Raw genomic sequence first — 249,526 nt, 5'->3', positions numbered from 1 at the left:
GGGGATTGTTTCTGAATGTATCCTACACTATGAACCCTGAGAGCTATTTTTGCCATGATGGCTGCTGCTTTCTCAGTACAGAGTGATATAAAGTTTTTACCTGTTTTTAAATTACACCCTATTATTAAATATTAATGAATCTGTGAACCTATTAGTGGGGATAAAAGAAATATTCTTCTGGTGTTTTATAAACAACAAATAAAATAATTACATGTTGAAGTTCTATGATATGTTTGGTGCTATTCTAGACAATGAGAACAATGGCAAAACTAGATATACATGATCTTTGCTTCTGTGTAACTTAACATTTAAAGAGAGTACAGTCTTTAGTTACACGTGTGAAGAAATATAGAAGGAGACCTGAAAACTTACTGGAATTCCGGGGAAAGGAGGCTGAGAGAAACTGCCAAAGGAGTAACATGGTGGATTACGGGTAAGCCACAGCCTTATGGAAATACACTTTTTAGTATAATTGAGTCAATAATTAAGAGAGAGCTAGCCAGTAAGAAGCCTGAGCCATTGGCCAAACAGTGTATAAATAATATAAATCTCTGTGTGCTTATTTGGGGCAAAGTGGCTGTGGGACCAGGCGGAACAGAAACTCCATCTGCACTCGTGTGCATTACTGTTGATGATTTAAAATTGAGACAAGATTGTTTTACATGTCAATCCCAGTTCCTGCACCCTCCTGTCCTTCTCTGTCACCCCCACCAAACCCCAGCCCATCCCCTTTCTCCTCCCCACGGAGGGTGAGGCCTTCCATGGGGAGTCTTCAAAGTCTGTCATATCATTTGGAGCAGACCTACGCCCTCCCCCGTGTGCCCAGGCTAAGAGAGCATCCCTCTATGTGGAATGGGCTCCCAAAGTCCATTCCTATACTAGGGATAAATACTGATGCACTACCAGATAGACTGCCCAGTCCTCCTAACACCCACATTCAGGGGTTCTGGGTTTGTCCTATTCTGGTTTCTCAGCTATCAGATCTCCCTTGTTCAGGTCAGCTGTCTCTGTGGGTTTCTCCAGCCTAGTATTGACTGACCCCTTTGCTCATCACTCCTCCCTCTCTGCAACTGGATTCCAGGAGTTCTGCTCAGTGTTTAGCTGAGGGTGTCTGCTTCTGCTCCATCCAGCTACTGGATGAGGGCTCTAGGATAGCATTACTTTCTTATCTGCTCTACACTGCCACCTCTGCAAAGGGCATGTAGTTCTTTATTACCTCCCCCCAGGCTTGCCACATCTCAAAGCCCCACACTGCTTCCCAGGCTGTTCTAGCTTCACTCCCCTTCCTCCCGTGGCAACCTAACCTTTTACAACTGCCAAGACTTACTCACCATTCTTGCTTGAGACTGAGCCTTGGATTTGCAAATCCCCTCCCCCCACTAAACCTTTCTTTACACCCGGGGTGCGGGGGTAGTTCGGTGGTTTCACAGTGCCCTTGCTTACATACACAAAGTCACCTGTATAAATTTAACCCCAAGCTAAGGCTGTTGATAGCCACGTGATCTATTTTTTCCCCCTTGCCTTTCATGAGATGCCAGATTCTCACTTGCTTTGTCCTCATCGCCTCCGCTTCCCTTGTAAGCACTGAGCACAGTTCTCCACTGATGTTTGGGGACTCGCCTCCCACTCTCCTCCACTTCAGTTCCGCGTCTCCATGGAGACCTTTCACTCAATCTAACCCCAGGAGACAGCCTTGTGGGCGGGAAAAGCAGCAGAACAGACCGGGAAGAGCGAGGGCTCCCAGAGCAGGAGGAAGGGGACCAGGTGGGACCTGGGCCATTCTCTGTGTTTCCCTGGGACCTGCCCTGCTCGCGGGGACTGGGTCTGGGCTTCTAGGCATGCCAGCCAGCAAGCCCTGCGCTTTGACTAGCTCACCCTAGCTAATATTTTCCATCTTTTCCTTCCTGTGTGCGGGGTGTCTGTCCACCTAGGCCACGTTAAGGAATTTAGAAAACAGTGCACTTGAAACCAGCGGGCCTTTCTTTCCACCAGAGGGGTAACTGCTACAATTAATCAGGGTCTGCTCCACAAGGGACGGGAAAGTTCTTTGCACTCTGGCTTTCTAGTCCTTCCAGCACTCCTCTTCAACTTTCTAACCCACGGGTCACAGGGTCTGAAGGTTCAGGGGTTGATTTTTTTAAACAGACCTGTGCTTTCTCTAAGGCAAACACCTGCTTGATAGGAACCAAGAGGATTTTGTAGAAGAAGCTTGCTTTACGGTATGCATTTGAATGGATTCTGGGGACCTGTTTCTAATCAAATGGCATTTGCAATTTTAGAAATACATATGTAAAGCACAAACGTCTCCCTCCCCCCCCTCTCCTTCCCTCCCTCTCTCTTCCTCTCTCCCTCCCTCCCTCCCTCCCTCCCTCCCTTCCTCCCTCCCTCCCTCCAAGCTCCCTTTCCTTCTTTCTTTCTGTATTGTTTTCTTTCTTGTTTTGGATTTTGTTTGTTTTCCCCCTCCCTCCTTTCCTTTCTTTACTGAGGCTTTGACACAGGGTTTTATTCTATAGCTGATAGCTGTGGGCTTTTTTTTTTTTTTTAAGTCTAACAGGAGAGTTGGGTTCCTAAAGGCTGCCTCCTGAGCTTTTAGGTGGATGTGTTTTAAAAAGTAAATTGAGTTGAAACCACCCTTGTATGCTTTTCTAGTTACATTTCAGTTTTATCAACAGTATTTGAAATAGTCTTCACAATGACGGTGTCATTTTAAAATGTGAGGGATTACCTCCAATGCAGTAGCCGTGTGTGGGTGCTCAAATTGTTCTTCTATTGAGGTTAAATAGTTTTGCACAATGTAATTTTGTGTAATTGTCTGGTAATTCATTTTATTCCTAACACTTTCTTCACATTCAATTAAACGATTTCTGGAAGCAAATTATTTTCCTATTTGTTGGAAAGTGTTGAAGCTTCTGATTTTATTAGATGGTGAATATTATGTACCATGTACTCATGAATGCCTTCAAATTCACCTGGATGAGTAACCAATCTAAATTGAAAGGACAGAGTACGGAAGTCACACACACACACACACACATACACATACACGGATGTCAAATACTTTAGTTTTGAGGCTAAAAATATGCACCTTTGATTGAACTGAACACACTTTACTTTCCAGGTGGAAAATCAATTATTCTACTGCTCCTGTTACACTGTATTAAGATGAGACATCTTTAAGCATGGCCCTTTGACAGTCATTAAAAGTCAAGATGCAATTGACACGAGTCTGTCACTTTGGAAAATGAGGGATGCATTAAAGAGAAATAATAATATCAGATTCAATTCATAAGAACATTTTCTGTTGTTAGGTGTTGCATTTATGTGCATGTGGAATAGCACCAGTTTCCATTCCTAACAAACACAGATTGACCAGCAGGGAAGAGATCAGAATTTAAAGGGCATGGTAGACGAAAGCATTTCAAGGTTGGTTTTCTGTTGTGATAAACACAGGTCTGTCTCAGTGTCTGTGGAGATTCAATGCTGTGGTTGCTCAAGTCTTTGATGCTCAAGTTCCTTACACAAAATGACATGGTATTTGCAAATAACCCATGTGTGATATACTTTGAATCAGTTCTAGGCTATTTAGAATATCTCATACAATATGAATGCTACACAATAGTTATTCTACTCCATTGCTTAAGGAACAAATGCAACTTTCCCCAAATGTTTTTGATCTGAGAGTTCGCTGGAACCCAGAGGTCCAGGGGACTGACTGAGTATCAATCTTTTGAAACTTGAAATCTTTTTTATTTTTGTTTTCATAACTTAATGAAAATAAGTTGTGTTGGAATCTCTAGTTTATTGAACATTTTTGTTATGTATAAATAAAGCAAAGACCTAAAGTGACTCAAAATCAACCATTTGGCACCCAAATGTCACAATATGTGACTCCCCAAAGGCTGGTCTGGGGAGAGTAAGAAAGAGGGAGAGATGGAGAAAGATTTTACCAATGGGAACCAAGTTGAAATGAAATAGGCGTAATTTAGTGTTCTGCCATACAGAAAAGTGTCCACAGACAGTGCTTATATATTCTCAAAAAAGTGGGACATGTGGCTTTGAGTATTTTCACCTAAGAGAAGTGATAAATGTTTGAGACACACATGTTTAACTTGATTATGTAAGGTATACCAGTAGTGATATATAGAATACCTCATAAATATGTATAATTCTCATGTCTTTACATATCAATCAAAAATAAATTCAAAGAAAACGATAACGAGAATGAAGAATAAATAGGATAAAGAATCACCAGCTAGCATACTTTTTATGCTATTTCATGAGTTATAATCCATAATGTAAAATATCTCTTTTCTCCCTCATTCTTCCACTGACGGAGAACAATACAGAAGCACTTTCTCAGTGCTCCTGATATGTAGGGTTTAGGCATCAGTGACGTGCCAGCCAGCGCACACTGATGCCTGTATCTCCCCCAAACTGGCTGTTGTCTCCAGTCTTTCTTGATGCAGATCATGAGAACCAAAATTAAGCTGTTATCCCAACCCTTTCTAGAAGGTGAGCACCTTTGAAACCAGTAGAGCAAGAAGAGAATTCTTTGCAAAGTTGTCCAAGCAGTAGCATTTAAAAATGAAAGAAAAATAAATCTAACCGTTTGGTTTCCTTTAGAAAGAAAAACATCTGCGTCTCCTTCTAATGGAATTATAATTGCACACTAATTCTGCATAAGTAATTCTAGCAGCTACTTTAAACCTGTTTTAATTGGTGATAATTCATTTCCTACTTGATTAATAAAAACATTAACATTTTTATTGGCTTGGAAGATGCATGAGTAAAATACACAGAAAACTAGGAGGTTCGCACTGTTAAACCTCTTAGTATGTTAATAAGGGTAGTTACAGGACATTATATTGCTGAATTGCTGTTTAACATGACATGTTTTGGTAGGTTCATGTTCACAAGGAAGAATAACCGTTGTAAAATGTCTATGAAAGACAGAGTAGCAACATTGTAACACCCCCAAGTCCTTCACATCTTGTAGATATTTAAAAAAAGAAAAAAGAAAAAACATGGAGAGGAAAGTAAATGAGTATCTTCACATCTTAGGTCAAAGTAATAAGATGACTGGTCTCAATGACGTGAAGGTCAGTTAATGTTAAGAAGTATTGTGATAAGTGAAACTTTTGTCTATGTTCATTCATTCATTATTATTTAGTCCTTACTTTATTAATTCAGCAAATGTTTATTGTTAATTCCATATACTAGGCATAGCGTCTATATCTGCAGAGTATTTCCATCAGCCTCTTTGGCAGGCATCGAATTCTTGGCTACTTATGTTTTAACTGTGGTATTCCCTTGATCAGTCTGGAATTCACATGGGTGAGGTCATCTCATCCATGTCATAATTTACAACATTATGCACCTCAAATCAGTATTAGCCCACTTTCTTCCTATGACATTCAGGCATGCACGTTATTTCCTTAGCGAGTGAGTGGTTAGTCTTCTCCACAGATATTTCAACATTGCCGAGCTCAGTGTGTGATGTTTCTCCCCTCAAACCTGTCCCACTTCCTGGAATTGTCACCTCTTCTACAAATGTAATAATAAAATCCAAAGTGGACGCTTGTTCTCTTTCATCCTTTTCACGCCACACACCTAACATTATGATGCTTTTTTTTTTTTTTTCCTGAAAGACACAGAAAGATCTGGAAGTTTTGTTTAGCACCAGTGAAATGAGGCCTGTGTGTGGCACTTTTCTTCAGTTTTTCTAAAAGTGTGGAATGTCTCACAAACTTTCATTTGGACCTGTGCTTTGCCCTGACCCTTAGTACAATCGCCAAAGCCCGTCGGTTCTTGTCTTCATGATTCTTCTCCGTCATTTGGCACTGTTTTCCATCAGAGGATAACCTCAGTGTAACAGGAAGAGGCGCATCCTGAGAAACCTGTTGTGGTAGTCACAGGTGAGCATGGATGGGTAGGCATGGATAGGTGGGCATGGTGGGTGGGCATGGTGGGTGGGCATGCATGAGTGGGCATGGTGATTAACCATTTCCTTTTTGAAAATGTTGACTGAATATTTAAATGTATTCATTTGTGGAAACTTAAGCTAATTATTCATGAGTATTTATTCTCAGAGTTGAGTATAGATTTGATTATTGAATCATAACTATAGGCGTTGCTTCTAAATCCTAATCTGTTTAGACCACTTGAACTCATTTTCATTGTCTACTCTACACCTTTTCCTCCGAGAACTTTTAGAGCAATCTATTTTATATTAACCTTGACTGCAAAATAAATTTATCACAACATTTTCATAATAAAAACAAATAATATGAATATCACTTCACTCAGGTCCCTATTTGATCTGAGGAATAAGTTGCTACATTTTAATCAGTTTTAAAAATTTCTCACGCAAGGTAGTTAGTTGACCTCTAGGGGGCAGTCTCATCATAGGAGTTTTGGGAAATTCACTTCCAGTCTATTGCACGGTAAATTTTGAGTTCATGTGCAGATCATACTTATTAATCTACCCTGTAATTAATCTTTATATTTATGCTATTTACTATGTCAGTGTATTTGTAGAACAGAAAAGCACTGCTTTTCAGAAACATGCATCATTAAGCACACATCCTGAGTGTAGTAGCGTGTATTTGTGCAACCATATTGAACACATTAATAACAGAATTTCGCCACCTAAAATGTATACACTCTACATCTGACACAGGAGGAATCAAAACCCTGTCTGTCTGCTTCCATACCACATATCCTCTATTCACTGGGAATATTTGATATTCTTTGAAATCAAAGTTCAGTTTAATGTCTATTCAAAACAAAGCCCACGACCCATGTACCAAATACTAGGGAGAATATTTTCCTAACCGGGTACTAATTAGCAGGTGCTTTCTTCCCTTGAAACTTAGACAAAGCACACTCCAATTGGCAAAGGCATGGTTAGAACCCTTACATTTCCAGAAGATGATTTCTCTCCAACTGGCAGGTGCACTGGGAGGAAATATCCCCTGATGTGTGATGATTTGATTGACGCTGGAACAAGAGAGAGGTGCAGATGGGTCTGTGTGTTTAATTTTTGGATCACTTGCTGTGTACGGTGACTTTACGAGTACATACTGGCATGTGGCCAAGATTTAGGATCCCAGTGTTGTCCTCTCTTAAGGTTGAGAAATATAGGCGCATCATTTGTCATTCACTCGGTGAATTGTTTTCAGTATCAGGAACTTCTATAGGTGTTGTAATTAAAAACAAGTGGCTGGACAGAGAAAGATGGCATGCAGCAGAATTCAAGTGGAAGGGATTTTTATTGATAGAGAGAGGGGGGAGGGAGGGAGAGAGGGAAGGAGAGAGGTAGAGAGGAAGGGAGGGAGGGAAAGAGAGAGACAGAGGGGAGAAAGAGAGGGATGGGAGGTGGGCAGGGCCCTTTTAAAAGGGAACAGTGAATGTGCACAGGTGATGCTCTTAGTGGCTGCAGCTGAGGTTGTGTCCTGTCAGAACCCCAAAGGCAGGCCAGTACAGATGCCTGATACTAACAGTATGTACAGAGCAATTAATTCCATGAAGTGCTAGCCCTGCATCGTGATCACTATCACACAGTTTCACCCCGGATACTCTGAAATGCAGAGAAGAAGCAAGTCACATAGTGCAGGGATCAGGTGAGTCACCGAAGACTCCAAGCTCCTGTACAAGGAGAGGAGTTAGCCAACAGGTGGGGAGAAGGAGGAGGAGGCAGCAAGTGCCTAGTCAGAGAGGACAGGAGACAGAACACTTCTCTATCCCCGTTTGGGAAAGTCAGAGGAGGGTTTACACAGACATCGACTGGCAGGGTCAGAGTCCAGGGCAGTGTGCAGGCAGAGCTCAGACAGAATAGCACAGAGCACACCGTGCCTTAAAGTTCATCTTATTCACCAAATATTCACCATGGGGAGCCACGGAGTGTTTGAGACCATAGAGAGGTTCAACCCTTTGTCCTAAAAACACAAATGAGTGCACAGAAAATGCAATCTCTGTGTGTGCTGTGTTCAGTGTTGTTTTCAGGGACGCCATACGTTATAGCAAATGTTTATTGTAGGTTTTCAACAATCACATGTTTTTTTTTATTAATTTATTTTATTTTATATAACAAAGTCCAATTAAATGAAAACAAGCATTTATACACAATATTTGGGAATTTGGGCATTGTTCTTTCCAAACTACTTCCTGCTGGTAAGGGGCGCTGTCATGGGGGATTTGAAGAAGATTCAGAAATCCTGGCTGTAGTCTGTAAGGCTGCTTTGTCCAACTGTTTTGAATGTAGGATCACCTTCAACAATCACATTTATACACACAAAGACCTGAAGGTATTTCATCCTGGAAATGTTGTTGGATAAGTTTTCTAACTGAGTTAGTCTGTCATTATGTGATATATATATATATATATATATATATATATATATATATATATATATATTCATCAATTTAAACTTTGGCTGTAAAGATGACATTATGGTAAGGAAGTGAGCAGACTGGGTAGCTTCATTTGAATCACAGTTTCTTGAGAAGTTAAAATGTGGAGCCCAGCAGTCTGTGGGGCCTCTGGTAGTGGATCAGTATTTATGGACTTTGGGAGCCCATTCCACATAGAGGGATACTCTCTCGTCCTAGATGCATGGAGGTGGGCCTAGGCCCTGCTCCAAATGATATGACAGACTTTGAAGACTCCCCATGGAAGGCCTCACCCTCCCTGGGGAGCAGAAAGGGGATGGGATGGGGTTGGTGGGGGTGATAGGGGAGGACAGGAGGGTGCGGGAACTGGGATTGACATGTAAAACAACCTTGTTTCAAATTTAAATAAAAAAAAATTATATAAAAAATAGGTGGAGTCAAGGCTGATCTCAAACTCATGACCCTTCAGCAAACTCTACTGGGGTGCTGCATCACAGCCGGCAAGCATTTGCTTATATTGATAAAGAAAGGGGCAAACTTCATTACAGAAGCCAGGCCAAATAACAGTTTCTGAAATTGAAATTGGTTCTAAGGACCACAAATAATTCTTTAAAGGTTATTTATAACAAAAAAAGGTTGAACAATTTGAAGTCACTTACCAGCCCTTCTATGCACGAGCTGATGATTTATCTGTGTCTGAGGCAGAGAGAAAGCCCAGTGGGGAGCCGATGACCACTAGAAGGGAGATAGTAACAACGGTATGAGAAGTACGAGGCCACAGAAGCCAAAAGGCTTATTATTCAGATAAACTAGATAAGGAAAAATGGTGAAATATCCTCTTTGGTTTTTACGATAAAATACAAAGAAGATTCTCCAGTGATATTCTTCCCGAATGATGCATTACCCTGTAGTGGAAACTTGGTCCGTCGATAGATTTAGGCACTGGCCTTAGAGTGTAGCTCTGGTGTGCAGACATGATCCCTTGTGACAGCCATTCCCTAACTGCATAGGTCCAAGTCAAGAAGTGAAGTGTTTTCCTAGTAGTCACTCAAAAAGTATTTGACACACAGCTGTCTCTCCTCTATGACATTACATTTTTCTCTCTTCTGCACATTTTGAAGCAGCCAAGCATAGAAAGGATTTTTTTTTCCTTTTAACTAATTGTATAGTCGTACAAAGAAAAATCTGGTTTCCACGTTTGTGTGTCGTATACTTTTCTCTCCACTGAAGCACAGTGGCTTTAATTTGTATTGGAAATAATCAAAATGACTTGAACTCCAGCCATGATTATGAACAGTAAATTGTGTTCTCGGGAGGAAGTGCTTTTTGCTTGTGAGTATAGACCTCGATGCTAGGTTGCCTGGGTTAGAATTCCAGCCCCAGGATTTACTAACTTACACCTAGTCATAGTTAGGATTTCTGTTGCTGTGAAGAGACACTGTGACCACAGCAACCCAGCAACCTTTATAAGGAAAGAATCTAATTGAGGTGGCTAACTTGCTGTTTCAGAGGTTTAGCCCATTATCATCATAGCAGGGAGCATGGTGGCAGACACATTGCTGGTTACATCTTGATCAGAGGGCAAGAGGAAGTAGACTCAAGTACTGGGCATGGCTTGGACATGTATGAGAGCTCCAAGTCCACTCCTACAGTGACACACCTCCTCCAACAAGGCTATATGTACTCCAAGAAAGCCACACCTTCTAATAGTGCCATTCCCTATGAGCTTATGGAAGCCAATACATTCAAACCATCACCCTACCTCTGCAAAGTTCATAAGCTCTTCCTTTCCTCCTAGAATGGGAATGACAGGTCTTGTGAACATTGTGGAGTGCATGTAATTAACAATGTTGACATTGGTTGAAATCAGTAGGCCCAGTGAAAGGTCTTGTCATTTTTATTTCTCAGTCAGGGAGGAGTGGCAGCCTTGAGGGGCAGTGGACATTTTGGAGTCAGTGGGTCTCCAACTATGTCATTGACTGTAGTCAGGCCTGTGAGAGGGTGAGCAAGCCGTGAGACAAATGACATTTGGACTTTACTATTTTCCGTCTTTGTGTAGAAATATTTTCCTGATAGACCAGGTGTCCCCCAGACTCATTCTATGTTGTCTGCAATTGAAAATCTTTCAGTTTAGTCTGCTTCCATTGACCTCATGTTGAAAAACCCATGAAGTCCTTGATGTTGTGACTTGTCTTGATACAGATACATGAGGGTAGATGTCATAGCCAAGAGGGGCAGAAATGTGTGCAAAGTCCCCTAAGCTTATCATTTTCAAAATAGGTCATGTGAATTTCCATGAAATTGAAGGCAAGACAGACTTTGTTTCCATTTGGCTGTTTTTCAGTCTGTTTGTTCCTTTCCCAGGAGTAGTAGGACTAGTGGAAAGTCTCATGCTTATCCACCAGAGGCAGTGGTACTCATTTCATACACTTTAAACACTCACTATGCCTACTTCTTGTTTCTTTCAGAAAAAAAAAATCTCCTTAGCATTCAGAGCATGTTAGACCTTTTGTTCCAAAGACTATCCTGGCCACTCGTTTACCATCCTGGGTCCTTTAATCCCTGATAAAGATACATTTGGAAGCTCTATCAGAGCATTGTCCTCAAATCCAGATGGATTAGTTGCTCCTGGATATCAGCCTTGAAAGAGCCTTAGTTTTTTGTAAGGCCTTGTAACCGAAGAGGATTGTATGGGATTTAAAGAGGAAACCTGTAAACCATGCAAGTGATGACAGAATAAAATATAATTGGAGAGAGGAAAGCCTGTTAAATGCACCTTGAAACCCAGTAGGTGCCATATGGAACCTGTTATGGGAAGCTTACTTCCTCATTACCACCCAGGGTGGAAAAGGCAAGAAGGTTCCAAGTTACAGCTGGATGAATGGATGGGGATATTGCAACAATTTCATGTCTTAGAATGCTAATTGTAGATGGTGTGGAAATTATTCCACACAGTATGGGCCCTGGGTAAAGTGGCAGAACACCATTAGCAACTACTTAAAAATCTTAAGAGTAAACTTGGCTGCATAAAAGCAGGTGTTACAAAGAGAACTGAATAAGAAAGACTATTCTCTAGCGTGAGAAAATGCTTTTCAAAATGGATATTTTAGAAGAGTGTATCTGCTAAGTGAGAAAGACAGAGTTGAGGAAACACTGCATAACATATCCCACCTATCCATAAATGGAATCAAAATCAAAATTTACCTGAAGAAAATAATACGAACAGAAACCATCTAAAGATTCAAATCTGTTCTAAATTGCACAGCAGAGAATTAAAGTGTAACAGCTCTTTAGCAGAGGCCGGGAGAGTGTGGGAGAGCACATTCATTCTTCCTTCAAGCTGTTGCCAGGGCCGTGTTTCTAAAAATGAAATGACATGCTTGTTTAAAACCCCTGTCGTCTTCAGGATACAGTGTGACCTTGTTGGCTGGGTATGCAGAGCTTCTTATAGATGGCTACTGCAGAAGTGGTACTTCCGTGCCCAGAACTATTTGTTTCTCATGCACGCCCCATGCTTTAACTACCTTGAGTTTTTGTCACATGATGCTCTGAGCATGTCGTTTGTGAATTAATTTTATTTATTCACGGCCATGACTCTGTAATATAGACACTATCTCTGAATTTAGTGACGAGAAACCCAGAGCATGAGACACTAAAGAGCTGAAAGAATTTGGAACTACTACACATAGGATGCTTGTCCACTTTGGGTTTTATGTATTGCAAATATTTTTATATTTACTGAATTTCCCTTGCCACTATCCCAACTCTGTCTCATCACGTAGTCTTCCTGGGAGACTTGTAGCCCCTTGAAATTTTCAGACAAAAATGTGCTTGCCTCTGGGAAGCCTTTACCAAGAATAACCCTATCTTTTTTTCGCTATGACTGAACTAGGGGCTCAGCATGTCTCTAGCTCAGCTCTAGGATTTTGGATTCTTTAGTGATTTTTTTTTTTCTGAGAGTTGGAACCTTCTGAAATCGGGAATTGGGTTTTATTTACTTCATTTGAGCACACATTCAGAAATATTTGCTTAATACTTAAGATTAAAAATGGAGAGATTACAGATTCTTATTTGTTCAGAGTACTCTTTTGAAACAAAAGTGAAAGTGGCTTATGTACATTGCACATGTCATGTCTGAGAGCATCTTATGTCCCTTGATATAAAATGAAAGTGTAATGCATGGATACTTGTTATTATCACAAATTCTAAAATCAGCTACATAAAGAACACAGAAATAGTCTTGCAACTTAAAAAAAAGAAATGGCTCATCAGGAGGAGTCAACAAAGCATATCAAGTTGAGGCAGGCCCAAGGTCCTCTCTGAGGAGTGGATGGGGGTACGGGGAATGGGGGTAGGGTGGGGGGAACAGGAAGAGGGGGAGGAGGAGGAACTGCGGTCGGTATTTAAAACGAATAAAAAATTTAAAATTAAGAACAAGAGAAATCAGGCTGAGCAGGCCAGGGGAAGAAACTAGTAAGCAACACCCCTCCATGGCCTCTACATTAGCGTCTGCCTCCAGGATCCAGCCCTGACTTCCTTCAGTGATGAACAGCAATGTGGAAGTATGAGCCAAATAAACTCCCCAACCCATGCTCATCATAGATCTCTCTTTCTAATCTTTCAGATCCACCCCACACCCCCTGTTTTCAGATTATTTTCCCTATGAAAGTTGTGGTTAACTTTATAATCTTATCAGCTCTTCAAATGTCCGGTGCTAGACAGTTTGATGCCATACTTATGACAACTGAAGGATGCCAGACAAACATGTGTTTATATAACAACAGAAACAGAATACAATTCGTACCCATGATCAGTGGAACTAAGTCAAAGAATATGTATTATGTGCTTAGAGTAACAGTATGTATTTTATGACTTGCACAAACTTTCTTGGAGACTTGGTTTTACTGTATAGTCTAGGTTAGTCTTGAACACTCAGGGACCCCCCTGCCTCGTCATCTTGACTGCTGGGATTACAGGTGTATGCCGTTATGCCCAACCACCAAAACATTTCTTGATTTTCATTTGTGTAGAGTGTCAAATTCATAGCTTCTACCCCTGTCACTGCAGTCATGTTCAAGATTTGCTTCATAGTAATTTTAAGGTCTCACTTGAGAACATGAAGTTCTGTTTTTCCAGTACGCAGATGGACCTACCCCACTACAAAATTGAAGAACTTTTTTATCCATTAACAAAACAGAGTTTACATTTTAATAGAGTTTGCATTTTAACAGAGTTTGCTGATTTCATCCAAGAGTGAGGAAGGTAACTGATTTTAAGCAGAATGTGAAAACTAGATTTAGTTCTTGAATCCAGGACCTCTTTCAACATCTTATGCAAGTATACAGGTGAACTTTATATAATCTAAGGCTGCTCCTCTCCATACTGTAATTTGTCCTTAGAGAATTGGTACGTTTTTTTTTTTAGTTCCTTGGTTATTTAAAATTAGTATTGGATACTATGTGATGGTCCTTACTTACCAAGTAATTACATTTGAAATTCATATTGATTTACTATCTCTTTAACTCACTTAAAATTTTCAAATATTAATTTTAAGGATTTGAAGTACATAAAATTTATATAAAATAGCCTGTGAGTAGTTGTACAAATGAATGGTAAACAATAATAAATGCCTTAGTAAAATCTCAAAATGTTCAAGAAATGCAAATCTGAAAATAGTATGTCAGTTTCTTTATAATTTTCTCTCAAAATTCTCCATTTCACATGTCATTTGTCACTCTCCTCAAAATTAGGATCTGTCTATCCTGTTTAAATTACCATTCCATGATACAACACAATTCAGTGTCTCAAAACCTCACTATTTTGATAGTATTTTAGTTAGTAGTATATTTGTTGTCAGCTCATTACATGTTGCATTGCATTTATTTACTTATTTATATTTATTTGTGTGTATGTCTACAAGTATTCATGCCACAGCATGCATATGAATGTCAGATGATAACTAGCAGGTTTTGTCGTCTCTTGTAGCAGCTCTGAGGATAATGCAGGTCATCAAGATGGCAAGCACATTTATCCCCTGGGGCATCTTTCTGGACCCCCTCCTCAGAACATTTTTTATATACATATTATTTTTGCTTACAGTTTTTATGCTCCTTTAATATCAGTATTCTCTATTTCCCTTTTTATATTATAAATTATAATTGTCTAGACTGCATGCATCTGTTGTTTAACCCCGTGGTTCTCTACCTTTCTACTGCTGTGGCCCTTTACCATAGTCCCTCACGCTGTGGTGGCCCCCAACCATGCAATTATTTTTGTGGCTACTTCATAACTGTGATTTTGCTACTGTTGGGAGTCATAATGCAAGCATCTTTGTTTTTCCAATGGTCTTAGGTAGCCCATGTAAAAGGGTCATTTGGTTACAAAGAGGTCACAACTCACAGATTGAGAACCACTGTTTTAGGCTACACTCATACTTTCACAAAACTTTAACACATTTCTTACCCTTTGAGTGTCGCATTTATCCCTTTGGGTTTCTCCTATGTAATATATGCTATGCCACTGGAATTAGATGTTTTCCACAATGTTTAAAGTGGCTCCCATTAATTGTAACTGATTAGAACACTTCAGGAACTGATAAAGAATACATTTAAAAAATGCTTTTCAATTTTGACATGAGGACCTTTTCCTTGCTGTGCATTTGATTTTTAATAAGATAAAGGAAGGAAAAAACCCAGTAACTAGGAAACATCTGAGAGTAATTTGTTATTAGTGTGTTGTATGTTTGAACAGGCCTGGCGTGTCCGTGAATATCTATGAGGGGAGAGTGAACTGACTCTTGCCAGACGATGTCTGGAAGCCGCTGATGGAAATTTTCAGCATTATGAAATCACACGCATACTCTGAGCTTCTGCTTTCATGGTACGTTTATTAGGGGCGCTTGGAGGAATTAAATTTGATTTGTTCATGCTGAAACCAACATTTCTGCATTCTTACATCAGACAGGAATGAAACTAAATATGCCTGAACATGTAAGCTGTAGAGTTTGTCTTTAGTGAACACCCAGTAACTGACTCTTTTGATTGACAGATCCAGACAGACATGCAAGAAACAGCCCAATTCTCCATCCTGGGTCTGACCCTTCTGCACATCTTTCTGCTGCACAACAGCTCTCCAACAAAGAAATGCAAACAGAAAGAGAGGCTGTAAGCATGTTACCTGTTTCAATATTCAAGTACTCCCCTGGCGCTTTAAGAATTGCTAATTTTACTCTGATCACAGATTTCCACATTCTTAGCATTCTTTGTGGGAGTGTTGCCAGACAATAGAGTTGCTAACTGCCTGCTGTCTACCAGATTTTCTGTCCCTGTTTTCATTTCTCCATTGTTCTATCAAGCTGAGAGTGGAGTACTATTTCTCCATTGCAAGTAAGAACTCCAGCAGCAGATGGCACCTTACACCTTGGAAGTCACAGGAAATAAAAGACGATTGAAAAACAAAAAGCACAGAGAATATATGAACTGTTATGCATCACGTGAACTAAAATCATCAGCTACTACTATCTATGAAAGTAACTGTTTTAGCTGCTATTGATACTGACACTGTTAGATTTATGAACTTAGAACATGGCTGGTATTCTTTTACTTTATTCACAATAAGTTTGGGAAGAGTATATTGGCAATTTGGGTCCTTTATTATGCAGGGAAACATTGAGGAGAAAAAGATGCAATATGAAGTATGCGACCTATTTTTTTTTTTAATGAAAGAAGGGTGACATTTAAATTTTCATTACTTCTCTTGATGATGAACTTTGTCACAGTTGGAATCCTCTTAGGATATGTACTAATAATTGCATATTTCTGAGGTTGTGTTTGCACAGAATCAAGATGTAATATACTCCCCACACTTTAGGAGATTGGAGACATTTGGAATACAACACTCCTGAAAAACATGTCACCTTTAGTTGAGAATTTAAAATGATTTCTGCTGAAGTTTTTCTCTTCACATCTGTTAGACAAAGCAAAAGAAACGTCTTAGCTTACAGAAATGCACAAATGATGAGCATGCCTCAGGGCTGCTTGAAAGCAGGTAGTTTACACTGTAAAAGTTTGATATTATTTGTGTCATAAATGACATAGCCCCAAGTGAGGCTGAGTTTATGAACCATAATTTGAAACTGAAAGTAGGAACTGTTAGCTAGCTTACAGCAATAGTCTTCTGATAAAGACCATAGTTCAAAATCATGTGAAAGCTTAATGAAACAGAACAGTTTGCCTTCCACTAAAATTTATGACAATACTGAAAAGTAATAGTATTAAATTATTTAGACTAGAATATCAGCATTGTATGTGTGAATGTGTGCATGAAATCTATGTCAATGTATTTAAATAAACAAGTTAGAATAAACCCAAGATATTTTCATTGGACTAAATTAGGACAGCTAATAGCAGCACCTGGCAGTATTATCAGTATAAATAAGTAATCATTCAAGGCATTTTTATGTTCATACAAATAATATAAATTTTTTTATTTAAATGAAATTTCTCTATGAAGAAAGTTTAGTTTAACCATTTATTCTTAGGCACAAAAAATTATTGTTTCAACAATAGACAATGAAAAAAAGCAAAGCATGAATAGTTATTTCTACAGATGGTATGAGAAAATAGTTTTCCAAATGTTTCTGAGATAAATGTTCTAATAAGTGGCTTTTCATTTACCTGGAGAATACTCACCTCTAATAGCTTCCCTCCAGGGATGGACTTTTTAATTAGTGTTATGACTAAGAAAAACTAAAAAGAACTGTCTTATTGTCATCGTGGTCAGCACTGGGAAGTTCAGTTTATAGTTAATTAGAGTCTGCAGGATTAAAAAGCAAGGGAATAACTGTGTTAAGCATCAACATTTTGTTAAAGATAAGTGACTTAGATGTGGATACTTACAGAAACACTGGTTTGCTTGTAGAATGTCTGAAGATCAAGTGATCCTGGAAAAACCAGTGAGCTCCCACTTGGAAAATAAGGGTAATTTTTCTTATGTAGGTGAGGACACCTTCCTTCCTTCTTTCCTTTCTTCCTTCCTTCCTTCCTCTTTCCTTCCTTCCCCCTTCCTCCTTCCTTCCTTCCTCCTTCCTTCCTTCCTCCTTCCTTCCTTCTTTCCTTCCTTTCTTCCTCTTATTTTACGTATCAATCCCAGTTTCCTCTTCGTTCGTCCCTCCCTCCCTCTCTTCTACCTTTCCATGCCCTCTGACCACCGTCTCATCTCCATCCACCCCCACTCCACATGTAGGGTGATGCCTTCCAGGAGAGGTCATCTAAATCTGTCAAGTCATTTGAAGTAGGGACTAGGCCCTCCTTCCTGCCTCTAGGTTAAAGGAGTATCCCTCCATGGGGAATGTTCTCCCAAAGTCCTTTTGTGTACCAGGGATATATCTTGGTTCCACTGTCTGAGGTCCCTTAGACTGCTCAGTCCTTCTAACTAAGACCCATGTTCAGGGGGTCTGAGTTAGTCCAATGCTGGATTCTCAGCTATCAATCTGGGGGCCTATTAGCTCCTCCTTGTTCAGGTCAGCTGCCTCTGTGGGTTTCTGCAGCCTGGTCTTGTCCTCCCTCTCTGCATCTGGATACCAGTTCCATTTAGTGATTAGTTGAGGGTGTCTGCTTCTGTTTCCATCAGCTACTAGATGAGGGCTCTATGATGGTGGATAAGTTAGTCGCCGGTCTCATTATCAGGGAAGGGCATTTATGGTAGCCTTTCCATTGTTGCTCAAATTGTTAGTTGAGGTCAGTCTTGTAGGTCACTGGTTATTTCTCTAGGTACAGTTTTCTCTTGAAACCTATAATGGCTCCCTCTTTTATGCTTTCTCTCTCTCCCTCTCTCTCGCTCTCTTTCTCTTGTCTATCCCTCCCCTGACTCAATCTTCCTAGTCCCATGTGCTTTCCTCTCCTCCCCTTCTCTTTCTCCTAGGCCCCTCTCCACTCACTGCCCCCCCCCCCACTCCCAATATGCTCAGGAGATCTTGTTCATAAAGACACCTTCTTAAAGTACAAAACTCTCTGGGAAAATGCAAAGTGCTCAAAGCCCAAGGCACTATTATGATGAAATATCCAATATTTTTTCTGAATGATTTGGTTATTTATGTCTATTAATATTTTTTGAAAAAAGTTTTCTTGGAGTGTGAAAAATGGAAGATGTTGTCTTTTAATTGCAACATTTGGATCCAGTTAGCCTTTCCTAAACTTATAAACATCGTTTACATATACATCTGCTCTTAACAGATACCGTCAAATAAAATCAAGTAAAATACCCCTGTAAGTTGTGGGGTTCCTGGTTGTAATACAGTATGCTCAAGTGTCCACACTTGCTTAGTTGTGAGAGGAGAGTCAGCTTCGAACTTGACATGTGTAGGAAGGGACAGGACTTAGAAATGCAATGATAGTCACATCAATTGTGGAAAATAAAACCGTTTAAACAATTATTACATGCCAGCGTAGAATTGTGTTTAAAAGCTTCACTGAACAGGTGCACATTTCCTGAGTGTAGGGTAAGGCTCATAGCGGCTCAGAACTCATTAAATGTGTAATTTCAATCTAGTTACGCAAGTCTCAAATGGGTGTGAAACTATTGTTTTTTCCCCCATTTTTCAGTTCGTCTTTTGTCTCCTACGGTATACTAACAATTTCGTCTTTTTATATCTTTGTTTGCAATCCCTCCTAAATAAATTTAGAAGTAAGGACAGTATTAATAAACAAATGGAAATACAATATATTTGGGGAACAAAAATTAATTTCAGTTAGAAGAAAATGTGGGGAAGGAGTGAGATCTCCAAGAAGGGACAGAGGATCCTCTTTCTTCCCATCTTATTTTATCCAGTGCAGAAATTATTTTAGAGAACACAATGCTAGAAACTATTTTTTAGAATTCCCCTATGAAAAAATTAAAACTAAAAGTCCATAGTGTATATGTTTGTTTGTTTTTTTCTTGGAAGAGGCTTTAGTGATTTTTCTTTCCTTTCTTGGCCTTGGTAAAATTGATTGCACCGGATCATGTGGTACCAAGATCTGCTAGGAAACCCTGGGTGTCCTGTGTCATCTAAATCATACTTTAGAAACAATATCATCAGGTGAATTCTGTTTTCTTCAGGTGTCACTCCTTTCTTGAGCACAGACTTGCAGGTTGGGGAGGGAAAGGACAGGACAGATGGATACGTTGTTTTAGAGCACCAGAAGGAGACTTTGAGAAGATCCAGGTGAAGAACAATGCCTGTTTCTTGCAGTCAGACCATTCTCTCACTTATGGTACCCTTTGTCTCACCCCTTTTTATCCGTCATCTTATAAAAGTAGTTTCAGAATTTATCACACTCCTTCAGTGTAAGATTTATCCCCAGTTAATTCTTTTCTGTTTTCTTTTCAGGCTTTTAGATTTTCTTTTTCCTTTTCCTCCATGTCCTCCTCTTTGGTCTCTTCCTCATTTTTAATTTTGTGAAACGGTCTTGTAGCCTAGCTGGCCTCAAACTTGCTATAGACAAGGCAGTACTGCTGTTAAACACCTGATTTTCCTGACTCCACGTCCCAAATTCTGGGGTTATAAGTTGAATCAAGTCATTAGTTCATTCATTTCTGAAATTACAATATAGTTACACAATTTTTACATTTCCCTTTCCTCCCTCCCATGCATTCCCATTCCTGCTTTCAAAGTCATGACTTCTGATCTCCTATTTGTTTTTTTTTTTTTTTTTGGTGTGTGTGTGTGTGTGTGTGTGTGTGTGTGTGTGTGTGATTTCAGAGCTGACCGCTTGGTATTGCATAGCCATTGGTCAAGCGATTTGTAAGCTCTTTTCCTCACTTCAGCATTCCTCATTTACCTGTACTTCTTTGTCTAGCATTTGAGCCCATGAGAAGAAGAAGAAGCATTATTTTGTCTTTTGATTAGAGAGTTAACTCAGTGTGTGTCTGAACTAAATGAGGCAGGGCATATGATTGTTAATCCTGGTTGTCCATCTGACACTCCCCAACTTGGGAAGAGGGAATCTTAATTGAGGAATTGCCTGTATTATATTCATCTGTAGCACCTCTGTGAGACATTTTCTTGTTTGTTAAATGATGTAGGCAGGCAGTGCCCATTGTGGGCAGTATCATCTCTAGGCCAGTGGGTCTGGGTTTATAGCTCAATGTGAGCCTAGGAGCAAGCTTTGGAATTTCTGCTTCAACTTCCTGCTTCAAGTTATAGACTTGGCTTCCCTTAATGATAAATTGTAACTTGTAAGCCAGATAAACCCTTTCTTCCCAGTGTTGGCTTGGGGTAGTGTTCTTATCGCACCATCAGAAAAGGAACTAGGACACTACCACAATTGGTAGAGTGCTTGTCCACTGTGCATGAAGTCCTAAGTTCTAACCTTAGGACCACATAACTAGGCATGGTGGCACACACCTACCATTCCAGGACTGGAAGGATGGAGTCAGGAAGGTCAGAAGCTCAAGGTCATTTTTCACTACTCCACTACCTAGAGAATTTGAGACCAGCCTGAACACATTCTGATCTTTTCATGAAAATGAAAAAAAAAAAAAAAATAACAGAAGAAAAATGCCGTTTTGGTTGATTTCAAATGGAAGTGAAAAGTTTTACCTGACTTTCAAGAAGTCAAAATAAACAGAAAATATGAATTGTGGGTGGTGGTGTGTTGAGAACTGAGTTTATGTCTCTGTCTGAGTGCAGGCTAGCTCATTGGCAACAGAGGCTAAGCTGGTGTGAGTGCAGGCTAGCCCAGATACAACAGAGACTAAGTTTGGCAATACACAAAAGCTTCTTTAATCTTGTCCTTTAGAGCTAGCTGCAAATAACCTACAGCAACTTGGTAAATTGAAACAACAGAGGAAAATTGATTATTTTAACACAGGGTGCCAGGCAGAGAGCATGGGCCAGATGTTAGGAAGAACAGTACTTAGATAAATGGTCACTGAGAATCTAGACAATTTTTCTCTCTGTACTTCTAGTTCTTTCTGCTCAATTGTGTAAGCTATTGTGTTAGTTTTTTATTCATTTTCCCGAAGACCATATTTCTCTGTTGACAGCCTAAATGCTAAGCAGAAGATTGCCCTCCTCAGCTTCCAGGCATAGATAGTATACAACCAGCCACAGGGACATTTTCTACCCTAGCCTATGAGGAATGGAATATGATTACTCTAGACTGAAGGAGATACCCTTGATCTAATTGGACACAATATATAACTGACCTATATCTTGCAATGCTTTCGTGAACTGTAGTTTAAGCATGGAAGAAAGGCAATAAGGATATCTTTAAAAGAGGATATTGTTATTATATATGCATTTAGACTGCAATGTAGAATGGCCTTTGGGACAGACTTTAATCACCCAGAAAATTCATTAAGCAATCTTGGAAGAGGTCATTTCATAACAGTGGATTCTTGTCTTCATGCTGGCATGTTCTGGCAGAACTGCAAATATGGGAAAGAATACTTCCTACAGTAACAGCTCACGAAAGGCAGGGGGAGGTGTGGCAATGTCTCTCAACATCTTTGCTTTGGGAGGGTCAGATAAGATTCTCTTTAAGAACAATTTTATACTTCAGCTTATTATAAAACAACTTTAAAATGCTGTTTTGTTTTACCTAGCATGCTAACAGTTTAAAAGATAAGTGATATTTATTATCACAGATAAATGGAAATTCATTAAATACCAAATATTTGTCCTACTTAGCAATTCTTTGAAACTATTAGCTTTCTGGCGTTCTTTCCCTGAGCACGGGGAGTGAAAGAAGATTTATGTCCCCTAAGGAATCTCAGAACCGTGATAGAAGCAGAGGGAAATATCTATTCTAAGCATGAAAAAGAATTGCTTCCATATTTAAGACCAGAAAGAATCCCCTGTGATCTTAGACAAAAGAGTAGGCAGTTGACACAGAATAGTTACAGAACTTTGCCATTTCGTTTCTTCATCCTTTAGCTGGATTTTATGAACCTGGAGTAAATCTACAGTCTATTTGATCAGTACTGTGCAATAGAAACATAAAGTAAATTAGAAACGGGAGAGGATAAATTTTAAATTTTGTGGTGGAAAGTTCAAAAGTAAAAAGAAATAAAGACAATTTAAGTAATATATTTTACTTTAATATGTATTCAAAATTCTAATCAGTAACAAACAAAAAATTATTGTGGCATTTCACATAATTTTCTTTTTTCATATTAACTGCTTCATATCTGGCATCTATGCAGTGTTTGAAACACGTTTCACAGCCACACTGTCCACATTTGAGGCACCCAACAGCCGTGGGTGGCAAATGGCAGTCGCTGACAGAATAGCCACAGAGAGTAGTAGCTCTTGCCTTGCACTTTTAATAATAAAACGTAAGTGTGTCTGGCATCTCTCTTTTGATGCCCACTCAGATCCCACATCTTTGAAGACTGTCTGATATCATTAGTATGAAATGATGCTTTCTTGTACATTCTTTCATAAAACGTCCTTTTAACATGCACTGTGTCCCTTGAGCATGCCTTTTGTGACTATTGATGTTGAAGTGCTAAACTCCTCAAGTCTTTTTCTTGGGCTAGTTATCATTTTCTGTTTCTGGTGCCCCACCTATGAAAGGGTGATAAAACTTGGCTGATAAAACTCAGCAAGATGATGTTCAGCAAATGCTCCGTTTTGCAAATCCCAGTACAGGTAATTCTTCTGCTCTTCTTGCTGTTTTGTATGCTTATGAGTATTGTGGCTTTGCACGACCAGAGCAAGGACATTTTAGCGAGCGAACTATCTTCCCAGTACCGGAAAAAACAATATAAAACATTAGTCTTCTGCTCAGTGTTAGGAGCATATGAACTGCCCTTCTAACAGTTGAGTATCATTTTAGAATTCCTTGCTGTTCATAGGGCATTGGTTTTAACATTTGTCCACTTGCTTTTCAAACACAACCAGAATGGTGGCCTTGGAGACATCTCCTGACTGACCTTTATTTAATTTTCCAGCCCACTAAGTTACTATGTAGCAGCTGTTTATATCTCTTTGTTCCTCAAATATCCAACCACATACTCCCCACCCCATTAAATGACAACCACATTTGCTTTGCTTGGACATTCCACATCCAAATTGGATTAACTTTTTTTCCTATCATTGCTCTCTCAGTTTAAATATAATTTTATTTTCCTCCCTGGCTGTCAAATTTAAATAAAAGTCTTCTTTCTACTGCATCTGTGATTTGATTATCATATTTGTTTATTTATATAGTCATTTGTCAGCAGGCGCCAATGCTGGAAGTAACTTCCTTCCAACCAGAGGCCTTTCTATTTTGCCAAAACAAGTTCGTTCCTGGAATCACACTGCCCTTTTAGTATGTGTTCAATAAGTATTTGCTGGATAGCTAAACATCACATACAAAGTAATTTCCACCTACGTTTGGGGTGATTATGAAAAGCAGGTAGTGATTCTGAATGACAATATTCGAGAAGAGCTGAGCTTGAGATGAACTTGTACTAAGCCATAGCATCAGGCTCATGGAAAAGAGGGCAGGGTATTCTATATTAGCAAGGTCATGAAGTCAGGAGTGAGTATTGTATTTGTGATTTGTAAATGTCACTTAAGACAGAGCCATCCTGAATAATATATCATTCATGAAAAATTCTGTCCTTTCTAGGATGATTCAGTCCATTCCTATATTCAGTGCAGGTATTCAGAGGTGACTACTCAAGTATTTTTAATGTTAATTGTAAAGGATTCTCATTTATCTCCCTGCATATCTGTCCTACATTTTACATTTTAAGTCAGGTGCCACATGGAATGATCTTTTCATGTGTTACACAGAGTCCGGTTGAAAATGTTCATTGTAAGGTAGATATATAATCACACGTGACATCAGTCTCACAATTTGTTCTTCAGAGACTGAAACTCATGTATCTGTCATTAAGAACAGATAATTTTTAAAAGCTTATTGATTGTTAGAATTCATATTGTTGTTATGGATAACTTGTTACTCACAGTTACCCGAGTCACTCTCAATCAATGAGATTATTTGTTAAAAGTTTAATGAATTGGGCAACAATATCCCAGTTGCTTGGTGAAGTGCACTTGTATAATTGGGATCGTTTCTCTCTTCATATAAAATTTATCATCCTAGGTCTCCCAACACCCTTTGAAAGTTCAAATAAGGCAGACATTGCATTTTCCTCTATTGGGTTCTCATGCATGTTCATTCTTTATATGCTCTTTTTGGAGATAATAACTGTATCTTTTTTATTCCATTAAAAGGTTAAATAATCTTATGCTTAGATCACATAAAACCCTTTTCCTTCTCCTGTCATTACTGGGATAACGTGACTCACTGTTTCTGGATAGAGCACTCCGTTACGATACTATCCATGTGTGATTGTGCGCTACTTTCTGCTCCTGCCCCGCTCTTACCTTTGGTGCCCATCATTCTACTCATCCCTCTTATCTTTCCACACCAGATGAGCAAGGAATGTTGTCAGTGACACCAACGAGTCAATAAGCGCTGAAACGCATCCAGATTCCATGATTTTCCCCATGTCAGTAGGGAAGTTTTATTTTCCAAAGATGGATGAGCATGTCTGTCTAGGAAACCGTTTTTACTCCTACCATACAATGTCTTATTTATCAAAGCAAGTGAAGTCTAAATAATTTATGAAGTCAATATAATTGTTTTTATTTAGCATGGAGTGAAGAGAAATAAAGACAGCGATGATTAGCCTTCACTGAATTAAAAACAAAATATCCAGGTTATTAGAACTCTCAGATTATAGAACTGAAAATATCTAAGGTCAATGATGATTCTAAAGTTTTGATGAGTATTTTAATGACCTGGCTGGCCCAGGTTATGTGAAAGATAGACTAGAATGAGGCCTGCTTATCAGTCATTGATTCTCTTCACAATATTTGTGGTGTCTTTTGTATGTCAGCTGTGCATGTTAGTAACTCTCTGTTGTTGGTTTCTGTGCATGGACTGATTTTCAATGACATGTGTTTAATTATGTCCTTATGTAGATCTCTCCTCAGGAACATATATCTTTTCTGGAGGGCCCTGTGGGTCACTGTCCCGTCTGTCCATTCCATCCATTAGACCTAGATCTGGCTTCACCTTTGCTGTCTCTCATTACCTTTTTCTTATGGCATCATGTTCTACTCTTGTGTTGCTGGGGTTTCCTAAACGTCTTTTTTAGGTGGGAAATCGATAACATAATTCAAGTTCAACCACTCTGTTGCCAAAGGGACTAGGTGAATATATGATACCTTGTCACAAGACATATTTAGATTATGTCTCTTAAGCTTAAATGATGATGTTAAACTTGAAAGGAGAATGATAGATCGACTTATTTAGTGCTCAAGTTTCCCCTAAATGTGACCTCATTCAGGACTTTTCTTGGGCAGGGGGAGCTGTTGCTATTTGTTAACTGCTGTGTGAAAATTAGAAATGATAGGTATCATGTTAGTTATAATTTGAAGTCATTGCCCTGGGTCTAAATTATTGACTCTGCTATTTACCCACTTAAATGAGATTTGGGTAAAATTACCTAACTTCATTTACCATTTTACATGAAACAGTAGCATCCACTGATACTGTTGTTCCTTGAACTGTTTTGTTTTTTGAGACAGGGTTTCTCTGTGTAACCCCTGCTGTTCTGGAACTCATCTGTAGACCAGGCTGGCCTCAAACTCACAGAGATCTGTTTGCCTCTGCTTCTGCCTCCTGAGTGCTGGGAATAAAGGCATGTGTTATCACCACTGGATTTGTTCCTTGAACTGTTAAGAGTATATAAAAGTTCATGGTGCATCACAATCTTTGCAAGAGTTATTTTGTTTTGCATTGAAATGCAAAACACAGCTTATTATGCATCAGACATAAGCTTATTATGTATCAGACATAGAGTATATTATGCCTAATCTATGTATTAGCCACAGAAATATTTAATGTGGTATTTGAAGCTTATCGGATAGTTTTGTTACATTGCAAATATAAATGAAACTAAATAGTCTTTATTTTTACTACATTTACATAGACCTGTGTGACTCTTTTGTCATATTTTGATTCTACTTTGTATATATCCTTCTGAAGCTGGAATTTACCAAAGCCTCTGGCAATGGTGCTATTCACTTCCATTTGGTATTCTTTTTTCCTGCAAGGTTATTTGTCATTTGTGTCCAAACAAACTCTTAACACCTTTGGGTTGTCTTCCTGATAGATACTGACCAAATCTCTGTTCTCCAGCTTTAAAATTCCAAGACAAAACATTTAAGGGTTACAGTGAACTGCATTGTCTGACATGTAGCAATTAGTGACTTGTTACCATCAAATCTTAACAACAAGCCAAACAAAATTCAGCTGTGCCATAAATGTTCAACCTACATACAATGTCAAAGAGCTAATGCAATCATCAATTGTTTTATGTTAATACCGATAAAGTAGTGGATCTGATAGATTCTATTAAATGAAATATATTATTAAAATTTATTTTACATCTTTTCTTTACACAGCCACTAGAAAATGAAAAATTCCTTTTGTAATTCATATTATATGTTAATTGGTCAGAGTTTCCTTAAAGAATCACAGATGCAGGGACATATTTAAGCCCATAAAAGTCCCTCCCCCATGTGTCTAGGCTGAGAGAGTATCCCTCTATGTGGAATGGACTCCCAAAGTCCTATACTAGGGATAAATACTGATCCTCTACCAGAGGCCCCATAGACTGCCCAGGCCTCCTAACTGAGACCCACATTCGGGGGGATTCTAGATCAGTTCTATGCTGGATTCCCAGCTGTCAGACTGGGGTGCATGAGCTCCCCCCTTGTTCAGGTCAGCTGTCTCCGTGGGTTTCTCCAGCCTGGTCTTGATTTTTTGCTCATCACTCTTCCCTCTCCATTCCCACTTTTTATGACTCTGCAATTCATGTGCCATATTCTTAAGCAGTCTCTAAAACAATCAAAGCAATTTGTGCTGTTGCTTTTCTAGTTAAAACCATCCCCATTGTTTTAGGGGAAAACAAATTTAAAATTTCTTAAATGACCTATATGACCGTCAGACTCAATGCCAGAAAATTCTGTCTGTCTTGGTTACCCCATTTTTATGTGTTGAGCATGTCCATCTGCTATTTTTTCTGAAGGTTTTGCTTAATTTCTCTGGAGCATCCAGGCCTTTCCGCTTAATCGATTGTCAAAGTTCCAGACAAAGAAATTCTTCCTCATCTTCATTAGATGTGTTTCATTCCTAGGGAGATCTCAGTGTGTGATATAAAATCAAGTCCAGGAAGCCACACCCCAGATCAAAACCATCCATTCACCAGCCCTTCCTTGAGCTTCCCAAGGATCATACTAGGTAACTTATTTTCTTGCCAAAAATTTCATAAATTTTGCTCATTTTCTGAATCCCCGAAAAAAAAAAAAAAACATTTACATGCAAATCAGTACTTGGGAATAGTAGTTGGTTGGACTTCTCAGTTATGGTATGTTTTGTGTATTTTTAACATGCTTTGACACAAGCTGTGAAAAAGGGTAAAACATCTCTCTCCCTTTTTCTTCAGCTCTCTTTCCTTCTATCCTTTCTCTCCCTTCGTTTGTGGCAGGGTCCCCTGTAGTCGAGACTGCCCTAGAAGTCACTATGTGACTGAGGGTGACCTTGAATTTCTGCTTCATCTGCCTTCACCTCTGTCCTAGTTAACATTAACTCGTGACTTGACAACCTAGACCTGAAAGAGTCTCAATTAATACTTGTTTTTTAAATCAGGTTTGTCTGTGGCTTTGTCTATGAGGGGTTGCCTTAGTGTAATGGGCTCTGCATACTGTGAGTGGTGCTATTTTCTGGTCAGGAAGTCCTGGGTTGCATAAGAAAACTAGTCAACCATGGACAAGGGAGAGAACAAATGAGTAAGCCAGCATTCCTCCATGGTTTCTGCTCCAGGTTCCTGCCTTGCATTCCTTCTCCGACATCCCTCTGTGAGGGGCTGTGACCTGGAAAAGTAAGTCACATAAAATCCTTCCTCCTCTAGCTGCTGGTCATTAGAATTAGAATAGCCTCTCAAGTGTTGTGTCAGGATTCCTACCTTAGTTGCCATCATTTTTGGGGAACCAAATATTCACATGTCTGAGACCACGGTGATCAAACCACTACATACATGCACACAAAATAAGTAAGTAAATAGATAAACAAATAAAAAGAAAGATGTAATAAAAATGTTATCTTTAAAATACTAAAAAAAATCATGTTAGGTTACTTTCAAATTTATGTGAGTGCATAACACTTTTGTTAAGAAGTGCACACACTTTTTATTATGTAATTGTTAAATCATCCATAGGAGTGGAGTTTTGAAAAAAAAAAAATGGAGTCCAGTGACTCATTGCAGACCCCATTCTTTTGGTGTTGATTGTGTCTGTATCAGTTGTGTCTTCTCAGATTTTGATTCATCATCTCTCCCTCTACCTGTATTGTTTGGAATCCACAGTGAAAATAAGGCATAACACAAACGCGACTCGTGGAAGTTCCGGTTAAGAATTTCAGGCAGGAGAAACAGTAGGACTGAAATGGTGAGGACGATGGGCACTTCTCATCTAAAAACTTGTATTTCATTTCCAGTGTGAAAACTATTTTTTTTTTAAAGAAACATGCACTTAATTCTAATCTTTTTGTCACAATCTCCTGTTATCTTTTGTGATAACTCCCTAGTCAACCAGGGAGTCTACACTGAATTTTAAAATGATTTTAATGCTCAAATAGAACATAGATTATATGATGTAAGGATATCCCATGAAGTAACAAATTCATGCTAATTCTTATAATTACATATAAAAATGAAGAAACTAAATGCCATTGAAGATATACTCTCTTAATGTCTGTGTATAAAGGTCATTTAGGAGTCACTGTCTCCTAACAATTTGGTTATTTAAAAATGCCACTGTAGGCTGTTGATTTTCAAGAGCATTTTGGAACATTTAAGAAAGCAAATTATGTGAACTTCTACTTTTCAGTATCAGAACTGGAAATACCCATGAATAAGGGGAAAAACCCGAGAAGGAACCATAGTAAAGGCTGTACTAAGCCTGCAAGGTGCTTTTCTCTGCACTGGAGCCTGCCATGAGGACACGGGGAGAACTTTCTAGTGGATCTTGCCTGGCCATGGCTTTGTTTCTATCACATATCTTGGTGGTGGAGAATATCAGGTATAGTTTTCATTCTTGAACCTGGCCAGCTTGTGTGTTTATCTATATTTGGTCCTGGCAGGAAATTTCTGTATGATGCTCACAAATTACGAAAACCTTTTTCCTTGAGTGGATTTTAAAAGCATAAAGATGTAGACAGAAAACATCAATGGCAAATTAATGAGTATAAGTTTCAACATCCTAGAGTTTTGTCTTATCGATGTCTCTTCTACATCCTTCACCCCCGTGTGTGTGTGTGTGTGTGTGTGTGTGTGTGTGTGTGTGTGTGTGTGTGTGTGTATGTGTGTGTGTGTGTGTGTTTGTGTGTGTGTGTGTGTGTGTGTTTGTGCTTGCACGCACTGAACCTACAGTCATCCATCCAAGAGTTCATGAATAGTTTAACAAAGAAAGGGCAGAGCTATTGAGTAATCCAGGCTCATTAATTGTGTACTGGCCAGGAGGATCTGGCTTTGAATCATTAATGCGGGCAACATTTCTCTCTGGAGCCATCAATGTGATTCTAGCGCATGAAAAAATGTAATAATGATGGATTTTCTTTTCTTTTTTCTTTTCCTTCTTTTTGGAACTTCAAAGACACAGGTATTTCATATGCACTCTTAAAAAAGAATGGGTTAAGTAAAAGGCTGTAAATGTTTTGAAGATGTCATTGTTTCCTTATTGACGAGGAAGAGCTGGCTTAGGTAGAACTACTGATTTACAGTTTGATAACACAGGGCATTTTGTACGTTTTCATCTTATTTTTATGTTACTTAGTAAACAGTTATATGATACTTGTTTTTGAAATTTTGAACAGTACAGTTATGTAGAAAAGTGTTAACTATTCAAATGATAATAGATTTATTACTTTAGTTTGCTTTTCAGAAATAATGTGACATTTACTCTTGGCATTCTAGGTTAATGTCTCCACTGATATTTATGGCACTGGGTATGATATCACACTCTCTTCAATTTCTGCTACAACATATAGCTCACCTGTGAGTAGAACAGCGACAACAAATGTGACAAGTAAGTTCATGCTTTACACTCCTTTTAAAAGTTGTTTACTCATTTTAACTCTGTTGCATAAAAATACTTACATGGGCAGCATTTGCGTTGTATGTATGAAATTGGTATAGAGTTCTTGGCGTCAAATGAAAAGTTAAGAAAATGTTTAGAACGAGCCTTCCCTGGGCTCTTTTGTTTCCTTCACTTTCAAAGAAAAAAGGTAATTATGTTTAATTATGTTTGCCTGTGAAGTAGATCAGAGTGACTGTTAATGGTGACATGCGCATTATTCCAGTCAAGGCTGTTGTTTTTCTTTCGTTAGTTCTTGCAGGTAAGCCTTGTATTAACAGATTCTTTCAGAAAATGACTTGGCATCAAAGTATATTTGGCATGTAGTGTTTAGCTGCATTCCATTTCTTACATTCTTACAAAAGAATGTTTGTGGTGTTACCTCAATTTATTTCTTAGTCTTTTTTTTTTTTTTTTTTTTTTTTTTTTTTTTTTTTAATAGTGAAGTTCTAGGGAGAAGAAATTTATACCATTTTCTGGGAATTTCAAAATGTTGACATTTATAGATTTTTTTTTTTTTACTTGTTGGTGGAAATAGAATAATTGCTCGATTATTTAATCATATGATTTTTAAAAAATAGAACCAGGGCCTCCGGTCTTCCTAGCTGGGGAGAGAGTTGGATCTGCTGGGATTCTTCTTTCGTGGAATACCCCACCTAACCCAAACGGAAGGATCCTATCTTATGTTGTTAAGTACAAGGAAGTATGCCCGTGGATGCAGACAGCATACACCAGAGCGAGAGCAAAGCCAGACAGTTTGGAGGTTCTTCTCACGAACCTTAACCCCGGAACAACATACGAGATTAAGGTAAATGCTTAGTATTAAGTGGTAAATCCACGAGAGAAGTGCCGAGAGTCTTTGTCCACCTTGTAAGTCTGTGAGTCAAATGTACTGAGTCACTGAGAGTGACAGGCTATCAACACCCAACTGCTAACGTCAGACCTGGTGAAATAATTACAATCTTTCTCCGTCTCTAAGCTGTAGCTTATTATCTTCTATGGAAAGCAAATTAAGTTTAAATTCAACACTTTTCAGTACTTCAGGTTACAGAGTGACAACATTACATGCCTCTTATTTATTATTTTAATTTTTTTTTTTTTTTTGCTGTAAGGATGGAACTCAGAGTCTAATGTATGTTGGGCAAGTGCGCAACCATCAATCCACATCCCCAGACTAAAATACAGTTCTTTTATTTATCAGAACTTAAATTTAGCATTGACGTTTTCTTCTAACCCTGTGGAACTTGAATGTTCATTACTAAACTTTGTGATAATGGGTTGAGAACAACTGAAGATACAGTTTTACTAAAACTAATATTCCATTTCTATTTCACTCGATAAATATTTATTGAACTCTTACTTGCTTTTGTATTTCTAAAATTGTGCGGCACTTTACAGTGTTAACAACTTATGATTTAATGTTTTATTTGAATACTAAATAAAGATGAACTTATACCGAGTAATACTGTATTAGATTAAATGGAAATCTTTGTAATTAGGGCTAGCTATGACGTTTGCAGATGAGTAGGTAAAGAACAGAGACACCCTATTGGCACCTTAATGTCCATGTCTTGTTTTCTTTAAAAACATTATTTGTGTTGTATGGGGTGTTCCAGGGGATGTGCCTGTTTGGTACAAGTGGCCATGTGGTGAGGTCAAGGGACAGTTTGTGGGAGTTGATTCTTTCCTTCTACCTCCTGGGTTTCAGAGCTCTAACTCAGGTTGTCAGGCTTGGTGACAAAAGTTCTTCCCTTCTGAGCTGTCTCACCTGCCAAGCCTTGAAGCTAAGTTGAGTATAGAGAAGAATGTGTAAGGGCTGTGTGTGGCCTTACTATCTGTGGTGCCTTCCTTGATGATAGGGCATGGGAGGGGAGCTTTTGTAAGAAAGGTTTTTGACATCTGAAAATTGCAAACTATATTTCCTAGAAACATGTACATATTTAGGTTAACTAGTATCATAACATACACGCCCAGGTGTAGTCAATAAATAGTAAATTTAATGGGACGTGAGAAATTATCGGTGAGAGCAAGTTGGTTTGCCCAGGCTACTTCTGCTTAGATCTGTTTTTATAGCTTTGCATTTTATTTCTGTGAATTGTGTCATTTCAGCCTTACTAAGAAGCCTGTAGTCTATGTTTCATCTCACACTTCATAAATCACTGCTGTGACATTCCCTCTCTTCAAATAAATGTCAGCCATGATGAATTCCAAGGGGAATTTGGCATGGTACATTTGATATCTTCAGTATAGGTAACACCTAAAGGGAAAGCCCGTGAAGCAGTCTATGTATATTATTTTAGTTAGTCTTGAAAAAAAAAAAAAAAACCCGTGACACAGGTAAATTATTATTCCCAGTTAGACATGAGAAAAGCATGTGTTTAGAAGAGTTAAGTAAATTACCGGAAGTAGAAGAACTACACCAAGGTCCTTGGGTCCCACTCGGCATTTTGTGATGGCTTAGGAGTCTCACTGCCTTTTCCAGTGTCCTCTCTGCCTATTCGGCTATCACACTAAATCATGCGAGCGACAAATCGCTTGTGTACCTGTTAAATTTTGATTTTTGTACTCTGTGTACTCAAGCCAACTTATTTTTCGTCGATTCTGTTTCCCGAGTACTCATTTGCCCAATTGTAGAGTGCGAGTCTTAATGTCTGATGCCGTTTGCCTAGTCCGTTTTATGAGTACTGCACATGTGGTGGGTAAAGGCTGAGCTTTGGGGAAAAAAAATTCAGTTGAGTTTTTTTCTTTATGAACATGGCCAAGTCTTTTGACTTCTCTCTCACCTAGTTTTTTCATCTGAAGGGTGTTGGCCGGACTTAGCTCCTAGTTTGATTACATGCCCCCTCCCTCCCCACCACCCACCCATGTTGCTTTCTAGTTTGGGAATGATGTAAGAACCACAGGGAAGTCCTTTTCCAGCTTACCTTGTGGGTAAGTGAGCGCTGCACCATTTCAGATTCTGTGTATTTAGGAAGCAAAGAATTTGAACATCAAACCCTTGATCTGTTTCAGGTTGCTGCCGAAAACAGCGTGGGCATTGGAGTGTTTAGTGACCCATTTCTTTTCCAAACTGCAGAAAGCGGTAATTTCCCTAAGTTATTAATTCTAAATTGATCATGAGTGCTTATCATTGAAAAACTGCAACGTAATGGAAATAAGATGCAAAATGTGTAAAATTGTTGAAGGTGCCCTTTCAATTCCTTTCAGTTATTTTGGGAGTAGTAAAAGCATTCTGAAAAACAAAATTCTTTCTAATCCCAACAGCTATTTAGTATAACGTTGGTGGCTGAATGTTTGAAAGCACAAGAAAAATAGAATAAAAAATTATTTATTATTTTGTCAGGCAAGCAGCTCTATTCTGATTTAATGTATTTATTTTACGAAAAGTTTTTCCTTGCAGCCTAGGCTAGCCTTGAAGTCATTATGCCATCCAGATTGGCCTCACATTTAGGATCTCCCTCATTAACTGTCTTGCCTTCTGGGATTACAAGTAGGTACCATCCTGGGCAGCTTATAAAACACCTCTATGAATATTTTGGTACACTGGTGGCTCATCTCTTTTCTTCTTGAGCATATGTAGTCCCGTGACTATATCGTGTTGTAAATTGGCTTTGGCAAGTAGGCCTCTGTATCTCTTTTCCTATTAGCACCAGTAATAGGCATTTGGTGACCTTAGACATGAAAATACAGACTTTAGTTATTACTTTATGCATTTCCTTTCTTCCTGTGGCTGGGAGGAATCTCAACATTATCTTTAGTTTCTCCCTCCAAGTAATGTCTAAATCTACCAGCAACTCCTAGCTCTTTAATAAAACGTATCCAGAGTCTTCACCCACACTGCAAAACCTTGCTGCCCAACCCATCTTTACTTCCTCATAAGATGACCAAAATAAGCTTCTAATCCAATTGGAATCAAATAAATACATTGAAAAATAGACAATGCCAATAGTATTGCCAATTAACAAATATTTGCCATGGATATTATATTTGAATGTGACAAGATAAGCGAATATGCAAATTAATATGCCAGGTATATTACAAGGCCATGCAATGACTTCTGTGATTTTTGAAATTATGAATCTTATATATGTTAAATAATTCTTCCAATTGCTTAGTATAATTTAGCATGGGTCCTGGTATAAAAAGAAAATAAAACAGTCATTATAGAAAAAAACATGTAGTACATTCATCAATCAAGTTGCTGGATTAAGAGCAATTAAGTTCTATGGAATTTATGGGATGTGTAATTATGAAGAGAAGAGAAATCTGTTTTCTTATGACAACAGTTGTCCTAAGAGACATACATACAAATTAATCTGTGACACGGAGCTGAATGAATATTATTCTGTTTACCAACATTAAAGCCCAGGATTCAACTCCCAAGGGAGCTTTGTTACTTTTTTTTTCCTTTCATGAAAATGTAAAATTTATTTCTGATTTAAATATCAAAGGAAGAACTTTCACTTCAATGTCTAAATAGGAGTGTAGAAAAAAATGGAAGTCTTTGTGTATACAGGAGAAGAGTCTTGATTTGTGGGACTTTGGGTCCTTTACAATAAATCTATAGTTGGATCAAGATGTACGAATTCTCTCTACACATAATCTACAAATATCAGATGCTGGTCCATACAATGAAGAAATAGAGTATTTAGATAGAAAAGACATTCCAACCATGGAGAGGAAAGAACAGGAAACCTCAAAATGGATACACAGCAGAAATATTTCACAGAAGCAGAATAATGTTAAAACAGGAAACATGAACATTCTTCTTCAGGGGAGGTTGTATTCCAGATTTGGCAGATTGTTACTTGATTAACGTTTGTCAATGAACTGTTTTGGAAATAAAATTTAGATCTTAATGCAGTTACCTCACGGATTCCACTTCTCTGCATTTGATCATTTCTTTTAGGGCTCAACTGGAAGTGTTTCAGCTTTGTGTGTGATCTGTTATTGGTATATAAATATTTAAAAGATATTCATAAAATATATAATTACAATGAGATTTTAATAATTAATATTCACAAAAACATTACAGTTGCACAGTATCATGCATTTAACAATTTCTGTTCCTTTGTCTTAATGTATTTTTTTATACCTCCAATACATTAAATATTAAATGCTTAGCAAACATCTTAAATTTCAACTCAATTTCATCAATTCTCCTTAAGAAAACTTCCCATCTATTATTTATTTATTATATATTACTGTTATTTATTTATTATATATTACTGTTATTTATCTGTTATCTGCCTACCAGGCTATCTATTTATTTATCTATTTGTGATCATTCTCTATAGCTGTGGTAATTTTGTCATTAAAATGATTTGGCTTAGAATTTCTTCATTCTTATTGTCCAACTTGTATTGCAACTTCTTGTATGGTTTCTTTTACAAATCAGATTTTGGCATTGTTTTGATACAATGAAACCTAGACTCTAGCCATTTGGCATCTTAATAGCAGTCACTATTATTATTAGATGTAGTCTTTCCTCAAGCATTCTTGTTTTATTTTATAACCCGAAAGACCTTGATTATTTATTTGCATCCTTAAACTAATGTACACAGTTTCTTTTCACTCTAATGTCATATAGTTGTCACTGAAACTAAACATACAGATTTTCATTATAGATAATTAAAATAAAAAATTTATATCTACTCACTTGATGTTAGACACTAGAGATTTATAAACTTTTCAGATGTGAATTTTGTGTCTTTTGGCTATGAGTTTGAATTTATTACTTTTCCTCAACTTCTACAGTACCCACCTAATTCCAAAATATTTAAGGAAGCAAAATTTTAGCCCATACTTGTTTGTATATTTGCAAAAAACTATTGATTGATAGTTTGAAAGTAATATTTGAAATGCTTCATTGAATTAATGGATGTAATTTTGTAGTATGCAGATATGGTTCAAGTCCACTTTATAAAAAATTTTAAAGTGAACATATATTTAGGTAGGAAGATGATTTTATTCAAGATATTCCATGTTTAATTTCATATTATGTGGAAATGTAATAACTCTAAAGAATGTAAACAGCATTTTAAGTTTTACACGAGCTTCCTCTCTCCTCCAACCCCTGTTTACCCCCAGCTCCGGGTAAAGTGGTCAATCTCACAGTAGAGGCCCTCAACTATTCCGCAGTAAACTTGATTTGGTATTTACCCCGGCAACCAAATGGCAAAATCACCAGCTTCAAGATCAGCGTCAAACATGCCAGAAGTGGCATAGTAGTGAAGGATGTCTCCATCAAAGTAGAGGATATTTTGACTGGGAAATTGCCTGAATGTAATGTGAGTGTGGTACAACACATTTCCTCACATCAAAAGTTTTGTTAAGCTTACATCTTTAAGTTTTCATATTTTGCAAAATTAGGGCGTGAATTAAAGATTGGGAGATAACCTCTCTAAGGCAGATCTCGAAAGACTTTGTTAGTGGGGCAGCTTTTGGTTCAGCAGAGGAGGAAGGTCAGATGGAGAGAGGGTATATGTTGTGGGCTGGGTGTTCCAGTTAGGGTGTGTATGGGGGGGTACTTTTAAATCCCTGAGGTGTGAAAATGTAGTTCCTACTGGAGCAGAGGCCATAAGTCCATGCATCATAGGAGAAGGTACCTGTAGGGGAATATATCATCAATGTCAAGTAAACTGGTGGGCTGTTTGATGGCTTATCTTTGTGCCTTTTTTCATAGATGTGAAACCTATGGAAATACTATGGTAATTGTGTTATTACTGGTGGAGAAACAGCCAAGCAAAGTTGTTTTGTTTTAAAGAGTTTAGAATCTGTTGTTTCAAATTCCGATCTATTTTGAATACACACACACACATGCATCTGTATGTTTACCCTAATGTCTGGGAATGTAACTTTTTTATTGTTGATTTCCTTTATTTGAGTAATTATGATTTAAGAAATGGTAGGGATAGTGAAGAACACAGATTGAAATTTTCTTAGGTCTTTTGCTCTGTTGATTTTGCATGCATTTTCAAAATTCTTATTGATGATTTAGCTGTTGCTTTACCTTCATTTTATGCCACTTTAAATTCTACCCAAGAGTTCAAGATTAAAGTACGATGGAGGTAATAGATATATTCTGTGCTAATATTATAGACATTAGTGACTATAATTAAAATTTAGCATTCCCCCCTGAAATTCAGTATGTTACATTTCTCACACACATGAGAAATAACATTTATAGTGTAAAGAAAAAGGTAAATGGCTTGAGGTTCCTATGTTTACCTAGAGATGCCATGTGATGATTCCTACTGCAATTTCCTTTACTCCTCAGGAGAACAGCGAATCTTTTCTGTGGAGTACCACCAGCCCCTCTCCAACCCTCAGCAGAGTTACACCTCCTCTCCGCACTACACATGCATCCAGCACATTGGCACGGAATATCATCAGCTCTGTGTGGAAAGAGCCGGTCAGTTTTGTGGTGACTCACCTGAGACCATATACGACATATCTCTTTGAAGTTTCAGCTGTTACAACTGAAGCAGGGTATATTGACAGTACCATTGTTAGGACACCAGAATCAGGTATGATTTAATTTGATTAGAAAGGAAAATAATGATTTGATATTATTGATAGAATAATCTTTCATTCTGCCTGTAGACTCTTTTTGTTAACCTGACTTTCGTTGGGTACTTTTTCTCCCATATTAGATAAAAGGCATCCACTGGGAATATCTTCAATGATAAACTAACGATTTAAAAGAAAAAGAAGTTTGAAAGGGAATTCTTTAGACACTATGAATGATATTTATCATCAATGACCTCTGTAATTCTTCCTAATTGTCTTTGCTCTTCCAACGCATCTTAGTTATCTGTATCTTCCCACTGGCATTGGTATTACCAGATGTGCAGGATATTACCTGAAATAGTGGAGCTAATATTGATCAACATTTCAGTATCAGATCATAACAGTGGCTAAATAATATAATGGCTCACAGCTCTATGCACAGCATTCTTCTTGAAAAATGGAGTCAGTCATAGGACCTTCTGTGTGTTGGGGCCTTAGGGTAAATGAGTACAATTAGACATCATTAACATTCTTCATTTTTGAGAGGTCATATTCCTAGGTATGATTCATTTATACTTGTATTTATGTAGATACCAATACAATATCATATTAGTGTAGGTATTAGGAACCTGATATTTTAGAACACATATTAACACAAAATAGATGTCTGATATGCATATTGTAATATAGCATCAGACATCAGATAGGATTCATAATTTTTGAGGATACTGGGTTATTAATAAGGCAATTTTATCTTTTTGTTCAGAGGTATACATGTCAGGTCGTATTATTTTCCTTCCTATGCTAGTTTGAACCTATTATTGTCTCTATTTAAATAATTATATTTGAATAATAATGTCTTCTCTTGGATCCCATATACAATATAAAATAATTCATAGAAATTATATAATATTAAATTTATTGGACACAAATTTTGAGTAAATACTCAGAGTTGTTCCTTAGAACAAATATAAATACGAATGTGAAAAAATAAAAGTCATTGTATGTAAGTTTGAGGATATTTTTTCTCAACTTTTCTATCTGTATGTTCACAAGAAAGAGTTTCTCAAGCCAAATATCCACTGGGATTGGGAGTATTTATATATGTGTATGTGATGAGTATGTATATTATATATATTACATATGGCTATGTATGACTAATATGCATATGGGTACATTGGGATGATATAACATTGGCAAGGATTGTATTACATGATTTTAAGAATGAAGTACATTGCATCATCATATACAGTACTAAGTACATTTAGAAAACAGTAAAAAGAAGTTAATCTAACCATTTCATGTGTCTTGCTCAAATTCTACAACTCTAGACTGTTCTGTTTTTCCTTCAAGTTTCACATACTTTGCTTTTAGTGTGATTTTTACATTGTAATATTTTCATATTTTACTATTTGTTTTTAACAATGAGTCTCTATCATTCATACACACACACACACACACACACACACACACACACACACACACACACATATATATTTGTCTTCTCTATATTAATTTCAGTGCCCGAAGGACCACCACGAAACTGTGTAACAGGCAACGTCACAGGAAAGGCATTTTCAATTTCATGGGACCCACCAGCTATTGTAACGGGGAAGTTTAGCTACAGAGTTGAGTTATATGGACCATCAGGTAAGACAGTCCATTTTGCCTTTACATTTTAAAATAAAACCTATAAAATACATGGGTAATTTATAACTGTTAAAAGACACAAATTCTTGAAAAGACCTGAAATTGAGGTGAATGAATAATAGAAAAATACTGGGGAGATCAAGTCCTGTAAATCTTCTGTTTAAAACCACAAATGCAAAACAGGATGCTAAAGCACTGTCCCTGCTTCATGTGGGGAAGAAAGAACTAGAGACAGAGCCCCAGGAGCATGCTAGAGATGAGACATACCTCCCATCATTTGAGCCAGAAAACCTTGACTTACATGCAAAAGAACATTGCATCCAGACTATGACAAGTCAGGGTTCTATGTAGGACAGGGCATCTACTTCTAACCATCATGCTCTCTGGATGTACTATGAAGGATCCCTGTACTCTGTGCGATGCTATTGTGACCCTAAATCTGACATGAAATGTTTACTCAAAGTGATATTGGTGGCTTTAGATGGTAACAAATTCTCCATCTTATGAACAAGCAGGATTTGAGTACCCTCTTACCAGAGGGAGTAAATTAGGTCATCAGTTTCTCACTGAATCAGAGATCCCGTTGCTCCTGTGAACATTTAATTCAATGATCAAATAACACAAGCTCTCACATTGTTGTTTTTTTTGAAAGCACTAAAAAAACAAAACAAAACAAACCTAAAAACACAAAACAAACAAACAAAAAAAAAAAAAAACCCTTAAAGTTGCAAAGCAAATCCTTCCTTGTGAAATGTCTACACATTGCATGACTAGACTTATTTCTAAATAACTTTTCCTTCTAAAAATCTAAAATACAAGAAGTTCCTAAAAGTAAAAGATAGCTCATCTCTTATACCTGGCTCCAGTGTAAACACACACACACACACACACACATACACACACACACACACACACACACACACACACACACACACAGCATATAAGTACTCACCCATACATATCTTCACATCTTTTCTGTCTGGTATCTTTTTCAACACTAGGATGACATATATGTTCTTTTAATTGGAAGTTTGAATATTGAAAAGTTCAAAGGAGCGGGGAGTAGGCATGAGAGTAAGCAGAGTTGACAAATTTATTTTTATTAGGAATAAATATTTTTGGGTTGCTACAAATAAGAAACAAAAGGAAAAATGACATAGGAGAGGTAAGAATTGTTGAAAATGTGCTTCTGATGGTAGAGGTAAGATTTTTTTCCTTAAATACAGGGAATGGATTAAAAGATGAATATAGTTTGTCTATAGAAGTGATTTTTAATCTTCCTAATGCTGTGGCCTTTTAATAAGCTCCTCATATTGTGGTGACTATAAAATTATTTTCTTTGCATAATTTTCCTCCTGTTATGAATCATAGTGTAAATACTTTTGGAGATAAAAATATTTTGGAGGTTTGCCAAAGGCGTCATAACCCACAGGTTGAGAACCACTGGCCTATGGTAAGGCAGACTGTTTCGGGGGAAAGAGGTTGCTGGTGGGATCGTGCAGGCACACATTGTCTTATTAAGCATTTCAATGTAAAGGGAGCAAGATCACTACCTGAGACTGAAGAGGGGACAGAAGGTTTCATGCTTAAGCATGAAATAGCCACCTTTTTAGGACTCATTTGGAATGTGGTCAAGGTCCAAGTCATGGAAGTTGGAATGGGTTCATGCATTGAAGTTTTATGTGAGGCAATTAGTTTTGACAATGACATTGAGTGGAGTGGGCATCAGCGATGAGGGTCCAAACAAAGTAAAAGTATAGTCAGTAATGAGATCCTCAATTTGGAGGTTCTAGTGAAATTAATGTTTCCTAATTAATTTAATTAGTAGCTGGAGTTCAGGGAAAATAACATGGCAGGAGATGGTTGCGTGAAAATGAAATAATACATCTTTTGTAGCTATTGGTAATGACATTTATGATCAGAAAATTAGTTAAGAAGATGTTATGATTTAATGCTAATCTCTCAGGATAATAAAATCACCACACATTAAAATGGTAGTGTTGAGTTGCACATCCTGTACAGAATGAAAGTAGATGGCCCGAGGCTAATGAGTATCACGTTGACATGGGCTTGAAAACTGTGGACTTTATATAAGGAGGCAGGGCAACGGTGCTCTCTGACCCTCCTGTGTTGTCCTCCAAGCTCTGAGAACTTGAATTATATACACTCATCATCACTACCACCACCACCACCACCATCATCATCATGATCATCATCATCATATACTGGAGATCTAATCCATAACTTTGTGTGTGCTAGGCTAACAATATGCCAAATGAATTATATTTTTAATCTCTGTTTTCCATTTAAGTAAAATAGAAACTCAACCGAACTCTTGTAAGAAAAGTTGTTTTAAGCACTAGAAGGTCTTACATTGTTCCTGCTCTTCAAATTTGCAGTAAACTAAACAAAATATTCAAAATTACTCACTCAAAATAATAAAAATTTAGTTTAATAGTTTTGTTATTGTCCTTGCTTCTAAACATTATATTAAATGATTGGATAGTTATAAAAAGAATCCATTGGTCTGGTCTGCTTTTTGCAGGGCGGATGTTGGATAATAGCACAAAAGACCTCAGATTTGCATTTACGCACCTGACACCGTTTACAATGTATGATGTCTATGTTGCTGCAGAAACCAGCGCTGGGGTTGGACCCAAGTCAAATCTTTCAGTATTTACTCCTCCAGATGGTAAGAACTGTCTCTTATATGGAGTTAACATGACAGTTTCTTAAATGCTTGTGAATGAATTTTTATTGAAAATATAACTTTAGAAGGAATTTGGTTTATGTCTGCTTAAATCCCCATGATAATTTTTCTTCTGAAATTACTACCTACTTCATTAGCATGCTTCATACAGAAAAGAACACAATAGCAAGGGGTACTACAGAAGAGTACATGCACTGAAGATGACAGAGACTCACAATGGCTTTTAGCAAAACACCAAAGTGTCATAAATTAATCACACACATTGAATATTGCTTAACTCCAGTACTAGGCAGACATGGAATGTTTTCTTTCTCACAAAAGTCACTTCTGGAGGTATCACTATGTCCCTCCCACCCAGAACAAGGCGTTTTGATAATCAAAGAGTTTTCTGAACTAGTAAGGATTCCTGATGGGAACAAATTAAAAAGTTTTCAGTGTTCACAGAAATTACGAAAATAATGTATCTCAGAAATTACAATATGTGTGATTATTAAGAGCCAATGTTTTGGGTGAAATATATCGTTAAAGTATTATTTTAATATTATAAAGTATTAGTTATATACTAACATAAAGGACCATTTTCATGATTCATCCTATCATTGCTCAATGGCTTCATTTGTGTTTTGATACAATTGTTGGCAGGTTTCAGAATAAACTAATACTTCAAAGAATATCCAGAGTTTATTTTGTGGTGGTAGCTAACATACAATATTTGGCAGGTTAAATAAATATATGCACACACCGCCCTACACAATTTAATTGGACATGCATTCACTATGTTATCACTCATGGATTAGGCCATTAGAGGGCAGCAACTGTCAGGAAATTCTACCCATCTCTCCCTTCAAAGAAAAAGTTAAACCTTGATCCTATTTGGTTATTGAATAAGTGTAAAAAAAACATTATATTTATAGACATATGATGAAAGTCTGTGTATCTATATATATATGTGTGTGTGTTTTATCTACACACATATATATATAGTTTGAATATGAAAATGAAAATGGTAACCTCTGCTAATGAGGCAAAAGATTTCATTTGTTGATGTTGAAGAGCCTTTGCTTTGTGTGATTTTCCTAAAGTTTTCACTAATTCAATCCAAATAGTGCTCTTGGCCATTTCCTAGAAAGTTAAGAGGATTTTGGGTGGTTATAAAGCACAACAGAGGGTTTTCTCTAACAAATATTTGACCTATTGCTTTTTTTTTTTTATTTTTTAAACATCTATTTAGTGTGTGTGTGTGGGTGTCTTGTTGTGTGTTGTGTGTGTGGTGTTGAGTGTGGTGTGTGTGTGTCTATGTGTGTGTGTGTCGTGTTGTGTGTGGTGTGTGTCTGTGTGTGTGTGTCGTGGGTGGTGTGTGTCTGTGTGTCTGTGTGTGTGTCTGTGTGTGTCTATGTGTGTTGTGTGTGTTGTGTTGTATGGTGTGTGTATGTGTGTGTGTGTCTGTGTGTGTTGTGTTGTGTGTGTTGTGTTGTGTGTGTTGTGTGTGTGTGTGTCTCTGTGACAAGGGGCATGTGTGGAGACGTGTGGAGAAAGAGCACAACACTCAGGTATGTGCACTTTTTTTTGACCTTTTGTGTCCAGGGCCAACCTTGGGTTATCCTGCTTACCTGTGAGTGCTCAGTGGTAGAGCACGTATTTAGCATATGTTAGGAACTTAGGATGGATCTACAGCATGGAAATAATTAAAGCAAAACACATTTTAAAAATCAACAAGACTGTCATTTTTAAATTATCCTTCTTGATCTCCAGCATTTGACCAAGATAAGGAATTAGATAACATGTTGCCAGAGACAATGCTATGTTGCTTGAATTGGATGTCACTTAAATTTTATTTTCCTTTATTTGTACATATTTCATTTACAAAGTACATAGAATCCTAAGGACCCTCATCCCAAATTATCATTTGGGCTATATTTCATATCTAATTATCTTGAATGGATGACTCTTTTGTTGAATAGGGAAGACAATTTGTCCTGAATTTCATTCTCCCATCTTCAACAGCTGCCTGTATCTTAGAGACTGCATCTTGGTGACTATTAGGGGGGAATCCAATGACTACAGGGTCCCTATAGAGGCGGGGAAGGCATGGATCTTACTGCTCAAGTCCACATTCCTCTATGGGGCTCCATGACGATTCACCTCCACGAAGGGCTTCTGTGAGCCTTAGCAACCGCAAAGATGTTTTAGCTTCTGGCACAAGTTAATCCCGCTCCCAATAATGGAATTGTTCCATAGGAGAATCCTGAAACCACATGAGACAACCCTATAGGTCACAACACTAGCTACAGTCAAGAAAATTGGAATCTGAATTTTATTCATCATTTATTGTCATTACAAGCTTCTTTGTATTTTAATTGGCATTATTTATTCACTGCCTCATGTCTTAAAGTGCTTAACAATAATTAGAAGTAGCATACCTCTCCTAAATTATTACCTTTTTTAAATGACCATGTTCAAATATTCATAGAAAACTGCTGAGTTGACTTCTTATAGGAAATGGTGTGTTGCTATCACATGCCAGTGTGGCTGATTTCATTAACACCAAGACTCTTAAGATCCATAGTCACTTGGTTATCAGAAAAAAAATAAATGCTATTTCTGTAGTAGTTCTCCAGGATCTTTCCCTAAGGTTTTAGTACATGCATCACTTATTACTTCACTGACCACATATCTACTTAGGCATGAAGAGAGATGACAGAGGGGGGAATGGTAATTTAACAATGCCCCAGATGTTCCAGATGTCACATAATTGTTGGAAAACCACTGAGAGCTTTGTCACTTCAGGGTTCTCATGAATCTCCGTGGATTTCAATCAGTGCTCCCTCATGCTCTTTGAAAAAGAGTTGGATTAAAAGATGGAGAAAGGCTTCATGTATTTTCTTTGCTTCATCATTATTGCCCAATTTCACTTCTTCTAAGAGCTCTTCGTCTAAAAACTTAAAAGTTATCCAGAATTTACTTGTGTTAAATTTGTTTCTGTTCTCTTTCTGATTTCTCATAAAACTTCCAAATGTGTTGTTTTGAGAGTGACTCAGTCTCTGTGGCTAACACCTTCAGAATTGATTTCTGCACTGTGGATAATTGCCCTGTGTGCTGGGCTTTCTTTAATTTTGTATCGATATTAGAGGGATCAACCTAATCCACACTTCTCTGGTTTCTCGTAAGAGTATGTGGGATACCAGATAAGTGTCTTTCTAAAAAGAAAACAGTGCCTGTCTCCTCCACTTCCTTTATGCACTAAGCTTTTTGTAGTCAGTAAAAAAAAAAAATGTAGCCCCTCAATCTTTACTTAAATTACAATAGTAGACATCAGTGTCATGATGCAGATTTCAAGTTTTGTTGATGAATATATGTTAAAAATGCTATTACTTATACATTTGGCTCACGTAGTAACAGTTACAGTACATGTGTATTTTTCTTTGTTATTGATGTGTTCCTACAATGCTTCCACAAAGAAGGAAGGACAATTCACTTATTTTTCAAGTAGAAGACTTTTTTTTTGCCTGGTTAAATAAAAGGTTTAGTTATGAGTTGTATGTTAATTTAAATTAACAGAAAAATGCCTGGTCTCTTCTGCGATTTATGTTACACAATGCTGTTTAAGGTCTTTGCTACATAGCATCTCCGGAAAAAAAAAAAAAAAAAAAAAAAAAGGTGTAAAGAAAGGGAAAAAGAGGTTTGCTGTGTCCTTCACTCTGTTAGTTTACAGTTACTTGAAAAGTTTTTCCATCCTTGGATAAATACATGGGGGCAAACACAATGATAGCAACATAAGAGCTAGAAACAATAATCACAATAAAATTTTCTTTTATATAATTTAATAATAACAATAAAACTTTTCCTGGTAAAAACAATCATTTTACTTAAGTAAAACAGGTGAACCGTTGCAGGGGGCTTTATGCCTCTTTCGTCCATGTGATTCCAGGTGCATGAAATAAAGATCATAATCGTGCTCAGTGATGACTGAGTGTCTCACCGGTTGCGGGACCCTACTCCAGAACTCTTCACATAACATCTTTCTTAAACCAAACTGTATGCTCACCTCAGATCAGAACACCAGTGGGGAGAGGAGTCTGAAGAGTTATCCTTCATTACCAACTGAAAATTGTAGCTAGTTACATTGAGCTAATCCCTACTTCCCACTAAAGCCTTTGCCCGTGTAGAAATTAGAATCTGAACCACCAAAAGGACTTTTCAGTCATAAGTATTCAGTAATTTGAGATATTGGTATTGTTACATTGCCTAGGTGGTTCCTGTATTGACAATTACATGGAGACAAATAAAAACAATCTATTGGATGCATAATCTACACAGTTACAGCATACTACATGCTTGGATATAAATGATACTGTAGATATAAACATAGATAGTATTAAATATAAATGAAACTGAGCATAATGATACTCATGGGAGTAGTGACATTAATTTCCATTTCTTTCTATTGTTTTAGAAGGGGAATGGGTTCTTCTTTGTTTCTTCCTGAAGTAGTGTGACTCCCCTGGAATTTGCTCCACCTAGACCATTTTGAGATGGCAAAGGGACATGAGCTTAGTGTGCTGTTGTATCGTGAACCTAAAGGGAGCTATTTTCATGTTGTATGGTCTCTTTCTTGAACCTGTGGTTTAGAAAAACCTTTGGGTTTTGAACCTTGCGGTAACTTTTTGAGAGCTGAAGAAAAGATAAAAATGCATTTGTACCATAGGTAAGGAAAGGGGCTTGACTGCCAGATTATTCGCAAACATGAAAGAACACCCAGCCTTATTTATCCTTGTTTCATTGTCTTCAAGGCACTGGGAGGTTTCCTAGATATCACTCTTGGCCATTTTATACCTAAATCTTGTTTTTAAATACTTGGTGCTTTAAGCAAACAATTGTTTGCTTGTCCTGATTTTTCCCACTTCAAGAAGCAAGGATACCAACGCTTTGGTCTCACATGGTTACCTTGTAAACTCAGGGGACAAAACAATTCAACTGAATCTTCACACAAGTTAACATAATAAATTAAGAGACAGTAAATTGCACTTGTTGACTGTATTTCATTGTATCCTGGCTGTGTCAGATACTGTTTTTGGCAATGTTATTATATGAAAACATTAAGGTTTTGACTACGTATTAATTATTTCTAAGAGTTTCTCTAGAAACTTCTTCTTCTTCTTCTTCTTCCTCCTCCTCCTCCTCCTTCTTCCTCCTTCTCCTTCTTCCTCCTTCTTCCCTTCTTCCTCCTTCTCCTTTCTCCTCCTCTTTCTTCTTTTCTTTGTGAACGTTTGGGACCCTGCACATGCCATGGTGTGATTATGGAGGTCAGAGAAGAAAACTGGCGAGTCTATTCGTCTTCCCCTTCCATCAGGAACCCTGTGGGTCCAGCTGAGATGCTCCAGCTCAGGTTCTTAGGCATGAAGGCAAGTGCTTTTAGCCCCTGAGCATCTCACCTGCCTGGAGATTATTTTTAGTGATTTGGTCGGTCTGATTAAATGGTGTGACGTTTTGTTTTTTGGGAAATGATTCCATGTTATATTTTGAGAAGAATGCACATACAATTAGTTTTAAATTTCCATGCACTTAAGGAATCTTTTGCCACACTAAATTTTTAATATGTTAGTGATTATTCTAGTCAATTACCCCAGAGCTATTTCTATATCCAATATTATAGGCTAAGGATTTATGAACAATTTTGCTTTTGCTTTTGAAAATGTATTTTCTTTTACTTTCTTTTTTTTTTGATAATTTAAAAAAAAATTTAAGCAAGCTTGTTTAACATGTAAATCCCAGTTCCCTCACCCTCCCCTCATCCCATGTCCACCCCCACCAAGTCCCTCCCCTCCCTTTTCTGCTCCCCAGGGAGGGTGAGGCCTTCCATGGGGATCTTCAAAGTCTGTCATATCATTTGGAGCAGGGCCCAGGCCCTGCCCCATGTGTCTTCTTTTGCTAATTCTACTTTAAAATAATTTTTAGTTCCAGGTGCAGTGTTCGATTTACAAATCACAGAGGTAGAAGCCACAGAAATAAGAATTACTTGGAGGAAACCTCGACAACCAAATGGAATCATCAGCCAATACCGTGTGAAAGCGTCAGTCATGGAGACAGGGGTCCTTTTGGAAAATACTCTGCTCACAGGACAAGATGAGGTACTCTGCTTCCGTTTCCCATCTTGCCCAGGCAAGATGGTTCTGGCCCCGATGACGTGGTGGTGGCTTTGCCTACCTTTTGCATAGAGATTTAGCAAACTTGCTACCAGGAAGTAAAATAAATTGAGGTCCTAACTGCATCATAGTTTATTTTAGGACTTATTACTTAAATGTCACTAGTCTTCTTCATATGAAAAATGTCCGTTGAACTATCACTTGGGACTAAATGTGGGTTTTATTATTCTAATCCAGTTAATGAGTTGTTTGGAGACAATGATTGTGATTTAAAAAGCTCTCTCAGAGGCTTACAATTTAGAACAGTTGCAAAAACAAAAACATAAAAACAAAACAAAAAAATATAGCAAGAAAAGACTACTGTTCCCAAGTGGTTCTCCCCATCTGAACCCGAGAAGCCACCGGCCTCAGCGCTGCTTCTTATTAGTGAAAACATGTAACTAAGCATAAAAAGTCAAGTGTGCCATTTAATATGACAGGCTTTGGTCTTCTTATTGTGTTCCTTTTTAAGCACAGTGGCAATCTTACTTTTTCTCCTTTTGTCTTGTTAGAAAGTACAGGCAGCTGATGTGTGGCACTGTCTTTACTTCCCTGTGAGGATCCTTGAAGCCCCCAGACTTCTCATATCCTCATGTTGGCCACACCCCGGGCACTCTAAGGCCAAGTGTACTTAAGAGCAGGTTAGCCAGCAGAGATACATGTGATGCTTATTAAGCAATTGGCTTCTGCTGCTTTCAGTTCAGAATTGCTACTCTTGCACTATAACGCTAGCTCCCTCTCCACACTCTATTTCTGGTACCTGACCTCCTTTAACTCAGACATTGATTTCACCATGATATTCAGTGCTGTGTGGCTATCTACAACAGGACCTCTCACTCCAAGTCCATCCCCAGGTTAAACGTCCATCCTGCGTGTGTTCTTTCTTCTGTGTAACGGATGGTGAGTTGTAGGTTTTCTAATAGTCTAGCTGGCATCTCATCAAAGAACGGGAGCTTAAACATTTGTCGCTGCAGAGAACATCTTAAAATAGACTCGTGGTTTTCTTTGAACCAGGTGACAGGTTTCTCAGGTTTGCTAATGGCATTTGCTGAATGGTCAGACACACCTGTTTTTCTTTAGAGGTTAAAAAATTCTGGAATGGCCAGGTGGAGATTCTGTAACGTACTAGAAAGAACATTGTTATTAGAGCCATTCAATCAGCATTCAATTATGGACCTGACTATTATAGGATAAAATAGTCAAGAGTGTAGGTGTAGAAAACAAACAGTTAGGGCTTACTGCTTGGTTCTGCCATTATTGATGGCTTGATCCTTGGAAAGGAGGGCTGATTTTTTTTTTTTTTTTTTTTTTTTGCTTGAGATTTAAGTTAGGAATGACACGATTTCCTATAGCAAAGGGTCAATGATGTGGACTTCATGGATGATGTGTTTAAAGAGCTTAGCACTGTAGCTGACATGTAGTAAATCTGTGCTAATTCTTGTCACTTGTTGGAATTAATCTTGGCATTAGATCTTTTACTTTACTGGGCATTCAGTTTCTACACCTCTCTTAATAAGGAGAGCCATTCTGTTCCTGTGCCTGTCACACTACAAAATGCACCTAGGGGAGGGACTCAGCAGAGATTATCTGGAAAGCAGAGTGCACGAGAAAGGGAAGCTTCCCTTGAGAAGACTGCCATCCACAATACAAAGTTAAATCTTTTTGTACTGTCGCATTAATACACTCTACTTCAGCCAAGCCTCAGGATGAGACCACACCCGAGCCACCCCCTTGAATGCAGCCTTAGCAGACCCAAACAGAGATCCTAATGAAGCTATCTCTGCACTCTGGCTTGTCAGAAACTATGATAGGATAGGTGTGCATTGTTTGAAGCTGCTGAGTCTGTGTCAACCAGTCACATAACCATGGGGAACTAATATAATGGGGCAACAATGAAGGTTCAGGAAACAGACTCAATACCGCGTGAAGGTAGTGATACAAGAATGAAACAGAGACTCGCTAGAGCCATACTCTGAAGGTAGAAACAGCTGGCTCTGTGATATTGGATACCATGGACAGGGTAAGTTGAGGATGACCTCATTAGCTCAAACTTTCACGAATGGATGACAATGGTGCCATTGCTCCAAAAGGGAAAAAAAAAAAAATCACACACACAGCGTCATTAATGTTCATTTTAAAGTCTTCTGAATCACATTTGAAAAACTGTCTTCAAATCCAAATCAGACCAAGAGATGAGGAAATTCTCAGCCCATAGCTTGGTGCTTAAGCTTTAGGTTAGCCTCTCTTCAGTGTCCTTGTCACATGAAATTATTAATTGCCAGCTTTCTTCTGGGTGGCCTGTAGAATCTTCACATGCCACCATCATTTCTGCTCCATAGTCTCTGCTGCCAGGATCCCAACCTCCTGCCCCCTACAGTCCTGTCATTCATCTGAGGGTTTGTTTGGTTCAGTTTTCTATTTTTTTGTTTTATGGGGGTTAGGGTTTATGCACACTTGAACCCTGGCAGAATCACACTGGGTAGAAATTCACAATACCAGAAACAAAAGGTAGAAAGCAGGAATGCAAAGAGGAATTGGTGATTGAAAATGTGAGATCATTTTTAACAGGGCTATATTCGGGGTTCAGTGGTGGTACACCACATTGACCTGATGTCAAAGAAATCAACAACAGCAACTGTGTAATAAAGTGATGAGATGAAAGAGTGCAAAATAAATAAATAAATAAAAATATCTCTGAAATATCTCTATAAAGATGTTAGAAAACAGTAAGGGCATCTGTTAGCGTTGCTGTTTTTTTAGTCGTTTAAACCCAAAATATTGCACTTTTAAAAAGTAGAAGAAGAATTAAGGAGCAAGTGGCATAAAAATCTGTATAGTAAGGGGTAGAAGGATGAATTTAAGAAAGGAAATATTTCAGAGAATAAATGTGTTAATATCATAAGAACTGTTAAAGATATTCAACCCCTGTCATTAAGATTCCAAAGGTGCATTCCAAAGGTGTATCGTGCTCTAGAGACAGAGCGCGGGTGAATGGGGACAGTGCCTAATCTGAGAGACACCCATGACAAGACAATGACAGGGATCCGTTCACCAAACTCAGTGCAGTGTTCAAGTTAAACTAGAACCGTACCAAGCAGAAGGAATTTCTCCATTAGTGTAAATTTTCTTCTATTAAAACAAAGAGTAAAATTAGTTTTTGGATGTCACATTCCTTCAGGATTGAAGCCCGAAGACCCTTATAGATACCCCTCCATGAAATGATGTTTAGTTGAATATCACATTTTTGATACGGCCAGAGGCATTTTTTTTTTTCTAGTAGTCATCAACTTGGTTGCATGCATCGCAGACTTCAGAGATCAATATTGATGATTTTTTTCATCCTACACCTTTCTCAAGTATCTCAATATCTTTGCCTGGTGAACCAGGGAAGAGAGCCTGTTCATTGGTACAGAAGAGGCTCAGTGACTAGGAGTGTCTTAGCAGGAGTATATTGAACAGAGATGGAACAAAACCTGATTAACACTTAGTAATGTCTAGACTTAGCATCCTTTAGGCTGCTTTCAAACATGTTAACTCTAAACTTTCAGTCTTTTTGAAAATATCAACACAACTGATATATTGAAATATTAGTAACACTTAAGAATAAGTCAGATAGTCCTTTAATTTAATTCAGCAGAACTCCGGTGACTCTAAGCTGATAGAAATCCCACTTGTTGCAATGAAGGTTATTACATGTACATTGAAGTTGGTTTATTCAGGTGGATCAGGAATTTAACTCTGAAGACGTCTAGTTCTTTCACATAAATTCCAAGGATTCCTCTGTAACATATGCTAGGCCTTTCATGTTGATGAATTGTGACATTTCCTAATTCAGTAGTTCTCAACTAGGAACTTCTACTTTGCTTTTATTTTTTTTTTATTTAAACATAGGGTGACCTCTGAAGACACTGTCTTTGTAACAACTGGGAATATACTTTGAGCAGCTACATCCCTGTAAAGTACAAGATAGCAAATTTACCTGTAAGAAATTTACCAAATGTAGAAAGTCAGCAGTTCTCATGTCTAGTCATTTGCACTCAGTAGTTGTCAAACTTGTGAGTGTTGCAATGGGCTTTCTTTTTCCACTCCAGTCTCTTTATTTCTACCGATTTCCCCTGCCCCTTTACATTCTTTTAAAAGTCTAATTTCATCTAGTCATTTTGCTCTTAAAATTCATTCCTTTCTCTTTGAAAAAGCCTAACGTCTAACCATTTTGAAAGAGACAATGTGAGAGAACAATTCTCAGAATGCAACAATCAATGATAATCTATAACACCCTGGGTTGATAGGAAACTAGAGTTCAATTCATTGCCCTGGTTTGAGATGGAGTTTGCAATGAGAATTAGAATTGGGGTGAGATACAGAGTCAGAAACATTCAAGTTAACTCTTACATCAAAATGACAGCTTGTCAACAGGTCTGCTCATCTTAGTTAATTGTCGGAATGCTATGGTTGCCTCGCCAAGATTTATTTGACATATGGTAGAAACTATTGAGAGATTTAATGCAAAATCACAGTTCAAGGTGAAGCTCCGAGTGCTACCTCCTGATGCCATCCACAGTGCTTTCTATATGGTGGGTTTTCAAAGGGCACATGATTGATAGTGGGAGCAGCTGTGTGGTTCAAATTGAGCCTATTGGCTGGAATACCAGAGTGTTTCTGAATTAAATGTTTGTGATTCATGCCTTCCCCCATTTCCCTGTAGAGTCAGAGCTCAAATGAACTGTAAGACAATAGACAAGCTTTATGTTATCCTACCACAGGCTCTTTTTCCTAGGTTCTTTATGCTATTATGAGAGTCTTAAAGGTGTCTTCTACCTTTCCCTAAAACATTTTTTTGTGAACAAGATTAAGGATGATGATGATGTGTGTGTCTGTGCATTTGTGTATATGTGTGTGTGTGTGTGTGTGTGTATGTGTGTGTGTCTGTGCATGTGTGTCTGCATGTATGTATGTGTGTGTATCTGTACATGTGTATGTATGCGCGCGCGTGTGTGTGTGTGTGTGTATAGGGTGGAGTCTTCCCATGTGTGCTCACTTAAAGTCTGATATCAGAGGTTGATATTAGGATGTATTTCTCTATTGCTTCATTTAGTTTTAAAACATTTTTATTAATTCTCTGTGTATTCAATGTTTTTTGATCATATTCATCCTCCCTCCCTCCCTTTATTCCTCTCAGATTCACCCCCCAGCTCCCTACTGTACCCAACTTCATGTCTATCCTTTACTTATATTCAATAACCCATTGACTCCAGTTTGTGCTGTCCATATATTTCAGAGTATGAAGACATCTATTGGAGTGTTGTAGACTTACCAGGGGTCACACCCTTAAAGAAAATTGACTCTCTTCTGCAGGAGCCATCACCCTAGTTTTAGAGATGGGGTCTGTTACGGAAATAGGGCTCACAGTTTTGGCTATGCTGGCTGTTCAATACACATACTACACCCACATGCCTTCTTATTACTATTTTTTTTATTTTAGCCTGTGTTATATGAAGGAATATTCATATGTCTATGGGACACACACTTGTCGAAGTCCAAGGGTGATGGCAGCTATCTCCTCCAATCTCTTTCAGTCTTTTTGTTGAGGTGGCATCTTTTAAAGGAACCCAGTGCCTGCTCAGAAAGCTAGTCTAGCTAGGCAGTTGTTCTGGGGACTTCCTGTGTCAGCCTTCAGAGCACTGAATTTGCAGGCAGGCTACCATACTGCCTGGCATTTGTGTAGATGCTGGAGGGATCTGAACTTAGGTCCTCATCATTGTGCAGTAAGCATTTCACTGCCTTGGTCATCTTCCTAGCTTCTGAATGATTTTATTTTCGTAATGTTATTTTGGTGGCTGGAAATTTTCTTAAATAATTTCCCCACTTTTTTTAATCTCTCAGGAAAGGTGACATTTAAACAACATGTTTTGTAGATATTTCAATTAATTGAACAACTCTCAATTTTTTTAATCCTCTGAGTTTTTTTTTTCCCTTGAGAATCTACTATTACTATTACTTTAAAACACTGAACACATTAATGCTAACCAGGAAAAGAAAACCTTGTTTGGCTCCAGCAGTAAAGACAACCCAAAACATGTAAAGTAACTAAGAGGCAGGTGTCTCGGAACATAATAACCTGAGCATGCACGATTGATTATCAATTTTGAAAGCTTAAGAGCGTTTAGTTTGTAAGAAACATAATAGAATCATTTTAAAGGGTCTTTTAGAAGTGAGTTTTTAAGCAAAAAAGACATTTCACTAAAACAGATATTTTTTTTCAATACTTTTCTTTTCCATTAAAATGTTCTATTTTGGGGAATTTCAAGCAGGTATGGAACCAGGGTGGAGAAAATTACATGGTAAAACCATCAACCCTCTACCTAGATCCAGCAATTGACATCATCCTGAGTGTTCCCTCAGCTTGCTCCCATTATTGCTGAGCAGCAGTTGTATTTAAAAATGAACTCCAGACTCCATGTCTCTCTTGGTCTTTATGCCTACCTGGCATGGATATCTGGAGAATGGATGGTTTCATACATTTAATAACACCATGGCTACAAATAGGAAAATTACTGGTATTGTCCTGGCATTATCTTATCTACACTATAATCAAACGTCCCTGCTCGTCTCTAATGTCTATGTTAACCACTATGTTCAATTAGAATCCGAAGTCTACATGTTACTGTGATTCTTAAACTTCTTTAAGTAATACTTTTAAAATCAGTGGTTAGCATTCATTTCCAAGTTAACATTTTATATAGACATTTGGTCGATTGTACTGGGTTGGGATCAACAAAGGAAAGTAACATCAAGCTCTACTTTTGCTACATAGATCTGTAATCTGATTCTGATATTTTCCCTTCAGCATCTGTTACCGTGGTGGATTTGACTAGTGTGGATTATATTGTGGAATGTAGGAACAAGGACAGTTACTGACAATATACCTTAGAACTATGGTTTGCAGGTGCCCTGCAAACCATGCATGAAACCTGTTACATTAAAAGTTTCTTTTTGTCTGTAATTCATTTGGTTAAAGGTAAATTCCTATAGCACTGGTGTTGATAGTACTGATGGCATTGATACCCAGTCACTCATAAGCAGTTTATAAATGAGGACGCTTAGATAAGGAAAAAAACACATTGAATATTATGCTCAGAATATTTACTATCTGTAGAATGAGAAGTTAAAATATTTCAGTTATGAAACTTTAGCATCAAAATATCTAATTATACCATGCAGAAGACAACTCAAGTCTGAAACTAATACCCCCCCCAAGAAAACAGTATCAATCTAATAAGAACTACAGTGATTGTTTATGTTATCATGGTGCAGGGATTTAGTTGATAACAAAATCTTGGAAAGTAAAGAACACAGTGCATATAGAAATGTTATTTTCTTTTAAAATGCATAATTCCAAAGTGACAATTTTTTTTAAAGTCGTAAGTGTTAAATTTTCATTCTTTGTAAGTACTGACTTTTAATTACAGTATATAAACAGCCCCATGTCTCCAGAAATGATGAACCTAGTGGAACCCATGATAGGATTTTATGAGGGTTCAGCAGAAATATCTTCGGACCTGCACTCCCTGGCTTCATTCATATATAACAGCCAACCATACAATGACTTTCCTGGCAGGACTAGAGCTCAAGACCAGAGTTCGCCAGTTGGTAGGTAAAAATTTAATTCTTTCTGAAGTCATTGAAACTAATAGGTAGCAGAGGTATGAACCTTAGTTTAGAGTTCAACCATGTTATTAATGGGCCATGGGCTGGAGTCAGATATTTCTTTGTAACTGTCGGACAGCCTCATGAGACAAATGGAATGCCACACAAGCAGTGGCTGGCCCTTTCTAACCCATTTGACCTCCTTCCTAGAGAAAGTAGCACGCCAGGGTCCTCAGCCAAGCTGCATAGACAATCAGTTATTACAGTTGCCAAGGCAGGTGTGATGGGGAGGGATTAATACATCTTCAAATCATTTACAGGACTCACATTCTCTGCAGCCTTTGACGAATAGGTTTTCAAATGTCACTAAAGGTAAATAGGTCAGAAAGTTACAACTCTAGTGCATGGTGTAATAAACAGGTGTAGGTGTCCCTGGGATGTGGTGATGTCATTAGTGTACACACTTGCTCTTCGGGGGTCAGTGAGTCTTATTGTTGCTAAAAGGAGAATGTAGTATATGACGAATTGAAGGTGCATGGTTAGGTAACACAGGGCTTCACTGTTGTGTTTTTTATAAACTGTTAGGTGGGAACACTGCGCTATCTAGCTGCCTTGTCTATGATCTGGTATTTGCCTCATTCAAAAATAAAGGTTTGACAGTTGTCTATTCATGGTAGAATTAGTAAAAGAAAATTACATGTCGATCAGTACGTTTATCTTTTATGGATTTATGCCCACTGGGGCAACACTAAAATCTAAACGATGCATGGGTTCTAATACAGCTGCTCCCCTACATATTTTGAATTTATCTTAGTTTCTAATTAAAATTCATAGGCAAAATTCATAAGTAAAACAAATATCTTAGACCTTTTTGTAGGCCAGTCCTTCTTGGAAAGTTATATATTTTTTTTTTCCTCAAAACACTGCTATCATGTTCTGAAACATTATATAACAATTTACTATATTATGAGCACAAGATATTTATAGATATTGGAGAGTCTTTGGAATTCATAAAACATTCATATTTACTATGGATTGTATGTCTATTCTGTATATGAGAGAGTATGAAGATATTAATACATATTGTTAGGTTTCATTGAGAAAAATAATTTTTATTTTAAAGCCAAATATCTTTTTTTTTCTGTTGATTTCCAGCAGTAACCACCAAGAATCAGTATATTATTGACATCACTGCTGAACAGCTGTCTTATGTTATCAGGAGGCTTCTACCATTCACTGAGCACATGATTAGTGTATCTGCTTTCACCATCATGGGCGAAGGACCACCAACGGTTCTTACTGTTAGGACACGTGAGCAAGGTACAAATGTATTTCCTTTGCAACAATTGTCTGCAAATATTATTCATGTGATTATTACTTTTGCTTTTTCATTCCTATTAATTGTTTATTCTTCTTTTCAAGTGCCAAGCTCCATCCAAACTATAAATTATAAAAATATTAGTTCTTCATCTATTTTGCTATATTGGGATCCTCCAGAATATCCCAATGGGAAAATCACTCATTATACAATCTATGCAATGGAATTGGATACACACAGAGCATTCCAGATGACTACTGTAGATACCAGCTTTCTCATCACAGGTAGAAGGAAGCATCATGTTCCTTTTTGAACTCTTCCTCCTCTGGTAGAAAATGTACACTTCTGTGTGCCTTAAATTCTGGAGGATGCATTCCAGATTTTGTTGATGTGTGCTTCTTGGATATCATAGAAAGGCTTATGGAAATAATGATACAACCTCTTTCTTCAGTTATATCTATCCACAAAAGTAAAAAGTATATCATCACAGCTTTTACAGAAATACACTCAACCTAAGAAATATTGTAGCTAGTACATGAAAATAATTCATGGTCTAGGATTTGAACACATGAACTCACATGGAAATCAGCTGAGACGAGTCAGGTGGCTGGGGTGTGTGGGCCAATTCTCCTTGCTGTGTGCCAAAGATTTCTTTTTGTTTTTTCCCAGCTTTAGGTTATTGCTTTAACATTACAGGAAAGATCTCTGATACTATGAAAACCTTGAAGCCCAAGGAATTTGGGAGACTGAGAGTATATGGAATCTGACTGAGTCCTTCTAGCTAACTATTCACATTAGCCTCATGACAAATGACACTAATCTAAGAATGTTATTTTTTTGAAGTTTGTAAACAATTATTCTGCTGTCCTTTAGGGTTGAAGAAGTATACAAGATACAAAATGAGAGTAGCTGCCTCAACTCATGTTGGGGAAGGTTCTTTGTCAGAAGAAAATGACATCTTTGTGAGAACTCCAGAAGATGGTAAGAATATAGAGTGTATTTTTAATTAGAAAGGAGGAAAGAAGGAGTGAAGGGAGGAAGGAAGGAACAATGGAAGGAAGGAAAGGGTATTATTCTCTTGATGCCTCTACATCACAGAAGTTTCAATGTCTCAAACAATAAGCATGAAAAAGTATGTATTTTAACAGTTTTGTTCTGTCCCTTCTAGAACCAGAATCATCACCTCAAGATGTCAAAGTAACCGATGTGTCTCCAAGTGAAATGAGATTGAAATGGTCCCCACCTGAAAAACCTAACGGGATTATCATTGCCTATGAGGTGCTTTACCAAAATGCAGACACCTTGTTTATAAAGAACACCTCAACAACAGACATAGTTTTAAGTGACCTTAAACCTTATACCCTCTATAATATTTCTGTCCGGTCATATACCAGAGTTGGCCATGGCAATCAGTCATCCTCATTCCTCTCTATAAGGACATCAGAGACTGGTAAGTAAGTGGTTTTGCTTGCTTGTTTGATAATTCTTAGTTTTGTAGTAAACATGACTGACAATTTCCTTGCTGTTCATATTTTCATGAGACAAAAACAAAACAAAACAAACAAACAAACAAAAAAACCCCCCGTGATTGTTATTTTTTGTTTAAAAGAAATCTATTTGCTCTTTCTGGCAAAAATGTAGGGGAAAGGCTTAGCTATTATAAAATTTAAAACTAATTATTTTCTATATAAAGTATCTTTTAATAAAAATCAGTAAATTTTTCAAACAAAGGACTTAAAAACAAAACAAAACAAAAACAAACAAAACCCAAAGACTCCTCTTTTGGGTCTGCAGGCTGAGTTTAGATAAACACAGAGGCACACCCATAGAACTAGATCCCTGTGTTCTAAGAGGAGTATAAAGGTAGCAATATAGAGTTTTGCACAAATGTGTATGACAAGGCTGCTGTGCTTAGGGCGCAAGCTGATGAGGGTAGAATGGGTGGAAGGATTCTGTAGAGGTTGTTGAATAGGCAGGTAGGTGTGTGTGTGTGTGTGTGTGTGTGTGTGAGAGTGAGAGAGAGAGAGAGAGAGAGAGAGATGAGAGATGAGAGATACCCCGCCTAACAGAAATAACATAAGCAAGCATTCATTTGTATCTAGTTTCAGTGGTGTCTGAGAAATTAGCACAAGACAAATACCTTGCCCAATAACCTTGGTCTTCAATGTGATATGAACACATACTGCAGTGATTACTGTAGGGCAAATCCTCAATGTATGCCAAGTGAGATCTAATTGGAAAGTTATTGTTTCATCTACACATTTAAGTGAATAAACTTATACTGACTAGCTACTATCTGAACTCCATAAAGTTCTCATTTTTGGGGGTCACAAATAGCCAAATATCAGCAACCCCATTTAGGTTAGCCAGATACAAATGTGAAGTTCTGTCCTTAGCCTTGAAGATCTAGAAATCTAGCAAGACAATATCCCTTCATGGAGGGTAATCTCTTGATTCTGTCACACAGATTTAACATAGTGCAATGTCACAACATTGCAGAGAAAGAATGGATATCATAATTACCACTGCTGGACTAGGAGAGAAAAAAGCAGTTCTTATAGCAAAAAAAAAGCTGCTACACCCTTGAACTAAACTTAATTGATATCAAATTACATATTGCCATGCTTTGTTGCATCTATGAATATTGAGCCTAAAGGCAGAATTTTTTTTTTTTAGAAGGATAATTGTTCTTTTGTGACTTGGTTTATTTACCCTGGGCCAAACTCTGTTCATGGCTTCCAAGTAAGTTATCTTAATTCTAGAGCAGACTGCAGCACTACGTTATTGTTTTTCCATCATGAAAAACTGAGGCTTCCAGAGGGTCATTCGTGCAGAAGATTCTACAGTGTTCCACAACCTTGCATATAACAGTATAGAAGGAAATGGTTTCCTTTCCCTCTAAAGTTCATATTAATTGGTGGGGATTTAATTGCTTAAGTCTAGCCAGCTGGCAAGTGATGAAGATGGAATCAAAACTAACCACATTAGTCACATAAAGCCACTTTTGCTCTCAAAGCACATGGTGGAAAAAAATTAGGAACTGTATGGAGGATCTCTCAGTTCACAGTAGCGGGTGGCCTTTCTGAGCCACGATCAAGTTTCACTCTATTGTGAGTTTTGAAGTAGCAGGATGCTTATCAGATATTTTACTTCCTAAGCAACTATCATAACAAGGGCCTGGCAGTTTAATGATGGATTATATAAAAAAATGTTTTCTGAAATTGCAGACGTGATATTTTACTTTGTATTGGTAAAAGTACACTAATTTCCTTTCCATTATCTGTCTTATGAGCTTATTTCTGAGGCAGGGATAAGTGAGCAGTAGACTTTAACGTGAGATGTAATTTCAAACGAAAATTTTAGTTCCAGAAAATATTTAAGAAAACATGTTGAACTTCTTGTAGACAAGGCGAGGTAGGACTATTTTAATAAAATGACCAATAAATCATAGCAGATAAGGGAGAGCTCAGGCTTGATGATAGGTCTCCTGAGCCCCATTTCAGGGTTCATTTATTAGGCTCCCGATCAAGCTATGAAATAACCATGTGGTTGGGAAAACCTAGGCCAGAGCTCCCTGGCCCACCTGTTCTGGTGGGTCACGCAGGGCTGTCTTGACAGCCTTCTGAGAAGCAGGACCTGCTCACGGATGGATCGTGTTTGATGCCCGAGAGGCCCACTTCCCTGTAGAAGTAGTGTCAAGGTCTTCTGCACATTCCCCACCTGTATAGAAGAAGACGGTAGGATGGACACCAGTGAGATTTCCCTGCTCCTATTGAGCTATCAGCTTTCACTCTCTTGGCAAAGGAAGAAGGAGGGGTTCCGAAGGGTTCTAGTCAATTGTGGGAGGAAGAATGAGCTCAAAGCAGCTATCTGTCTATTTTTAGAATTTAATAGTATTGCTAGAGATAGCTCTTTCTCTTATAAAAGGCCTATTCTTTCAGTTAATCTTTATGTACAATTGTTGTTGTGAAAGCTCATTGAAACAATGATAACAAACAAGATAATTAATATAATCCCTTGAAGAATGTGGAGCTCTAGTAAGGGAGGTCAGTCCAGGCCGATTTTGTGTTCATGTGAGTGAATGAGTTCGGATATGTGGAGGTATGCTTTCAGTAAGACAAGCAGCTTACAAATAAGGTTAAGTTTTCTTATGCCTAGTGTATAGTAATCAGCAAAATAACAAGAGTCAGTAAGAATGAATCCTTTGATGGTGTAAACAGGTTCTCTGTCTTTATCACATAATTTTCTTTATGGTCTTTATCACATAATTTTCTTTATGGCAATCCTTTAAGTAAAAATTTAGAACTTTTCTGACTTGGGGAAAAAAGCACTAATCAATTTGACACAAATGCATACCAAAATTCTGAACAAAATTCTGAATTTTGATGAATTAATGAATAATACCTTAAGTGTGTCTATGTACTTCATAATTTTATATGCCAGGCATACTGTCTTCTGATGTCTTTATAATAACACCCTTTATTATAATTACAAATCAGGTGCTATCTTTTGTTTTTAGATTTTGAGCAGATTAAATTTATTTCAACTGGTTGGCATGAGTGTGTTATTACTACCATTGGGAGTACTCTGAATGCTAGCTGAGAAAATTCTCAGCGTGTCTTCACTCTCCAAAATCACTGAGTCATTTCTCTGCCTGAAGACTCAGCTCTGGTTGTCTCCTAAGGATAAATGAATAAAATATAAAGGCTGTCATGCTGAGTTCAGTGATATATTTTTATCCTGATTACTGACGGTAGGCAAGCAACGCTAGAGGGATACCTTTGTAAAGTGCCTTTCAAAGTCACAAGTTACACTACCTTAAAGTAGCTTTACCCCCTCCTTATAATTAGATATTTTTTCCTTTTTAAAAGGGAAGGGGGAAATGATGCAATTATATTTTAAGTAAAATTATTACTTAAAAAAGAGTCATATTTTTTTTTTTTTTTTTTTTTTTTTTTTTTTTGTTAAATCTGGGACTAGTCTCTGCAAATTTGCACATTGATTGGTTCTGGTTTTCTGAAGTACTCTCAGTTTGTTGCAAAGGGAATTTTCCATGATGAGGGGTCAAGATTACACTTATCTGTGGATATAAGGACAAAATTTTATAGATTGTTGGTAGGAAATATACTGGCCATGGTATTCCTCCTATTGAGTGGGTCTTAAGTCCGTTTAGAGTGTGGATGTTCTTCATAGATATAATAGTTGTGCAGGACTGTTGGTTGCTTCTTGCCTTTGCATGGGGCCTTCTGTGCCCAGTCCCAATGAACACATATACAAAACACTCCCACACCTAAGGCTCAGGGGACACCATTGAAGAGGAAGAAGTATTGTAAGAGTCACAGGATCAGAAAGTTAATTGTGTGAGTGTATCTCCTGGTAATACCAGCGATTACACGCATAAAGTCTCACCAACATGACTGCCCAGTACTAAACTGGATGGAGAAATCTCATGAGGCCTCAAACCTACCTAAAGAACTACAGGAAACCAAGGATAGCCGGGCATGGGAAACGTGGCCTTCTGCAGAGGAGGGCACACCAATTTGTTGTTCAGTGCAGAATGGTCAGCCCTGAAAACATATATGTAGGCACTGAGTGTTGTTGTGAACTTACCTCTTAGAACCACCTTCACTGTGCCCCATGAGTTTGGATATGTTGTATATTTGCTTGTATTAATCTTGAAAATCTTTAATTTCTATCTTAATTTCTGCCTTGATCCATTTTTTCATTCAATAGTGAATTTTCACTTTCCATGAGCTTTCAAGCTTTCTGTTGTTGATATCCAGCTTTAGTTTGTAGTGGTCTGATATGATGTGAGGAGTTATTTAAATTTCAGTTGAGACTTGTTTTGTGTCTGAATGTGTAATTAACTTTTCAAGGAAGAGATGCTAAGAAGAAGCTATACTATGTTGTATTCAGGTGAGATGTCCTGCAGATATTTGTTAGATTCATTTGGTTTATAATTTCAGTCATTCCAGCATGTTTCTATTTAATTTTTGTCTGCATGTTCTGTCTATTGGTGAGAGTGAGATAGTGAAGTCTCCAACTATCAATGTGTAAGAGTCTATATATGTTTCTTTTGTGAACTTGGGTATTCTTGTGAGGTACATAAATGTTAGAATAGCAATGTCTTATTGGTTGACTTTTCCTTTGGTGAGTATTCATTGTCCTTCCCTATCTCTTCTGATTGGTTGTGGTTTGAATTCTATTTTGTCAGATACTAAAATGGTTGCAACAGCTTAGTTTTATTTTCTTGAAATAAAATTTTCTATCCTTTTACATAGAAGGGATGTCTGTCCTTGATAATGAATAGTGTTTCTTGGATGCAGCAGAAGAACGAATCTTGTTTTCATCACTATTTTATCTTTTAATTGGGCACTTTGAAACTGTTTATGTTGAGAGATATCGTTTAGCAGTCTTTGTTGATTCTTATTATTTTTCTGTTTGCTATGTGTGTGGGTGTTTGCTGTTTTGGGATTATTCCATATGTTTTCTCAGGTGTGTGGTTAAACCCTTAGGTTAGCGTTTTCCTTGTATTGACTTTAGTAGGACTGGACTTACAAATAAATATTGCTTACATTTGGTTTTATCATTGCATGTCTTATTTTCTTCATCTATTTCAGTTGGAAGTTTTTCTGGGTATAGAATTCTGGCCCAGAATTTGTTGTCTCTTGGATACTGTAGCTTATCCATCCAGGCCCTCTGGCCTTTAGAGTCTCCATCGATTGAGAAGTCAGGTGTAATTCTAGTTGGTCTGCCTTTATATGCTACTTGGTGTTTTTCTGTTACAGATTATACCATTCTCTCTTTGTTCTGTGTATTTAGTATTTTGGTTATTATACGAAGAGGGGGACTTTTTTTTTGCAGTCTACTTGGTATTCTGTTTGCTTCTTATACCTTGGAAGCAGCTCCTTCTTTGGGATTCCTCCCCTTTCTCTATTATTCTTAGATTTTTGTCTTTTCTTAGTGTCCCAAATGTTCTAGGTATTTTGTTCCAGGATATTTTAGATTTGACATTTTATTTGACCAAGGTATCCATTTTTTTGTATTGTGCTTTCAATGCGTGAGATTTTTCTCTTCCATCTGTTTTATTCCATTGATGAAGCTTGCTTGTAAGTTTCCTGTTCGAGTTCCTAAAATTTTCATCTCCAGCTTTGCCACAATTTGGCTTTTCTTTGTTAATTCTATTTTCATTTTCTGCTCTTGAACGGTGTTACTCATTTCCTTCCACCATTTGTGTTTTCATAGATTTCTTTAAGAGACTTGTTTAATTCCTCTTTAAGGACCTCAGTGGTGTCCATAAGGCTAGTTTAATGTTTTTGTGTCATGCTATGTTGCAGTACTCAGGGCCTACTGTGGTGGGGTTGCTGGGCTCAAGTGGAGACATCGTATCCTTACTGTTATTGATGATGTTTTTATGCTGGCTTCTAGGCATCTGGGTTTAGGAATAATAGTTCTAGGTGCTGATTTCTGGTCTTGTCTTTGCTGGGTAGATTTCTACCGTTGTTTCTGTTGCTCTCTCATTCTTAGGAATCTGTGGTGGCTGTGTGTTTCCTGGTAGGCATCACTCCTGCTAGGTGTGGCCACTGAGGATTCCAGGCAGAATGTGTTTCTAGGTTTTGGGTACAGAACTTAAGAATGGGATGGGCTAGAAAGAAAGCCTGAGGAAGTCCACAGGAGGGAGGAAAGCATGGTGTTCCTCCAGTATCTGCTTAGTCCCCTGTGTACGGGCAAAGAATGTGAGGAAAGGCCACGGCAGGTTGTCTGTTATTTTAAATGTGAGTCAGAGACCAATTCCCACTAGGGAGGTTTTATTTACCAAGAGACATTTATATTCTATGGGAAGGATTAAATGAGGAAAAATAAATATAGAATGTATTCTAGATGGAGAAATTGCCAAGTTTTGGAACTGGGAAGAAATGCTCTGTGTTTGAAGAATGAGATGCTTGTCTCATTTAAGCTGTGTGTAGCTGATTGGGAGTAGGCTGCCCTCTCAGTTGTGAATAGAGACAGGAAGAAATAGGTGGGGCTGGTTCCTGGGTACCAATCTATGATGTATGATGACTCTTGCTAAGATGAGACTGTCGGAGGATGATGACATAAGAACAGGATGTGATGTACACTTTTGGCAGGTTTTTGCTGAATGTGTTACACATGAGAATAGAGAAAACTAAGTCTGTGTACTGAACCACTTTCATCTGAGTATCAGTGTGTAAGGTAGTGGCATTATTTATTGTAATGGAGAGGTTCAAGGAAGCAGTCATTTAGATACAGTACAATCCTCTTTTTTAGGTAGGTGGCTGTCAAGGGGCAATTAGATGAATGCATTTAAATTTTAAATAATTCATAAGTTTGAAGGTATCACTATATGTCTGATATATAAAGTCAAAGGAAGAGATGTCTCATAATGATGAGCAGAGCAAGATAAGACAGGGAGGATTAAATACCTTGAGCTACATGACACTGGGTGTAGAAGATGAATAAATGAATACCTAAGCAGTCATCACCCATGAAGTAGGAGAAAAACCCGTGACCACTAATTTGCAGTTAGAAGTCACTTATTGACTAAGTCAAATGCTCTTGATGAGGGAAGAGAGATGGATACTGTGGTAAGAGATGGATGGCAATAGTGGCTAACATGGAATAGCATTCATGGGGGAAAATTTTGCCTGATTGGAATGGGTAAGAGATGGTGAAATTTAAAGAAATTTAAACCAGGCATTGGTGGCACAAGCCTTTAATCCCTGTACTCAGAAGGCAGAGGCAGACGGATCTCTGTGAGATCTAGGCCAGCCTGGTCTACAGAGCGAGTTCCAGGACAGGCTCCAAAGCAATACAGAGAAACCCTGTTTCAAAAAAAAAAACAAAAAACAAAAAAAAACCAACAACAGACAAACAAAACACACACACATACACACACACACAAAGAAAGAAATTTAGATGTTAAATGAAAGATAGAATGGAGCCATGTTTGAGGAGGACAAATTTTTATGGACGCTGACTTTCCTTTAACATGATACATATTACAATGCATGTGTGTTGGCATGCATTTCTAGGTCATTTGAAGTTCTGAAACCTAGAAGAAGAATGAAGGCATTGGAAAACAGTAACAAGGGTAGGCATTTTATACATATTTATGGTAGGATGAAGTGTTCTTGTTTTTGTTTTGTTTTGATTTTTGTTTTTTTTTTTCTTTATCAGTGGAATGGGATACAAGCTTATCATGTTAGCATAAGGAAGGGTGAGTTTATTGGCCCTTTGGTGGAGATAAGATATGGTCAAAATGTACATAAAAGAGTAGAATATTGAATTAACAAAAAGAGATCTGTGTGTAATTTCAGGATAAAAATTCAAGTGATGCTGTTGCACACGGAGAGGTATTTCACGTAGACATTTTCAGCTGCTACACTGGGAACGTTTACACTGAATTGAGACTTGGCCAGGAAAGTGAGGTAGGAGCTGCAGTTGATGAAGATGGCTGTGGAGTGATACAGTAGTTCCTGGGAACTAGCCTCAGTGTAGGGAAATAAGGGCACACTAAAGATAATGGACAATGAAAACTTGATGAAAGGCAAAGAGCTTTTGGATTAGGAGTACAAGAGTCAGTACCCTGTAAAGGTCGGAGCTAGTGGACAAGTGGAGGAAGATTGACCACCATTGGTAATCACAAAGTCTCAGGTGTTGCCATGAAAGCCAGGTTTAAGATGAAGTGGAAGAAAATATTATCAAGGAGACCAAGGGATGCAAGGTTCAGGGGATTACATGTGTTATGTGTGTGGTTGTTGACATCTCTAAAGGTGGTAGAGAAAAAGCTAGTTTCCTGGATGGTAGAGTCCTCAAGATTATTGAGGAAGTTGTTTAGAAGACGATATAGCTTATTGAAGCAATGCAATGTAGGAATGAAATGATACCTGATGGAAATAAGATCATAAAGGATCTGTGATTCTTCAGGAAGAAGGAAGTAGAAAGTGATTGTAAGCTCAAGAGAGGAATCATAAATACAGCTTCACAGGTCGTAGTCCCTGGTGCTATTGGGATTATGAAAGAAAAGCAAATCCAGTAGCTGAGAATCCTTGGGGCTCTTGTTCTCCTCACATTCAAACTTTTACTCAGCTACAGAAGGTGATGGAAGCAGTTAAGGTAGCTGATGAAGATTTTTTTTTTTTTTTTTGCAACAGATTGGTTTGGGATGGAAATAGATTTAGAATTCTTAGGAAGGGAAAATAGGGCTAATTTTGCTAGACATTGCTACTAATATCAATGTATTAAATTATAATTTTTATCAATGGTTTACATTCTTGCATCAGGTTTTATCCTAATGGCTTAACTATAGGCACCTATAACTGATGAACACCGAGAGAAGGACATTGTATGTCTGCTTTCAGAGGTTTCTGAATTTTATTGCTCTGCTCTGTAAGTTAGGAATTTTACATCCATTATGTTTAGAATACCAATAATAAAAGATTAAAATACCTTTCTTTGGAGAGAAAAAGAAGTCTTGTAATAGGACCATAAAATACAATAATGTTCAGACACTTAGTTTGCATTGCTGAATTGCTCTCTTGAATAGTCGTTATTGTTACCACAGTGTGAAGGAACTTTTAAACGACTGTTGTTGGACCATGAGCACTCCACTCTGATACATACTTCCTTTCAAGATGTACGCATCTGTTGCCAAAAGATGTTCTTTTTACAAGGGACAAGAAGAACACTTATCTGTGGATATAAGGATAAATGTTTAGAATAGATAGGATATAGTTAGGGCTGATCTGAGTTCATATACATGCACATCACATTATACACACTGAGCTGCTTGTATTTACTTATTTAGGAACACAATATAATATTTTTGAAAGTATAATAAACTACATTACTCCCCCAACACTTACGAAAATTAAGAACACACACACACACACACACACACACACACACACACACACACACACACACTGTACTTCTAATAGCAGAATATTGTTAAGAATCATTTAACTGGCTTATTTTTTTCCAGTACTGTTTTGTTTAACCTAGGTCTCTGGGCTATCCTGCCTCTAGGTCCTGGCCCTCTAGAAAGTGTCGGGTGTGTGCTCCCTCTCATGGTATGGGTCTCAAGCTGGACTAATGATTGGCTGGCCACTCTCACAATTTCTGTACTACCTTTACCCCAGCACACCTTGTAGGGGGGACAAATTGTAGGTTGAAGGTTTTATGGCTGGGTTAGTGTACAGTCCCATCACTGGAGGTCTTGCCTGGTTACAGATGGCCAATTCAGGCTCAGTATAACCCATTGCTAGGAATCCTACTTGGGGTCTTTGTACTAGGTGTCTAGCTCTTCCTAGAGATAGCTGATACCTGTTGTTTCTCCCAAGTATTCTCTCCCTCCAACTGCCCTGCTACTGGATCCCTCCTATTCCCATCCATACCCCACACTGAGACCACTGCCCCCATCTACCACAGGGGAAGTAGAGTAGACATCCTTTCCACTTCTTCACTCAGAGGGATGGCATGAAGAATCACTTCTTCCATCCTCTCTGGTTGGGGTAGTGATGGGCAATTCTTCCTCCTTGTCACTGTCCTCCAGTCACCTGAGTACAGCAGCCACTACTCACTTAAGCCTGTGATGCCTGCCCTTGGGGGAGCTCAGTGTGCCCCTGGACTTCCACTGCAATGGCCCTTGTGTAATTAATTGCATTGCTGGGGCCCCAAGTCTTCACTCAGTGGTGCTTCTTACCCTTTGGTTGTCCCGAGGCATTGCATTCATCCTATAGGCAAGTTGGATAGTGTACCGGTCCCTCCCCATCCAGCTTTATCTCGCAGTGTCTCTGCCTCTACCTCTGCCTGTCTGTCTGTCTCTCTCTCTGTGTGTACATAGATGCTTATGAGCAAGAATGGATATATATGTGTCACAGCAAGTTTGTGGAGTCCAGAGGACAACAGTCAGGAGTTGGATTTTGCTTCTACTCTGCAGACGTGTGGCCTTTCTCGCTGTTGGTACTGTGCTTTGTAAACCTGCTGGCTGCCCATGGGATTCCATGACATTTTCCTGTCTCTACCTCCCATGCTGCTGTAGGAATGCTGGGATTATAGATGTGTAACACCAACTTGGCTTTTTTTTATACACGGGTTCTAGGGCTCCAGTGTGAGTTATCAGGCTTATATAGAGAACACTTTTACTTGCCGAGTCATCTCCCTTTCACAGCTTTCCAGTTGCTTTTAGTAACTGCTTTTATGTCACCTAGAGTTTGGGGTGTTGTAGGTAAAGTATTCATTCGGTGCTGTCAATCTTCCCCATTGCCAGACTTAGAATCCCATTCATACAAGAGCCATTTTCTACATTACATTCAATCCAATGGGACCACTGGGGAAATATATATATATATAAAACAGCCTTTTATTTAGGAATATCATATATTTAGGAGATGTTTTTACTCTGAGGTTATATTACTAAGCCTCATATCCAAGACAGTTTCTTTTTTCTTTTTCTTTTTGATTTTTTATGTAATTAATTTTTTTCATTTATTCTATATACTGACCACAGTTTCTCCTTCTGTTCCCTACCCACTGCTTCCCCTTTCCATCCACTCCTCCTCCATATCAGTTCAGAAATGGAGGCAGGCCTCCATCGGGTATCCACAAAGCATGGCACACCAAACTGAGGCAGGGCCAAGCTCCTGCCCTTGTATCAAGCCCAGGCAAGGTATTCCATCATGGGGAATAGGTTCCCCAAAACCAGCTCAAGTGCCAGGGACAGGTCCTGATTCCACTGGTAGAAGCCCCACAAACAGACCAAGCTGCACAACTGTCACACATAGGCAGAGGGCTAGGTCAGTCCCATGCAGGCTCCCTAGCTGTTGGTCCAGAGTCCGTGAGCTCTCACTAGGTCGGTCATCTGTCCCTGTGGGTTGTTCAGTCATGACCTTGACGCCTCCTGGCTCTCTTCAGCTGGACTCCTGGAGGCTGACCCAGTGCTTGGCTGTGGATCTCTGCATCTGCTTCCATCAGTTACTGGATGAAGGCTATCTGATGAGAATAAGAGCAGCCACCAATCTGATTACAGGAGATGGCCAGTTCAGGCAACTTTTCCAGAACCTGAAAACAATCAAAACAGTTTCTTGCTTTTTTCATCGATTCTGTTTGGGGCCAAACTAGCTTATTGATGTTTTGAAACGGTATTGTCCTTGAAGGCCAAAATCATTTAAAAACTATTTTTGCTTCTCCTTCTTGCAACAGTGTTTAGCTTAGTACGGTCCAAAGTGGTTTAATAAAAAATCCTTATAGTCAATTTACTATTAAGTATTAGAACAAGGTACTCGGTTTAGTTCTCTTTTTAAAAATATGATGTTATTGTTTTGTTTCCAAGAATTGACGCATTGAGTGGCAAACTTAACCAGAACATTGATTTTAACTTAAAGCATAGGATTTGTCCATTGATATTTGAATGGGAACCCCATTTTCTGTTTTCACTTTGTATGTATTTGCCCATATAGCAGAATATGAATTTTCCCCTCATGTTAACATTACTCATTGTCTTGAGATTCAATAGTTTATTCATTGTGTGAAAATAAAAATATCAGTGGGAAACTTCAGAATCATAGCTTGTATTTTCCTTTTGAGATGACTCCTTGCCCTCTATACTTGTTAGTTGCTATGGCTCCTCTATTCCTTACTCTGTTTAGATTGCATAGCACAGTCATCATGTGTCTAATGTTTGCATATCTTCTTCCAATTATGTGAAACGTTCAGTCGAAAAGATTTAGGGTGCATTTGTTTTATGAAATTACATCTTCCTTCCCCCCCCCAGTGCCTGATAGTGCACCAGAAAATATTACTTACAAAAATATTTCCTCGGGAGAGATTGAGATATCCTTCCTTCCCCCAAGCAGTCCGAACGGCATCATACAAAAGTATACAATTTACCTCAAGAGAAGTAACGGCAGCGAGGCAAGGACTATAAATACGACTTCTCTGACTCAGAACATTAGAGGTAAAGTACAGCTCTACTGTTTGATATTTACCTTTATATTGACATCAAGGGCAGAAAATATTAACCTACTTTGTTAAAATAACTTAATTGTGATTGTTCATATACAAGAAATAAGAATTCTTTTCTCATAGTCATATGAGAAAATACTATAGGTTTGGTATTTTCTACAGTGTTATATCTTGTATTCATTAAAAGAAGGGATTTTTTTTGTGCAGTTGGTGTGTGTGTGTGTGTGTGTGTGTGTGTGTATGTGTGTGTGTGTGAGTGTGTGTGTCTGTGTACATGTGTATATGTGTGTTGTATTTGTATGTTTCTCTGTGTGTGTTTGTGTATGTGAGTGTGTATGTATGTGTGTGTGTATGTGAGTGTGTGTGTATGCATATATGTGGGATGTGTGTGTGTGTGTGTGTGTGTGTGTGTGTGTGTGTGTGAGACTGTTATAAGTAGGTTTTCCTGTCTGCCGGTCTTGTCCCTCTGCCATGCCAGCCCCAAATAATACATAGAGACGCTGTGTTTGATATAATTCTGTTGGCCAGTTACTAGTTTCTTTTCATCTAGCTATGTCTTAAATATTAACCCATTTCTATTAATCTAAGTATTTCCATGTGGTCTTGTCTTACCGGAGAGAGGGCCCAGACCTCTGTTCTCACAAGTCTCTCCATAATCATCCTTCCTGCTTCCTCTCTTCTTCTTGTCTCCTAGTCCCACCTGCCTTGCTTTCCTATTGGCCAACAGTGCTTTACTTATTAACCAATATGAAAAACATATTTACAGAATGACATCTCCCATTATGCCACTGCACACATGTAGAGGATAGAAGACAGTCCTGGAAGTGTGTGCCCATCTTCTTCCTCATGTGAGGTGGTATCTCTTAGTTGTTTGCCTCTGCCTGAATGTGCCAGGTTAGATGGTCTGTGAGTTTCTGTGGATTCTTCCATGTATACCCCCCATCTTACTATGGGAATACTGGGGTTACAGTTACACAGGACTGTGCCTGGCTTCTGGGGATATGAACTAAGGTCTCCAGGATTGAACAGCTACTGCTTTACCCACTGAGCTGTTTCCAGAGCCGCCTTTTAGATTTTAGACTATCATGAATTTTAGTTTATTTGTGTTTTCCTTTTGGAAGAGTGTTGAATTAAGAGTCATTTCATTGTTTACCTACTGCCTATTGCTAAAGGATATATTATTCTCTGTATTAACTCATCTATTTTATTTCTGTTCAGGGCTGAAGAAATACACCCATTATGTGATTGAGGTGTCTGCTAGTACACTCAAAGGCGAAGGAGTTCGGAGTATGCCAGTAAGCATACTGACAGAGGAAGACGGTAAGGCTGTGATGCACACTGATACACTTTGATTGTTAACATTTCACAGACCCTCTAGAGATAAGACTGGGGTGATGTGACCATAGATTGTAGATTTATACAGAATAAAACCCCATGTAAAATTTCCTTTCACTTAAACCATCAGCTCTGCATAGAACTGGCACTATAGAGAGACTTCATTGTTAGGGTATAAAAGCAGCTACAAAAATTAGGTTTATATTGAGAAAAATCAAATAGAACGCCCCCCCCCATTCTTTTTTTTTTTTTTGCCTTTGAAGCCAACTGAACTATGTAAATGTAAGCAACAGTTTTATGGGAATTTTAAAGGCCCGAGTTCTAGGTTGAATAGAGTGACTATTATAACCCAACAGCGTTCATCATTTTTATGACATTTACAGAAGGTATGGAGTAGAATTTATGTAACTTTCAACATGGCTTAAAGTATTAGGATTAGCTTATTAATACATTCGGGATATTGTTTTACATTTCTGTAGTTATTAGCCAATATGCTACCAATAAATGTTAATACTCTTTTTCATTGAAAATAGATTCTTCTCTCATGCAATACATCTTGACCATAGTTTCCTTTCCCTTCACTCTCCTAAGCCCCCCCCCCACCTCTCCTCTCCCTGAGAGCAACTCTTCTTCTATTTTCCTGAGAGCAACTGTTCTTCTATTTTCCCTCAGCAAAAAGTAGGTCTCCAAGAGGCAACAATCAAAACATGACCAAACAAGACACAATAAGACAAGGGGGAAAACCCTCCTACAAAGACTGCATGAGGCAACCAATAGGAAGAGTCCCAAGAGCAGGCCAAAGAGACAGAGACACACCCATTCCCAATGTTAGGAGCCCTACGAAAACACCAAGGAAACAGCCATGACATATACCTAAAGGACCTGATACAGACCCTTGCAGACCTTCTGTGGGGTTCCCTGATCTCTGAGGGGAGGGACCAGATGGACACCTCCAAGTTAGATTCTCTGTGCACTGTCTGTGGGTCTCTGCACCCACTCCTATCTGCCGAAGGATGAATCCTCTTTGATGACGACTAGACATGCCACCGAGCTATAAATATCATGGAACATCACTGGGAATTATTTAATTGATTTTGCTTTCACCAGTTATGTTTGGTTCTGCCTGAGGTCTCTGGGCTATCCAGTTTCCGGTCCCTCCACATCCAGGCAGTGCAGGGCAAGGGCTCTCTCTCATGGCAGGGGCATCAAGTCAGTTAAACCAGACATTGGTTGGAAACTCCCACAGGTTCTGCACTACTATTATTACTCCACCACATCTCGTAGGCAGGACAGGTTGTCTATCAAAGGTTTAGTGGCTAAATTGGTGTCCAGGTTTCTCTGTTTTTGGTAGCCATCAGAATAATATTAAACATGTTCTCATGTGTTTTCCAAATCTGAGTAAAATCAACCCTACTGCAGAGATCATACTGTATTGATGCCTCAGTGAACTGCAGGCATATATTGTACTATAAAATTACTCGGAGATACATACTTTGGAATAGTATTTGGAGTTTATGCTTTATATTGTATGTTTTGAAACAGTTGGCTTTTTAAAAAGATTTATTTATGTATGAGTGCTCCATCTGCATGTACACCTTTATGCCAGAAGAGGGCATCAGATCCCACTGTAGATAGCTGTGACCCACCATGTGGTTGCTGGGAATTGAACTCAGGACCTCTGGTAGAGCAGCCAGTGCTGTTCACCTCTGAGCCATCTCTTCAAGCCAACAATTTTTTTTTTTTTTTTGGTGTAAAAGGAATTCTTATTATCACGTTGGGTCACTCAGGTCATAAAAAATAGGTTGTCAAGGCAAAGTTCATCTGAATTCTCGAGCCAACTGTCTCTCAGCAAATGCAGAAAGGCCCGGGGAATTGGCCTTGCTGAGTTAGACACCTTGACTCAGAGAGCTTTCAGTGTAGACGTGACACATGGGTGACAAGTGTGCAAAAAAGCAGTTTGTGTAATTTTAATTGCCAGTAGAAGTGCTTCCAAAAATTATTCAAAGAGGAAGCTATTTTTACTCCAGGTATCAGGAAAAATAGAGTGGAGCATTATGTCTAAGCTCTAAGCTGGGACCTGAGGGAAGCCAGGGGACGAGGGTTTGGGTGGGGTGAGATCATGCCAGTGAGACCCTTCATGTGTCCTGCGGCTCTGACACACTGAGTTGATTATGTTGTCAAAGATTTTAGTTTTTAAAAATTCGTTTACTTTTAGTTTTTACTAAGTTAAGTGTGTGTGAGTGTGTTTGTGTGCGTTCACTTCTGTGTGTGTTCCACTCACTGGAAGTCTGAGTCCTTTATAGGGAACAAGTTCTCTCCTATTACCATGTAGATTCTGGGGATTGAAATCAGGACATTAAGCTTGGCAGCTAGTGACTTCTTGCTGGATGCTCTTGCTGGCCTAAAGTTAAAGTTTAGATTTGCTGGATTGTATTTGATATGAGAAATGCCCAAATAACTAATAAATATCATAATATATGGTATATATAATATCTAGTAATACTTTGGCTATATATATACATATATATATACATATACATATGCATACATACACATACATACATGCGCGCACATGTGCGCACGCACCCACACACACACATACACACACAAATAAATTCTGGCATTCTTCCCCAAAATCTTAAAGTTTATTGTAGAATAAAACTGTGGAATGCTGCTGGATGTTTGTATCTAAATTACTTCCAGTTTGTGACTGGAAGTTTCCTAAAAGTGAACACAAATTGTATTTTATAAAGATGCTAAGGGAATATTTATAAGTTTGTTTTGATAAGTGAGAGAATTTTCTCTCTTAGAAGTGATTCGTAGCACAGGGAACACACGTCTGAAAATGATATGTAGACTCATGTGATAATCAGTTGTCAAGAGCATTTTCCAATGCAGTGCCATTGAAAACACCAAATCAGAAATACCAACAACTATAGCTGTCACTTATTAACTCATTTCACAAAACAAGCCATTCTTTGCTATAAGAAAGCTGAAAGTGATTCTAACCATTTTCTTGTTTATGTGTTGTACTGTGACACTGGGGGACCCATTCAATAATAAAGATTGCTTGATTAGATTTTGATCGTATTTAGTGCTTCCTGAAACATCTAAGGTTGAGGAATGCCATTGGTGTGTGTGAGGTCAGTCATTCTAATCTCCTTCAAAATCCTATTCTTATTTTTCTTTGAACATGCAACACCTTTTACCTTTTTCTTCCAACTTCATTGTCCAGGGAGATTTTTACGTTGTGATACATTTATTCAACTCCCTCCTCAAAAACATTTGCCTTTTTATTAGGGGATGGTAATTTACCAAGATGCTCTTGAATCGTCAATGAATCACTGTGACAGACCCGTGTTGCATTTTCTCATGAAATACTTTTTTCCATTGAATCACAGGAGCAGATGTTCCAAGAGCACCATGAAAATCTTTCATCTTTTCATCTGAACATAAACAATCATGCTCTCCTGTCTGTGGGGAGAAGTGCTGAACCTGATTTGTTTGCCATAGAATTTATAAAATAAATAAATAAAACCTGTATGCTTTCATTCACATTTTCCACATGTATTTAATGAAATGTGTCATTCTTTGTCACAAAATTTCAGCTCCTGATTCTCCTCCTCAGAACTTCTCTGTGAAACAGTTGTCTGGTGTCACTGTGATGTTGTCATGGCAACCACCCTTGGAGCCAAATGGAATTATCCTTTATTACACAGTTTACGTCTGGTAAGAATGTTTTTGGAAGTAGTTCTGAGAACAAATATGAATTTGCAATATAATAGGAATGTAGTGTTTGTTTCAGAATGTGATGCTGTATTAGGGCCCCGATTATTAATAGGTGGTTTAACATGCCTTTTATTAAGAAATAAGTTTGCCTCACATTATGCAGTGGGTCAGCAAATAAAAATATTTGCAACTAAAACAAAAAAAAAAACTGTGTTATGGAAAACTATACTAGATGTATACTCTTGAAGGTCTGGGTAATTAGCTTTCATGATTACAAGTGTATGATTTAAAATGTATGAAACTTTTAAAACAAGTATTCTACACAACTCTTTTCAAGTTTTCTTACATAAAATAATTTTGATTGAAATTTAAATCAAAGATATGCTTTCAGCTATATTAAGGTCAACTTTTCATTGATGGTAAGCAGTTATTTACTGGATATTTTCACCTTAGGCACTTAATTATCCTTCAATTTTGAAAATGATGACATCCCAAAGTGTGTCTTTTATGAGTTGGCAAGCAGCTATCCTGCTTTATGACAACCCAGGAAACTAGACTTCTCCTTTTGATTTAATTTATGTTCACTAAACAGACCCCACTATCCATGTAGCACATTTTGAAGATGTTTTAAATAGCACATTTTGAAGATGTTTTAAATTATTTCAACTCAGAAAATAAAATTCATATAATATTTTTTACTTAATTTATTATTTTACATGTCAATCCCAGTTCCCTCTCCCTCCCTCCCTCCCTTTTACCTCTCTGTTCCCTCATATACACCCTGACCACCCTCCCCTCCCATCCCCCCATCCCAATTCCACATGTAAGGCTATGCCATCCAGGTGGGGTCATTTAGATCTGTCAGGTCATTTGAAGTAGGGACTAGGACTTCTCTCCTGTCTCTAGGTTAAGGGAGTATCCCTCCATGGGGGATGAACCCGCAAGGTCCTTTTGTGTACCAGGAATACATCCTGGTTCCACTGTCTGAGGTCCCTTAGACTGCTCAGTCCTTCTGGCTGAGACCCATATTCAGGGGGCCTGAGTCAGTCCCATGCTGAATTCCCAGCTATCAGTCTGGGGGCCCATTAGCTCCTCCTTGTTCAGGTCAGCTGTCTCTATGTGTTTCTGTAGCCTGGTCTTGTCCTCTCCATCTGCATCTGGGTTCTAGTTCGACTCAGTGTTTAGGTATTGGTGTTTGCTTCTGTTTCCAACAGGTATTAGATGAGGGCTCTGTGGATAAGTTAGTTGTTGATCTCACTATCCGGGAAGGGCATTTATGGTAGCCTTTCCACAGATGCTCAAATTGTTAGTTGGTGGCAGTCTTGTAGGTCTCTAGACCTTTTTTTAGGTTCAATTTTCTCTTCAAACCAATATTGGCTCCCTCTTTTATGTTCTCTCTCTCTCTCTCTCTCTCTGTCTCTCTCTCTTCTGTCTGTCTTCTATTCCTACCCTGACCCAATCTTCCTAGTTGCATGTGTTTTCCTCTCCTCCCCCTCTCTTTCTCATACTTCTCTCTCCATTCACTGCCCCCCCAACTTCCCCTGTGCTCTGGGGGACTTGTCCTTTCCCCTTCTGTGAAGGACTTTATATGACTCTCTTAGAATACACCTTGTATCCTAGTTCCTCTGGTGGTGTGAATTATAGGCTGGTAATACTTTGCTCTAGGTCTAAAAACCATATATGAGCGAGTGCATACCATGTTTCTCTTTTTGTGACTGGGTTACCTCATTCAGGATGGTTTCTTCAAGTGCCATCCACTTGCCTGCAAATTTCAAGATTCCATTATTTCTTTTCTGCAGAGTAGTATTCCATTGTGTAGATGTGTCACATCTTCATTATCCATTCTTCAGTTGAGGGGCATCTAGGTTGCTCCCAGGTTCTTACTATTACAAATAATGCTACTATGAACATAGTTGAACAGATGTCTTTGTTGCATGGATGTGGATCATTTGGGTATATGCCAAAGAGGGGGATTGCCGGGTCCTGTGGTAAACTAATTCCCATTTTCCTGAGGAACCGCCATACTGATCTCCATATAATGTTTCGTTAACAGTAGATAATTCATCTGATTTAAGAAGACCAGCATTGGAGAGATTGCCCTGTTTTAAAAGCTTTACTTACATTCATAAATTAAGATTTCCCCTAATTCCTCTGTAAATCTTCTATATAATATTCTTTAAAGTTTGCCCTTCTTCCATAAATTCTTGGTTTCTGGTGGCTTTGTCAATTTTTTGGTGACAGTAGGATTATAATGAGAGACACTAGTTAAAAAGATGTAAGGGAAAGGAAGAAATAATTCTACTCCATCCATCTTTCCACTTAGTTTATGCATTCATCCATCCATCTGTCTGTCCATCCATCTGACTGTCCATCCATCCGTCTGTCCAACCATCCATCCATCCATCTATCCATCCATCCCTCTGTCTGTCCACCTGCCTGTCCGTCCATCCATCCATATTGGTAGAATACATCTATACCTTGGAACAAGACACTATAAAGCCCATACGGTGAAGAGAAAGCTGGATTGTATACTCAATACTCATAAACAATTAAGAAGACATCAGGTGAAAGATGGGGACTTCATAAAGTTGTCTTCCTTTATGATTTGAGTAATAAGAATGTGCCTCCTGTTTTGCACTTCAGGGAACTTTCCAACAGGAGAGGACCCTGCCCTCACCATGGGAAAACACAATTTGTCATTTTGAAGACCCGAGTGTCAGGTTTGATAAGGGTTATGGAATCAGAGGAGATTCAAATTTTGACAGAGCACTGATGAATCTCAGATGCCAAGTCATGAAGGCAATCCGTTTCCCATTTTAACTTGGAGTTGCCAGAGCTTTCCCAGCACTCAGAGCTCTTTACAGAAAACGAATTGTAGAGGACGAAATGGTTAGCAGGCTACCTGGAAGTAGGTTATTCCATAGTGTAGGCAAGAGATGGTATTGGCAGTGGAGGAAGGAGTGGGAAAGCTTTGTGCTAAATTTAGGAAGAGGCCAGTGGACCTGGTGATGCATGGATTGGTTATAGAGGTAAAAATTAAAAGGTAAAAGAGACGAACCAACAGTGGCCTCTGGATGTTTGAGCCATGCGTGTTGAATCCCGGATTTCTGATGTTTTAGTAAAATGTAGTCTTGTTCTTCTGTACTGCCTCTCTTCACAAAGCATTGGGGAGTCTCAGCATAATGCACAGTACACATGGGCCTGGAGAGTATGCCACAGTCTGCAGCTGTGCCAGGTTTATCTCTTTCTGAGCTTGTCTGGTGACGGTCTATACTAACCAGCTATTGTAGGGGCATTGCTGTAACTCTAGTTGTCTGTCTCTAATGCAGAAGCATGGAAAAGTAGCAGGACCTTGTGAAAAGTAGCGGCAAGTATTTTATGTTGAACATTCTAACAAGGCTGGAGTCACATGTTGTATCAAACAAGGCATTTATCCCCAATAACTTGCTCTTTATCCTATTTGTAATGATGCTGAGGACTATGGAGACATTTTGGGCAACACACGCTCTTCACGTTCCATGAACTTAGCTTAATTTTTCTTGTGCAAACAATAAATCCAAGTTCAGTTCTTCCCTGAGAACACTTATTCTCTCATCTTTGAAGAGGTATTTCTTCTCTGATTCCTGCCAAGATAGAAAGCCCAGTGCAGGGGTTGCCTACCCCGCCCCCACCAACTTATAGTTAAGAGTTCCTGCTTTGAAACTTCTCATTTGCTGTTTTATCCTTGATTTTCGCAAGACTTGCCCAAGTCCCCAGGTCCCCGTGACCCTCAGATATTAGATTCGATCAGTTGTTTCCTCAGTCCCAGTCCGCAAACTATGTGGATCCTCCTGCCACTCTGGATGGTCACTTCAGGGTCCTGTAGACCTGCTGTACCGGGTGACACAACGTATGGAGATTTGCAAAGGGCTTTCTACTTTCTTTCCTTTTTTTCTATGCTGTAAGAATAAGCCTTTTTACATGGAATTTCTCTCCCAAATCTACTTGGGTATTTTTTATATTCCTCTGAGACATGCTAATATGACTAGCTTATGCCTCTAAGAATTTATTTTTTTTTTATCATGAATAAAAAAAGAAATTCTTTTTTCTTGACAGATGGCAAGGGATCCTGTGTGTGTGTGTGTGTGTGTGTGTGTGTGTGTGTGTGTGTGTGTGTGTGTGGGAGTGTGTGTGGGAGTGTGCATGTGAGTGAGTGTGTGTTGTGCATGCATGTGCAGTGTGTGTATGTGTTTGCAGGCTACAGAAAGCCCATGAACTGTCTTCTTCTATCTGTCCTTATGATATTTCCTTGAGATAGGGTCTTTCACCGAATATTTTTATCAGGCTGGCTGGCCAGAAAGCTCTCAGTAGCTGCCTGTCTGCAGCCATCCCACACTCACCCAAATGCAGGGCTCACAGGCCCACACAACCATGCTCAGCTTTTTATGAGTCTTAGAGATTTGAACTGAAGCCCTCAGGTTTATAGACCAAGAATTCCTGTCAACTGAGCCATCTTCTTACTCTGGGATATGAGATTTTAGGGTCTCAAATCACACAGGATTGGATTAAGTTAAAAATTTATGTATTAATTAAAAATGCATGCCTCCATGGATGTTTGTAGTACATGGGTGCCTGGTGCCTGAGGAGGTCAGAAGAGGAAATCAGATCCCCCAGAAGTAGACTTATAGATGTTTTTGAGCTTCCATGTTGTTTCTGGTAATCTGCCCTTGCTCTTAACCACTGAGCCATCTCTCCTGCACAAGGTAAAAAAAGAAAACTTGCCAGTACACTGGTTTTGCTAACCACACACACAGACAGTCAAAACACACTTAGCATGCCTTCATACACACACACACACACACACACACATAAAGATCTACTTTGTGTGTTGCTGAATTTAAGACAGTAAGCTACCATTCACAATTATGGAAATTTTATTATCATATATTGGATAGATGAATAAGTTAAAAGTATAGTTTCAAGGTTCAAAACTTAATTTTCACTTGGGTGTTTGCCATATGAATATAGCCATATGAATATATAGCTAACAGTTACTTTGGTAGAGTGATTATTTTACACAAATAAGAAGCAAAATATATAGTATATTTGAGAGGATAATCTGTATAATGAAATGTATATGAAATATAATAAAGTATCTAAAATGTATTTTTTTTTTAGTTTCCAGCAGTTTTTTTTTTTTTTAACTAAGGGGTTTTTTGTAAGCTTTAGACAGTGTTGTTATGAAGAAGTCAGTCATAGTTTTTGATTTTTGCTTCTTGATGACTAATATTTTGGGAGACTTTGCCACTGTCAGTTTAACTGAGAAGGTATGGTACAGGCATCATCATTCACTACTCATGCATTTCAAGTTAGTGAGACATAGGATCGAATCCTGGCTGTGGTACACAGTTATCTGTGGTACCCTTAAAATCTTGGTAAGTGATGTGTGCTGTTTGGAGCAGGATCTTTACTCCAGCATTTCTGCATTTTCTATGCTATCCATTCCAGTTCCTTTAATAACTACAGATTCTTTTTGGATAGTGTTTTTTTCACTGTGTTTTTGAGATGAAGAATTTTATATTTAGCATTCTGGGTGACTCTTCTCCTTGTCATGAACATTTCTCTCCAAAATTGCTCATGAGGACTGACGTGTAATCATTTTGTTTCCACTACCACACTAGTCACAGGTTGTAGATGATTTATTCAGAAATTGGTCTCAATCTTTTACAGTTTAAAATAATTTGTTCCTTTAAACTTTTCATCACGAAATAATGCTCATCATATCAAAATGATAAAGTAACATTTTCTCTCATTTATGTCAACAAATAATATGTTTTCAATGATACACAGTCCTTGCTAAGGGCAAACAAATTAATTAAATATTTTTATTAGAACACTGTACATTTATTCTTCCAAAGCACTTTGAATAGAGACAAAATGTTCTTTAAAGTCATACAAAACTAATTTATTTTCTGTATTCTTGAATGCATCTTGGATTTCTTTAACAAATTGGTATCTGTATGTGTCAGTAAAATTGAGAGTTAGTTTTCTCTAAAATTGCCAAAGGAATACCTTAATAGGTACATAGGTAAAAGACTATGAAATAAAAGTGATGCGGTTATTCTAACATATACATACAAATTTTGCACTGAAAATGTTGTTTACCAAATGCAAATACTGAATCATAGTTTGGCAGATGTATATCAACACACGTATAGAAGTAAAAGCTTATAGAACCTTAAAGTGGTTGTAGATTTATTAAATATGTAATATGCCAATGTAAAATAATTTTAAAGGATTTGCCGAAGGTATCTGATTGTGGTTTTAAAACAATTACAATACAGATCTTTTTTTATTTAATTTTATATAACAAAGTCCAATTAAATGAAAACAAACATTTATACACAATATTTGGGAATTTGGGCGTCGTTCTTTTCAAACTATTTCCTGCTGGTAAGGGGCGCTGTCATGGGGGATTCGAAGAAGATTCAGATATCCTGGCTGTAGTCTGTAGGGCTGTTTTGACTAGCTGTTTTGAATGTACAATACAGATCTTTATTAAATTTATGAAACTAAAAATTTCCAGACTGTCATATAAGCTAGTCTTTTACATGGCTGTTTGTATGATGTAAAACTATGCATTGTACGTTTTTTTCTTTTTTTGCGGATTTTACAAGATTTTACTCCTATTGAAAATATCCTAGCCAGGCAGTGGTGGTGCATGCCTTTAATACCAACACTAGGGAGGCAGAGGAAGGCAAATCTCTGTCAGGTTGTGGCCAGTCTGGTGGTCTACAGAGCTAGTTTCAAAAAAAAAAGAATATTACCTAAAGTTTAAAACACTCAATACAAATCAAAACTAAGCATAGGATAATTCGTGACCAGAAATCTCATTTTGAAATGTTTGTGGTAGATAGGTTAATGAGTCAGAGAGTATTTCAGTGGGGGCAGCATATGAAGGATAAAGTCACCATAACTCTTTAGAGGCTGAAAGACAGCATTATGGGTTGTACTATAGTGCATTGTTGACCTAATGAACGAAACAAGCTTAGGCAGATGGGGGGTAGCTGAGGGCAAGCTCAAACATGAGCTCTAGTGGGGTTTAATAAGTGGGAAAATGAATTAGCAAATGCTAGTTTATATTAGGAAGAAAATGATTTCATAAATAATTAAATAAATGAATGCTAACATCATTTGGGCTATCAGTACTCAGTGAGGAAAGGAAAGAGCCTAGAATATTTAACCAATAGAAATAGTTTAGAAAACACATTCAGAAAAACAAGCATCACAGTAAGCTGACCCACCCCACATGAAATAAAATACCAAATGGTGAAGATGAGAATGAAGACTACCACTTGTTGTTAACTTTCCACCCTGACCAGGAAAGTATCGCATTCCACAGTTAAATAAATGGGCAAGGTTGTTTAGATCTAGTCATGTAATTCTGGTATTACAGATCTTTGTTTGCTTGTTTTCTTTTTGGAAATTAATTTTTTACCATGGGCTTGGTGCTCCAAGAAATGTGAAATTGGTAAGCAAGAAGAATTCGTCTCATGCATTAGAACAGTAGTTCTCAACCTGTGGGTCATGACCCCTTTGGGATCAAATTACTCTGTCAAAGTGGTCACATATCAGATATCCTGCATATTATACATTTACATTATAATTCATAACAGTAACAAAGTTACAGATATGGAGCAACAATGGAATAATTTTATAGTTGGGGTCACCACAACATGAGGTCTATATTAATGAATTACAGCATTTGGAAGTTGAGAACCACTGCTCTAGAGTTAGCTTTTGACCTAGGTACCATAATTCAGTCAGATAATTTACATGTAAAAATAGGAAATAACTTTCTAAGAATTACAAACGCTAATTGAACATATTTTCTTCAGATAAGTCATGTGTGAAAACAAGAAAACAACATGGCATATTTTGAGATACAAAACCAAAAAAGGTTTTAAAATATTTTGCCAAGCTTAGAATTAAACTTAGAAAAAAAATTACAAATGATCATCTTTACATTTTTGCATAGTATTAAAACAGAATGATATAAATTTGTCTATTTTAGGGATTAAGTATTGAGTAACATTCATACTCTTCAACTATGATGAACTCATGACTTTGGATATATAAAGGGTTCTAGTCTTTCCCCCATATTCCCCTCAACTCCTGGTTCTGCTCAAAACTGTGCAGCAGTTTTTCAAGTGAACAATATCCTGCATCTCTGCCTTTAATATCTCTTCCTTACCTGTGTTTTGGTCATAATTAGTTTAACTAAATAAAATTAAACTATTCAAATAATTAAATAGATTTAAAATAATCAGACATTCAAACAATCAAATGCACTTAACAATTAAAATAATAAAAGAATTAAAATTTAAAATGTGATGATAATTAAATAATTTAATTATTCATCACTTTACAATTTTCTTTTAGTATTTGTAGGGAAAAGGTTATTGTACTGTCCTCAGAGAAATTACATTATTACTAATGAAATGTTTTACATTTAAATTTCTGCTTTCACTCTGATTTGAGGATATAATCTGTTTTCTATTTTATTGTTGCCTACCATAGTGCCTCATACAGGATGGATGCTAAGTAAGCCTGGGTAACTTCTCTTGAATGTTGGTTTCATATAATCATCTCTAAATTACCATCTATGTTTGGGAAACTATCCTCTTGAAAGAGTATAATAGGAGATAAGAAAAAGTATAATAGGAGATAGGTACCCTTATTTTCAAAGTGTACCACATGTCACAGATAAACACAAGAGCACACATTCCATATCGCTCATGGTCAGGGACATCATACAAAACAAAAATTTTTGTCAATTTTATTTTGTTGTTGTTTTTCTGAGACAGGGTTTCTCTGTGTAGCTTTGTAGACCAGGCTGGCCTCGAACTCACAGAGATTGGCCTGCCTCCACCTCCTGAGTGCTGCCATTAGAGGTATATGCCACTACCACCCGACTTTCTGTCATTTAAAGCTTGTAGAAGTTGAGAAACTAATAGCATCCAGATCAGTATGAGAGTTTGCCCAATGTACACTCTCAGATGTCTTGATATAACTCTTAACAGGAATCTAAAAATGGTAATTACTGAGAAGCAAAAATCACTAAGACAAATGCTTAACCCATGTGACTTCATGGTGACAAAATTTAAGGAGCTGAAATAAAATGACCACAATGAAGAGATACCTGTTGAACAATGGCCACTGGTTTATCATTAGTAATAGCTAAGGAAAGAGAATGAAGATAATCTGGAGGTAACTAAGAAAACAATAGCTGAGTGTCCCTGGTATGCCCATATTAAGTAGTTACAAAATAGAATGATGTCACATTATTTTACTAGCATGCGATGATATAACTAACATAAGATACACAATAACACACATCTATATATGAAAATGAAACATTATAATGGAATGCATACGAATCCTGTCATATATTAAGCTAATAACTACAAAATGGAGAATTAAAATCTAATGGAGCTAACGGCAAAAGTAACAACCTCAATTGCAGTGGTGTCAAAGCCAGGAAGAGCAAAGCCTCCAGGCTGATGGCTTCTTGGAGATAGAGATGTTACACTTGGTCCAGACATTTCTGTGCCATCATGACCTATCAGCAGTTACTCAGAGTCAGGAAAACAGGCTGACACTCTACTTCCCTCTCTTCTTCCTCTCTGTTCTGTTTCACTATAAATCACGCAGGAGAAATTGTGAGCTCTATGGATTTATTTATGTTCATTTATTTCCTACCTAATTTCTTAAAGCACCATAACACCACTGCTGAGAGAGAGTGTCTAATGGATGCTGTTTGTTCCCAGACACACACTCTGAGCCCATATTTTTTCTCACTAGCATAAGCTATCCAGTTATTTTTCAGGTACTAGTGCTTACATTTGTATTAAATTGATGCTCCTGTTATAGCAAAGGCAAACTGAGATGTGTCTCTGTGGATACCATTAGTTCACACGAGATCTATTTTTCCCTTAAAATGTGAAGATTCCTATCATTGCTAAAGAAGGAACATTTTATATTTAGAGGGAAAATCTACTTACTTCTTGGGGTGCTTCTGTTTATAAAAAAGAAAGCTATGAATCTATGGGTCTACACGAGACATCTTTTTATGTGATATTACTCTTCCCTTATGCAAATTCTTCAATAATTTTAATTGTTCTAAGAATGCACATTTCTTTTTCAATTAGTATTTTAGAAGCACCACATAAGTGTTTATTCCTGGGTTTAAATACTAATCAATACTTAGTTTAAACCTTTGGGAACTCAGTGTGACTGAAATAAAATATTTAATTTGCTATACTATTGCAACATTTTCATTCTTTTAAAAAATTGTTTTGTTTTTCTTCTAAGATTCTGATACTTACTTGGCAAGTTCTGAGTCAATATTTAGTTAGCTTATTTCCTTGTCAGAGGCAATGATTTTAAATACCTTAAATATTTTCATAAAATAAAAGGTGCCATTTATTTTTTCACCTTTTTTTGTAAATTATATACTTTGCTTTTAAGTGGCATTTATTTATTAAATAAATAAATAACTATTAACTATCAAACTCCTTTTTTTGGTATCAGTACTTGGATTGGGGAGGTAGGAGCATCATGATCTTGAACTATGTCTAAGCTACACAAGACCCTGTCTCAAAACATACACAATGCAAAATACAGTAATGTACTATTGCTCAGTATTGTCCATTTGCTTATTTGGATTGGCTTAGAAGTAAAACTCACCCAGATGGATTTATCTGAGAAAATAATAACACAAATATGACCTTGCCAACCTTGGGAAGAACAAGAACAATACAAGTGAGCAACTAAAGCATTGGTGTGCAAAGTGTGTTAAAGGAACTGAATGCACAGTGTTTTTAGATGTCCAGTTTGGTCTTCAGTGACAAAACACCTGCTCAAAGGGGCTGGGAAGACTGCTAAAGGGTTAAACGAGTGTACTGATATTGCGCAGGACCAGAGTTCAGTTTCCAGCACCCATGTTGGGCAACTCAAAACTACTTGTAACTCTCCAACTCCAGGGGATCCGATTCCTCCTGCCTCCACAATCTCCATCACTCACATGTTCACACCCACAGACAGGCACACATGCACACACACAATTAAACATGGAATACCTGAGTGAGCAGAACAAATTAAGAGAGCAGATATCATCACCATCATCATCATCATCATTTGTCTCACAGCTCGCAGTTTCAGAAGTTTAGGTCATAGTGCATGCGTGGCTGCCAGGAAGAAGAGACCAGATATTCTCTTTTCTGCAGTTACCAACCCCTGGGATGATGTCATCCACTCTCCTGACATCTTTCCCCAATAGTTAGTCCTCTCTGAAGACGCACTTTCAGATGTATCCAAAGCTGTGCTTTTCCTAGGTGCATCTCAATCCAATGAAGTTGCACTATCTCAAGATCAACTAAAATCGGTCCAAGTTAATTGTAATTATAACACTTAACACATAATTTAAATACTAAATATAAATATATGCTTGAAAGCTACTGAAGTTAACTTCTTGAAGTGTTCTGAAGTTTGCTATTTTCAATATTTCAGAATAAATGGTGCCATTTGTCAAGTTAAGCCAATAAATTACTGTATATGAGTGCTGCATATTTTTGATGTAGTAATTCTCAAACGTATGTGGTGGCATTTAATCTAAATGTCACTTTTACTTTTCCTCTGTTCTCTTAGGGATAAATCATCAGTAAAAGCTATAAATGTAACTGAAGCATCAGTAGAGTTGCCAGACTTAGACTATAATGTTGACTACAGTGCCTATGTCACAGCTAGCACCAGATTTGGCGATGGGAAAACAAGAAGCAGTCTGATTCACTTTCGAACACCAGAGGGAGGTGAGTCCTCAGGGATCTCAATCAATTTGAAGAATATTCAGTTCAAAAATAAAATCAAATATCAAAATGTGTTATTAATCCCAATAGCCATCATTAACTAGATATAAAATTGCATCTACTTCCTATCTATATGATGTTGGGACATCTAAGTAATCTGCCTATGCTTTGACTTCCCATTTGAAACAGTGCATGGCGTCACAGGATTCTGACAAGGAGTAAAGGAGTAAGGTCATGGGACTTGACACATGACCAGCATTTTGTCTGTAGGCTAAATGTAGTAAAATGAACTGTGTTATGTTGATTTCATGTTTGCTTTTAGCTTTTATTATTTCAAGACTGTATATTAAAAGAGGATTTCATATTCATGTACATATCATTTCAAGACTATATATTAAAAGAGGCTTTTTTTATGCATGTACCCTGTACTAGAAATTGTGCTGTTCTGGTCTGCAGATGGCAAACTTTTAGAGGCAGGATAGTGTTGTATGAATAAGAAAGACCCCTCTGTAGATTTCATATCATAAGAGTAGAAAGAAAACCCAGTGCAAGGTATGAATGTCATTTCTGACATTTTCATCGATACTACTTGTAATTTAAGCTATTTCAAAAATGATTATTCCCATTTTAATTTATCAACTGTAGCAAAATTTAGAGCCTTAAGCTTAATGTGTAGCCGCGATTTCAAGTTTCTGAATTGCTTGTTTCATAGCACCTAGTGATCCTCCCAAAGATGTCCATTATGTGAATCTCAGTTCTTCGTCAATAATTCTCTTTTGGATGCCTCCAGTAAAACCTAATGGAATCATACAATATTATTCTGTTTATTACCAAAATACTTCAGGGACTTTTGTGCAGGTAAGAGATGAGTATTACTTTTTATGTCCTCAATGTTGTTGATATTGTGGGCTACTAATATTGATAATTATATATATATATATATATATATATATATGTTATAAAAAGTCTAGTTGATGTATAAAATAGTGGTGGATAAAAGTCTGGTACTCCTACAATGTTCTGCCCATCTGTCTGTCTGTCCGTCCATCCTTCCCTCCCCCTCTTGCTCCTTCTCTCCCTCCCTCCTCCTGTCTTTCGCTCCCTCCCCTCTTTCTGTATCATCCTTATACAAATTTACAGTAGTGAAGCTCGAACCACATTAAGAGTACATTCTATTTTCTCCAATAACTTTTCTCTTTAAACAACCTGGCTTCATTTACTCTCATTTACTTCTTGGCTGAAAACAGGTTTTAATTTTGTTTGTATACAACACGGTTTCAGGGTCAGGCATTCTTGCATATGTTTAATTATTTCTATTAGTTTTTGAGATCATGATATAATTGCATCATTTTCTCCTTGAATTGATGACCTCTGTTTTTCATTAATTGTTGTTACATCCGTCTTTCTGTCTGTCTGTCTATACCTAAATTCATAAATACAGCCTGCTCCATCTCTATGTCACTCATGCATGTATTTTCAGGACTGACTATTGGTTTTAGACAAGCCCTGTGCTCTTCCCTGGAAAAGACTAGTTCTCGAACTTTCGGCATTGTCTTTGTGTAGGGTCGAAGCCTCGCAGACGCAGACTTTCCCATCTACTTTGGCCTGTTCATTGATGTTGTCTGTGTTCAGCTCACACTTGGGAAGTCATTTGGATGAGACTTTGTGGGTGTGTCTTCTGACATCACTAAGAGACAAAATCTCATGGGAAACTCTTCTGACCCTCTGGCTCTTGTAGTCTTCACTGCCTTTTGTAGATGTGTCCACTGGGACTGGCCTCCACAACTCGCATTTTGATTGGTCGGGCTCTTCTTTAATAGTCTCTGTTGAAAGAGAATGTATTAGGGATGGGGGCCAAGGGCTACACTTCTCTTTATGTTTAAGGACAAATATTTATAGTATAGTATTTTTTTCTCAATTGAAATATTTTTTATTGGGAATAGAGTTTTTATAGTTATAATGTTATTATTACTGCCCAGCATCACCTATAAAAAGAACCAGTGGACATATAGCTGTTATTATGGAGAATGTAGGCTATGGGACTGTGGTTTGCAGAGGGGCATTATCTGGGATATGAATATAGTAGTCATGAAAATGCCAAGATGAATTTAATTTAGAGAAATGCTTTCAATTTTGTTCAGCACAGTTATATTATTCCTTCCAAATTAAGTATTTATCAGATTTCTAATATATAAAAAGGAAAAAATTATGATGGGGTGGTTCAGACAAAGACAGAGGAGTTAGGACATACTCTGGGAAACACAAATTTAAAAGAAATACTGTACTTTGAAGAGTAAGTTTTTACAAGGTGAAATGACAGGAATTAATTGTGACTTGGCAATACCTATTTCTGGGTGTCTTTCTAACTAAAAGAGAAGGCAGATACTCTGTACTTTGGAGTGGCTGAATTCCATTGGTTACTTAGGATATTAGCTTAGAGTCAGGGCTTGTGGTTGATTGTCTAGGATTAGGTTGTAGTATGGCTTACTGAATTCATAGGGTAAGGGCAGAGTTTGGCAAACCATCCCAAGCAAAGGCAGCAGGACACAATGTCCAGAGGTCAGGTCACTGTTCACATTCTGTCCTATATGTGGAGTTACATAACTTCATGCCTTCTAAGAAGACGTCTTTATAAACAGGTGTATAGATATAGATGTATATGTAATTACAGGTGAACATATTTTTTAAACAAATGTGTTAAGAACAAAGAATAGAAGAAAGGTTTGTTTGTTCCCCTCTGTACATCAATCAGATCTTCTGTCCCTTTTTTGAAAACTGAAAAATAGCAAGACACACTTATTTCTTACCAAAGGGTCACCCATAGACTTAACATTATTTCATTATGCCATAAAAGATGTTCAACATGAAGATTTTCCTTTTTATGCATTTAAAAGAAGCATCACAAAATTGTTTGTGTAGCTTGAGATCTCAGCAGTGGTTTCACATCTCTCCAATGTGCTTGCAGTTTGTGCAAATTTAGTTTGATTCTCTTCGTCTACAACTGCACCTCAGTTTTGAAAATCTACCTTTGGTTTCAGCACAATCATCTAAGTCTATATATTCAGATCTGCATGTGTAATATGATCTCATTTTCAACTCATCAGTTTTAGAACGGGTTATCTCCTATTAAGTAATCTTAAGAATGCTTTTAAGTGTGACAGCTGCGAGAGAGCACAGGCTAACGATGCTAAAACATTTCAGAAGTACAGTCTCATGTTGCTTGACATTCACTCAGGCTTTAATGCACCTATAAAATTCATGTTCAAAGTAGCATATCTTCTCTATCCTTTTTTAAGTTGGTAGAAGAAATACTTGGAATGAAAAATTATGTAGCAGATTATGTATACAGCTTTTATCTTTTGCTTTCCCCTTCCACAGAACTTTGTGGAACACCCCCACACTTAGCAATGCTTTATTTACCTCCTATTTCAGACATCTGCTCCAAGTCTTAGGATCCTTCTGTTATAGCTAACATACTGAAAAAGTGGGACATATGACATTTATATTCCCTCTATGTTCCCGGAACAGTTTAATGCATAGGTTTAATGATCAACAAATATTTTAATTGAAATGACGTGAAATTATTGCCATGGCACAAGATTTTTCAGCACTTAGCTATGATTCAAAAGCATTTGGGCATGAACTGAAGCCATTTTCCATGCTGTCTTGAGGAGTTTAAGCTCTTTGTTACAGTTCAATGAGCGCTTCCTTTATTCAGTTTTCACGTTATTTTTAGTAGAGGAAGCTACCTCTTGCCTTATTCAGTTTCTACTGGTATGTAGTAGAGGAAGCTACCTCTTGCCTTATTCAGTTTCTACTGGTATGTGACATGTTTTCTTAACATGATGGACAGAATGCCATAAACATTTAAAAGTGATAAAATACGTTTGCCTAACAATCAAAATTGGAAGCATATTTAGAATGCCTTCTGGCCTTATTTGCATGAATAAAGTATAAGGTTTAATTAGACAGTTTGAGCTCAGAGACATTATGAGACAAAAATAAGAAATGTGAGGTGAAGAAATTAATGAAATGATCACCTCGATAACATCTAAGATTTTATGAATTTGTTTTATTATCTAGGCATGCTAAGTCATACAGCCAACAGGAATGAATTTTGGGTGATTCAAAATAACTCATTGCTTATTTGTGATGTTTATAGATAATCAGAATGAATTCTGTTCCAAAGAGAAACTAAAATTTATTCTAATAATAACCTTCCAAAAATTAACACCTTTTGGTTGTGGTTCTATCAACCAGTTATTTTATATGTACAGGTGCATTGGAAATTATCCAAGCCCACATATCACATTTTCTGAGATATTGTTACATGGCTTTAACATGTCTATTCTCAAACAAGACACCACAAAATCAAAACAATTCTCTTATTTTACTGATGGGTAATGTCAAAAGAACCAAAGAAACAGTAATTTCTGTATATTGTATGATGCAATGATACTGACACACGTTTGTTGATACAGGGGCCTATCGACTATGTGTGTCAGGCTCCCTGAAAATCACTATATAATGCACTCTGACCTTGGACTCAGGATCCCCTTGACTCTGTCCTCCAGGTGTTGTAATTACTGATGGGCCACTCTTGGCTAACTTTGTGGTTTTGCCTAAATGATTTCCCTTTATTTTGGAATTCTTTGTTGATTATGTATTTTATTTTAAATTTTTTTCAGAAAGGAAATTGTGGCACACATTCCTTATGCTCTAAGAAAATATTGAGTTTTATTCTATTCTGTATATGACTGTATTAACTGCCTTTTCTTTGTTACCTACAACAGTACATTGAAGAGTCACTGGTGATGAATAATAGAGATGGTTTGAGTTTGTAGATAAGGCAATATTATTCACGGAAAAAAAGAAAATGAAAAGGTGTTTTAATTTTCTTCAGATCTGTTGGAAATTATCCAGTGCTGTGAAAAGTACATAAAAGTTTCCTAAGGGGAACTGAGGTTGTCCAGCACGGCCATGGACTTTTCTCTTGGCCGTTTGACATTTTCTACTGTGTAAAGCATCAGTGCTTTTCTCTTTAATATTTTATGTGTTGATCTGATAAGAAAAACTGCTACCAACTACTCCACTTTTAGTACGAATATAATTCCAGTTTAATTCTTATGATAGCATTACTTTATGCTGTTTCTCTTAAGAATTAAAATATTAAAACAATAGCAGGTTGCTCCTGGTCATTATTTTAGAATATCTGTGCCTACTAAAATATATTCTGAACTATTACAATAATGTGCTTCTTTTTCCAGAATTTTACCTACTTTGAAGTAACCAATGAGCCTGATAATGTGACAGTGTCAGCAAAAATATACAGACTGGCAATATTCAGCTACTACACTTTCTGGTTAACAGCAAGCACTTCAGTTGGAAATGGGAATAAAAGCAGTGACGTAATCCATGTATACACAGACCAAGACAGTATGTAAATGCACATGTGTCTTTATCTTTAATTGGAAAATTGAAAAATCTTATAATCATGTCAGGAACTCTCTCTATTTGTGTACATTGATACTAATATCTGTTAGACATATTTACTTGTCCTAGGAGTTGAATGTATCTAGTATATCTCTGACTATTACTATCATAATGGATTCTTTTATTATTTTTTCCTGTAGAGCATCATTTTCTCAGGGTTGGCGGTATTTACTTTAACACTATGATGTGAAGGGGTTGAGGATTCTCCTCATGAGGGTTCTTGGTAAACACCTGAAACTCGAGTGCTCTTCCTATGACTTCACTTCTAATGTTTACTGAATCTCTTTTCACCAGTCTATTCTGTTGCAGCAGTACCATAGTTTCTGCCCATCCTACTTCATATCAACAATTGTGGACTGAAAAAATCACAAATTGACCATTAAAAACATGACAAAGGAATGCTTTGTCCTTGATGAAGTAACGGACAGGTTTAACACATGCTTTCTTATCATCTATCCATTAAATTCATTTTGTTCCTGTTGCTTTGAGAGATGTCACAGTCATCCCAAATGGACAGAAGAGTATTCCTACAAGCCAGGATAATCTTTGTTGTAGTTGCGACATTTGTTTCAGAAGTTGCTTTGGAGCCTCCAGCAGCTTTCTTTTGGGGACTTTGACTGTTTTTAAAACTTGTCTTTGTGATAAGCATAATAAAAATGTCTATTTTCATTTAAAAAATTTATTGGATACAGCTTCTTCAGAATGCTGTCCATGATGAACAGTCATACAACTATGATGAGCGAACCCTTGATTTTAAATTTTTGTTTCAGTTTTAGTTTCCAGAATGAAATGGAAGGTGGATTGCTGTCCATTTCCCATATGGCTTTTGTTTAATATTAAGTATTTACTTTTTATGGGTATGGGTGTGTTTTGCTTGCGTCAGGTGATTGGAGTTCCCTTGGAGGCCAGAAAAGGACATGGGAATCCCCTGCCTCACAACTGGAGTTCCAGAAGGTTTTGAGCCATCGTGTAGGTTCTGGGAACCCATTCCAGGTCCTCTGGAAGAGCAGCAAGTGCTCTTAATTGCTGAGCCATCCCTCCAGCTCCACTACTTGCGTATTTTTAAAAGATTACTGTCCTATTGAGAAATAACTTTGACTTAAACTTTTACTGAGTTAAATCCCAATATTCACTGTTTGAAAAAAAAATCATTAATTTACTAATACAAACATGAAAAGCTTTGCCTTGTTTTAGGCAAAAATAATTTGAGTAGTGGACAAGTTTACCCACAGAATATAATCAATGTGTGAAAATATATTGTTGGTGAATGTTCAACAAAACATTCTAGCATAATGTGGTCAATATCACTTCAGACACTCTTTAATTGTTGATCTCTCTCAAAATAATTGCAACTCATAGCAGTTTATCAATTATAATTACACCACCATAAGCAATAACTATTTGCTGTGCATTGTGTCATGTGAGCCTTTCAAATTTACATTGAGTCTAGTTGATATCTGAAAATTAAAACTTTATAAGTGGAATAATTTCTTAAAGTGCAAATGCAGGTTAGTGTTTTGTTGGCTAGAGGCATCTTGTTACTGGGGTCAGACAAGCTTAGAGTTAAATAGTCTTACTGAAAACATGACTTGACCAAATCCCTTATGAACTCTGAGCATCATTCTCTGCATATTCATTGGATTAAGGAAATCACATGTATTATTTAGATAATTAGTAAATTATTGCTTCCTTTAGAAATACATGTTGTATATAAACACATGTAATCCCCACATGGTAAAAAAGGAAAGTCAGAAGAATATGATGGAAACACAATTCTTCCATGTGTTAAGAATGATAAGGCTTATTTTGAATAATGTTCATATTTCATATGAATATGCATTTGTTTGTTTTTAAAGAATGTACATATATGAGCTAGTGATGGCGTTTCAGGTATTACCTTCAATTTGTAAATGTTTATCGCTGGGATAACTAATGGCTTTTATGTTCTGATCACTACCTACCTCAGTACCAGAAGGGCTTGTTGGAAACCTGACTTTTGAGTCCATTTCATCAACCGCAGTAAATGTGAGCTGGGCACCACCATCTCAACCCAATGGCCTTGTCTTCTACTATGTTTCACTGAATTCAGAGCACAGTCCTCACAACATGAGACCACCTCTGATTACATACGAAAACAGCATGTATTTTGATACTCTGGAAAAATATACTGACTATATATTTAAAATTACACCATCAACAGAGAAGGGCTTCTCTGAGACCTATACTGCCTGGCTACATATCAAAACTGAAGAAGACGGTAGGGAAGACCCTGTTTGTTGTTTATAATGTAGATTATTAATGTCCTTCCTCTTTGTGTTGCTTTTTTTGTTTTTTACTAATTTCAATATTTACAATTATGTTAGCAAGTAATATCTTTTCAATAGACATAGTAAGTCCTAAGCAACTTAAAATTAAAACAGTCTACTGGTAAAATTGAGCCCCGTTGTATTTGAAGCGTCTTCCTTAATGAAAATTCACTATCTCATTTGACATTCTCCTTTTCTCTTATAGTTCCAGAAACTCCACCAATAATCAACACCTTTAAAAACCTTTCTTCTACCTCAATCCTCTTATCTTGGGATCCCCCATTAAAGCCAAATGGTGTAATACTAAGCTACCATTTAACTTTGCAAGGACCGCAGGCAAACCGCTCTTTCGTCACTTCGGGTAACCACATCGTACTGGAAGAACTCTCGTCGTTTACCTTATATAGCTTTTCTGCTGCTGCAAGAACCAGGAAAGGACTCGGTCCTTCCAGTATTCTTTTCTTTTACACAGATGAGTCAGGTAAGCCGGAAGATACACCGCCTCAAGTGACTTCTCTGCTCAGTCGGCACTCTCTGTTTTGAAGGAACAGCCTGAACAATGAAAAATGTTAGGTCCTGTTTGTAGCCAACTTTTCATCATTTAACTACTTTGTTAATCTCTTTTCTTGTCCTTTTTTTCCCCTTTCCCCAGTTCAGGCTTCTGAATTACCTGTTCTGTTTAAAACTGTTTAATGCATAGGGCTGTAAATATGAGAGCAAAGTTACTTACGGTATTCATTACTTGAATTGCAACGTGTAGTAATTTTTAGAAATCTCTCTAAATTCGTTTCTGCAAGAAGCTAGAATGAAGGTAGTACTGTTGTGCTGGGTGTTTTATAAACACAAGCTTTATAATGTGTTTTCCCTGCAGTGCCCTTAGCACCTCCCCAGAACTTGACTTTAATCAACTACACTTCAGATTTTGTATGGCTGACGTGGATCCCCAGTCCTCTTCCAGGCGGTATTGTTAAAGTCTATAGTTTTAAAATTCATGAGCATGACACTGATACTATATTTTATAAGGTAGGTTGATTATAACAGCATATATTTATTTCAGACACCCAGAAACTGCATTAAAATGTGGGATAGTGGGCCGTCTTCATGTTACACAACAGCAGGGGTGGAGAAATAGCCCGGTAGTGGGGCATTTTTGCCTCTCATATGCTCTGAGTTGGATTCCAAGTACCACAGTAATTAATTGAACAATGATAATATTTACTTAAAGCCATTTTTTCTGAAATATGGGATGTTTGTAGACAATATAGTAAACCAGGTTTCAGATATGAAAGTGAAGACTTCCTAGAACATTTTATCTATTCTCATAGTTTCTACATTCTAAGAACTAGATGTACCATTTAATTAAAGCTAGGAAAAATACAGTCCTTTGTTACTTTGTATACTGTATATTTAAAATCTAATATATACTACAGTTCTTTTTATTAACAGCCTATGGGGCCACTGGCAGTGGAACCAGTATTTATTCCTATTGCATGAACTGCCTTTTTTGAAGCCCATTCCCTATGGAGGGATACCTTGCTCAGCCTAGATACAGGGGGAAGGGCCTTGATCCTGCCTCAAATGATGTGACAGACTTTGGTGATTCCCCATGGGAGGCCTCACTCTCTCTGAGGGGTGGATGGGGATTGGGATGGGGAGATGATGGAGGGAATGAGAGAACAGGAGGGAGAGGGAACAGGGATTGGTATGTAATTTAAGACTGTTTAAAGAATAAAAAGTAAGTATCAAATGAATCTTTTTAACCTCTTCATAAAATGTTTACATTCATCTTGTGGTACTCTTTCTTGATGGCATGTGATGTCACCCTCCTGGTCTCTTGTGACTAATTCTTATTTGGTGACTTTTAGTGGTAATTTATTTGCAATCCTCAGTATCTCTTCCTTCTTACATTGTTTTTCAGGGCATAGGATCAGTGAAAATATTCAAAGAACTAATAGAACAATGTATCTGAAACTTAGGTGCATGAATTCTAGCATTTGATTGTCAAAGTATGTTACAATTAGCTAATTATTTAACCTACCCTATTTACAATTATTCACTTAAGAAAGTTGTCTCTCTAGTTTTTTACAATGGCAAATGAAGTCCTGGGATATTTTTATTTGTAAGGAGAGTGCAAACTACAGAGTAAACATTCAATATCACAATATCTATGATACATCCATTTCCTAGAATGTGCAGCTTACAAAGACAGCAGTAGAAAACCAAGAGCAACAATTATAGCTTGTTTGCTTGCTATTGTCATCATGATCAATGCTTTCTTTCCTGGAAATTAATATATTATTTTAACATCTGATAGGTTGAGTAGAATTTCCATTCTCTAACATCTTAAATGTGGAATGGTTCCCAGAACTGTAAAACTCATATTAATAATACAAGTGTCTAGCCCTTTATTATCTGTCTCACGTTTAAACTCAGTGTTTCCTCATATTTTTTGATTGTCTGCATGGAATACAGAAAATGTTCACAGGAGAGAAATATTTTTCTTGGCGTAATCCCATCCTTAAGATTACCTTGTATGTGCATTGGACTGTGCATGCATATATATGACCTAATTTCCATAGAATGGTGATCTTTAATATAAACATTCATAACAGAGCAGGAAAGCAAAGACGCTGACAACAAATTACATGGTTCAAATCTTTCCACTGAGATTTCCATTAATGCTTTAGAGAAGTTACACATCCTCTTAAGAGTATTTCCTTCAAATGTGAAATGAGAATTAAAAAGCTTCATATGTTAATGACAGTTGTAAGGGTAAATCAATATAAAACACCTTGGACAATTCCAGTCATTTAATAAATGCATTGGTGCCCATTGCACACAGATTAGAAAAGAACAAAAATTCCCTCTAGTGTCATTGTAGCCTTGAACATTGCAGAACATTATATTTTTAATATTTTTAAACATCTCTCTTTTGTGTTTCCATTAATATTTCACTAATAGCAAATATACAATTTTATGCCATGAAATGTTAAGCATGTCATTTTAGAGCAAGCCATTTTCTTTTTGAAAATCTACTACATTTGATTACTTCTGTTTGCCATTATTTTTAATTCTTTAAATTTCCTTTACATCTCTTGTCATGTCACCCCACCTCTAAATATTTAGTCTACCATGTCTGCTGTTTTCCCTTTGTCTGGTTTTCACTGCTACTTTTCAACATTCTCTGCTGGTATTCTTTTCAATTCTTTTCCCGTTGTTTTATTCTTTTTCTGTTCTCAATTACCTGCAACTTTGTGGAGGCAGAATAGCATTAGAAGTACTCAAGGTGTCACTGATTCCTCATCAGCCCACACCGGGACAGACATTAACATTACTTAGACATTTGGGTCACTCTGACTTCTGCAAGAAGTTATTTATTTAGTAGAGAGCTTTTTAAAGGCCCACTTTTGTGTAAATATACTCAACAGCCAGTAAACAAATTTATTAAAGTGTCAGTCTGCCTGGTCATTCGTTCTGAGTCAAAAGTGAAATAAATTTTTATTGTCCTTAAGTTTGTATTAGTAACACACTTTGTGGATTTTAATAGCTAGTATAAAGTTTTCTTGCTGATGGGGACCATGTTCTGTTTATTCGTTCTTACAATCCACAGATCAACTGTCAACATGGTTTGTAAGCAGTAAGTGTGTAATAAGAAAGGTGGTAGAACAAGTCCCCATAGCTTTCAGTGACTTCCTGGACATTACTTAAAGAATTATTGAGATTATAACCACATCTGTTCCTTCCTGCAAACCTTCCCCCATGACTCCTCTGCTCTCTTCCAAGTCCATGAATTCTTTCCTCATTAATTATTATTGCATGACTATGTGTGTATTATATTATGTACTATACATAGCTACTCCTAAGCGTACCTGCTTTTCATGGAGATGATGCTAAAATGTGATGTAGTGTTCTCTAGTGTTATCAGTGTAGGTGCCTTAAGTTGTGAGCCTCTTCGGATGGTGGAGCTAGTAAAGGTTCCTGCCACTAAGCCTGACCACTTGAGTCCAATCCCCAGAACCACATAGTTAGTGGAAGGGAAGAACTGACTCCCACAAGTTGTCCCTTCATCTCCACAGATACACCATGGCACCCACCCCCAAAACGAGTAGAATAATGTTCTTGGTAAATTTCCACTGGAGGAATGTGCGATGAGCAGTCAGTATAGTTTATACTGTGAGAAATATAGTTTAGTATTTGTAAGGCTGTTGCATGAGTGCTTTGGCTTGACTTCATTTTCATTAAGATACATTTTCTAATCAAGCTTTCTATTATTGGTGGGAAATTTTTCTATGAGAAAGCATATTCTCTGGTCGACGACCATACCCTCTTTGGTTTTCTTCCACATTTTCCTAAAAAAAAAAGTTGTCAAAATAGAAATCTGAGAATTGTTTGGAATCTCCAACTTAAGTTCCATGGAGGCAGAGATTTTCTTTTACCTGTGGTTTTTCATTGGTTGTAATGCAGTGACTGATAGATAAGTAAACATATATAGATATGCCGGATGTTAGGAAATAGGTGAATGTGAATTTGGAAGAAATGATTACTAATTCCCAGCTATAAACTGTATTTAAATTTGAAACTTTAACACAGCAAATTGAAAGGATATTAATAAACACATGATTCCAAAAAAAAGGTTCAGGTTCACAAACCAAAATTATTAGATTCTTCAAGACCAAAATGATAATGCAGTTCATCCTCATATCATAAGCTCAGCATGCCCTGAAAGACAAATTGTTAATAATTGTTACAGTTGTTAATATTCATCAACCCCTTGTTAAGTATAAGAGGAATTTATCATCATATTCAAATATATCTGGTAGTTAAAAATAAATGTTTGAAGATGCCTTGTGACACAGGATATTTTTCTTTTCAGAATATCTCTGGTTTCCAGACTGATGCCAAACTCATTGGGCTGCAGCCTGTCAGTACCTACTCCATCAGTGTGTCTGCCTTTACCAAAGCTGGAAATGGCAATCAATTCAGTAATATAGTGAAATTCACAACTCGAGAATCAGGTTAGTCAGTTTCTGCCTCCACGATGTTTGCTCTCATATTTAATCAAGACATTCACCATCCCTCTCAGTTCAATAAAATATCATCAGGTGTTCCACTCAAAGGGAAATTGAATTCTAGTTCTTAAAGGTTAGAGGCTGGGTCATTTTGGAATCATATATATTTATTGATACATCCATATTTACATACAACTTTTCCTCTAGAACTAAGAAAGACAAACTAAAAGACTAGTTTTGTTTGTTTTTTTTTTTAAAGGAGGTGACAAGGTAGGCTTCTAGACATCTGTGAAAATGTCCCACCCTTAGGATTACCTGTGGGACTGGGAAAAGCAAGCAACTGAACCAACAGTCACTTGTAGCACAACCATTTAGATTTTCATGAATGGTGACTAGGATTTTTCTTCAAGAAAAGATCTGAAAGGCAGGAGTCAGTGTTGCATCTTGTACTTCAAACAATCCCATCATAACATGGAGTGCTATAAAAGGTCACTGGCCAGGTTTCCCAGCAACGGAACTAGTGCAGTGTAATGGCATGAGCTGCTTCCAACGTTTGTGTAGGGCTTGAATAGTTTTCGTTTGTTTGTGAATTAGTTAATGGCGGGTTTAACATGCCTCTTTCTACTGACTAGATCATGTATTCGAAGGCACCACTCTTCCTCTTTTCTTTTAAACAGTGATTACTGGGTGATGGAAAATTCATTTTCTAGTTGCTTCATTGCAGCTCTGAATGCACTTGTATTAATGAACCTCCACATTGAGACTGGAGGTTAATGATGCTAAATCAGTAATTTCCCCCATGCACTTACAGATACGTGAGGTCTTCTCTCCCAGCATGCAGACAAATCAAATCCCTAGTATTTAGAGTGGATAAAGCTCAAGCTGGGCAATCAGTGTCTGGATTAGAGTCCGAGTTACATGGCTTGTTGGTTTTGTCACCTTGACAAAGGCTCAGGTTTTCTCTGAGCTCTGTACCTTCAACGGAAAAGAAGCATACATTAGCCACATCCATTGCAGGAGGGATCCAAAATATTTGAAAAGATTCATTAGAACTTACTTATTAGCGAGTTTGTCATGCAATAAATGCTGTATAAATATTATTGTAAATATTCCCTGCTTTGCACAAGGAAGCCACAATCCATGCTGCATAGGTGGAACATGCCTTCAAAACTTAGTGAGCAACCCAATTGGAACACCATCACTGTTTTTTAAAGAAAATGATGGAGATGACTAGGGAAAGTGTATGTCAACTTGAGGGAAAATATCTAAAGATTTTCAACCTCCAAAATATTTAATAGTATTCACACAAAATGAGTAAAAGTTAAGGATTATCTTACATAAACTACTGCATGAACTATTTTTTTCAGTAACAAAGTAATATCACAGAACATAATGATCTGATTGCAAAAGTAGTAGAAAATTTACTCTGTGTGTGTGTGTGTGTGTTTGTGTGTGTGTGTGTGTTTGTGTGTGTGTGTGTGTGTTTGAGTGTGTGTGTATTTGTGTGTGTGTGTGTATTTGTGTGTGTGTATAGACCAGACTGTCCTTAAACTAAGAGATTACCTGCCTCTACCTCCCAAGACCTGGTATTAAAGGTGTATCCCACCACTGAGCTCATTTTGTACATTAATTGTTTATTATTTGTTGGGTGTTCAGAGAGTCAGTTAAGTAGATGTTCCCAAAACCTCCGATTTGTGTGTGTGTGTGTGTGTGTGTGTGTGTGTGTATATATATATATATATATATATATATATATATATATATATAGAGAGAGAGAGAGAGAGAGAGAGTTGTTTTTTTTTGCATTGATGTATTCATCCCACAAAGGTTTACAAGAGACACATTTAAGACCAGAGAACAATTGTAAAGTCATACATTTCATGAACTTTCCTTAACTCACATTTATATAATAGCAACAATATGAACAATTGTAGTGATTTTCTTCCATTGTCCTTATTTTACTATAAAGATGAAGTTATGCCATCAGTGCTAAAACTAGGGGACATTGTTAGATATTTCCACTTAAAGTAGCCAGTGTCTCTAACATATAATGGATGGATATCACTCTTAGTTCATGTAAAGTACATAGAATGGATCCCAGAGAAAAAAAAGTTATCATTAAATACATTTAGACAAGTTCTAGCAGAAAAACCAGAGACTCTTTAAACACCTCCAGTAGCTTTTAAAATAGTCTCTGTTCTTCCAAAGAACCCCCCCCCCCACACACACAAAGTATCTACTTTTCTTTTTCTTTATTATTTTTTTTTTATTTTACATGTCGATCCCAGTTCCCTTTCCCTCCCTTCCTCCCTCTCTCTTACCGTCTCAACCCCACATACACCCTGGCCAGCCTCCCCTCCCATCCCCCACCCCAATTCCACATGTAGGGCAATGCCATCCAAGTGAGGTCATGTAAATCTGTCAAGTCATTTGAAGTAGGGACTGGGACTTCTCTCTTATGGGCTTTCTGGTGCTGTTGTGTGCCAGGATCAGTGATAGAGATAGCTTTTGTGTTGCAAATTGTTCAGTAATAAGTATTGAGAAGGTTGCACCATCCTGATTAAGAAAGCTGGCATCTGTGACTGCCTGGATTTGAGGCCAATGCATTTCTGACACTGAGAATGTATTTGCTGCTTGGGTCTAGGAAAATGTTCCATTAAAGGGTCAACATAGTGAGCATTAGCAAAATAGGAGAGAAAGGTCTATTGGCCATTTATTCTAAGAACTTGTTACACATATCAGAAAAGTTGACATATTAAATTTTTTATTTTTTCTTTGTGACATCTCATCTTAGCTCCTGGTTGCATGCTTCAATAATTTACTATGTGTGTATAAATTTTAACTTTGAGCAAATGTTTTTCTCTTAAGTCCCAGATGCTGTACAGAACACAGAGTGTGTGGCACTTAACTGGCAGTCGATATTAGTAATGTGGGATCCACCCAGAAAAACAAATGGAGTGATTATCCACTATATGATAACAGTTGAAAGGAATTCTACAAATGTTTCTCCCCAAGACCATATGTATACGTTCACAAAACTTCTTGCCAATACAACATACATCTTTGAAGTTAGAGCGTCAACTTCAGCTGGTGAAGGCAAGGAAAGCATGTGTAATGTCAGCACATTCCCTGAGACAGGTAACTAGTATGGCACATGTAACTGACCTGAACCAGGTAACTGATGTAAAATAATTGACTAAACTAATTAATAGCATGCAATAATACGGAATGCATAACTGACCACAAGTAGATGACTAACTAGTATGAAATGGTAAATAACATAAAACAGGCAATTATTAGTAGTATGAAACAGCTTACTAGTTTTAAACAAGTATCTTACATGAACCATGAAACAAACAAATAGCCTGAAACAGATATCTAAGCTTAAACAGGTAAGTAGGTTAAATTGGTCACTAACCTGAACAGTTCATTAGTGTGGGACTAGCCTGGTAACTCACCTGACAGATCTAATGGTAACTAGTATGAAGGGAGTTACCTAATCTGAAATGTTTAGCTATCCATAAATAATTTCGTACATGTGTCAGTGGTATTTACGTGACACTTATTTTTATTAATATGTTTATTTAGTAGGTATGCCTATCTATGTATAGGTGTACCCATATGTGTCTGGGGATATGTGTATGAGTTCATACATACACCATACTTGTGGATGCTTATGGACCCCTGAAGCTGACATGAGCATCTTTTTGACGCATGTCCATCTTCTTATTGAGTCAGGATCTCTCAGTTGAACACAGAGTTCATTGATATGGTAGTGTAGCTAACCAGCTTGCTCTAGGGATCCCACATCTCCTCCTCCCTCCACGTTCTGGAATGGCAGGTAGGCCACCATGCCCAACCAGTGGTTATATAGGTTCTGGGGATCAAACATTCGCTTGAATGTTGGGTGATTTGCACATCAAGCCACTATAGCACATTTACATAAAGATATAAAAGTTTTATTAGGAATGCGTCCTTAGCCTAACCACGTGATCTTTGAGTATTGCATACATATTTAACATTTTTCACCCTGATGGGAGTCTGAAAGGAAGAACAAGGATAATTATTTTAAAGTTAACCCCCCCCAACATATTGAATGTGTTTTATCATTATTTAAATGAAGTAATTAACATGCACACTTTCCAGAATATATCTTCTTAATAATTGTTTTCTTGACATTCTTGGTGCTTCTGTGGACTCTCAAGACTTCTGGCATTACTGCCCTGTGCATCCATTTCCTTTTCTGAACACTCAGGCCTGCCTTTCAGGCCATCTGAGTAAGAGAAAGATGTCACTCAGGTCTAGCCTGTAAGAAAAAACTATCACAACTTCTCAACAGTGCTTCTCTGTGTTGTCACCTTCTTTCTGCCTGCTCCCACATTCTCCCGGCTGCCTATAGAAAAACTGGGTGCATTTTTGATAACATCACTTCTCTGGCCAGCAGCCTTAATGACCGCCATGGGATGGTCATAACTATTCACCACTTCACAGGCGCTGCCTAGTCTTAGGAAGCCCATCCTCCAGGGAGAGCCACAGCCCCTAACTTGTCTTCACCTTTCTGTCCTTGAGGTTACAAACGTCAGAACTTTGAAAGGCCCGCCTTTCTCTTCAGTGTGAGCCTTTATTCAGTTCCCACTCACCTTTGTAAAGCAATACTCCCCTGAGCTGACAACACCCTTCCTTTGTAGGTTAGAACGACTGCATTGCAGTAGTATCTTTTGCTTCTTGGGTTTCAAACGATGTCATGCTCGTTCTCCCAGGAAGATCTTTAACTCTGAAAAGAGTCCACTCTTTACCCCCAAATTCAAGCTGCTGAATACTGTTGGGGGAAAAAAAAGCTGAAATGGTTCAGCTATCAAATCACCTTTCACAATGGTTGCTACTGCTTTGTCATCTTTAATACATTTGGGGTTGAAACTTTAGCACTTTTCCTATGGGAGACCATATTTACATACAGGAGTGGTATGACTGAGAATCACCGAAAGTGAAGAACCTAGCATGCAATGGTAGCAGTCAGGTTCAAGGGAGAGAGAGAGAGAGAGAGAGAGAGAGAGAGAGAGAGAGAGAGAGAGAGAGAGAGAGAGAGAGAGAGAGAGAGAGAGAGAGAGAGACAAAGAAAACGAAAATAGCGAAATAAAGAGTTTGCGAGTTTGCTTCCACCGATGCCTCTGGAGAGGGCATAGTACCCAGTTATGCAGCCTGCACTTTAGTCTTGTCTTTCTACTTAAGGACTTCAGTTGGCTTGGTTCTAGCCTACAGTTTAGATGTCCTGTGTTCTGCCAGCTTAGGTCTGTTAGCTAAAAGAACAGATGTTGCTATTTGAAACATAGAGGTGATATTGAAAGGCACAGTGTATGGGTAGCTATAACACGAATAATAACCCAGAGACAGATATTGGGGTTCAAGGTGAAGATCAGAAAGGCAAAGAAGCCAAGCCAGTAGCTCTTTCTCCACGAATCCTCAGAGACAATGCTCTGAGTTCCTGTCTCCTCCCACCTTAGGTTCCTTTCTTTGCCCAGTCAGATGACTCCTGTCTCCACCTCCCTAGTGCTGGGATTAAAGGCATGAGCTCTTTCACTCTTTCACTCTTTACACTTAATCACTCTTCGGGAGCCCAGGCTGGTCTTGAACTCACAGAGATCCATCTGCCTCTGTCTCCTGAGTCCTGGGATTAAAGGTGAGTACCACTGTCACCTGGTCCCTGTGGCTAGCTAGTATGGCTGCTGGGATTAAAGGTGTGTGTCGCCACTGCCTGGCTCTGTCTATGGCTTTAGCTAGCATTGAGTTTTGATCTCCAGGGGCTTTTATTAAATCATAAATAATATATTGCCACAGATAGCCCACTCACTTTTCAAGTGCTTCATCTTTTCTCACACTCCAGAAACTCTATTCCAGGACTTGTTAGAAATTGCATCTCCTCTAGTAGTGTGTATTTATATGCCTTCACTATCTCTCCTTATATAGTGGATGTCTCTAGCCTAACTTTCTTCATTCAGCACAATAGATGTAATCTATTCATCCTAGGAAACAGTAGCTAAGAACCTACTCCAGACTAGTAAAGTGCAGCTCAAATGTGAAATCTGCAGTAAACCTTTCAATGACCTGCCAACCTTTGGTGGTCCAGATTCCTGTATGCTAGTCCATTCTTGTTGCATGAATGCCTCAAGTGGTAATGTATCCTACTTGGTGCATTGAAGTATACCAAGGCATTCCCAACACAGTAAATCCATTGGAATACTCGACTACAGTATGCAGGTGGCATACCAAGGCATTCCCAACACTGTAAACCCGCTGGCGTACTCGACTATAGGTATGTCTGAGGACAGATGAACTGATTCATTCGGGTCCAACAAGGGGTAACAAATAATTTCTCAATGAGAGTAAAGCAGATCATTTTACAAGGAAATGCTTTTTTAAGTACTCACAGGTGGTCTATATCAGGAAGCACCTGGTTAAAATAATTTTTTAAAAAAAATGCATAAGCAGTCTAGACCAGCCAGAGAACTGGCAAATAAGAATGTATAATAATTTTGAAGTAAATGGCAAGTTCAGACTTCCAAAGAGTGTATTAAGTATAATTCAGGATTAGAGCAGGTCCAGAGAACAGAGCAGATATTCAGTTAACAGAGCGAAGACACAGTCACAGTCCAGTGTACACATTATACACAGTCACCTGATTCCAGAGTTCAGGTCGTTGTCACAACTATTCTTCCAAGTTTGAAAGTTTCAGGTTTGAAAGTCTACCTAGAAGGGTAGTGGATGGCTTCTTGTGCACATTCTGTTCTTCTGACCTCCATCTCAGAACGAAGAACCATAAAGTCTCACTCCAGATTTTTCTGGAGTCAGATCTTTATATATTAGCACACCAGTTTTTTCATTTAAATGAGATGATGTGGATTATAATAACCTTAATTCTACTCTGCTCTGTACTCAGAGAGACCATGTGGTTTTGTTTTTGTTTATTTAAAATTTCTGGCAGAAAGTCCCAAGGCAGAAGGAATTTGCCATTCAGGCACTTACAAGTTTGGAGAAGGAAGAAATGATTAGCATTATTTGGATAGCTATTTTTATCAGGGCATTTTCTCCAATTCTGTATATGATTTCCACATACCCATCAGGCAAAAGTAGAACTTTTTTCCCAGTCAGATGTAAAATTTCTTGTAATTAAGAAGAATCATTCACATGAAATATTAATTTCTGCTTCAAATGTATTTTTCATCTTTAAAATTAGGTGTTGAGTCTAGTGTATAATTATATTTATGATTACAATACTCGTTAGGTATCAATTTTTTTTTGTTTTATCAGGATTCACATGAATTGCTTGTTGATGAGATGCTAGTGAGAGCTGGGAGCTCAATTGTTCGGATGGAAGCAGTTTTATAGCTGTCGCAAGCTTCTAATTTATGGTGGAAAATTAGTCACGGTGTACAGCTAGCTCTGAGTCACAGACTCTGTTCTTATTCCTGTCATAAGAAGAAATCAAGTTTGGCTCACTCTCCTCCTGCCTGGTGTTTGACCTTGACATACATTCTCTCTCTCTCTGTCTCTATCTGTCTCTCTCTCTCTCTCTCGTGTGTGTGTGTGTGTGTGTGTGTGTGTGTGTGTGTGTGTGTGTACATAAACATGCATGTGTGTAGGTCAGCATAGGACAATCTCAGGTGTCATTCAGCAGGTGATATCCACTTTGTTTTGAGCTAGGGCTACTTACTAGTATGAGACTTGCCAGTTTACCCCTGTACACAGTGGGTGCCAGGATGTCTGCTCTTAAGGCAGAAAGTCAGAAAGTGGTTGTTAAAGGTCAACAGTGGCTGCCAGTTTTTTTTTTTTTTTTTGAAATAACATTTCTTCTTCTTTTGTTTTAAATTTAAATTTGAAGCAAGCTTGTTTTACATGTCAATTCCAGTTCCCTCTTCCTCCCTTCTTCCCCTGTCCCCTCCCTGACCCCCCATTCCATTCTTTTCTGCTCCCCATTGAGGGTGAGGCCTTCCATGGAGGTATCTTCAAAATCTGTCATCTCTTTGGAGCAGGGCCTAGGCCCTCCCCCAGTGTCTAAGCTGAGAGAGTAACCCTCTATGTGGAATGGGCTCCCAAAGTCCATTCATATACTAGGGATAAATACTGATCCATTACCAGAGGCCCCATAGACTGCCCAGTCCTTCTGACACCCACATTCAGGGAGTCTGGGTCAGTCCTGTGCTGGTTTCTCAGCTATCAGACTGGGGTGCATGAACTCCCCCTTGTTCAGGTCAGCAGTTTCTGTGCACTTCTCCAGCCTTATCACTCCTCCCTCTCTGCAACTGGATTCCAGGAGTTCGGCTCAGTGCTTAGCTGTGGGTGTCTGCTTCTGCTTCTATCAGCCACTAGACGAAGGCTCTAGGATAACATATAAGGTAGTCATCAATGTCATTGTTGGGCAAGGTCATTTAACATAGCCTCTCCACTATTGCTTAGATTGTTAGTTGGGGTCATCCTTGTGGATCCTTATTGAGGTCTTAAAGCAGGATATAAGGTATCAGACATCGTTATGGCATTCCATTTCAAAAATTGTCTTTTAGGCTCCCCCAGTCTCCCCAACTCCTTGATATCCCCGCCCATTTTCTTCTCAGATGTCCCGTGTTTCCTTTCGTTAACTCTGTCCTTCTGTACTGTTTGTAATTGTAGGCAGTGCCGGACATAGAAAAGTACAGAATTGCCATCTTCCAAGTCTGATCAAACGTGTCCTCTCTAACTCATTGCTGTTGCTCTTTATGCCCATTCCAGTAAACACCATGTGATGTATGATGGCCTGTGGAGAAGAGTGAAGGAACACATATATTTATTGTGTTTTAAAAGTTCTAATGATGCATTGCTTGGCCGAATAACATCAGCAGCTTTGCTTTGCAAGCAAAGAAATGAAGCAATGGGAAGGAGGTTGTGTGTGAACTGGCTTCCTATGGCTGAGTCTGGCCAGTGCTAGTAATGGCTCAGAATTCCCTCCTGCCTAGTGATCTTCCCTGCCTTAGAAATTTAGAACATTATCTGTATTCATGAAAAATTTCCCCACTCTTTCAGAAGTTGAAATAGAAAACTTTGGTTCTACTGTGAGAATTTTCTCATTGGAAATCTACAATGATTGTTATACACATGAGGGTAAATACAATTTTGTTCAAGTATAGATTGAAAATTTAGGAGAACGACTTATAACCCCAAATCTGTGCTTGATCTACAAAATGAAGAGTACTACAAGCTGGTGTGCTGAGAGCTATAAAACACGGAGGCATTGTGGGAGATGTTTTAACATTCCTAGACTTGTGTCACATATTTTTAGCTTGGCCAAGTTCCAAAGAGGTAATGTTTGGTAGTTTTCAAACAGTCTTAGGTATCAAATTCTAAATTTTAGAAGTCCCTTTAAACATAATTTTTTAAAAAGTGAATTTGGGTTACTATGTGTAATTCTCCTTGACCTCCTCATTACTCTGATATCTTTCATTAACTGAACTCCAGACGGGCATTCTTGGCTTCCTCCAAGCTCCAGCTAAAGGCAGCTGTTCCTCAGGCAGTTTTTTAAGACTTATTTAGGAACCAGGGCGTATCTTATTACCTTATTTTCCACTCCTGCTCTATGTAGCTGGAACTCTTTGGAACAGCCTTGACATATCAACCTCCTCCCTCACTTTTCCCCTTGTTCTTTTTTACTTCTAGTTTTAAATAAGTTGTGAGTAGGTGTAAACCTCATTTTTTTTTTCTTTCTAGTAAACTTAAAGCCTCAGGAAGGTGCCTATTTTTCTTATGACATTGTAAACCATAAAGGCAACACTTAAGAGTAATATAAATATTCTGAAATGTTCAATAAATGAGTGAGAAACAGCATGTTTCAAAAGAATATCTCAATTTTGACTTAATTTAAAATCAATGCTATATAAATAATTTGATAATATAATACAAATACTATTAATCACAACTTAGTAAATTTCATATACTGAAACTCTGGCTTACAAAATACAAATTTGAGGAAGAATCTTGTTTTTTATTGAAAGACAATAAATATTATCTTTTAGAATTATAATAGAATAAAAGTCCCATTTTTTACTATATTAGTGTATTAGAATTATAATTTGAATTTCTCCATATGTTTACTACATCCTTGAATAAATCTTGTATTAGTTCTGTGATTAGATATCTTATTATGAAGAATTGCTATTTAAAACTTGCAGTATCAGAAAGGTAATGTAAAGGCTACATGAAGTAATTAAATCTATACCAATTAAAGGATTATTAATATTAATAATTAGTTTTCTGGTGTGTTAGTAACTTTATTAATTCTATTGTAGATATGTTTCTTTCATATATACACACACAAACATACATACATATATACATATATATATATTATAACTTTGCTCGATTTTCCGTTCGAGGCAGGGTCACTATAAATCTGGCTGGCCTTAACTACTTGGACCAGACTATCACCAAACTTGTAACAATTCCCCAGACCCTGTCTACAGAAGGTTGTGATGACAGGTATGAACCAGTAAGCCTGACATCATTTTAAAATGATATATATACAATCAAGTTAGTGATAAATTATTAAACAGAAGAAGTTCAACATTTTAAAATTATGAACTCCAAATTTAATACAAGGTGTTTCTGTATAATGCTATGCTGTTACTGACTAAATGCATAATCCATACTCCCTAAGAGCTGTTCTGTGACCTATTGTCAAAGGCACTTTGTTACATTGCATGCAAATTAATCATAACAAATGATGGCAAAGTCATCACTAACATACTTAGGGTAGTCTTTGGTTTCCTTTTGTATGGATATATTAGATTTATATTAAATCTTGTGCTTTTATTGTTAACTGAAATTTGCATTCTATAGAGAGATATACTTGATCAGATGGGTAAACTTGTTTTGCTGATATGTTGTGTGGAATTTTATCTGGGATTAAGTTATTAACTGTTACCTCTGTAGTATATCTTGTAGGTATTTCTACTGTCTTAATGAAAGTAGTTGGGAAAAATTTTCTAGTTGTTTCCATAAATAGTTTCATTATTTTTAGTCTAAGCTGTTTGATAGAACTAACTCATAAATCCATCTAGCCTTAGGTGTTTGTATTATAGCAGATATTTTTATGACTGATTTTTAAATATTTATTTAATTTTATATGTATGTAAGTTTTGTCTGCATAATCAGATCAATCTATCCAATGTAGTGGTTATATTATATCATTATTAGTTTTGGATCTTTTGAAAATTATTTTTGCAAATAAATGTATCTGAGCTCTCTTATTATTCTGACAATTATTCTAATCATACAAAGTATTTTGTGTAGAATATCACAATGAACACTTGGTGATAGGTGCACAGGATATGTGTTTACATTTTAGCAGTCTATGTGTATTTTAAAAATCATTAGACATTCTGTTCATACATATTTTGATAACTAGAGATTCAATTGATCTTTTTCTCTCTCTTCCTCCCCACCTTAATTCTTATAGAATTCCTGAAGATTTAAAATTCTTAACTCTTTCCTATGAATATTTTCCTACAATTTAGGTTCAGGACATTTTTGTATATATATCTTTTAATCAATGTTTCTTTCTGAAGAGATATAATCCTTAGAAGACAGAAAAAAAAATATCACCTTTCAGTTAGGGTTAGTATGTGTCACAGGTCTTGTTGAAATCCATTCATTTATCTATGAATGCATTACTTTTCCCACTAATACCCTTAATTATTAAAGTAAAATTTGCTAGATACTAGTGTTGGCCAGGCATTATAGGTTAATTTGAGTTCCTTCTGACAATTAAATATACTTTTTACTGCATAAAACTATTGTTTAAGACATTGCTTACTAAACATTTATATGATTTTATATGATTCTGCATAAGATATATGTAAATATTTTATATTTCTGTGCCAGAGAGTATTGCATTTTGTTCACTTATTTTGTCTTTATGATTATGGAGATTTATGATCTTCAGTTTTGTCTTTGAATTATTTTTTTATGAGAGTCAAATTTATGGCTTATTTCTCCAATATCTATGTTGTCTACAAATCTAATACTGGACTCTTTTAATTCATTGTGTTTCAGTTTCCTCTCTCACAATATATCATCACATTCCTTTGCATATCCTCTTAGTGCTATTTATAATTATTTTTATTACCATGTTGATCTGCATTCTGTTTCACATGCACAATATGTAACTGGTTTCTATAAAATTTACATCACAGGCTGAACAGGTGGCTCAGTAATAAGAGGACCCAGGTTCAGTTTCCAGCATTATATTGCACAACTCACAACCATTTCTAACTCCAGTTCTAAGAGATCTCATGCCTTCCTCTGGCTTCTGCAGGTACTTCATGCATGGGATACATATGCGTACATACATGTGCAGGCAAATACCATGCACATAAAATAAAAATATATGCATATTTTAAAATTTAATTTCATTAATACCAGCTATATAACCCATTATCTTTTCTTCAGCTTTATATTTTAACAAGGAATTTCTCTTGGTTTTTATTTGTTACCTGTAGTCATAATCTAAACCCCTCTTCTAGCCTTCCACTGCCCTTCAGCTATAATACCATAACCCTGTTCTCCAGTTTCTTATTACAACTTTTTGATGACTATTTTTCTATCTATACTGATTACTAGGTTTTGGAAAATATTTTATTGCCACTTATATATGGATATCTATATCCAAGCTTCTGGAATATCTTCAATTGAATTTTGACTGTTGTCATAGTGCCTTCAAAGTGATTTCAATAAAATAAGCTGTTTTATGTGTCTATGAAAAAGAACATAAATGTAAGGAGTAATGTTTTTTCTCCCACCACCGGTCTTGTCCCGCTGCCGCACCAGCCCCAATTAACACACCGAGACTCTGTATTTGATATAATGCTGTTGGCCAGTTACTTGTTTCTTTATGATTATGATTATAAGTATTAGCCCATTTCTGTTAATTTATGTATTTCCACGTGGTCTTATCTTATTGGAGAAGAGAGGCCGCTGGCATTCTGCTCTCTCTGTCTCTCCATGTTGACTCCTCCCTACTACTTCCTCTTTCCTCCTTGTCTCCTAGTCCCTCCTCTCTTGCTTTCCTATTGGCCAACAGTGCTTTATGCATTAACCAGTATGAGAAACATATTTACAGAATGACATCACCCATCACATATACATTTAGACTTGTGACCTGTGAAACTCCAAATGAAGCTGGGTGGTCGTGGGGCACACCTTTAATCTGAGCGCTTGGAAGTCAGAGGCAGCTGGATCTTTGAGTTTGAGGTTAGCCTGGTCAACAGAGTGAATTCCAGTACACCCAGGGCTAAACAGACAAACTCTATCTTGGAAAACCAAAACTCTAGATGAATGTGTAATGCATGGTATTGAATAAATTCAAGCCAGTGCAAATTATACTTGGTATCCTGAAATTAGATATGTACAATTGTGATTTTAATATTGAGCCATATAGGTTAGTGTCAGAAAAATGGCATATATTTCTGTAACTCTCTTTTAAAATAAAAGTTCTAGAGACTAAAATTTTCTTAACAAACTCTGAAAAATTGTGGTTATATTCTTAGTTTTTGTAAATATAATTGATAAATAAAAAGATTAGATAGTGCAAACATATACATAGAAGATGTATCTAAAATGCATAGTTACAAATGAAGAAGTTTTAAAACTTGCTTTTGAACACAAGTGTACCTAACAAGGTTGTGAGAAAGCAGATCAAACTACCATTGGCATCCCGTGGTAAGAGGCCGGCAATTTCTAAAATGTGATACTCATACATTAGCATAATATCTAAATTGTATATGTACTTTCATCTTTTACGTAGATACTGTAATTTAGTCCCTGAAGACTGGGGATTATTTTTTTAAATCTGTACCAATCTTTACATAGTTCTACAGTCTCTTCAATTAAACTATGATAACACATTTTTACTGATACGAATAACTTATTAATAAAAATGTAATTTCCCAAATGCCTTGACCATTAATGTTGATTGCTTCATCACAGTTCAGTCATGTTTAGAAAATTTAAGCAAGCTGTGTGATTACTCCAGGAAACATGGAATGATGTGTTCAAATTAGGACCATCTGTGGCTAGAAAGAGTTCAAGATATTTTAGTCATTCTTAAAGAATGGAAATCTGATTCTCCATGCTAAAGGGAGTGTAATCCTCTTTGTATCTGTAATTCAATAGGGCGGTAGCCTTGAAATGGCCCCCAGTTCCACACACAGTTCATCAAAAGTGAAGATACCGGGTCTAAACGAGGCTTACCGTTGGTCACGTATGAGTCCTTGTGAAGTTGTGCTGTTACAAATTATTTATGCATAACAGCAAATATTTGGTGTCTGGTCATTTCTAGATTCATTGAATAGAAAAATGTGTGTCTGTATTTGATGCCACATCAACATCAAAGGAGTTTCAATAAGTTGTAATTTATTCACACAATCACTTGCTAAGCAACCACACTGTCCAATGTTGATTCTGTGTGTCTGTCCTATGATAAGAAACACAACAGTGAGACATACATGAACATATGGGAACCCACAGTAAAGAAACCTTATATCTGGGCTTTGTTTCTTTTTCAGGCAAAAGTATAACTCTATTTAAAATGTACTTCTCTGGAATACTTATTTGGGGAATCCTATATTCTGTGAACCAGTGATTTACTGAAAAATTTGTTCTGCATCAGAGTTTGTTATTGAAATCTCATTTCCTAAAATCTGGAAGTTGGAAGAAAAGTTGCCCCTACAGCTACAGAGAAGAGTTGTGTCTCCCGATAAGATGAGAGGGAACCGGTATCCCTGCCTTCTCTAGGTCATTGACTAGTGTCTGCTCTTTAGTGTATGTTTTCATATACGCTTCATAATCCTCTCAATAGAACACATAGTTGCAGCAGAGTTTAGTTCCTTGCCCTTGAAGGCCTCAGTTACCTGGGCCTTACAAGGCTTCACCTTCTTGGTTGGCTCCACCCTAGAGGCTTAAAAAAATAAAACCAGGAAAAAAGAAAGATGGGAGATGTGTTGGAGGTAGACTTAAAAGGGAAGAGTCTGGACCATTGTATTGGCTCCCAAGGGGAACACATAACAAATTTGACAAAGAGCAATATAAATTTTAATAAGAAGTATCATCTCTTCATCGGACTTAGGCTAAAACTAAAAGCTTAATTCAGTCTACACTTTGTCACAAGCTGTGATTTTCCCCCTTCTCATTCCTGGGTATCCAACTCCCTCTCTTCCCATCCTTGTCCCGGTGCCCAGTGTTTCCAACATACCATGCTCTGTTTTGCCCTGGGTCTTACTATAGGTTGGTGTTGTGCCTCTGTATGCTACTTCTCATCGCTGTCTTACTAAATTATCTCTTAACAGCGGAGCTTGTCAAGCCATCTAAATAAAATCCCATGGTATGCTACGCATTCGTTTAATTTTGTACTCAAAAATGCTTATGAAATGACTAGCCAAGGTTATGGTAGACATTAACCCGCATGTGCACTGATATTTTGTGTATATGATAGCTTAACATATTTTATAATTATTACTTAATATTTTGTCGATGTGGTTACAGAAGCAAGTCTTTTCTAAATCTTTTGAGATTATAATGTAATTTCATCATTTCTCCCTTCTAAATCCCTTGAAGCTTGCTCCAAACCCTTCCATATACGCTTCCATTCTCTTTGTCAAATTCATGGTCTCTTTTTTTCTATTAATTACTGTTCATGCATATATGTTTACTTACATACATAAATGTTCCTAAATGTATCCTTCCTTCTGAGTGTGTAAAATGCTACTCACACGCACGTTTCCAGGGCTGACCACTTGGTATTAGATAACCAATTGGTGTGCTTTTCCCTGGACAAAACTATGTCTCCTACACCTGGCATTTCTCACTTACTTGTAGATCTTGGTACAGGGCTAAGATTTCATGGGCTTTTCCTCGTCTACTTTCTAGTTCCTTTATACAGAATATTAGAGTAAATGTGTGAGGGAAACAGATGGAACTTCTCTAGAGTGCATTTTCAATGCAGACTTGAAGAATTATGGAAAACTAGACACCAGTTCAGAGTAATACAATCTTTACAAACTAATAGAGTTCTTTCTGGGTTAATTTTAAAATAAAGACCTGCTTGAGATCTTTGACTTTCACTTTGTTCTGAGAGTTGAATCAGATGCTGCAGAAATAGTAACCAATCATTTTATAGAAGAAAATGATACTAGATTTCCATTGCTATATAACAAACTATCACAAACATGGTGGCTTACAACAATGCAGATTATTCATTTAGAATACTATAATATTATGTCTGACTCTACTTTTTCATATGGAATTCAGAATCCTCTTCTGGGTTCACATGGTTGTGGCAAAATGCAGCTCCTGGAAGGCCCCAGTGGCCTGTTGCTTGTTTCCTGTCAAGGGTCTGTTCTCAGATCTAAGAGGTGTCTTGCGTCGTTTATGATGAGACTCCTTTTTCTTCAAAGGCAGGAATAGAGATTCTTTGTTTTAATGTTGCTGTTTACTCATCAGTGAGTCTATCGCTTCAATGTCTTCTTCGCTCTTCTCTAACAGACAAATAAATTACTTGACTTTTGAAGAACTCATGGCCAGGTCCACTGGATATCCTTTGCTTTTGAATATATGGATTTTGGACTCTTAATTATCACAGCAGCGATACTTCTTTTCTTTCCCTGGGTCAGTGTTTGGCAAAACTAGAAGATGCTGGTTGTACAAAGTACCTGCACATACACACACACACACACACACACACACAGAGAGAGAGAGAGAGAGGGGGGGGGGTTTAACTAAGATCGCTGGTCTCTAACTTTCCTTCAAATTCTGAGAGTCAATGATTTTGTCGTTCATTTTCCCATCTTAAGGATTTAACCAGTATTGCAGTGATAAAAATTAGATCACACTCTTCCTGCTACCATCTTACTTCTTTCTTTGTCAAGTATTCTGTGAAGTTTCCTTTTTCTCTTTCTCGTCGAATAATCACATTGGCACACTTGTTAAAACACCCTTCTGAGCATCTCACTGTGACACTGGTAGTGTTTTATTGCAACAGATGCTATTTGGCTATTTGTAAGTCGCTTTAGGAAAGTCCCCCAGCTAGTGTGCCATTCTTCTATTTGTTCTGGTTAAAACTCGATCAGACTTGACTGTTAGCATCTTCACTGTTACCACCTGAGAATTTCTGTCCCCCATGCTGGCTCTTCTCTGAAAACTTCTCCTGAACCCCCAAGACATTTCTACTTATATATTTTATGTTGGAAGGTTTTAAGGTATGTACTATGTTCAGGAGACCTCAGTGAAAAAATGAGTCATGAAATATTTGAATAAGTCATGGAATTGCTAACTGCTTAGCCAATGCTAAAACTGCTTCTCCCAAGATACTTCCTCAGAATGTTTTCTCTGATTATCTTTCTTCATAGTATGTAAAGATTAAACATAGTGTGCTTTAAGTAGCATATGAAATATTTTATTGGGTATATACTATTTTTAAAGTAATATCCTTATGCAATAAGATTTGATGTTAAATATTGGTGAACAACTGAAACAGATTCAGTGACTTTAAATACTATAATAATTTTTCCCCCAGTAATGTATCATATGTAGTTTGGTGCCAATATATAGACAATGCATCTGTCAATAATTTAGTAAAAATTTAAGAACAAAATAAATTATTAGCTCTCAGTAGCACAAATGTTAGGAGTAATTCAAAAATCTAAAACGTGAAGTAGTGAAGTATGACCATCTGCCCACAGAACTCCAGAATTATGTATAGGTCTATTGTTTCTACCTCCTGATGAGTATCTGAGAGGCGTGTCAGAGTTACCACAATACAAATAAAAGTTTGCACTTTCTTCCACATCTTACTCCTTCTGCCAAGTTCCTATCTATTGATTTGTTCTCATCTTTCAGTTCGAGCAGTCCCAAGGCCTGGGCACATTGACTTCTCCTTCCTCACATCTTCCAAGTCACACAGGAGTTTCTCTGTCAGCTCTCCTTCAAGATACATTTAGGATCTGGAAGCTTCTTTTCCCTTCTCTTGCTACCGTCCGATCCAGGCCATTGGGGCCTTTGCGTTGACATTTCAAAGCCTACTCATTTGTTCCCCCATCCTAACCCTTGTCTCCCTTCAGTCTTCCTTAACTCAGTAGCAGGAATGGTTCTGTGGACATGTGCTGGAGCCTGTCAGTCCTCTGCTGATGTGAAAGTCATACCATACTCTGCAATCTAGCCTGCAACTCTCAGACCTTCCCTTGTGCCAGCCATTCCTCTATCCTTGTCATTTTGCAGAAAACAGAAGCACCATCCCATAATAGGCACTTTGATCATGGCTTTCTCTATTAGAGATAGTCCTCCTTGAAATACTATGTTCCTTTATCAGGAACTTAATATCTTTTCATTTAGCGTGTCATTATCTATGAAGCCTTCTGTCATAACACTATCTGTATATTGTAAGGGTTTTGTTTTTATGCGTGTGAATTATGTATGGGCACTGCATGTGTCCCTTGTGCATATGGATATCAGAAGAGGGCGCCAGATCCCCAGGAACTAGAGTCCAGGGCGGTGGTAAGCAACCTTGTAGGTGCTGGAAAGAGAGCCAGGGTCTCCACACCCCCCATCCCCCCCACCCCACCCCCCTGCTCCCGGAACAGCAAGATCTCTTAACCATACAGTCATCTCTCTGTTCCCCCACAGATATTTTTATTGTAAATATCCTTATCTATTATAAATTTCACTGAGCAAAGAGCTATTATAATTTTAAAAATCGACTTGAGAGAGAAAGACAGAATTCAGAATTCAAGCACAGGTTTTTTGTTTTGTTTTTTGGTTTTTGGTTTTTTTTTTGTTTGTTTGTTTTTTTTTAATTAGAAAAGTATCATGAAGGTGGAAAGGGGAGGGAGAGACCTGCCTCTTGGGACAGGAGCAGTGGGAAAGAGAAAAGGAGAGAGAAAGACAGAGACAGAGACAGAGAGAGGAGAGGGGAGAGAGAGGAAGAGAGAGGGAGAAAAAGAGAGACAGAGAGAGGGGAGGGGAGAGAGGAAGAGAGAGGGAGAAAGAGAGAGAGAGACAGAGAGGGGAGGGGAGAGAGGAAGAGAGGGGGAAAGAGAGGGGAGAGAGGAGGAGGATAGGGGGCGGGCAGGGCCCTTTAAAAAGGAATGTAGTGAATGTGCACAGGTGATGCTCTCAGTGGCTGCAGCTGAGACGTATTCTGTCAGAACCCGAAGGACAGGCCAGTGTAGATGCCTAAATACTAACAGCTGTGTGTCTGGGTTTGTTTGCTGTATTTTTGGTATTATTAACATTATCCATACTAGTAAGATATGGTGATATTATCTATACTACTGGATAATCTTTACACATTTTATCAGGTATTTTACTAATTTGATGTATTTAGTAATGAGCAAGTTTTCTAAACATTTATTAACTTTACTCTTATTGTGAATATTAGCATAATTTTTATGAGTCCTGCCATTTTCAAAGGTCAGAATCGTCTTTTTTAATGTTGTTTAGCACAGGGTATTGAAGGTATGCATGAGCACTCATGGCTGAGGACAGACCCAATACTACTTACTCAGCCTATTGATCGTTCATTATTTCTAGCTACAGTATGCTTTCATTACTTTCCCAATAAATTGCCTTTAAAAACCTGAGCTTTGGTGCATACTGATGTCAAGACAGAGGGCTCAGAGTCTGATAGATGGTTTCCAGTGAGTAAGCTAAAATGTTGTAGGGCTCCTACCAAGACCACACTTTGTGACAATATATTGCTTGGCCGGCTCTTTAGTCTGTACAGTACTGTTAGTGTGTTGGGTGATATTACAGAAAATGCCAATTATTCTTACACATAATATAAGTGAAGTTCAGTTAATTACATGAATTCATTAAATAAGCTTGTATTAAAAAATTTCCTTAGAAAAAGAAAAATTCAGGCTATATTTAAGGGAGTTCTGAGGATGATGTAAGCCTATGATTATCTTTGTAGCAATGCATTTTTTTCTACGCAGTCTAGAGTGCTTTTCTCTAATCATTTCAGAGTAGGTTGTACAGTCAAGTCAGAAATGGAAAAATAATGAAAACGTTTGTCCCTCTCCCTTTTGAAACAACTGCCCCCGAAGAATCAACATGTAATTCTGATCGTTAAGTGTGAGGGTAATGACTTGAGTGCTGTGTTAATGTGACTGACCTCCACAGGCAGCATTATTACCTTTGTCATTTTTCCCTTTAATTTTCAGTTCCCAGTGTTCCCACAAATGTAGCTTTTTCTAACGTCCAGTCAACCAGTGCAACGCTAACATGGATAAAGCCCGATACTATCCTTGGATACTTCCAAAACTACAAGATAACCACTCAGCTTCGTGCTCAGAAATGCAGAGACTGGGACTCTGAAGGATGTGTTGAACACCAAAAAATTCAGCTCCTCTATGAAGCCAACCTAACAGAAGGAACGGTGTATGGATTAAAGAAATTTAGATGGTATAGATTCCAAGTGGCCGCCAGCACCAATGCTGGGTATGGACATGCTTCCAGTTGGATTTCTACACAAACCCTGCCTGGCCGTAAGTATTGTTTGTCTTTATATACTTACTCATACTGTTTTGTCTTACATTATCTCTATGCTAATGTTTTCTACATATTCCACAGTGTGCGAAATCACCAAATGCGAAGATGAATTATCGTGCAAACTAACTTATGCAACAATGTGTTTGTTTTAAATTTAAACCAAAAATGAATGTAAAATTAAATCCCAGTGATTGTTAGGACCATTTATGTTCTCCTAGAACTGTGTCAGACTCTTAGAGTCTTATATTACAAGAAAGAATTATGGGGACACTCTCTTGTAGAATACCATTAAGCCATATGGTGCCTTAGAGTAATGCCCACATATTCCCGTCGTATATAATAGTTTGATGGCTTTTAAGTAGAATTTTCAAATTTTTATTGCAAATATGTATAACATGAACACTTTAAATGTGACCCTAATGTGAGTTTCTGGGGAAATAATATAAAGTATCTGAAAGTCATCTGAAGATAGGAAGAAGAAAAAAATGATATAAAGAAGCATAACCTCTCACAATAATATTTACAGCTCAGCACTTTTGTATTCAGGGAAAAATTCTGAAAAAAAATTTTGAAATTATTGATTATGGAAAAAGATTGTTCTTGAACTTAAATTTCATACTTTAAAATAGCTGGCCACCTCATTTACTTAAAAGTCATCAATAGCCATGTTTAAGTAAATCAATTTCTATTATTTATCCCGAGAACTGTGTTCACAGAAGTGCGAGGATTCCCCTGAAATCTAAGGGATTTACAAGTCAAATTCTGAATGCCAAATTTATGGAGATGTCCTCTGAAAAGCTGTTTTTTGTCCGGGTCCTAGCCCAGTCCAGCACTACTCAATGTAATAAACCCTATTTCTTACTTACACAGTGAGGGAAACCCTGACCCGTGACTTAAGAAGAGGGGATTACCTTAGCATACATTCCATAGATACATGGTTCATAATGGGGGCTGTTGTGGCATGGTGGCAGGCGCATGCCCATGACAGGACACATTGCAGTTGTCCATGAAGCAGAACAAGAACGGAGAGTAGGCCAGGCTATACAACCTCATAACCATCTCTCTGGTGATGTACTTCCTCTAGAAGGCTGCCTTTTCCGAAAGGGCCCACGACCTCCCGCCAAAATTCCAGTAGCTGGGGATGAAATATTCAAACATGCACCTGTCAGGGACATTTTATTTTAAAAGACAAACCCTCTAAATACAGAGTTTATATTGTTACCTTCCTCCCTTGATCAAGATTCTTATTCAGAGATTCCTTTCAAATTTAACTTAAATTTTCTTGAAAGACTATTGTTCTTGTTATCAAACAAAGACTGACAGACTCATACACACACACACACAAACACACACACATGCACACACACAAACACAATTTTTAGTGACAAATGGATTCTGTTGTAGGCCTTTATAGTGAATAAAATAAGCTTTTATCTAGAGCCATTGTTTGGTCTCCTGAGTGTATCTTTTTTCCTTGGAGGGCCTGGGGTCATTTTTATCATAGTCATTAACAAATGTTATTTAGTGTAATTCTACACTTGACTTAGAATCTCCAGAACTCAGCTTTCAACACATTGCTTATCCGAGTCCTTTTCTTTAGAGTGGTATTTTTTCCACATCTGACCTTCCTTTCAGTTCTTTCTTAGTTTCTTTTGCTTATTTTTCCTGCTCTGTTTTATTAATTCTAAATGTTGGATACCCAGAAATCGATACCTGTCTTTTTCTTTAATATTACATGGTGTCCAGGAGAGCTTACATTAATTATATTTCTTCTGTCCTATGGCTTTAAGTCTATATATTGATTATCCTTAAAACTCTATTTATAGTCCCAAATGCTCCCAAGAACTGCAGATCAGTATATGTTATATGACTTGATAGCATTAGGCAGGTATTTCTGATAAACCTCTTGAAATAAGTAAAACCTAAACACCAAGTCCCTATATTCTACCCTTTGTTATCTTTGTATATGCTATTATTGATTTGCTTGCAGAAAATGAAAATCCAGATAGGGTTATTTTCTTCTTCCATTGTCTAGGATTAAGGTCAACTAAGTGAACTAAATTGGTTGGCTTCTTAAACTATGAAACTGACTTTTTAATCCTAAAATAGCTGACTTGCAGCTTCTTTTTCCTCTACCTCCCATTCAACTATGGTATTTTTACTGTTAAAATTCCCTGCTTTTTTGGCTGAAATGTTATACCCTTAGCATGAAAAAACAAAATACTTATATGACCTTCTATTTATTGATCCATGCTTAGAATTATTCATGACATCTCCATCTAAAATAGCTATGTGGTAATTTTTATAGCATCATATTACAGTGAATAATAATTACCTAATTAATTTTATACTTTTTTGATTATTACTGTTACTATACTAGCTGGGATAATTTCTGGTAACAGTGGATACTCTATAGACATTTCCCAAATAAATGAAAATTGACTGAATGACTATAGTTGATAGGAAGAAGGAATTGTTTTCCATTGTAGGTGATAATTAGGATGCCAGTGCTAAGACAGAGAGAGAGAAGAGAGAGAGAGAGATGAAATGTGGAGACACATTAGATTCAGTTTGGGATTAGTCAATAAGATTAGTCATTTCAAATGCTATTTTTGAGAATATATCACTATACTTTTTATTTAATTTTTTGTATACAAGTACTATATTTACATATTTTCTACTCCTCTTTGTCTCCCTCCATCTCCTGCGGTGTCCTGCCTAATTTCCTCCCAAATTAGTCTTTGTCTTCCATAATTTTGTCTCTCTTTCTCTCAAACACACACACACACACACACACACACACACACACACACACACACACACACTTGTTGATTCCGTTTGCTGTTGCTTTTATGCGTTATGTGTTTAGGGTTGGCCTTTTGGGATTAGATAACCTACCAGGATGTTCACCTCTGGAGAACAAAGATTCTTTCTCCCTTAGCAGCTGTTGTCCATAGCTCTTCATTTGGAGGAGACACCTTGTGAAATTCTCCTGTCTTCATTGGCATGCCAACTGGTTGCCATGATGCAAATCTTCCTTAGGCAACCCATATTGTTGAGATTTCACTGGTGCAGCATCCCTATCATCCTATCATGTCTACAAGGCACTATCTCATGTTAGGCATCCTGGTCCTCTTTATCTTACAACCTTACAAACCTCTCTTCCATGGTGTGTCCTGACCCTAAGGTGTAGAGTTGCGTTGTCAATTTATCCCATTGGGTTGGGATACACCATGGTCACCTGTTCTTAACATTTTGGTCAGTTGTGGGTGTCTGTGATAATCTCCATCTGGGACAAAAAGAAACTTCTTGGCTGAGAGGACAAGTGCAACAACTGTGGATGCAAGGAGAAGTATTCAGAATACTCTTAGGAAAATGGCAGCAGTGGGTTCTCCTCTCAGGCCTGTGACTTCTGCATCCACAGTGAAACAGATGTGCAAAGAGGAAGGCATTGGCAAGGCCATTGTCTGAGGAGCTTCAGCAGTATGTAAAATGACACATTAAGTTTCGATAGAAAGTAAGACATTCAACTAAAAGAATAAACTCGAAAGCCCAGAAAACTGTATGTTATTGGGAAGAGTATCACAACTGAGCGAATTGAATGATGTGAATGATAAAATAGTAGCAGAGAATGTACCATCTGAAGGCTGTGTTTTCTCTGCCTCAAATGTTAGGTTCTCTGATGTTTGATAGGAAACCGCAAGGTCGGATATTTTTAAGTAAACACACTTAGTTTTTAACTTGCAACTAATTTTGAAAAATTAAAAAAAAAAAAAACTATGTTTGGTTTTGTATCTCAAACACTTCACATCTGGGCTGTTAATTTGCAACTCTGGGTAGAATATGCCTGCTTCCCAGTGTCTTCTTTTATGAGGGGCTCCATTCTGCACCCTGGGAACAGCTTGCTTGTGAATTGCCTGCTTCTACACACACACTGTCATGAGTAGATCCTCTAAATGCACTGACTCTTGCAGAGACCCCTAAGACTACTGTAGGTTTAAATGCCAAGAATACACTCAGTTCAGAATCTGACAAATAAAGAGAGAAAGTTGGATTCTTGGCATTGCATGTGCTTGAGTTCTAGTTGAATACTGTTCCTTACACCACTTTATGACACTTCTTACCCATTGTTAAGACTTTATTACCATATTAAGTGTGCAGAAACAGATCCAAGAAATTACATTCAGTTTGAGATTACTCAGTAAAGATATGTAGGTATTTGCAACCTTTCTGGTGTGGAAAAGAAATAACTACCCTCATCTTAGTAACTGTATAAAGAAAATAGTTGCATAGTGAATAGAACAATATATGTATATATTATTATATATGTGTATTATATATTGTTACATTGTATACTATTACATTATATAATTTACATTTTATATAGGTACATATATTGTTATACATACAATATGTATATATAGCACATTTATATATATACAATATATGTGTATATATAACATGTATATATGTATATTATATTACATATGTGATAATATATAATATATACATACATTTATTATTCTATACACTCTGAAATTATTTTCTTTTTCCAGTTATGATGTAATACTACATTCATACATATACGTGGTATAGAAAACAAAAAGACATTACATATATTATATATTTTGCTACATATTTGCTGCATATATTTCATACATATATGAAATAAAATTTAAAAATAAAAAGCATTACAGAAGTTAAATACTAAAAATCTTAACGAATAGCTATGTTTTAAGTAGTCAATTAAATCAAGACTGGGAATAGATAATTTTTTTGTAAGTAATCATTTATATACATAAAGTTATATTGTGTATGTGTGCATTTTAGCTTTCTGAAAATATATCATGATTTTAGTATTCATAAAATCCATAGCCCTTAAAATGAGAAATACTTTTTGATTGGGTGTAATAAATTAATTTCTTATGGGTGTTTCTTTTGTCAGTTACAGAGTACTAATGAGGGGCTAGGAGTGTGTGTGTGTGTGTGTGTCTGTGTGTGTGTGTGTCTGTGTGTCTCTGTGTGTGTGTGTGTGTCTGTGTGTGTGTGTGTGGGTCTGTGTGTGTGTATGTGTGTGTGTGTCTGTGTGTGTGTGTGTCTGTGTGTCTCTGTGTGTGTGTGTGTGTCTGTGTGTGTGTGTGTCTGTATGTGTGTATGTGTGTGTGTGTGTCTGTGTGTCTCTGTGTGTGTGTGTGTGTGACTGTGTGTCTCTGTGTGTATGTGTGTGTGTGTGTGACTGTGTGTCTCTGTGTGTGTGTGTGTGTGTAGAGTTTGGGGGCTCAATGCTGGGTTCTTGGCTAGCATGTAAGGGTGTGAATTTGATCTCCAGCACAACAAAATAAATAAATAAATAAATAAATAAATAAATAAATACATAAATACATAAATACATAAATACATAAATAAATAAAATACACTTTTAATCCCAGCACTTGGGAGGCAGAGAGGTAGGGGATCTCTTTTAAGTTCATGGCCAGTCTGGTCTTCAGAGTGATTCCAGGACAGCCAGGGTTACACAGAGAAACTCTGTCTAATGATAATTTCTGAAATACATATATGTACAGCAAAATACAATTTTATGAATCCAAGTAGAATCTGATTTTATTTTAAATAAAAGACTAAAAGATGCTACATATTTTGTTACACATATATCTATAACATGTATAATGGACTACAATTATGCTTACATGGTGAAATGACATTTAAAATAAAACCTAATTAGAGATGTAGCACACACCTTTAATCCCACTACATGGGAGGCAGAGGCAGGAGGATCTCTGTGAGATCAAGGCCAGCCTGATCTACATAGTGAATTCCAGGATAACCAAAGCTTCATAGTGAGACCCTGTCTCAGCAAAAACAAACAATAAAAAGAAATTAGAATGACCAAACAAAAACCTCTTTAAAAGTAGGAATGCTTTCAGCACTTAAATAATGCTTAGGTTTCTTTACATCAAAAATTAACAAGTATTTTATGAAACCATATAATCCAAATAAAAATAATTACTGTTTTATATTATTATTATCTACAATTGGAAAATGGTGTGCAGTTTCATGATATAAATCAAGACAAAAATATTTAATCACCAGACTGAATCAGATGAAAAGAAAACTGAAGTAATGATATAAAAAGCAATGTTTCATGTAAGTGTGATTTGTTCTAACTGTGGCTAGTTGTGTCTAAGCATTTATAAGTACAATGTCTTACTAACATCTGGAGGTTTTAAGAAACGGATAGTTCTTGATGATTACTCTGAAATCAAACTGTCCAGAATTTGAATAACAAAAGAAAAAATGTTGAAGTATGAATCACAAGTGGAAAGGCTGGTTCACATCATAAGAAAATGTTATTAATCTCTCTGGGTTGATAAAGAAGAGCATCAGGGCAGGAGCTATGAGGAACTGACTTACAATGCAAGCTGAGAGCTAAATTGTCTTTGAATACGAATCTGCAAGTATAAACCAGAATGAATGGAGGAAATGATAACCCAGCCAATTCAAGCTAACGCTCCGTTCTCCCTAGTACTGTGCTCTCCATAATTGAAGCAAAATGTTTTCTCCTTAAATCGTTTCTGCAGTAATCCCATCACTGTTCCATTCTGTGTGGATATAGACACAGCACAAAATTACAAGGCTGAGGTATTTAACTTAAAACATTAGCCAGCAGAATATTGTAACCAACCACTTTTATTTTTCTGATTTTCCATATCCTCAATTTGAGTTGTGTGTTGGGAGAGTATAGAACAGAAATCTGCTTAATCTTTGTGTTGTGCAATAGGCATGCATAATATTAAGGAAATAGACAACATGAAAGAAGTGTTGGTGTGAAATTAGTATGGAATGAAATGGGAATCCCACAATGTCCTATAGACCACCAGGACAGAGAGACTGTAAGAAAGGAAAATTCCTGGGGTAGAGCTTAGGTTGTGAAAACCACAGGATACCATACTCATGAGGAATTTTAACTACCCAAACATCTGTTAGGTTAAAAAAATTCAACAAAACATGCCTCATCAAAGAAGTTTCTAAGGAATGTAACTTTACAAACTAAAATAGAAGAAAAGGCAAGCCAAGGGATGCTTACTCCTTAACATTTTTAAAAATTGTTAATGCAGGGACATAGATTTACTTTTCCTAATTGAAGATGTAAAATATGCTCACAAGCAGTGTCAGAGCCACACAAATATAGAGACACAATGCCAAAATGGTGTTAGCTATAAACAGGAAAACTGAATCCAAGAAACACAAACGTCCACTGACTGGAAGAAGTACACTGTTGGAATAGTTCCACCCTTCTGTCACTAGGGGAAATAAAACAATTATAATTCATTCTATAAAAGCAATCATTCAGCCAGTGTTGAAAGTTGGCTATGTTCACTACCCAGAACTATCGAATCTGTCCTTTAGAAATGTGTCTCCTTTAGATCTGTATATTGATGTTATTGGCTTAACCATTTTAGATTTCCAAAGATTCAGTTGCCAGTCCCCTCCGTACCCTGACCTCTTTCCTTCCTTTTTGTTTCCTGGTTCAGCATGTTAAACCACTTGTTTGCCTGTGTGTAAAATTTATCTTTCAGTAATCTTTAGACAACCATTTATGCCTTTATGTTCCTGTATTTCTTCTGCTGCTAGAGTCCTTCTATCCTCTTTTGAAGACTAGCTACCTTTTCTTTCCACACACACAAAACACCTTCAAGACATTTTCCTTCCTGCTCTTCTCTTCCCACAAGTGTTTCTAAAATATTGCACAAATTGCATCATGATTTATATTTTTAATTGCTGGAACTTTGAATGCCTTAAAGGGAGAAAAATCAGGTAGCCATTAGTTAGGGATACTTCCATCCTCAGTATGTTTGTACCTAGGATGTGCTATAGATACTGAAGAAAGATGTGGGACTTGGTGAACAAACATTTCAAATTCAAATCTATGTTTCAAAATAATTCACATAAATTTTCTTAGTTGTTTACTAAATCTTGTTCTTCAAATATTTGTATAGGCACCGTTAAAAGTAAAATTCATCCAGGGAGTTACTGTTCATGTAGGATGGGTTTAGCTATTTTTTTTTTTGAGAACCAGTCTATACTTAATATATTTTTAAAACTTTTGGTTTTCTTTTTATTAATCAGCATAAGTCTGAATCTTTATAGAGGAAAGAAGTATGTACATAATCTTTCTGCCAGGATTTCAAACAGAAGAAATAACTTTCTAAGATGAATCTAAACATTGACAGTAATTGATACCTTTTAAAATGATTGAAGAATTCAAAGTACATAAACAACTTGCTGAAATAATGAAGTATAATAAATGTACATAGTAAAGGAAGATTACTCAGGAAATAGAGGTAAAGCAGAATATTTATACCTACGGTACTGCCCGGAAATAGTTAGGTCAAGTACTCTTAAGAGATGGATAGTAAGCATATAAAGTTTCATGATATTATTTATGTATATTAGTGTTAATTGAGCTTTTCTGTATTAATAAACAAATGTCCCAGAATTCAGTACAAACAATAAGATATCCAGGAAGAGCCCAAGTGAGGGTCCAGTATCCATAATGTTACAGAAGCCAGAGATCTCCAACCAGACCAATGACTGACTTATCGCAATGAACGCTTACAAGAAAAGATGTGTGAACTAAAGTATATGCTGTGCGACTCACTGTGCTTCTGCAAAGAGATTTTTTCTTTTAATTGTATTTAATTTTAGGGTTTTTTGTTGTTTTTGTTTTTGTTTTTTGGTGGGCAGAAGTTTGCAAGGGCAGAGGGTGGATACGCAGGGTGGGAAAATGAATGGACTCGAATCAGAATGCCTGATGTGAAACCACAAAGAATCAACTAAAAGTTAAAGTTATTTTTATTGAAATTACATTAACATCAGCAAAAAAGACTGTTTTGCAGCAAATTTATTAAATTCAAAGAAAAGAAATCATAAAGGTTACCACCATACTTTTAAAAATATCAGAATTTTTAGAGCCCAGACTCCACAGAGCAGGAAGGAAAGGCCTTCTGTCCTATTTATGGCTCAGCTCTAGTTTGTCCTTTCAGAATTAACAGCCCCCTCTTTTCACAGCACCAACTTCGAGTCTATTTTTAGTTGGATTTGCTTTCACTCTACCGAGAACAGTCTTTCATTTGGTTCAGAAAGATCTGTGGAGGAAGATTGGTGTGTTGGGAGTTTGCATCTCTAACTTTAACTCACCAGCATAAGTTACCAAATCATCAAAAATTCAGCTGCTTTTTCATTCTCTAAGATATAACAAAAACTCATAGTTGACTATGGAAAACTCTAAATAAAAAGAAACATGATTACTTTATCTCAGGTCATGGATACTTTTTGTTATTGAAACTGTTACTTATTGAAGTATTTTCACAAAATATATCTTGATAATATTCTTTCTTTTCTCCCAGTTCTGACCAGATCCTCCTTCTCCACTTCCTTACCTACCTAGTTTCATTCTCTCTCTCTCTCCCTCTCTCTAAAGAAAATAAATAAACACAAAGAATACAAATCACAAATCAGAACAAAAAAGTTAAAAAAAAAAAAAAAAAGCAAAACATACTAGAACAAAACAAAAGGCACACTTTTGGGAGTAGAACCTGTCCTGGAGTAAAGATGGTAGACCAGCGATTTAATATTCATTGGAGAAAACTGATTTTCCTTTTTATAGCAGTTGTAAATTTGCAATAGCTTCTTGGTCAGGGCTGTGACTTTGTATACACTTTCCCTTTTCCTTGTTGGTATATTTTTTAATCTCATTTGAACTTGTGCAGGTCCTGTGCATGCTGTCATAGAATCTGTGAGTGCACACGAGTGCCAGCCCAGTGTGTCTGCATGGAACAGTTTTCTGGGGAACAGCCATGACCTCTGACTCTTACAATCTTTGGGGTTTATCTTTCATCTAGACTCCGGAGTTTTGAGGGGAGGGATTTGATAATGACCTCCCATTTAGGAAAGTTGTTCTGAAGTCTCTCACTCTCTGCACATTGTCCACTCCTGTCTACTCCAAGAAGAAGTTTTTCTGTTGAGAGCTGAATGATGTATTGACCTACAGATACCACATTATGCTACTAAGAGTCATTATATTGCAGGGATCCTTTGGCAGACTAACAGTAGTAGATTTTCCTTTAGGACCGCTGACCTACGTTGCCTCGGGTTCTCTGCCATTTTAGCAGTGTGAGGTATGGGTTCCATCTTATAGGATGGGCCTTATGTAAAATCAAAAGATGGTTGTCGACTTCCATAACATTTATACCACTGTTCTGTCAGTATGTCTTACAGGCTTGTCTCACTCATAGGTTTCAGGCTTTCTAGCTGGATGATGCTGATAATTACTTTTCTCAGGTAACTGAATTGAGAACTCCAGGCTCCATTGTTCAGAAGAACAGGGAGTCTTAAGATGCAACCGTGCAATGTACTCACACAGGCTTAAAGACCACACACCTGTGCAGTCATGTGCTTTGTTCATCTGCAGCATTGAGCCTGCACACTCTGAGTGTTATAAAAGTGCCAGGAGACCAAGCATGGCTTGAGAAGTAGAGAAGTGAAACATAATGAGTTTGAGGTCATGTCTAGTCTCCTCGCTGACTTCAAAAGCAGCCTGCAGTGCACACGGAGACATTTTATTGAAAAGAAAGTGGGGTGGGGAAGGCACAGTATACTGTGTCAGTAACAGTATAGACAATCTCAAGAGTGGAACAGTGCCAAGTATTGTCACAAAGAGCATCTGCCAAATACCAAAAGTATTAGCAAGGCTATACATTTAATCAATTCAAAGGCATTCAACTACATTGTCAGAAAGTATTTTTACATAATCTTAATATTGTCAGAACTTTTAAAATATCACATGTATGAACAAATTGTATGATTTTTCTACAACATAAGGAATAAAAACGTACATGAAATTATGAGAAATATCACCATGTGATATTATTGGCACTAAGTGATTGGTCTATAAATGATCTGAATATTTTCAGTCACAGTTTTAGCAAATAATCCAAGCATCTCCAATTATAAATTAATGGGGTGGGGCTTTCTGTATCACACATACCCTCAAAGTATACCTTGGAGGTTGTTTTAATCCCTTGTTTTTAAATTTTCTTTAATGATACCCATATGATTATATTACATAAGTTATGCTCATTAGAAAATGAGCAAGGGGACAAAGCAGCCATGTTTATTCTGGCCCTCATGTTTTCTCTATTTTGCTTCTGGTCTTACTTGAATGATTTTTTGTTAATTAAGGGTCACTTTTCAAGACAGAATGGAATTGGGTTTGTCTCATTATGCTTTTTTTGGAACACGGTGGCCTACAATATTCTAGAAACATTGAGACTGGAAGAAGCAATGGTATCAGTAAGCTCACTACATAGTTCATCCATAACCAAGATGACATAGCAGTAGCCAGTTTGTGGAGTGACTGAGCTCAGAGGCGAGCATCCCCAAGTTGACCACTGGCTCGCAAACTCCTGCACTAAATCCTCCCAGAAACAGAAGCAGCCAGCCTATCCCCATTTCTATCATTGTTATTACATTTTCAAAGGTATGTTGACATTAGAAAGCAATGCTACTTACAAATGTACAATAAATGTTAATTATGCCTTTCTCCAGGGTTCGGTTCATTTGCTGTGAAGTATGGCATAGTTGGCAGTTGCTTTTTTTATAACTTTTAAGAACAATATAGATGATGCTGGTCTAAAGTCACCATTTTGCAAAGTAATCTTATAAATATGTAATTTTAGAAAAAGATATATCATTCTAAATTTAGCACAATATTGAAATATTTTAATTCTTATCTGGCAAAGCTAGTGTTAGAATGGGTTTTGTTTGTATTTGTATTTATTTAATTTCATTTTTGTAAACTGATATGAAATGATAAGAGATAACCCCTTTAAGAATGAAATGAAATAGCTATAAGATAAAGTCTAATAATGTGAGCACCCATTAATTATTTTCCATAATTATTACATGATGTAATTTGGCAAGTTCTTATGTTTGCAGTACCTGCCCTTTGTGGTACTATCATGTTGTTGTGAATAACTGTACAGCAAAATTAAGGTTTGTAACATGGTAGGGAATATTACATACACCAACAGTGCCATCCTGTTCCAGCCGAGGAAACCACCAGGCTCTAGGGAAAGACAACCAGTTATCACATTCATGGCACCAATGGACAGAGGCATGAACTGAGATGCTTTTATTGTGTGGGAACATTGTAAATCTAATGCTATGTTTCTTTGGGAGACTTTGATGCCTCAGGTCCTCAAAGATATACAGACTAGACTAGATTTCTCCAGTCTTTAGAGATATATTAAACACAGAGCTAGTTCTTCTAGGTCCTGCATCATATTCAGCTCACAATCCTATAGGTTGTTGATACCTTTGCAACACAAAAGCCATAGATCCCTTCACTTAATGATGATGGTTGTTAGGAATCTTATGGTCCAGCATGTCAGATTCTGAACTACCGTAACCTGACTAGGAGGCATTTTTCTAATAAAGTTTGGACAAACTTGAATGAGAATAGACATGCAGAAAATTTGAATTACAATTTATAGAGCTTGGGATTTTCAACCCTGTCAACTACTATCACTTCTTATTCAATATGTATACTTTTAGGAAAATAACTCACAGACTGATACACTTAAAACAACTATTGGGTACTTACTATAATGGTTTCAACATCAACTTATAGGGATGTGTAGAAGGCAACACTCTGAATAAGGCTTTGAATGTGACACTACTGATAGTGTAATATCAGACACACCAAAAATATTGGTTCTTCAGTGCTTCAGATTTGCGGGCAGTCAAAAGTTTATATGGACTAGGCAAAATGATGGTGTATCCAGACTCGCCTTTCAGCTAACACTCTTAGCATGGAGACACAGATGGATGGGAAAGATGACCCTGACCCACATAAGACCCGCATTCCTGTGGAAGGATAGAAGCATGAAAATCAGGAAATGACGGTTATTAGTTGCAGAAAATGCATTATTGTGAAAACCAGGGGGAAAGTGCTCATGAGAGGAAGCGATTGGATTATGGGAAATGAGAGAATAAGGATAGATCATGCCTAGTGAGTAAATTGCCGTGATTTATAAGAGAAAGGGTAGAGTGATGCCTTGGCCCATTAGTGACTAGCTTCATTTCACAAACAATCCTAAATCAGGATGTGACAGTTTACGGGAGACAAACAATGTCTCCCAAAGATGCTTAAAACTTATTGAGCTTTCAAACTGTCATAGTCTGAGCTACTCATAACTTTGCCTCTCTTATCCTCCTTTATTTTAGTATCTAACTATTTTTGTACTTTCTTTTTATGTGTCTATAGTAATAGATTATTACACATCTGTAGCCAAAGAAGAGAATAATGCTAGAAGTCTTTGAGATATTTGAGTGCTTATATAAAATGAAAGATTATAAAATATTAAATGTTTGATCATAAAGGATGATACTTTGATATTTCAAATATTTCTTATAAATTTTCCATGCATTAAAAGATTATTTTTTCTTCAGATAGAATACATATTTTTATATACAAGTACAGTACACTTGTATTTGTTATGTATATTTATTTGCATTTCATAGTTTCCACATAGGAATTCTAATCTTTCATAGCTCTAGTTGATGAAATATCAAATTTTTCACAGACGTAGTTGACACAAGTTATATTTGTGTAAAACAGGCATTTTATCATTAAATTTATTGGAGATGCAAATGTAATTTAGAGTGATTATTTCTTAAAGAAACTATGAAAGAGGAACCACGCAAGCTCAGAAATGTCATTTTTTTGCACAGATCAGCAAATGGCAGGCTAGCTTGATTAAAAAAATGTTTGATCAGTGTATGGAACATAAAATATTTAGTTGCATGGGTAAGTGGATGTGTCACAAGTGATTTCTGAATATCATGTTTCTCTCTGCTCTGCTTGGGATAGCTGGCACTCCCTGATGGGCACTTTGATTGTTTACATTGAAGGAATGCTTGCAGGGTTGACATTTTACAGTAAGAAATAAAAAGTCAAAGCAAGGCATTTTGCTTCTGTCTGAGCTGGTAGACAGGTGTACTGGCAAATCCACGACCTTCCCGGGAGAGAGATCTGGATCTTCCCTTAGCTGAGACTTAAAAATGCATACTGGAGTCCAAGAAGATGTAGACGTATTCTCTTGAAAGTATTTTAAAAATCAAGCTACCATCAATACAGAAACAAAACTCAAATCAGCAGCACTCTCAAGTCAGAGCAAATCTCAGTCATGATGTTGGGAGAGTTGCAAGGAGAAGAGGAAATTTGCCTGGGGAAGTACCTGTCTTCAAGTGCAGTCCTTGCAGCTCTGAGCTTGGTCATGGCATGGAGACAAATCAGCAAGGTTCAAGAGACACATTTTCTCATTTGATCTTGTTGATTCGTGGGCTTAAGGCTTCTCCCTTCGTGAGTGGGATTAAATGTTCATGTAAAGAAAACTCATAGAGCATTTAGCTACCTTGTTCTTCTGCTTTCTAGATTATTAGGAAATAACCCTTCAAATATGAAGTAGACATCAGGAGCCTTAGTCTACAGTGGCCTCTTCTACTTCATGATAATGATCTATGGTGTTTGGAAATTCCAGTCTGCCTCCCCCCCCCCCACCCCATCGCTGCCCAGGAGATTCTAAAAAGACTCTAGCATTAGCCTTGCTGACTCTGAATCTTCAGGTTCTCACTTGCTGTTTCATTTTTCACTCAATGTATAAGCAGGATTCACTTTGCATTTCAAAGCTATTATTAAAGTATACCAATATATTACAGGGACTAACGTTGCTGCCCAATTTCCACACTATGCCCTATGCTGCCATCCCTGAGACTAGATAACTAATGAAGAATATGGATTTTTTTTTACTCATAGTAATCTAGAGGGTGAGAAGTGAAAGGTACAAGTGCCAAGATGTTTGGTCATCTGGTGAGAGTTGCATTCCATGGGGAGGAGATATCCTCACAAGATGGAAGGCTGAAGCTCAGATTAATTGAATATTCTGTGAAGTTTTATATATATGGTCCTTAAATCTATTCCTTATATGAGGAGCTCTCAAGACCTCATCACATTTTTTTTTCCTTCTTTAATTTCTTTCTATTTTTGTTTATTTTTCTTATTTTACATATCGATCCCAGTTCCCTCTCTGCCCCACCCCCCTCTTCCACCCTCCCATGCCCCCGGACCACCATCCCATCCCATTCTGCCCCACTCCATATGTAGGGAGATGCCTTCCTGAAAGAGTCATCTAAATCTGTCAAGTCATTTGGAGTAGGGACTAGGCCCTCCCTCCTGTCTCTAGGCTAAGGGAGTATCCCTCCCTGGGGAATGTGCTCCCAAAGTCCTTTTGTGCACCATGGGTACATCCTTGTTCCACTGTCAGAAGTCACTCAGACTGCCCAGGCCTTCTAACTGAAACCCATGATCAGAGGGTCTGAGTCAGTCCCTTGTTGGATTCCCAGCTATCAGTCTGGGGGTCCATTAACTCCTCCTTGTTCAGGTCAACTGTCTCTATGTGTTTCTGCAGCCTGGTCTTGTCCTCCCTCTCTGCATCTGGATTCCAGTTTGGCTCAGTATTTAGCTGTGGGTGTCTGCTTCTGTTTTCATAAGCTACTAGATGGACCTCATCACTTTTTAAGGGTCATGCTTTGTTATGTCATAGTTTTACTGTAATGCTTCAACATCTGAATTTTAGAGGGGCATGTGCAAAGTACAGCGACGCCATAAATACCTACCTGATGCTGAAATGAACTTGTGTCTCTTCAGAGCATGCTACTCACCTCTAGTACATGCACCAACTTTATTGACAACATGTCAATATACAACAGTTTTTCTGAATTTTTAATTCATTTTCCCAGAGGCTGTGAAATCCCAGATCATGGCATTATCCAGTTTTATTGGCTGTCAGTAGTGGCTTGGTTTAATTCATATCAAAGTATCTACTTATTCCTCAGCTACCTGAGTTATCTTCCTAAATGCTGAACAAACATTCCTTTTCTCAGTTGTACCATCCTGATATTTAAAGAATGAACTCCACGTTCTTCAGCATGGGGATCAAGTGCGTCATAACTAGGTTCCAGAGTTACTCTTTGGGAATTGTTCCTGATATTTAATTCAACGAACATTGCTCTCTCTGTGATATCTCTATTTCTTGAATTTAGAGATTCTGGATCTTTTTTTTTTTTTTTTTTTGTACTGTGTGTCTTTCTGGCAGCCTGCTAGACTTTATGAGCTCATTTCTAGAATAATATATCTGTAGCCTTTGCAGTGAAATTCTAAGCAGCAACATTGTGCTGTTTTGATGTATAGGAATGAAGAAGAATATTAAATCATATTTGATGTGTTGGTTAGCTTCATGTCAGCTTGGCGCAGGCTGACGTCATCTTGGAGGAGGGAACTTCAATTAAGAAAATGCCTCCTTGAATTCCAACTGTAGGGCATTTTCTTCATTAGTGATTGATTGAGTCAGGGCAAGGTATTGCTTTTCCTGGGCTGGTAGTTTTGGGTTCCATAAGAAAGGAGACTGAGAAAGTTATAAGGAACAAGCCAGTAAGCAACACCCCTGTATGGATTCTATACCAACATCCTTCTACTTGTAGTTGTTTTACAAACTGAAAACACAGACACACGATTTCCTAAATCATGGTTGATTGTGATTATAACTATGTTTACATGTCTAATAAAGACCAGAATGACTGCATCACTATACATTACTCTATCCCTCAATGAAAGCATAAAACTGATCCAGTTTACAATCACATGATATTTTAAACAATGCCAGTATTTTTTGCTAGTTCCCATCTTCAACTATGGTTTTTGCCTCTTTCAATAATCAAATATGTCTGAAGAATCTTAAGCTGTGCCTAGTTATTTACTTTTAAATCAAATACCTACTAACACAAATGATATAATTATGCCTTCTTTTAAACATCTTATGTCAAATTTAAGTATCATGCATTACAATTTTAATATGTGGATGTTATCTATATTTAGGACCTAGTTTTTACAATCAGGTCCTGTGATTAACTTTTAGCATGTTTGTGATCTGTAAATGAATGTGAAATTAATTCATTGTGACTATCCATTTTCCATGGTCTTTCCTTTTATACTGTAGCAAGTACTAACTAATGTGGCAGAGTAATTGATTTCCTATTGTTGCAGCTCCCGATGGTCCTCCTGAAAATGTGCATGTGGTTGCAACATCTCCGTTTGGTATCAGTATCAGCTGGAGTGAACCTGCTGTCATAACTGGACCAATGTTCTACTTGATTGATGTCAAATCGGTAAGGCATGTCTTACCTACCCTGAAAGACAGTATAAAACACAGTTCATGGGGCAGATTATCTAGTCAGGGCTCTCAATTTTGTACCATGTTCCTTAGACCTTTCGTAGATTGTTTAGCTTAGGCATTGACTCTTTATTTACCAACTGCTCAAGAAAAATAGTATTAGTTCAATGCTTGTTGCACTTATTCTCAGGGAAATGACTATGCATATGTCAGAAAGTTGAAAACTTTGGAAAAGGATCTTTTAGAAAAGAATGGGAAGGAAGAGGTATTCAAGAAGCAATTTCCCAGATAAGTAAAGAGCTAAATCTTGAAAAAATTTAGAGAAAGGGGAGAGCAAAGAGAGATATCAAATTAAAAGAATCTTTCTTTTCTCAAAAACAATAACATAACCATTCCATGGCATGGCATTTAAAATTCGGTGTACTGAGACGTGAAGCTAGACTCATGTTGGGGACACTAACTTGTTAATGTTAATATTCTGCTTGAATGACTAAAACAGTGGCATGGCAAGAATTTTTATCACACTGACAGGCTGGTTGCTTGTTTCAGCATTCTGTTCTCTGCATTTGAGATGCAGGCTAGGTGAGGGGATGGAAACTGTACGAAAAAAGAGAGATACATGATAAAATCAGAGGAAGCATAGAAAAGGATCCAGATGAGAAACAGTTTAAGTCTGTGAGATTATTGAAAACTCAACTAACTCCTGATGGTGAGTGACAACAAGAATCAAGGATGATTGTAAGGTGTGTCACTTGGACACAAGAGGAATAAATCTGAGAAGTAAGCAGTGAGTACAAAAATAGACATGAGTTTGAGAAGCCTGGGAGTGAACCTTCTGTCTGTAGCTCCATTAGCAGAACTTCATACGTATGTAGAGCTCACGGGAGAGGAATAACCATTGCTTATCATAAAGTAGCTTATATCCTAGGGGCAGATGAGGCTAACTGTGGAACAGGTAAATATATTAATTTTTAAAGGAGATGCTTTTGCCTCAAAAGCCCTGCTATCATTAAAATCAAATGAGATTTTAATGTCTTCTCCCACATAATGTTCAGTTTTGGCTTCTATTTTAGAGTATATTTGTGATGATCTTTGTACATTAATAGATTAAAAACAAATAGCATGAGTGCCCTTGGAATATGTATTTAATGCAAATTATAAAAAGATAACTATGAAGGATACTTCATTAAAGAAAATCCTTTAGAATTTCCTTATGCTTACAGAAAATAAGAGAAACAAAAACGCTTTAGGATGATTTTGTAATCTTATTGTTACAGCATTCTTCCTGACCTTAAAATTGAGCAAGTGGGATTAAGAAAAGCAGGGTAGGAAGATGAGCAGGCACAGGTACCAGCTCTGTACTTAATTCCAGTAGAAATTAATGTATTCTGTGATTTTTTTATTACCTTTGTTCTCTGACTTAATTTGAATAACCTGTATACACCAAGACAAGATTAGGAAATGAAAATTCGGCTTTCACATAGCTCACAGTCATGTGGCTCACACGGCAATATAAACAATTATGAGGCAATACATGATGCTGTGGGGAAGACAACGAAGTAATTAGAAACATCTGCTGTGAGGACAGAATATAGAGGAGGCGTTACAGAGTAAATCAAACTGGTAGTGAGATTTGGGGATTGAACATCATTATAGCAAGCAGAAGTGATGCCAGTGAGCGAAGTAACGGAACACGAGGAGGAGGTAGAGTTGGGAGAGGGAGATCTGGAGTTCAGTTGTTGACTATGCTATATGATGTTATAGTTAGATGCTGGGGTGGTTTCATAGCAATAGCAGGTGATAAACTGATGAGTAAGCAATCTTGGAACTGAGGACTCACATGACTTGAGGCTTCACTCTGGGTCAGTAAGGTGTGGTTACTAACAACCAACATGGAGTAGGTCTACTAATGAAGAGGAAGTTAACTTATGTAGATGCTGCCTGATGATCTGCAATTATAGTTTTAGGACTTTTTTTAAAGCTCAAGTATACAGCACATGTGTCATGATATAATTTTACTAGTTGATATTGTTATCTGTTGTACAAATGGAAAACAGTGAATAGTTTAATATATAATGAAAGCATTTTACATGATCAGAGCTCACTTATTTTTTTGCATGATAGATAGTTTTGAACTCATAGGAGAAGTAGACTGAAATTTTACCTCAGTTGCCCTGTAGCCATAGAACTTGAGGGAGTCACCCAAAGTCTATAAATTTACCTCATGTAGATAGAAGTTTCTGTCCAGCATGGTCCCACAGCCTTTTAGTCCCAAATATAGAGACTTATATTAACTATAAACGGTTTGACCTATTGCTCATGCTTATTACTTACAAGCTCTTACAACTTAAATTAACCCATAATTCTTATCTGTGTTTAGCCATGTGACTTGGTACCTTTTCTCAGTAAGGCATTCTCATCTTGCTTCCTCTGCATCTGACTGAAGACTGTGTCTCTACCTTTCCTCTTTCCAGAATTCTCCAAGTCTGGTAGCCTTGCCTGTACTTCTTGCCTGCCTACTGGCTATTTAGCATTTTATTTAACCAACATGAGTAACAAATCTTTACAGTGTACAAGATTGTCCCATATCAGCCTGTGAATAATATGCCTCAAAGGGTCAACAATTCTCTCAAATTTGTATCAGGAAAATCCCTTCTTAATTTGTTACATGTACATGGTGTATGTGCATGCGTGCACACGTGTGTGTTGTGTGTGTGTGTGTGTTTGTGTGTGCATGTGTACATATTTGTGGAGGTCATAGGTCAATATTGGTGTCTTCTTCAGCCACTTAGCTCTTCTACCCCAGTCCTGGGATAACAAATGTGGCCTGGCCCACCTGTCCTTTATATAGATACTGGGGCTCCAAACAAAGGTTCCCATGGTTGTATAGCAAGCACTTACATACTAAATAATTACCTAAAGCCTTTCTATTTAATACTAAAGCTTTATCCATGTTTAATGTCTAGAGTGTTGGACAAAAAATTCCATAAAAGATAAACTATATTTGAACAAAACATATAATTATCAAAACATTTAATATATCTAAAGACCTCATTTGTGCATGTGTTCCAATTATGATGTTTATAGTTAATTGTGTCCATCATCACTGCTATATCTAACAGTGGTTGGCTAAGCATTTTTTGATCTCTAATTACAATAACAATTATTGAAAAATGATGGCGAAGAAATATGAATCTGGAGAGTAGGGATGGTTTGAAGGGAAGGCAGGGGAGAACTGTTGTAATTATGTTATAATCTCAAAATAAAAGGGAATAAAATAAAATTAGGAAAAGAAGAAGTTAAAAGGGCAGACAGAACATATCAATGTGCATTTCAAAAAGAAATTGCCCTCTCACAATTATGATTCACTTAGAAAGTATATAAATGCAGTTTAACCATCTATACCTTCTGAATTATGTTACAAAGCATAATTTGTCAGAATAATAAAAAAAGTCAAAATCATTATGTCAAGTACTTTAGATCTGTTCTTTATATATTCTCAACAAGGTAGAATAATTTAGTATTATCACCTCAGTAGAAACTAAGACCACATGAGTGGCTTGACAAATGGAGTTAATCGACCAATTTAGAATTTGAATGCTGGGTGGTTAGGCCACCAAAACCTACACACATTTTCTACTTTAAACTATTGAGGTAGAAAATAGTTTCATTGAATCTGAAAGTGACTTTTGCTTATTCAATTGATAGGCTGGTTGATCATGGTGGCTCGATTACATTCTCTGACTTTCCACTGTGAAAATAATCACAAATAGATCAACTTTTATCATAGTACTTTGCTTTTCTCAGAAAGATCGGATTTCAAAGCAAATGAATAAATATTGGCCAGATCAGTATACCTGTAGCTGTTGTTACCTGTCTTAATTGCTAGCAACTTTTTCCCCCATAGGTAGATAATGATGACTTTAACATGTCCTTCGTGAAGTCAAATGAAGAAAACAAAACAATAGAAATTAACGACCTGAAAGTATTCACAAGGTATTCCGTGGTGATCACGGCATTTATTGGAAATGTTAGCGGGGCATATGACGAAGGGAAGTCAAGTGTGGAAGTGATTATTACCACTCTAGAATCAGGTAAGGGCTACTTTCCATCTGGCCTAACAATGAGATGAGCTTGGCTGTTGGCCTATCTTATAATTCCTCATGCTCTTCTGCAGAAATGATATGTGCTATGGGAGGCAAAGTAGAGTGTGCAGAGTGCTCAGTCCTTGGATACGAGGAACCACATTTAGGGCAACCCATTGTATTTTTTTTTTTCTTTAAAGATACTGAATTGTTGTGCCTACCAGGTAATTTGTCTTAAGTGTTTTCCACTAACAACGTTTCATCTAAAATTTCACTTTGACTATGTCTGTCCTGATTTTTTTTTTTTAAATGAAAATTGACAAGTAATATTAAGGAATCTGACATTACAGTCAGGTCACATACAGTTGCTTTCTTAATCACGTGACACGCTGCATCATGTGATTGTTCCATAAATGTCAGAATCCACACAGATTTCCTCTAGCTCCTTGAGCAGGGTCTGGATGAATAAAAGGACCATTAAAGGGAATAGGAAGTCGAAGTGGAGAGTGAATCTCCCAGCGCCTGCTTGTCCACCTTCTTCAGACTCCTGGGTTCTTTGTCTCCAGTTATGTCGTGGGAAACATCAGGTGAAGGGCTGTGTTGCTATGGTCTATTTGTTGCTGTCTCTAAGGTACATAAGAGGAGATAAAATATTATTTATCTTGTTTCTTTATTATTCTATGACTTCCAATATTTACTGCAAAGGGAGGACTCTAATTTGCAAGGCACTTTTTCTTCTTGCTTCTTCTTGTTTCTGTTTTGCTGCCAAGTATAGCAGGGATTTGTAATTTGACTATGTTTTTGCATTTCTTCCCCACACTTCTTTATGAACAAGGAATTGGCGAATATACTCACCTGTATACCAAAAAACATGGCTTGCCAGTCAGTCTCGTCCTAGCTATGGTTCTCAACCTGTGGGTTGCAATCCCCATGGCTTGCACAGCAGATGTTTACATTATGATCCATAACAGTAGCAAAATTACAGTTATGAAGTAGCAATGAAATATTTTTTGGTGTGTGTGGGGGAGTCATCACAACTTGAGGAACTGTATTAAATGGTCAAAACATTAGGAAGATTGAGAAACACTGCCCTAGAAGTTAGCAAATAGTACTACTACCAGAAAAAAAAGCAAACTAAACCTCTGAGAATAGAATTTATTATGTAAAGCCTTGTGTAATTTTGGGGTATGAAATTGTTGCCAGCTTGAGAGAATTCCTTGCCTTATCCAGCTTAAAGCCTGATCTTCAATTTTCAGAAACATTTTCTACATAAAAATAAGGATACATTTCTTAAGTAATGTAAATGTGTAAAAACAAGTGGGAACATATCTGTTTAAGCCAGACTAAGCTTTATTTTGTCTATAAAGCTTTCTACTTAACATGGGATATTTCAAAAGATGATGAATTTTTCTGATCATCGCTTTTACTCACTTTCATTTATCTGCATTGGAGGGGTGCTGCAAGATTCTCTCTGCAAAGAAGTTTGAAGTTAAGGAAGCCTGAGTGTCTTAACTGTCTTAACCTCACAGATGGTTTTGACTAAAAAGAAAAAAAAAATATCATTTCTATGTCATTCAAATAACAATAAATTACAAATTCATTTTGATGATGTGATGTAAAGAACAGTACTCTATAACCTTAAAACAATATTTTCTCATGTATTACTTCATTTCATAACTTCTTATAACTAGTAATATACTAGTCTGTTTTTTTTGTTTTTTTGTTTTTTTTTTTTTTTTTTTTTTTTTTTGCTTTGTTTTAATAAGGGAGTGTTTCATTAGCCCGGATTACTAATTATACACAGTAATGTGTCATTGTGAGAATTTCTCACATGAATGTACTTTGATCAAATGCAATTTCTCTAACCTCCCCTTCATGATTACCCTCCTTTCTATAATAGTCTTCCAAAGAAAAATCTTATATAATTTTTAATTAGTTCTTTAAGGATTTCCTACAATGAATTTTGACCATTAATGAATTTTGACCATATTTGCTTCGGTGCCCCAACTTTTCCTAGGGACACACTCTTCTCTTATACCCAATTTCTGCCCCCATCTTAGCAAGGCCAATTTGTGTGGCCCAAATATTCTTGTATGTATGAAGTCCTACTTGAATGCACTCAACTTATTATGGCCCACAATTTCAGAGGAAACTGGCCCCTTCTTTCCTAGCAGCCAACTGTTGCCAATAGCTCCTTGGCTAGGGATGGTACATTGTGCTCAGCTCACCTCTTCATGCTGGAGTCACAACTAGCATGCATTTATATGTGCAGCTGTCCTGCTGTGTTTGTATTTTAGTAGAATGAACTGGAATTTTACAACTTTCAGCAATTAAAAAGACCTAATTAGAAAACTGTCAAAAACCATAAAGAGATATTTTATCCATCAGGAGGTATAGTTAGGAAATAAACACACATTAAGATAAAATTTCAAGATCATTAGCCCTTACATAAATGCAAATTAAACCCACAACATCATGCAACCACACATCTAATGAAACAGAATTACATAATAATTTTAAAAGTAGTAATAATACCAAATAATGGCAAAGATGTAAACTGAACTCTTGCCACTTGCCACTGGGAATATAAAGTGATATAGATACAAGGAAAAATATTTGACAGTCTCTTGTAAAACTAAACATTTACTTCCCATATGGCCAAGCAATTAATAGTCAGCAATGATCACAAAGAATCTAAAACTTTCATTTATATGTGTATGGAGAGTAATGTCAGACTTACTAGAAATGACAAAAACTGGAAACAGCACAGATGTCTTTCCATGTTAAACAAATACTGTTAAGCTATAAAATGAAACACTTCCTTGGTTACTGTTAGGGCTGCTGTCCCTTTCTCCTGCAGCTGGGGACTTTACATCTGGCGAAGATGACTCAGAGGGTATAGATATTTGTCACCAAGACTAATGGTCAGAACTCCATCCCAAGAACACACATGTTGGAAGGAGAGAACAAAGCCTTGTAAGCTGTTCTCTGCCTTCCCCATACTCAACACAGCACCCAAATGACAAATATATATATATATTATTATTATTACTATTATTATTATTATTATTATTATTATTATTATTAAAATGCTGAAGAGGAAAAGACAACAGATATAAAGAACAATTCAATTAGAGGGAGGCATGTAGTAAACTACAAAGGCACGGAAGGTGAAGGTTCTTTATGTAAGGGGCTAGTCTTATCTTTTCCATGTTGATGATGGCAGGAATCTATATATGGCTTACAGTGTCACAAATGTGAATCACACACAAAAGCTTGAAAACAGCGATGATATCAGAACAAAGCCTGACATCTCAATAACAACAGTATTGCACAGATGCTTGCTCTCTGGATCAGCACTGAATACAGCCATGTGCAGCATCACCACTGGGAACCCCAGGAAGGGTACATGGGGGCTCTGACCTTCGCATGAAAACTTCCTGTGAATCCCTATTACTTTGGAATGAAGTAATTCAAAAGTTGAGGAGGCATGTTCTGTTCAAGTCTATACAAACTGGGCTGCCGAGGCAACAGAAGGTACTGGATTTAATTCCCAGTACTAAACACAGAACACATTCACAAAAGCAAACAAATAAACTGGAGCACCACTAGAATTTCCAGGAAATAAAGTCAGTGCTTGGTCATTTTTCTCATTTCAATAATACATGTTTTCTTATAGTATCTTTAATTAGCCTTTCCAAAATAGAAGCGTGAAGGAGATACATTTTACATTGAGATTTAAAATTTATAATTGTCAACTTTTTTATTTTCAGTGCCCAAGGACCCACCCAACAATGTGACATTTCAGAAGATACCGGATGAAGTAACGAAGTTTCAGTTAACATTCCTTCCACCTTCTCAACCCAACGGAAATATCCAAGTATATCAAGCATTGGTCTGCCGAGAAGATGATCCTACCGCTGTTCACGTTCATAACCTCAGCATTATCCAGAAGACAGACACGTCCGTCATCGCAGTGTTAGAAGGCCTGAAGGGTGGACGCACATACAACATCAGTGTAAGCAGCCATGGCTTTTTACTGCCTAAGCCAGTTTATAAAGTCAGCATTCCAAAACATGTCTGCATACCACATGTCAGCCTATTTCCTGCAAAAATATAGCAAGTACTACTAAGAAACTTATCCAAGAATAGCAGACACCTGGAAAGAGCTTAAACATAGAAGAATAGTGACATACAGAGCTACCTCAAAGGAAACTATGAAGGAGACACGCAAAAGCGAATTTTGAAGAAAATGGCAGAAATAGGCTATTTCATCATTCATTCCTCTAAATCCTTTTTATTTTCTGTTAGCATGTTAACAATAATTTTACAAAAGATGGGAGACATGTACAAAAACGTGTGCAAGTTCACATGCACGAACAAACACCCAACGTATTTCTTCCTGTATTTATTTTGTGTCACACCTTAGGGATTATAAGCAAAATTGTTTTGGTTCCGAAACATCACCTTTCAGCAACTTATCATCCAGGGTAACAAGCCCCAGGGCAGCTTCCTTTGCTCAGAGCAACTGTAATTAATGAGTTATTCATAAGAATATTGTTCACAATAGGTGAATATGTTCCTTGCTTCAACTCTGTACTTTCCCAAGGTTCTTGTTGCAATTCCAGTTAAGTTGGGTGAGATACTTATTAGAAGATGAATGGAAATTTGAGCCTGACTTCAAGTTCTGATTTCGATATCCACCTGGAAAACATCTACAAGTGTGTGACTCAGGTTTTGCAAGTGAAAAGTTGGGGATAGGAATGGTAACCTCTTGCAGAACATTCTGTGAGGAACAAATACAGAAAGAAATGCTGTTGAAAACAAGGGAAAATAAGAAAAAAACAATGTACAGCTGGTCTGTAAAGAAAAACATAACTGCTTGTGAATTGCAATATAAACATCTCAGGATATTGAAATTTATCATGAATATTCAGATTTAACAAGATTCCCAAGGAACTTCAATGCATCCTGCTGTTTAAGAAGTACTTCCAGTTTTTACACCAGTTTTTCTTATGCATCACCACAGTTTAAGTCACATAATAAAGAAAAGATCACCACTTATTTCAAATAATTCCTTGTTAAAAGTCACAGGCAAGAACAAATTTTTGTTTTAGTTATTTTATTCGAAGTCCATGGGGATGGGTATTTAATAGAACTTCCATGTACCATGTATTATTAATAGTTTAATTTGACAAAAACATTTCCAAAATATTGACATAATGAAAGGACAGACTGTTAATATATAAAATGAGTTAATTCCAAAGACTATTCTACATATGCCAAATTGTGTTCAATAATTACAAGAGAATTGAACTGCTCCCTTGGTCTTTGTTTTATTCAGCCAGACGAGGGGAAGGCAAAGACTCTAGGTCCTGAGCTTCCTGAGTACAAAGCTAATTGAAAGGGTTCACATTTGTGTAAATCACCCTCTGTGTACACAAACAGAAATGTTTTATGTGTATATGCCGCATTATGCGGGGTATGCATCAGATACTTCAGGGCAGGGGTGAAGAAGGGCATTAAGGCCAACTTTCAGGAGGATGATTTAATACAGGAAAATGAGGAGCCAGGGGGAATTGGGTTTCATCTAAGACTCAAGCAGCAGATCTTGAATATGGATTTAAATGAGGGCAAAATGTTCTAGCTACAGAGAGAAGTAACAGATGTTAAAGTAGAGGGAGAGGTCGTGTAAGCATGGTGGTTTTCCACTCCTTTCCTCCCGTGGGTTCACATGGCAGCCCAGCCTTCCTGGTCTTGGTATTGGGGACCTCTGTGTCAGCATTTAGTCCCAGGACTTTAGTTCCAGAATATTAACTGTGAGAAATTCTTGATTGTTAATGTTCTTTCCGATACGTGTGGTATTAAATGGGTTTGAGAAAATATAGTTATTAATAGGCAGATTCAAAAGTTTTCCAAAGAGAGATCATTTTAAAAATTGTTCATAACTGTGTTCACTTGCACATGTGTAGACAGGAGGCTTGGAGTAGTGATAAGCCCTTTCTTTGTTCCAGGTTTACGCTATCAACAGTGCTGGTGCCGGGCCAAAAGCGCAGATGCGAATAACCATGGATATTAAAGGTATATATGAACTGCCTTCCATTAAACTTCTGTTTTCTTGACCAGATGGTGATTGAAATCTGAGTCACACGTGGGAAGCTAACCTTTACATGATGAATATACATGTGACATGCATTTATTAAGTAATAATGTGCGCATATTGAAAGTATAGTTTAAACATCTAAATGATGACATGGATTATTGTCGAAGGGAATGTCCATTCTAAAGGCTGTCAACTACACTTTATTTTTATTGGGAAGAGAACTTTCTGGAATTGCAACTGCCTAGACTGAGTCTCTGTTTGTATTAGGAGTTGGATTCTGCTCAGCCGACTACCAAACTCCCATATAACAAACCTTGTAATTTTAATTCTAAAGTATATCTACCACTCCATTACTCTTGCACATATTTTAGTAAAAATTCCCCTCTAACAAATAACCACAAAACCCCAAAGAGGAGTTTGAGTCCATTTGACCAGTAACTGCCTGCCCATATACTGAAATCAAGCATTTTTGGAGCTACCTCTATCACATACGGGAGTACTAAAAATGAAAGAAAACAGAAGGTCCCAAGATGAGTAAGAAAGCTCTTGTGCAGCCTTGACATGAGTGTCTGAGTCTGGTCTTATTGTGACTCGTGTTGCCTGCTCTTTCCTGAAGGGAGGTGAAAGGGGTAAATCGGGAGGATGAGGGTTAGGCCATGGGGAGGAGTGGACTGAGGGGAGAAAAAAAAAAAAAAAAAACTAGAACCCTTAAGTGTTTGTCCCAGGGAGGCTGTAGTAGAATTCCAGCTAGGATGTATTTCTAAAGGAAGTATCAATGTCTCTTTCTTTGCAAGAGACAGTAGAGTACACTGGCTGGCAAGCCAGCCTTTCAGACTGTTTAGATAACTCGCGAGACTGAATCCTGGGTTGGTCTTTAGATAGCTGCTCGACTTTGGAAAATTTTCTCAACATTTGTAAGTCTAGAAAGCGCAGGTGCCCTTAGTTCCTACCTTGCAGCTTTTTTATTATGAGGATTTAAGAGTGAACATCTTTGAAAAAAATCCTTCAAAAAAACCTGAACGTTGTTATTGTCAATAGTATGAGATGGTCATTGCCAGATGCAATTTTACAGTTTATCCTTTTACTAATGACTAATAAATATAGGTGTATTCTTATTTATAAGCATTGTTTATCTTATTTGACAAATTCCTGGAGGGGTGGCTCGGGGGTTAAAAGCACTTGCTGCTCTCAAAGGCCCTGGTTAAGTTCTCAGCACCTGCTTTGGGTTTCTGCAATGACCTGTTCACTCTGGTTCTTGGTTCCAGTGCCCTCTTCTGACTCTGCAATCCGTGCAGACAAACACTCTGCACATAGACAATGAGCAACTACATATACACATACACATGCATTTTTTTTTTAAATTAGTAAGTCTGTATCTTAGAATATACAAACATGTAAGTTGTTTCAACTTTAATATTTTTTTCACAAAATGACTTCAGAATAAACAAAGCACGGTGGAATCATACCATCTGGATTTCTTTTCATCACTTTATACACATGCGCATATAAACAAGCACATTATACACAGTATTTTAATGCTTTCCCAAAACTTCTTATTTCACTATTTTTGAATAACTTTTTTATTTAAATTTGAATCAACCTTGTTTCACATGTCAGTTCCAGTTCCTGCACTCTCCTGTTTCCCCCTCCCCCACCCCCCATCCCATCCCGTTTCTGCTCCCCAGGCAGGGTGAGGCCTTCCATGGGCAGTCTTCAATGTCTGTCATATCATTTGGAGCAGGGCCCAGGCCCTCCCCCCATGTGTCTAGGCTGAGAGAGTATCCCTCTACGTGGGATCATTTCACATGATTCGCCCACCTTCATGACAAATGCTTCTGGCCTCCACCCTTCACCAAATGCCTGCAGAGACATACAAGGCCATGGGAGCTGTGGTGGAGCCCATAGAGATAACTTCGATAGCCTTTCGTGCTACATATGGTTTGTTTTGTTAGCTACATAGTGTATTGATTTAGAAGCAATCCCACTAAAATTTCATCTGACAGCTAATATACAGTTGGATCATGGGACCCAAATAACGGGTACCTGTTACTGAGATTTGCCCTCAAGGATTCCTGGTGACCTTACTGTGGGTTCAGAATAGAGAACTCCCCAGGCCTTTTCCTAGAAGGCCCTTCCCTTCATTCTGTGACTGCTGCATCAGGCATTTGTGTCTGGAGGGTCTTGCCCCCTTCCCCTGCACTTTGCCTCTTCATTCATCACAGACTAGCCCTCAATGAGCCTCATACATATCCAGTCTCACTCCAATCTTTACTCGTCAGAGTGCCAAAGTGATGGATGAGCTAAGAGATTTGCTTTTGGGTACAATGCAGAACAGTGAGTCAAAGACTCAAGTCACAGGGTTTGGTTCCAGCCTTGATATTCACCGTTTGTATTTGTTATCTCAATTCTTACCTATTAAGAGGAAACAATATTGCAAGTTGTGTGAAACTGTAGAGGAATTTTGTTAAAGATTGGTTTGGATACATAACTTTCAAACACACATCAACATAAACACAGCTATTATAAGACGGTAACAAGCAGAAACCCTAAAAATATTGGTTTGGGGACGTTTGTATTTATTGATGGAAAAATGTTAAATATTATCATATCTTTGAAATTATTCTAAATATTATCTACTAATGTTAAAGACATATAGATGATGAACCGGAGAGATGAACAAAATATTTGAAACACAAGTGTGATGACCAGAGTTCAAACTCCCAGATCCCATATCAAACTCAAGCAGTCATAGTGGTTGCCTGTAATTCAGTACTATGGTGTCAGAGGTGACAGATCTCAGGGACAAGCTAGCGAACTAGACTAGCTGGATTCTTTATGTTTCTAGTGAAGTAAAGTGAAAAGTGAACAGAGAAGACATGCAACAGCAAATCTAGGCTGCCTCATGAGTGTACACACTCACGTATACACACCTGCACAGTTGTGCCCCTTTACACTTGCATTACACAGATACTACCTGCACACACACATAGAGTGAACGTTTCTTAAATTCTACCATCTTGGAATCTCGTCTACAGAAATAAAAGGGCAAACAAAGTCAACTGTTTGAGGTTAATTACCAGAAATGATGAAAACTGTAAGAAAATTAAATTCTCGCCCTTGGACAGTGGTTGAAGGAATATTATGCATCTGTACCACATACTGTAGCCATGAAAAAGCATGAGTTAGCATTGTATCTCTGTCTGGGGAAGACATGAGAAACAAATATGATGGGTAATTGTAACACCCTGTGTATCTGCATTAGAAAACTCAATAGTAAGAAGCCTGTTACATATGAATCTGAAATTATACCTGATAATGTGGTCATTACCAAAACTAAGGGAGATGGTTACGCAGGTTTTGACATGGATAAACAGTATGAAAGATGACATGACTAGGATAGAAATTACTCAACATGATCACAAAAGTGGAGAAAAAGCACGCAAACAAGTTAGTGAGATGTGAATAATCTCTGAAAATTATTTGTGACAACATTTATAAATTATTTTTAATGCACGAGGAAGAGTCACATGTCTGAAAATTGCACCTGGGCTTCAGTTTCTCAGGAAAGCCTCAAGTAAATAATTATACCTTTATGAGATAATAGTTATTGCATATACCCACAACTATACCCACAAACAACTAACTGTTTAGTTTGCTATTTACATGTGCCGTCTGTCACTTTATCTGTTAGTTACCTGCATGAAATGAAATTGGGAAGGGTTTTTTTTTTTTTTTTGAGCAGAAAAGAATTAGTTATATTTTACTGTTTTTTAGCTCCAGCACGACCAAAGACCAAACCAATTCCTGTTCATGATGCTACAGGAAAACTGCTCGTGACATCAACAACAATTGCAATCCGAATGCCGATATGCTACTACAATGACGATCATGGGCCAATCAAAAACATCCAAGTGCTTGTGGCAGAAACAGGAGGTACCTTAGATCTCAGTCTACCTTGGGAGACTGTGGAATGCCAATTTCTGATTGTTAAAGAAAGTTCTTCTCAAAATTAAGTAAAGTTGCCTCATAATTCTGATATAATTGAAGGTTATCAATAGATTTAATATTATCAGTAATTACACTATTAACTTATATTTAAAATACTATACTCAAATGAGGAAAGGAATAATCTATTTATTGTGGATACTGGTTGCAATGATTTGATTTTTGCCATGACAGAATCTTGAGAGCTTCTTTGGAAGTATGAAGAATAGTGACAAGTTGCTACTGGATGATTTTTTGTGTACCTCAGTGGTTCTCAACCTTCCTAATGCTGTGACCCTTGAATACAGATAGTTCTTCATGTGGTGGTGACCCCCAACCGTAAAATTATTTTTGCTGCTTCTTCATATTTTTGCTGCTGTTTTTATGAGTTGTACTATAAATACAAGACATGCAGGATATCTGATATGCAACTCCTGTGAAAGGGTCCGTCAACCTCCATGAGGGACTCAAAACACAGCTTGAGGACCGCTGGTCTACTGCTCCATCAGCCCCCACAACAGCACTTCAGATTCCTGTGTGATGGAGGACTGTCCATGTTTATAAGCTCAATGGCCCCGATGGTTCATGGTGTGACTCTTACTGCATTTAGAATTGTCTACTGGAATCATAAAAGTGCTGTGTTGATCTAAAGATTCATGTTGGGCATTCTTTTTTTCCCCCCCTCTACCAGCTCAGCAAGATGGAAATGTGACAAAATGGTATGATGCATATTTCAATAAAGCAAGGCCGTATTTTACAAATGAAGGATTCCCCAATCCCCCATGCATAGAGGGAAAGACGAAGTTTAGTGGTAATGAAGAAATCTATGTGATAGGTGCTGATAATGCCTGTATGATCCCTGGTAATGAGGAGAAAATTTGCAATGGACCTCTGAAACCCAAAAAGCAATATTTGTGAGTATAGTTTATGTCAACCTTGCACTACACCACAAGCCCATTGATGTATGTTACCTGTCAGTCAACCCACCCTTTCCTCCTTCTGGTGAGCAAAGGCATCACTGATGGATGCTGTGATACATGAGTACTGTTCATGCACTGGGGATGAAGAGCAGGATAAGCCATTATCTATTCATTACAAAGACACAGTATTATAGGAAAGGCAAACTATCTTGAAAGCATGATATGGTGTGACAAGTTGTTAAAAGGCAATTTGAAATGTACAGCACTGGAGAGCATACAATGTAGGAGAACTTAGTTATTTATCTAATGAACAGTGTGGTGTGGTTGATGTCTTGAAACTCAGTGATTTGCTTTTTGCCATAGATGATAATATATGTAGGCTTTGGGAAACAGTCTTGTTGTCTTTCAATTAATTAAGATTTCCTTTTATGATAATATAATAGCTCTCTCTTTTCTCTCTTCAAACATCTGAATGAGTGATTTATTAATTTCTGCCAACTTCATTGATACTGTTTTCTATTTAATTGTGGATATTCTTTTATGAAATAAGGCTATAGTTTAGAAGAGGATTATCTTAGCCTTGATATTTCCAAATCTTATTGTATTACTGATTTTAGAAAACATAGGGGCTCACACTTCAGCATGCTAGTTAAAATGATATTAAATTCCTTATGAATGTTTTTGACTGAGTTATAATTAGAAAATTTAGAGAAATTGGGCAATTGAAAAATAACATTCTGTGATTTATTATCAAAGCCAATTTAAATTTTGGTTATTATTTGAACTAAACATAACAATTTTAAAAATGATAAAAATTTCATATTTACTCTTACTCATTGTTTATTTTGCATATTGTTTTCTAAATAATGGATGTTATCATAAGAGTTTGATAATGCTGGAGAATAAATCATGCACTGTTATTTGTTTTACAAATTTAAATGGCTCTTGTGTTTTATGTTTTCAAGTAAGGTAATTTTGGTGTGTCTTCGAGGTTTGATCTTCTATACTTTATTCTATATTTGTAAAAATGGGTAAATACAACTAGGCATGTAATGAAAATAGTACTCATTGTTCTCAATTTGTGTACATGTGAACAACACAATTCTTTGTCCTTTAATTTTGCTATATTTCCCAATATAAGATACAACAGCTAATATGCTTTATATTTATTAATTATAGTGGCCACATTGTTACTAATATTTAATGATTCCATTTAAACATATTTATGAGTTAGATTATCTGCTTAATGATCTTTGACTACTGCTGATTCATTTTTGATTCAATACCTCCTTATTGTTCCATAAAATTCAATGAGCTTGAGAGCAAGATAATTATTCATTTGATAAAGTATAGACATTTCCTGATTGTAACTTATTCTTAAGCTCATGTCTTGCAAATTTACTTTTTCTTCAATAAACTATTGATTTTCCATAAATATTTGTTTAAAATATATATGGGGAAAATGGGATGTGAAAATTATTTTTCTTTTACAATTTAGGCCAATATTTTTGATGAAATAAACATAAAATTTCTCAATAAAATACTTTAAAAATGATTTCAAGAACAAAATAATTACTATCCCTGATGATATAAGCTTCATCCCAGAGATAAAGGGGATATAAATAGAAAAAGAAGATGTCAAAGTATTCTGATTTGCATATAATATAACATATGTGTGTATATTTGTATTTGTGTGATCTTTAATATTTCACTAGAATACTCTTACAGAGGATAAACACCAGCAAAATTACCATCAAAGTATCAGGATGTAAAAATTAGCACACAAAATCAGAGGTGTTTCTATACACAAATGAGAAACATACTCATAAAGAAATCAGGAACCAATACTACTCACTATTGCCTAAAAATATCTTAGAACAAATCGGTTGTTTTTTCTTTTATAGGTTTAAATTTAGAGCTACAAATTTCATGGGACAATTTACTGACTCTGATTATTCTGACCCTATCAAAACTTTAGGTAAGATTTTGTAGTTTATTTCTAATTTTTCTTTTTTTTCCTTCATCCCTCCCTCCCTCCCTCCCTCCTTTTCTTTCTTTCTTTCTTTTTCTTTTTTTCTTTTTTTTTTTTTTTTTTTTTTTTTTTTTTTTTTTTTGCTTTTTGTTTTGGAATGGCACAGCACTTTTTTAGATTTTATTTAAATTTGAAACAAGTTTTTTTTTAACATATCAATTCCAGTTCCCATACCCTATAGTCCTCACCTGTTTCCCCCACCAACCATCATCCCCATCCCCTTTCTGCTTCTCAGGGAGGGTGAGGCCTTCCATGGACAGTCTTCAAAGTCTTTCATATCCTTTGGAGCAGGGCCTAGGCCCTCCCCCATGTGTCTAAGCTGAGAGAGTATCCATCTGTGTGGAATGGGCTCCCAAAGTCCATTCATATACTAGGGAAAAATACTGATTCACTGCCAGAGGCCCCATAGACTGCCCAGTCCTCCCAACTAACACCAGTTTCAGAAACACATGCTGATTGTATTTGCAAACATGACAACTACCACCAAATCCTCCAGACATCAATTCCTATACACCCTACAAATTGAAGGGGCGTTCAGCATGTGAATGATATGGAATGAAAGATGAAGTTCAGTAATGGACCCCCAGACTGAGCTGGGAAACCAGCATTGGACCAACTCAGACCCCCTGAACCCACGTGGGTCTTATTTAGAAGGCCTGAGCAGTCTAAGGGACCTCTGACAGTGGAACCAGGATATATCCCTGGTGCACGAAAGGGCTTTGGGAGCACATTCCCCGTGGAGGGATACTCCCTTACCCTAGAGGCAGGTGGGAGGGCCTAGACACTACTCCAAATGACTTGACAGATTTTGATGATCCCTCCTTGAAGGCATCACCCTCCCTGTGGGGGGAGAGAGAGAGAGAGAGAGAGAGAGAGAGAGAGAGAGAGAGTGTGTGAGTGTGTGGTGAAAATGGGATGGGAAGGGGGTCGGGGGCATGGGAGGGAGGGAGGGGAACTGGGATCGATATGTAAAATAAGAAAACATATATATACATATATATATGTGTGTGTTGTGTGTGTGTGTGTGTGTATAAAGAAACAAACAAGCAAAAAAAAAAAAAACAAAGCAAACAAACAAGAAAGATGCAGCCCAGGCTTCCAGAAAGGCCACATAAGAAGGGACCAGTGAGACATAGACTGCATAGCAAATTGAGTGTCAATGGGCTGGAAATGACCAAGAAGGGTCCCATTATCCAATTTCTCAAAGTTCAGTGTAATATTCATATATCGTGATACAAAGAAAGCCTTTTGGACGCTCTCTTAGACTGACCTTTCAGGGACTCCTTCCTGATGGCTAGTGGTTTTATAATTGGCTTTTGCCCTGCAATGTTTAAATGGCCATTAAAATTGTGACAGATGAGAGAGGGGGACATTAACAGAGGCCATGGAACAGAAAAAGTGCTCTTGGCGAAAGAGCATGGCAAAGAAGATAAAGTTGAAGGACTCAAAAGGGAAATAGCATCGATTGTTTCAGTAATGAGCAAAGGTCCACAGATGGAATGGATCACTGAGCACCTGAAGGCAAGCAAGGAGACATGTAGTTGCAAGAATACCTCTGTGTAACCAGAAGATGACAGAAGGGAAGCCTGCATCATTTACTGTCCCCATTGTCCTGTGTGTCAGGACAGATGGCATTGTTTACAGCATACTAGTGGAGCCCCATGATGCTGACAAGCCTACTGAAAACATAGCCATGAATGCAATCCTAGACTTCAGTGGAGGAAGCATAGGTCCCATCAAGTTTATCCAATAATGGGCAGATATGCACCAATTTAGTAATATTTGCATGCCATTGGCAACAAGCTCTGAACTGGGTATCCTGCTAATTAAAATTTCATCATTTGAGTTATTTAGCAAAGCTGCGTTTTGACAGATCATGCTGGTGGTAGTTGTTTCTCTCATGGGTGTTAGCACATAGGATTGAAAATTAGGGCCAAAAAAAATCATCATATACCAATTAACTAAAAGGATATTAAAGTTTAGTGAAAACCTGGCATTAAGAGAAATCTTTATGACATGTTGTAATAAATGAGAAATGACATATACATTACTTTAGTTATACTCAATTGATTTTGGTTTTACCTTAGATTGGGCATTAGCATCCTCATTTTATCATTTGCCTGATCCCTCTCCAGCTTTTTAAATATTCCTAAGGCATGTGAGTTCGTGGAGACTGCATGTAGGCATTGTATTGTACGTAAGATTTAATAGGAGAACATTTCTGTGACTTTAAAACCAGACATCCCTTACTGTACCTTACAGGGCCCCTGTTAAAGCAGAGCAAGATGAGATCCTAATGCCCATGGCAAAAGGACTCTAATGGCTTTCTGTTGTTGTGACACTTCTCATTAATTACTGTGCAAAAAAATATCCTAATGTATTCAAGCTGAGAGAGGGGAGTGTCGTGTGTGTGTGTGTGTGTGTGTGTGTGTGTGAAAGAGAGAGAGAGAGAGAGGCAGAGGGAGTTATTATGTCATCTGTAGTATTGATCACATCTTCCAAGGTAGCGAAGAAGCAGAGGAAATGTATATCTCTTTAGTAAGACAGTGTTGATGTGGGAAGAACCTCACAAACTCTATAGTCAGACAAGTATATTTAATATGCTTTAGTATGTGTTGAATTTAGACACCTCAAGACAGCCATGGAAATGCTTAAAGTATTTAACTTCTGAAATCCTATTTCTACAATGACAATACTAACACCTACTTTGTAAGTCAACTGAAGGATTTGTTCAGATTAGGGAATGGGTGTGTGACTATGAAATGGTTACAGACACTGTTGTGTAGATTCAAACTCTGGAAGTGGCTTTAGGAGTAAAACCCTGTGTCCATTCTTTACCCTGTACCATGCATTCCTACAGGACGTTACTAGCCCATAAGCAAGAACCCTGAAGCAGTGGGGTTTAACCTAGCAGAGTCAGAGGCTGCACCAGCTTTCAGATCCAGGCAGTGTAACTCTGGTCAGTGTTGTGCTGCTAACTACTGTAAGACACAGAGGACTGGGAAAGGGAATCACAATGTTCTGGAGTGGGGGGTGTCCAATTTCACAGTGACAGGACGCCTCTGCTTGCTTACTGTCCTGTGGCACTTTCTCTTCTCAAAGTTTTAAATTATTTCTAGCTGCTCTCGTGTCTTAGCATCTTGTCTTGGCTTTTAAGTGTGATGTTTCATAAATAGATATGCTTTGGAGGTGTGTTTTGTTGGTTGGTTTGTGAACAAAAATTTGACAATAGTTTTTTAAACAATGAATAAATGACTTTTTCTCACACTCTGGTGAGCATTGTTTGTCTCCTTTCAAAATTTTGCCAGTCTGTTGGAGGGAAATGTTCTTGTAGAGCATTTTAGGGTATACTTATTTTTAAATGAATTGGTTGACTATTAGAACAGTACTTATTTTGAGCTTTACAATGATGCTGTAGTCTAGGTAAAATACTAAACCAAGTTAATTAATGTGTGCATCACCTCAAATCCTTATCACGCTTCCCTCCAATAGAACTATATTTCTAAAATATTGACGTTAGTGTTGGCATGATAGGTCATAGTGTGATAGCTTACTGTGCCAGTTTGACTACCTTTGTGTGATACACAACCCACAGTAGGGTCAACTCCCAGATATTTTCCTTCTACTTCCACTGGCTTGCATTCACATGCTCATGCCCAACACACACACACACACACACACACACACACACACACACGTACGGATGCACCCATGAACACACACACATACATTAAAAATTATAAATCAATAAAATTAACTTTATTAATTCTTCATTTTGTTTTTTAATATCTCAAAAGACTAGTAATTTAGTAAGAGAAAGGATATTTTCCTCATATGTTAACTTTAAGAACATATATATAAAATGAAGAGACTAAAAGGAGGAGGCCAATATTATAGTTGAGATTAATACCTCTCATTTAACTCAAAGTTCTCATTTTAAAATGTTGGATCCCTGCTCTTAATTTAAGTAATAATAATTTCAGTCAGAAAATAATAGTTATGAAGAACAGGGCTTTTATTATAATTGCTAAGTTACAGTGCCAGAATATGTTATACGAACAAAATAATTTAATTAACAGAGGCTAAATCTAATGAGAAAATAGCCTGTATTATGAGGAAAGTCACGTAAAAGAATTCCCCTTTGTGTGGCAGGATTGGAGGAATGACCTCATTCTTGCATAGCAGTGAATCAGAAAGTGTGCCTGACCATCATGGTACATTGTGTCCCTTCCTGAGGACACTTTTGTAATACATGGGCTCAGAGCATGACATGTTGTTTATTAATATATTATATGTCATTTCCTCACTTGGAGCAGTGCTTTGAAATGGTAATCTAGTCTGAAATTTCATTTTGTGGTCTCTGAAAACTGAGTTCTAAGGTTCTGCATCTCGCCATCACCTGACCAGCAAGATTGCTTATTCATCTTCGTGTTTCCCTTTCCAAGAATATCTGATTAGATGTAGCATGTTAAAAATTCATAAAATAAAGCACTGGGATTTTAGCAAATGAGAAGGTGTATCTAATATCACCTGAGGCACTTGGTCTTATAGAACCCTTTAAATGGAGCTGCATATACGAGGGGGCATAAACCTCTGATGACTATTTAAACTCAGTATTCATTCAGCTCTACACTGAAGATCAGGAGCCACAGGAACTCGGTAGCATTTTATAACCACCAATCTATAGGGAAAAGATAAAACATCAATCTTGGCTTACTTTACACACCTTGAACTGTTTTGTCATCAAAATGAAACATTTTTATAGTAAAATTATGAATCACATCAATTAAAATTTCTCCAAATGCAGCATATTGAGTGTGAAGACTTTCCCAGATGAGTTAGAGAGACCTATGTGTTTATTCTATAACAAGTCATTGAGATATGATTGAGCAATTAATTCCTTGTAAGAAAGGAGGTGACCAGGGCCTGTGCAGAAGGTTCAATGGTTTTAAAAGTGCCTGCTACATTATAGAGAAGAGTTAGGCACATGGCACCTATATCAGTCTACTTACAATGTGTGTAATTCCATTCCAATGATACTTGGTGCTTATTTTATCATTTATTCTCTCACCTTAAAATATGATCACATTTCCAAGAGACTGTGATTTCATTTAGTAAAACAAACATGTGTAAACTATCAAAGAAAGACAAGAGAGTCAATTTGACACGTATGTTTATTTTTGACCACAGCAACTATAGTAATGGAGTGCTCTTCAAGTGTGAGTAGGATCCAGTTAAAAAGAGAAAATATCACATTTTGGTCATATTGACTTTGAAATTATAAACATAAGTCTCAATAAAAAAACATCTGATATGTGAATAGAAGGTTGGAGCTTAGTCATAAAAAATTGAGCAATTATCATATAGATGAAATCATAAAGCCATGAGGTGGTATGAAATCACAAAGGTATAAATTATAGGGAAAGAGAATATTTAAGGACAGGACCTCCAATTAAAGGAAGATGAGGAAGAGGAGAGGAGGAGGCAGCAAACTAAATTTATTTTTCTGGTGCTCTTAAGTAATAAGCCGAGAAATAACTATGTGGTTTGAGACCCAAGATGGAACTCCACGGTAGTGTCACTGATCGCGTTTTGCTCTTTCTCAGGTGAAGGGCTTTCAGAAAGAACCGTGGAGATCATCCTGTCAGTCACTTTGTGTATCCTTTCAATTATCCTCCTTGGAACAGCTGTTTTTGCCTTTGCAAGGTAAGGTGTGTCCCAAAATGCTCTGTGGGAATCATGCCTATCATAGTCCAACCAAGAAAACCATAACCACTATAGCCATGCAAATGAGAAACGCCTATGTTTGATTTTTCTTAAATTTATAAAGCACTCAACCTACCTGGAATATTTGAAGTATATAATATATTATGGAATCTAGCCTTAAAGAAGAAAATCCTACTATTCTGATAGGCAACATTTGATATAAATGCTGGAGGGAACACGAGTCAAAGTGGCCAAGAGCTGAGAGTGTAGCTGAGTAAGCATTCTCATTACTCTAGGGAAACTGACCACCGAGGAAACTAAAAGGCAAGAAGTCTTCTCCCAAAGTTGCCATGGGATGGCTATTACAAGCATGTACAATCTTTTTGTGTCAAAGAAGCATGACAGAGGGAAGACAGCTGTTTGCAGAACACCCATCCTTATTGGAGGGTGGGAATGTTAGAATTGGTTGATGATGTATCTCATTTACACAGAAGGGGTTTGGCAGACTGGGTCTTTGCTCCCACATGGAACATTAAAATTTTAGCACCAGTCAGATATGTGGCTTGTGACTTTAATCTGAGCACGTGAGGTAGAGACAGGTACGTCTCTGTTTGTTCGAGGCTAACCTGGTCTATATAGTAAACTCTAGGTCATCCAGAATGGAAACATGGGACCCTGTCTCAAAAAAATGAGGTGAAATAAAATAAAATAAAAGAAACATTCAGCACCAGAAAGAGAGCAACTCCCTGACCCTTTGCCTGTTTAGGTTACTATAGTGCCCCTGTGGACAAAGTTTACAGTCTGGCAGGTGACAAAGGAGAAATGCAATCAAGGCCTACATTCATCACAGAAGATGAATGTAGGTCATTGTAGATGGAGTTATGCGGCTAGATCACCAATCAGCTCTGTCCCTAGCTATCGACCAATCAGCATTTTATTAATGGTGAGAGCATCACATCTTCACAGTGTACGGAGGATTATTCCACAGATCAATTTGTAATTTAGACACAATAAGGTAAATAAAATAGAACATCATGTTTTCAGGACCCTCTCTCTCTCTCTCTCTCTCTCTCTCTCTCTCTCTCTCTCTCTCTCTCTCTCTCTCTCTCTCTCTCACACACACACACACACACACACACACACACAGTGAATCTGAGGATGTTTCAACCAGGTATGTAAGTCTTAACTTCCTTACAGAAGAGACACTGTTTACAGACACTCCCTCCTAGTGGGGGGTTTTTCACAGGATCATTCCCTTCCCCTAAGCAGCACATATGTACATGTTTTTCAAAGTCTTCCCTTCCCATCCTAAGTCCTCTCCTTCTCTTCATGAAAGCTCAGGGGAAATCTCTCTCCAATCTTCTAAAAGAGGTTCATCAGAGAAATAGCTAAAAGAGTTTTATTTGTGAAAACAACTAGCCTAATAGTTTTCTGAATAGTTCTACACGCTTAATTTTTAACTACAAACATTGCCTGAGTCATTTGAATGCCAGAGACCATCTTTTTCATCTTGAGTTGCTTAAGTCAGCATTTTAATGTATGATTTGAAAGTCTCTTTTCAAAGACATTTTTCCTGTAACACAATTTTTCAGATTCCTCTGGATGATAACAAGGGGAAGTCATGATTCTAGATAATTAGGAAAAGTTTAAATTTTAGTCAGAGTTTTGGCACATTATCAAAATGCCTCGACATGAAGGAAAACCCTCATGTATATTTGATACATGTAAAATGTTCCATTATAAGAAACAATAACTCACTGATTTTTAAGCACTAATATTTAGAATCCCTAGCTATTTCCATTTTATTTTCCTTTTGTGACAAAATGAAGGAGCAGATAATGGGAGGAGGGGTAGATCACATAGAAGAAAAAAAAATTGTCTAAATGATTTTGCTTAAAAAAAAGAGAGAGAGAGAGAGAGAGAGAGAAACCCTGCACCTAATCTGCCATATTTCTGTGATTGTTCCTGCCCCTGTTTCAGAATTAGACAGAAACAGAAAGAAGGTGGTACATACTCTCCTCGGGAGGCAGAGATTATTGATACTAAATTCAAGCTGGACCAGCTCATCACAGTGGCAGACTTGGAACTGAAGGACGAGAGATTAACGCGGTGAGCACACTCCTCTGGGCAAGCAGTGGTCCAGAGGGCCTGCAGCCATGACCCTCTTCTGACCTATGCTTGTTGGAAGTGTTTGTGGGGCTCCAGTTTACATGGGTCACAGAGATCCTCTTTCAAAGACTAACCTCCGTCTTCTACACACTTCTCACTGCTGTATAGAGACTCAATTAATCTTCCTAATATTTTGAGTTCAGTATGAACCTCGGACTATGCTACTCAAACAAGACTTTCCCCCCTGAGATGAAATAGTTTTATGCATTAAACCTATGCCATTTTGTTTCATAATCCTTCTTATATAATTAGATTTTTTTAACTTGGATTTTTCTAGGAATGTCCATAAATATTTATCTTTAATTTAATTATGCTTTCTAAAAGCTTGCTTTTGTTTATGCCATTCATGAAATCTTTGCTCATATTTCCTTACTTCATCGTAAAATTACATGAATGTCCAAACTGTATATGACATATTTCTAAACTTCCTTAGAATTTAGAAAACAATGCGAAATAAAAGCATATTACTTTTAGAAAGAGACATATCAACATGTGTGCTGAATGAATGAATGAATTACATCATTGTAGCAAATTACTTCGTTTTTAAAAAAATGCTAAGTTTATATCTTTTAAAAAGAATTTACACTGTTTATGATACTAGTACATTTTTAAAACTTCTTTAACAAGATAATTCCCCAAATACTTAGCAAAAGCTGTCACAAGACTTCCTTAAATTTACACTTTTGTGAGTTCCAACAACATGTGGTTCTTGTAAGTCCAAGATTATTCCCAGGTATTGACAAAGCCCCCTTGACGTTTCAAAAGTTAATTTTTACAAGGCGGCATTAAAATAGTGAATATCAAAAATAATTTGTGGTTACTACCTATCAAGCTTGGTCTTTCTTTAACAGATGAGCTTTGTGAGCATGTTCTCATGTCTAGAAGATGTGCTGCCTAGGGAGGGCATCCCAAACCCTAGGAAATGAAGGTTATTCAGTATCACTAAATTGTAAGGACATTTGATGTGTGGGATAACCTTTTAGCTTTTAGATATTGATCATTGTTTAAATTCTACTTCAATCAATGGAGGGCACTCTGAAGGCTTATGTGTGGAATTGTATATTACCTAGTAGTATATAACTTGTTTGTCTGACTTTATATAAGCAAAACTATATGTAAGAGGAAAACAGTAAGTTGTATTATTGGAACACTAGAGCATCACCAGCTCTGACTGGCCTCCTGGTCCTATAGAGGCCATGCTCTTCCCTTGTGGACCAACTGAACTCAGCAGTTGTCCTCTTTCTTTCTTCATCTTTTCTCAATCCCTGTGTCTCCCCCATCGGAATAGGCTGGCCACGGTCCTTCTGAATGTGTATAAGGGAATAAACTCAGATCTCTCAGTGGCTTTAATTTGAGCTGCTTGAAAAATATAATGGAACCCTGACATCCTGATGTGAATTGCAGGAGAGTCACAACAATTCTTTATGGCCATCTTTTTTTTTTTTGGTCTGGAAGCGTTTTTATCGAACCCGTAGAAATCCACAGTAAGTAGATCCCAAGAAGTTCAATACAGTAAATCAGAGGAGGAAAGTTAACATGAGAGGAAGCATCCTCTGAGGTTACTTTTCCCGACAGTGAGCGTCAATGCAGGGTTACTTTCCTAAATACGGTGTGTTTTCAGAGCATGGCCATTGTCCACCTCCTCACATTCAACACAGCTAGAAAACTGTGGTTCCCTTTTTGACATTTTATTCTGGTAATGACTATCTTGGCAGCTATGGAGAGGTTTCGAGTCATGGAAATGTGGACCATGTCTCTGCCAATTCTTTATTAGTGTGCACTTATAATTCAAGGGTGATCTTATTTGGCTTTGGCTCTTTATAAATTTTCCTGCTTCATGCTATTTTATCTATACATAATGATATTTGCTAAAACCTAAAAGAGCAAAATAATATTTTAAGTACATATTATTTCTGCATCACAGAAATTATTTGAATAACAATGAAATTGAAAATATTAATTTCCATTCATTTAACTTTACCATCCTGTGTGCAGAACTGTAGAATTTATTTTATAAAATCTTCCCTGTGGACCAGCTGAACGTCTGTTATTACCCTCTCCCTTTCCTTCTCTACTCTTTTATCCTGTGTGTGTCCTCCACAGGGTTTTGTCCTACCCATTCTGAGACAATACAAAAACAGAGTTGCATGTGCCAATTGCCCATAATAAATATGATTAGCTGGCTTTAGTACAGAAAATCATTAAAATGTTCACATTAATAAAGTCATAAACACATTAGACATGGTTTAAAAAATAGTAACTGAAAATTGGTGCATTGGACACTTTTGCATGGGACCTGGTCATCAGTGGTTAATTCTGGAAATGAAGAGGCAGAGTCATCAGGTTTTCTTCCTAAATTTCAAAGACATTTTCAGGGCAAAATTTACCCCCTTACACTAACTGTCTGCAAGAAGGAACTTAGTTTTCTTGAAATCTACCCAATTCGCATGTGTTTTTTTACCAAGGTCATAAGGGCATCCTTCCAAACTGCCAGAATTTTCCTGTTCAAGTGAGCTTGCAACTATCCTTAGTGCTGTTTCTCTTCACTTGTCAAGGAGAAGGCGCTTGTCAGTAAAGACAGTATTAATGTTAAGGAGTTATGTGGTTGTCACCAACAAAGTCAAGAAGCTTAGTGCATCATGCTGTAGCCTTGAGGATTTTATTATGAAATTATTTAACATTTATGCATTCTACTGTGCACTTATGCTTTAAAACTCATCTTATTGTATAAATGTTCACTAATTATATTCCACTCGGTGTCACAAGGAGTTTGAAGACCCATTCTCCACATTTACTTTTTCTTTCCCAAAGAAGTAATATAATATGAAATAGTACTTGCTGATTGAACTTTAAGAGCTATGCCAAGAAAATGTTTTATATCTTTAGTCAGAATTACTAAAATCCTGCCCCTAAACAACAACAACAAAACAAAATGAAACAAAAAAGATAGGAAAAGAGTTCTGGGCAAATAACTAAGTCAAATAGGGTTGTCTACCTATCTTAAAGCCACAGACTCATCTCCATTACTTACAAATATAATTTAATCTAATAATATAATTGAATGAATAGACTTTGTAATCTATATATCAAAATACCATTGTTATTGTTATTTGTATTTGTAACATTAAAACTGTTGCACTCTACTGTCATACATAGAAATTAACAACATAATAGTTACTAATTTTTATGAACAAGTTTTTAGTGTAGGAAAAACTAGAAAAAAAGCTAGAAAAATATAGAAGTGCAATTTTATTTTGAGTTTATTAAGTATCTGCTGGATTTGGTGGTGCAAGTCCTTAATCCTAGGACCTGTGAGGCTGAATTTGAGACTAATCTGGTCTACATAGTACATTTCAGGTGAGCCAGAGCTTAATGGAGAGATGCTTTTTCAAAATAAAATAAACTGAATTGGCACAAGAAATTAATATAAAATTGTTTGCAAATAGAATGGCATCATTGCTCGACAGATTCTGATCATCAATCTTACATGTATTCTAAATTTATGATCCCTATGTAAACAGTGGTTAAAAAAAAAATAACTTGAGTCCGTAATACAATTCTTTGCAAGTAGAATGAACTGTAAGATAACCAGTGCTCATGTTCCCATAGTGGCAAATAGAAGATAATGTGGTACCGTGCACTAAATGAATAATGAATCTTTACTTTCAGATACTCTTCATTTTTCTTTAGGCGCAAGGAGATTTTTGTCATCCAGTAAGTTGCGTGGTAATGCAGAGCTCTGCTGTGATTATTTGGATTTTGCCAGGTGGTGTGCTGTCTATTTTAAAATACATGATATTGAGCATTCTGTTGCTTAATATGCCATTCTTTCCAAGGCCAGAAAGAAATGAAAACATTTCTTCTTGTGATGTGCTCTCTCTAAGACTGCATGCTGTTGCTATGGTAAAATTCTCACCAAAATGCACATTGCCTGACAATGTGTATGTCCTAGGAATATGTTGTGTTCTTATGTTGGGATAGTTCTGATGGTAAATCAGGTTCTCATCTAGATGTTTTTCACAGGCTTCTCATTCTACTATCATAGCTTTTTGACAGGTTAAATTTCCCATACAATGATGGAGCTTACTTCACACAAGCAACTCTCTCCAAATGCAGGTGTCAGTCTGAAAGGACCAATTTCAATGACTTTTTCTGTCCTCTGTTCTCTAACTATGGTTTATGAAACTTTAATTTCTGCCCTGGCCACTAGGCAAACGACCACATGCACTTTCAGGAAGACCCCTAATGCTTGGTAATGTCATTTGTGTCCCAACACAAGTATAGCAGTATTAAATTATTGATAACATAATTAATAATATCAGGGATGGCCCACAGCTAAATTAGAGTTTTAAAGATAATAAATCTCTTGAGGTGAATTATTTGAAGGAAGCAGAGGCTGAAAAGGCACTTGATTTCAAAATCAAACCTATTAAAGTGGAGTTAGTATTCATAACCCAGAAGGCAATATGACACCAGGATCGTACCATTCTGCTTGACAATGTATGATATATACTATTATTAAAGTAAAAGGGAATGGGCCTTTTCTACTTTAGGCATGCTTGATATTTTAGAATTAAAACTAACCTTGTATCGCGGTAAATAAGGATCAGGATAAACAAATAGGCCGAATAGATGTTTATTCAGGGAGAAATAACTTACAACCTAGACAGATGAACACCAGGAAATTCAACCGGATCCTCTCCTGTCTGAGTCACGCCAGAAAGAGAGCGCCTTTCCTGGCCCCCTCTGACCTCCTTCCACAGGTCACTTCCGTCCATGGCTCCACCCCCAATGGGCGTGGTCAGTGCCACAACCTTGTTTTATTGTGGTTTAACAAGGGAGCAGGTTAACATGGAGAGAATTAGAAATTTTATGAAACATTTTATTATCAGGGAAGTTCTCTGATAATGTAACACGTGTCAACATAAAATGCTCGTTGATTAAAGACTCCATTGATCACATTACACATAAACTATCCATTTCCAACCAGCATTATAAGCTGACCTTTGGGAATTGTTGATTCACAGTGCATTGATTAGTTAATTTCACTCCAGTTAATGTTATGCCATCACCACAAAATAATGATTTTATTCCTGTTTTTCCTTCTTGCAATTAGTACCTCAGGGGTTCTGCCAGAATCAGTGAACACTAGGTCCTGCCCTTCAAAGAGATGAGCTTGATATTTTGGGTGAATCGGTTTTCACGTGCCTTTCCCATCCATGTGTGATGCTAGTGGATCTGATCTTCTACGTGTGATTTCTTTTTTTAATTACTTATTATTTTTTCTTATTTTACATATTGATCCCAGTTTCCCTTTCCCGCTCTCCCTCCCATGCCCCTCCCCAACTCCACAGTGAGGGTGATGCCTTCCAGGAGGGGTCATCAAAATCCATCAAGTCATTTGGAGTAGGGTCTAGGCCCTCCAGCTGCCTCTAGGCTAAGGGTGTATCCCTCCATGGGGAATGTGCTCTCAGTGATTTCTGTGATACTTCCCAAGTTCTGACAGAGGTTTCCATTGTTTACCTGCAACCCCTGAAGATAGCTCAGGCCAGAAGATTTCTTCTACAGCGTGTGAGGCCCTCTGTGTCCTTCCATTACCTCTGCACTGAGAGTACACATCACGTCTTACCACAGCTGTCCACAGTTCTCCTCCCTACTCTCCGCTCCTGTCCGGTTGATTTTGAGAGAAATAACCTGTGCCCATGGTTAGTGAAATAAAACATCTGTCAAGAATTTGTTTTCAGTTGTGCTCATGTAGAGAGACTTGGTAACAAGAAGAGCGTGCATTAGCCTCGCAGGTAGCCTCACCTCCATTGGCTGGTAGCAGGGTGAGCACTGCCTTCTTGACTCATGGAGAAGCCATTCCCCTCACCTGACTGCGAAGAAGAACAACCTGTCAGTGATTACTCCCTGATTGAGGTTATGCCTCCCTTAGGAGATGATGCTTTGGAATCGGTGTTAAGAGCCATAGCTCAGAATCTTTTTAGTTTGTGTTGAGACCCACAGAACAAATACTGGTTGATTTGGCAAAAGGACGGAAAGGATTTGAAAGAGCACTGTTTCAAAGCCCAACACAGATTTAAAATGCTGGGTCGGGAAGGAATCAAGAAATACCTAAAATCATGACTGATGATACTTTGCACAAGTGACAGAGTATCGTCAAAGAGGCAGATAAAACCCTAGGAATAATTAGGGATGGTGAAATACATAAAGTAAAAACTTATTTTTTAAAAAAAAACTTCTAAACCTTAGTATTTCTTAAAGCCTAGATAATTTAACGTAACTATTTCACTGCGTGATCTTGTACAATTCATATGCCAGATCAAACTAGTAATTTATTTTTTTATTTTTAACCTTATTGAGCTGTTTAAGGGTGAAAACAAATTTCTCAGTTAGCCCTGCAGCACTGTTTCTCTACTTCTATTGTATAACTTATCTCTATAAAGACTACAGTTTAATTCCCTGTAGATTTCCACTAATTGGCCTTGAGGGAAAGCCAAGCCCTTACAATATGGTCTTTCATCACCACTGCCAATGTAAATAAATGGTTCCTCTCAGGGTCCATAAGGGTAATCTGAGCAGAATTTAAGTTTTTGATAGACTTCTAAGTAATGAGCTCAGCGGTGAAATAGTACTCTTTCTAGAAAAAGACACAGGATTTAAGGCAGCCAGAACATATGTAATGAAAAGATGTATGCAATAAAAGTATTTAGCCCTTTATATTGAAAAGTGGTCAGTGATCTTACAAAAATCTGGTCAATTCCAAACTTGATTTATCCTCTAAATGAACTAAATATAATTTGACAGTTATCCTCACTGCCAGAAGTGAATACAAGTTCTGTCCCAAAGGGAAAATGAGTTCCATTCAATGGTTTTGGAAGATTTAAAAATGTTTGAATTAAAATAAATTTTTTACTTGAGTGTGGATGCCCCCTTAGATCACTTCATTTGAAAGCATCACTATGGACCTGATATTGTTGGGTTTTACCCATAATATCACTGAGTCACTTAAGGGTTATACAACCGGTGTTTGTTCTCTAAAAGAAATTCAATTATTCTATCAATGACAAATGGTCAATGCATTTCTTTCTCAGCTAGTCACACCTTGTTTTCTAACCATACATTTTCCAAATTAAAGATGAATATTTTTTATTTTCATTATTTTGTTTTATTATTTATTATTAATAATTAATATTAGCATTGTTTATTATGAAAATAGCATCTAAGATGAAAATATAGTCATACAGCATACAAGAATAAAATTAGCCATAGAACATGAAGCTAAGGAATCAGAGAAATGTGGGCAGTTGTTATGAGTACTTTCCTGTCAGCCCGGTCCCACGGCCATGTGACCCCAAAATAATACACAGAGACTATTAGTTATAAAGCTGCCAATGGCCAGAGCTTCTTATTGGCTAGCTCTGTCTTAAATATTAACTCATTTCTATCAATGTAAGTATTTCCACGTGGTCTCATCGTAATGGAGAGATGGTACAGACCTCTTCACTCATGTCCTACATTTTGACACCCCTGTACTACATCTCCCAGAATCCTCCTTGTCTCCTAGTCCTTCCTATCATGTTTTCCTATTGGCCAACAGGGCTTTATTCATTAACCAATAAGAGGAACATATTTACAGAATGACATCTTCCATCAGGCAGTACAGGTAATAAAAAGAGAGAGGAATCAGATTTCTATGTGAGATAGTTTGCTACATATTCCAAAATACCTTCTCTATTTCAGTTGTTTTTATAAAGATTTCAAAGTTTTTCATTTATACATAATAGTGATATAAGCAAAGACTAAATTTTACCAAAAATTTAGCAGTTTAGAAGCTTTATTTCTTATGTTATATAAAGATAATTGTGAAAAATAATTACAGAAAGTTTATTGAGTTTAGTTAAAGAGATAGGGAAGAAAATAAAGCCAGATAAGAGCCCATCTTATCTGTTCTTCCTTCCTTCCTCCACCCCTCCCACCCTTTTCTCCTTCCTTCCCTTTTTTTCTGTCTTTTTCTTTCATTTGTGGGGCTGTAAAATGGAATCTGAGATCCTCCCTCCTCAACCTTTCAAAGTGCTGCTATGGCAGGCATGTCCCGCTATACCTGGTAAGTTTCTTTTCTTTTCACTTGAGAAGGCAAACACAACTTTATTGTCCCATTTCTAACTTTGTAGGTGTCCAGCAGCTGCTATATTTTAATGTTAGGAGACCTAATTTTAAAAAATAGGGGCTTTATTTAGGATTGATTATTTGTTATTGGTAAATCAAATGATTATACTTATTTCAAGTGTAAGTTCATGGCCTCCTAAAAATTCAGTTTCCTAAGAAATGAGTGAGAAAATCCACCAATTCTAGTATCATTGCACAATAGTATTTAATAATGGGTTCATGATTATTATAATAAGGTTGTGAAGATTATAAAGTAAGCTATTAGTCCTTTCTTGACTGTCAAGTATGTATAAACTGAAATATCTGTAGCACACAGTAGAAAGTTATTTGTCCTTAGAAATCAGATTGCACAGAAAGAAGAAAACATTATTTTCTAGTCTGTGCCATTAGATGAGGCTGATCAGGAGTTAACTTTCTAATAGAATATTAAGAAACAAGTGGAATTTGGATGTGGATAAGACACACAGAATTAAGATGAAGGACCCTTAGAAGAGTGAAGATCAGAGACAGGGCATGTGAGGTAGAGCAGTGGTCAATGCCAGTACCAAAACGTTAAAAAACAAACAAACAAAAACCTGCTACTGGGGTAATGATGTGCCACACCTTTAATCTCAGCACTATGACGGTAGAGCCAGATGGATCTCTGGGTTTGAGGGCAGCCCGGTCTACAGAGCGAGGTCCAGGACAGCCAGGGCTACACAGAGAAACCCTGTTACATACACACACACACACACACACACACACACACACACACACACACACACACACACGGGGAGAGGGGGGTACCTGCTAAAGATAGGAAGGAATCTGCTCAAGATAGCGTAGCTGATGATGGAGCAACATTTAAAGTCTGTAAGACCATCATACTTTATAATGAGGCATTAATGTACAAGTATCTATCCAATTTCAGAGTTAGCAGGTTAAAATTTAAAATTAGAATCTATAAAGGATATTTCATGCAAAATAAAGAGTAAAATTAAAGCAAATTTCTAATTTTTCACTGAGAAAAAATGGCCTTAGAAAAAAATATTTTCCTAAGTTATTGCTAAGTTGTAAGTCAAGGATGGAGCTCATTACTGAACAAGCAAGAATGTGAATAATACTCACTTTTTTCCCTAGGTCTTGCTTATTTATACTTTCTGTTGTTCATATTTCATATCTCCTCCACAAACATGTATTGATTTCATTTATTCCTTGTTCACAACTTCCCCCAAAGTAGCATCCATCTCAGAGTTCAATTATGCATGTAAAATAAATTTCTCTAGTACAGCCTTAATATGCCTGGATCTGCCAGGTAAATAATCTGTCACCTACACTCACATCAAGAATTTCCTTTTCCATGCAGTAGCATGAAAATAGATGTCTCAAATGCAAAGATCCCAGGCATTTCTCAAGTGCGGGTAATCAAGATTGTCCTGGCACATTCTTAAAGAACAGGGCAGTACAGGTGTGCCAACTGTAGTCTAGGGGGTGGATGTACTCTGGGGCAAGCTCATTGCTCTCCGTTTTCTTGCTGGTCTTTGCTGAGGAGCACCTGCCCCTATGCATATGTCTATTACCTACAGTGCCTCACATTTTCAGCTGTTCTGTTTTACATGCTCCATTTCAACCAAAGCTTTTCTGATTCAACGACTCGCACAGCCATTTCTGAGTCCATGAAGCTATGGTAAGGAGCTCTCCGTTGCCTTCTTGTAAGCACCTTTGGCTATTTCGAGAAACTCTTTGGCTTTCCCAGCTTTACCACAGCTCAGCCTTTACAGGTTTGTCTCTTCCACATTTGGTGGGAGGATGGCGAGGATGCTCTACCATCTCACACCTCCAGGAGAAAGTAGGAGGCTTTGACATACCCACCATTGACTTAGAATTGTAATAACCAGCTTCATAATCCCTGTCACTTCAGCCCCACAAGTTCCATTAATTCTTTCTCTGTCATAATATACATTCCTTTTGATTCAAGTTTTCTCCATTGGACACATGTCTTCGGGATCATTTTCACAATAGTTAGTCATCAAGTCTTGTTTGTTCTTTAAGCCAATTAGTTTGTTTCATGCATCCATGACTTTAAACATATCTATTCCAAGAAATATTTTTACTTGAAGCTTATGGTGAAATAATTTGTAATATTACTAGAAATGTAAAAACATTGAAAAGCTCCCTTCTGCATTTTGTTTGTGTATATATTTGTGCCCTTTGTGCTTTTTTGCAGTGCAAATGTGTTGTGCATGATATTTTTTAACAGAAAACGTATCTCTAAGTGTGTGTTGTATTATCTATTTTTCTGTTGAAATTTTCATGTTTCACAGTTTAACTTTGTCATCACAAAATGTACATAAAGTAGTTGAAATGGCTGAAATGTGATTGTTATGGCTGTATATTAACCAAAACTCAGTCATGAAACAAGATTTGGGCAATACAATGTAATTTTGATCAACTTCTGTTTCCCATATCCCACACTCTTTATAAATAAAGAAAATATTTCTTGAATCTGTATTAACTCTTTGTTCTATAAAATATATTAAAAGGTGGCTTGCTTTTAATGCACTCTCTTAAAAGATAATGCTGCCTTTGTAACTGGGAAGAGAAGCTAAAATAGTTATTCTCAATACACTTTTTAGAAATGAAATTAATAACTGCATGTTAGTTGAAGCCATAATATACTTATACATTATTGGTTTGCTCTAATTTTCTGATTTTAATCTGGAAGTCTTTCAGAATGAGCCATCACTCCCACTTACAATACATCTAACATGGTCTCTGCTATTGCAGGTTACTTAGCTATAGAAAATCCATCAAGTAAGTTTGTGAACTTTTTCCCCTTCATTTTGAATATCAACTTTAGATTCACTGGCTCAATGACTCTTAATGTGTGGCTGTCTTTCTGGATGTTTGCTGGAGAAACCTTTAAGCTGGGTATAAATCATAAAAGCATGACTAATTGCATGGTAACTGGAGAAATGCTTTCTCTCTCTCTGGGGTGAAGCCTGCATGTCTGTATTTTAACTTGGGAAGTAATATGGGGATATTTAAACTCCTTTGGGCTTAAAAGCCATATCATTATGAGAATGAGGTCACTGCAATATTTTATATCTTCTAAAACCTTGTAATGTGTAAAATTCTTCTGTATGACAAAGAGATATTATGCGCATTTAGGAGTCAATGATAACTTCATGCCCTCATGTTTACTTGAAAACTTTTGTCCATTAAAATAATACTAAATCTTTCCTTTGAAGTCACTGAGAAACTGAAAGAATTTTGTATGATGAATGCAAAGAAAGTGAACTTAAAGAGGAAGAGCTCCTCTTGTAAACAGGGCAGGGTGACTTTAAAGGGCTATGTAAGTGGGGTTTTACAGTGTCCTTGTTGCTTAAATGTTAATAGTGCAACCAGTGCACAGCTTTCCCTTAAGATAAAGAACACAAGCTAACATGGTTCCATTTAATGCCTTTCTTTACTTGGAGGCCAATAAGCAAGAAATCCTTCCTGCAACACGTCGAAGAGCTTTGCACAAACAACAACCTAAAGTTTCAAGAGGAATTTTCGGTATGTTACCAGCAGTTGTCACAACATTGCAAGACCTCCAGTAGTTTTCCTGTGTCACATTTCATGTCCATTTTAAGCATGCAAGGCCATGAAGAACTCTGGCCTTGATAATCAATACCCAATTACCAGGTTGATTGTTTAGATAGTAATGTTACCCTGACTGGCCTCTGGTGCAACCTCATCAGAGTATTCACACACCTACTGTGTTAGGAGAAGGTGGTCTTCTTCAAGCCCCAGATCCCTGCCCTTTCATCCTGATATAGGTGGCAATGCAGAATGCCGGATTCATTAGTTTATGTGTGTGTATGATCATATTGTAAATGTAGTTTATGTTGAAATAATTATGTTAAATTTAGGCACTTAATGATTACATGTTGCATTTTATTAGAAGTACCCTGAATACAAAATATGATGAGTGCTTCTTAGTATGCATTTGTGGTGTTAAATAATCAGAGAACAGAGCTAGACTTTTTGTAGTCACTGCAAATATTACAACTTGTAGAAGTATCACAATACAGATAAGAGTAATGTCTATATCCAATATGGTCTATTTCTAGGTTATTATAATTTAATAAGTGCTTTATCCTACATAGGATATGTACAACTAAGACCTCATTGTTTAAGTTATTTTAAAGCTGAAAATAATTTCGTTTTTTGAGCAATTTTCTTGTGTTTCTTTTGCTATAATATTTGTATTAATTAGCTGAGTATTATATATCAGTGAAAATGAAGTTATTTAGGAGCATAAAGGTTATAGCTGTAACTTATTTTGAGATCCCTAAGTACCTTATCAAATGATATGATAATTTTATATTGTGGGAGAAAAAAGTAGATTTCATATTGTACCCAAAAGTCTATTTCTGCTTTTTTTTCCCATGAACTTTTTAGTGTGAGAATGTCTGAAAAAAGAACCAGACAATTGGCTGCAATAATTCAGGGTTATCCAAGTTCAGTGTCGCAGGGGGGAAATTACAGGAGTGTGAGAAGATGAGGGAAACTCCCTGTGCTTGCTGGCTGTGCGATTTTTAGTGGATTGGTTGGGATTAACAAAATCAAAGCAATGCTGAAGCCCCCTTGGCATTTGTACAGAAAGAAGTTGCAGTTTTTCAGGGGCAAAAGTGTAAATTTTGCTAGAATAGGAGCAAACACAATTGAAATAGTTATGACTAAGGGTATAAACAGCTCTACTAGCAAATGCATTTTCATGTATTAAGAAAAATTCTAGCTTTTTTGGGGGGAGCCATGTTATTGTTTTGCTAAAAACAAACAAAAATCCCAACTCATTCTTGTTAATGTTTTTTAATATCTAAATTATTATATCATAATAAACATACATATTGGATGCACAGTTTTGACTAACCTTTAAACTCATGTTTTATTTTCTTATTCTTTAGTTCTTTGTTAGGATTTGTACTATGGCACGAAATGTGTTTGACATGTTGGTACTCATCAGTTTAGCATTTACAAGCTAAATGATTGTAGACAAATTATTTACTCTCTCTGCCCCTCAATGTCTTCATTTGTAAAATGATAATATCATTCTCACTGGATTGACAATACTGAAGTTACTATGTCCAGAATGTGTGGAAAGTGCTTGGCACAAATATCAGTTACTAGGATGATAATCTCTACCATACATAAACTCAGATTAGAGTAAGAACTGTGGGAATGAGCGACATGTCTCAAACAGGACAAATGTGCTGTGACTGAGGTGTGCATAAAGATGTGAGGATCAATGCTAAATGCTAGTTAGGAAAGACTAATACAAGTGGTGATGTCGCAGACAAATGGTAGCATGAGCCGAATCCCAATGAGAAGATAAAGGGGGAACTATTGCAGAGAGAGAATAAATACAAAAGCATAAGGGCCAAGTAACCTTCTCATCTTGTTCCCATGGAGAAGACATCAAACAGGAGCAGACAGGTCTGCCCTCAACATATCACTGAGGCTCTATGTCTTAATAACAATAAGACCACCCAGTGTCATGATGTTGTTCAAACTATCTGCCTAGTGACCGAGGGTTGGTTCCCACAGCCACAGTCACTGAAAACTATAAATGGAAACTTATATGTGAAATAATTCCAAGTCATTTCAAGTCAATTTCCAACACACCTTTCTTCCACCTTCCCCTTTCAATACTTCTAAAACCTTGATACACAGAGGCTATTTGGGGGTCTTTTAATTTTGTTAACTTTTTATAAGCCTTGTTGCTTATACCCTATCTTGCCCATGGTATATACCCATATGAAAGAACTCTTTGGAATCATGTGTGTGTGTGTGTGTGTGTGTGTGTGAGAGGGAGAAAGGAGAATTGCTGAATAAAAAGAAATAATTTGTAACTACATTATAATGGAAAACAGTTTCTTACCTTTACAGAAGTTGGAATAATTTCATGAGCGGCAATCATCAGCCCAACAAAATAATCAATACATTTTCTTCCACCAGCTTCCTTAATGATGCATTACAAAGAGCAAGGCAGACTGCAGCATTTTTCTTTCCAATGTCAACAGTAGGCCTTCCAAACCCTTCATCTGTATTGGATCATTCTATACCGCACCTTTGCATTCCACTATCAATTTAACAAGGCCAATAGAGTGTGATATTGACCTCTGACATCTTCTCAAAATGCCTAGGGTTGCACCAATTAATAGGCATGAAATCACACTGTCTGGGGAGAAAAAACAAAAAATAAATCATTCAACTCCCCTCTTCCCTCTAAAAAGGCATTCACATATTAAATAACAGTTGAGTGCACCTGATGAAGCCATGGGTAGCATGTGGCACCTTAGTGCTCCCCAGAGTTCAACGAAATTATCTCAAGGGAAAGCCATAATCTGGCTGACGAAAAACCATTCAGAGAAGTAATGGTGACATTTAGGAAAAATCGTTACTATTCATTTGACCCTGTTCCAATATGTATGATAGGAATTTTTAATTAATTATTTTTTTTTCCTAAAATGTGGCCTGACAAGGACAAGGCTCATAATTTTCAATCCCGAGTATCAGTGACATGAAACGAAAACTAAATAAAAACTAAAGACATCTGTGGCTAGAATGATATAGTTCAGTAGGCCAACCCTGCAAGCAGAAAGACATGAATTGGATGCCTAGAACTTATGTCAAAGCTGCCTATGGTGGCAGGCATTTGTGATCCCAGCTTTGGGGGTGGGGGCATGGACACAGCTAGATTCCTGAGGCTAGCTGACCAAACAGTATAACTTACTTGGTAATGCTTGGGCCAATGAAAGATGCTTTTTTTTTTTTTTTTAAAGTAATAAAATAAAATTGCCCTATAGCACCTGAGGAAAGGACACCCAAGGTCGCCCCCTACCCTCTGACATGTAGATGCACACACACATGTGAACATACACACACCAACTAAGTAAGCAAATGAAGGGTGTAAAAATAAGGAATTGCATTTCACTAAGCAAAATTTAAACTTTGTAACTACTCCCCCCCCCAGGAATTACCAAAATTTCTTCAAGATCTTTCTTCAACGGATGCGGATCTCCCTTGGAACAGAGCAAAAAATCGCTTTCCAAACATAAAGCCATGTATGTACCATTCTCATTTCTCATGTTCTGATTACCAAGTATTTTAAAATGCCTGCCATCTTAACTTTTTGCATTTGTTTAAAGTTTTCTTTCACATTGATTGCATTCCAATAATACACCTCATTAATGGTAACTTTCAAGTTGTATCACATTTGCTTTGCTCCTAATTACTGCAGTTAATTTACATGGTTTTCAGTTTGTTCACACAAGGTTCATTTATGCAGGTGCAAGAAACTGTAGATTGACCAGTTCCTTAGCTTTGTAATTCAACTCTTTTAACATCTTCCTATTGAGCATGTCTCAAAGGGAAGCAAAATTCACACTTAGCTTTGTGTATTAGATTTCCTTGAGAGCATAGTACTCTTATGGAACATTAAAATGCCTTGCAAAATGATGATTAGAGTCAATGTGCATTTACTGGAATTGTTTCTGCAGAGAGGCAAAAGTGTACCTTGCTGTAGGACAACTCCATTTTTCAATCCAAGGGAAATACAGTGTTACTGTTTTAAGAACTAATAATGGCTTGTAGAGGAGGATTGATAAGCCTGTGTTACTAATATGTCTATTTTTGTAGTCTTTGAATGCATCTGTCTGCTTAATAGAATTCTGATCCCATGCATTTTATATTAAGAAATTATAAATATTGATGCCCTGAAACTTTGTTCCAGTGGATACTGACCGGGAAGGAGGCTGGGGTAGGTGCTACAACCCTGTAATCTCAAGTAATTGGGAGGCGGGAAGTTTGAGAACAGCTTTCTCTACCTAAGGGATTCAAGACCCACCCTAGCAATGTAGTGGTGCCCTGCCCCAATCTTTAAAAAGGTTTTGCAAAGAACTGGGAATATAGTTCATCCATAGAAGGCTTCCTGATGTGCATAAGCTTAGCGTTTCAACAAACAAACACATAAACATATTGAGGAAATTCCTACAGCCCCTTAGCTAGGGAAGTGTTCCTTTAGAGGAGACTATAAACCCCATAAAGAATTTGAATAGGAAGAAGCAGAACACAGGCTGATACTAGATAATAGATTATTTATGAAGGCAACTGAATTTAGAGGATTGTGATATCAGAGGATACAAACCACTCAACCTGCAATGTTGGGGAGTAGAACAGCAAGTAAAACAAATAGAAGTAACCACTGGAGATTCCTTCTGCAACAAAATAAATTGTAAGAAAGCGACTTCAGCAGTAAGATGACAAACTGTGATGTGAGAAGTAAAGCGCATGACTGTAATCTCTAACCGTCTCAAGTCATGACGTTTTTCAACATGCTTTTTATTTTAACTTTAGGAAAATTAACTTGAAATGGATACAACTTAAACTTAAGTGAGAATGCCCATGTTGTTAGATGTATTTGCACTTAATTTCTTCTAGACTGCTTGCAACGTGCTTATTTAAGTAGCATTCTGTGTAAATAAATATAATACTCTTATCAAAAGGCAAACCATGAATTTATTAGTATTTAGTTCTAGTTACATTAGAAAGTAGGGACTAATTTGCAATATGTCATAAAAAGTAATTCAAATGTGTCTGATTTCTAAGAAGTTTCTCACTTAAAGTATGAAAAGTTGAGTTCTTTGTAGTTAGTTATGATGTTTCGTTCTTTTATTATGAAGATCTTGGTTACCATTTTGGTTGAAAGAAAATTCAGGTCATTAGCCTATTTTATGATGAGAAGGGAACAAGAATGGTTGATAGAAGTAAATGATCAGACTCAAAATAATAAAAAGGAGTAAAGAGAATAAATGTCTCCATCCTGAGGTTAAGACAAAAAAATAATGACACTTCCTGAGATGCAGCTCCATTTGTGACTACTGACATACTATGTGTCTGTCTGTTCCTTGTAAGGCTAATAGATGGATTCGGTAAAACAGTCCCATAAAGCACTTTGCCCAGTACTGGAACATAGAAAGCATTCAGCAAATGTTAGTTTTTCTGATTAGCAATCAACTGATCATTTCCTTTTAAAGGCTGATAACTTTCTGAGTGGATAAAACTGTGACACGTCTCGGGGCACTGAATTTTGAAGACAGAAAGACCCCATCCCTAGCTAGGGCTAGAAGTTCTTATGTAATGTCACATCCATGTCTGTAGGAAGGATAGCATATTTTCATGCACAAGCCCACACAGACATGGAAACGCAAACACTAGGCGAGTGAGCAAGATTTTGCGACTGTGTGTTTCTATAGTGCTTGCACAGGATCCATAAAACTGGAAAACTATGTCTTTTATTGTAGTGATTGAATATAGTTCAATAGAATTTGAAGTTTTGCTTGAGCCAGCTATGGGTAGTGCTGTGTTTCCCCTGAGTAATGTCAGAAAGAGAATTTTAAATATCACAGTGCCTTTTGGAAGATATTAGCTTACAGGGCTTTAGGGTACTAGAATTAGCAGCAAATACTTGCAGAAGTGATTTCCAAATCTCTGACAGGACATTCTGACCTTATTACTCCAACACCATGAGAAAAAGTTTAGCGTCTTTCTGACTTGGCTTATTATAAACAGGCATATCGAGTGAATAGCAGCCTGATAGCTTCCCCTCCTGAAGTACAAGACAAGTTACAAGGTCATAATGCAGATCTTAAAAAATTCAGTAACACTGACACAAAGGATTTGCCGACATTCATTTAAACACCGGGAATCTCTAAACTTCAGTGCACTGATCATAATTTGTCACAATATAACTTAATCAGTTTATATAATTAATAATGGTGTATGCTTAAATTGGAGAAGCTGAGAATAGTAGTGAATAACTTTCTGTAGTTTTCACATGTTTGTCAAGAGAGCTATACAAAATAAATATTAGAACTGCATGGTAGAGTTGAGGCAGTAAGAACCAAAGAAGCTGGTTCGCTCCAATCCTCTTCTTACGTGTCTTCTATGAAGACCACAAAGCCTTTCTTTTCTTTTCCCCATGCCGATGAAACCAGAGCCCAGCAAAAGCTAAGTGAGCATGCACTGGGCCCCTCAGTCGCACCACCCAGCCAAACCTCTGAATTATTCAGGCAAAGATGTTTGTGATTCCTGTGTTTAAAGTTATCAGTAGACATTGCAGTTATAAAATCAACTTGGTAGAATTTCCAAGAAAATTTCTGGGGCTTCTGTGAAACAAACAAACAAAAAAACATTACTGGGTATAGGATATCTACTTGATGAAAATATTTCTTAAAATACTCTCAAGAAAAATAACTAGAAATTTTATATTAAAGAAAGACAAGGCAGATAATGGGAAGGAATAAATGGTTTTAAACTAGACCTAAATATAGGGATAATCTCATATATGATAAAAGCACTATTTTGAATCAAGTGAAAAAGAATGGAAGATTTTAAATGGGACTATTGTGTTGCAGATAATAATAAATAATAATAAAGAATAAACCTACATTGCACTTCTTAAAAAAATATGAGTATGGAAAGGTCTGAATTACTGAAATGTAAATTAGAAAAATACATTCAAATTTCAGAAGAGCCTATGGATGAAATTGTACAAAAAATAAGAATATTAGCATATTGAACATCCTAACAAATGTTAAAGTACATCTCATAGTGCGTACTGGTAAAATTAAGAGGTAATTAGACAGTATCTTCCAAATATGAAAGATGCACCTGTGATTTGAGAATTTTACTTGTGGCAATTGTACAAATGAAGTGTTATAGATACGTCATTAGTTCTGTTATGTTTTCCAGCATATTGAATAATAAATGTGATCAATTTAAGTCATAATTAAATAGGGTATGCTACATTAAAAATGCTATATATCTCCTTAAGAACACAGACTGGATATGATTGTGTAGAAAGATTAAATAAATAAAACTGTTTCCAGAAGAGAACACATGGCACACCATTGTAGGTAATTTGTAATGGTATATATAGGAATTCTAGAAATACATGCAATATTTTATTAATTGATATTTTTATATAGTAGAGATATGGGACATGAGGGAATGATTTTTCAATGTTGTAGTCATATGAATTAGGATTATTACATCATGGACTTTTATGTTATTTTCATAGTACAAAGTTCTTACCAATTTAAAAATCCTATCATGATTTATGATTTTTTTTCTCAGACAATAATAACAGAGTGAAGCTGATAGCTGATGCAAGCATTCCAGGATCAGATTACATTAATGCCAGCTATGTTTCTGTAAGTTGCTATTTTCATAGATAGTATGTTTTGATGAAACATGCATACTAAAGTTTTCAAATACTTAAGACAACAAATTCATTTAAACACTACGGAATGGAAAAATGCTATTTTCCTAATGGCAACCATTGATGGATACCTATTTCAGAGATGGGGGTATGTAGGGTTTTAATTCATTATTTATTTCACTAGTTCATGCAGGTAGAACATTTCTTCTTACTCTATTGACCTTTGCAGCATTTCCCATATTTTGTTAATGTATTCTCTGACCACAAGGTCAACCAATCTGTCGGCGAAATATCAGTCATGTTCATACGATGTAAAACCTTGTCCTGTACCTTTCCCTTTGAGATATAGAGTCCATCAAAGGAATGATGATGATGTAAAATGTATACTCTGACTAGCCACTCAGTAAACACACGGGGACAATTGTGACATACTCAGTGTAGTCTCTGGAAGATCAGAGATCATCAAACTTACTGACTCAGACTGAAAACTGAATGAAATCAATTTGTCCACCAGCTCTCTTTTCCTCTGTGGTTCTTTGTTCTGCTAATATCTTCACTATGCTGGTACTCAGACACCTCTCTTCATGCAGAATGGCGGCTTGGCTGACACATTCTTACAATTTTATAGTGGGAAGAGCCCTTAGGTCATTTAATGTGACATTCTCCTTGGAATGTTTGCTAAATATCCTCGGGAATTAATTGTTAGTGTTTCCAGACACAAATTCATTAATTTTCTCCTAAGGTTGATGGCTTTATCTCTAAACAGTTCTATTATGCAATTTTAAGGTAGTCCCTGTATGTTTCTTTTTTTTCCTACTGGCTTCAGCTGGAGTGGGGAGATTAATCATTGTCACCTCGTGAGCCTACAGATACTCAAAAGTTTCTGCTGCACTCTCCAGTTGTATATTATTTTCCTATTCCAAAGTATTTTCCCACCCACTGACCTGCTACTTTCTTCAATTACCTTGAAGTCCATCTTTTTCCTTCCATCAGACATACCTCTATTGTATCCATTATTGCGGTTAAATAAGGATCAGAATAAACAAATAGGCCGAATATCCCACTACAATCCATTGTTTGCAAACTTCTGTAAAGTGGTCTCTCTGTGTGTAGATGTCATTGTAATTCCCTACTAGTCAATACTAACTCTGGAATTATGATCCTATATTGGGTCCTATTGTCAATGGGGTAGATAATGGAGAAGTGAAGACTTCTTCACATATCGTATTAGGGATGGTTTAGTGAAGATATGGATTCCATCCAATTTTGGTGCTAGATCATATAAATTTACCATTGTAACATTTTATTCATTCATCAAATGATTGAATCTTCAGGATATACAACTTTTTCTCTAAATATTTATTATACTAAAGCTTTATGCTTACTAATTTTAATTGTGGGCTAGGCCCTACAGCCTATAGAATTTCCACTTCATGCAATAATGCTTAGATGCCTAGATATTTTAATATAAAACCACTGTCCTATTGATCAAATGCCTTGCACTGTTATAAAATAGGACAAAGCTATGTCATCACACTCTTTTCAACTTGCCAATAAGTAGATCCAAATCAATACCTCATCTCTGTAATGTTATTTCCAATGTGGGACAAATGGTCAACCAGGATATGATATGGACTCACAGAGACTGAAGTGGCAAGCGCAGGGCCTTCAGGGGCCTGCATTGTCCTCTGGATAATTCTTATGGCTGCTAGCTTGATGTTTTTGTAGGAATGGATGTGTCTCCAACTCTTGGAACTCTTTTGCTCCTATTAGGTTGCCTATTAGGTTGTATCTTGTTGGTTTTCTTACTTTTTTTTTTTCTTTTCCTGTTTGGTTGTTTTCTCTTAGACACATGCTCTTTTCAGAAGGAGTGGATCTGGAAGAGAGGGGAGGCGGGGGCAGGGACCTGGGATGAGTGGAAGGGGGGGACCTGTGGCTGGAATGTATTAAATGAGAGAAGAGCTTATTTTCAATTTAAATGAAAAGGAAAACAGTGTGTTCTGGTAAACGTGACAAATACACAGATCACACAGCAAAGTGATATTTATGAAGCCCTAGTGTTCTCTCTAATTGTTATAGTTGTCCGTGGGCAGCCAATGGCAAGCGATAAAGTTGTTTAAGCAGGAGTTGGGGGGATGGCTCTTGCACCCACAGGGTGGCTCACAATAGTCTGACAGTCTCCTTTGAGCTCAGAGAGCACCAGCATTCATGCACATAGTGCACATATATGCATTCAAATGAAACACTTACATACATAAAATGAGCACATACTTTGAAAACAGATACTTTAAGCAACTAGGAAGCCTGAAGACAAATATTCTGTTACCATAGGGTGATGCTAAAATATATAAAATCTTATTTTAAAAGGAGTTCTTGTGCTCTGTTGACTCCCCATGGGAAGCCTTGTCCTTTCTAAGGATGGAGATGGGTTGGAGGGAAGTGGGGGGTCAGCCCAGGGGAGGAGTGGGAGGGGAAACTGCCCTTGTAATGCAGGAATGGGTGAGGGAACTCTGTGTGGAAGCAGGTTTGCATAGAACTGTGAGCAATGTATTGTGTTGCTAATACTTGCCAGGAAAGCATCCTTTACTGGACATACCAAAACATGGGGGGAAGACATAGTGATGACACCATAGTGTTCCTTACTTCTCTGTTTACAACTGGGGCTGTCTTTGGAAAACCCATGTGGTGACACTTCAGAAATCCTGCTGCCTCTGCCTGGGTGCTGCCCAAGTACTGAGATTAAAGGGGTACAGGGCTACTACCCAGCTAACACTTTCAATGGAATGTAGATGAAGTATCCCCAAGAGCAAATGACAGAGTCTAGAGTAGCCTTGGGATTCTTATTGCTTTTGATCTGGGACAAAGGAGGTGTCAAAATTATCTGCATGAGCAAATAAAAGCCAGCTCCAGGGAGGAAAAAGGGAGGGGCAGGTCCTATCACTAAGCTCATGTGACTGTACATACCCATGTTCCTCTGTCCTGGAGCAGGCTTGGGGATTGTGTTTCTTTAGCCAGGACTTAGGGACAGGCTGTACCATTTTGATAAAGAATGTACAGTCAGATAGAAAGGAGATGGACGATTGCAGCCTCACAGGTAGCTTGTTGTACCAATACAACTAGAGTTCAGTGGGACCAACGGTAAAATGAGCTTTTTTACTTTTTTTATGGACAAGAGGAAGACTGTGTTGCCAAGCATGGATACCAGAAATTCTCTATCAACAGCTTTTAACCATGTGTGCATTTGAGTGCATCGTTAACAATGACTTGTTAGTCAGGCTGAGAGTTACTAAGATATATGACTAGATAATAATTACATATTTAAAATTGACAGAGAAAAATACTGCTTTGTTGGCAATACTTAAATTACCCTTTTTAAAATTACATTTTTTTACAAATGTGTTCTACCTGGGACATAGCGCATAGTGAGCAAATAAATGGGTTCACTATGAGAAGCATTTTACTGAGCTAGGTGGGAGTGTGGCACATACACTTCAGAGCGTGGGTGGGCCTTCTTTCTCTGCCCTTTTGTGTCTGCCATCCAGGTGTGTCAAGTTTCTACGTCTACAAAAGAGAGACAAAAATGCAGGTGTGAAGAGGTTAACGTGTGCGAGCAGCTAATCACACTGTGTGTTCCCTCAGAAGCACCTAATGAATGTGTGTTACCTCTACTGTAGTGGGTGTTTAGTTACAGTAGATTTTACTGTGGCTACTAACCCGGAGGCAAATCTTAGAAACTAACTTAAGGGGCAGCTGTACAAACTGCCATGTAGGGTCAATGAAGATAATGAGAGTTGAAACTTGCCGTGAAACTCACACATTTTTTTTTCCTTCTGATTATTACAGAGTTTTAAAACCAGTTAAACTATGTGTTTCGATTCATGGAAAGCTATCTAGCTAATAGGTCTCTTAGAGGAATTGAATTTTGTACACCAATACTCAAAACTAGAGTAGTCAAAAGAAGTGTCATGCTTCCCCAACTCTAACAAATTATGAAGGAAGTACCTCGGGCATTTCCTCTTGCCAGCATTTCATTGCTCCTTAGACATTCTTTAAAGTCATGAGAAATGCTTAACCCTGATTGTCCTCTCTATATGAAAAGCAAGGTGTAATGGGGCTGTACATACGGTGAATTAAGGAAGAATGAAAACCAAGATTTGTACATTGAAAAATCCTGGCAATGAGAGAGATGATCAGAATATGGGTCACATGACTACAAAGCCTTCATGGGTCACCATAGGCCTCTGCCTTCTCAAACACATTTCTTTAAAATAATAATAATAATAATAATAATAATAATAATAATAATAATAATAATAATTAGATTTACTCTTTGACTGAAGAAGAAGGAACTTACAATAAAAATAGTGGTGTACAAAGCATATTTACAGTACAGGAAAGTAAGGATCATTTAATTTTTTTTATATAAATACTTGCTGTTCCAAAGAAATAATAACACTATTATGTGTTTATATAAGCTCAAGGTTTTACAGAATGGATTAGAGCAGATAGCATGTGATATGAATCAGCATCCAACCTGGTTCCCCTCTAAGGATGCTCCTTCAAAACCTGCATCACCTCTGAGTCTGCCTCCTCACCCATAGACACCAAACATAGAGAAAGGCTAAGCTGCCAGATCACAGCACCCTCCCTTTCTTTCCAGTTCCTCCACCCAACCTCCCAGCCCCCTAATCCTCTCCTCCTTTCTCTTCAGAAAAGGGCATGCCTCCCCTGTGTATCAGCCAGCCATGGCATTGCAAACTAGGCAACCCACTAGGGTCCTAAAAGCAGGTAGCAGAGCCCCTGATTCCACTGTTAGGAATCCCATAAGAATACCAATTTACACAACTGTAACATGTGCAGAGAACCTAGGCCAGTCCTATGGCAGCTTTCTCCTGTCAGGTCAGTCTCTGTGAGCCCCTATAAGCCCAGGTTAGTTGATTCAGTGGGTTTTATTGTGGTGTCCTTGACCCCTATGGCTCCTATAGTCCCTCATTCCCCTCCTCCACAGGATTCCCTGAATTCTGCCTAGTTTTTGGCTGTGGGGCTCTGCATCTGTTTCCACTAGTTGTGGAATCAAGCCACTCCAATGACAATTGGGCTGAGCAACAATACATGAGTATAGAAGAATATCATTAGAAATCATTTCATTGATATTTTTCCCGGGTCATCTATGGTTCAATCTTAGGTCTCTGGGCTATCCAGGCAATGTCAGGGGTGTGTTCCTTCACATGGTATGGATCTCAAGCTGGACCAGTCATTCATTGGTTGACTACTCCCATAATTTCTGCCCCTAACCAGAGTTTTAATGATGTCATAGTCCCCTAACCCATTTGAGTTCCTGCTCTTGGAATTATTTCATTCTTCCTACAAGCTTCAAGGTCTGTCCCACATGTCCACCTCTATCTGATGGCTGCATCAGATATTATACAATGGATACAGAGAAAAGACATCCTGCATCCACAGATTGACTCGGTCTTTCTTCTGTGGCCAAGATAAACTATTCTGGCCTCTAATTAGCCAATTCCTCCTCTCTAAGAACACAGGCTTGGGATTGTCTTTTTCTCTTCTGTCCCATTGGCATTATTCTTTCAGAAGCAAACATATTGTGATTTCCTTCATCCTACAAAAGCAAACATCATAATTTTACAGTAGAGATGTCTAACTACTCCCATGTTCATCCTGTTGTAGCTTTCTTCTTCTGTTAAAGATTTAATTATTTTTTTAAAAAATTTATGTATATGTGTTATGTCCATGTGTATTTATATGTATACCTGAGTTGGGTGGGGTGTGGGGGCTGCTCATGGTGCTCAGAAGAGGCCTGCAGTACCATAGAGCTAGAGTTATAGATGCTTGTGAGCAGCCTGATATGGGTGTTAGACATTAAACTCTGGCCCTCTGGGAGAGTTAAAGGCTCTCTTAACTGCTCAGGCATCTTTTCAGCTTTCCTTCCCACCCCTTTTTAGAGACAGGGTTCTTGAACTTCAGGATGACCTGGAACTCCCTATGTAACTGAGGCTGCCCTTGAACTCATGATCCTCCTGGCTCCATGCCTCAAATGCTGGGTTTACACACCTACACCATCACATCCAACTTTTTCCTGGAGTTCTCTGCCCTATTCACATTAGATTCCTTTAAAGAAGTGTCTGAGATCACCTCCCATTCTTTTTCCTTATCTATTATTCAGACAGTTCAAATGCCCAAGGATGCTCAACACAAAAACTGCTCCTTATAGGTCACTGGTAAACCACTTAGGAAGCTTGAATCGAATGCTAGCATCTTTGCCCTTTCATTGAATATTTCAGAAGTTCTGATTCTTCCATCTATATCAAACTGATTGTCTCTCATCAGCTTGACCTTCAAGCTTTGGAATGATTTAAATCACAATCTTTGAATTTACTATCTCCTCCTTCTTGGTGATCTAATGACTTTAGATCAAATTATCTTTCTACTTAGAACTTCTTCCTTTTTCCCAAATGCATATGCCAAGTTGTATAGTGTTTCAACTTGAATATCTAATACTTCAAATTCAATGTTTACAATTTGATTTCCTGATCTTTCATACAATTTTCTTTATCTTTAAGTCTTTTTTTTGGAGCCATTACTTGGTTCATCTGTTTACCTTATGCACCACATACAATTATTATGTGCTCCCATTACCTATTTCTTTGTACTATACTGGATGATGACGTTTCTAGTTCATACTGGAAGTTTAGAGTGTCTTAAGATTATTCACCATTCAAAAATAGACAATATTTTTAAACAGACATATCATATTTCCACTATAGATCAGAAGTAAAAATATTATGCTTCAATATAAATACTAATATTGTGTGTGGAATTGCATCCTTCTAGGGATACTTATGCCCAAATGAGTTTATTGCTACCCAAGGACCGTTACCAGGAACAGTTGGAGATTTTTGGAGGATGGTATGGGAAACCAGAGCAAAAACATTAGTAATGCTCACACAGTGTTTTGAGAAAGGACGGGTGAGTTATATACAATATCTTGAACAATGTGTTGTTTTATACTAACATTGACATTTATGAGTGCTCTAGCTAGTGCTGTGTATATATCATCAAAGACTTTGCTATATATAAAATAGCTTTGCCTTAGTGGTTGTAAAGAGCAACATTATGATGGCTAATGACTGATGGTTTTCTCTGGATGCAGATCAGATGCCATCAGTATTGGCCAGAGGACAACAAGCCTGTGACAGTCTTTGGAGACATAGTGATCACAAAGCTTATGGAGGACATTCAGATTGACTGGACCATCAGGGATCTGAAAATAGAAAGGGTAAAATAAAATAAAAAAAGAGAGAAAGTGGATAAAATATAACTGACTTAAACATATTAAGTGAAATTTATAGCAGAATTATCCCTTGTACATAGAGCTATGTATTTGGCCATGTTTTCCCAATGTTTTGTAAATGTTTTGACACATGCACCGAGGCATGCATATAACTTTCCCATTGCAAATCATGCAATTATCATATACATCAAAATCATGGGTTAAAAAATAAATAAGAGAATGAAGAAATTATTAGAACACTTGATGCATTTATTTAATCACACTTTATCAATAAAAATTGGGAGTCAGGTGATCCTACATTCAAAACAGCTGGACAAAGCAGCCTTACGGACTACAGCCAGAATTTCTGCATCTTCTTAGAATCCCCCATGACAGCGCCCCTTACCAGCAGGAAGTAGTTTGGAAAGAACGATGCCCAAATTCCCAAATATTGTCTATAAATGTTTGCTTTCATCTAAATGGACTTGGTTATATAAAATAAATAAATAAATTGGGAGTCAGATATTGGGGTAAGAACTTGAATGATCAGAGAAGCAGAGGAGAAGCAACCAGTGACCTCCTATATCTTTCATTCCTCCATCCAAATGGGCCAAGATCCTCTCTAAGTCCCTCCCTACTACTTCCTGTCTCTCTATCTGTAGTCAGTCCTCCAAAGCCTCTATGGTTAATTTTAGTCAGCCAGTAGTTAGCTCTGCCCTCTGATTCAAAGCAAACTCTATTGTCAGAATGGGATGAAACACATAAGCACTGTGTTTATTTTATGTGAAGAACCTATATTAAGATGGCAGTTTTGTTTTGTGTGTATATATATATATATATATATATATATATAATTTATTTATTATATTTTCTTATTTTATATATGGATCCCAGTTCCCTCTCCCTCCCTCCCACTCCATTTCTGCCCCCCCCTCCACATATACGGTGATGCCTTCCAGGAGGGATCATCAAAATCTGTCAAGTCATTTGGAGTAGGTACTAGGCTCTCCCTCGTGTCTCTAGGTTAAGGGAGTACCCCTCCATGGGGAATGTGCTCCCAAAGTCCTTTTGTGCACCAGAGATACATCCTGGTTCCACTGTCAGAGGTCCCTTAGTCTGCCCAGACCTTCTAACTGAGACCCACGTTCAGGGAGTCGGTCCAATGCTGGTTTTCCAGCTATCAGTCTGGGATGTCCATGAGAAGATAGCAGTTCTCAATACCATTCATCCCTGAGTCCTAAAGTCATGATGTGTATGTGTGTGTCATGTGCAGTCCATGTATTTATGCACAGACTTATGTGTGGTATGTACACCAGTTCACCTTTACATGAGGGTACACACATTTAAGTACACACATGCATGTGGAGGACAATGGTCAAAGTTGGAAGCCTTTCTTTGATGTTCGTCACCTTTGCATTCCCAGACAGAGACTAACATTGAACTCGAAGTGTATGTTTAGTCTCAGTATACCATTTAGGTTAGATGGTCGATGAGCTTCAATAGTCCACTAATCTCTCACCCTGCCTCTCCGCTGCATTGGGGTTTACAGATATGTGTCACCATGCTTGGCTATTCATGTAGTACCAGGGATCTGAAAACTGGCTCTCATGTTCTCATGGCAGCCATCTCTCCAATCCCTGGATTTTCTTTTGAATCCAGAACTACCACAGAAAAGAAAGAACTGGCTACTGCTGTGTTGCTATATAACTGCCTCTTTATGTAAGGTCTTTCCTCTTCTGACATACTAGACACTCAATGCCCTTGTTTTATATAAATAATGAATTTAAGCACTTTGTCGTATGTCAAATTGTTTAAAAAATCTAAGCTCTGCAGAATGTCATGTTACATAAGAAAAATATTTTTGACTTACTTTCAGATCTATTTGAAGAGCTATCTTTTACTGACACCATTAACAATAACACATAATTTTCCTTCTATTTCTTATGTTTTGTGCTGGGTATTAAACCCAGAGTCTTCTGTATGCTAAGCAAAAACTCTGTCACTGAGCTCCATCAGTGGCCTTAATCCTGTTAGTAGTAACAGTAAAAGATCAAATCAGTAAATAATAAAGAGAATTTGTTCCATTTAGTAAAGGGTCATCTTTATAAAGTCACCTGTGAAAGCTAAGACATCAGTCATTTCTGTCCATGTCATTCTAACTGATGGAATCACTTGCAATTTTCCACCTTGACTAGCATGGAGATTGCATGACTGTCCGACAGTGTAACTTCACCAGTTGGCCTGAGCATGGAGTTCCAGAAAATACTACCCCTCTGATTCACTTTGTGAAGTTGGTGCGAACAAGCAGAGCACAGGACACTACCCCTATGGTTGTACACTGCAGGTGAGTAAGATGGCTGTAGAGCCCCTTACATGTCTGCGATGGTCTTAGATCTGATGAAGCCTTGTTATAATTATGATGGTATTTTATTTTCTCAGATAAGGTGGGTTTAGATCCATTTCAGCTTATAATTTCCAAGTATTTTATTGGTTATGATAAACCAGAATGTAGCTTTCTAAACATCTAAGTGGCAGAGGGAAGGTGAGTACAGAGTTAATGTGTTACAAACCAAAATTAAATCTTGGTCCTTCTTCAATTTGATGTGCCATGCTTTCTTTGCTCAAGCCTATGGGAGGCCTGCCCCTTTCTGAATGGAGATGGCGGAGGAATGGAATGGGGGTGGGGTATATGGGAATGTGTGTCTGGTGGGGGGAACAGGAGGAGAGGAGAGATGAGAAACTGTGATTGGTATGTAAAACAAATGAAAAAAATGTTAATTTTATTAAGAAAAACTTTTTTAAAATCTCCATCAGTACATGATTTACTTCTTTAATCTATTGACTGGATGGTACTTCTCAGAGGCCCCTGAATCATTTAAAAGCCATCCCCACCACTTGCCATGTGTGTGTATTTCTGATAAAAAAAAAAAGTAATAGGGCAAAGCATCTTCCATGTCTAAGATAGTTTTGATAAAATCGATATCCAGATACTCTACAAATTAAAAAAAAAATATCTACTTCAAACTAAGAAAAAGAAGCTTCTCAGGATGTAGCTGTACCATACTCCACTGTCATCATAACCCTCAACATGATTTAGTCAGCCTTTGCTCTCATCCTTCTTGCAGCGCTGGGGTTGGAAGGACTGGAGTGTTCATCGCTCTCGATCACTTAACACAACATGTAAATGACCATGACTTTGTGGATGTATATGGACTGGTGGCTGAACTAAGGAGTGAGAGAATGTGCATGGTGCAGAACCTGGTAAGCTATCCAAGCTCACACTCAATTTGTGGTTGTCAGCTCTAGAATTCCTACATGGGACCATCTTTGTACAACGTCCTGCATCGTGAGAACATGGTTTCCTATATTATAAACACTGTGGAGTTGGGGAAGCGTGTGTAAATTATAGGAGGAGTAAAGATGTAACTGAGTACTGCCACTGACTGTTCATCCTGATCAACTGTTACTTGTGCATGTGTAGAAATCAATTTAACACACAGATTAGTATTTAATATTTAGCATCTGTGAAGAGTGTAGAGAATAAATTCAGAGCAATTTCTTTAAAATTCGCTAAAAGTTGTAGTTGGAAAAAAAATAACTGAAATGCTGACTTTAATGAGTTTCTGTGTATTTAATTTGTCCAAATTTGTGTCTGCTGTATGTTTAGTACTAGTGATTATTGCAGTGTATTGTCAGCTAAATAACTACAAATTTTTATTTATTACTTTGAATTATACATAGCTTTTTTCTTTGTTAATAAAGTGTAAGGTATAATGGAAATGAGCCCAGCAATCATCTGATATCTGCTGGGTTCCTAGTAACATATCAGATCCTTTACATATATTATTTATTGTCTTTTGTCAGGGGCCAGGAAACCAAGCAACAGCATAGGTCCCACTATGCCCTACTTTACTATTAAAGGAACAGAAATTCCCAGAGGGAAGTGGTATTCCAAGGGGTGAAAGCCAAAACTCAGACTCTCATCTCTTTAACTGAAATGTATGTCGTTCCTGTCTGTTGCTTTTTATTGGACTTTGTACACTATATAAATACAGAGATTGTCTACCAGTAAATGGAAAGACTTGTCACATCAGTATTTTCCAAAGTATAACCTGAAACACAAGTGGTACCAAACTTTTTAAAATCTGAGCTGGTGCTCTGCATGAGAAAGAAACCGACTTCTAAATATGGAATTTCTTTGAACCCTTAAGCCACTGTGCATTGACAATAACAAGTAGTGTCTCTTTTGGTAGCATTTTTCACACTTGTGGAGCCTCTCAGCATTTTTGGACTCCAAATCTATGATGCCTTCCAATGTCACATTACTTCTTTTAGGAATACGATGCCATAGACTACAGATGCCCAATCTTATTGGGAAAAATATTTAAGTATTTAACTCCTACACAAGTTATTGATTTCTCAAAAACCATTTGTATAAGTATGTCAATTATGAAATGTAAGCAAAGTGAAGAAATGGAAAATATGAGAGAATTAATAAGGGACACTTCTCTAAAGCTTGTGATAATTGGCCTTCATATTGTTACATGCTTTCTTAAAAGAAACTACACGGGAACAAAATTCTTTAAGCATATTTTAGGTTAGTTATAAATTTTAAGACAAGATGCCTCAGCAGTTAAAAGCAGTTAGTGTTTTCTGCATGTACACGTGTTTAGGGCTGACTACTTAAACTCTGGCAATCTTAAAGAAAACTGTGCCTCTCTCTGCATTGACTATCTATAGCTCTTGAACTAGTGGGGGGGCCTTCTGACCCCCGCCCCCAGATCTCTACATTGGCATTCTGTAGTAGGCCCTGCAAATCAGATGTTTGCTCCTTACTCTGAGCTCTAAATGAGAGTTCCAACATCAACCCAACTCTTAGCCATTATAAAAATTCCATTTCCTTCTTAATTTTAGTTAAAAATAGAAATAGGGGCAAAGGAAAGTTCACATTTTCTTCTCACATGCTTAAGGATGAACACTGACAGAATTATTGTTTGGCTCCCATGTCTAAGACAGAGTGAAATTGACTGTTTCCTAGAGTCCAGGTTCCATCTTCAAATAATAAAGAATAAATCACTTCCCAGGCTTTGCAATGTTGTAGAAGTGTCATTTATAAAGAGTGTGCTCCAGAACACCAATTAACAAATATGCCCACCTTATTGTTGTATGTTATATGTTATAAACTTCTTACAGCATATATGTTAGTCAACTGGAGCAGGATCTCTCAGGTTGGATAGGGGAATGGCATGTTCAAGATTTCAAAGTCAGAACTGAGTCCAGAAACGAGCCCTGCTGAGTTTTGGCTCTGAGATTTTGAGATATTTTCCTTTAGTGAGCTCTATCATTTACACAAGCATGTTATCAGAGTTAAATAAAAGCAGATGTCTAAGGTACTGACATCCAAGGTGCACTGTGTGTCCTGCAAGATTTCCCTGCATCCCCTCCTTGCAGAAAAGCAAGTGCTCTGGAGCTCTGTCATCTGTCTTAGTCCCCTGACATCATGCCCTATCTAGCTTTTCTCTGAAAAAAAAAAAAAAAACAGCCTCCAGCCCTTATAAAGTGGTGTTGTCTTGCTGAAGAGTCATGGCTTATTTTCTCCTGTTTCACTGAGGAGTGATTTCAGATTTCAGTTTCTATAAGGAATGTTCCTGTATCAGCACATACTATAGTAACTGAACACAAGAGTGAGAAGTCAGGAAACCCAGCACCGTCCTGCTGCTAAAAGACACTGAAGGGACCCGGATCATAACTAGGAGAAAGAGGTCCGAATAGCCATTCTGAGAGAAGGCTTGGAAGTGGTACTACATTGAAATCCTATCGATGCTTTGATTAAGGGTTGACCCAGATTAGTCTCTGTCCTCCTCCGGATTCTCTTGGAAGTTAGCTGGCATAAACTCATGTAGCAGAAGAAAGATAACCAGCCATACTTTTGCCACATAGTTTATGTATGTTACATCTTTTAAATCTCTCAGCACAAGTTTTATGATTTCTGGGACCAGGGAATTAAGCACCAGAAGAAGACATGAATTCTTAAGGTAGTATGGTTGTCTACAATTCCCACAGCCTCCTTGGCAATAACATGATGCCAGAAGGACCTTGGAGCCCACAGGACTATCTCACATAGCTCAGCTTGCTCTCCTGGCAGAGATTACACTCATCATTCTTTCCAACGGAGGAGATGTGATCCCAATAGTCCAAAGCCTCAAATATCAAATGTGACTTCAAGTTCAAATACACTTTTGAAAGATACAATTCCTAAGTTTAGATTATGTTTGAATAATTGAGTTAATTTCTATCAATAATGTTATTCATGGCATGCAGTGAGTTTGAGAAAACATAGTTATTGCAACAAGGAATATACTGGAAATTTCAGTAGAATTGTTATTATTTCCTGACTACACTTAATGTCCTGACAAACTCGAATGCTGTAATTTGATCACTGTTGAGTACAAAACTTAAATACAAAATTCGATCTCTAATGACTTTTGCATGCTCTCTAAAATTACATCTTCCATAAATGGTAAAGATTGGGTAGTTGTGAAAAGTAGTTGAGATGAAGTAAATAAATGCGATTGCTGTGTGCCAGGCACTGTTACTGCCAGTTGGAAGTTAGCACCGAGTATCAAAGAGTTCTGCTCTCAAAGACACACCATTCTAGTGATGAAACATTACTGGAAAGGTTTGGGAGCCCCAAAAAGAAATAAGTAATGCTAATAATGACAAGCTATCCTAGAAGATGATTTCAATTGAAAAATTCCCAAAAGGGTTTAAAAGCATTATTATACTAATATGTCTGAATATAACCACTTAAAATGGCCATTCTTAGAATTTTCTCAAAATCAATTGCATATACATGTTTAAGTAAAACATTCAGTGATATTCCTTTAAAGACAGGTGTGTTCCATAAGCATGAGTAAGGATGATTTCAAATATGTGTTTTTGTAGTCTGAAAACTGTTCAGCAATGCAAACAGGTTGTCATTAGTATTAACAATGCAGATGATAAGAGTTCAGTATTGACATGCATATAGAACATTAAAAGTCTTTGCCCAGCACTTACATATAAAATTACTTCAATGGCACCGAACAATATTCACGACTTGAGAACAGGTCTTTGACACTGAGCCAGCCAAATGTCCCAGTGGTTAGAAGGATCATTAAATATATTTTAAAAGTGCTATTTGTTATATGAAAATGCTGACTCATAAATTTCACATGTGAATATAGCCTCTGTGTTCTTAAAAGGTTAATATTTATTTAAATAAGTATAAATTACTGAATTATGTCTGACATGAAAATGGAAGCTTACAAATAGATTCAATGGTACTTGCCAGTTTTCATACAGCAAGAAAGTATATATTAATACTTGTCACTTAATGGCAAATATTTCATAAAACAACCTCTTAAACCAGTAAAAAGCTATGAGAGTTTTGCAAATCTTTGGATGGAAATTGGAGAAAGCCATTTATAAGCTACAGCATATTCTGTTTCTAACATAGATAATTCACATTTGTCAGACTCAGTTCATCTTTCACAGTAACAATATAACCCTCTTTACAAAAAAAAAATCCCCATTTGTTTAAACTTCCTTCCTTTGTTGTCTAGGCACAGTATATCTTCTTACATCAGTGTATTCTGGATCTTTTATCAAATAAAGGAAATCATCAACCTGTCTGCTTTGTTAACTACTCCACACTGCAGAAGATGGACTCTTTGGATGCCATGGAAGGTAAGCACACATGTTGCACTCCCAATTCACTAGCTTACTATCTACTGCAGGACTATTAACTTTATAATAACTACAACTTAAAAATGCCCGAGAGGCTAGCATAGTGCCTGCATCATGTATTTCTTTTCTGTCATCCTAGTTGGGATGATTGCCTTCCTGTCTTGATCACGTTTTGCTATTAAAAAGTCAGCAGTAATTCATTGAGGGGATAAAGAGGCCATGAATTTCAAAAGGAGCAAGGAAGGGTATATGGGAGGGTTTAGACAGAGGATAGGGAAGGAGGAGATGATGTAAGTATATTACAATCTCAAAAATAAAAAAGGATTCAAGACTTTTGACTGTTAATTTTAATAGTCTTCGGCATCTTGTTATCTCCTATCTTCTATCTTCTAGGTGATGTTGAGCTTGAGTGGGAAGAAACTACCATGTAAAATTTGTAACAAAGATTGCAATTGGAAGAAACAATTTTCAGATCCCAGGAGCCAAAATTACCCGTCTTGCTTCTGAATTGAACTGGGAAAAGGAAATCTTCATGCTTCCCATGCTGTGCCTCACTAATTGGAGTAGTTTTTTGAACAGTTGTAAGAAATGCTCATATGAGGTAGTTGTTTTGTATAGAATTAAATATCATATATCTAAAATGTTTAAGAAAACACATCATACAAGGTTTTTGAGGTCCTCAAATACTTTTTTGGAATAAGCCAAATATAAAATTATTATTATATTAGTGTACATGTTTCAGTGTGCACTTACCCTACATATTGGATTTCATTTTGAACAAAAACTATAAATGTTAATTTGGTAGTGTTCTTTTGGCCACCGGGGTGCTGACGTCCCTTGTGGATGTCTTCCAAGCCTGTCATCATGATCTGTACTTCTGTGCATGCCCCTGTGTGTTTGGATCCTCTGTTTTATGAGTGTGGAGATATCATCTCCTGAGCCTGAACAGCTGAGCAGTAACCCCCTGACACCACAATGATCACTTAGCCTTTCTTCAGCACACAGGAACACTCGGAGAAAACACGAGGCTATTTCGATTGTACCATGATCTTCAGTTTGCAAAAATGAAAGGAAAATTTCAAAGTGCAAGTTCACGTAGGAAGTTTAGAGGATCTCTCCAGCCTGAGTATGCTAGTATACCACTAGGCACAGGTTGTGACCCTCCATTGTTTGGAAATACACAGGCAATAGAATCAAGAGTGTTTGCTCCCTTGTTTTACACTCAATATAATGGTTTTGGAGAGTCTCTGACTAGAAATGTATAAAAATGGCAATAAAACAATGTAGTGTGTTGCAAGCTTGTAAACTGATGAGTGACATGCTACTGTGTTGCCAACAGAAACTTGTGTATAAATGACATTGAACAGCCTATACTTCATCCCCAGGGGTTGATTATACAGGAGAGGAATTGGTAGAATTTAAAGAAATTAACAAGGTTGAAGCAAATAAGGGATTTTAAAAAATAATTTGAATTCCTTTTTCTCTGAGTAATAATGTATTTCATGGAACTATATGAAATTGTTTATTCACAGAGTCAAAGTCATAACAAATAGTTTTCAGAATTTTACTTCTATGATAGGAACTATACATTGTATTGATTTCTGCCGAAATATACGTATAGAAAGTGTGGTGGCTAATAAAAGTGATTATTAAGGAATTGAGTTACCTTGAAGCATGATTTGAAATATTAATTAGATGTTATATATATATATTAAGATATCAACAACTATATTAATTGTATCATATATTATACATATTAGTATAAAACCTTTCCTATGGTAGTATAATGTAATTATAATTTATATGCTATATATAACTCATTCAAGAGTATTTACAAAAGCATCATCAAAAATTAGTTCATATGGAAGGCACTAGCCAAGAAATGAACTCTTTTATTCATAAGAGCAATCTCAGAATGAGTGGGAAGTTTTCATTCTGTTTTTTACAGGAGGGAAATATAAAAAACAAATACCATCTACTACTCCGACTCTAATCAGCATGTCTGTTAAGTTACAAAACACAGCAGTAACAATAGATGAGAACCCTAAGAGTTTCAAGTTTCAGCTAAGCACTCTTCATTGAAAATGGATGAGACCCATCAGAGTTTTTGTGTTCATGGAAGACAGAAAACAAACTCTGAAAACTACTGATTGGATTTACTTTTTAATATAATTAAAGAAAATAAAGAAAAAAATATATGGCTTGATTCAAAGGCCAGATCAACCCAATCAGTGTTGGCACACACCTTTAATCCCAGCATTCATGAGGCAGAAGCAGATGGATCTTTGTGAGTTTGGGGCCATCCTGGTCTACAGAGTAAATGCCAGGACAGGCTCCAAGGCTACAGAGAAACCCTATCTTGAATAACCCCCCATCCCCACCCCAGGCAAGACAAAAGAACCAAAGGCCAGATCATTGTCTCTAATATCTGCAAATTACATTCATGGAGAAAGGTTTTTCAGGGTTGCTCTGTATGTTTTCATGTAATACAAAATAACAGTATCAGTTCTCTTCTAATTAAGTCACCTATAGATTACTTTACAATAAAAAAGCTGCCTCGGTGAAAATAAAATAGCCTTGCGCTACTTGAGCATATATTCCAAGCATACCACTTTCTGATATCAAGCTATATGCTAAATAGTAATGAATTTATAGAACACATTGGGATCAGCACAGTTTTAGATCTACCAGAAACTAATGACAATTTTTCAAAAGGACTTGAATTCTGTTTCAGAAAACAATGTAAGGTGTTAAATATGCACAGTAGAGTGATATGCCAAGAGACCTTAACTGAAAGTGGACAGAACTTCACACATTAATGATAGATAAATGGCTTCCTAATTAGATTGTGGAAGGATCCATGCATATTTAAGTTCTATGTGTGGCTACTAAGTATGAATTAAAGTGAAGAACACCTGTAGCTTTTTAGATCCAATTCGTCGAAGTTCCCTAGAGCACATGTACAATAAATGAGAAACATGTGTTTCATAGGAACCAATTGAAACTGGAACCCTCTGAATAGTTTGCCAGAGACCAGAGCAGCTGAGGGTAGGGGCTTTTCTTTCATGTTGCACTTAAATGCATATGTCTCTTCTGCTGCTTTATAGGAAATTCCCATAAGTCTATTGCAAAAACACTAATTAAACTTTGACCTCTACATAGAGGAGTGAATCATACTCCCCATACTATACCAAGCACTTGAATTTTAAAATGGAATTTATGTTCAGCCAAATATTCATCCTATAAACCCATGGAGTCATTGGGTTTATATACAAGGTCTATCAGAAAATTTATAGTAAATAGTTTTTAAGAGAAGTAGAATGCAGAATGTTGTGAATTACTCAACTAAGTGATACTAATATTTGAAAATTGGAGATTATTAAGCATAAAAGCAAAATAGCTTGTCTTCTTAAAACAAATATTTCAGGATAAATGATTCCATGAATATGGACAGGGCTTCTAGGTGGAATCCAGTCTAGTATGTCTACTTCTGAGAAGATTCTAAGAAACACTTATTACACACATGAAAATGTTTTGAAAGGTAAATAAATTTTATGGAGCTAGAATGGTCCTCTATCCAGGCTGGCTCTGAGTGTAATATAAAAATAAACCTCAGTACAGTGAACAAAATGAAACTTTCAACATTTATTTTAATTAACAATCCAAGAAAAAGTTTAACAACATTACATTAACAATGAAGAATTACAAAATGTTGAACATAGGAAAAGTTTGTGACCCATAACCCAGAAAATTATCCATTAATAGAAACTGCAAATGTAATCAATAAGGCTAAACATCCCATTTACCGATTACATTGAATTTTAGGACAGTGGTTTCATATTTGTTTGTTATGTTTCATATGGACAGACTGGAGAAAAGATGTTATCTGAGATGTTGATTTCTGCAAAATAAGACCATGGATGCCTTTATAAATGAGAGGTCAAAAACATGATAAGGAATGTTTGGATTTCAATAGCTATAGAATAATACACATAATAAAATGTGATTAGGAAAACAATTTAGAAAATTTTCATCTTAGATGACTCAATTTAACATGCTGAAAAGTGACTGAAATATTGTCCTTTGAAAATAAAACTAATAGAAGGTTTCAAAGGTAGTAGAAGGTCGCAAAATATATTATTGTCTTCTATATATTATTGTCTTCTATTAATAAGATTATGTTTCTAAAGTCACATCCTATTTTAATTCAGTTTCATATCCATTAAAATTATTTGTAGATTGAAAAGTCACTTGGATGGTTTCTAGGACTTTTTACAATATTGTCATTCTACTTAATCCTTACAAATTCAGTAAATATTTCTGGGTCCTATGCAATAGTTAAAGATAATAAAATATTAATTGTTGTGCCTTAATATATGAGTGGGTGATAAATTAAAATCCAAGTTTCTCTCACAGTTGAAAAATATCCCATTATGCTGTGCAAGTATCTCTTTAAGTCATGTAGATGGGATGCTTTGAATGAGGGGAAATGTTCTTTATAAAGGAAAACCATAATTATGCTATGTCCCAAATTCAAATTAGCTACAGAGACTTTCTGCTAATCACAATAAAACAACACAAGGATAACTGTGGTCATGAGCCATAGTTTTTGAGAAAATGTATCTCTCTAGGATTAAACATAACACCTATGTTGATGAAAAATTATAACACATTCTAGGTGATGACTCTATTAGAAATATATTAATTCCTTCTAAATTAATTTAAGTGTTACAGTTGTTTTCTAAATTCAAAATTCCATGATTGTTACTTAAATGAAAAAGTAGAAATTACCCAAGGTTTGTATAGAAATCTTCAGAGCCCTTAGTAAAGTAGATATCCCCCAAAAGCTATATGGTTTGAAATATCAAAGTAAAACACATTACACTAAAAACCCCCTCAATCCTTTTTTTAAATTAAGAAGCCAATGAGACACAATTTAAAATGTGTCATTCACAACATACACATCTAACTATGAATTACTGAGCATATGGAAATGCATATGACCGCATAGCCAGAATTATGACACATTCATAAGACAGATGCTGCAGGTCTGGCTATAGTATGGCTGAGAATTTTTAATCAGAATGTTTGCTTGTCTTACAGAGGACCTGAGTTTGATTTCCAGAATCCATATTAGGAGACTCATAACCCTTTGTAACTTCAGCTCCAGGAAACCTATGCCTCAGACCTCTGTGGGTACCTGTACTCAAGTGCACACATCTACAGGCAGACCAACATGCATATCCATACATAAACATAATAAAAATAAACCTTAAACAAAGATGCTGTATTAGTTGATTTTCTTCTTGCTGTGATAAAATACCAAGACACACAGATTTAGGGAGAAAGCTTATTCTGGCTCACAGTCTGAGGGTACAGTTCATCTCGGCAGGCTAAGTCATGGTTGGGAAGTCAGCCGGTGACATTACATCCACAGAAAGCAAAGAATGGTGAATGCTGGTGTTCAGCCCAAGTTCAGAGGATGGTAATGCCCACTTCTAGGGCTAATTTTCCTATCTCAATTATCCTAATCAAGGCAACCCCCCCAAAAGTATGGCTGTAGTGGCTTGAATGAAAATGGCCCCCATAGCCTCATAGGGAGTGACACTATTAGGGGGTGTGGCCTTGCTGGAGTAGGTGTGGCTCTGTTGGAGGAAGCGGGTTACTGGTTGGGGGTGGAAGCAGGGCTTTGAGGTCTCAGAAGCTCAAGCAAGTGCGAGTGGCTCGTCACTTCCTGCTGTCTGTGGGTCCAGATGCAGACTCTCTGCTCCCTCTCCAGCACCATGTCTGCCTGAAGGCTGCCATGTCCCACCATGATGACGATGGACTGAACCTCTGAACTGTAAGTGAGCCACCCCAATTAAATGCTTTCCTTTATAAGAGTTGCCGTGGTCACAGAGTCTCTTCACAGTAAGGGAGCACTGACTAAGACAGTGGCCAGAGGCTTGTGTTCTAGGTGATTTTAGATTTTGTAAAGTTGATAATGCTAACCATCAAAGATGTATAATTAAGAAAAATAAAAAGTATATTAATGTAATTTACTGGAAATGCAAAAGTACTAGTACAACTAGTATTGTTTTCTTTTTATTGATTTAATGACCTCATAATTATTAAAATGAATAAAATATGCATTAATGACTTGTTGGAATACCTATGGGTTGTTTTCCATAAACCTATCACAGTTTCATGCTCTCCTGCTTGTACAAGTTAAATGTTAAGGCAGTTATTAACTTCCATTTGTTATTTACTTATTCCATCCCATAGGAATGTCTGTCAAGCAATTGATACTTTAAATATTAAATATAGTACTTGACATAGTCCAAGTGTTTTCCAGAGAGAGTGTTTGATGGCTACAGAATGTTTATGGCATCTGGGCTTCTATGGCTGAGATTGCACATTCACTCACTGGACTCTCACAAAGTTTCATTGGTGTGTAGTTTGCTCATAAAGTCAATAGAAAGATTATTACTGATGCCCAGGTCTATTAAATCAGAAATTGTGTATCTTTAAAGAACATACTTAAATGGTGGTAACAAGCTACACATAAAACAGACCTTTGATTTTATTTGCTGTAAGTAACCTTGCTGAACCAATACTAAACCCTAGGAAGTTTCCTAAGATTTTGGTATGAATTCACCCTTCTTGTGACAGCTCTTAGGATGAGGTGCTATCATTGGCTTTTATGGACTCCTAAGAGCCTAGTCTTGGGTCATAGGAGGCCATGTTTACCACCATATCCTGCTGTGTTCCATTGAAACCATTAGGGATGTGATCGCATCTCTGTTTATACTGGCTTGGACTTAGTACATCCACATGAACACCAAGCCCATCCTCAAAAGAGATGCTCCTGGCCATTGTCTGTGATCAGCTATGTAATCAATTTGTATCATATGCGAGCAGATACCTACATCATTATCCTTTCTGTTATTTGTTGCCTCTTCCAAAATACGTTTGGTCCTAACCAAACTATATTGCTTACTTTGTAAAGTCTGCGGTTTGTTGTCATATCTAAACTCCTCGTTCATAGCTCTGAAAATTTCACTGGTCTGTTCAGTAACCCTTCATTGCCCGAAGAACTAAAGTTGAATTTCAAAAGTCACCTTTGCTGCAATATTGGCCCGGATTATCTAGACCAGTCCTTCTCAACCTTTCTAAATGCTTCGACCCTTTAACACAGGTCCTCATTTTCATAAGTCTAATTTTGATGCTCTTATGAATCACGATATAAATATTTGTGTTTTCCAGCGGTCTCGGGTGACTCCTGTGAAAAGTTTTGGGGGGGGGGTGGAGACACACAGGATGAGAACCCCAGATGTAGACTTAAGTCAAGTTGGATTATGCATGGAGGTGTGACCCAGGTGGGTCACCAAGTTGCAATTTGATTGGAGCAACAAGTCCCTGCCTTCTGCTGCTTGCTAAACTATACCCTTCCTATTCCCGATGCAGGCATCCACCATCACATTTCTCCCATCTTCCTCAGTGTCTGAAGAGCTTTCCCCATGATTTTCTCGGGGAATTATTCATCGGCTCTTCTCCGTTTGTTTGCGTCCTGTAAACATGAACTAAATGCTTCTTGTAATTTTATCTGTGCTGCATCTAGCATAATTGCATATGGAAGAGGAGTGCAAACAAATACGTTCAACTGAAAATTCACTGTAGCAGAAGTGAAATAACTTGCCTGGATGGTCTCACATTTTATAGTAATGTTTGTGTGTGAAAATAAGTATGTTTTTGATCAGGGAGAAAACAGTATTTCCGAATTGCTGTTAAGTGAGGGCAGGAACCTGGGGAAATTGGCATCTAGTTATAAGTCAATTTTTCATAGGCATTGGTTATCCAGATCAAAAATCAAGTCCTGGGAACTACCCCCAAAACTGATTTCCCAGTCAGCAGAAATGGGGATGCATCAACACTGTCAACTATAGTCTTCTTAAAAATTTCAATTGCATTTGTATTTTATGCATATGGGTATTTTGACTGACCATATGGCTTAGGGAACAGTGACTGTAGAGAGCAAAAGAGATTGGGTGCCATGCACTGGAGTTACAGACCATTGTGAGCCAGCACATGTATGCTGGGAATCGAACCTGGGCCGCCTGCAACAGCAAGCAGTGTTCTGAACTGTCTCCAGCCACAGCTGCTGAATTCCTATGTACTTATAAAACACATACACACACAAATTTCAATACAAATTGGACAGAATAAAAAAATACTATCTGTTTTCCTTTTAGTCACATTATGTTTACACCATAAGGAGAGACAGCAATGAACTGGGATTCAGCATATTCTTTTCAACAAGGTCTGGTCAAAACTAACTTGACTCAAAAACAGGATGAGGCAGTGTCAAGTTATCCACAAACAAGATAGCCCTGGGTGTTAGACAGGTGCTGGAGATGTAGAGGCGGATCTGGACTGAGCTGCCAGTGTGCACATGCGTAGAGGCCTACATCAGGTCCAGAGATTACAGTAATAAGCAACAGGTGGTAAACCAGGGCAGCAGGTCATTTGAGAGGAGCTTGGTAAGAGGTAGTGTATCATAACAGACAGGTGAAGCAAGGCTCAGAGGAGTCCGGGAACTGGCTGTACGCAAATCCAAGTAAAGCCAGGGGCAGGGAAGTGGGTTAGCAGACAGGACTCTGCCCACCAGTTAGCCTCGGTGGTAGCTCTTTTTATCAGGGATGTACACAAAACAGAGACCCAGGCAGAGTTCAACATTTCCTTGCCTTCTGAATACTTAAATATTTGCATACACACACACACACACACACACACACACACACACACACATCCTTCATGGCATCTGAGCAGCAAATAGATGTGAGAGAGTGAATGAATTAACAGATATTAAAGTGTACTTAAGAGATGTAGAGTACTTGAAAGATGTAGTGTTATGACTTACCTAGTCAATACAATGATAAGCAGAACTACATGAGGCAAAAATTGCCAGTAGTTACCATGACATTTTCTTACAAGTACTCTGGAGTGAGGACAAACAAGTATACCCCAGCTTCTTGTGATTCATGTGCTCACGTTTTCACCAATCTCAGTTCAAGGAAGCAAACCATTTAAAAGACATTTCCTATTGGGGAGTTGGCTTTATATGAGAGATCTGAGGTTCAATCCTTATCACCATCAATTAATTAATTAGATAGATACTGAAACTAAAAGCCATTTTATGTTAAGCTAGCTAGCTAGATGATAGATAATATAGTAAGATAGAATGATAGAATAATATATAGATAGAATGATGTTTAGATAGATAGATAGGTAGATAGATAGATGATTGATAGATAGATAGATAGAATGATACTGAACCCTAAAACAATTTTATTTTAAGCATGAAATAATGGATATTCAAGACACTTGTAAATTATATGTAGATTTTTAATGTCTTACAATCTTTTTTAAAGGGTTGATTTTTTTTAATATTAGCTTAATAGTATTCAGAAAATAATACAATGGGCATTTTTGTAAATTGACATGGATCAAACTAAAGAAAAAAATCACTTACTAAAGTTTTAGAAAATTATTAAAAATATCAAATTCTCAAAGAGGCAAAAATACAGTTTGGAAACATGAGAAATCTTATTATTCTAGAATTGTATGTGTAAGATTAAAGAATTAATCTTTTTTTAAGGCAGAATATTTTCTTAGTGCTATTCAATCATAACAGATACTCTGGAAGACAAAGCTATATTAATTAACCTGAACAAAATGGTAAAAGAATGTCAGAGCAGCCAAACATCCCAAATTACAATCATCTTTCAGTATGCCAACCATAAAATAATTGCTGCTTTTTGGCAAAGTTCAGACATAAACGTTTCCAGGAATAGCACGACAAATTGATAAAGTGCAAAACAACCCTTTATTCTTGCATTCCTTCTTTATGATGTAATAAGTCTCAGTAACGGAAAACAAAAACTAACAAGAAAAATGCTTGCTGTGTCATGGGAAAGGCCAACTACTTGATGGTGCAACTTCATTTCTTTACCCAATACTGTATGCATCAACTGCCTTTATGAAATACCTATTATTCTTAAAATGAGAGAATGTTCTGTTTCATATAAAACCTAGTAATGATGACCATATTTCATAAGGAATAAAGTTCTGTTTGTACTCCCAGCCATTTCTGTGAAACGAGCTCACTTGCACAGACTTGGGCACACATATAAACAAACTATAATCAGAGTCTGTTGAATGTACTCAGATCAGGCATGCAGATGGCTATAGGTTAAAAATGAAGCTCTTGGGGGAATTTATTGCTCTCATAAGACATGGCCCTTCATCTAAAGAACTGATTTTTAATCTCACTTTTTAATTTTTTTAAGAATTTAATTTTATTTTATTAGTTAAACTTTTACGTTTACCTTACATACCAACACAGATGCCCCTCCTTCTTCTTCCCCAATTCCCCCCAACTCCTATATACCACCCTCATCCACTCCTCTATCTTCCTTCAGAAAGGGGCAGGCCTCCCATGGGCTTGAACAAAGCATGGCACATCAAGTCGAGGTAGTACCCACCTCCTCCCCATCTCTACTCTGTCCCTGTGAACAAAGGCTAGGCAGGGTGTGCCAACATGGGGAACAGGTTTCCAAAAGCCACCTAATTGTCAGGCACAGGTCCTGGTCTCACAGCTAGGAACACTACAAACACACCAGGTTATATAACTGTCACACACACGAAGAGGGCTTAGTTGGTCCCATGCAGGCCTTCTGTTAATCCAAAGTCCATGTGCTCCAAAGTACGCTTAACCGTACCACAAGGACTTGCTCAACTATGTTCATGGTAGCATTGTTCGAAACAACTAGAACCTGGAAACAACCAATATGCCCCTCAACCAAAGAACGGATAAGGAAAATATGGAATGGTACATTGCATAATGGAGTATTACTAAGCTGTAAAAAAGGAGTAACCTCGTGAAATTTGCAGGGAAGTAGGTGAAACTAGGAAAAAAATATCACCTTGAGAGAGGTAACCCAGACCCAGTGCTATGTACTCACTCATAAGTGGATATTGGGAGTAAAGTAGAGGATAACCAAGCTACAATCTACAGGCTCAGAGGAACTAGATAACAGAGGTCCCAAAGAGGGATACATAGATTTCCCTGGGAAGGAGAAATAGAAGCGATCTCCTGGGTAAAATGGAGGAGAGGAGAAAGGGGATGCGGCAGTGAGGGTGTGGGGTGGGTGGGCTGAGCACAGGCGGTGGGTTGGGTGTGGGACAGAGGTGGTGTGCATTTTGGGATTAGGGAGAAACCTGGTCCTGGGAAACTCCCGGGAATCCACAAGGATGACCCTAGCTGAGACTTTTAGCAATAGTGGAGAGACTGACTGAACTGGCCATCTACTGTAATCAGATTGGGGACTACTCACTACTCTAATTGTCATCACAGGGCCTTCATCCAGTAACTGATGGAAGCAGATGCAGAGATCCACAGCCAAGTACTGGGCAGAGCTCCAGAAGGAAGGGAGGAGGGATTGTAGAAGGCAGAGGGGTCAAGGTCATGACTAGGAACCCACAGAGACAGCTGACCAGCTCATGGAAGCACATGGACTCTTCAGTTTTTAAGGGGTCCATCCAAGGTTTCCCCTTGTGGAAGCGTGGGGTTGAACTGAGATAAACTGTGCTAATGACTCCATGACATACTGTTGCTGTCTGGTGCTCTGAAAGGGGGAAGAATTTCAACAGAGACCTTTCAGAAGTTTGTCAAACCTTAAATCCTTGCATTTGTAGCAGTAGCTGAGAGAATAGTCCCCTTGAAATGAAATTAATATTAAGTGTCAAAATGGACCACAGCTGTCAATTCCAAGAGGACGTTGAAGCTAGCAGAGTTGAGAAAGCACATTAAGGGATCCCTGTTTATGTGGAAAAGTACCTTACTTTACGGAAAAGCCATCATATCTAGTGGTTGTTCTCCTCATGGTCGATGCTGACTTGCCTAGAAAACAAACAAAAAAACGTGTTAATGGGTGCACAAATTCCTCGCTTCGTTGACTTCTGCCCTCGATCTATGTGGCTTTAAAGCAGTGCCCCTACAAATGAAAAAGAAAGACCCAAACTGGACGATTTCTGAATAGCTTAGAGTATTTAGATCTAAAAAAAGTGTTTTAAAGTTTAGCCTTTTTAAGGAGTGATGTGTGAAATTAATTATCTCCATTCTGTCAACTATTGCAAAAACAGTAAAGAAAAAATTGCTTTCTTCAAAAAAAAAAAAAAAGTTTAAAATCTGATTGAAGGATAACATAACTAAAGCTGGGTGGGGGAAGTGTGGGCCTTTAATCCTAGCACTTGGGGTGCGGAGACAGGTGGATCACTGTGAGTTTGAGAACAGCCTGGTCTACAGAGTGAATTCCGGAACAGCCAAGGCTACACAGAGAAACGCTGTCTCAGAAAACCAATGAAGAACAACAACAAGGATAGAGGAAAATTTGAAATATGTTCCATCTATGTCTTAGAAGAAACTGTATGAAATGAAAGATACTATATAAAGGGAACGATACTATATGGAAAGGATTTATCAGTAATGTTTTTATGAGTGGCTCACATGATGTAATCTGTCTAACTCAATATAATCATGCTCATTAGACCAAATCTGTCCATGTGATTGCACTGCAGTTTCCATTCTTTGAGTTTACCCAAATCATGGGACAACTCTTAACGGGTAAAGATGCTCTTTGTAAAGATTCCAGGAAGCCCTCTCCCGTGTGCTTCTTAAGAAGCCAGTGAAAATATTTGAATTTTGACATCTAAAATGATTGAAAAAGATCATGATATCCTGAAAACACATTACACAGAATTGAGAAAGATGTTCCTCTCGGTCAGTAGTTCTCAACCTGTGGGTCATGACCCCTTTCACAGGGTTAGCATATCAGATATCCTGCATATCTGATACTTACATTATGATTCCTAGCAGTAGGAAAATTACAGTTATGAAGTGGCCGTGAGATAATTTTATGGTGAGGGGGGTCATAACTTGAGGTACTGTGTTAAAGAGTCACAGCATTAGGAAGGTTGAGAATAGGGCCCTCGTCTGGGTGATCTGTAGCTTTGGGGCTGATGATGAAAACATATTTGGGTCCTATGGACCCAAGTGCTTTCTGTCTGCTAGGACCCACTGTTCATCCATGACCTTTTCTCTATGACTTGTAACAGTAGGCCTGAGTGATGGGGAAGAGACTACTGGACACATGCCCTGTGACTCAGGGCTTGGAGAAGACTGCTGACATCATACTTCCCTCTGTCCTCAGGGTGCTGCACTTTCTTGTCTCTGTCCTTAGTGCTCGACACTGTTTTAAAATACTATATTTTGAATAGACGTGAAAACAATGAAATGCACTTTGTGCTTTGGGATCTTTTGTTTAGAACCCTTTAATACAAATGCTGTGACTCATGTGCTTCTTCGGGGCGGGCGTTAAATAACAGATGCTTTAAGGGAGGAATGCATGCACACATTATCGCTTTTCATTCTATCTTTAAAAGCAGCAGTTCTCAAGCCTAATACTATTAACTGCCGATGTACTTCTCATGGTAGCTTATACTTCATTACAAGAACATATAATCATCAGTGTGCTTCAACAGTGTAATAAAAATAGTATTATTCTATTGTGAGATGATACTGCAACACTTGTCTAATCTCCCAACTGTGAAATCAGAGAAGACATTGTCGGCATGTGATCAGTGATGTGGGTGTCCATTCCATGCTTACACAAATCCCTGGACTGTATGCAATCAAACTTTTATCACCTTTCATATTTTTAAACCACTTACCTAAAATCTAATATATATTGCCCATACCCTAGAATATCTTGCCTTCTGAAGGGAGATATACATATGACTAAATGATTAAGCAACTATTTCCCAAACTGATAGAGACGCTTTCTGAAACAGGGTGTTTGTACAGTGGTAACTATCTGTCACAGTAGGCCCTGACACTGGCATTAAAGCACTAACCAAATTGGGCAATATGTCATAAGCAGCCAGTTGGGGGGCAGTAACAAAATACTTGGATAACCACTCTACACCACAGACATCTGTTTAGCTTAGCAAGACAGTAACACCAGGCACCTCCGTAATTTGGGTACTGTAAATATCATAATTCACCTAAGTTTTAAAAATATGTAAGCAGCCTAGAAACCCTATATATCTCACCCATTTTAAATATAACTGTAAGCAGCATTTGTGAAAAAGCATTTATGTAATATTTTAAGGAAGCAATATAGTTAAACAAAATTTGAGTAGTATAAAATTTGCACATAACAGTAAACAAACCATAGTTATTTTTTACTTTCCAATTTGAGTTTTTAATGCAATACTACTAATAATGAACTTACTATGTGTCAGACACTGTATAATTGTTTCAATGAAATTCTTTTAATCTTTGAAACAACGAAGTGATATTTTCATTTTATGACCCAGTTAACTGATACTTAGAGAAATGATCTTGCCTAGAACTTGTCCATTTAACACCAAACTTCACATCTGTAATCCACAGTGATTCTGAAAGGAAATTTTTGTGTGTGTGTGAATCGTGCACACTGTGCATTATTCTCCTAAATGAATAGACACATGGAAATATCCATAGTGTTTTTCTGGCCATATAGTAACCAGCTTGTTCTGATGGCTCCCACATTGAGCCGGTTATAGAGCTTTCTATCAGGGTTCCCAGGCATCTACTCAGTGTCAAGCAAACCCACGTTGATCAGTTGCTCATACAAAAGGAACACTTAACATGGACAAATTCTGAAGGTTCACAGATTTTTTTTAACCTTAAATTCAGATGAAAGAGAATGAGTGTTTCTCCAACAGAAGCAACTCTCTTCTTCCTGAAAATCATGCCTCCAAAAGACAAGATGAACAGTAGCCTGGCGGTTAGTGCATAAACGGAACACTGGCTCTTAGGAGCCCGTGTTCCTACTCTCAGAAGAATGAAGTGTTCCTTGGAAGATCTAGAGAACAGCTCCAAGCTTTCCCTTCTTTTGGGATTCACAAAAGACTTCACAACCCACTTGGCTTCTGTCTAGGTCCTACAGCATTCCCGTGTGTACCTTTTGGGAGTGTAGAGTATTGGCCTTTCATATCTTTCTTTTTCCTCTACTTGGTTTGGGTCCCTCCCCCATGTCCCCAGAAGTGACTCAAATGTTCTCTCAGTCTAAGTGCAAAGCTATTTTTACCATCGTGTTTGGGAATCTCTAAGCACACATTGCTGGCTGCTTAAGTAAGTTACAGGTGCCCAGGGTTCATGTTTCTTGGTGTGCACAAATTCGAGGCATGGCGTCTTTTGAGTTTTGCCTTTCACGGGCAGGCCGCTCCTCCCCTCACTTCCATGTGGCCCCTCAACCAAGTTTCTGCAGACTTGTCTTGCGTACTGTTCCTTTTCGACTTTATTCCACCCAACTTTCCTTTAGTTTCTTTCATCACTGGCCTTGAGCTCTACCTTCTCAGGCAATGGTTTCTTTGATTCTAGTTATGTAATGATCTAGTTAGTCCCAAACCATAGTGATAGATAGCCCACAGAAATTTCTTTACCAAACTCTCAGCCGCTTCCCTGTGTTAATCTCTTCCCTGAACTTCCTCTTACCTTCGTCACCAACCCCAAAACACAGTTTTCCAAAAACGTCCACTTCTTTTCAAGGAAATATGAGCTTAACATCTTAAAAGCTCTGTGGCTAAGTCATGCTTCCTAGGCTCCTGAGCTATTCATTTCTGTGAGTCTCACCACTCCCATTGCCCCCAGTCAACTGAAATTTTAACAAGGGCATCAACACATGAAACACTGTTAGCAGAGTTGCTACTTACAATATTTTCATTTTGCTTTCTTTAAAATTTATTTTAAACATGTTCTGTATTAGGTTTTACAGGCTGTTAGGGTATGATTAGCATGATTACTTCAATTAAGGATTCAAGAATCAAGAAGGAAAAGTGATGGCTACTGGGTGAACAGTGCATATCATTAACCCAATGTGTATGTGTGGGCTGTGTGTATGGAATTAATTCATGTCAAAAGCTAACATCAAAATTGTAAGGTATTTATCAGTCATGTCGCTTGATCTCTTAAACAAACAAACAAACAAACAAGTCACAACAACATCTTTCTCCAAAGATGCTATTTCACTTCCTTAAAGACACATACTTAAAATCTGCTGCTAAATAAGTTATACACAATCATTTTCTTCTGCTGCTGAGTTATGCATGGTCTTTTCTTCCTTCTACTTTCCTTGGATAATAATTAGACATATCCAAGGTTTTGGGGAAAGATGACAAGAAAAAATGCATTTGAGAGTAATCATGAATTACAAATGACAGGAGAAACTGTTGGAAAATGTTCTATCATTTACCCAGTGTAAGATTTAATGATGAATGAATTCAGAGCTTTTCTTTTTGAGTGGGTTGCTACTGATAATGCAATCCCTGTTGCAACTTATGTTCTCCAAATTTTTAAAAGATAAAGTTTAACTATTTAAAGTGGGATGGTTTGCATTTACACCAACCTCTTTAACTAGTTGTTAACATGTGTGTCTCCCTCATGTGCTGTGGAGAAATAACATAATTGAAATTATAAGCCTCTCACATTTTGTAAACAATTTGAGTTCCAAGAGTACACTAGGTAGTTGTTTGGGGTCAGAGCATATTTTCCCATTGAGGTAATCTAAAAGGACAGCCATTGACCAAGCTAGAATTTCTTATTCTTACATCCCCATTCCTGCTACAACTTCCAAAACCACAACAAAGGGAAATAAATAAATAAAAAGTTAATAAAGTAGGAGGTAGGAGTACAAATCTGTACATGCCCAGTCTGTACATGCTTAATCTGTTCATTCCATACTGACATTATTTTACTATACTGTGGGAGCTCTGCAATATGGTGAGAATAGGGATACGCAATTTGGTAAGGAATAATTCAGTAGGAAAAAGGATGTCTTGCATTAGCATCCATTCGCTAGTCCTCTGAACCTTCTCTGTTTATATAATCTATCGTCTTCTCTTACATTTCTGTGCTGGCTGTGAAATAAAAAAGGTTAAGTCAGCGCTTCCACATTCTTTAGCAAGTTTGTGATGTGTAACATTTACTTCATACATCTTGAAGTTAGTGGATTCTAGGAATCGTTTTACCATAATGAGCACTTCTGTAGACCAAGCTTTGAAATTCATTAATGATGATCAAGACAGCTCGTGGAGATTGAAGGAAATAACACAATTTAAGTATAGGATTCTCCTCCTCTTCCTAATATTTTCTACCACCCTAGAGTCTAATGATGGTTCTCTGGCTTGATAAGCTACAAAACAACAATACACAAAATTAGACAAAATTGCTCAGACTTGACATTCAAAATTCAGGTCTCAGTGGAGGTTTGGAAGGGCTACCTTCCAGAATAAACAAAACATCTTGGGTTAAATCTTTAATGAGTTCCTAAATTATATGATGGTTATTTTTTCTTATCAGGTTTTTAAATTTCAATTTAGTTTGGTTTTTGAAAAGGGACACTCAGAAATATAGCCTGCAATCATCAGTGCTTGAGATAGAATATGACCTTATACATTCCATCCAGTTTTTCAGGCACTGGACTATAAAGTGTGGCCTTTATTCCAAAAGCTATTTGCTGCTAGTGGAAGTATTACTTCCCGAATTTTCAGGAAGGGTAGAAATTCAAAGAAGAGAATAGTTTAAAAAAAAAAAGAGCAGAGAAAATGCCAGCTTAGACCCAACAGAATTTTATGCTATATGTGGTCACCAATGTTCACTATATGGCTGCATGCTGCAAAAGTCATGTGTATGGTAATATTTTATTGAACCCTAAACTGGATAAAGCAACCACTCTCATCATGAAGTAGTTCAAATAAGCACTCATCCATGGGCACATAAATAGAGCCCGACCCAGCTAGGACTGAAAGAGAGTTCTTTGAAATCTGGGAGCTTTCTACACTCCATCTTTGCACTCAGAACCACAGCTCTACACTTCATCTTTGCACAGGTGTATATGTTGGACTATGGACACAGTGGAATAAAAGACATCTGCCTCATTATGTGTGCCTTGGCTGCTTCTTTGTCATCTGAATCCTAGCAAACAACTTTGGGGGAGTGAGTGGACGGTGAGAATGTGAGTAAAAGTTTGTGCAGAACAAAAGCACTTGGGACGAGGCCAGAACTACACTTGAAATATCAAGCATCCGTTGTGTGGCTTGTTTCTTTAACAACAACTGTTTTAAGTGGGGTGTAACATGTATTTTATCTTTCTTGTAGCTCACTCCTAGCTTTACATGCTATCGCTCCAACTGGGAAAGGAAGCACAGTTCAGATTTTAGTTACCACTCTGCAAAATAACAGGTAACCAAGGAAGGTCATGGTGAAAGAATCCCGAGTTATTTCAGACAGGTAGCGTGGGACGTGAGCACCCTTCAGCCACCGTGCCTACCCCCCCCACTCCCACCTCATCTTACAGATTTAGTAAAAGAGAGGAAAGAGATTATTTACCTGCTTGTATTGAGGCTGAGGCCTGAAAGTCACGTGTGAACTTTGAAGGACTGGTAATGGTTTTAATCATGGGGATAGCATCTTTTTTTGACAGGCAGAACAGAGAGAAAGAGCCGAACCACACTGGAAATATTAATGAGGCTATTTTGGAGCAATGGCTATTGCCTATGAAATCTCTCATCATGAGTCTATACTTAGAATTCAGATGAACCCTGGAGGGAGGGGAACCGGGCAGTGTTAATCCCCAGTTGTTTTGAAGTTTGCCTGGTTAGCAGGTTAGTGTCTAAACTGTCCAAAATGGAAGCCCTGAAGGCTTTCGGTGATGCGACTCTCTCTGCGTATTTTGTTTTGCCCTGTTTGTCATATGGACTGTCACATCACTCTGAGAGGTGATATGTCTCCGTTTTCTCTCAAACTAGATGTACTAGTGAGGGCTAGCTGTAATCGCTTCGGGAGACTGATGCTCCATGACAGCTAAAAGTTGGATTGAGTTTCAGGAGCTACTATATATAAAGCTGGGTCGACTTATGTCACCGCACTAATTAAATGCCATCTGGGTGGCTCCTCCGGGTTTTTGAGCCGGTCACCCAGTACAGATCAGTCAGAGGGCCAAGGAGGAGAACATGATGATGGACCTTTTTGAAACTGGCTCCTATTTCTTCTACTTAGATGGAGAAAATGTAACTCTGCAGCCATTAGAAGTGGCAGAGGGCTCTCCTTTGTATCCAGGGAGTGATGGTACCCTGTCCCCTTGCCAGGACCCAATGCCCCAGGAAGCCGGGAGCGACAGCAGTGGAGAGGAACATGTACTGGCACCTCCCGGCCTGCAGCCTCCCCACTGCCCTGGCCAGTGTCTGATCTGGGCTTGCAAGACTTGCAAGAGAAAATCTGCCCCCACAGATCGGCGGAAAGCTGCTACCCTGCGCGAAAGGAGGAGGCTGAAGAAAATCAACGAGGCCTTTGAGGCCCTGAAGCGTCGGACTGTGGCCAACCCCAACCAGAGGCTGCCCAAGGTGGAGATTCTGCGGAGTGCCATCAGCTACATTGAGCGTCTGCAAGACTTGCTGCACCGGCTGGATCAGCAAGAGAAGATGCAGGAGCTGGGCGTGGACCCCTACAGCTACAGACCCAAGCAAGAAATTGTAAGCCCAGATGCTGCCAGGGCAGGGAAGTGCAAAGACTGATTAAAAACCTTCCTGAAGCCATAACCTCCACCTCCTTGGTGCCCCCCCCAGCCCCGTCCCGCCCCACAACTCCCTCTCTAATGACCCAAGAAGACCGAGCCCCTGCCCTAAGCAGGAAATGCGGCTGGGCTTAAGGAAGCAGGGGAGACACCCCCAAGACTCCCCCTCCCCTGTCCCGGAATTTGTTTCTTTCCTAATCTGTTGCTTTGGTTTTCCTTCCAGCTTGAGGGTGCGGATTTCCTGCGCACCTGCAGCCCCCAATGGCCAAGTGTTTCGGATCATTCCAGGGGTCTCGTGATAACTGCTAAGGAAGGTAATGTAAAGTAAAGGGCACTGGACTTAGCATCCGGCTTGGCTCAGCACTGGGATGCTCTAGCAGAACACAAGGTGCTCAACAGTCTAGTCAAAGTCTAGTGCTTTTTTTTCCTTCCTTCCTTCCTTCCTTCCTTCCTTCCTTCCTTCCTTCCTTTCTTCCTCCCTCCCTCCCTCTTTTACTTCCTCCCTCCTTTACTTCCTCCCTCCCCCTCCATTCCTCCCTATGTTCTCTCTCTCTCTCTCTCTCTCTCTCTCTCTCTCTCTCTCTCTCTCTCTCTCTCTCTCTCTCTCTCTCTGCCCCCTGCATAGCTTTGGTGGCCTTTTGCTCCTGGGACACAGCTGCTGGCGGCTGCTATATGCACTGTGTGTGTTTGTTTCCCTGTGCTTAGGAGGAGCAAGCGCAAGCGTGGACGACGCTTCAGCCACCAGCAGTCTTCAGTGCCTCTCTTCCATCGTGGACAGTATTTCCTCAGAGGAGCGCAAACTCCCCAGCGTGGAGGAGGTTGTGGAGAAGTAACTCAACAAGTATTTGGGACATTCTTCACTCAACAGGAAGACCCCTTATGGCCTAATCGTTTAGGTTAGGGCGCACAGACACCAGAGTTTATGAAAGGCAAGAGGCGCCTCAAGTCAAAGTCCTTTGCCCTTGGGCTTTAAATATGATTACTATTATATGATTGTTATTTGGAACCACTAGTGGCTTAGTTCTGGAACGCTAATTTTGGTTTTAGTTTGGTTGCTTTTTATAACGTATTAACTTTTATTATGGTCACGTTGACCCTTTTGTGTCAGTTGCGAACGAATTTCATTCCTGTCTAAATCCAAGCGTGAAGGGTGAATCCGAATGGTGTTTAATGTACTTTTGTAAATAGTCTTAGTGTTTTCATTTTTATGTAAACTTAAAGAATATATTTTAAATGTGGAATTATGCATTGTATATAAAAATGTGTGAAGATCCTGGTATTGTAATATTAAAATATTAATAAGTTTCTATATGTACAAGATGGCCTTAATTTGATTTAACTGGAGAAAAACCATGAGGGCATGTATATGAAACTAGAGAATAGACATTTTAATTTAGATACCACATACACCCATTTATTTGGGCCTCTTTTCTCAGCCTAATTTAAAGAGGAGAAATGAATTTTAGGGCTGTAGATTCAATTAAACTGGGCATGTTAATATTCCACATAGATCTGGTAGTTGCTGTTAATAGAAGGAAGTATCCAGAAAGTAGCCTACCCTCTCTTTCTTTTTTCCTTTTTTGTTTTCTTTCTTTCTTTCTTTTTCTTTCTTTTTTTTTTTTTCTCTTCTTATTATTCTATAGTTGGCAATATGGGTGGAATTTACTTACTCTGAATTTTAATTTCAAATATACTAAAATTCCTTCTTTCATTTCCCTAGAAGATGTTCAATTAATTTAGCCCAAATTGTTTTTTCTTTTCCCCATGTCTTGGCATTCTACACTGTTTCCAAGTGTAAATCTGAAGTTCCCAGGGCCTAAGGCCTGATAGCCAGTTTTCTTGAACTAGACCAGCCCCCAGCAGGCTGGAATATCTTCAAGTGCTCTTTGGTTTGAGTTTATTTTCCAAACAGAAAGATAAAAGAAAGGAGCAATCTGTCTCTTGAAGAGGGGTGGGTGTATTTGAAGGAGGGTGGAGATTGCTCCAAGAGATGGAAGGGTTAACCTGTTGGGAGCAAAAGATAACAACAACACACATGAAACCTCTTAGCTGAACCAAACAGCAAAGCCCCAGAGACCCAGAAGCCCCAGGAGCTCCACTCCGTGAAGATTTTACAACGTGTGCCAGCAGTGTCTGTTTATCCTGTAATCTCAGGAAAAAACGACCACCAAGAAACACAGTGGGAAATAAAGAGAAAAGCATGCAATTTCTGCTAAGCCGTGCCTGTCTAGCATTCCGTAAAATGGTCCCTCTGCCACTGACCACACCTCTTATCTTCTACCATTCCCTTAACCCCATAGCCACTCCATAGCTCAGAAGCAAAAATCAAACTGAATCAAGTATTTCCCAGCCCAATTCCTGTGAAGATGTTCCAAAGAATGCCAGAGACAAGGAACGCACCCTGCAGATGGGCAGCTCGATTTTTATAATCCTTCCTGGTGCTAGTATATGTTGAGAATCCCTTATCCAAAAAGGTTTGGGACTGAAAATACTTCCATTTTCAAGATTTTCTGGGCTTTGTGATATTTGCATAATGTTAAGTTTTTCTAAACCAGAAATCCAACTAAAACCTGAAAGTTTTTGAGTATAATTGTCAACAGAAAAAAAAAAAAAAAAAAAAAAAAAAGGATTTTAGAGCATTTTAGATTTGGGGTCTCGTATACTTTTCTGTAACTGATTTTCTGATCATATGAAATGAAGTGGAGGCTCTTCTAAAATAGTTCAAAATTCAGAAAATTCGGCTGAGGCAGCTGATGTTGGCATAAAATTCCTTTTAAAGGTCTGAGAGAAGCAGGTGGCCATGCTGCATAATGAACTACCTAATCCCTGTGAGGACTCTTTGGACTCTCTGTAAACTAAATCCAGGCTATTCCTGTACAACCTGAGCCAATGCCGCTCCTTTGGAGTCCCCATCCCTGTTTGGAAGACAATACCAGGGAGGATATTCCCTGCCCCATGGGCTTGTGAAAATTCACAAAGACAGCACACGCTAAGTGTTGAATCAAGAAGACACATACACGCCTATAGAAGCCTGTTCTTTTTATTTTGTATTAGTACATCTCAATGGCCATCAAGAGGTCTGTCACCCAAAGCCTAGTCTAGTGTCTTACCTTTGCTGACTTTGGCTGGGGAGAGTAACCTTGAGCAAGATCAGCCATCCTTAGTTATTGTTTTAATGTAATCCAACTACAACCAGTGAGAACTGCTTTTATTACTTTACTGCTATTTCAGGAATAGAAACTTTTCTCATCTGTTGAGTATAAAGTGAGGACTCAAAGGCAGGGAAATATTAATGGCTGAAAAATTATGCCTTGAACTACTTCGTTCCCAGAATAAAGCCTTGAAAAACAAGTAAGAACATCTATGGTCTGTACAATTATTTGCATCTCTTTGACAATTGTTTCTGTAACCTTCTATCTGAAAGAGCAGCTAGCTAGCAAACTCCAAATTATAGCATAACTTTCAAAGATAAATGCCAAAGCATTTACTAGTCAAACTTCCTGACCAAAGTAAGTGTGACTGCCTCTGAGTGGTCTCTATCCTTACTAATCATACATATATCTATGAATATTTTTGACAAAGAAAGGATTTGCTCTATACTGTACTTTTATACAAAAACCTTCAAAAACTAAATTATTTGTGCAATTGGCATATCATCACTGATTAGGAGAATATATTTACCTTAGAATTACGCATTTCTGATAAGATTTGTATTATGAACTATTCTACAGCAGAATGCTTTTATCAAACTCACAGTCTTTTGTCGTTGGTGGATTTTATTCAGTCTTTGCAAACCAAATCCTCTCTCTCTTTCTTTCTCTCTGAGCTGGTAACTTGAGAAACTGTTTAGAGTGAGGTTGCCTATAGAAGCCTGTTCTTTAAATAGAGAAAATATTTTCCAAAAGGGTTCATGTGACCTTCAGTGCTGTAGATGACATGTTAGGCTCTCCAATGAAATCCTTGGTGCATTTGTGATTAAACTGTTTTTGTTTGATATTAATGATGATAATCTTTAACCGAGTCCAAACCCAAAATAAACAAGGCTATGGAAGCAGAAAATTAAGACATAATAACTTGGTGAAGATAAGAACTTTGGGATTGTACCTAAATCTCTTCCCAGAGATTCATATAATGTCAAATATTAAATAATGAGTGGTTTTCTGTTATGCTATTACTGAAATAATTCATAGATATCAAATGGCAATAAGCTCTTTCAAGCTAGCTTACATCATCCTACCAGGATCATGGAATTCAAAGTCTCAACATTAGAGAAATTCGCTTATGTCAAATGATATTAATTTTCTGTCCAACTCTTTCATAAGTTTTTTTTTTTTTTTTTGTGGGGAGGAAAGAAATTTGGGGCTCTTAACAACTATTAAGAAGGCAGGAAAATAAGGACACTGAAAGTCACTTTCAAAATTATAAGGACATTTCTTTACCATTCATAGTTTCCCATTGGAAATGTCCCATTTCTTAATGTAGAGACCCTTGCTTTGGTAACCCCACATATTAGTTACAAAGTGCTTGATTTTAAATAATGTATATCTCATCGTCTGATCATTAGTAAACAAGAAATAGCATTGCATTTCCTTTTGCAGAATTTTCCATTCAGTTCCAAAACCTAATCAACTCTTTCCAAAACGATCTTTGGTGCTAGAAGATTATGTCTGCAAAAATAAAGTGTTTTGCAAGCTTAGTTCTTAGTCATTCTGTGGGGTGAAATGTCCCTGCCATGTGCGGGGCAACAAACTTAGTGGTGAGGGTTAGGCTACTCTCCCTCTCAAGGCTGCTAAATGCCCGTATATAGTCCTTTGATCTCTCCTGGAAGTCTTCGAATTCAAGCAGAGGCCAATGTCTTCCTCAGCTGTCTTGTCCACACATTCTTCTTGCAACTCTGGCAGGTACTGATGTGTTTACATAGGTGTGCCCAGCTCCCAGAGCTGATAACTACTTAAAATTGTTAAAATGGTTTAGCACATTTGGGAAGTCATCTACAGCAAGCAAGAGCAGAGTTCTGCACGTAGGGGCAGAAGTGAAGAAAAAGGCACTGTGTGTGTGTGTGTGTGTGTGTGTGCGCGCGCGCGCATGCGCGCGCGCATACATGTATATTACATGTATAGGTATGTCTTCGTGTTTCTGTGCTCTATATAAACCAATTATACATTTCCTATAGGTCTCAGTTAAATTTCTCTGACTTTGTTTTGTTTTGTCTTTTGGTGTAAGATTCACCCAAATCCCACACTTCCCCACATTATTTGATATGGAAAAGAACAGTCAGATCTTCTGTGTGGGCAAGGAGCCTTTCTCATCTCTCAGGGGTGGGCTTTCTTCTCCTCCTCCTCCTCTTCCTCCTCCTCCTTCCTACCTCAGGTTTTTGATCTCCCTCTTTTTTAGCTGCAGCTCTGGCTTGAAAGTTTTGGGCTCATTTTTTATTCTTGTGCTTGGAGATTCTAGTTTCAGCGCTTGAGTCCCTTGGGCCCTCAAGCCGGACCCTGTCTTCCCTCGGCAGGACTCATTAGGCAGCCGGCCGCCTGTGTTTTTCCCCAGTTCTTAGTTCCACTCTGCCCGCTGCACTCTGGTAGATTTTGTTTGGAGATCACCTTACCAAAGACAGCCCTAACCTCTGAGAACTTATGTTACTGACAGGGGCCCCTGAGTGACAGCGTCCTCCCAGCACAGGAGCCCGAGAAAGACTCCAGTTTGTGTGGGTTTGTGCTTGCTGAGCTGAGGAAGCCCCGGAAGACTGAGCCTGAATGACTGTATGAAGCAAACAGGATCACCTGCCCGCACTTGGTGCCATTTCCGAGGACAAGGAGACGCCTTCCAATCCCGTGTGGATAAAAGGGGAAATTATCCAGCCCTAGAGTTAACCTTTACCTTTTTATAAAATAAATAAATAAATAAATAAATAAATAAATAAATAAATAAATAAATGAAATAAAACAACAGAATATGTGACTATGTGAAAAGGGCGAAGAATGGTAAACCAGCCCTGCCTGGTAGATTCAAGTCAGCAGCTGTCAGATACACGCACGGAACACAGAGAGGGCTGCCCGGAAAGTAGTCAGAGGGCAGGCAGGGCAGACTCCCTGTCTCCCACTTCAAATACAGAGGACAAATTTGCATCCAAACCATCAAGCTGTTTTAGTGACCTTAAATATGAGGCGGGGGAGGAAAGGAGGAAGGGGGGATGGAGGAGAGAAGAGGGGTAAGAAGAAGGGAGGAGAGGAGAAGAAGGGACAGGAGGAAGGGGATGGGGGCGGAGGAAAGCCAATGTTCTGTGTTGTGTGGTTAGTGACCTGAGCCTCTCTACTGATCTCGCTGGGAATTTAAGGTCCACAATGATGTCACAGAGTGTGCTATGAGTGCGTTCATATGTGTCCACATAAATGAGGCAGACCTTGTCTTCAGGAGTGTGACTTTTTATCTGCTATTGTCCTAAGACTATTCATTTCAAAGGCATGCATTGGTAACTAGGCCCCAGCAAGGTACAGTTGGATTTCCCATTGGCTAGATGATTAAGTAGCTAGCCCCTAGGTGTGAGACTGGGCCTGGGTTTTCAGAAGAAATCTGTCTTCAAGATGACAGTCCAGGGCAGAGGGAACAGAGACAGACACAGCTAGCAAGTGTAGTGACTGATACTGGCTTTCAGGTCAGGTCCCTCCTAGGAACGCTTGCTTTTACAGACAGTTACAATTTCTGTGGCTCCTATAGATACAAGATCAGACAATTATGGTTGCTTTAGAAAAATTACACTGAGTCTCATCATCACCATCACCATCATTGAAATAGAAAGTGCCTGAGAGAGAGAGAGAGAGAGAGAGAGAGAGAGAGAGAGAGAGTGTGTGAGAGAGAGAGTGTGTGTGTGTGTGTGAGAGAGAGAGAGAGAGAGTGTGTGTGAGAGAGAGAGAGAGAGAGAGAGAGAGAGAGAGAGAGAGAGAGAGAGAACATCTCTTTGGAGCCACAGTACTTACTTATTTGGATGACACTGAACTGTGAACAGTCCGTTTTTACAATGGGGCTACAAATTGAGGTCCAAGGCCCCAGAGAACTTGTGTCGACCTTAAGTAACAGTGTTTCTTGAATATGAACAGCATCTCTCTTATAAGTGACCTGAAGATGGCTTAACAGTGCAGGCAAGATTGTAAAAGCAGGGAAACAAGCTCATTTTTTTTTTTTTTTTTTGAAGGTCGTTTCCCACCAAAGTTTCAAAAGGACCTGCAAATTGCATTTCTGAAAGGATTTTGTCACCAGAGTGTGTGAAGTCACTCTGTTAGAGGAGCTGGAAATTTTACACTAGCCCAGGATCTCTGTGCCAGCAGCTGGGACGCATCTGTAACGGTGTTAGCTGGCCTGAAAGCAGAAAATTAGCGACCCTAAAGCCTGGCTGGCTGTTTAGTCTGTAGAACTGATAGGGCGGAGCAGAAAGCTCCGGAGAAAGGAAACCCCACTCCACACTGGCAAGGGAGTTTTCTGTGAGAAGCTAGACTTCTGCTTTGCTGGTCCACAGAAACAGGAATCGCCCAGTGCAGGCACTAGCCTAGCCCAGAGAGGCAACAGGTAGATGTGTGAGGAAGGAAGGAAGCTAGGAAGGGCAGGATGCTGGAGGCTCACCTGCTCCACCTGAAGACATTTCCTTTTTTAAAAAAGCAGAATTAAAAATACAACGTCTGACGGAGCCGTGTCCGAAAAGGAAGCTCTGGAGAATGTCAGACCCCAAACCCGTGAAATGACCCTGGCTTTGCTCCGCGAGTCTTTATCAAACAGATTTGGAAACAGGACACTCTAGGTTCTCTCCATAAATGAGTATGTCGCTTTTAAAAAAAAAAAAAATTAAGCAACTATTACAGGGGTGCAAACTGACAAGATCTCTTCAGGTAAAGAAAATGAGATACAAGCTCTCACCCCAACCCACTCCCCACCCCTCAGAATAAAGCAGCATCTCCTTCAGCCACTGTGCCTTATTACGATGCCGCTGCTGATTGTGTTAACGTGCAATCAATTTCAACACACACACACACACACACACACACACGATCCCTAGATTTGGAATATCCAGAAGGCCACTGAGTAGGTTGGGTTATACTAAAAATCATTCGTGTCAAGGGTGCCAGTAAACAGCAAATAGTCTCTAGAAGAAAGGCAGAGGTTTGTCCAGACAACCCCTGTGGGGGTTGTGGTGGGATATGCTAATAATGCCCAGCTACAGGGACCAGCCTCCCTTCCCATCCCCCAAGAACATATAAAGAGCCCCAACCTCAGTCACCAACCCACCCTGGCCAACAGGCATCTGTCCTTGTTAATTACAAAGAAGCAATCCCAAACCCCCAGCTCCGCCTGGGATTTGCTGGCCTGCAGCAGCCAGGGAGTCCCCGTTTCTCCCTCTCTGCTGAATCCAGGTGTCCCACCTGCCTCTCTGAAGCATGGACATGATGGATGGCTGCCAGTTCTCACCTTCTGAGTACTTCTACGAGAGCTCCTGCATCCCGTCCCCTGAGGGTGAGTTTGGGGACCACTTTGAGCCAAGAGTGGCTGCCTTCGGAGGACACAAAGCTGAGCTGCAGGGCTCGGATGATGACGAGCACGTGCGAGCACCTACTGGCCACCACCAGGCTGGTCATTGCCTCATGTGGGCTTGCAAAGCCTGCAAGAGGAAGTCCACCACAATGGACCGACGCAAGGCTGCCACCATGCGTGAGCGCAGACGCCTGAAGAAGGTCAATCAAGCTTTCGAGACGCTTAAGAGGTGCACCACCACCAACCCCAACCAGAGGCTCCCCAAAGTGGAGATCCTCAGGAACGCCATCCGCTACATCGAGAGTCTGCAGGAGCTGCTGAGGGAGCAGGTGGAGAACTATTACAGCCTGCCTGGACAGAGCTGCTCGGAGCCCACCAGCCCCACCTCCAACTGCTCTGATGGCATGGTAAGCCACAACTCCAAGACCTGCTCTCTCCTGCCCTAAGTCTATGTGAAAAGTCCCTCCTCCTCCCCATACCTCATCTAAACCAGGTACAGTGGGAGACCGTTGCTTTAAGAGACATGTTCACAGAAAGATGCAAAAACTCTTGTACAAGATTTCCCTTTGATTTCTTAGCTGGTCTATATGTATGCACATGGTAGTAAAAGGTGGTCATGCACCCCAGGTTAATTTAAATGATTGATTTCTCTGTTATTTCCAAAATATATCAGTCTGGACCCTGACATACAGCTACATCCCCCGCCCCAAGTTTATGACTCAGTGAAGAATTAGAATTCCTACCGTGGTCCCGAGCCCTGTTCTGAGGCCAAGCTGGGAAGAAATGTTGGTACCTTCATTTCCAAGGCTATCTGGTCCAGTGTTGCCAGATTTTAACGTGGTTTTGCCCTGGGAAAGTGTTCTCTCCCACAATTAGTACAGCTTCCTTCTATTGCAATCCATTTTGCATGGTTATAACTCAGTGCACGTTGCTGCGGGATTCCATCGTCTTCCCTCTGCTTCCCTCTTCCAGCACAGAGCCTGACCTTGGTGCCCTTGCGATTTGGAGGCAGCAGCCCCTTCTTAAATCAGTGCCATGGAGGGAACTAGGAGCAATCAGTTTACCGAGCTAGGGCCCAGTACTATGTCACCCCAGGTTGGGTCGTCTTTTGCCAAAGGCTTAACAATACATTTCTGTGTGTTGTTGTGTTACAGCCTGAATGCAACAGTCCTGTCTGGTCCCGAAAGAACAGCAGCTTTGACAGCGTCTACTGCCCTGAAGGATCAAACGGTAAGAACTGATAACTTCCGACACACTTAAAGATCTGTTAGGTCTGTCTTCGCCGTGTCTGTCCTTCCAAATAGCACTGGGAAAGCGAATGATGGCTCTTGTGGGGAGGCTTTGGCAGAGTAAACACACTTTCTGCTCCAGATTACCCTAACAGACGGACAGACAGACCACATGCACGCACAAATGTACACACACACACACACACACACACACACACGAGCACACTCACTTTTGCTTGAAATACCACCAGGGGTTCTGCCCCCCACACCCCCCACCCTCAGGAATTGCTAGATTTTTTGCTGCAAATTTTTACATCAGGCTCTCTGTGATCACCTGACCCATGCTGTCAAAGGTTCTGACCTACAGTTTAAAGGGCAGCATAAGCAAACCTGTCTGTGTAGGGTTAACTTTTTTTTCTTTTAAACCACTTTTCTCCTTGTACTGTTAGCCTGTGCTGCAGATAAAAGCTCCTTATCCAGCTTGGATTGTTTGTCCAGCATAGTGGATCGGATCACGTCTGCAGAGAGAGCCGAGCTGTCTCTCCAGGACACAGCTTCTCTCTCTCCAGCTGCCAGCACCAATTCACAGCCTGCAACCCCAGGAGCCTCCAGTTCCAGACTTATCTATCATGTGTTATGAACTATCACACGGAAGGAATGACGCCCCACGTGTTCGAAGGGAAGACAGATTGTGGACAATATGTGCTTTTCGGTTGTAAATATTATCTTGCCACTTTATAAGGAAATGTATTTAACTGAAAGTCACATTCTCAATGATGACTTCTCTGCCTGTCCTTTCTCTTTGTCTTCTTCATTTTTAACTCCTTTTTGTTTTAGATTCATGGTTGCAAAAGTATTTTTCTGATGGGGGCAATTAATTGACAGTTGCTTATAGCAATTCTTAACATACATACATACATACATACATACATATCTATATATATATAATATAAACCGGCATTGCTCATCAAAATAACTATCGTATTTAGATCTCTATTTTTTTTGTCTTCAAAAACATTTTAATACCTTGGAATCCATAACAGGGAATTCAAAATATATTTAACTTTGCTTTTCTCTTTAATCTTTTGTTCATATTGTATCAAATGAAAATATAACAATGCTGCCAGTGGTATATATGTTTATCTTTTCTTGTAAGAAATTCTTTTCAATGTAAGCAATAAATAGTACATTGTGGATAATTTCAAAATATAAAAACTTTTTGAGTTCCACTATAAATAAAATTGTTTACTGAAATATTTTGTTTCTTGGCTTTTAAAAGTAACAGCCTTAATGGAATTAGCAAATCATGAACATGAAGCCTTTAAGATCAGATTAAAGATGATCACACAGTTGACCTGGTAGATAAATATGAATTTATGGATTTCTTTTCGATCTTGTTGTGTCACCTATGAAAATATTGTATTTCTATTTTAAACAAACATATTTCAAGAATGAATGCTAAGTGAAGCCCCTTTCTACTGTTAGTCCATACAATGTCTAGTTGTACATGGGAAAGTATAGTAAATTTTTTCAAGATAATATTTATTTAAGCAAAAAGACTGAACAATATTATGTCATTTTACTGTCCACAACAGTTTGCCAGTCATGAGCTAGGTTTTGTTAACTTTTCCTATAACTTGATAAACGTACTATTATTATCAATAAAATGCATAAAGGATAATTTTTTTCATATTATTAGAAAGCCAGTATGAAAATCTTCACAACTATGTAACAAGTGAAATATATGGTGTTCTCCTTCATTTCTATAGTATTATTTTAGGGTTTTTTTTTTTTTTAACTACATGAGTGTTTGCATATGTGTTTGTGAAATGCACAGGTATCTTTTATTCTCCCTTAATACTCTTCTGGGAAGAACTGAGATGAAAAGCAAATGATTAGACAGAAAATTAAATTGAGACAGTCACTGGGACATTTGTTTTTATAAGTATTCCACTGAGAGAAATAAAAAGGACACACCCATGAACCCTGGAAAATAGCTAATAACAGAGGACACATATAGATAATGCCTTTGTCCTCTAATTGTTTTGAGACAGGTTTTGCTGTATAGTCCTTGCTGGTCTCACTCACAGGCTAGCTGTGAGCTTGCTGAGATTCCTCTGCCTTTTCTCTCGAGAGCTGGGATTACAGTGTATGTCACCCAACCCAATCTCTAATCTGACTATCAGTGAGAAATTGCTCTAAGTTCGAGACTGAATTTCTATCCAATGCATGTAGACTCTACAGAAGATAGAGTATTCTCCTGTTCTCCAGAAGGCTTTGCCATATCTCTGATTTTCTTCTGCTTGTGTCCAGTCACGAGGCTTAAAGGAAAGAAACCAACTGTGGCCATTGTCAGTATATTAACATGACGATATAATAATATGCATGGGAATTTCTACACAGAAAAATCTTTCTTTCCCCTGACCGGGGTTCATAAGGATTTTAGGTGAAGAAATACCAAGAAACAAGATAAAGAGTCTTATGCGGTTTAACATAAATTTGACTCATTAACTTGTTTGTACTAGGCACATTTTTTCACTTGCTATTTCTACAGAGAATGTGGAAATCCATTGTTGTTAACAAAATAAGGAAGGACATACCCAAGTGCTGGTTTTCTTTAAAGTCAGATTTTAAATGTAATTAATATAACTATATTTGCTCCATTAAATTGATTGCTGAGAAAGAAATACTCTCTCCAGGGAAAGGTAGACCATTTAGTTATCCAGCCCAAGTGGTCATTGTGATGAGCATATACATCTAGTAACATAAAGACTGATAAGGTTGGGTTTATGTATTTAGGAATATATATATATATATATATATATGTGTGTGTGTGTGTGTGTGTGTGTATGTGTGTGTGTGTGTGTGTGTGTGTGTGTATTTTTAAAGAGTCCATGTATTTCAAAATGAGCAAGAAGGGGAGTATATAGAAGGGTTTAGAAGGAGGAAAGGGAAGGAGAAAGATGTTATAATTTTATTATAACCTCACAAATATTAAATATTAAGATTATTATTAATAAATATTTAATAATTAAGATGTGAAATATTTTAAAAAACAAAGAGGGTAAAGTTTTGTGATTCCCTATAAGCTAAAACAAAATGCTGTAGAAATGTAATGAAACTTCTCATTCAAATGTAGTAACAGTGATTCTGCCTATGAAATCTAACTATTTTTGTAACTGTGCAAGTGCATTTAGAACGTTCAATGGGTAATAGAGAGTATTACTTTAAAGTATTTAATTTCTTTAATTAACATAAGTATTACTTTATAAAGTATTCCAAGTATTTTGAATGTCCCCTATTATCTATATTTAATTCGAATGGTAATTAGGGACCAAACTCTCAATGCCATGTTGTTCAATGAAGTCTGTTTCTAACACTGTCACGGGGAAGGCTAGGGTCTACTTAGCCAATAACCCACCATAGCACATTATCTTATGTCTTTGGTTTCTTCTTGAAAAAAAGGCCTTCGGAAATTGGTTTCCTAATGATTCAGACCCAGAGAAGTTTTCTCTACTCTGAGGAAGCAACAGGCTAGGTAAAGGACAAATCTTAGGAAATGATTAGCTAGTTGGGGAGCCTCTGAGTTTGTATTAGACCACTTCAACTCAACTGAGGGACTAACATACAGACAAATTTCTAGCAGTAACAGACAGCATTATTCCTTAAACTCTTAGGGAAGAGTTTCCAAGGGAAGAGCCTAGGAAGCTTCCCATTTCTCATATCTAGAATGCAAGGTCATTGTGTTATGTATGAAAATTGAGTCTAGGACATCGTAGAGGGGAGTAACCGCTATGTGGAAGCTACTTGCTATACTCAAGTCGGATGAAATGGGTGGCTGTCTACTACCCATTCATTCCTCTTTAGAATAGCTTTCTTGCTATCATTTAATCTGTGAGTGGTATTTCCTGCAGTTATCCCCTGGGGTTGCCAAATTAAAGAAGTAACTTATTTCTCTGCCATATGGTGGTGGTATTTCTGGGAATAATATTAACGTGTAGCTATTTGTAACGCCAGAAAAGTCCTGCTTGAATAATAAAATACTTCTGAAAATATTAGCATTGAATGTCTTCATTTTGCCCACAGAGAATATCAAACTTATTTACTCAAAGGATTGTAAATATAGGCATTTTAATTGGTTAGTGATTTATTTTTGTAATAAGATTATAAAAATTGACCACTATAGTTATTACAGTCATAAATCCTTTAAAAGTTATCATTTTCAAACCAGAAAATAAGACAAATCTTAACTATATACCAGTTGATACACATCAATATAGATTAAGCAGAAAATAATAAAGAAATGACTAACAGGTATTAAATTTTTATTAATATACTAATAAGAAATTTGAAAGATAAAGAGTAATAATTTCTAAGAACAAATACATGTTCCAGGAGAGTTCCTTCACATTGTATGTATGTTCCAGGAGACTCAGGCAAACATTGTAAGGCTTCTTATTAATGTAACAATAAAAATAAATATTTCTGCTGTGTTTTCTGAACTACTTAGTTATTGCTACAGCAGCAGCAGCAACCACCCGGACAAGAAGGAATGTGAGCAAGGAAGTGTTTGTTTCGTACTCCATTGTGGCCAGGTAAGTATGGCGACAGGAGAAGGAGGAAGCATCTCATGAATCTGAGAATGAGCAGGAAATGTGACTGGATTACAAACCGTAAGACCTGCCTCCGGAAACAACACTTCCTTTCAAGGAAGACCCACTTCTTAAAAGTAGTACAATTTTCCCAAACAGTGCCACTACCTTCTGAAGAACCTTCTGAAATGTTCAGACAAGCTGGGACCCATCACACTTTGAAACCACAATTCTTTTAGTGAAGCAAGTCATAAAAGCCAGGTCAGAATTAAAGAGAAGTAAATTAACCCCCTTTCTTCCAGTGGTGACTGGAAAGCTCCAGTCCTTCCTTTTTACCCAATTCATTCCATGACTTCTGCTTCTCTCATGATAACTTGGGAGTCTTGAAACCTACGCACTCTTTGTTTCCTGGTCAAAACATTCCAATCGGACTATCTCTAGTAATTCTCTAAAAGTCCCTTGAAAGTCTCAAAGAAATTTCCAATCCAACACACTCCAAGTTAGGCTCCTCATGCATGGATTCTGGAGACAGGTGTTCTGCAGGAGTTGTGAAGTGAGCCAAGATCCCTCTCTCCATTTCCAAATTTGACTCCTGTTCATACAGTGAGTGTTGTAATTAAAAACAAAACAAACAAACAAACAAGGGTGGTTCGAGAGAGGAAGACGCCATGTAGCGGAGTTCAAGCAGAGGGTTTTTCTATTTTTATTTTTTTATTAAGTGAAAAGGGTCATAAAAGGGGGGAAAGGGAGGGGCGGGGACCAACTTCCAGGGAGGAAAGAGGGGGTAGGGAGAGAGGCAAAGAGAGAGAAAGGAACAGAGAGAGCGAAAAAGAAAGCGGATGGGAGGTGGGCAGGGCCCTTTTAAAAGAGAACATAGTGAATGTGCACAGGTGGTGCTCTTAGTGGCTGCAGCTGAGGACGTTTCTTGACAGAACTCCAAAGGCAGGCCAGTAAAATGCCTAAATACATTTATCTCCCTTTTATACTCTTGTCTTTTTTGTTATACTATCCTATTTGTTTATTTTCTTAAATAGTCTACAAATGTACACCCAAACTATGACTCTTTCTCTCCAAAGTGGTTATAGACTCTTGCTGGCCTCCTCCGGTTATCTGCTTCCAGTGGTTGTAGTATCCACTTATTGTGGTAGAGACAGGATGTTTCCTCTTCTCATGTTGTTCATGGGATTGACAGTCTCAGCTGACTTCAGAAGCCAGCAGTCATTCAGCTCTGCCCATGAGGTCATTCTCATCTCTGGTCACAGTGGTTTGTGGTTAGACATGGGGTCCAAGTTGCTAGTTAGTGCCAACAATTTATTAGTTTTTCTTAAACCAATATGTGTATGGATATTGTTAACTGAAAGAGACACAGTTTTACATAATTTCGTTGTCTGAATGCTCTTATCATCTGTCTTGGAACGTTTATCCAATCATATTTAATTTTCCCTCCTAGCTTAATGCACATAGGGTAACAACAAAGCAAATTTGGTAACAAAGGTTCAGAACTGTTTATTTCTGTCTCCTGCCTACCTCTCTTGAGTTTCCTACCTCTTTCTGGCTGAGTTCCTGTTACATCCACTTCAGCAATGGAAGGGGCTTTGCTCAGGCACCATGATTCCTTTAAATCTCTTCTGTCTGAACATTGCACAGAGCTCTCTCCTGCTTCCCCTGTGTAATCTACACTCCCCTTGCCCTCTTCCTCCTAGCAAATGCTGAATCAGGTTGCCACCGCTGACAACCACTAAGCCAAGAATGGGGGTACAGCAGACAGATCAAATAAGAGAGCTAGTAAGTAAAGAAGAAACTGAAAAAGTAATACTATCCAAGTGTTATTTTAAAGATTATTTGTTGTAGTTTGTTGCCTTCTAATCCAAAGACTTTTCATTGGGTTTGCGCCACAAGCTTATAGGCTTACAATTCTCAGAGTATTATTTTTTTTCACATCAAAGCTGAGTCTGAAAAATATTTCACAGATAATTAAATGTTAACACTTTCCTTCTGTTAAGATGTGTACCCTGTTAAAATGTGATATAAAAACAGAACCTCACCTGCCACTCACTAAGTGAGTATCGTCTTCCAAAGAGACTAAAATAATATGTTTTAAGAGTTCTAGGTTTAACAAACCCTTATTGTTATAACTAAACACTGATACTGATATAAATATATTTTCCTTTGAGGAAAACAATCTATAAATAAAACTTGAAAACATGAGAAGTTATGATCAAAGATAACTCATAACGTTCCCATGCTACAGTGGATGGCCTCCTATACAGCAGTGATGGACTTTGTGGGTAATTTAAAGGATGAAAGAGGAGAAAGAGAGGGAGAGAGAGAGAGAGAAAGACAGAGAGAGAGAGAGAGAGACAGACAGAGAGAGAGACAGACAGAGAGAGAGAGAAAACACATGAGGGGCAGATTTGGCATAAATCATAGGGGAGAAATGAGGTGGTTTCATTACATAAACACATAAAAAATCTCAACAATAAAGACAAATACATATGATAATGATAATTTCTTGAATTTAATTAAATCTCCTGTGCAAATGGTAATATGAGCTGGTGAGAAATGGAAGTTTAGATAAACAAATGGATCTGTGTGTAGTCATAAAAGAATCATTGCTGAGGTGTTGAACAATCCATAAATGAGAACAAGCCTGAATTTTTCCACCTTGTTTTATATTAGGCTCACAAAGATATTAAATAAATGTTCATTGAATCAATCTCTATTTTCTCATACTAGTGTGTGCATAAAGTAGCACCTCTACATGAGGAATTAACATTTCTTTTTATATCTGATGATAGATCAAAAGCCCATCCTGTTTGAAATGCTATAACCTCTTTCAGAAAGACAGGATATTCTATATCAATTGTCTCATATAAATTTAGAATCTACTCATAATGAAAAAAGCATTTACTACAGAGACGTCATCTCCCAACCATGAAGTTAAGAAAAGTTACATGAAAATAGTCCATAAACATGTGAGAGGTGAGAAACATAATAAATGTAAATAAATATAATAAAGTCAAATCAAGAATTTCAAAGTCTTTCATGCTGGCTATGTGTGTGAGAGAGAAATATCTGGCATTGACATAGTGCCAACTCAAAGCATCTTAGAATCCTTTTAGAGTTACATATAAAGAAGGATCATTTCACCCACCTCTGGGGTGGGAAGTGACAGCTGGTTAGAGCAAGCAAAGCAACACTGCACAACTGTGCCAAACAGGATGACTGGCTTAACTAATCAAAAATAGATCCTCCAAATAAAATTGTTCAAATTAGAGTCCTGGCCAAGACAGAACTTAAACATTCTCTGTTCCTAACACCCTTGGTGATTATAAGTTTCAAGTTAATATTGGCAATCAAATTCAAGGTATGTTTGCACAACCTAAGACTTTCTTGATATCACACTGGGAGCTTTGTGGTCTTCTGGGCCAACTCTAATAATGTGGAAAGCATAATGTGGGTATGATAGCTAACAGAGTTACCTTTGATGTAAGACCGACCGTGATCAAGTTACTGGGTCCCAGTCTGTAAATTAATCAAACTGTTTGCATGCTGTCTTCCTCAGTCATAACATCCTAGTCTCAATACTCACATTCTACTTATTTTGAAATTAGTTATCATGTGTATTGAACTCTGAAACCAGTTCCTAGTATTATAACATAGATGGAGATTATATGTGTGTATGTGTGTGAATATATGTATATGTATCCATATATATTACATATATATTCATGTGTATATATGAATTCACACTAAGGACTCAGGGAGAGGGTTTAGAGAAATATTTACCAACATTACCAATACAATAGATCATTTTTTAACCTAGGAATCTTTTAAATCAATGGCCTAAGAGATAATGTGGTAGTAGATCTTTTCATGATAATGATAAATACTGCAGCCAGAAGTCTTGTGGGTCAAAAGGAAAATAGAATACCAATGTTTTCCCTTCCTTGTTTCTATTAGCAATACATATATGATCAAAATTCAAAAATGAATAGTTTAAAACTGCCTGACAAACTCTGTAATTTCTAGCCAAATGAGAATGTTCATAGAAGTCATAGCATGTCCTGCTATTAAAGTTAATAAATTACTTTTAAAAATCATTATTTCTACTAATTAGTTAGCGTAAAAGTTTTGCTGAACTTTTATCTCAACACAAAAGACTTTTATATCTAAACTGTGGCCCCAACTTCTTGAATTAAAAACTGAAGATGCTAGAATTTAAAACACTTCTACAATAACACATTCTAAAATACCAATAATGTATAATTGCATGTAATACTAAAGCATTACAAAGCTATTTTCCTATCATCTCTAGAGAAAAATATCTGAATTATAATTTGAAATCATTTACCAGTGTTGGTCACAAATGAACTGTATCCATATTGCTATTACAGTCTCATTTTATATATCCAGATGCTATGGATATTGAGGCATAAATGACATTATCCCTTCTAATTCTTACTAGAGTTTACTGGTGAAGTCATTCGCTTCAAATGTTTTCTGTAACAAAAGAGAAGGGTTGTTCCAAAGCTCACAGCTTGAAATTCAAGTACATGGGATTATAATTGTTGGTGTTTTCCTCTCCGGAAGTTGATTGCTAAAACTGTGACTACTGGATTTCCTGTGTTATGTTTACTCTTATACTAGAAACATACACAAGATATTGGGTATCTGATTCTGGCTTCACTTGATGGTCACTTGCTGGTAAGTTATATGAAATATTTACGTTAATACATGATTGATTTTAAATATATTTGATTTATTCATTTTAATTTTACGTGTATGAGTGTCTTGCCTCCAGTCATATACATGCATTGCATTGTTCAATGGTCTAAGCCACCAGAAGGCAGCATGTGCTCAGATGAGGCTGAGTTAGAGAAATGGTTATGAACGGCCAGCCCGTCATGGGTGCCAGGAAACCAATTCTGGTCTGATCTAAGAGCAGTACATGTTCTTGCCTGCTGAAACATCTCTCCAGTTACATTTCTATAATATTTTGCAATGATCTCATATATTAATTTACACTAAATGTTCAGAGAAAGGTAGTGATATTCCCCAGAAAATTACAATATCTTACACATGGTACTTGTCTTATATAAATCTAGCTATAAGTAGAGTTCCAGTCTGTTCAGATGATGAAACTATGGATATAATTACCCCATGATGTTTAATTTTTCATAGGTCTCCTAAATGCACACCTAAATAATATAAACAAAGCCAGCTGTACTGGCACATTATTATAACTCTAGCACTTGGGGGGGGGGTGGCTAAGGCAGGAGAACCCTGAGTTCAAGGCCAGCCTGGGCCACATAGGAAGATACTTTCCACACACAGGAACAGAACAATAATGGATTGTGTGCAGCAACTCATATTAGCACATCCAGGAGAAACACTGTCCATGTCAAGTTTCTCTTTCAAGTCATTAACTCCCTAAAATAGAGTTATTGCTTATTTTAGGTAGATATATGAAATACCGTTCCATTTGATCTTAAGGATGAAGGCTGAATTGTGAGGGAGAGAATAATATATTATTTGAAAATTTATATATGAAAAAGAATATATATAATTCATAATGAAATAGATTCGATTCAATTAGGTTTACAAAGCCTTTTTATTGGGTTTTATTAGAACTTAATGGATTTTTAGTATGCCTTGTAAGTAAAGCAGTCACATAAATATGCAGTTCCTCTCTTTTCCACTGACTGACTGGCCTTTCAATTAATTGTCAGCTTTCACTTACTATTGTGTAACCACTCATTTTAGTTCTTTTTCTCTTTGTCAATAATTTTATAATTGTGTCTCTTTCATATCTTAGACAATATGATCAATACTTGCATCAGGGTTTATTGACAATATATTTTAGTAACTTTAGAGTGGAAATCAAGTTCTCCCTAAAGGATATGTTCTTAGAGTCATTTAGGGATATACTAGAAGTTGAAAGAAAAGATCACTCGTTGTTTGTCTAACAATATGTGGCCAACAACATTTTAAAACCACTGAGAGAAGAATATGAAGACATATGTCATGTGAATTTTTGCAATAGATTTCCAGAAAGAATTTTGGCTAATGAAATACATGGCCTGATATACGTTATGATGAAGAGAAGTCCAATGACTAAAAATGCTTTAGTTCATTGTAGCTTAAGTAGAATATAGGGAAATTTCAGGACTAATAGAAAGTGAGGCCAGGAATAAAAAAGTCCAGGAAAATTTCATCCCTCCCTCCCTCCCTCTCTCTCTCTCTCTCTCTCCCTCTCTCTCTCTCTCTCAATCTCTATGTAGGCTTTTGCTCTTATTTTCATTAAAGTGACATAGCTTACATATTTGATGGATCTTCCTAGTGAATTATTGACCCACACACGATGGTAACTTCTGCCATGCTTGCCTTTTGAAGGCCTGAAGCTAGCCTGCATGGTTTATAGCCAATAAAGAAGGCATCAACCTTGCATTGCAGCGATGCATTATTCACTGTACTAAGAACCATCTCCATTGTAAATTAATTCTTAAAACACTGGGCCGTGAATGTCATCGGTATCATTATCTACTCTGCTCCATGCCCAGAAGCCGAGGCTGCAAGTCAGCTGCCAGGTGCTGGTTTCTCAAAGGAAGATATTCTAAAGAAAGCACATCAAACCATGACTCCATTCTAAGGGCAATTCCTTTCAAAAGTATCCTTCCTTTACGCTGCTTGGTTAAAGATTAATGGATGCTATTTCTGATAATGCAATTGGCTTCAGGGTTTTCCTGTGCTCTTTTAGAATGAAATACTCCTGAGTGTTCTTTAACAAATATGTTCTTAAATGTTCCTTTGTAGAAGCCTGCACTAGGAATAGTCAAGTGTACATCTTCTTATGTGTCCCTTTGGAATATGTGGATTTAAAATACAACCCCTTGTCATGCTTTTATTGAGTCATCAGTGGCACAGGACTTTTCAGGAACCATGTGGAAAAATCAGGCAAAACAGGCTGCCCTAGAGGAACTGAGGTTTTTGTAGGAAATGGGGGGGAGAGGGAATGGGATGGGAAGGGTGGCAGGGGGGTATGGGAGAATGTGAAGGAGAGGGAATGGGGATTGATATGTAAAATAAGAAGAAAATAATAAAATAAAATGTAATAAAATGGCTGAGTCAGGGGAGACTAGTAAGCAAAATACAACTCTTGAAGTCTTACTCATGTCCAGCTCCTTTCTGGCTACATCTGAATATGTTTAGTCACTGTGACATATTCTAGGGATGAAATATTCTGGAGATAATGGGAATTATGGTGAGCTATTACTACTTGACATAAATGATATTGATTAGCACATAATTTTAGAGTAACTGATTCTACAGTTGCTGTGTCTGCCATGTCTGTCTGGGGCAGGAGGAGACAGCTCTAAAAGCAACTCTTTGACTTTAGTTGCTTGTATTTGTTTTTCTTTTCTTTTCTTTTTTCTGCTTTCAGCAGAAACAGATTAACTCAGCAAAATGTTCATGAAATCAAAAGCTCAGGATTCGACAACTTAGTGAGAAAGCCATGGGTACTGAAGGACACTTTCTTCTCTTTAACCAATTCGTGCTCCACTCCTTCAGGAAGTCAGTAAGGAAATGTTAAAAGGCATCCATCACAAAGTAGATACCTGACTGAATTACTATAATCTGTCACTCTAAGCTAATAGCTGAAGGTCCATTTCCTCTCAGTCCTCACACATTTATAAAGCTATAGCCAGGACTTTAAGTGTAGTGCTTTATCTTAGGAATAACCATTTACTGAGCACCTATTTGCAGAAATAGGTAATGGACCCTTATATGTATTATTTTACAGATGTTGAAATGATGGCTAAGATAAATTAAGGAATTATGGCCAGTTGGAAAGAAATAATATCAATTACATTTTAAAATAAATACTATATATTTCTAAAGCCACATATTACAGGATTCCAAAACTACCCCTTTAAATAATTAAAGTGTAAAAAAAGTTTAAAACTCATTTGGGGAAATATTGTAGTCAAACATTTAATATGATGCTAAACTCGTAGGGCGCACAAAACTTCAAAACACTGTGTTAGAAATAAATGTATTAGTCATCCGTGCAAATTAAGAAATTAAAAAAGAATAGATAAGCTTCAAACCTTCAAAATTCAACTTATACTTTAGTGCAGATGATGACATAGAAATGAGGAATAGACAGACATGTATTAATCACAATATAATGATAGATGTCACAAGGATTTGGAAATGAGGGTGACACAGTAATTTAAAAAATATGACTTCACTGTTCAGAAAGTATCCCAGCAAATGTGATTCATGACATAGGTAATTTCTAGAGCACAATGTCTCAAAATAGATTAAAACAACTAGAACACATGAATAGGCTTGCTTTTTTTTAACAAAACCAAATCCATAATTACAAATATTCCAATGAAAACGGCATCATGTCCAATTAGCATTGAATGGCAAATTCTGTCAACTTACAGTATTGCATATTCACCCATTTATTTGACAGTGCAATTTAGCCCTCTTAATTTGTACTACACAGTCGAGAGATGGTGGTGTCAGAGAAGAAAAATAATAAAGGTTGTCTCAGGGTTTCTATTGATGTGAAGAGATTTCATAACAATGGCAACTTTTACAAGAAAAACATTTAATTGGGGTGGCTCCCTTACCGTTCAGAGGTTCAGTCCATCATCATCATGGCAGAAACATGGTGGTGTGCAGGCAGGCATGATGGATGCAGAAGTATGTGGGGGTACTACATCTTGGTAAGCAACAAGAAGTAGTCTCAGTGTCACAATGAAGGAAGCTTGAGCAAAAGAAACCTCAAAGCCCGCCTCCACAGTGACACACTTCCTCCAGTAAGAACACAGCTAGCTACTCCAGCAAAGGCACACCTCCTAATAGTACCACTTAATTTGGGGACCATTTTCTTTCAAACCATTCTTTCAAATGAGATCATTCTCATTTATGACTATGGAGACAAACCCTAAATAAATATTGGCAAATTAGATGTGAGGTGGGTTTGTTTCAAATAAGCAATATTTCTAGGTTTTGGAGATCTGAAGGAGAAAAACTTCAAATCACCATTTTATAATAGACAAAGAAAAACATTTTACATGACCAACAGTCACTTATAATTAAAAAATTAAAAAGAGAAACAGGATAAAATGCACTGTTATTATCATCCTGGTAATCGTGTCTATAAAATCCTAAGAACAAGCATCTAACTTAATAATCAGAGAGTATTCCATTCTATGTTACAACAGGAGCATGTCTGCTGTCCCTGTTTTGTTTTGTTTTTGTTTGTTTGTTTGTTTGTCAGTAGCTAAATTTGATATTCTATCTGTAGATACTAGGTAAGGCAAACAAATGATATATGACCCAGAAAACAAGTAATAAAATACACAGAGGCATCACACCTGTGTGAAAAACCCACTCCACAACAAAAACAAGCTCATACAAAAACACAGATAGGAGTGAACTTCTGTCAAGATTCATGCTGCGCACAACTGGCAAAGATCTCACCCTTCATTTCTTGGATTAAGAACTTGCCACTCCCTCCAGATAGAGCCTGAGACAGAGATATGCGTGTATAAAATAAGCTGTTTGTTAAAGAAAGGTTCCCATAGAAACCTGGTACCAGGGTCAACAAATCCCGAATAGGAAAGAGGATGAGCAATCATGTAATTGCAGACAAAGCTCTTGTGTCAGTCTGATCCCATAGAAGGCTCCAAGATGTGAACTGCAGATCTGAATTTATCAATACTAAGGAAAAGGAACTGGGTTGGTTAGTTAGTTAGTTAGTTAGTTAGTTAGTTAGTTAGTCAGTCAGTCACTGGCTAAGAGCCTTCCAGAAGACCTTCCAGAAACTTCTTGCTCTGTACTTCCAGGTCACCTGGATCTGTCTAAGGTGAGCTTCCTCTGAGCAGAAAAAGACACAGATTCTGGAAATGGCTGCACAGCCATTTAATAGGTTGTCCACAGTTGCTTAAAATGCTTTTCTCAGAGCCAGCAAGGTGGCTCAGTAGGTTAAGGCACTGGTAGCACAAGCCTGATGACCTGAGTTTGATCCCCCAAACCCATGTAAACGTGGGCAGAAAGAAGGGATGCCACTAAAAGGTCCCCCACTGTCCTTTTTTCTCCACTCAGGCATCACGACATACATGTGCTCAAATATCTCCTCTCCTCTCTGTCTGTCTCTTTCTTTCACCTGTCTGTCTCTGTCTTTCTCACATACATACAAGCATATACTTGCTCACACATATTACTGCTTATAATACATTTTAAAACCCTTTTGCCTTCTTAATACTTTTTGAGTGTTAACTCAAACAAAAAGTATTAACTTTTTGAGTATCGACGGGTGATGGGAACTCATCATTTGTTGAGTTTTTGAGCCAGTTATAAATTTTTGCCTCTGTCTACTGTAAAATGGGCTAAAAAGCTTCTTAGATAAAGGGTGGGATTTACACCAATCTCTAATCATAAGGTGGGGTGTTGAAAATATAATTGGTGATTATATTAGCTTAGGAGAAGGGCAATAGAAGGTTCTCTTCTAGGGTCCATAATCTCAGCATCCACAGGCAGTTGTCAAGGTCTACAGTACCACACATGAATTCTGTCCTGTCAAGCACTGTTGGTTATTCCAAAGACATAAGTAACCCTATTTCACCCTTAGGTATATCTTCCTTCATTGGACATTGCACTTATCCTGAATGAAGACACACAATATGGCCAGCTGCTTCATGTCACTAACATGCCTTCTTCATTATGATGGATGGTGTCTCCTCAAACCATAAGCCAAAAAACAAAAACAAAACAAAATAAAACAACAAAACCCTACTTCCTTAAGGTACCCTTTTCAAGTCACAGTAATGAAAAAGGAATTAATGAACCTATTGAATGTTATATAATCGTTCAGTTTCTGAGTATATTCACCTAAAATATGGGGGTGATGAGCAGAGTTAGTATATATAAAGCAAGTGTAAAAGACTGAGTATGGAAATGTACAATTAAATAGCTTAAAATATGCTTTGAATTTTAGAAGGAAGGTACAAGAATATTTTTATTTTTGTTAAATAGGAAAAAAAAATCAAGTTAAACACAGGAAAAATTACTGAAAATTACTGAAGCAACCCAAGGTTTGCTTGTAGCAGAGGATAAGTTATGTTTTTACCAAGTTAAATGTTGGGAAATTTAAGTACTTGTCCCTTACAGCTCTCTTCCTCCCCACGCAGCTGTAGAACTCCCATGTTCTTGAGGTTGATCAAACAAGGTTGTTCTCATAACTTTCTGGTGTGCAGTGCCAGTGCCTTGACCCCAGGTGTGGGTGGCGCATGACTTCCTCCTATGCTTAGCCCATCCCCTGGCCTGGGTATATAAGCCCATTACTTTCTGTAATAAACAGTGGTGGCAGCAGCTTCTTCTTAACTTCTCGTGGTGGTCTGTTAAGTGTTTCAATCCCGACACCCTCCATTATACTCGGTACCTGCACAACAATTAATTTTTTTTTCTTATTTTACATATAGATCCCAGTTCCCTCTCCCTCCTTCCCTCCTCCCTCCCTCCCTCCCTCCTTCCCTGTCTCCGTTCCTCCCTCCATCCCATGCCCCCCTACCACCTTTCCATACCATCCCCACTCCACAGGGGGGTGATGTCTTAAAATCTGTCAAGTCATTTGGAGGAGGGTCTAGGCCCTCCCTCCTGCCTCTAGGTTAAGACAGTATCCCTTCATGGGGGGTGTGCTCCCAAAGTCCTTTTGTGCACCAGGGATACATCCTGGTTCCACTGTCTGAGGTCCCTTAGACTGCTCAGTCCTTCTAGCTGAGACCCATATTCAGGGGGCCTGAGTCAGTCCCTTGCTGGATTCCCAGCTATCAGTCCTTGTTCAGGTAAGCTGTCTCTATGTGTTTCTGTAGCCAGGTATTGTCTTCCCTTTCTGCATCTGGATTCCAGTTCAACTGAGTGTTTAGCTGTGGGTGTCTGTTTCTGTTTCCATCAGCTACTAGATGAGGGCTCTATGATGGTAGATAAGTTAGTCATCAATCTCACTATCAGAGAAGGGCATTTATGGTAGCGGCAGTTAAATTTTCTTGAAAAGTAACATCAGACATTTTCGGTTTTGTCTTATATCGTAGTTAAAAGAAAATTCAGGGTTTTGTCCATGTTAACCTATTTAGGCTTCCTTTATGGTTTTTAAAGCTATTATGTACATTCAATGATTTGTCCATGTAGTCATCTCCTATTGATGAGTATATAGGTTACTTACTGTGAATATAGGTTACTGAGCATATAGGTTATTTACTACAGTGAATTTTACTGAATATGAATATGGATACTTCTATGAATACATTCAGATGGTGAAATGAAGCAATAATATTTGAAAGAACATCATTTAGTGTAGACACCTACCGTAATTATTAAGAAAGATTCATGAAAATGTATAACATTAAAATTATTTTAATGTGTCTCATGATGTAGAACACCTGTGCTTGAATCTAACTAAATAAATGAAAAACTAGGGTTGTCTGTGCTAAACTCCATTTGGTTGATCCCACATAAATTTTCTTGGTAAGTTCCAACTCTGTCTACAGAGTTTTCATTCACCTCTACAGGCAAGGAGCCAAAATAAATGCAGAATAAAATTAATGAGGAGGAAGGACGTGTACAGAGAAATGAGATATCCATAAAAATGAATAAAACATGTTAGTATTCAGGCATCTCTACTGGCCTGTCCTTGGGGTTCTGACAGGATTCGCCCTTAGCTGCAGCCACTAAGAGCACCACCTGTGTATATAAAGTATGTTCCTTTTTAAAAGGGCCCTGCCCACTTCCCATCCATCTCCCTCCCTCCCTCCCCTCCCCTCTCTCTCTGCCTCTCTCTTCTCTCCTGCTGCTCCTGTCCTCAGAAGTTGGTCTCCCCTCCCCTTCCCCCTTTCCCATTCACTGTCCTCCAATAAAAACCCCTCCACCCAAGCTCTGTTACGTGGAGTCTTTCTCTTGTGTGCCACTGTTTAAAATCACAACAATATCATCAGAGAGTTTCATTTAAAAAAAAAAAGTTGAAGCTTACCTGTAACTAAAATCTTGAGCAAGAACAGGTCAAGAGGTACCCTATGATCCACAGGAATGACTGCATCACAAAATTAAAACGAATTCTAAGAAAAAAGTGATGCGTGGAAAACAAGAGGGTATCATGATAATATGATAATATCGGAATCTTTAAAATAAGGAACTGGGTAATGAAGTTCAAACTATATCTTACAAAATAGAAAACAGAGATCAAATAGAGTCCCTTTCCAAGTTATCATTGGCTAGCCATGCCGTGAAAATACTAAAAGAAGAACAGCATACATGTGTTCTGGTGTGTGTGTGTGTGTGTGTGTGTGTGTGTGTATAGATACGCATGTATACAGGTGGTCACAGAGCTAGAAAAGTGTGTCAGAAAAACCATGAAACAGGACTTATGGGAGGCTGTGAGTCACATGACATGGGTTCTGGATGTTGAACTGGGGATGACTCTGAAAGAGCAACAAATGCTATTGACCCCTGGGCTACCTCTCTAACCCAGCATTCTATGGTTCTCACATTTATCGACTTTCTGCATGTTCTTTTTTTAAAAATTGAAAATAGATTAAGGTTTGCCCTCTCCCAGGTACCCCCCCAGTTTCTCCCCACTTTCTCACCCACCCAAATGAAACTTTCCTTCCCTCTTTCTCATTAAAATATAAGCGGGAACCTAAAATAACAAGAACAATAATAATAGTAACAATAATAAATAAACAAATAAATAAAAACAGGAAAAGGTGTTAAAGTAAAGAACAAGAAACACATACAGACACCAAGACACACACATCTGTACACAAAAGCCCATAAGAATAAAATCGTAAAACCATAATATATAAATGAAAGATCTGTAAGGTTAAAAAAAATCTCGGATCAAGCATTGTGAGACAAACAACCTCCAAATATACCATTGAGTTGGTCATCTATTATTGGACATGAGACCTGACCTTAAGTGTGGTTTTTATACCTGGTAAAACCTCACTGGGAACAACAAAACCCCCCCAAACAAAACAAACAAACAAAGAAAAAAAACAAAAATAACAACAAAAACCCCCTTTTCTTTGGGAAGTAGTTATCAATTGGAAATTGCTTCTGGATTAAGGATGGGAGCTCCTGCCCTCTTCTCTCAGCTCTGGGACCCCATCTGGCTTAGACCTGTGAAGGCTCTATGCATACTGCCAAGGTCTCTGTAACACAGTCCTCTTGTGTTAGAAAACCTTGTTAATTTTTTTTTTAAGTTTTTATAAATAAAAAAGATAGAAACTTTCAATCTGATTCAGTCTATTGAACGCCCGATGTGGGAAGGAAACACTGCCTCAGACAAATAAACCAGCTTGTATTTTCAGAAGATTTAGGGTAGGGAAAATTCTAGAAGTCCCCAATGTGAATAACAATCAAAACTCAATAATCTTAAGAACAATACACAAGGGTGGTGGCAAAGCAGTATTTCTTTGCTTCTGTGTGAAAATTGTTTTGTATCTAGACATTTTTCAATTAACTATAAGTAGAATGAGGCCAAATTGTAATGTTTTGCCTGATTTTTTAAAACATTGTCTTCTGTTACTAGAAGATTGCTTTATTGCTTAGAAATTTTCACAATTGTCACAGGAAATGCTAACACTAAATTTCGGGCACTGGTGCTCACCTACCAGAAGGATTGGACCTAGAAGAAATTGCTACCAAGGACAAGTTCAGGATGCTAAAACTGAAGAATGTCTCTGTTTTGAAATGCAATCACAGAGATGAATAAAACATTGGAGAGTTAGAGAACGAATTAGCTGTCAACCAAGTAAAACTACCACTAATTCAACAGATTAAAAAAAGGAAAATTTATATAGGAAAGGAAAAATAATCTAATCAATCTCAAAATGGTTATGGATAGAATTCATAGAGCCATAAAAACAAGAGTGACCTGGGGACAAAGGATGACTACAGATGAGTCATCTTTCAGATCTCTGTGGTCAATCCTTGCTCTTTATGAAGTATCAGAATTGACTGTGGTTTGCACTGATCAAGAAAATATGCTGTGAATGCTATTGTGTTGCAGAATATTTGTTTAACTATGTAAAAGAAAAAAAGTGTTGCATCTATTAAGGTACCTGACTGGTCCAATAAAAAGCTGTATGGCCAATAGCAAGGACGGAAGTATAGGTGGGACTTCTGGGTAGGGAGATTAAGTAGGAGGAGAAATTTAGGCTGGGGGGAGACAGGAAAAGCAACGCCAGGGGCCAAACATTCAGACAGGGAGGAAGCAGGAACATAGGATATACAGAATGAAGAAAGGTAGAAAGCCCCAAGGCAATATGTAGATGAATAGAAACAGGTTAATAAATTTATAAGAGCTAGTGGGACAAGCCTAAGTTAAGGCCAAGTACTCACAATTAATAAATCTCTATGTCTTTATTTGGGAATGTGTAAGAAGTATGGTTTTTCCTCCCGCTGCTGGTCTTGTCCCGCCGCCGCGCCAGCCCCAAATAACGCACAGAGACTCTGTATTTGATACAATGCTATTGGCCAGGTGCTAGTTTCTTATTGGCTAGCTCTGTCTTAATTATTAACCCATTTCTATGTATTTCCACGTGGTCTTACCGAGAGCGGAGGATGGCGGTTCTGTTCTCTCCAGGCTCTCCATCCTGACTCCTCCTTACTACTTCCTCTTTCCTCCTTGTCTCCTAGTCCCGCCTATCTTGCTTTCCTATTGGCCAACAGCGCTTTATTCATTAAACCAGTATGAGAAACATATACAGAATGACATCTCCCATCAGGAGTGGGTTGGCACTGCAAAGAAAATGGTAACTACACTATTGAGTGAACTTCTGTATCTGGGACTCAAAAGCCTAGCAATGCCATATTTATTTTTCTACTTGGAACCCTGAACCTACCATACTAGGAAGATATTTAATCAGGGTTTGGTGAAGATAAAAGACTAGAGAGAACAGGGTAGCAATCTGAGCAGTCCCAGCTAAGCAAAGACCTCAACATGCAAATAGCCAAAAATAGCATTCACAGGGGCACATATGAGCCAACCAACAGAAAATATGCTCATCCAACCTGCAGAAGTGAGTGAGCAAGCAAAATTTATTTTACAGTCAGTGCTAAAATTTTGAGGCACATTCTGCACATGAATAAATAATTGATGCTGTAGAGCCCTTTGTCTCTTTCTGTAGTGTGCATATCTTTCTTCCTCAGTCTAGTGTCATCAACCTTACCACAAATGTTAGTAGCTGCTGACCTTCCTAGTAGACATTAAGCGTGTCCATCATTAAATCTGTCTCCTGTTTGTTTGGTTTCACCTTCTCTTCTAATATAAACATAATGGTGAATATGGATTTAGCAGTTAACATGTAAGATGTGGTCTCTGGCTTCATCCATGACTATCACCCAAATCCATCCTTAATTGCCTCCTCCATTGTGACATTTGTCCCTATGCCTTTTAGTATTGGAGGTAATATTCTTTCTCACTGGAGTAGTCTTCCTTCCCTAACTGTCTAATTATAATGTTGCCATTTCCTTGCAATGCTTAAAGTTTGCAACATGGAGTCTCCAGTGACCAGGCTTCATTAGTTTTTATTCAGCAAATTCAAGATCTTTTGCTTCAACTCCTCCACCCCCTCCTCCCATCCCCACCGCTACAATAAAATTCGCTTGATACTGCCCTTCTGCAGTAATTGGGAATGTCTCTATTTTCCCTTGGTCCGACACATAATGACTTCTGTCACTGGCTTGGGTTTATTATTTTGCATGCTTCCTCAGCAAGTTGGTTGCTAAGGAGACTTTCACTTCATCTACATTTATTCAGCTAAAGATTCACCTCAGTCAATGGATTTATCCTGCAATATATTTGAAAATCGTGCTGGAGAACCCTGTTCCCTAAGCTATGGTCATCCCGGAAATTTCACTGCTTTGA

At 37.7% G+C, this 249,526-nt stretch overlaps 3 protein-coding genes across 3 annotated transcripts; all 3 read left to right on the top strand.

Moving 5' to 3' along the window:
* The first annotated feature begins 30,784 nt into the window (after positions 1–30,784).
* On the top strand, positions 30,785–199,104 carry Ptprq (protein tyrosine phosphatase receptor type Q). Its single transcript, XM_051206414.1, has 44 exons — positions 30,785–30,836; positions 31,156–31,382; positions 33,587–33,656; positions 36,665–36,864; positions 37,854–38,103; positions 39,608–39,736; positions 42,282–42,428; positions 48,402–48,574; positions 56,098–56,278; positions 57,431–57,595; positions 57,698–57,877; positions 58,467–58,574; positions 58,762–59,043; positions 71,389–71,571; positions 72,798–72,899; positions 76,523–76,643; positions 88,332–88,492; positions 89,202–89,347; positions 93,757–93,925; positions 95,949–96,239; positions 96,494–96,769; positions 97,160–97,311; positions 101,162–101,303; positions 104,166–104,435; positions 121,532–121,855; positions 139,024–139,145; positions 143,058–143,244; positions 147,009–147,253; positions 149,250–149,316; positions 153,113–153,271; positions 154,014–154,236; positions 156,147–156,220; positions 161,881–161,980; positions 163,961–164,089; positions 175,085–175,111; positions 175,777–175,858; positions 179,322–179,412; positions 183,485–183,561; positions 190,422–190,556; positions 190,741–190,866; positions 193,056–193,204; positions 193,986–194,121; positions 198,465–198,588; positions 198,982–199,104. The coding sequence occupies exons 1-44, from the start codon at positions 30,785–30,787 to the stop codon at positions 199,017–199,019; spliced, it is 6,792 nt and encodes a 2,263-aa protein (XP_051062371.1). The 3' UTR covers positions 199,020–199,104.
* An 18,481-nt stretch (positions 199,105–217,585) lies between these two features.
* Positions 217,586–219,076, top strand: Myf6 (myogenic factor 6). Its single transcript, XM_051206390.1, has 3 exons — positions 217,586–218,202; positions 218,467–218,557; positions 218,949–219,076. The coding sequence occupies exons 1-3, from the start codon at positions 217,684–217,686 to the stop codon at positions 219,074–219,076; spliced, it is 738 nt and encodes a 245-aa protein (XP_051062347.1). The 5' UTR covers positions 217,586–217,683.
* Positions 219,077–226,624: 7,548 nt separating this feature from the next.
* Myf5 (myogenic factor 5) lies at positions 226,625–228,629 on the top strand. The gene is made up of 3 exons (XM_051206392.1): positions 226,625–227,167; positions 227,915–227,990; positions 228,439–228,629. The coding sequence occupies exons 1-3, from the start codon at positions 226,667–226,669 to the stop codon at positions 228,627–228,629; spliced, it is 768 nt and encodes a 255-aa protein (XP_051062349.1). The 5' UTR covers positions 226,625–226,666.
* Positions 228,630–249,526: the final 20,897 nt, after the last annotated feature.

Source organism: Phodopus roborovskii, unplaced genomic scaffold (genome assembly GCF_943737965.1).
Source record: "Phodopus roborovskii unplaced genomic scaffold, PHOROB, whole genome shotgun sequence".
Taxonomy (NCBI): Eukaryota; Metazoa; Chordata; class Mammalia; order Rodentia; family Cricetidae; genus Phodopus; species Phodopus roborovskii.
The sequence above is the reverse complement of the archived record's forward strand: the minus strand, read 5'-3'. Positions and strand labels throughout refer to the sequence as shown.

What these genes read in the sequence shown, in the direction of transcription:
- Myf5 (XM_051206392.1), top strand. Translation starts at nt 226,667, where the DNA reads ATGGACATGATGGATGGCTGCCAGTTCTCACCTTCTGAGTACTTCTAC. An exon ending in CCAACTGCTCTGATGGCATG is followed by an intron (nt 227,168 to 227,914) that starts GTAAGCCACAAC and finishes GTTGTGTTACAG; the next exon opens with CCTGAATGCAACAGTCCTGT. An exon ending in CTGCCCTGAAGGATCAAACG is followed by an intron (nt 227,991 to 228,438) that starts GTAAGAACTGAT and finishes TTGTACTGTTAG; the next exon opens with CCTGTGCTGCAGATAAAAGC.
- Myf6 (XM_051206390.1), top strand. Translation starts at nt 217,684, where the DNA reads ATGATGATGGACCTTTTTGAAACTGGCTCCTATTTCTTCTACTTAGAT. An exon ending in ACAGACCCAAGCAAGAAATT is followed by an intron (nt 218,203 to 218,466) that starts GTAAGCCCAGAT and finishes TTTTCCTTCCAG; the next exon opens with CTTGAGGGTGCGGATTTCCT. An exon ending in CGTGATAACTGCTAAGGAAG is followed by an intron (nt 218,558 to 218,948) that starts GTAATGTAAAGT and finishes CCCTGTGCTTAG; the next exon opens with GAGGAGCAAGCGCAAGCGTG.
- Ptprq (XM_051206414.1), top strand. Translation starts at nt 30,785, where the DNA reads ATGCGCATTATTCCAGTCAAGGCTGTTGTTTTTCTTTCGTTAGTTCTT. An exon ending in TACCAGCTTTCTCATCACAG is followed by an intron (nt 57,878 to 58,466) that starts GTAGAAGGAAGC and finishes GCTGTCCTTTAG; the next exon opens with GGTTGAAGAAGTATACAAGA. An exon ending in TGTGCATGGTGCAGAACCTG is followed by an intron (nt 194,122 to 198,464) that starts GTAAGCTATCCA and finishes TTTGTTGTCTAG; the next exon opens with GCACAGTATATCTTCTTACA.